Here is a 263,095-nt window from a genome sequence, read left to right on the forward strand (position 1 = left end):
AAAAAATTAAATTACTTGTCAATTTGGTTAATAGAACATTAATTTCGTGGAAAATAATTCGGTTGGAAAGTTATTGATGGTTTGTCATGGAATAAAGCTGAAAACTGAGAATAAAAACTTTTCAATGGAATAACATTTTGATTCCGTATTGCAAATGTTTGGTTTATTCTACATTGAAATTTTATAAATTTCATGGTAAATGTGTTGCATGTTTTTGTGCCCTTTGTTCAAGTAACATTCTTTGGTGTGCCGTACTGTGGTACCACACACAGTTTATTGTGCTGTGCATTTGTGGTAGCATATGATGCTTGTAGGTATCATACAACATCTTTATTTATTCAGCAACACCTTTTCAATTAAATAGTGTGTGCAATGTGTTCGATTCAACAAGGGTGTGATTTTCATCACATTATCACATCCATGTTACTCTGCGCGCAAAAAAAAATGTACGCGCATCACAAAAGTGTTCAAAAGTATCCAAGAATTGAACTGCAGAAACTTACCATGATAAGAATGTACAATTTGGGTTACCAGAAGAAACAAAAGAATAACACAGTGCTAACACAGTTTTAATTTGAATTGCGTATGTTGCTTTTCTTCTTCGATTTGAACCGTTCCTGTTGAACTTCAAGCAGTGCCTTTTATTCCATGCTTTTCGTATGGAGGCAGTTTTTTTATACTAGTGATAATGAGAAAATTATCGTTTTGAAGTTAGACATTCATTGAAAAAGGTGACGCCTCATTGGTCTTTTAAAAAAAAAATAAAATATGTATTTCTTTTTTTCAATTGTTAGATCAAATAATTTAATCACCTGTTTTAGATCAAGTATGAACAAAGACAGTTAGCTCAAAAACGAGATTAAAATAGAGATATATGTAGCAATATCGAAGAATGTTAATCATAAATGTATACCTAGTAAACGGTAGCTAGTTGGCAAGGTTGGGCGTGGCAGCATATCCGCTCACCAGACATGACGGTACTTGTATCTACCGTTGCTATCGTAAGGAGACCAAGAGATGGTCGATCGGTAGATTTTCGGTCGGCATAGGTTGACCCGACTGATTTTATTACTACTTTAAAATATAGAGAAAGATAAAATGATACAAGTGAATTCTTCCTCGATTCTGCGCGGAGAAAGTCTTTCAGCCTCAGTATGGACTTCAATCGAATTAATCCGAGCTATCAATTTTAATTCATCTCACGTCAATGGAAACGAATTGTATCACGTGATTCGTTGAAACGCCGGTCTACCAAACCGGCTCTGTCGGTCCGAGCGAACCGACACCGACATGCGGGAAAGAACGCTGTCGGTCCCACGGGATTTTACCGCATGCATTTTTTTTCCAATATATGCATTACAAGACATATTGCAGTAGAAAAGCGACAAACTTTGGCAGTGGAGTGAAATGAAAACTAAATTATTGACGAATTGAAACTCATACTGCCTCCTTATTCAAATCAGCTTAACATAGCAGATGAAAACATTTATTTCAATGTCGATTGTACTTGTATCTACTTTATTATCTCCGGTTATTTGGAGTAAAAAACAAAATTTCTCTTCATTGGCAATCTATCATAATTGGTCGTGGGAACAAAATGGCAGTGGTACCAAGCGATAAGCCAATTACAGCGCTAGAAACATGCCAAAAAGGAAGTGCGATAAGCTTAATTTTAAAATTAAACTTTCAACGTTAAAAGTTCAACCGGTTGGTATCAGCGCCATCTATAGGTAGCCTTTTGTGTGTCGACTAGATGATAAGTTGGCCGCTTGATGTGTCGAAGCGCTCACGCATGCGCCCCTTTAAATTTTCCCGCCAACACGCGATTGGTACCCATCCACGTGTGTGAGGGAGAAATGAAGAGCATTTCCGTTGGTACAGCCGCCGCACTCGCGGCTAAAAAACTTTGTTTACTTTTGTACGGCGGCTAGATGCGCTACATGTTTACGCACAATTTCCATTTCGTTTTTAATTATTCACGCATCAGTTGTTTTTATGCCGAATAAAGGTAATTAAAATTCATCAACGTTTAGTGTACGACAGGCAGGTCAGCACTTGTTACATCCTTTCTTTTAAAAATCGGGAGTTCTGAGCAAAAATGTTCTGGAATGTTCTGCTAAAGAAAACCAGAAGCTGCACTGCAAAATGAAATGAAATAAAAAAGATTGTATGGTTCCGACTAACCAATCTCGATCCGATGTCGTCGCTTCACACTGAATTTACGTGTGGCAAAAAATATGCTGCTTTGGTATTTGTAACAACGACTGTTGTGGGAAATCGTTTCTTGATGAATGAAAATTGTAAATTTTGCATTCAGCACTGCGCTCATGTCTTGTGACAAATGAAGATCATATAAAAAAAACATGTTTTATGTGTGCTCTGGATCTTAGGTGCTCCAATATGGGGTTGGAACAGGATTTGTTGCACAAAACTCTCTATGTTTAAACTGTTCGTTTTGCATTTTTTTTTGTCTCAGTATTACTATTTAGATTGAAGCAAACTTAACCGCAATCTATGATCCTTGCACGTAAGTGGGTGAAAAGATTGAATTCTTTTCTCAGCGCAAAGCTCATCCGAACACAGTATGGCATGGCATAAATGTTGTTTCAAGTTTGGATCACCTACATTTGAAACCTATGATAGGCTATTCCAGTTAGGTTTTTTTGAAGCTATCAAACATTCTGCTTTTAATCGTATTCTTCTAAGCTACCGACAATGTAGATACATAAACATAAATGTATAATATTTACGTTCGATTTTTAAACAAAATAAGTTTACTTGCAAAAGATCTTCACACTGTTTAACAACATTAAAAACTACTTCCTTTAAGAACTTTTCAAGCAAACCTAAACTAAGCATGTTTAGTCTGGTTCCATGTTTTATGATTGATCCAAATCAAATCAGAATTGGAACACTACATCAACGTGATGTTTTGTCGAATAAATGTCACAACAAGTCTGCACATCTCCTGAAAAGCGATTGGAAACGTTCAGTATGGATATATGTTTGCTCAGATATCGAAAATTTTTATTACATCTAACCAAATCTCGAGTCTGGAACTCTCCGGTATTACGAACGGATGACCAGAAACCTATAATATACTTTCTTTCGGTCACAGTAAGTATCTTCAGAGAGAGGCCTAGTCCCACTAAAGTAGGAGACAGCATAATACGGATAAATCCGGACAACCAGCTGATCTGGCAAGTAAGAAAATTTTATGAGCAAATTTAAAAAAGAACTTATAAAAGTTCAACAATTCGATCGAGTTTGCGTTGAAACTATTGTATGAGGTGTTCAATACCAGGCGACATATTCATAGACTGTTATTAGACTTTCTCGATCACATTTTACTCTTGGTCGTTTTAAAAATTCCCAGCTGCGTGAAACTCGTAAACAGTCCGGCAGCAAAAGAATATGTTTACTTTGCATCCACAATAAGTACATTCAAATTATACAATTCATATTTTCCTAAGATCCGTTTTTTGTACGACTTTGTGTTTACTCGGTTGTCATTATTTGTAGCTGATGACTATTGTATATGATAGTTTACGTTTAAGGATATAAATCAGTCAGCTTAACAATTGAATGTGCCGGGATTAGAAAGGTGTAAGTGTCGGAACCGTTAGAAACGCAATTCGGAAGTATAGGTTAATCGTTGAATCTGAACGTAGACCAGACCCTGTGAACCCTAGACGTGACTAAAACATTGTGATAGTTATCGCACATACAAAAGGGGTTAAAGTACAAACCGTGGACAGGTGGACAGGTGACAAAAAAGGTGTTTCCGTACGATATGGAACAACAAAGTTGGTAACCTCCAGTAGTACAATCGATCACGCAAAGGCATAATGGCACAACATAGTCAAATTTGATAATAAGACCCTGCCGGGTGATCTGTACTACACGATTTGTTCTTGACAATTTGTTTAAGTTACCAATAAATAAATTTTATTTTTTTCTGATTCTGAGTCAGTCTGACAACTGTCTATTGAATCGGAAGCTTAATTTTGCAGCTATCGATCGCGTAATTGTATTGGTATTGCGAGTGTGGTATGCTTTGATATCAGTTTGTGAAAACCGTTACAATCTTTAGATAAGGGAATGCTTGCAACGACATCTTCTTCCTATAATTAGAAAACCAAATCATCGAGTACTGTTTAGGCCGAATTTGGCATCATAACATTAAGCGAATCATACAATAGCGTGTTACCAAGCCGAAGGACTGAAATTCAAACCCAAAGAGCTGAATCCGCTAAACAATTCCAGGACCCGACACAAGGTAACTATTTGAGCCTTCAGTTATTTGTGGAAACATGTCAAAGCAGCACATTCCATGAAGAAATATCAAAAGGCTGGAGAAAAGTATACAAAATCCTCGGAATTAAATGGAAATAAAATCACCTCGAAATGTAGTAGAAGATATAGGAGGATCGAACAAATAAAAAGGAAACTAGGTTTGCTCTCAAAACAAGGAGACACCTTGTTTAACTATATATCAATAATACTTCGTTTGATTTTTTAAAAATTGTTCTGCTTATTGCATTTAGTTATACAAAATCGTTAAACAAATGAACCAAGCTTTTGAACTGAACAAATGAATGAACTCGAACAAATATAGCCGATCGTACTAACTATTTCAAACAACCAATTATTTTCTATTTGAAAAATATTACATTATCATAAAGAAAATTCGTGAAAAATTTGGTACACTTCACTATGATTTGATACACTACGATAAGTGCTTATTTTGCACTTTCAATAAAATATAAATATAATAATTTCAATTAGCTGTAACTGCGAAACTATTTCAGCTACGTATAATAATTGATATTAACCGATGTACATTCATAGAACGATAATATTATTCAATACCAAATGTGCTGGCTGGCTGACAAATTAACAACCATTCACATATTTTGATTGTGAAAAATATATCAGTAGAATAGTCAGCACATATTCATTTAACAAAAAGTAAATATATATCAAGCAATCGTTTCGAATTTCATACGCAAATTGTAGGATTTATCAGTGTCATTTAACATACTGTACATCAATAATCATGTAATCCCAAACAATTATAACACACAATTATCATTCTAAATTACTTGCGCGAGGATCCATCAGAGATTTGGAATTAATTATGCTGTATTTAAACAGTAACAAAAGAAAATGAAAGTAAAAAAGTAACTACAAGTAATAAAATAAACATTGCCCCGCCCAATGAATAAAGCTTTTCCGTAAGCTTCTTCGTCACGCGCTTGCGCAAAGTGCCATCTGTTGGGACAACCGATTGAACTGGCGGCTTAAAATATATAACCGATTCGTGTTGCGTGTAATATGACGGCCATTTTAGCCCCGAGAGCCTTTGCGTACAAGATCGAGCAGAATCGAGCAGAATTGATCAGTGCTCGACTTTCGTGAGAGGGGGGGACATCATACTTTGTTTTTACCGAAGATAGTTCGAAAACTTTCAAATTTACATGACAAGTAACGCCAAGTAATTAAAGTTTCGGGTTTTCATTTTGCCTCTGATGTACATCTTTAACAAAATAAGGATAGGATAGTATTCAACTGAACTTCAAGCAAGTGGGTGACTGAGCACTCAAACGTCAGACCAATGAAACTGTATCCAGTAGGCCGATAGTGTTTTTGTGTCGATGTCGTAGGCCCACGACTTATCGTGGAGGGAACCAATTGAAATTTGTCCAATAAACGAACCCCGCTTGTGTCGTCTCATGTCGATGACGTTGCCGTCCGGCATGGAATCAGTTGGCGATTAATTGCAGATGACACACGCCCAAACAATATACCTAACAGATTCTTCCGATTTCGACGTAGGTGAGACATACGCCAGTAAATTACGGCTGAGTCTGACGTGTAAAACACGCGTGTAAATGTAAAATTAATTAGCTTCACAAATGGGACAGTTGAAACAAGAAAACAAGTGGTTTGTCGCAGTCAATACCCCAAAGTTTTGCCTGTAATGGTAAGAAATTGATAACTTGGAGGTGAATGTAGGTTGACTTCGAAGCGATGTTTATCGGCACCATGCCAACAGTTTGGGGACTTGTGAACAAATATGCGTGCCTCAGGGAAACAATTTCGTGATGACTTACGGTAAAGCAGCAAGGGTTCCAGTAAGCCTAGGAGTTTCACAAACATTTCCGCTACCCGTTTGATGTTGCCAGCTGCTCCCGGAGGGGAATTCCAACTGCTTCCGGAATGATACTGTCGTAAACTTCAACCTCCCCTTTGCTGGCTACGCACAAATTCGCAACTGTTGTTATTTGAGGGGGCTTTCACCGCTTGTGTTATTGTTTTGGCGGGTGAGATGAGATATAAGAGCATGTCGGCAGGGATGCTAGAACAAAGGACTCGCTGTGTGACAACCAGTTTGCTAAACGTGACCAACGGGATGCGCACTTGTCATTCCGTTCTTGTTTTTACCGAAATTGTTAGCGCGGAATGCAACGGGGTGGCTACGTTTTGAAAAGGTCCCTGGTTGGATTAAAGTTAAACGCGGGGCAGGACACTCCAAATTTGGAGCATAAAGTGCGACATGATTTAATAATTGAATCCTAATCCTAAAGCCGAACATAATAATTCTGGTTCTGTCTTCCAAAACGTTTTATTTTCTCTTACTTTAAGGTGATGAGACCTTATTTGAGGTCTTTTTGCAGCTGTTTCGAAACAGCAGAGGTATCCCTTTTTTGCAGATTATAGTAGGAAAACTTTCAACATTGCTTCTGCTTCTTTAAAGTGTTAATCGAAGGTTTGAATTCTTAATTCTCCATGCTGCTGATCAATCATCAAATACCAAAGATTCTAAATATTATATTATATTCTAAGGTTCTTTAAGAGCATGTTTCATTGCGTATATCACCTTGTCCAAATTTCTCCTTCTTATTCCGTCGTGTAACCCAACTTTTGGAAAATGTTTTGTTTTCATAATAACGACTTACAGTGTATTTTCAATGATTTTCAATGACATCTACCTTTTTTTTATTTTCTTTTACTCATGAAACCTTTTCTTACGCATTTTCAGTTGCTCAATTTTATCTTTGCTGTTCCTTTTGGTAGAAATGGAGGACATACTTTAGTGTTTCAGATCGAAAAGTTAGTAACTACATAGTAAGACCTAGACATAGGAAGGACTGCTTATCAAAGTCCGACATTTTCTCAGCAAAATGTCACAAATGCTTCCTTTTCCAGTTTCAACAGAATATTTTCTGAGATACCTAAGATTTCTGGCATGGGTTTACCTAAGATTTCTGTCATCCCACTATTAGGGTATACATCTATACATACTAATTCAATAGTTCCTTGCCTAAAACTGCTTTGGATGGAAATTCCGCTTCATTCATTGTGAGTAACCCAACAAATAATTGAAATATTTTTTTTTTTTATGTGGCACGACATCCCCTAGTGGGACAAGGCCTCTCTCCGAAGAGAGTTTGTGTGACCGAAAGACGGTATATTATAGATCGGTGGTCAGCCGTTCGTAATACCGGAGGGTGCCAGACTCGAGATTCGATCCCACACCTGTGGCGTGGTGTTTCCTCGCGCTACCGCTGCGCCATGGGCACCCCCATCTAATTCAAATATTAACAAACGGATATTTTACATTTCAGATTTTCAGCGCCTGGAGGAGTTTCTTCACATCCCACCTGGTGGTCGTTTCCGGTACGATACGTCATCAAGATTCGGTGTGACTTGATTTCGTTTTTCATTCTGACACATTGGTGAGTCAGTGCAAACGCTGTCGGTTCCTTTATCCGTAACGCTCCGTGTGGAACCATAACCCGGCTAGGACACTGCTGGCTGAGAGCGGAAAGCGGAAGTTCCGAGCGCTAAGCCGGATGTGCAGTCGACCGAATGACGGGCTGCCAACTGCGTCGCGTTCTCGTACACGCGGCAATTATCGGAAACTTTCCGTGACGCTCAGGTGCGTGTGTGTGTGTGTGTGTGGTGTTGTGGCGTGTGTACAATTGAAATGAGCCTGCCGTAGCCTAAAACCCCGGCTGGCGTGACACTCTACTACGAAATTAAACAATTAAAACATAACAGACACTTTATCGCCGGCGATCTCCGGCGGGCTCCGCAAGGACACGCAAGCAATGGGCAGGCCCGGTTTTTCCGGCTGTCGACCCGGAGCAGGCCGGTATGAATCACTGGATAGGGTTTTTCATTGCAGTTTTCCACCGCAGTCGCGCGTGCGGGTTTGAAATGTCAGCTACTTTAGAAGGCTATTTATTCGAATAGTTAACTAATAATCCTTGGATAGTTTCTACAAGGGGCCCATGCCCATGCTTGGGGAAGTATTTATCTTCTTTGCAAACAATCGGACCTTTAACGCCCAAATCCCTTGGCATACGAAGGTGCGAGGCTTATGAGCTCACAGTTAATCGAACGCGTGCCCTCGGCGTCCCCCCCCCGTTTTGGGAAAACACGCAACAACACCCCGCTCTACGATCCATGATGGAAGGGGGAAGGGGAGTGGAGGGAGGTAGATAATTTCATAATTTTTCAATTACAATTTGCACTCGCCGGTTGTACATTTCAATTCGCAAACCCTCCGTGTTTTCCTCATGAACGGGGTGGATCCTCACGGATTATAAACGGGAAAGTGGAAGGGTTTGGGTGTGTGTGTATGCAGGTTCCGGACACGCACGTTAGAGAAGTCTTTGTTAGCGTCCAGGAGTGCGGGGGCTAGCGCACTCATGCGAGGCGCAGCGAGGAAAAACGAGCACTCCAGACGCAGACGCCCGGGAAAACAAATCCTGTATGACTAACGAAAATGGCATGTCCAAACGAGCTGCAGCAGATTGATTGATTTGCATATGAAAACAGTCGCGTGTCCTCCTATCACCCTCCCCCCCCCTCCCCCCTCACCTTCTCCGACGAATCTAATCAAGCGGGAAAATGGATGGGACGTGCAGGAGAAGGCAATGTTTTTATTCGAGTGTGAAATTGATCGAACAACCTCTGCCAACCACTTGTCCGCCATCCCCCCTCTTGGTTGTACCGAACGGAAAAATTTCCGAACCCAATAATGTTTTGAAGCCACCGTTCCCGGGATACGATCGACGGTGATTGCCATCACCGCTCTGATTGATTCACCGAAGTCGGGGGTTTGTCTGTGCCAATGACCACTTACGTCGTCTTCTAATTGCAGGTGGATGATTGCCGGTGAACCGGGCGGAGTGGCCACATGATGAAATAAGTCCGAGTCCAGAGGCTTACCGGTTTGACGTAAGGCAGGTTCTTGTCCCGGTGACATCCTGACATCCACGTCCCGGTGGCCTCAGCACCTTCCGAAGTTCGCTTCGAGAGGATATATCATCTTTCATCGCATCGGAAGAAACCTCGGTCGAAGGATTGCCTCCACACATGCACTCTTCTCTTCAGTGGCCACTTCAACGGCGAAATGAAAAATACGATATTGCACCGAGATATTCTGCACGAAGCGTGTGTGTGTTAGTGATGTGCGTACTGAGTAAGAATGAGTCATGGAGTGGAATCTTACAATTGAATGATTGATTTAAATCCGGAACTTATAGTTTTTATTAATCCTTTTTGATTTGAATCCTTCAAGGAGTTTGCGGTCAAAAGAGTTGCTAGTAGTTATAGACATTCGAATCTCAAAAAGAGGTTCTAATCCCAAATAAGCATACGAATTCCAAGAGTGAGTCAAAGAGCTACTAGTCGCCACGGATAGTTCTTGTGACTCCTTTTTGATTGAAATCCTTCAAGAGATTTGAATCCCAAGATGTGATTTGATTCGAATCCCAACCACAGATTCAAATCCCAAATAAGCATTTGAATTCCAAGAGTGAGTGAAAGAGTTACTAGACGCCACGGATAGTTTTTGTGACTCCTTTTGAATTCTTATTTGGGATTCGAATCCCAAAAGAGTAAATGAGTGAGTAAATGAGTTGCTAGTCGTCATAGAGATTCGAATCCCAAGTAGAGATTTGATTCCCAAGATGAGATTCGAATCCCAAATAAGGATTCGAAGCTCAAGAGTGGGAAAAAGAGTAACTAGTCGCCACAGAGAGTCGAATCTCTAACTGGGACTTTACATACGAGCATTATATGAATACACATACAGTTTGGGATTCGAACCCCTATTTGAGATTCGAATCCCAGTTTATGATTTGACTCTCTGTGGCGACTTGTAACTCGTTTACTCGCTCATTCATTCTTTTGGGATTCGAATCACTGACAAGGATTTAAATCTCTGTGACGACTAATAACTCATTTAAACGTTTGAAAGCGCAAAAGAGTGTCTTATAGATTCGAATTCTCGTAACGATTGTTCGCTCTAATGCAAATCTTTTAAACGAGTTGTTATTCTCATCACTAGTGTGCGTGTGTGTGCCCCGAGGAAAGATTGACTTCCGAAGCATTCCGGACCCGATCGGGAACCTACCCAACTGGTCTTTCACTCACCCTCGCCCTTCTCGAGTGGCCATTCGAGCAGCACAATGGAATAACTTGCCCCTCCGGTTTCGGTCAAGCGGGGGTTCAAATCCTTCCGGAAAATTGATGCCCGCCGTCCGTGTTATTGTATTCATGGGAAAGTAATTAATTCCATTGCCCCTTGGAACATCCCAAGACCGCACTTTGCAGGTTGTTCCAGTTTTGTGCTAAAGGATACCGCAAACGGACGGAGAAACGAAAGCGGTTGTTTAAAGTCGGGCTAAGCCATCCCGGAAGAACGAGTAGCTCGGTCACGAGGATGTGTTTTTCCTAGTTTTTCTTCCTTATCTTGACCTATCTTTTCTTTTCCAAAACGCTCGTGAATGTTTGCAATTTCTTCGGCACGATTAGGATAAAGTTTGCCTTTAGTAAGTTTATTTATTTTCATTAGTTTGCTTTTTCGATAGCACGTGCACAAACTATTGATCCAATGTTTTCTTGTGAACTATTATTACTTCAAGATTAGAACAGTAAACACAATAGCTCAAACAACTTACCTAAGGTGTCAAAGCATTATTATAAAAGTTTTCATTTACCATGCACAAACAAGCATTTTTTGAAAAGTCGATTGCAATTTCATTTCAATTGGTCAATTAATTTCATATCTTTCGTAAAGTTCTTGGAAGCGTCAGTTTAGCAATTCAGGTCCTTTAGGCGCTTATATTGATCGTGTGGGGCATATTTCTTAAACCTTTTTTCCTGGAAGGGTCAGCTATTGAGATTTTCATCCATCGTCCGCTTGAAACTCCATTAATAGTAATTACTTTTTTCCTCTTTACAGGAAATGGAGAAGCAAGTTTTGTTTTCGTTATGAAAAAATCTGTTTTGCTATTTTATAGAGAGGAATATTAAACTACTTGTAATGTTCTTATTTCATGGATTTCCATATTCATTGAGTATGTTGATGTTTTTGGTTTGTACTCGCATTTTGTATCTCCTTTTGTACTCGCATTTTGGTCAGGCTTAGTAAATACACTCTAGCAATCCTTTACTGAACATTGACTGTGTGATTTAACACATAATTAAAACGGTCGTATAAAATTTTTAATTGCTAAATTTGTTGCAGGTGGGGAAGGTGTCGAGTGATGTTAAAATAACTCTGCTGTCGAAAGAGCTGGAAACCGACACCTTTGTTCGTCGATAATTGGAGCGTGTCCCGACGGTTGCTACGTTTATAAATCGAAATCACCACCGGCAACACCTTTCGATGGGAAGTGTAAAATGAGTCGATTGTAGTAATCAAACTGCACGAAAAAAGTGTAATAAAATGGAAAATTTTACATGTACTGCTCACCGGAGTGACATTGTGATTGTAACTGAGGAGGAGCGGCTGGCGGATGTAACAAGCGGAGGGTTAAAAATAACATACCACTACGCGGCTGGTGTAAGTGTTTTACAAACGGCATTAAAATGTTGCGCCCGGGTTTTTCTCGTGGTTGCTGCTTGCTTTTCCATTTCTCGCACGCATCCAAATTTCGGAGGCGGAAAATGAAAATTGTCAATTGCAGCCCCAACGGCATTGCGGCTATTTTCCGAAATCATCGGTGCCGGAAAGGTCATTTTTGCGAGCCCCCGAACGGCCCTGTTATTTGCGAATCGCCCAGCGAAGTTGTATTAATTATCGCAGATCGCTGGAAAAAGGGCACAGTTTAATGTGGAAAAAAGAGATGATGAAAATACAGTACATACCGTATGCGTGATAATAGTTGCACCATCGCACTAATATGGTTGCGCGTTGACTGCCAAGCGTTTTTAGCACACTTTTTTAGTACAATCTTTTTTAAATAAAATGAGTTTCTAACTTTTATTAAACCGACGGGTATTGAAGGCTAAGCAAGGATTCAGCTTTCCAAAGAAATAATATTAAATATTACTAAAATTTTTATGTTGCATTTTTATTGCTTTATGGGACAAAAACTTTTTAGAACTAGTGACAGCTGGCTATCAAAAGCGATAGTCATGGCAGTCAACGTGTTAATACCTTACTCGCAACAAAATAAGTTGTGAACGAAAAATCACGTTTGAACGATGCAAGGAAATTTGGAATTTCCCAAGACAAAAACATCTCGTCATCCTCTTCACTGACAAAAGCTGGTAAACAATCGTTCCAGTATTTAATTCTAGAACCGACCACTATATTAGTTTACTCGCAGTAAAATACGTCAACCTGCTAGTGTCCTGGTGTTTGGAATGGTTGTGAATCGAGTCGCTGTTAATTCCACACGGATAAAAAAACAACTCAGACATCTAACCATGACATTTTCAATAAGTATGACCTCTGATGGATAAATTAACACTCCGGTTAGTAGCAAAAAGTATTTCAACAAGATGGTGGTCCGTCTCATCCCTCGAAACGCATCCAAAACTGGTTGCAGGAACATTTTACGTTCCATCCTGGATACCGGGATATTCAATATGGCGCTTTATGAAGGCCAAGGCTTACCTATCAAATATGACAAGCCTCCGGAAAATATTCACCAATTTTTGGAAGAGGAACATTTTAACAGTGTATTCCAAAAGAGTATGAAGACTATAATGGCCACAAATGGCAACTCAGTCGAAGACTTACATGCTTTTAAACATTGACAAACATTTCCTTTTAGAATATATAAAAAAGGTACATCCTATCATTTTTGAGGATGTTTCAAACTTTGTTATTGCTAAATAGTGCCAACATTATCACGCATACGGTAAATACCACTACCGGCAGCGTTCATTTGACGTTCAAAGGAGTGGCTCTCAGTGTCTTTGTGGATTCTTATTAAGTAGATTTAATTTCCTACTTGCCCTTATCTGTGCTGGTACGTTTCCTTCTGGTAATTCCACACCTCCTGGCGCCCCCCCACAGCGGAAGCCGAGTACTTATTATCCTTTCTTTCTCTCCAGAAACAACCGGTACCGGTTATCATGGTGGTGATTAACCGAAGGCATAACTTACCCATGCACCATTGCGCTCCGTTCCGTTTCGATCGAAATCAAATCGGCTGTAATGGATTGAAGGTTCCCAAGGGGGGTTTTGTATTTCGCTCGAGATAAGTTACGCGTAATACGTGTTTCAATTACGGAAAAAAGTGAGGGCTTTCTTTTTTAGAGAAAAAGAAAAGTGATAAAGAACTGCGGTTTACTGCCGGACGAGAGAATCGTTATCGTCGCTTTAGCCGATGAGCTATCGAAGGTGAAATGTAAGACATTCTAATTAATTTGCTACGCACACACATAACGGGAGCGTTTGTTTGTCTTTTTTTCAGAATTTTGCCATGGACATTACTGTCCCACGCACACACACACACACATTCAGATAACAAAGCCAGCGCGCGAGATAATTTCCCGTTGTGTTCTCCGCATCGTGCGCCATCTTCCAGGTTTATCTTTCGTCCTTTCGTCCACGCCTCACTGTTCCGTGGTCAATCGGGGAGCAATCGTGCGCAAAGATCGTCCCACCCAGCGATGATAACGTTAATTAAGAAGTTTTCCCCCCGGGGAAGTAGCGAAACTTCCAACCGCGTCAGGACACCGTCAACGTCGGAAGCAAGATAGCCAGGGATAAACGGCGTCCCGGGTCCCGGAGTTTTGCTTCAGTGCCCGGAAAAGTCGGTGTCTTTTATGAAATCATTTTCGTGAATGTTGGTTTTTTCTGTCAAGCCTGTTTCGGTACAAAAGGATTCCAAACGCAAGCGGATTTTGGGAAGACTTTTGCGAGAAAGATTACAAAATAAGCCTCACATTAAACCGCACCCGGGACGTTTCGTCACAATTAAGCGCACGAAGCTTGATAAGAAGTGATGGGAAGGAAAACAAAGTGTGTCATTAGAGGGGGAAAAACCATTCCGGAGAACTTGTTCAATGCGTATAGACCGATTTCGTTGGTTCAGTTATGAAAAGCAAACTAGACCAAAGTATGTTTGAAGAATAGAAGCGATTATCAGCGGACAGAATAACAGAAGTAAACACGTCTGCGTGAACAGAATTGAACAGAACTAATCCGTAAATGGTGTAGGGCACTTACGTTTGTGTTGAAGCTTGGCCTGTCCAGGAGTTGGTTTGAAGTGGAATGAAATTTGAGTCCACAAAGGTGTCGGGAAGGATTTTATTGGACTAAGAAATAATACATTTCTAACCACTTGGCGAAAAATGTAAACATCGGCTGTGCATTTTGAGACGCAACTCTACATCCACTGTTCGTTGTTGTGGTTCTTTTTTTTCAAGTGTTTCTTCTTGTTTAGCTTTGTTGTTGTTCTCCCGAACCGAACATCTTCAACGGGTGCTTAAGATTACGGCTTTTACCGAATGATGTTGTGTGTTGTACATTTCACTTGCTCTGACTGAAATGTGTCTCAAAATATTCCATTCCTTCCACGAAACGAATTGAGGGTCCGCTTGTAGGTCGCTTAGTGGAGGTTAGTGTTTGTAGCGAAAGTGCTCGACTGCATCATCACGCTGCGTTGGGTTTTGTGTGAGCGAGTATTGCAGATGGGCAGATAAACAACCTCGGCTTCCCTGCGGTGACGCAGATTGCGGAGGACAAGAGGCTCACCATTTTTACATCAGCCTTTTCGCGTGGTATGAGGTAAACAGCTGTAGGAAAGGACGGCGAACGCTGGCGCCAGTCGGCGGGTGGTGACATGTAGGTTTTTGTCCTTCCACCGTCGTTGCTTAGGGAACCTGATCCTGCCCAAGGAGGACGACAAGTTGACCTGGGCTTTGCTGACCACCGTCAACGAAACCTGAACCCGAACCTGTCCATTGGCCAGTGGGTCAGAGAACCTTATCTGAGCGTAGCCATCAACAGGTGCACGACGTTAATGGCGATTTTCCCGGGCCAAATCTGTGTCGCAGCGGACACAGAGGATGAGTCCAAAAATCATCCACGCCACTCAACGCCTGGTAAGTGCTTATAAGGCAGGGGTCGCTAATCGTGTCGTCAAGTTTCCTTCGTGCAAGGCTACGGTGACCTGAACCCTGAACCACTGTCGTCCCGGAACCCGGCGCTGGGATAATTAATAGATTCATGTAACACGACCGGCGGGGCTTTCTTTTTAGGAAAAAGAACAAACCCGTTGATGAGGTACCGTATTCGGAACCCTTCCAATAGAGCGCGTCGCGTCTAATAATAAGATTGTTATCGTTTAGCCTAGATTTTGAACAAGTTTACATAGCATACATTGCGGTGCTTGCTTGCTTGCTTGCTGTGGGGGTTTTCTTTTCGCCCGCCGAAGATCCTTGCACAGGCATTTCTGGTTCAACCGGAACTAAAACCGTGCAACCATCAACATCAACAAAGAACGTCATTCAACGGGTGGTACGAAGAAAAGACGACCCGACCCTGGTTCAACGAAGGTTCCCAGGCGGTGCGATCCACGGATGAACACGGAAACAAGGGGCGTGTGTGACAACACCACACCATTAGCACACCATCGAGAGGATTGGAACCCACCGGTTACAACGGGTCATTTTGACTTCACTCCGAAATTATTACGTCTACGAGGAGATGTAAGAATGAAAACATTTTCATTTCTCTGTAATATATCACTTTCTTAAACGTCATTAGCAGTTTGTTTTGGTGTTTATAGATGTAGATTCCATTTTGGTTTTGAAGGTGTTATGCTATTTTGAGTGGAAAGAAGCGATTTCCTGGCATAGTCTTATATTAAACAATACACAAATTGTCTAACAAACTGACCCAAATATAAAATTGTAACAAAACCAAAACAAACCAGCCTCAAGATTGACATTTCACTTATCACTAGAAAACCCTATCTGTTTATCAATCTAGTACCAAAGTTTTACGATGTTAGCAGTACCAACTAAGGTTTAACGAGCCGTTTTATCATTTAAGGATACGAATTTATGCTTGAAATCCACTGTGTCTTATCAGGATGAATAAGTTTCGTAATAGTGTGATATAAATCCTTTTGAAAAAGTCGTTAAGATTGATTGATCTTTTGGAATTAGAATCTTAAAACATTGATGAGTCTTTGATGAATCTTTCATGAATGTTTCACGAATCTTCATGATTGTTTCATTGAAGTACCTCTTTAAATGAATCTCTCTGTAAAAGATTTATGAATCTCTAAGATGAAACAAAGAGTCAATCAAATCAAGAAGCTTGCAAGGAACAACAGAACCATGACACAATCTTTGTTCATCTCTTTAAGATGTTAAATGTTTTAAGAACATTCTTTACGCATGTTAATATTTTAATCGATTTCCTTAAAAAGCAAAGAGTCATTCAGATTCATTAATATGAACCGGAATTAAACAACTCTAATGCAGAGTGTTTTCTTCTTAGATGTCGTTTGTAGTTTTACGTTTTAAAGGAAATACGTACTACAACATTTCACTTTTATAGAATTTTCTTTTGTCAACAAGTGTTCCAGTGAATATTGAAATACCTATGACGGGAAATGTATATTTGGTTTTGTTATAAAAATAGACCAATTTGAGACTTTATGTAGAAGAAGTCGTCCTTGCAGAAGGTGCAAATCAGCCCGTTCGGTGTTGCTGGTGTTCTTAAAGCCTCCTATGGCGAAGCAGACAACCGTGATATTGGGGATCGGTGGTCGTTATCAGCTCCCAAGAGGCATCGGTTCGGTGTGAAGGCGGCGGGCCAAACAAAAAGGGCCACCTGATCGTTGGCTTCCGATAAGGCGCGCCGAGGTTGATGAGATTTTTCCTCTTCCATTCCGCACCGACCTGAGAACGGTGGGAGTCGCTTTTCGGATCTTTCCGTCCCGAACAAGGACAAGCGATCCGTTTTCCCGTCGAAAGGGGTTTTCGCTTAAGGAGGATGGTGCCTTTTCCGAGGGCGAAAAAAGGCGTCTAGCGTCGCTACGGGCTCGATTTGGGTCATGGATGATTGTTATCTCGAACGACGATGGGAACAACACACTCTCTCTCACACACACACACACTCACACATACGAGGGTGCTTGTGTGAAAACAAACACACCGTGTGGGTTTTGTTTCCCTCCGTCTTAGACACCGAGAAGGTCCCGTCTTTCCAGTAACATCGTGTACACCAATGTTTTTTGTGCGCCTACCGTAGCCTTCCAGAAATAGCTCCAGAACTTGTTAAACGTCCCAGACCGAGGGGTCTTCGTGCGGTTGCTTTGGAGGGTTCCACTCGGTCGACTCCGGTCCCTTCCCCCTTGGTGGTTGCCTAATTGCAAACCGCGCGCTTAATTAGAGCTGCGTCTCTTCATTAGCCCGACGCCGGTACCTTCGAATACCGCCCGAATTTCCCTTCATCCTTCTCCGCAAGCATTCAATCAACGCCACCACGGGGTTGACGCCAGGAAAGACGCAATTGAAAAACGACCTAACCCCGGAATGGCGGCGACGACAAACTCCAACTCCCGGCTTTCGTTCATCGGCATCGAAAACTGAATGAATCTACAGCTCCACACACCGTTGGTACAGGGAGAGGGGAGGATTTCCCGGTGGGTGTGGAAGTCAATGATTGTGCGCAATTTTCGGTGCAACAGCAGCCCGTGGCCGTGTTTAACTCGCCCATTTCTTGTACCTCATTTTTCCCCGGTTCTGGAGCTATTTTTACATCCGTGTCACTCCGCGGCACGAAAGGTGAAGAGCGGTTCACCGGCGATGGATCGGAATAACGCCGAGCGAACTGCTCGAATGTCAAAGATCATCCCACAATTCCTCCGCATTTTCTCAACCCCCGCGTCACGCGTTTCTCAGTGGGTCCCCTTTTCGTTGAGCCATGTGCATCCAGTAGCAAACATTTGTCCCTACCGGTGTACCAATTTATATTCCTCTTACGGTTTCATAAAGCTTGGAACGGATGTTGCCACGGTTTGTCCTCTATTTGTTCGCTGAGCGCCATAGTAGAGTCCCAGCAGCTGACTTTGGACAAGCATGAGACAAATAGTTTTCTAAACATAACCATGGTTCATGGCTCAAACCATTTGGTAAGTTTTATTTTACTTACACTCGAGAAACTCCTGGTTTGAAGACCTCAAAACACGACGTTCTTATTTGTCAGAGTCTCCAATCCAACACCACGCAACTGTTTCAAAGCAAACTGTTTTTATTTTGATATTTTTATTTCATAATATGACAGCCCACGATAAATTTCGTCAAATAGAAAAGTGTTAAAAAAATGTGAAAATTTCGCTATATTGACACGAAATGACGATTATTTAGCGAACAACATCGTTTCGCACAGCAAACTCCCAAATATCCATCCTAAGCCAAATCCGTGGATGAGTCACAAAATGTTAAAAGATCAACTGAACAATATACATCAATTATAAAATTAAAGGAAGTCCGCAAAGTGCTTGAAACAAATGTTTAAATAATTCAAATCAACATTTGAAAAAGAAGTTCATAAAAAACAAACAACTAAACAATGTACATTAATTGAAAAGTTAAAAGAAGTCCGAAAAATGGTCAAAAATATATCCACACAATTCAAATCAACATTTAAAAAAGAAGTTTATTAAAACACACAAATGCGATAGTACACCAGGTAAAAACAATACCAAAAATGGCCATGGATTTTATTTCAAACGAAAACAATACTTTGATGTATTGTAGATTGATGATTGATGCAGAACCTGCTTGCTGATTAATCGCTTGATTGCAAAACAGCGTTTGGTATTTGGAAAATAATACGATCATTTTAATCCTCTTATATCGTGTTTAGTAGTGCTTGTTAGATTGGCATCTTGAGTTCAATGTCAGGAGTCTTTTGTAGTTGAATGTGAAAAGTGTAGAGATACTGAACTGGTAGAACCATCCAGACATGTTACAATTACTATTATACGTATAAGAAACATTAAAATAGTTGAAGATTTACTCTAAATTTTGTAACTGTAAGGACATTCTGAACATGTAGGAATCATGTAAATGTTTTATACATCAGAAATACAAAAGAACTTACGATGTGATCTTTTTCGATGTTAGATTGTATGATTATGAAAACAAAAGTTGAGCCGTATTGAGATGCAAACCAAGTCTATCAAATTGTTCTATTAATACCAAATATGTGGTAATTGCCATAAAACTAACACCCGGATTTTACACTCAACATACCATTCGGTCTCCAACAACTGCCGAGCGGGGCCTCAGTCTGCCGTTAAAATGCAATAAATCAAACGGCTGCGTACGGTGGGCACGCGGTATGGTATCCGGAGGGCGGGTTGGGGCAAGGAATTCGCATGCAGTGCAAGTGCATCACCGAGCACCGCGGGGCACACACGCACACAAACGCGTAGGAAAAGAACGAAATTTCAACAACAACCAAAAAAAAAGAAAAAGCAACTCCCGGCATCGGCATCGAAAAAGTGAGAGCACGCTGACGCGACGGGTTGACGGACAGGGCCGTGTGGTACCTCGGCAAAGATTCCACATGCTCTCCCCATCGCCTCTAAACCAGCCCCCTTACCACCGACTTGAACGTAGTCGCGCAGGCCAGCGTCGCATATTTAATGCTTCTATAAATACGTGCATAAATACAGAATTCTGAAATTAATTTCATGTTTCGAATTCTCGACCGCCGGGACGATGGTGAGCCGTGATTTGCCCCGGAGAACAGGGGGAAGAGTGAAAAAGCAGAGAGCGAGATAACTCGGACAAGAAAAAGGAAAAACCGTAAGGAATTTTCACTGAATGAATTTAATTTAATGAATTGAATGCGAAAGCGTGACATGTTCCTCCTTTGATGGTATGTGCTAAATTTACATTGCGCGCTGGCGTATGTTTTTCGTGCGTGCGTGCGTGCGTACGTGTTTGCCAGACCGCTTTCCACCCATTGAAAATCTGTACATTCGGTTTGGTTTTTGTTTTTGGTGCATTGCGTTTGAGTTCTTCACTCTGAAAATAATTCAACGCGTGTTTAACAGTCCAACATATCGAACTAATTAACAGAACAACACAAAAACGAAAGCGAATTGAATGCAGGATTAAACATCTAACAGTAATATGTTGAAGGATTAAGATTTTAGATACATGCTGTTTACATGCTACAGTTTCGAGTAACTGTTTCTGTGTGAATTTCTTTCTGATCAAGTTTTTTCAAGTTTCACTGTTTTTCAAAACAATTTTTTTCTTCTTCGGATGAGTTCACTTTTTTTATTTTTTCGGGTATTCATTTCAAATTTAAGTTTTGCTTTCCTTTTTATGTTTTCGAATTATCACCTCGTTTTCATCGTTGCTTAACTTCAATTGAATTTTCGGACATTGTAAAAACAAATTTCCATGTTTTTTTCTATTTCACGCGATATTTTATTTTTTATTTTCATGTGTCAATCGTTTTCATCGAAATAAATGGTCGTTATAATCAATACAAACGAAGGCAAATTTCCCCTTTTCCCTTAGTTGTTGTGCAATGTTTTAAAATTAACTCAACTTGTTTTTGAATTTGACAGATATAAGTTTTTATTCCTTTATTTTTGCCTTTGTTGAGCTTTTTTTTTTCTACTCAAATACTTCTGTTGTGTCCTCTGTTCGTTTCTCTTTGCATTGACCCCTCCCTCCTGATGGGGGCAAAAAAAGCGCTATATAAATTCGCAACTCGCAAAAAGAACCGCCGATGTACGATTATTGCCGGTTTGGAACAAATAAAATCCAACTCGTATACACACACACACACAAACCCATCGATTTATAACCATGAGTGAGGTTGGCGTGGCAACGTAACGCAAGACACGTAATTATCCCACCGTTATCCCGGAAAATGTGGGGAAAAATGAAGGCGCGCGAAAATTGCGTTTTCCACAAACCCGAACCCGCGCTTTTGTGGATGAACGCTGCGGGGAAGGGTGGAAAGGGGATGGGGGGGTGAGGTTGTCGCGGCTGGTGGTCGGTTTGAAAATTGTGTGCGAAACATCCCAGCTCATCCCTCACCTCCCTTCCCCCTCCTCCACCATCTTTTCACCTTCCGCAAAGTGTTTCACACAAATCGTCGCAAGTCATGGTGACATATAAATGCACACACACACACACACACTCACGCACACCCCCGATGAGCTCATGGAAAATTCACAAAAACGCACCGTCCGGGGGATGAGACGAGCGGGGGAAGCTGGGGGTCGGCGGGTTTTCACGGTGATGGGATGGACAAAATCTATACGCCGGGGGTGCGATGCTGCTTTTATGGGATACTTTGCGGGTTTTTATCATTTTACGATTGCGTTGCGATGCGCAAATTGTGGCAATTGGGCCACGGTCCGCCTCGATTGCCCACCCCACCCCGCCCACCCCGCTGCGCTCCTCCCCCCATCGCCAAATTTAATGGGAAACATGTAATGTTTGGAGTCTATTTTCTGGCCCGTATTCGAACCGAACAGAAGTGGGTACGGAAACGGGGCGTGAGGGAGGGAGACGGGGGTTGAAAGGTCCAACGGAACGGTGTCCAAATTGATGAGCTCGATGGTGATAAAATCCTTCGGCGTGTGTAATGTTATTAGGTGGTGGTGAGCCGCATCAAACGCCTGTTGACCCGGAAGTGCGTTGTTTTTCTCTCTCTCCCCCGGCTTTGTGGTGCACTTTGTCAAAAATGTGTGTGTGCAAAGTGCTACGCCGAAACTGAAACTGAACTTTTTTGGGAGCGGTCTTATTTTCTGATGGTGTTACATTTTTTTTTTCAAAATGGAAATGCACTCCATTCATCCACTTGTGCATTTTTCTACGGTGTATTTTTCTACGGTGTGTTTTAAAATAAAGTCTGCTGAAATGTATACAACCAGTACTTATCTCTTGCTTTTCAAATTAAAATTGTGATTTTGCTAGCGCGGATAAGTTCACATTTATATTTCATTTTACCTTTCCGATTTCCTACATAATGGTCATTTATAAGGCGAGATTTGCTGTCACTTATAACCATTCGAAGTATAAATGACGCTTTCAAGACTGTAGAAAACATGTTTATAGTCAATTCTTTTGTTTAATTTCTAACCTGTTAGCAAACCATCGCTCTTACACAACTGCAGACGTTTCCGCTACATTTTAATCTTACCTGATCAACGTTTTAAATAGTGCCTCAAGTTTTATCTCTTAGATATTTGTTTTTGACATAACAGTATGATCTTTTGTATTTAACGCTTGTCTTCACGTCTTAGTTCTACAATATTCCCTAGTGTATTTTGTGCTATGTTAGTCTATTTCTTAAATAATACCATCAACGGACAAGTTTTGCATTTTTTTTACAAATAAAGAAGGGAGTTGAAAAGGAGGTAGAAAAAAATATTTTTAATAATTCAGCTAAAGCAGTTAACATTTGTCATTAATCAGCCATTTCGAATGTAACCATATCTTTCACAGAAAAAAGTTATGGAGAATTAAAAAAATCTATGTTTAATTAGAATAATTCCTTGTTGCGTTACAGCTAAGAGAATGCACAAACTAAGAGCTAAACTTTCCCTTGAAGTGTTTCTTCATATAAAAAATGATACGGTTGACGTGCTATATAACACCGACCGAGCGAAGTGACTCTACTTACTACTTAATGCCACCAGCTGACAGTTGACGACACCCTACAATCGGTCCTTATGACGTCTTCTAACGGTGATTTCGAAATCACGAACCTAAACGCTGGTTGAGAACCTTGTGACCAGAACACGATCTCGGTACATGACATAAACCCTCCCAGGCGTGCCCCTTTTCCGTATTGTTCTACGCACGGGGTCATGACTCTGGAGCCGGGCGCACCTTCAAAACCTGCAAGGGCTCGGTCGCTTCAGGCAATTGCTGAAAAAGCAAAGGAGATGTTCTCGTGGGCCCAAGGGGCACTTTCCTCTCGGGGTCAGAGATTGTTTGGGCCTGCGTGGGCTGGGTCGTTCGGTTCCGGGACGCGATTGTTGTTAGCCGTCGATCAGAGATACAATCGAATGTTCGACCGAACAACACACACACACACACTGTTCGTCTTCACCGTGTTTCCTTAGCTTTTGTGTGTTAACCGCTAAGGTTAATTTGGAGTTGGAACAACAAACCGGCAGTCCCAATTTTCGCCCCATATGAGATGCGTCGTAAAGTGTTTTCGAATGCCATTTCTCCAAAATGCTATAATACGCGTGTGGCTTGGTGAAGAGGAGATCGAACGAGAAACAAAACCACCAAAAACCAAAAAAAAACGAGAACTTAATAGCGTGGTCGTGAAAATGGCGGACCGTGCGCGAATGGTGCCCGCCTGACGCCGCCTGATACGTGAGATATTAAAATTTTCATAAACGTCACGGGACGGGTAAAATTTATGCTTTACGAACGGGCCATTAAAAATATAGTGAAGGAGGGGCGATGCCGGTCGTCAGAATGGAAGAACGAATGCATAATAAAGAGAAACACCTAAAAACAGATCAGAGAAGTCACCAATGTGCGTTGCTCCACTGAATAAATCAGCCACGTGAGTGGGAAAACCTTAGAAACAAAAGTCGAATGGGAAGAGTGAAGAAAAAATAGGGTTTCTATTTGCTGTTAGACAAAAAGAGTTCCATTTGAAAAACCAAAAAACAAGAGTAAGAGAAAACGATCACTCACATGAGATGAAAGTAAAAGTAAGTAATTTTAAAAATGCATTATGGAAATGAGGAAAGACAACCTTTTGCGTTAAAGATAAAACTGTACGTTCCGCGAAAAAAGAAATGAAGGTGAGTAAAAAGCACGAGAAGGAAGAAACAAATTTTGGAAAAACGCACACATTAACCAATCGTTCAAATTAAAAGCCAAATAATAACAAAATAAAACTGAATCATTTTTACAAATAATGTTAAAAGTATTGCTGCGCTCGATATTGTTTTTAAAATTAAAATATTAATAAAATAACTACATTACATATGGTCGACAGCAATTCTAACTTCTCGCATTCTTTTCTTCTTTGATAAAAGATGACTGTACATTTTTGTAATTAGTTTAATTTACGATCAAGGCTAGACATTAACAATTTTATGATACTTTTGTGGAAAGAATTTAAATCAAATTCTGTATATTTTTTATTTCAATTTTATTTCGCATGGGGAACATCAAAGGATGCGAATGGATAAGCTCAAGCAGAGCGTCCGGGATCGAGAACCAATTTGTGGAACGAAAGCGTTACGTTTCAGAAAGTTTGCATGTTGTGTTTTTCCCATATTCATTCCCCTACTTTTTTACTACTATCGTAATGTGTTTTGATCGGACTATTTATGATTGATTTATTGCGGCAAACCACCAGCGTTCTCTAAGCTTTTCGGGTTTTCAGCATTCGGGACAACGTATCCGGATAGGGTTAATCGCCATGCCGGCCAAGGCCATAGTGGGGACAGCCATCCGGAGCGTCTGGAGCTTCTCCGGAACGGACCGAACGATTTTTTTTTAATGAAAAGCCCTTCGCAGAATCTGCCCAGGGCCACGAATGTGGTAGGATCTTGTTAGCCTTGGTCCTCAGCAACTCAGCGACGATAATGATCGATGTTTGGGTTGGAGATCCAATTTCTCCCGAATTTTTTTGCTGCTCTCCATATTTTTGTTCTTCAGAATAGGCAAGGTAACGTTCGATCGAACCACATCGGAACGTAGAGCTGTTTGTGCAAGCTGTCAATAATTTCCGATCGCTTCTCCGAACCTAAATCCATCAACGAGGAACACGTACGATTTAATTTTGGGTTGTTTAAAACGTGTTTTAAAAAATCGACCATTTTACCCACAACTCTACTCATCGGCGGACGATGCAGAGTGGCGAAGGCGATAGAACATTTACTTCCGGTACGAGCCATCAGTAGACAGGTGAAGGAATCTTCGCTTTTCTCTTGCTTGCTGCCCGGGGTAGGAAGCACATAAAGGGTACCACTCAAGGAAACAACTCCAAAAAGCGAATGAAGTCATGAGCGATTCCGTTCTAGAACCAATTTAGCTTTAATTGGATGTTATTTGAACGGTTTTATTCCCCCGTCGATCGGTCGAGCTTCTGCTCGGGAGATGGTGTTGGGCTTGTTTTTTTTTTCTTCTCTTATTTGTATCTTATCTAGCTATACAATGGCACAATGGCAGCGGAAATGGAAGCTGTAGCCTGGGAAACACGACACAAGAACCTTTTGGAAAGCTTTCCAATTCTCGATCGTCGCCGAGGGTTGGAACTTTGTCCCAGAGGGCGTTAAAGGTTGGTCGCGGTTGGATAAATACCGATCGTTGCGTTTAGATGGCCGTTTTGCGGGGGGGAAAGCTGAACATGTACTTTGTGTGTGAGTGTGTATGTAATTGTAACGGAAATTGACGATGACGTTGATGATGACGATGGACCGAGTGGTGTTATTAAACGTTCCAGAAATGCACATCCAACGGTGGGAAGTGACGCGACAGCGTCAGAGAATGGGAGACCTGCCCGCGCTGGACCTCAAGATATGTCTGTACCGTTTATTGCCACGGTTTCGATTGCCTCGAGCGACAGGAAGTGGCTGAATACCCAGGCGCGGAAGTGGAACTGGTGATTAGGATAGGAGCGCGCGGAGAGCGTAACAGCTCCCTAATTGCAATATAATGGTACCCTGCGAGGTGTTGCCAGGAAGTACCGGGGGGGAGTACTCGGGGTGAATCTAATTGGTCACCCCTTTGGTTGGATTGCTCGCGACGGCATCTATTTCGGACGTGCCGATCGTCCGAGTGACTCATTCCGGCGCAAAGGGGGGGGGGGGGGGGGGGGGGAGTGCTACAGTGATCGTCTATGATGGATCCACAATACCAGGTTGGGTACTCCCAGTTCTTCTGTGCGATCGAAACGATGAGTAACTATTTGTGGAACCGACTTTCATACTACTTCAACTCGTTCACCTGCGTGGATTTTTTTGCCTTACATTAATGTCAGTTGGAAAACGTCAGATTTTGATAAAGTCTTAAGAACCTAAGGTAGTAGAGGAGTTCTGCTATCTAAGAACGCATCGTACACGTACGCTGCCAATTCGGATTGAGCAGAGTTTTTCGTTTTGGTAAGTTCTATTGGATCGACAAACTTCAGAGATTTCGAACACGACAGCTGTCATACTTCTAGGCATATCCAATCAGGCATCTCGTAACTCTGACGTTGCAATAAAACAGTCTCTCCTGATCGGCAAGTTCTGTTTCGGCGCCTACAGTCGCTGAGGTACACATTTACCCAGCCATTACGTCAAAACAACTCAAAGTTGTGCCCCCTCCATTGTAATACTAGCGACGCGAGGTTCTAGCGCGTCTATTGTCTATGGCCAGACCGAAACCGATTGTGTTACCAGCCAGAAGCTCCCGAGCGGACCTCGAAACACACACTCGCCGACATATAAACGTCAAATTAAACCGAATCTCCTTGGCGGCACCTGCACCGAACCCGAACGCGAACGGCGTAATCGGTTGGAACGGTTGTCTTGCGCGGTTCTCGCACTTTCCCAATGGACCGCTTTTGTTTGCCGCCGCCGCTCGCATTTGGTTTGATCTTTTTGATCGAGAGAGAGAGAGAGAGAGAGGAGGAGGGGAGAGTGAGTAAAAAAAAGGGCTTCGAAAATATATAGACATTCGCCAAGAAACGATCAACCGTTCGGGCCCATTTGCCGGACGGAAATTGAGAAATTATTTTCCCAACTCCTATAATAGGCGTCCGATCTATCCGAAGGCTCCCAATTCGTTCCGTTCGGGGGCAGTTAGCACCTGCACCTCCAGCCCACCGCCATCCACCGCGGAGGCTATACCGAGCGGTTGGCCAGAAATTGCCACTAATGGTTGCGCCTCTGTTCCGTTCCGAGTAGGCTTCGCTCTTGATTCATTCTCTATAAATGTTCTCGGACATGGGAGAAGTGCAAGGTGAGCGGGGGAGAGGGGGATCTAATTGGGAATAATGCAATTACGTTTTCAAGCCTAAACGCCGTTCTCTGTATCTCTCACCGCTCTTCGGTCCAAGTAGATCCAAGACAAACTTTTTCTTTGGAGGCGTCGCCAGGGTCTTCTTCCACACGGAGACAGACTCCCCCCGAAAACTCTGTGGTGAAATAGTGAAACAACTAATAACTCAACTCCAATAGCAACCAGATCAACCTTGCCAACCCCCCTCCCTCCTTCTGGTGGTCATTCATCACCGCGCTTCTGTTTCCGGTTGGCGCCGTGTCTACCCGAGATCGCGTCGACGACCGCCGAAAGCAGACACCGCTTGGTCCCACCGCCTTTCGCTTGAGTATTGATGCTCAATTCCGTTTTATTGCATGCACCACACCCAGCTTCCACGAAAAACCCCGGGAGTGTCGGGTTTTTCTTTGACGCCGAGTACCAATCGAAGTCGAATCTCTCCAATAGCTGAGCGGTGGCGCCTGTGTGCAGGGGTTGTACCGTGCCCTGGAAGGATCATCATCGTTTATTGCCACCTGACGAAAGTTCCGAACCTCTCGAAAGGTTTTATGGCCCCCGGCATCGATGGGCTCAGCTCTCGAGCCGGCAATAAATTGAACCGGGGGCAAGCAAACGAAAACGGCAAACAAACACTCACCCAGGATCCGGTGAAGGTTTTTGCCGTGGTGAAGCCAAAGAGCACACTGTATTACGGCTGGATTTATGAGCTTTCGGTGAGTCCGGGCCGTGAGTTTCACAACTTTTTAATTAAGATTAAAGATTCGAACAACAACAAACGATTGGCAAAGCGCGCGGCAGCGGCGGCGAGCTTAGGCAAACAAGTCGTAAAGCATATTTCTCTGCCACACTCCCACACACTAGTGGTGGCCGATGGTCTAAACCACCACCTTTCCCGCAGGAGTGTGTCGTGGAGAAGAAGAAACAACCCGAACAGGAGTACGCGAGCAGAGAGAACGTGGAAGATCCAAAGCGGCACCATAAATAACGCAGATTTATTCATCGCTGACATCCTGACACGCAGCTCGGAGGGTGTTTCTTTTCCGTGCTTCCTACTCCAGGGTCGAGGTGTACCGGTAAATAAACCGCGATGACTGCAGCGAATTGACTCCGGTCCCTCCTGGAAGCCGGTCGAGTTATTTATGTGACCCGCCAAAGAGGGTATTAAGGGCCGTCGGAGGTGCGCCTGGTTTCGTGTTTATTCTTCTAAAACCCCGGGGTCGGGGTTTCCAGAACTCCATCCAACGCTGTTGGACCGTCGGGTAAGTGGTCGTTTCCTTTTTTCTTTTCTCTGACCTGCGCTTGTCCCGTGCACCGCCCGCTCTAATTTTCCCTTCTGCCTTTCTTCAGGATCTCCTCCTGAGCCTCCGTGAGCCGGGACAGCTGAAGGACGAAGGTCCCGGGCAAGGGTGATTCCTTTTCCCGATGTCTCGGCGACGTTAGGTTCGTCGTGTGGGAGGCGATAAACCATTCGCTACCGACCGGGAGGATGTACGGAAGCGCAGAGGTCGACAAAGGGAACGTGGGTGTGTTGCGGTGTGGAAAATCAATCGACCGTAGCACCGGAATGCGACGATGACGGCAGTTTGTGGGGGGAAATTTATCGGCGAACAGACGGCGAGTGGCGAAAGGCGATCCTTAAACGGTAACGCTTAGCGTAATTGCACTTTGGAAGTCGACCTTTTTCCGCTTTCCCAGAGGAAAAACGACACGCTACGGGAGGATCAAGTGCATCGTTCGTCCCTTCGGATGCACCATATGTTGCGATGGGCGTCACAAATCCCTCGAGCCTGCCTTACGAAACTCGGTTACTCGGTTAAGGGATATGAGTGTTCAAGGTTGCAGAGTCATGGCCCGCAACAGCCGGTTGATGACGGATGCCTAAGACCGCGCCGATGCTGCATCACTTTTCGCCAGGGTCCTTTTTTGTCCATCGTCTGATGAGAAGATCTCCTTATGGGTTGAACCCACCAAGAGCCTTTTTGTTTGATGCGTTATATGATCTACAAAGTAATGACTTTCATTCGTTTCATCATTTCAGTTGACAGGAAGTTTCCGAACTCAGCACGGCACACAACAAATTAATGCTAACTGTCAACCGGGAATGATGAGCCCGTAAACAAACTATGCAGAATTGTAAATAAGCAATTTTCAATATCTCTTTTAATAATCACACTCATTTAGCGTTAGGAAACAAGCGAGTGTACTTATATCGCTTTAAGCGACACCGTTTGTGTGGTCAAGCGATCATTTTAATTCGTTTTATACTGTTGACTCCTTCTAAAGCTGTCAGTTGAGCAAGTGTTGTTTCAAAATGTATTGCTTAGTTTACACGAAGCGCAAAGCAACCATAGAAAACGGTAAAATGCTGTCAGTTGGTCAGTTAATTGTCAAAATGTGCGCAAATGTGTTTTTCGGTCGGCGAGTGAAAAATAGATTTGCAAAAATTGGCGCACCTGATATAGGGTCCGAGTGGATGAAAAATAGTTGTTTGTGATGATGTACAATGGTTGTTGATAATATTTTGATGTACACACTACCTTTGAGCTGTTTTTTTTACACTAAAATACTCAAAACAACACTGAATGCGCTTTCATTTACGTCCAATGACTCACGAATAGCAACGTCTACACGAAACGAAAAAAAGTGACAGCAAAAATGTTATTTACTGTTGTTAAAGGTAAACACCCTAGAATGCGATCGAATTCAATCAGTGACGGCAAAATCTTTAAACAAAACACAACAAAAAAAATAAAACAACTTATTTTTGTGCGAATCACAAATGAATAGAATCAACTTCAGCAAGTTGTCGAAACTCAAAAGATGCAGAGAAACATTATTAGTTAGGTCCAATGAAAGATACAACTAACGCAAATGTAAATGGCGTAGGCAAGCACTCTTTCGAGGTTCACAAAAACGTTGCACAATTAAAGATAAGTGATAGGTGCAACTGTTTATATCTTTAACATTCAGGAATACATTCAATTCACGGACGACGGAGGATAAGACTACCTCAACAACTAGTTGGTTAGTCAAAGTTGGAGCAACAAAACTACCATTTAAAAACAGTAAAACGGCCTTTATTTTGAGGTTGACACAATGCAACAACTAGGTGACAGTTGTTTTTTAGCGTAAAACATGTAGTATTTTACTCAAACATCCTTTAGAACAACTAAGCTTGCTCTACTTGAGTTATTGCTGTCAGTATAGAACTTTAGTGAAAAGAAAGCACGCCCACGTAAGCGTTGCGGCCTCTGTGTGCTTGCTTTGTGTTGTCAAGTAGAATAGAGAGGGGAACGTATATCCAGTCCATGCCAAGGATCACGCGCGGGATGGCATTCCTTCTTGCACTTTGCGAAAAAAAGAGGAGCACACTCAGTTGTTTTGCGGTTTGTTGCGTGCGTTACTTGACGTGCCCGGAAAGGGATCGCCACTAAATGCCTCCGTTCAAGTGAACAACCAGAGGGCGCTGCAGGGGCCCTGAGTTCTTGTGCAGGATGTGCCTGCAATTTGCATTCTATTTACTTTTCGCTCGGCCCAGTTCGGCCGGGGCCCTTTTTATGCTAAAACAAACACGCGTTTCTGTAACCGACCGCCCGCAAACGGAACCGTTTGATAAACGGAAGGACTCTCTGCGTGTGTCCTTTTCGTCTGCGTGACTCGCCTGCAGAAATGGCGCAATCCGTGGCCTACATTTCGATTCCGCATACCGGCGTGTGTGTGTGTGTGTGTGTGTGTGTACATTTTCTTCTCCTTTTTTCCGTCCGTCCACCACCGGCGTTCATCACCATGAACCAGTTTGCGGTTCGTTTGGTCTTGCTGTTCCACCTCCGGTTCGCTGTTCTCTTCGCAGTGCGTTTCCACTAAATATGCACCGTTTTGATTTGCACCGGTGCTGCATATCGTGCCGCCCGCCATGCTGCTCTCCCTTCTCGTACCCCATTCGTGAGATATTGTTTGCCCTTTGGAAACTAAAACGGTTCCGGCGTTTCTGCTATTTGCAACGCTTGCTTGCTTGCGTTGGTCGAAGAGACGGCACGAAAAACAAACTGGGATGCATCCTGGCTGCGTTTAGTGCGTGGATTTGTCATACGGTTTGCTTCGTCCTGTTTGTACTTTGTTTTTTAATTGTAACCTTCTTCTTTGTAGTTTTGTTTTGCTTCGTCTTGTGTTGATATTTATGTTTGGCGGAATAATGTTTCTATGAGTTTATATCTATTTATACACTGTATGCGTTTATTATTTGAATTTTTATCATTGTTAACACTGTGCAAAAGGCACACTTTTACCTTTCTTCGTTACGTGTAATTACGTTTGGTGTAGCCATTTTAAAAAGTGTAATTTACGGGGAAGGTTGCAAAAATACACAAACAAATAAAATTAATGATACCTAAACGAATTAGTTTTCCTAATGTGTCTAACTTATCCATATGCAAGGTATAAACTTGACTACTGTTTATTACACGTTGAATGAACATATTGAACGTCGATTTTAATAAAGAATTATCGTTCATTATATGTAAAAATTTCTATCATTTTGTGTTCTTCTAGTGCTTCGTGTTGATAAACGCCACTGGAATCATGTTAATCAACTTCAAACTAAAGATTCTGTAGAATACAATAAAAACACAATAAAAATGGGAGTTGATACGAACATAATTTATCGAAATATATTGGGAAAAAACTAAACGTTTGAGCTTGAGTTGTTCACTCTCGGATCAAGTTTGTTTTGAAAAATTACTCTGTACTGAGATTAGGATTATAATTTTCTAAATCAAATATTCTAAAAATTAGGTTCAGAGGGTTGAGATGGAATATTATGTAAACGATCGCTGGTATCCCGGGGAAAGATGGATAGTTGGGTTGGTATGTGTTTTTCTTCTTTCGGAGCAAGGCCCTACCAAAAATTTACGTTCGGTTTCCTTCCGGCCCCGAACCAGAAACACTTTCCGCCGGGAGTGGAGTTTAGCATAGTCTACACGTCAACTGGCACCCTCGGGAGCGTTCCCAGCCGAAGCCGTTTCCTTAGAAGTTTCCCTGCCCTCATCCATCAACCTCGGGCAGGTGCACCGGGGCACATTCCAGGGCGCTGGGCTTGTGGCTGCTTGTAGTTTGTTTTAAACTGGCCAGCCTTTTTGCCGTTGGCCTTGGAGCAGGGGTGGTGGCGTAGGGTGGGGGATGGGAAAAATCAATTAAAAATTTAATCAACAAGCCCACCGGGATCGTGCCGTTGTTTGATAACGAACTTTGAGCGCAACCCGGGGACGACCGCCCGGGCGACGGCGACGCTCGGACGTTAAAATTCCCATAAACCTGTCCCGCCCGGTAGCCCCGGTCCGGGACGACCCTACCTAAACCCCCTAAACGATGGGAAGCATCGGGCCAGGGTTGATCTGATATCATTTATTTTTGTAGTTGTTTTGCTCCGCTTCTGGCCGGTGCTTCTGTTTTCTTTTCCCGTGCCTTCGATCCTGGAACGAAGGGTTTTTTTTGTCGTGTTCGAGGGCAGAGAAGGTGGTGGTGGTGGTGGTGGTGGGAAAAAAAAGGTGCAAGAGCTCGATGTTCCACGCTGCAGCGTTTTCCAGCCCGTCTCGCGTATGATTGATGAGTATCATATGGTACAAATTCGAAACGAAACAAACAAACAGTAAGAGCAAAGCGCTGTGAGACGCAAGACAAAGGAAGGCAAGGAAAGGAACCGAGATAATTCCGGCTCCCTGGCTAAAAAACGAGCAGCATTGAGCGTCTTTGGCATGTCTTTGGCCTACGCAAGGCAAACAGCACCACCGGAACGAGCGCGCAAACGATTTACTGCCACGAAATGTTCGATCGAGTTGACGCGAGAGCTAAAACTCTTAAATCATAACGAACCTCCATGCGAAATCCAAGTGAGCAGCCGCTTGGGGTTTTTGTCAGTGTCTCGAGAAACCCCGTCCCCGGGGGAAAAGGGAAATCGTGAGCGACCACTAGTTAAAAAAAACAACCTCTCCACCTCCTCCCCATCCCTAAGGAACCTACGAAAGGGTCTGGATAACGGGAGGCACCTGAGGAAGCTGGCGGCGACGAGGAGGGCTGGGGCCACCCGGGTTTAATTAATGATCGCCGCAAATGAAACTAATCCATCAAGGCATCGAGATAAGATGAAACGGCGCCGAAAGACGTGGACTCACCTCGATATCTATTATGCTCTTCTCTGTATAGATATACACACACACACACACACACACACACACACACACACACTTTGGGAAAAGAGAGCCCCCGAATGAGGGCATACGTGTGTATGAAGCTGGGGGAGGAAAGAGGAATGGAGATAGAAGGGGTCCGGTAGCAGTTTCCGGCGGAAAGAACCACGGAACGGCGGGTTTTTGATGGACGGATGAGTTGAGAGCGTTTGTAGGAAAGTAATAATAAATAAATTTAAACGCAACCATCGGGTCGAGGTTTGAGCACGGGGGAAGGGGAATGGGAGGTAGAGTGACCTTTCGTCGTTTTCTTGCGTGTAGCAGTGTGTTTGCGCTGCGTTCCAGTGAGGTGTCCATTTGGAGTGAGTTTTTAAAGTACGGGAACGGCTGTTGCGAGGTCGAACGTTGCTTCCATAAACATCCTAAATTGTCCTAAGATGGCCTACCTTCTTCCGGAGCTTGGCTTTGAAACAGAGAATTTAAGAGAATCTCTTCCGCCTATAAAGATCTCTTTGAACTAAGCAAAACGGAAGTTTGACTATTGAAGTCGGGGAAGATCTGAACTTCCAATGTAGTCACTGTAGTATTGAATGATAGTTTTTGGCTGTGAAACACCATGGAATCTTTGCAGTCTGAAATACATTTTGAAACCCCTAAACCTAAGGTTTTTTGCCAGTATATCTGGAGTACGTCATTTAAACATTTACGCTGCATAATCCCGCTAGAAAATAGACGGCTTCATTCTGTATTCAAATTTACCATCTCATCCTGCCACGTTGAATGCGCGAGCTCATTCTGGCGCAGGTGGTAGTTCTGATCTGATCTATCCCGCAAGCACATCCTTCCAGAGGTTGAAGGAATTTGGATCTCGCTTGGTATGCACCTCTGGTAGTTCGATATGTTGACGAGATCATCAAGATGATTCACGAATCGGTACTCAACACAATGTATATCTTGTACATCAAATCCCTGTCTCAGAACCGAGCTCCAGAAGTTAGCCTACATCTGTGACTTTATGTATATGGCAATAGTTAACGGGTAATTCTTTGTGTCGCTATCCTGGGTGGTGGGTCAATGCTCTTCTTGCATTCGGATATAGTGATCTAATCTAGCTTACTCCTTGCCAGGTTCTGACCAATATAGAAACTACTGAAATCATGGATTCTAATGCTGCTCTGAAGTCTCTGGAGTGGAGTACGCTACTGTGAGTAATCCAGTTATTTCTTGCTTGTACAGCAACTAAGGGCAGTGGATTCCCAATGCAGTCAAGTGATTTCCCCAAGTGAAGTTCTTAACCTGCTCCAGTACAAGCATCCTCTTGTCGTGGCTTACGTGCCCACGAATCTATTTAGTCAAATCTGACCACTCTTTACAATCCTTTTATGTATTTGAAAAAAAAAACGACTTTGTATGTTTCACAAATGCCGAGACAAAATGGCAGTAAATTATACCGTGAGTCGCCATCTTTCAGGGCGGGTCTGTTTGGTTTGTTCGCGGCTTGGTCCACTTGGACTCGGGCGCGACGTGCTCAAGTGGCGGCTTTCTAGACCCCCAGCAGAACGATCGCACGGTTTAGAGGCCCTTTGTTTGCTCTTCGGCCGAAGATGTTTGCGGTTGGAATAAAAATATTCATAATTAACACAAATCACCCAAAAGTCACGTACGTGGCTGTCATCGAGCCGCGGGGTAAGTGGCGCGCACGGCAAAAAATGGATGCGCCGTGTCGATCGCGTTGTTTACCCGCGCCGATTTGTTTGCGGACCCCTTTTCCTTAGTCCGGGAACCCCTCGGGAAGCGGTCGGGTTCGACATTCTTCGCCTTGGCGTTTATTTTTCGGGAACGCAGCCTCTCCGAGACGGCTCGGGCGATTAGGCCACATTACGGCAATTACCCCTGCCCCTGCCTCCCCTGCCCCTCGGCTGCACATGTACTCTGGCCAACAACTCTTATAGTTTCCGATAATCACGATTCAAAGACGATAATTGGATTATGGACGCACCCGCACCTCGCCTCATGGTTTGAAAACAAAAAAAAAATCAAACACCATCAGCAACATCAGCTTAATGAAGCGATTTGGTGGAATTAAGGTACCTTTTTGCGTTCCGGTATGAGCGAGAAATTGAAGAACCAGGCCCGGCGCTGGAAGAATAATGGATCAACTAATGATCCCTGGCCGACGCAGCGAGAGGTGTGCAGGAACAACACGAATCCTGCTTCATTGGTTTACCTTATGCCAGGATTTAATAGGACCCCTTTTCTACCCAGCAGACAATCATTGTAAGATGATGGTTATGATTTTAATTTATAAGATTTAGACTGAATGAATTTCTTTATTTTTTTCTGAAAGTGAGGCATAAATTGTGGTGTTCAGAACTTCAAGGAAGTAGCAGCTTTCAGTACTTTATTTCAACAAAGAGAGCATAGATTAACAACATCGTAGAATCACCTGGAGCTGGACTAGGGAAGATCCTTTTTAATCGTAACCATTCTGGAGTCCTTAAAGACTAAGAAACTGGCAATAGAGATAGGTCGTTCTTTCTGATGTAAATAAAGCCTAAGAAACAGTAATCTCTGGGATGGAAGCAGAAAGACAAAGACCTGCCTGAGCAGCGACGAACTAGGGTTCCTTGTCACCGGCTAAAGCTGTCGTCAAAGGGAGCTCATTTGCTTGATGCACTGCATTTGTGGAATTAGTTCTCCCAAGGGCGGCCCAGTTACTTAGGGGCAAGACAAATGGGATTTTTGTATCCGGATAAGACAATCGCGAAAAGTGCACCGCATTGGTGCACCGGGGGGTAGGATTTTGTTGTGTTTGTTTCAGCCCACATATTACGTCTTCATGCAGTGTTTTACTTGCGCTTGCCGCTCTGAAGCGGATATCCGGGGTGGAGTTACTTCTTCCTTGTACTGCACCGGAGAAGTCGACCTATTATTCCCTCTTCCTGGACGTATTTCTTTCCAGAACTGGCAGGAGTAAGCCACTCCACAACAAACATTAACCACGAGCATCTTACCATCAGAGTTACCTCATCAGACGACCATTTTGAATTCGATGCAAATCCTCCCTGTCGCGATGCGCCATACTCCCGCAAACAATACACGAATGCGGGTTCGGAGGTTCTTCACCGTGGGATATCAAAGCACACCACCAGCCTGCTCCTCGCACTATTTTTGTCGTAGGCATTTGGTCTTGAAAGTCCCGCGGCGCACCGTTTCAAGATGGCTGCCAAATGGATAAACAATCGCGCGCGCACGTCCTGCAAATTGCAAAACCGAACAAAGAAGGAAGGAACGGATCCTTTTCAGCAGCAACCGAACGAAGGAGGTGGAGGTCAACAGTGGTGGTGAGCTTCTAGCAAAAAAAAAGAAAAGAAAAATGGAGTCCACACAAATGCAGAATATACAGCATATGCGAAGTCCTGGATCACATTACAAGCGCTTGACGCCGCCTCAAGGGTTTGTTTGGCTTTATTTCCTTCCGGCGTGGAGGGGCCTGAGTGGGCACTCGGTACCCCATTCCCATGGGGGGGGGGGGGGGGGGGGGGGGGGGGAGGGTTGACATGCAGCTGCCGAAGCTGGTGCACCGTTGGTATCATTATCCTGATTGGCTTTTCAAGGAACCGAGGGTTTTTGGGTAGCGCAGGGCAAAGGGCAAGCAGAAGGACGCAATCGGTGTGCATATAAAAATAGAAGGCCACGGATACGGAGGGGTAGCGCCACCGCAGAGAGTGAGAAAAACAATCTGATGCCCATGTTCGGCACGTTTCCCCGTAAATCACACATCTCGTGCAGTAGTGTGATGCACTCGAGCAGGGTATTGCCTGCTGCGATGCAACCGCAATGCAACACAATGGCACGGCGGGACAGGGCGTATCACATTCCCCTGCGGGATCGGTGAGGCGCAATTGTACGGCATTGTTCCAACCCCATATGTGCAAGAACGCCATCGCCGCGCCGAAATGGTTAAAATGGCCGGAAAGTGGGGGGGATGAAACGCCATGCACGGTGTCTCCTTGCGAGGACGAACAGGATTCGCCGACGCTTCGTTGCAGAATAGGCTGTCAAGTGTCTTCGACGGAGTGTGTGTAGCCTGCCTTTGCAGTTGGTGGGTTTTCTCAAACGCCTCCTTTTACGGATTGGACAGTTTCATTACTTACATTTGCTTTGAAAAAATAGAGAAATATTCGTAGGCGATAAGAAATAAGTTAACCATGCTAATTTAATGAAGTAAACTTTATTGTAACGTAAAATCGGTGGGCCCCGAGCTGAAAAACTAAGAAGCAACCGATATTATTTGTCCAGTATATTTTTCGCCTTTGGATATGGACACCGAGGGAAATCATACGTAATGTTTCTTGTTACATTTTTATTCATTTATTTTTTATTTTTAATACTTTGCTTTGCTTCATCGTTGTTAATTTTCACCTTTAAAGTCTTAGTAGAATATGTTTTCTTTTACCTTGTTTCGGTCTTATCTTTCCATTTGAAGTGCTTGCGTCTCATTTGCAAAAGTTTGTATAGGTATCCATGCAAATTGTTTTTTCTGTCCCTGGTCAAATTAATAAAAGGATTGACTCTTTAGAGAACTATTTCAAATGTATTTTTTTTTTTTTTTTCAAAGATCAAAAGTTCACTGGTATTAACAAATGAATTAATTTAAATGCTTTAAAAGAAAAAGAAAGAATGAAATCATCGAACAAACGTATTACAAGAAGTTGTTTCGAATAGGAAATTATCATATTATTTAAATGATACACTTATCAAACTTGTTCTGTGTAAAAACGGTACTCGCAAAAGAAGGTTGCTAGCGTTTTCTTTTTTTACATGGAAATTTGTCTATTTTTTTAACACAAACGTTAAGGATCACAAAACCACAACGTTTACTACGACTCTACCGAAAAGAGTTAAGGATTTAAAAGTAACTTGCAAAACACTGCGACCAGTTCTTTGCAACTATTTTTCTACATTTAACTCGTTAAAATGTTCATGCTAGTCGTGTGTAGGTTTTTTACTCTCCCCCAAACACCTTCTGCCTCACCGGATGCTGCTGTGTTTATGATCGTTTCATCGCTCGTTCGCAAATCGCTGCCCAACTACGCGGGCGCTTCAAATTGGTTCAGTAATTGAGATAAATTTGGCTAACAAGATGCAACGGGGTTTAAAACGCAAACCTGTAAGTGTAAGCTGCCACACTAGAAGAAGAAGTTTCATAACTACCGATTTCAATCAATAAATGGGACTAATTTTGCTAATAAGACAAACATTCTGGCCCATTTTGAAAGAAGAAGATCCTTGGGAGATTGCTATTACATGGGTTGAGAGTTCTGCGATAAAGTTGAAATTTTAATAAGTGCCACATTTTGTTTCAAGCAATTTTATATTAAAAACGGACGTGTGTCTATGTTGGAAAATATAGAATAGAAGTTCAATTTGTGTTTGATGCGATCTTTTTACATCTGTTTAATTGCTAGTTGAGAAGAAATAAATCTTCAATAAATAAATACTGAAAATTTCAAAATGAAAAACGATCTGCAGAAGCGTCATTATTTTAAAAGTAACCGTTTTTTTTAAAATAGGAACTACATTTTCATTTTGGTAAAGAAAGTACTGTAAAAATGTGTTAAGTTCGCTTTAAATAAGTGTTTGTAAAAAACAAATAAAAAAGATATAAATTTGCCCTCACCCGAACCATCGTTTTCTACAGAGTGAAGAAGGCGAACCGCAAAGTGAACCTCCAAAAAGACTGTTTGTTCGAAGGCCAGAACGTCGCGGAACGTCCGGCAGAATGAAACGTCGGACCAGCTAACGCTGGACTGGGCAGGCGCTGGGAAATCTTTCGACGAAAAAGGGGACGGCGTGAACGAGAAAATAAATAATGAACCAAGCAACAGGCATGCGAAAAAAGAAAAACCGAAGGTAAAAAAAAGGGCTCATTAATTTAGCGCAATTGAATCATTTACATAATTTATTACAATTTTATTCAATTATATTTTGTTTTTAGATGTTGCTCCTCCCGCCCATCTCTCATCCATGTTTTCTAACGTTCTCGCGGCCCCCCCTCCTGGGGGGTGGGTTTCTGGGGTTGGGCCCGTCGCCTTCCTAGCTGGAACGGACCACCCTGCACCCCCCTTCTGGTAGGGGGTTTGGGTGTGTAATAAGTAGAAGACTGTTGCAAACGGATCGTACGTGAAGCGCGAAGCGAGAGCCTTGGTCACTTCCGGTGACCGGACCGGAACTGGGGACCTGGTTGGATTTTTGGTGGCTTACCTGGACCGAATTAGCTGCCGTAGCGGGTGTGCACTATCAGCTCGTTCTCGACCAGCACGTCCTTGTCGAGGTGGTCGGTGGAGTCGCCGGAGCCGGGTCGCCACCGTACGAGGGCCGCGATGGTGAGGAGCGCGAGCAGGGCCAGCAGGACGGCCACGAACAGGGCGAGGATGGCCAGTGTGTTCTCGCCGTCGCGGGCGACCATCCACGCGTGCAGCTTGCCTGATGGCGTGTCCGGCGCCTCGCCGGAGCTGTCGAGCTCCCGGGCGAGCGCCTCGTCGTCGTCTCCTTCGGCGATTTCGTTCGGCCACGGGAGCTCACCGTCGCGGCGGTCCATCTCCACCGGATTGTTGGTCGAGGTGGAGCTCAAAGGAACCCTCTGCTGGAGCATGATGGCACCGGAAGTGTTGAGGGTGAGTGGTGCCGAGCGCACGAGCGGTGAATTGGCGTGCTGCGAACGAAAGAACACAGTCAACCTTTCCCCCCGGGGTCGACATCCCACTCCTCCGAACCTTACCTTGCTACGGCAGGTCACCTGAATCCGGTAGTTGGTGTCGGACCAGAGCGACAGCTGGACGCTGGTGGACTCGGTTAGCAGGTTGCCCATCAGCCCGCCGCCGGAAACCTCCCACGTGACGAGACACTGACCGCCAGTGGACGGGCACAACCGCAGTTTCGTACGGTTCCCGCCCGCCCAGCTGATGTCCGCCACCACCAGCGACTCATTGCGGACCATGCGCTGGACGGTGAGCTCCAGTTGACACCGACCCGAGCCTTCCGGCGTACTGCGATCGAGCGTTTGCTCAGCGGCGGTGCTCGAGCAGCGACTCCAACACTGAAAGTGGACAGGAAAAGGTAGCATGTACATGGTGGGGATCGACTATATAGTAAATCATTGCATCGTATGACGTTTGTGAAGCGCGAAGGAGCTCGTGCGTCGATGTCCTATCGTTTTAAACTATTGTGTGGTGTTGTGACACCCTCTTAATTTCCATATCGATGGGAGGAATAAAGTGAGACCAAACTCACACAGTTGCGTCTGAAAGCTGAAACCGGTTTTCGTTAAAATAATTTTTTGCTTTCGTTAAAGTAAGTGTTGAACACTTTCTATGGATCTCACTGGTAACCAAGTCTGCAATCACTTAAGACCACAGCTTAACCTGTTGCACCTGTTTTGAAATGGTGTATTACAATCAAGCTGAGAATTCTCATTTGTTATCCCAATATCTTGAAGGGCAGAATATTACACAATATAAAGAAAACATGTTCGTGCATTTCAGATGACGTTTTGGTACATATTCCTTTCATTTTGGTTGTGGAGGACTTGTGGAGAACTTCGGAGATCCTGGACATGCTCCGGCATATGTCAGACAAAATGTACATAATATAAAATGTAGGGTAAAACACTAAAACACTACTCAAAGTTATTAAATTGTGTACTATTAAAACCAAACTTACTAGAAGTTGTACATATTCAGCATATTGCAAAACTCACAACAGTTTTATTTTAAACATCTCATTAGGTACATGATAGTACGATGAACAATACATTCGATAAATATCGCGACCAAACAAAGGTTGTTTCAGTTTATGTTTGAATCAAATTAAATTAAATTTATAGAAATTGTTCACCTTTATTTCGTGATTATAGATCCGAAACTATCAAAGCATGTTAAATAGCCCTAATAGCACATTATTGATGTTCTGTGTTCTGTTGCGTGATTCATTTCATTTTACCTCACAATTTCACACGACATATGGAAGAAAGAGCCTTTTAAAAATCTTTACTTTAGTATTTTGCGAGTTTTTATTTTATATCGTTATAGAAGAGATGTTAGACAAATGATCTGTTATCGGAGTTTTATATTAACTGTTCAATAGTTAAGGTTTGCAGTTTATTAATTTTGCTTTCTGGAAAGAACTGAGTTTGTTTGTTGCGCAAAAGGGGTACATTGTCTTACCTTTCCTTAATGTGTTTGGGTAATCACTCGTGTTAACAATTACTCTGAATTAGTATCTCATCTTGTAAAACGCAATCATTCCATTTGGATAAATTGATTCGTATTTTCATTTTACAAAATCAATACAAAACACCAGATGTCTGCCATCCTGAAATATTTTAAGAATCGAATCGTCCTCCCAATGGATGATGGATTTTTTGGAGACGCTGTTAGGAACGTGAAGAATGCCTTCGTGTGGTATGGCTATCCCAGATGTAACGGGCATCAGTGACAAACGGGGGAAACGGGAGCCCAAAAGGGATACAAAACCGGGATATCGTTCCGCCGGGGACTATGAACTTCCCTCGCTTCAAGTAGCATTGAGGACGAACGTTCTGTGACCCTACGATTTCACTGTATCTTTCTCTCTCTCTCTCTCTCTCTCTCTCTCTCTCATTTTCCTGCTCCACCCCGGACAAGGCCGGGCAGAACACGAAAAAACCCCAACGATGATAAATGGCGGCGTAGTGGCGAGGCAATAAATTGAGGAACTTGCCACAAGTTGCGGATTCGGGCTGGCGCAAAACGTTGGCCCAATGATAAAGCGATGGTTCGGTTGATCCAGTTGGCCGGGGGAGGAGAAGAGGGCTCTGGAACGTTGGTTCTGGTTCTTTCGCCTGCCAGCGGGTTCGAAACGTGCCCGAGTCGTCGTTGCATTATAATTATGAATAATGATTAAATTTTTCTTGCGATCTGCGGCCACTGATAAGATCCATTGATTATTCGCGAAAGGTATGAGTGGTGACGGTGGTGTTGGTGTTGGGTTTGGAGATGGACAGTTGTAGGACCATATTTTTCCTCTCCACCTTCTCGAAGAAGTCTTTTCCGTTAGAGCGAAGGAACGATTCTGAGCAGGTTGGGACTGTTCACCTTTTTTTTTTTAATAAATAGAGAATTAGAACAACAAACTGGAGCTCGTTTGGTTACAAATAGCACTTTGGGAAAGGACTACGCCTAACAGTTTATCAATGCTTCGGAGTATAAGAAATAAGAACCTATCAATGCCGATGCCCAAAACAGGATAAAGCGGAAAGAACGAAAAGCACAAACATTTTCCTCTCAAACACACAAACCCACACACAACAATACGCATCTACACACATACACACACCCAAGCGAATCAAATCGTATAGTCAAATTTTTGAATTGCAAATCGATTAGATGCTTTCCATGGTTAACCATAATGCGACGTGATTATCTTAACAGCCTCGCAGCACCTGCTGCTTGGCAGATACCGGATTCTGGTGCTTCTGAGATACCTGCCGCCGGTCGTTCCACCCCTTGAGAGCCGCGCGGGGTGCCGCTTATGCTTATTAACTCATCAACTCCGGTGCTGAACGGGGATGCGGAGGGAGAAGCGATCGAACGCCGATGATAATCGACGACCGGAAACGATTAACATTGACAGAGGGGAAAGAAGAGGAAAATCACAACAAGGAAATTAAAGAGAATTAGCATCGCTGCCATTTCTAGCCGAATCAGATCAATTTAGTTTAGCAACGTTTACCATCTTCCATGGATGTTACAGATTAGTCTCCGGAAAATTTGTGTTGTATAAACTTAGCATAAAGTTGCGGTTGGACTAATTGTTTGTCTTTTTACCTAGATCCTCGGCAGAACGCAGAAAATTTATCCAATCACCCTAGAATACATTGAAACTAGAGTTACGTAATTGAGTTCCCGATGCATGTATCCAAATGACTCTTGAATAGATCAAATGAATCTGAATCTTTGAAGCTTGCCTTTTTACGTAGATCCTCAACAGAAGTGCTAACACTGAACTTTATCTAATCACCCTAGGATACATTGAAACTAGAGTTATGCAAAATTAATTCATGTATCTGAATGACTCTCAATGATATTAATCATACGAATCTGAATGTTTGAACTTGCGTTTTACCTGGAACCTCAACAGATGTACTAACGCAGAATTTTATCCAATTACCCTCGAATAAATTGAAAGTAGAGTTAAGTAATTGAAATTCAGATCCATGTATCTGAATGACTCTTATTGACATTAATTAAAGGAATCTGAATCTTTGTAGATGTGTGATAATGAAGGTATTTGTTCTGTTTATGAACCTTTATCGAAAAACAGAGTTTTATAAAAGTTTGAAACGATGCTTCCACGTCCAGAGATTCGAATTTCCTAAGAATCATTATTCAATTCGGAACGAATCTTGGGTATGAATGATTCGATTTGAACGATTAAAAAACCACAACTCTAGCTAAAACACAAGACTTTAATAGGCAAACTTTGACGACCCCGTTCGTAGACAAACTGTAACTGTGAAAACTGTAACTGTGGCGATGTTCGCGACATCCAGAGAGACCCACAGATCTAAGCAGGTGCCGCTCGGGTGCGCAGTCTGTGACGAGGGCGAAATCCCGGCGACAACGATTTAGATAATCTCCGCTCAACTGCAGGGTAGCGGAGCTGGGTGTGGGTACGGCGGCGCAGTTAATGTGTCGGTTTAGCTCAAAGTGCTCGAACCATCAGCCATCATCATAATCGTGACGATAGGAGCTAGAGCGATCGTAAGCCGTAAGATGTCCCCGCGTACCGCTCCGGAGAACCCGTTCCTGGGCGTTCGTTTGGTCGAGTTCTTCTTTGCATCTTCAGCCGAGCCCGAAGCGTGTGGAGGCAGTGTGAGCGGAGTCGGGCTCATCATTCGCTCGAGCGTTGCTAAGCTCACCGCCAGCACACGGTTGCTTGTGGCAGAGCAAACGATTAGAGCCGTTTTGAGTGATCGGCATCGGCTGGCAGCACGGCCGAAGCGGCTCCCCATCGTTGTTTTTTTTTCCCTCGTCGAGTACTTCGTCACTATCGGAGCCGTCATCATCATTATCAACGACGCCAGAGGGCAGCGCTGGGAGCCACTTACCCGTGGGCAGCCATTTGTGCTCGGGCAGCTCTAAGTGGGCTTAAGACGGCGAAGCACGCCGTGATTCATAAGACGGGCGCTCTCCACAACACTGTTGATGGGAGCACTGTTTGTGTGTTTCCTGCATCCCACTTTTCGGCTCGTCGATAGTTTCGACTGACTTCCTGAGAAGTTGTTTATCTTTGGACAGCGACAAGAAATCGTATTTCTTACGCCCAACGGTGCCTACAGTAGTTCCTCGGGATGTTCTGAAACCTTTCACCAGTCCTTGACAGTCAACAAACCGATTCGATTCTCTCGAACTGTGAGCAAAAAGTGGGCAACCTCCAGAAGCTGGAATGTCCGGAAATCGGGAACCATTAGGAAGCACGAGAGCGCGATGGAGCAGAAGTAAAAGTACACCGACACATCAGTTGGCCCATAACCGCAGACTCGCCGCTACTGACCGCTCCATAGCCCACCATCTTCAGCCGCTAGAATACTCGACGGGTTTTGGAGCGACCAACCAGTTCATCAGTCCATCATTCCAGATCATGGTCAGAAAATTTGGATGAGTTGAATAAAATAAAATAAATAAATAAATGTAACCTCAAGCCGACTCCCTCGACCAGCACGACGTGGTTCTGAGGTAGAACGACCATCCGAAACGGGGTTTGAGGAAGGCGGAGAAATGGGACATGCATGACATGAGCCAGCGGGTGCTTTGAGGTTAAGGCCAAAAAATCAACAAATAGCATTAAGGAGGAGGAAAAACCAAAACAAAAACCAAAAACAAAAACTGGAGTTCCCGGTCGGAGGGTGATGAGATGAATATTGCATGAGCTGAGCGGCAGACTGATGAGGCTGTAGGAACTGTGCCGGCCGGCCTTGGACTTAGAGCCTCGAGTTGGGCAGGTAGTGCCAAAGGTAGTTAGCTAACTTCGGCAAAAGCTATGCCTCGAGCTGAGCAACGCGGTTTTAGTTGCCGTCGGAGGTCTTAAGCGAAAACGGCTTCGTCGACAGCGTCGCACAATATAAGAGAGTAAGGTAAGGTGAGGCAATATGCACCTCTTGAGTGTAAAACATTAATTTCACGAAGTGAATTGAGGAAAACCATAAATTATTCAACATGTCTTACCAAAAAATACCACATCTCTTACTAAAACTGAGCCAGAATATCTCTATTTCTATTATATTTACAAGGTATCCCTATCTTTTCCGTGCATGTAGTGTATTTCATTGTAAAATATATAATTCAATATTTGTAATAGTATATTCTGCCCTGGTAGAGGACATTTTAGTTTTCGTCTCCACAGCAAAAATGGAAGGAATATGAATCCAACTGTTTTCTGGTTCTGGTTATCCTTCCTATAAAGATACCGGAGGTACCTCTTCACTGCAAAATTTAATTTCCACACTTGTTATAGCTTAAATTATGGTTACAAAGATTTTAAAAGTTATACCAACCGGTGCATCGTGCCTCGCTCTCCGCTACAAGGCTCATATGTGACGCACGCAGCGCATTCGGGGGGGCCTCGCCTAGCGGCAACAGAATTGCGTCCGAAGGCGAGCATCTATCTCGAGCCAAAAAGGCGAAGCCGCCATCGCGAGCCTGCCGCATCAAAACAACCCTTTCGGTTTTTACGAGCTCTATCGCCCCGCTTCCTACCGGCCTGGAATGTGCTCTAAAAATGTTTGACGATAAAACAAAAATAAAACTGTCTTGTCAAACGAATGGGGCATACCCGGGCATGTCGTGCGCGTGTGTGTTCGACCGAGAAAGTAACAGACGGGACCAGGAGGAGGGAACCTAGAGACAAGAAACAAAAGGCAAAGGCAAGACGCGTCTTCGTGCCGTGGCGAAGGACGGTGATAAGGTACGGGAAAAATATAGGAACACAGGTAGGAAAAACCAGTTTGGTGTTCGTGGGGTCCCGCCATGTTTTGTTCCATCCTTTTGAGGCGGTGCGAGGCAAGGAAGCAAGGAATAGATTATGAAAATTTAATTCCTCTTTCATTGCCCCTGCATTATAATTTAAGTCAATTTAGATAGGATGTATCTAAAATATTCTTTTGACATCCCGCTAGGCTAGGAGCTTCCGAGAAGTCGGCAGGATAGGGCGGTCGACAAAACGCTAGAAGAAGACCAATGAGATGGTGTAAGCATCTCCAGGCAACGGTAGTAAGTTTACCCGGTCATTGAGGACTGGATCGATCCGAGCAACAGCGGCACTGGTTAGCTCGTGAGTGCTTGCTCTTAGGACTAATCAAGCCTGTAGCAGTTGAAGACCGTAAATGGCAGCGCTACAGACCGTCCGAGCGTTTTGCATGTCGTTTGCGACATGCGGCGAACGATCCAGTTACGAGGGGGAATTTACTCGGAACTTATTTTTAAACCGAACACTGCGCCTCCGGCGAAGTGTCGTCCACAACGTAGCATTTCTGCGCCGAAAACGCGCGAATTAGGTATCTTCTGGACTCTGGGTCCGCTGCAGGAGCACCCGAGTTGACATCGGGAGAGGAGCAACATTGCCTGGAGGCCACGCGTGAGAAGAAACCCCGACCGGGTACGACGTTCAGAAGACACGAGGAAGTAGCTTGAAAGGTGGAGAGCACCACGGAACCACGATGTAACTTGTCATTTTGGTGCGGTCATTGATGACGGAGTCGAACATCGAGTGCTTTATTTTGTAAACCGACTCCCAAAGCTCACCGGTGAGATGCAGCAGCCTCTGTTAGTAAACCTTGCCGAATAACGTCGTCCAGTAGTTTGGATGTGGTCCTTATTTAGTTTTTTTTTTGACGCGTCCCGAAATGCGCCTTCGTGCAGAAGTTCGGTTGCGATGGCATCTTTCCACACTTGTCAGCCGTCCCGATTTGTCTTCCCGGTTTTCCTTGCCTCAATCGAGTGTTCGCATGCATGCGATATAATAAAATTATCATCTTCTGGTACAAGAAAAACTATCGCAACGAACATGGCGGGAAAAGATAAACGTCTCCCGGCGGCCGAACATATGAGAGCATGTGTGTCTAACACTAAAAAGACAGCGCACGTCATTTTGACGATCACAAAATGTGTTATTCATCTGTATCAGGCTGTGACACCGATCATAACATTTATTTACTTTTGATAGTTCCGTCATGAGATGTAAGATAGATTGTTACAATCAGCCATTAGTCCACTCTAGAAGCCTACTGGGAACTAATTCGACATGGCGTATAGATCTCTATATTTATCTAGTATCCAATCATTTGTCGACTTTCTACTTTAAGCGTTCACGGTAGTAATAGTTGAAGATATTGGTAACCATCTACAAGATAAGATTGATCGCTGGCTAGTCGACTGAAATGTCGATCGTTTACTGGTAATGTTGGCAATGGAATAGACCACTAAACGAACATTTTTTATTAGATATCTTATAAAGTATGCGATAGTTGCTATGACATTGTTTAAATCGTCATTTGCTCTATACTGTTTTGAATGGATATCTGAAAGGCTCAGAACTCAGCTACACAAATCGGGCATAATCTCTCAACACTCAACATAATCCCTTTACCACTCTCCGTTGATGGGCTTTGACCCCGTACTCAAAATGTACACAAAACAGTGACCTTGTTGGTTTAAACTGTAAATTTCTGTGGATTGACTGCGAAACCAATTTGACAGTTCTGATTGTGTTTAATAACTTCTTCTTCTTCTTCTTGGCGTAACGACCTTGTTTGGTCATGCCTGCCCGTTAAGAGCTTACGAGACTTTTTTATCCTATGTGTACGTGGATAGTCAGTCCTCTCGTACAGGGGAGGGTCCGGTCTCGGTTGGGATTCGAACCCACGCCGTCGAGGTGGTGTGCCTCGGCGCTCATGGGCCGATTTTCTAATTGGCGCTACCGCTCGGCTGTTGCGGACCCCCAAATAACTACAAACAAAATAATAAAAACATTGTCACAATCACCTAATGTGTAACACTTTAACATGTGTTAGACAGCCTACTTGACATCTGTTGCTTTATTGAATAGGTAGTAATCGCTTGCTTTTCCACAAATTCTGTCAACAACACCTGAGAAAACTAAAAATCTGACCAAAACAAGCCGCAAGCTACAGCTACTGGTCTATTTACCAATTTAGGAGCAACAATTGGATATCAGGAGTTTTGTTTGATTGTTACCGTGGAAGTCGCGGTCCAAAACTTATCTTCCACAAGTACCAAACACAGCATTGGTCGTTCTAGTGTCCAGTGCTCATGGTGGGGACGTGTAACCGCCGGGGGTAAATATAATGGTTGAAGCTCTGCTGCCGGGTTAGCGGAGAGCATCGGAGCCTACAGAGGCGCAGTGTGGCGTGACTGCACGAGTCGCGAAATGGGGCATTATTATGCATGCTGCAAAACTGTACGCCTCGACGTCCCCCCCTTCCGCAAACTTCGGCCGGGAGATGCAGATGATGCTGCAACCTCAACGGCGTACGGGGCTGCAGGTTGTTGTTGTTGTTGTTGCCATTTTGGACCGTTTTGTCTTCTTCTTCAAATATCTCGCACCGTCTCGCCGTCCCGCTTGCCTGTTCCCGCTCTAGCGCGCGCACCCAAATGATTAATATCACTGGGAAACCGCATCTGGGAACACACATCTGGGCTGGTTGTATCGATGGATGGGAACCTGCAAACACACACACACGGCACAGGAAGTTTTTGTGTCTTTCCCCAACGTCGGATAATGATAAACACCGGCCACGCACGGGAGGTTAATAATCGCTGCGCTCCTTCTGCCTGCTCCTGATCGCTGGCGTCCTTGTCCCTTGTCTTCCGGACGTGAAATCCGTCCGCTCCGAGTTCCGATGCGTAACGTTGATACGGATCGAGATTACTGCCACCGTTTGGCCTTCTTCTATCTGTCTCGTTCTCTCTCCCTGGCTCGTTCTCTGCATGCGAACCGGTGACACAGATAACGCAGGACGTCGCGTTCACTATCAGCTCGAAGCAATCGACACTCCACCATAACCACCGGCACCCGCACTGTTTTTTTTTTCGGACAGTTGCATAAATCTTACTTTCTGCGTGTAGGTGTGCGTGTGTGTTTACTCGTTTTCCTTCCCATCTTTCGTTCCTCTTAGAAGACCATTGATCGGCAACCCGCTGCGAAATTTCCCGCCCGAAACAAGTGAACCTAACCTCCACAACACTCTTTTCAATCGCTGGTCAACCTTGTTAAGATTTGTGCCGTCAAATCTAGGGAAGGGATATTGAACCAGATCCAGATTGAACGTTGGAAGTTGGGTTTAAGAAGGTTTCGTTTGATTGAATATGGTTATCAGGTGTTTGAAAAGATTTTTACGTGTTGTTAGAACCTTCAAATTCCTTACCAACTTCGTCGGTAGTGATTGTGAATTAAACAAAAATTGTGAAATAATTATAGGAACCCAGAATGGCGGCAATCGAAATGTCCCTCACATTAGCGTGCAGCGTCCCACAGTGCGGTTGCAGTAGGAAACGTCTTGAAACCGCTCGAAAACGCAGCGACACCAAGAACCTGCGCTCAAACACACTACTTGGGAATCATGTTGGTACAAGAATGCTTCCCCCTCCCACCCTCTACCACGGCTTCTTCTCGATTACCCAAACAGATGCACGTTGGGCGAAGGCGAGCGTAAAGAGAGGAAAAGTGTCGCATGACGCCCGGTCGGAGACGGAGGTCGGAGTCTGCTATCTGATCGTTTCTGTTGCGCTTTCTTGCCCGGTGGCAATTTATACATAAATGTGTGTGTTTGTGTGTATGGGCTCACGAAAAATCAATGTCCCCTTTGCTTGCCTCAACCTCCTCCCGGGAAGGGAGGAACGAAAAACGAACGTTCACGGAACGACAACACACGGAAGGCGGTGGAAAGTAAGACGACAGCAGCAAGGGCTTGCCAAGCTGGCCGGAGCAATTTAATTAATTATTTGAATTTAAGCATACATTTTAAGCTAATAAACGATTGCATGGGTATGTAATCGTGAATTCATTAGCGGTCGCTGCGTTCTGGCGCTGGAAGGGATGGCATGATAATGGGTTTTGCAACCGGGGACGGGGAGTTCGGCCAGAGCCCACCGAACGGCGACCGAAAAGCGCCAAACTGTCCGCCGGAGTTACCGTGTCCCAGTGAAACCCCCGAAAGCCATCGAAATCGGAACGCATAATTTTAAGTCACAGTGCGTATTGCAGAGGGGCGAAAGAAAAAAGATAACAAGTCCTTTTAAAAGATGGCGAACGTGTGGCTCGGTTTAAGCTGAACGTACGACGCCCGGCGTAAGGGTCGTCAATCCTCCAGAGGAGGCAGAGGATACTCCTAAGCACGCACACTCTACCGCCCGAAGAGAAAATGGGCAAAAATTAGCAAATTCCGCCCGATTGATTGCACGCAGATTGTGCCGCATTCTTCGCAAAAGCGTGCGGGTTCCGGAGAAGCTCGTGTTCTACTGCTACAATGTATGGACCGGAATGGTGATGGTTGTGCCTACAATCGCATGAAACAAACAACCTAAGCCCCCGTTGGCTATTACACACATTAATTTGCATTTGCATAATTGAGCCAACTTGAGCTTGAGTTTCGAGCCAATAGAAACTTTGTTGGAAAGTGCAACATAATTTAAGTCAAGTGTTCATATCAATAAACAAGTACAGATTGAGTACTAAATGGTTTCAAAATTGTACATTGAAGTAAAAATGGAATGGAACCAACATAGAGTGTACAAAAACCTAAAATATCGAAGTAGGGAAGAAAGTAAACGATGATTGGAAACAAACGTTTAACAATGACTGTTATTGGCAGTAAAAACCAGAGTTCCAACGTATAAAACAAAACAAAACGGATGAGAAGACAAAAAAACATAATTAAAAGATCAGAAAAAAGTTTCGTCACTTGAAGAACAACAAATCCATAAAAATAAATAATTCAAGTTGTTAGTATCTTTTAAAAGGCGTGTGAGTCAAGAAAACGAATTACTGTTGCCAAATGTAAATAACAAAAGTGAAAAAGTGCCAACACCGGCATATGTAGCAGAAAAAGGTCTGTTTTCCATACATTTTTGGAAGAAAAAAGTGTCATGAGTTGAAGAAAAACAAATCCATTAAATTAAAATAATTTAAGTTGTAAGTTTCTTTTAAAAGGTGTTTGAGTCAAGAAAACGAATTACTGTTGCCAAATGTAAGTAACATGAGTAAAAAAGTGCCAACACCGACAAAAGAAGCAGAAAAAGGTCTGCTTTCCATACATTGTTTACTGGAGAAATTACAATACAGGTCAAATGCCGGAAAAAGTGAACAAAATGCTTGCAAAAATTATGATTGGTGTGCACAGGGGATTTACTGTCGCCCGAAACGGTGTGTGGAAATGCCTGAGCGCCTGAACAAAAATCCACCAGGCAGGCTTAGGCCTTTCCTAATCTTCCCGGCACTTCGCACTCACACTTTTCCTTCCTTTCCATTTTCGTGTTCTTTAGCTGTTCAGTCGGAACCGGTCCGGTATAAGGTCGTGTCATCGATTGCGCTCGTTGATAAATGCCATTAGGAGCGACCGAAAGGACGAGGGGGAGTAGGGGTGGGGGCTGAAAAACGATACCCTCAATCGGATTACATTCGGAGTCGCTTCGGAGTGGCGGGTGAGCATTAGGATGTTGTTTTTGGGGGTTTTTCGTCCGGCTTTTGGAACCCCAAAATCGCGGCAGGGTATAATTAATTTATTAATGTGTCCGCGTTCGGTGGCGGAAAAGCCTCGCCCTCACAAAATAAACAGCACCGGGAACACGTTGGAGGTTGGATTAGCACACTCGTTGTAGTGCTTCCGAGGTGGTGGCACGGATTTCGTACGGAAATGACAGCGGTTTCACTTAGGTAGGTAGGCGGATCGTAAGCTGTTGTACCTGTTTGTTCGTTTGGGGCTAGGCTTAGCCAACCCATCGATCAAGGTGCCCGGGGGGTTTTTTGGGAAGGCTTTGCTCGAGGTGAAGAACATCGAAAATCCCTTCGAGGCACGCCGAGAACGAGCTTTGCGCGCGTCGTAAAAGTAAAAGCTGAATTTCGAGCGGAAATCGTACTTATAGGTTTGTGGTTTTGGTAAAAATGATGGCATGTCATATTTTCTTTTTCTTTTTTTCTCTCTTTTGTTACTTTTTTTATTTCTTTTTCCTTGTTTCAACAATTTTTGTTGTTGTTTTCCATTTTTATATTTTACATTTTCCACGGGATCAGCATCGATTGACTGCTGCTTTCAAGAAACGAAATAAAAAAAGATGGTACAAAAACAGTTCACGCGCCAAAGGATCTCGGATGGCTGCAAGGTACCGGGGCGATTATATGCCAACTCGCCCTACTCTCCCCACCCCCCACTCCCATCATTTCTCCTCCTTCGAACGGTCTATTGTTCGTCTTCTCTGCGAAGCGCAAACGATGAAATTGAATATGCGTCCATTCCGGGGTCCCGGTTTTTCCCCTGCTGCCTTTGCACCTTTTGCCGGAGAGCAAATCGAGGTGGATGCTCCAAAGGGGTGGATATGTTGGATATCTTGGATTGAGATTATTCCCCCCCCCCCCCCCCAAATCCCCCTCCTCCTCTTTATTCTTTTTCCACACACCAACTCCACCTCACGACGTGAAAGAAAAGCGAGCGTAACGTGTTCCGTTGCCAAACATCTTTCGCTCTACCCCGCAAATGTAGGGGCATCCGAAATGTGCACAAACGGAATCGGTGACACCACACACACACACACACACACACACACACACACACACACGGCCCTTCGCACACACAGGCACACGAGAGAAAATTGGCTTCATCGGCCGAAGCATATTGCGTACGTATCATCCAACGAAGATTTACCAAAATCCCGAAAAGGTTCCGCGGCGGACAAGATTTTGCGGAGTGGTGTGAGGGGTAGGGGGGTGGACATGAAAAACAATCTCCTTGAGACAAGAATATGAGCGGTTTTTTGATTGTGTGTGTGGTTTTTTTTTTTTTTTGGTTTGTCGTTCCCGACGTGCTTCTCCTTTTCATGCGATTTTTTGGATTATTCTTGTGTAACGAACGTTTCTACAAGAAAAAAAAATGATGGCAAGGTTTTGGGAGGGTTTGAGCAGCCTTGTGGTTGTCCTGCACACACTTGCACTCCACACGGGCACAAAAATGCACGCACCTTTGACAAATTTATGTTTTAGCAAATAGCTGTAAGGCCACGAACAATATGGATTATTATAATGTTTTTGTAATATTCAAAGCTACGTAATCTGGGAGTTCCAGCTGAGTGCTTGAGTGCGGGAGATCCGGTGCGTCAAATTCTACATAGCCGGCGTGTGTGTTTGTGTGTGAAAAAATAAATAAATCTAACCCCCGACGAAGCCGTTTTCGGTGGAATATCTGCAAACCTTCCGCTTGCATCGAGGAAGGGAGATAGCGGTGACAGCGGGGAGAAGGGAGGGTCAACAGGTCTTTTGGGTCGGAGAAGGATTTCGTTTCACATCTGGATTCCTTGTCCGTACGACAAAGGAAAGAAAAAGCGGATCATTACCGTATGGACCGTCGGCAACAATGTGGTACGCTCGAGGAGAGACTGTAGGACGTGTGGTTGGAGGAGAAGGAACGGGGAGGTAAGGAGATACCAAACCCACGAACACTCTGAATGGACGATGACAAATTGCCGAAGGTCTTGATGCATGAAATTGGCCCGGGACCTCGGTTTGGCGTTGTTGTTCTTTTGCCACGCACGGAAAAGATGTCCCTCGTGGTCTTGGCTGTTCGCCTTTTTCTTGAAATCTGCAATATTCGTCACGGTGTACGTGTGCGTGTGTGTGTAGTTTTTTCTTTTCCAATCCATTTTGACATCTGGGACTTTGTGTCCGGAGGTTCCGTCAACCATTTATGATCCGTTTGAAGTAAAGCGCAGCGCATAGATCCAAGTCCGAATGATACCACCGAGTACTGATTACTTCTGATATTGCAGAATTCTGCGTGCGATGCGATTCGCTGTTGGCCCTCAGGCGATTGGCGGCGGAGCTGGGATCATAAATTAATTGGAACGCCATCCCTCGGGCGCACGGAATAATTTAGCGATGCGATTGAGTTGTGCATCCAGCAACTTTCGCTTCAGCACCGGAAGCGGGCAGGTTGGCCCGATTGTCCGGGCAATTTGTCACCGATCCAGCGATAGTGTTATCCCGAGCGAGAACCGTTTCCAGTTCTTTCCGGGCAAAATCCGGGAACGTCGCTGCCCACTCCGATGGGCGCATGTTCAAAGTCCCTCGGGAAGAAGTATCCCAGCGCGAGCGTTGTATCGATATGAGGGCCACGGTGGGAGACGGTTGATTAATGAAGATGCTGATAAATTATTATCTCCCTTGCGAGCGCGTGAGGGGTTGGGGACATTTAAATGCCACTCGTCTGCGTGCTCTTTTTTCGCGTCGCTCCCCGGGAAGTTATAAGTTTCTGATACCGCACCGATGTCGGGGACTGTCCACCCAAAAAAAAACCCGAACAAGAGCTCCCGCCGTTATCGAGTAGCTCAGTTCGCCACGGGGAGGACCGTTCCGGCCTTAAGGGACCTCCCCACATCCCTGATCCAGCAAGTCCAGGAGTCATCAATCTTTTTTTAATAGGATCGCTGGTGTTTCGTTCCAATCGGAAGATGCTCTATGTCACTTTGACGCTCCGACAAGGCGCATAGACATTTCTGGAGGCCGAACCCGTTCGGTCTGCAGTGAATTGGAGTGACACTATTGGGCGTACTCTGCAATTGAACCCTGAAAGTGTGGTCAAGTTGTCTTGTGGAGCGTATAAGCTTGGAGTACTTTAATCGTAACATTTCACTACGGAAAAAATTATTCTGCGTGGATCACAGATCCTCACCTAACAGTCACATGCGGTACTGCTGTTACCTTCTGTCTCTAAAAGTATCGTATCAACTTTTGTCTCTGGGTCATCTCTTCTTGTCTCCAACTCATCAAGTTTTAACTTTTGATTCACCCGTTCTTTTGTGCATCTGTTTGTCCACATCACTCTTCTATATTTGTCTCTCTGGCAATCCGTTTTGTCTCTGACGTGTAAAGTATTTCTTCGTTGTTCTCTATTCTCGATCCCATCTTAAAATGTGCCTAGTTTGTATTTAAACATGACGATTTTTGATCGCGTTGAGATTAACACAGTACATAGGAACTGATCTACGAATTGAAAATCAAAAATGGTAGAAGTGTCGTTTGGAAGCTATTAAATTATGCTTACAGGGGTTTTCTATGGGTAGTTGGCATTAAGTTTAAACACGTTTAACGGACCCTGACACGTCGGTACCGAGTCGCTGAACTAGATTAGTGTGCCGGTAAGCCCAAATAGAGCATCCTTAAAGCATCCATTAGCGAACTGTCAGATTGGAGGTCGGTTTGTTGTGTATTTTTATAGATGGAAATAATATACAAATGTCTCTTCAGCTCTTTGTGGATGGAAAGGAAATTAAAAACAGAACAATTTTTACAATAAATAGTAAATTTATTAATTGTGGTCGACCCGTCAAACCCCCGTTTACAAAAAGTAAACAACTTATAGAAGAATGCTGACAAATGACCTGCCGCCTCGAGAGCTTATCGACAATTGAAATGACGCTAGCGACGCGCTTCGAGTTCTTGTTTACTGTTGGTAAATATAGTGGAAGTTTGACAACACGCGTCGAGAAATTTGACAGATTGCGTTGTTATCTCACAATAACCACAAATGTTTATTATTGTCGGGACTGGTTTTATTAACTACCATTTACTTTTTTGTTGTCCTGTCTTCTGCTAGAGACAAAAATGGATGACAAATAGTTGTAACCAAAAATGATTCTTAGATTAACAAAAATGTTTGTTTTAGAGACAACCATGGACATGCTTTTTTTTCTCAAAATGGATGTTTTTGTTCTCAAAATCCTCTCCGTGTTGTGTTTTTGTGTTTGAAATTCTTTTTGTTTGTTTTTGGAAAAAATATATTGCCAGCGGATTATTTTCCTCACGCAGTGCCAGCCGTGTTTCGGGTGTGTTGTCTCCGGTATGACATATTAATTGCTCCCGGAACATCATGTTTCCTCACAGTGGGTGTGCTGGCACGCACCACGGCAGCGTTGTCCGGGTTGGCTTTCATACCGTCGGAGAAAATATAGCGTTGGAAGCGAAATATCAGCATGACGCTGCAGGTGTATGCAAGGATAAAAACATACGTTTTTACCCCGAAGCGTTGCGTGCCTACCTGAGTTGCGTGCAGCGCGTTCCTCTTCCGCCGTTGTTCTGGATGCGAGAGAGTGCAACAAAGTTGCAGTTGTCCCGGGTTGTGTGATGGATCGAGCTGCGAGTTTACAACTTCATAATTGTAGAACTCGAGCAAAAGACGCCGACGTCAAACGTTGCCAAGGATTCGGGGTAGTCGGAGCGTTTGCGAACTCAAATGCCGATGCGCGAACGTGTATGCAAATGGAGGAAATGGCATCTTGAACCCTTTCCCGAAAGAAGTGCGCGTGGAATTGTCTTCGTCGTCGCGGGAGTTCGAGCGGAGTTCGCTGCAGAAATATGTATTTATTCATAATCTCGAGCCGGGTGGTGCGGACGGAATCAAAATAGCTTCCGGCAAACCGGGCGCTGCAAGCAGAGATGATGAAAATTTGAAGAAAACACAAAAGTCGCAGAAAAAAGGGACACGAAGAAGGAGGCGACTCCTTTCAAGCTGCAGCTTCCCGAGAGACGCCAAGCACGAATGGGACAGCTTTTGACTAAATGATTCCATAAATGGTTCCCTCTAGCACTATCTCCCCCTTTTCTCCACCCCCACCCCCCCACCCCCTCCCTTCCGAGGTGAAGGTACGTCTTTTGATTCACTCCCTCATTTCAGTCATTCACCCGCGTGTTTTCCAGTGCGCCCGATTCATTTGCGGAAACCTCGCGCAAAAGGGGTGTACTTTTCCTTCTCCTTTCTTTTTCCGCCGTGGTTTTCCTTCTTCTTCTTCTTCTTCTTCTTCTTCAAATGATTGTTTTTCACTCGGAAAGCGGGAGCACCGAGCGCCATGAATACGTAATACGCCGTTCGGTGGCGGGCCAGAATTTCCATACGCGCAAAAATACGGTCCGAACAGTGTGTTTTGGGGTTTGGGTTTGTGAAAGAGAAGCAAAGAAGTGTCTTAAAAATAACCCAACCCAAGCGGCAGCAGGAAAATAAGAATCAAAAATTAACATACCGTCCCACGGGGGGTAGGGGAGGTGGAACTGTGTACTTTTGCTCCGTGTTTTTGTTTGTTTCCTGCCTTGCAACTGGCTTCTGCCTGCCATGGCACACATTTTACAACAGCGAAAACACTCCGGAACTGGGTTAGCAAAAGGCAGGCGATATTCAAAACGACCGCAAATTGCACGAACCTGGCACATAAAGGAAGCAATGTTGAGTTCGGGGAAATTCCCATTGCCCCTGTTCCTTTTCCACTTCATTGAGCGGCGGATTGAGAGCACACTGAAATTAAATGTGTCTTTTTTTCTAACAAAGTAACCAGTTTAAAACACTAGAACTGATCTAATTGTACTGAAATTGCTAGAAAGTATTTATGTTAACGAATCAAAACAAATGAAGAACGCAGAAACAATGTTTATCTAACGTCTACAATGTTTGGAATGCATTCCAAAAAACATTAGTAGAACTAACAAACGAATATAACATTATAAAAATGGAAAGCTAGCAAAAATAAAAATGTAAAAGATAACAATAAAGTGAGAAACTAAGAGAAATTACAATAGGTAGTAAAACAAAGTAGAATGAAGGTGTTTGAAGGCAAACAATTTTTCCGGCAGTAATCCCATCCGCCCGAGAAAAATATCGCTATAGCGGAATGTTCATCTCATCTCCAGCGGGGGAAAAAGGGGGTGGGTGGTAGGGAGCGACATTTCGGGACGAATAATACATGAAATAATTTTAAGCCGACAGGTGAAAGGTGGTTTCGGAGAGGGCCTCCCCTTCCCCCCACGCTCCCCACACGCTTTTGCCACCCACGATTGGGTGTTATTGTTTCCCGTCACTGAACACCCGTTCCCCGGAAAAACTCTCGTGGAAAACTGTCGTGGGAGGGCCCTGTACGGCCGTGGGCTGAACACGGTGGAAAAGACAGGAAGGATTTAACATGGGCACACGCACACGGACACATAAAGACCGGGTGGAAAACAAAACGTTGGCCTTCATCCGCCAAAGCCACCGTTGGAGCATAAACATAAATAAATAAACTAGGAAAATTTCTCTGCAACCCCGTGGGTGCAACCAGCGTGGGCATTCGCAAAATTTTCCCCCCTCGCTTTCGGTGAGCGAAAACTCGCCGTCCCAGGCGTATCGTTTACATCCGGAATGCTACAACCATGCGTAAGGATCTGTAATCCAATCGGAAGCGCCGCTTCGTGGGAGGGAGGGATGCAAGGGGGCTGGAACGAAAGGGAGTAAAAGTCGAGCCTGCCGAGGGGGCGGATGGGGGATGAGATGAGCGTGAGTGTCTGCCGGTGATCTGTGTGAACGAATTTTCAACGGTTTCTTTTACTGCAAACCCGGGAAATCCTTCGGAGGCGAGGTGGAATCAAATTCCAACACAAAGCGCAACCCTTGGGGAGGAAGGAGGGGAGGATTTGCACAGGTGGTGGTGGGAAGAGTAATCATCAAAGAAAATAAACAGTGCCCCTTCCGTGCCGGCTTATGCTTTGCCTTCTTTTACCTTAACGAGATTTGCAAGAAGAAAGCAGGAGAAAAACCCCAAAAATCCACACACTGTACGCGGGACGGGTAAGGAGTGGAAGAAGGGAGGGGAGGCACTGAACCCTAGCCTCATCCCACCCGGCGGATGTGTCGCAGGTGCGGATGGTTTTACGATTATTGGCGCACGATTTATGGAAGACAATTGCGGGCGGCTTTCGCATGCTCCTTTCTTCTGAGGACGATTTGTATAAGGATGCTTTTTTAAGGCTCTTCGGAATATCAACTTTTGGTACGTTTGAATCCTTGTGTGCGAGAGATATGACACTTTATTTTCATTTTATTCCAAACGAAGGATTCTTAATACCCTGCGAAAAAATGTAAGGGAAAACTATAGCACCCGGTTGACAGAAATTCAAATTTTCTGCTGCTGTCATGTACTTCCAGCAAGAGTCCCAGCAACCTCCCAGCAAGTCAAAATTTGACGGATCGCCCATGTATTGCCGCACACATTTGCATTGGTTTGCTTGGTGGTGTGGGTGAGACTAGCTCGCGTGTAGGTGTGTGTGTGTATGGTATATTCTACGAATGTGATATTTTCTTCTACCCGCAGAATGCTGCGGTGAAATCAAAACATTTGCTTTTTGAGAATTAAGTCATCGGATGTTTATTATTCGGATATTTGCAATCACACTGTTTTCTGACTTACCAGTGTAGAGATCCGGCCTCTGCAGTGGGCTTGTCGTCCCAGAAAGATCCAATTCTTAACTGCATATGCAATCCAGTTCATGCGCCATTCGACGCATTCTTTAGCTTTGCTTTTCATTTCTAAAAGTAAAAAAAAGTTAGAATGTTACTGATTTAAAGTACCTAGATTTCCATCATTTTCATAAGTTTATTAGTTTGTTCTTACCTCAGCAGTATTAATGGCACGATCATAACACTTGATGCTCAATGCACTTATGCCTGCACTCTGAGATTGCTATGACCAGAATGCGCAAATACATGATGCTGTGGTCGCTCCATCAAGAAACACACTCACATATCTCAAATACTATTCGTACGTAAGGACGTGCGTATACGCGTATAACGACACAGTAAGCATTTGGCGATAGTTTGGTGTTGCATGGTTGCAAAGGATAGAATATAAATAGGACGCATTCGCACCTTTTCTCTCCCTAAGAAAACGACCAACGCACACATTCTCATTTCTAATCATAGAGTTAAGGGGGGGAGAAGTACAAATTTTTGGATGCGGGGACCCAAAATCAGGGTGAACTGACATTTGTCGTCAACCGGGCAATAATCATCTGTCAGTTAAACGTCATTCGCTTTACTTTTAATTAATTAAAGAGATGTTTCAAACATTTCGATTATACGTATTTCTTTTTTGAAGAATTCAAACAACCTACTTTAATCTTCCTATGCTACGTTAGTAACGTTAGTAATTGTTACAATAAACAATACAAAAGTCTAAACTATTTATGTTGATAACTCTTTCTTTATATACGCCCTTTAACAGGTGAATATTGTCAATTGTAATTTAACTTCAGCTTTCAAGAGTGTTTTGGACTGAAAACTTCAAAAAGGTGATTCTCGAGGCAGTTTGAAAACCAACGTTTGAGTTTTATCGTATCAAATGGTTCAATTATGACACACATCTAAATTAATTATTAAATTGCATCTTGTCAAAATCGCATTTGACAGAATGACAGATGACGGCACTCATGTAGCATTCAATGTGTAATTGCAAACAAATCTTTAATAGGTTGCTGATTGGTTGTATGGATTGAATTTATTTTAATTTAAGTTCCTGGAATGTTAAGGGATGTCACTGCTCATCGCTTCGGAAGTTAAACTCTACCTGGGAAAAAAGTTTAAGAAATGTTCTGGGATGCATATTGTGTTACTTCACCAGGCAACTGTTTTAATAATGACGTTCCACTTGGGTTTCCTATGTGTAACATCGTCTTTTGGGGTTGATTGCAGCTGGGGCTTGGAGTTTTTCAACACATTTCAACACATAAAGCGACACGTTCCCGTGCAGGCACTCTCGAGCGCCAGCTTCGTTCTGCTGTTAGCGCTCCATTTGAGGAATATAACGTAAAAATATGACTGCGGTACTCCGGCGGCGTGAGTACCACTTTCCGCCGCATTTCGCGCTGTTCCGCGTCGTTGGCTGCGTTATGACGAGACGGTGGCGAGGGCCTGCCAAGGCTTTCGCCAGTTCACGGCAGTAATAAATTAGATCGCTGACAGGTAAATACGGGCGGAGCTGAGAACTGTAATATGTTGAGCAAACCGTACGATTTGGTTGCAAAGACACGTTGTCTGCAGCGTTATCGAAGACGGTCGATGTTGTTATGGACATTAGTTTTAATTGTAGGTGTTTAATTTTATATTAGATCTAAGTCTGGCATATCTCTAATTGCGAGATTTCAACAGGGCAGTTTCCAAGCTGAAAGTATCATGTTTTGCTAGCCATTAACGAGGTCACCAAACACTTAAAACCTCCGAGAGTTGGAGTACCGGACGCCAGTGTCGCCTTTTTTGACGTGCGATACCAGCCCGACCCGCTTGCATCCCATTTGCCAAACAAATTGATATTGTTTTGGGTAAGACGATACTCGCCCGGACATCGCCTCGGATGGGTCCAATATTTTGCCATTTGTCAAGCCCACACTTCGGGGCATTAGATGCACCCAGACCCATTAGAGTTTTGGACGGGACAAAAAAGAGCCCCGAGCGTACTTTGCGGCGTAACGAGATACTATTGAGCTGCATACGCTTGAAGACATCAGGCCCTCTCGGTAATGTCTGTCCCGGGCTCCAGAGTGTCTAACATCAAGTGCCTTCAACGGATGCTATTGGAGGGGTAGTTAGGGAAGTTTAGAACTTTTCGTTTTATCCGGTTTTCCAAATGTTTCCCGTTTTCCCCCCGCTCCCTGCCGCGTGTTCTCCCTCTATGGTGAACGTGTCTTCCAGCGTCATTAGGGGTCCTTAAGTCGTCATTAGACAACGTTTCGGATACGCTCGGCTTTGAATGCACCAGCGTGTTGGAAGGACACCCGGATGCACGCTGCAGGCACCGCTATCTGACGAGGCAACTGGAGAGAAAGAGACCTGCGAGTCCTAAAGTCTTCTATAACTTCCGCCGCCAGTACCAGATATCTGACGGGTATCAAACGGTCACAACATCCGGCCTGGCAATGGGTGTCGTAAATATTTACAAGCATCTTCCGGTCCCGGGTCTGCGGCAACGCAGAGGGAAGCCGACGTCCCAAAAGGTCGGCATCAGGATCCTAGCCAGGGCGTATCGAATGTTTAGAGAGCGAACTCCAGATGCGTTCCCGCATCACTTTTGCAGGCGAGAACGAAAACCGTTTCCACCGGTGGGTTGCGGTGCGGAAGTGACGGTTTCATGCCATTTGGAACCATTTAGCATAAATTGCCCGGCCTAGGGAGGTGGACCCTACCGGGAAGCTACGGGTGTTTCCATAAAAATAAATATGGCCTCCGCCAACTTTTCGAACGCCCCGGAGCCTCGAAGAACCAATAAAAGACCGTAAATTATCCTTACATCCTCTTTGCGACGGGCCTTCGGCCACGTTCGTCCTTGCGCTGCCCGGCCGGCCTCTTTCACCTTTCATCTCCTACCCTGCTGCAAATCCATCGCCCGGAATAAGAAGCGTCAAAGGCAAATGTTTGATTTCTTCACTTTGCCACCCGTTCGTAGGGTCAGAGCGGAAGGGAACGGAAGGCAGGATGTCTGTCGTTCCGCCTGTGCTGCACCACCGACCTGCCCTACGCTCTTTCTGCCCGGGTTCAGGAAGTTCTTCACTTCCACACAGCTTACGCTACGTGATTTACGGCACCCCGTCGGACGCGATCGGTTGGGAAATGTCGTTTTTCCACCATGGACTATATTTTTTCCCTTATTGTCGTCGTTTTGTACGTCCGTCGTTCCGTCCTTAGCAGTTCCGGGCATTCCAGCACGTGTTTTATTTTTAAAGTCCACCAAGTACCAACGGCGTCGGACTCGAAGCAACGCAGCATAGGACGAGTTGACAGAATATCCTGCACGTTGAAGTCGCGTTGGATGCCAGTGGTCACAGACACGTGTACGATTTAGCAGCACGTCCGACGATCCGAGCAACCTCCTTCGCTCAGGGCCTCGACGGGTCACACAGGACGCCTGAGAACTCACCATCCTAGAGTTGAGTATTGTAAAAGACTAACTTTAGAACGGAAGGGCCGAACCTTGAGCTTGGCGAGAACCCACCCACTAAGGTTAGGGCAATAAGCGCAACGTCTCGGAGTTCGGGGATTGGTGTGTAAACAAAATCCTACCATCGTACCATGGGTTGACTTTACGGAGTTTGGTCCGCGTCCGGAGTATACGGACAAATCCAAGTGTAAAGAATAAAGTACGACTACGTTAGTATATGAGGCACGAGAGGACGGTGTTACACACACTAAGGGCCGCAGTGAGGAATTAGGATTAGATATAGTGGTAGAATAGAAATAAAGTTAGTCTTAAACGAGCAACTAAGAAGCACAGTTGATTTTAAAAAGTATCCGAACGGGAAAATAGTGTTGAAGGCTAACGGGACACGGGGTCCGAACAACGAGAAAAGGTTGTTTCTCACAAGCTGTAGACAGGATAACCAAAAAGCGGGTTAAGCCCGGTAGGATAGCGAGAAGAAAAGGCTGGTGCGTAAAGTGGCTCGAGTGCGAAAGACTCGTTAAGAAAGGACAGTAAACTTTATGTGCGAGGCTATATACAAGCGTGTCCGCAGTGTGCGCTGTATAAAAGTAAGGGCGGAAGACCGGAGGGTTTCTTGCATCCGCTGCCGAAAGAGCCCGTCCCGTTTGGAACAGTGCATATAGACCACATGGGGCCGTTCGTACGCTCAGCAAAGGGCAACTCCTATGTTTTGATGCTCACGTGTGGCTTTTCAAAGTTTGTGGTTGTCCGAGCAGTTCGGTCGACGAAGACTGCACCCGTGATAGCATTCATGGAAGAAGTGACGGCGATATTTGGGGCTCCAAGCCGGATAGTGACAGACCGTGGAACAGCGTTTACGGCGAAGAAGTTCGAAGATTTCTGCCGCGAGAACCATATTAGTCACATAAAAACATCAGTGGGATCACCGCGAGCGAATGGGCAAGTGGAGAGATCCAATAAGACAGTGCTAAACGCGATTCGTTGCATGGTGGGCCAGACAACAACGCGCTGGGATGAGCAGCTGGCAAAGATACAGTGGTCGGTGAATAATATGGCAAATGCGACCACCAGTTTGACGCCGAGCTCGTTGGTGTTGGCGTATCGGCCGCGAGATATACATCAGAACGTTATTATTTTAGCATTACAACAGGAAGAGGGTAGAGTGATTGAGGATGCTGATGAATTAAGAGAACAAGCCATCAGGGCGATAGAAAAAGGACAGCGAACGCAGAAGCGTTACTTTGACAGCCGTCGTAGAAAACCGGTCAGTTATGAAGTTGGCGAGATGGTGTTAGTGGAGCGCGACCTAACAGCCATGGGACACAGCCGAAAGTTAGAAGCGCGTTTTAAGGGTCCGTATGTGGTGAAAAAGGTTTTAGGAAACGAGCGATATGAACTGGAGGAGTTACACCCCCGTCAAGGCAGGCGTAGAGTAAAGACGACTGTATATGCCGCAGATCGCATCAAGCGTTGGTGTCAGCTGGAGGATCTTGAGGGTAGTGACGAAATGACAAGAGCTGAGACATCGCACAGTGAAAGTGAAGAGTAGTTAGTAAAATAGAATATATTGGTGATGGGAGACATAGTGTGTAAGATACATTAAGTAGAAGTAAACCTAATTGGGAATCAGGTTAGTCTGGGTGTCCGGTTGTAAAGAATAAAGTACGACTACGTTAGTATATGAGGCACGAGAGGACGGTGTTACACACACTAAGGGCCGCAGTGAGGAATTAGGATTAGATATAGTGGTAGAATAGAAATAAAGTTAGTCTTAAACGAGCAACTAAGAAGCACAGTTGATTTTAAAAAGTATCCGAACGGGAAAATAGTGTTGAAGGCTAACGGGACACGGGGTCCGAACAACGAGAAAAGGTTGTTTCTCACACAAGTATGGAGGTGGAATTGGCGCAAACTAGATAGACGGACATGATATTAACAGGCAGCGGGGAAGCGGGAGTTGTCCGTGCCGCCGGAGTACATACTCGGCGGTACATTAGTACGCCAGCTCAGGTCCGCTCCATGACTTCAACCCGTCCACGGCCCGTCGCTTTCGGAGCCAGGCGAGGATGTAAACAAATAAGATATATTACATTCCATAAACAGCGACGGAGACCCGAATGTACGTCCATCCGTAAACACCTGCCTTCGAGGCTGGAGAAAAGGAGAGAGAGAGATAGAGGAAGAGCGAAGCTACAGGGTCGGTTCGTTACGGAGCATGGACCAGACAGTCGTCTCGGGACTGCAGCCGTATGGCACCTGTGTGTATTTGTGTGTCTCGGTGCGGTTGTTTGGTGTTTTTGTTTGCCAGTTAGTCAAACCCTTGGTCACTTTCCAGCCCTTAATCAGCCTCTCAAACTCTTCTCACTACCGCTACGGCAAGTGCTCTCCATCAGAGGAGAACACACAACGTTGCAATGAAGAATGGAGGGATAAGGGTAAGATGCAGGTCCACACTCTGCCAAGCTTGTGCATAACATCATCGAGGGGCACTGGCGCAAGAGGGAACTCCATCGGCAGGAAATTCTCCGAATAACTTCTCATTAAAGTCAAAAGTCTGTGGAATCAAAACGACAGATGATTGGCAATGGTTGGAATGAAGTTTAAAACGTGAAGTATCTGCTCAATAATATTGTTGGAACTTGGTAATCTGAGGCGTAAAACCAGACTGAAATTCTTCTGATTATAATACTATTCTGGATTCTGGGATTGTTTTTGGAGCATTTTTATTAGAAACACTTATGTTAGTCTCCCAGATAAAATCCAGAAGTTGCAAAATTCAAATGTTTCCATCGTTTCCCAAGGTCCATGGCATGCTGGATCTAGTCCATGTTGTAAATTTTAGTCTTAGATTTAGAAATTATTCTAAATCTACTTTTATCTCCGTGAAACACATAGAAGGGTATCTAAAATATGCTGCATCACAGCCTCACCGTTGTTGCGAGTCGTGAGCCAGAAGACAAAACCCTCCTCTGGCGGATGCTCTTTTAACCGATGAAGTTGTTTGTTTCCATCTCGGGTGCCCCATCGCCTTATGGTAGTCTGAAAGAGGTCACCCAGCAGTCGTAGAGCGAACGGTGACGCTATCTGAAGTATTTACAGTATTTTCGATCGTCGATGCTTCTGGATGTTGTTTTTTTAAAAAAAAAAGGGGAAAAAGCATCTATCAAGTGGAAAGGGTGATGACAGCGCCCGTAAAGTGCCCCGTCCCACCTGCATTGCGAATCGGTTACTGTAACCCAGCCGTTTAATGCGTTCCGTCGTGCCGTTGCAGAACTTCAAGTGTTTGAGGCTATGGACGATGGCGAAGATACCCGGTGCGGGCACCGACCAACACGGAAAGGTACTCCAAGAGTCAAGTAGCAGCTCTACCAACCGTGAGTCATCGACAACGAGACCTGACCGCCATTTTTCGCCGCAAAACCCGCGAACGAACATCCATTTCTTCGGCAAGGGCGTTACGGTGAAGCTCGTACAGCGATTGGAAGCTGGAATACTTCACACCGAAGCACACTTCACACTCACGTACGCGCGGCAGGCAATTTCTCGAGCGTTTTCGCCTTCAAGCAGAGTTAAGCAGGGGACGATCGAGCGTACGTGGATTGGATGGGTAAGGTTTCGGTGATTCAACTCCAAATGGAGCTACCTTAATTATTTTTTCGATCTGAAGAAAGAGAAGTTAAGAAGGTACGGAAATGTTTTGTGTTGTAAAATAACATATTTCGTGGTTCTGGAAAGGATATCTGACAGCTCTTGGCGTATGTGTGTTCCTCAAGAGCGCGAGTCTGGAGTAGAGGAAAGATGCTTCCAGGAACACAACTTCGCCGGTGATGATGAAAATCCTTGTCCCTGCTGAAACCGATCCGCTGCCCAAAGTGGACGGGCATAGGATAAACACAAACACAGACCGGGGGAAACATGTAAAGCAAATATTGGCAAAGCAACAGCACGGGGGAAAACAATCGGTTGAGGAACCGACACCGTCCTTGAGCGAGGATCGTTCTGGTGCGTTTCCGGGAACGTAGAAAGAAAAACCCTACCCCAACAAGTGGCGGAGAAAACGTCAACAAGGGACCCAGGGAACAAAGGCCCCCAAAGGGGGAAGAAGGGTCACAGACGACCGGGGACAAGCTGTTCAAGCACTGGACCCGGGGTGTGCGTAAGTTCGTGAGGTAGCTGGATTCCAGCGTCCAGCGAGGTTCGCATCACCGGAGTGTTTGTGTTATGTTTTTGTTTGAGGCACTTTCTCGCGTCTCCAAAGCGGCCGATGTTTGCGCAAGTACAAACAATCTTAGGCGAGCCGTTCACTCAGCTGGCCTCTGTAACGCTACGCTGAAGAGATCCAGCAGGACCACTCCATTAGTGGCTGATGTCGTTGAAGTGCGCAGCGACCACCGCAGAACTCCGAAAGAGAGTGTGTGTGTGAGGGAGAGAGAGAGAGCCAACCCTCGATTCGAGAAGTCAATCACCACAAGCCAAGGGAGGGAGGGCAAGGAGTGAGGAATGGCAGGGCGAAGCGGTCGAAGTCTCAACCTAAATAGTGAAACTCGTAAATACTGTTTGTCAGAGTAATTGATATCTTTGCCTTTGACACCTTCTGCGGCGTTCTGGTCTCAAACCTCAACAACTCCTTTCCCTTTCCCACCTCCTTCCATGTTCCTCCTGCTCTCCTTCCCTCCGCAAAGTGGTGCGCTTTCATATCGGCGTTTAATTGAATGTTTCTGTTTTTTCCTTCATGTTTCCACCTCCCGTTCTCTCGTTCTGTTTGCAGATTCCCGATCCGTTTGAGAACTCGTGTTTGCTTCAGCATCTTCCGCATTGTTGTGGTTGTGGCAACAACCTATCGCAACTGGCGAAAAGACATCTCAAAAAGTTATTTTTACTATTCATAACCACTGCGAGCAAAGTATTTTTGCTTAACAAATGTTTACATTTAATGTTCTTCCTTTGTTTATTTCAATACTTTTATGCAATTGAACGAGATCGATTCTGTTTGGTTTGTTTTGTTAACTTACTTTGAAGGTAATTAGTCTGATAAATATGTGTTGAATTTGTTTCGAGAGCATGTAAAGTTTGCTTATTTTACAGCCGTTAATACCTAAGTTTATCTCGAAAAAGCAGTTGGGTGCTGTCTCTAACTCACCAGCTTTCGTCTTTTATCGTAAACATGAAAATAAAAGGGTAATTGTAGGTTTTCTAGACAAATACATTGTAATAACAGTAAACATTATTTTACTTGTGCTTTAAAACATACTCTTTCCTATTGTCTTGATTTTTTAAATCAATTTTCTAACTACATTTTTGTTTTGCATTCTGAAAACCAAACAGAATCTTTAAATTTGAGAACATAAACTTTTTCCCAAACTTGTTAAACGTCTTTTGTTATTTTTGTAATCGCTGTCGAATACTTTTCAAAACGTTGCCATTACCAACTGTTTAATTTCCTAATAAATCCCCTTAGCTTCTTTATTGTAGAGAAAAAAAATGGTAGTATCAAATACAATCTTCCTATTTACATTCATTCTCAACATCCTACTTTTTTGATAGCGACAAAGTTGAAATCAGGAGACAAAATCTGATGAGTTGAAGGTAGGTGGCAACGACTGTATGCTTTAAAAACGTAAATCACTAGAGCAATGTTATTGTAAATTGGTTATTTCTCGGTATGCCTCGCTTAGGACCTCCTTTAAACGCGACCCGAGAGCGCCTGTTTGCGTTACTCATTCTCACGCCTCGCTCGTAAAAAATCTTCCCTCTTCGCACGGTTAACCTGTCGTTGGTCAACCCTCAGCGCCCATCGACACCTACCACTTAGCACGTTGCACGGCACCAAGCTTCAGCTTGATCGGTTTGAATATTTTTTTTTTTTTCGTTAAGTCAAGAATTCTTACCGTCGAGCAGGCCCTCGTTTTGCTGCACGGCATGTCGGGAACGAAGTGCTAAAACGGGAGGGAAAAGAAGAGAAAAGAAAGCGGTCGTTAGACTTGTGCAGGTTTCTGCAAGGTTTCACTTTATGTCGCGGCGGAGGTGACACCTCGGAGGTAAATAAATTCACATCCTTTCAAACCTCGAGCGTTTCATTTGACCTGAACCTGAAATCAACGGCACGTTACACACCAGCGAAACATCACAAATAAATAAAATAAAAAGACAAGTCGGAAAAGAGTGGGAGATGTTCCCCATCCGGGCGGAACGTGTGGCTCAGCTCTGATAAGGGAAAACCGCCTGGCTTAGTGGAAAGCTGATGGTACTTATTTTTCCTTCCTCCCTTATTTCCCCTTCACGGACCCGGAACGGTCTCCAGATTTCCGCCACTCACTGCAACGCAATTGGCAGGCGATATCGCAACGAGAAGACCGGAGGAGGAGGAGGGGAGGGGGAAATCAATTTCACACACAAGGCACCAGGCAGCCCGGCCGGCGTTAGTAATGGAATCCTGTCACAAGTGTTTTGTTGTCGATGCCAGCGGTTTTGATCAGCTTTCGTTTCGCGCCACACATTGGCATCACCCCCCTCCCTCGGGGCCTCCTTCGATCTCGAGCGGTAATCAAAAATTTTCGAATAAGAAATCGCACTCGAGAACCGCTCGGTGGCGAGGAAAGGGCAGGGGTTTGGGCAAGCATTTCCTCGCCGTTTCCGAAGTGGCCCGTCTTGCTCAAAAGAAATCATTTTCACTGCAATTCCTTGGGAGCGAAGGATGAAGAGGAAGGGGGCGAGCAGGAAGGCAGAAGAGGGGAACTAATTTACACTTCAACAAATTTAATTTTCCCACCAATCAGCCCCGCCGACGTCCGCCATCCGTCTCGCCCGCAGAGGAAGGTTTCCTGGATCGATTCGTCGAATTACTATTTAAATAAAGCAATCGAACGGTTGTGTGCCATTAAATAATACTTTTAAATAGAAGCAAATCGAAGAAAGTGTCTGCATGCATTTTTCCTCAGCTTTCTCTAATTTCCTTAGCACTAGATAAATTGAGCGATAACATTCTTTTTTATATTTGTATATTTAAATGACTTTTGACGGCATTGCAAATTGAGAAATTAGTCGTTGATTTAGTTGTTGCGATGTTGATTTAGGGGGTCCGCGACAGCCGAGCGGTAGCGCCGGTTAGAAAATCGGCCCATGAGCGCTGGGGCTCACCACCTCGACGGCGTGGGTTCGAATCCCAACCGAGACCGGACCACTCCCCTGTACGAGAGGACTGACTATCCACGTACAATAGGGAAACAAGTCTCGTAAGCCCTTAACGGGCAGGCATGACCAAGAGGTCGTTACGCCAAGAAGAAGAAGAAGAAGATGTTGATTTAGATGTATGAATGATAAGTGACCAGAAAAACGTTGCCCTTGGGCTTTGAAAATGGTCTTGGAGTTGGTAGCTTTAGCCTTTAGTGTTACTGAAGGTAAAACTCTTTTTCCTAACCTTGTTTACATTTATTCACCGAGTCCTTAAAATGTTTTCTTATTTTTATATTTTTAAACATTGAAGTTTTGGCAAGGTAACTTTAGCAATTTATTATTTATTTGGTTTTTGTTTATTTGATTCCTTCTGGCGACATTTATGAATTTTGAATCTGATCTTTGATATGCGTTTGAACATGACTGGATGTACAGATTAATTTGAGTTCGAGCGATAAATTGCGAGAGAACGGTGTTTATTTTAGTCACTTAAGATGATGATTGAAATGGTGGAAAACATATTTTTCCTAATCTTCATTGTATCAATTCACCTTCTCGTGGTAGTTTTCTTGTATTTATATGTTTTCCTGCCTGAGTTTTTCAGTTAAAAAATCTTTCTTTCATGAGTCGAAAGTTCTTGTCATTTCCACATCACAAGATTACTTCAGCGATTAAAGATTGTCTTGGTATTTGTTCGTTTCAATCCTTTTGACGGTTTTGATCAATTGATATACTGATCTTTGATTTGCATTTGAACTTTACAATTGGACGGAATATTACACTGAAAGTAAAGTGGCAAACCATTTCCATAAATAAATGTTCATTTTCCTCCTGGGGTTTCTTCGTTTTCGTTATACGTTGGTTTGACAATCTTTGCCGATGAGTTGGCTATTTCACACGCGTGGCTACCATTTTGAAAAACCTCCTACCAAACTTTTTCTCGGGATAAAATTCTCCCTCCATATGTAGCATATTCGTGGATAGTATTTTGGATGCGATCTGCGTTTGTAGTGCACTTTATTTTAATCGACCTCCCAAACTGATGGTGGTTAGTTGCAAAAAGCAGCTTACCAAAGATCCTCTCCAATCTTTCAATAGAAGTGGATCACCAACCTCAACCCACCCGGGAGAAGATAGACGGTTATTTTTTCATGTTCCGATGTTGAGTGGAGGTTTGGGACGAGTTATGGTAGTGACGAGTGTGCGCGAGTAAGCTTTCATGATCGAAGCAAACCCCATTTATGGCGAAATCACATGGTACAAAGACGCAACCCAGGCGAACCGATGATGCGAACATAAGAGAACACAAACGAACGTTGGTTTGAAGGGGGTGGAGGGGAATATAGGGTTCTGGCTGCGATTCACCGAATGATAAAAGTAATTTAGCCGAGCAACCCGAAAGCGCGTCCCGAGAGGAAAAGTTGACTGACCGAGGAAAATTGTTCGACTTCGACGGGAAGGAAAAGTTTTCCCCGTTGCTTTCGCACACCTGCCACCCGGCGTTCCACCTCCTTTTCAGCAAAAATTATCACCCACACAGAGCACGAAACCCTTTACGGTGATGCTATCTTTATGCCGCCATACTCGAAAAAGGGTTTCTTTTCTCCGTCTTTTTCACTTCTCCGCTCGTTGTCGATCGACCTGAACGTGCGAACGTTCGAACGATTGGCTATTTGAGGCGTGAAGGGAGGTCAATTGCGGGGCGATGAAGGGGCGAGAGGGAGAAGAAAAATAACCACATGACAATCTGGCGAAAAGGATATGTGGTACCCGAGTTGGGTGAGCTCACGAAATAGAGAAGAAAGTAAAGCTGACAACAAAACATCGTGGACGTTTATGGGCTTCTACTACGATTGAGTAAAACACAACGAAAACGAAAGATGATGATGCTTGATTGCACAGCATACGAAGCTTCAGTTTCGTAACCGTTTCGAAAGCTGATACTAAGGTACGGAGTAAGATGGAGGCGCCCAGTACTTCGCGTGGCATGGGCCACCAGGCGTCTCCATGGTGGGGTGGTAAAATGTGCCCTTAGTAAAAACGAAATAAACGGCATTTAGAATAGAATGAAAAGTTTATCAAATTGTTTTAATTAATGTGTGAAAAAAGTGTAAAAAGTGCAACATGAATAAATTTAATATTCTAACAACAGTATGCTCTTCAGCTGTTGCACAAAAGCGGCGGGGCAAAAAGTAACATTCATCAACCAGCGGCCTCTTCTTCCTGCGGAGGAAAAAAACCGGGAACGACCGGGAAACCCAACTGACAGAAACATAACACGTTTGCAAACGTCCTCCACACACGCGGTTTCTTCGGTTTTGCCCCGGTTGGGTTGGATGCATTCCGAGGGAAAAAGGGAAGCTACGGGATGCATGTTTCTCGTACCGAGTGTTGGAGAGGGGTGGGGTGGGGTGGAGGGGAAGAAGAGGTGAAGAAATAGCGTGACATTGGACATAGAGGGGAAAAACAGAAACAGAAAAGAAATATCATAAAGAGAAACCCCTTTAGCATTCCAAAGGCTGTACATTACGAAAAGAAGGGCGGGAGGATGCGAGGGAAAAGGGACACAAAAAAACAATCCGTGGTTTACGTGCAAGGGTGGCAATTGCAAACGGAGCGCAAAAACCATCACCATTTCCAATGGCCAAACATACTTAAAAAAGCACATCGATAAATAGTGGCGAGGGCAAAAAAGGGGAACAAAAAGGAAAGGGTAGGCGAGGGTGAGAAAATGGTAGGGAAAAAACGGGTGAATGAGGGCCATAAATTGCAGTGCAATAGAGAGAGAGTGCACTCACACACACACACACAAACGTTAAGGAGGCCATTTAAACTGGACCACTCCGAAGGAAAAAGCTCCGTCAAAGGAAGGACGAAAAGCTGGGGGTAGTGGTAGTGGTAGTCCTTTAGTGCTAAGCTGGCGCGTAAAAGCGTCCATCGCGGTTGGTGGTCCTCCCTCCCCAACGCGTGGAAAGGGCGTCAGCCAGATTGAGGTTGGAAAAACTGGTAACAGTGTACTTTTTTTTTCGAAAAAGGCCCCCATCCTCCAGTTTGGTGGCCAAATGAAATTTGCAGCAACCAAGTGAAACTGAGAGAAAGAAAAAGGGTTGTGATATGCAGGCCACCCGTCTCCTTTCGATTTTCCCCGCCCCCTTTCCACCGTTTTCTTTCCGCAAAAGGACAAACAGTGAACAAGGGAAGAAGAAAAATGGGAAACACACAAACTGCATGTTAGCGAGATGCCACCGTCGACTACATGTCCGGGGATGTGAGAAGAGAGGGGGAGGGTGGGGAAGGGGGAACTTTCGCTCGGTGAAATACTGCCACGAAAGCCGCACGCATCACTTATCTCATTCGCACGGTGGTTCCTTCCCGAAGGCGCAAGCGAGCGAAACCAGAAACAACTTCGACATCACCTACCCCGCTTTCCCGTTGTTCGGGAAAATTCACGGCATGCTCGGTCGGGCAACCACGGCTATGCGAAACACCCGTTTTAATCCTTCCCCTTTCCCGATCGGTTCAGAGGGGGTTTTCCCCTGCGGTGCGTGGTGGAAAAATTGTAATTCCATCCGAGTCCAACTGCAACCATGTGTGCAACCTTCCGAAAGCGTTCGACAAGAGAGGCAAAGTAGCAGGAAAATGGAACGAAAAACACACACACACAAGCGAATGTAAAATCGCATGACTTTCCGATGGCAATTGTGTCCTTTTCGCTGACGAACGACAGTAGAAAAACAAGAAGTGGACACAATTCCGGTTCAACAAAGCGCATGGATGGGGAGTTTTCCCTTCCCTATTTTTTTTGTTTTTGTATTTTCTTCTCAAGTTCTACCGCATACTAACGGAATGGAATCAATTCGAACGACGAAGTGCGGAGCCTTTTCACCTACCCTCTGCCGAATTGACCAAACAAAGGACCTCGGGAAAACTCCCGCTGCCTCGTTTTGGCTGCAACCGCCCGCCGGGAGAAAAGCGCTAGAACGAGGATGAACTGGGTGGGTGGGTGGTGGTGGTGGATTATAAATTTATGCATTTTTATGTTGAAACATAAAGCATAATAAATTATTTTATTTTTATCCGGCCAGCTTTCCGTTTGTTCCGCTGAGCGGAAACGATCGCACGTAAATTGTCCGTTGCTCTGTGCATGTGTGTGTGTGTGTGTGCTCTTGGTGCGTGTGTATACTGATTGTAGCGGGTCATTTTTTTGTTGTTGTTGGCGTACCGATGGTAGCCCATGCCATGTACATGCAAAGTGGTTCGCTACAATTGTGAATGCGACCGCACGGAGCTGGCATGGAAATTTGTGTGTTCTTTTTTCCTTTTATCTGGGCACAGTTTTTCCTCTCTTCGCTTGGTTTGTTTTAAGTGTGTATGTATGTGTTTGATTTTGAGGACGGGAAAATAATACGTTTTATTTAATTTTCACAACCAAACGACAGTAATTATTTAACGATTCCACCATGCCATGTTTACAAACGTAAAAATGTTAAATCAACACAAAAATGTAAAATCAAATAAATCTAGATACGTCAAGGGAAAATCGAAGTGAAAGTCAATTAGAAACAAAACCAATTTAAACAAGAGAAAAGTAAAAAGAACATAAAAAACGAAACATGATAACGACACATTTGTGAAATACTTTGATAGAAATGTATAATGATTTATAAGTTGATAACAAAATTGTCAAAAGACTTTCCTATTGAATACATCGGTTAATTGAACCTGTTGTATGTAACACAAGATTTTAAAAAAACCAAATGAAAACGAAATATTAACGTGATAAAAACAAATTGAAATACAATAAAAGGTGATACAAAACCAAACGTAAACAACAAACAAAAACGGTTTTTGTAATTGAACAACACAGTTATCATTTCATGTTCATTTTGGTTTTCATCGGTAGGCAATGTTTCTTATACGAAGGTGTTTGAAGAATTTCACAACTTGTTTACTTTATCCAGCTTGTTTTGTTCTTTAAAATTATTTGTTCTTTTAAATTTGAGTTAAGTGTTTTTGTGTTTTGCAACCAAACACTTTCCCAAACGCCGTACGAATCTACTTGTTTTGTTTTGTTAGCATGAAGTTTGTTTAAATGTGAACGTTTTGCTCAGAAATTTTACCCTCAATTGCTGGGAATCTTCATATGTTTTCCCTTGATGAAAGAATTTATTTCAACCTGCGTTATTTAATGTCGCTCACACAGGTCAAAAAGCACTTCCTTTACTTTTTGAAAATTTCACTACCGAAAAGGCAAGTCGAAAAGAAGGCAAAAGTGTTCCCATGTGGAGAGCCCAACGAAGTGTGTGCTGAATAAATAATACCAAACACCCGAAGCGAGTGTTGTAAACGTGCACGCCGCTCGGTTCTTTCGCTACCTTACTTTTGCACGGTCTTAGGCAGGTCTGTTTGGTCGAATGATTTATGCAGCAGCGTTTTTCGGTCCGGCGTTTCTCGTAGGATCTGTTGGAAGATGTCTCCTGCCAGCTCTTGCGAGCTGCGAGCAACCGTTTCGTTGACGTTTGATGATGCTGATCGGCGGTGACAATTTGCCCCCACGCGACTGTTTCGTTTGACGCGATGACATGATTCGTTTGAAGTCGACGACGAAAAGAAAGAAACGACGAAATAGCGTCGCAGAAATTGTGTGATAAATTTTCGCGCTGTGAAAAAGCCTCGGAAAAACACCCGAAGGAAATGGGAGCTTCCGGGAGACAATATCCAGATGCTGCCCCGAAACGGCTGAAGATTTGGGCGGTTGAACCTGTTTTCCTCCGCTGGAAAACGTGATTGTTTTCCCTTTTTCCGTTCCCAAGGAAGCGTTAGCGTTCGGAAGGGAGTTTTGTTTTGTGGAACGTTCCACCGACAGGGTGTGCAAAACTTTCATCCATCGTGTACGCGTGAAAGTTTTTTGGCGTAACAAAAAAAAAAAGAAATGCTGACGAAAAGATGTTTCCCTTCAAACAGAGCGTTACAGGAAAAGCAAAAATGGTAGAAGAAGTACAAACGGGAAACAAAATGGATGAAACGTCCGAGTACGAACTGTTCTGCCGATGCGGAAGGTGCTGGGAGGTTGGTTTCCTGCCTTACTCCGATCTCCCATTCATCTACTTCCACGCTGGCGCTGACGAAACAATAGGAAAAGCGGCAAAATTAGTTCTCCCAACCCTTGGGTGTTTTTCTTTTTTTTTTTTTTGTTATTTTGCCTCTTATTTTCGACAACTTCCCGGTATCCCGGGAGCACGAGGGGGCTTGGGTGAGCCGCCCGACCGGAAGCATGTCAATCAAGAATATACGGACCGCACTCAAACGGAATACGAAATCAAGGCTGCCGAAAACCCCCGGATCCGCTCCTGATCCTCCGCAAGGTCCGGAGTCTTCCGACGGGATGCCATTTCATCACCGCTCCGGTGTAAGAGGTGCTGACAGGCTAACGAATGGAGCTGGACCGGAATGCTGATGGGATCCCCCGGTCCCTTGGTCCCGTGGGGACGCAGTTCGGGGCGGGGCGCTGACATGGGTGATGGTTGCGGCGCCCGGGATGTTAATAGGAACCGAGGGTTTGCGACCATACGGATACGGGTTGAGGTGGGAGGATTATGCTCTCATTATTATCTGACACCGGAAATGGTGGGATCACAGGAATGAAAAGCAAGAGTGTCTGACGGGTGAACGAAAGGAAGAGAGAGAGAGAGGGAGAGGGGGTGATAAAAAAAACAACCCTGACCATTGGAAGGATAGCGAGCGAGGGACTGGACGCTGGGAATGGCGAAACGAATGGCAGGTACGAACACCGAGGGGATCCCGTGGGCAGACAGGGACATGATTAGGGCTAAAGATCCTCTCATAATCACATTCTGCGATGAAATATTCAGACCACATTCACCGCCGCTGGGGTTAATATGCATATAAATTAGATTATGGGCTCCGAAATCTCTCGAGTAACGCGAGGAAGAGTGAAAGTGACTGCAAAGGGCGACAATGTGCGCTGAGGAGCGCAAACCGAGGGTCTGGAGATTGCCGATATCGGCTGTTGTCTGTTTCTTTAGGTTTGCAAAAACCTTATGTTTTCTAATCCGTAAGAATTTCCAACTGTTTGAGACTAACTCCTGCAGATTCAACTCTAACATTCCCTAATAGTACCTTAAAAACTTTGGAAAGACAATTGGAATAAACCATTTGTTGTTTTGAACTAAACACTTCGTTCAGTTGTTATAAGACCACCTAGGTTTTTATTCACAAGTTGTGATGGATTATGTTGAAAATCAGTTCACGTTAATCTTGTTGGACAAAAAGCAACAAATTTGCTTATAAAAATATAACAATTTCGATTACATCACGAACTTCCAAAATTTTGTCATAAAACTTTAAAAGTCCAAACAATTATTGCAAACTAAGAGATCACTAGAGAAGTTTCTAAAACTTAAGAGGTGAGACAATCATGCTCGTTAAGAAGAGATAAGTATCAACAACGCTAGAAAGAGGATAGATGTAATAAACACATTAATATCAAATAAAAAATGTACAGCTTACTATTCGAAACTTTCTAAAAGTAATACAAAAATTCTGGTAATTAAAAAACTATTTGGAGAAATGAGATTTTGTTTTATTTTTTTCAGTAATCCTTGTATAAAGATGAAGAAAATGATTCAGGTACGAAAACTGACACATATATACTTCAAACACGACTTAATAAAAGTAGTGACGTGGCTGGGGAACTGTATGAGCCCTCGCAGATCATTTCTCCAGGCTATAATTAGACAGAACACACTATCTGAGCTTGAACGTCTAATGTCATCAAGCTGGGCAAATCTTTAGTCATCTTTGCTAATGAGGCTTGCTGCAAGACTGCCAAATCTTACTGTTCAAGATATTTTGCAGATTGAAAAAGTTGTTTACTTTAGGCAAAGTTAAAAAAAATGTAAATAAAGTGGTCTAAAGATACCTTATCGAAATTAATATAAATATCTCTTATATACCAAGAAAACCAATGTAGAAGGATTTAAGTTAGTCTAACATATAAGATTGTTCAATAAATATGCCACAAATTGTACAGTTTTGTTAAAATATGTGGTGGTGTTATAGTAATTGCACGCAGTGTACAACAATTGACTCTCGCGTGCAAAATGGTCATATTTAGCGTTGTTAGAAGAACTAGAACGTGAAGTTTCCCGAAGCTGATGGAAGGTTTGATTTGAGTCTTCGTTGTTCAATGACACCTGAGAAGTGGCTCTACCAAAACAGTACTGTTTGCGCGTCTGTATCGAATGGATTATTTTTTCTCACACCAACAAAACGGGCTGCACAACCCACCCGCACGCCCCTTCCCCACCGATTCGACCTCCCGAACCTGTGGGGTGCGGGGATTGCTAATTAATTAGATTAATTATTCACATCTGTAAACACAACACCCGTGAAATCGGCGTAAAATTTGTTCGGTTTACGCCCCACCGACGCACCGAATGGAGCGCGGGTGGGTCGTGTGTGTGTGTGTGTGCATGTGTGTGTGTAGATGAAGAAAGCCTAACACGACGGGAGGGTTCGCGCTTTCCACGTGCGAGGAACGAGGTAATTTAATTATGTTTCCCGATTGTAAACTTTGCCACCGTTTCGCCCACAGCCCCGCAATCGCGCGCGGCGTGTGTGTGTGTGTGTGTGTGTGTGGATGTGTGAGAGAGTGTTCGGTCAGGATTCGTGCCAGTGTTCCTTTGAACCGCGTTCGAGTGCCACAAGTGAAGTTATTTACGGTGCAGGGTATGGTATCTCCAAACGGAATTTCCCCCGTAGGGTGGAAAATTGTTGGATTACACGTGTGTACGTATGTGTGCGTGGGTCGAACGAAGGTTTGCGCTGAATAGATCCTTCGTGGGTGAATCCTCGAAATTATTGTAGAGTTTCCACGAACTCTGAACGTTCGCGAAAACGCTTGCCTTTCGCGTGACATGCACGTCAACCATCTGCGTGTGATGTGGGATAAGATTTGCACCTAGCGTTTAGGTGTGGGGAACATATGCCATTCGATCGCGTAGGATGGGATCAAGAAAAGCTTGAACCGGCCCTTCAGGTGGGTTTCCGATGAAACCTTTCCAACATTTGCATCTCGAAACTGAATCCGTACAAATTACGGATCATCTACGTGCTTTTAAAGGAGCCTAAGGACCTTGCAGCAAGGGTTTTATAAGATCATATGCTTCACTCACACTATTAAAGTGCCTGTATAATCAAACAACTCAGCCTAACTTACTAAGAGTTACATTACTATCATTTACTTAAAAACATTTTTCTTATTTACGTGTTTCTTAACACATTGTTTTTTATTTTGATCGCAATTTTTTAATTTAATATTTCAAAACCGGCTCAATTTGGTTTCAACAAAAACAAGACTTTTCTTAAAATATGGCTTTGACATATAAAAAACTTCAGATTTTTCAGTTCCAAAAACCAAGTTGATTAAACCTTTGATGATTTAAGCGCTCATTTAGATCGCTCTATTTAAGACACTATAAATTTCATAGCTTTGAAGTTGTTAGATTTTTCAAATCTTCAAACGGTTGCTTTTTAGTATATTTGTTGGCTATCCTTTTGGTGTTTTTAGTTTTTTGATGCTCCTTTCCATCATTTCGCTAGGTTGATGTAAAGCAAAAAAGAGCGAATGAGAGTTCATTACACCTTTATAAAACTGAAGACATACTTTTGCAATTACAAATTTAAATTACACTATAAAATGACCACAAAGATTGCAAATAACCCTAATTTTCATAGTAATTGATACGCATTGAAACATGAATATTGGTACAGTACAGGACGGAAACAAGCTACGGAAAAAAAAACACCAAAACTAGCGCAATGATGAAGATGTGCATTAAACAAATTAAAAACGCCAAAAGTCATCAAATATACTTAAAAGTAGCCATTTACGAATTTGACAAATCTTAAAAAGTACAGAAATTAAAGGAACCGCAAAAAAAGAGCGGTTAAAATGACCGTCAAAAAGTATCATCGCAAAACAATGTACTCTAGTGTTAAAAAGTACTTCTGGAAAATTGTTTCTTTGCGTCAAGGCTGGTTACTGAGATTGTTAATTTTACCGTGTTGTTTATTAAAACACTGATAAATTTTGCAAATTTTTATGGTTAGAAATCAACAACGTTTGCTTTGAGGTTACTCTTTTCATCGATTGAGAACTTTCGTTGCAAATCGAGCACATTTCTTGGGCACTCGTGCCGCATCCAGTGAGTGAAAGTGTCTAACTGTCATCTGGATTGGGGCTGCTGGATTCCAGACTTAGAAACAATGTATCCGTACTTCGTGATCCGTTGTTCGCGTTGGATGGATGGTTGGGAGGCGCACGTCTTAGGATCACAGTTCAACTTTCTCCCGCTCGGTGGGGGAAGTGGGGGTCTCGAATCGTGACGCAAGCGGAAGTGAAACCCAAGCCAGGAAGCCGAGCGTTCGACGATGCATCACGACGGAAGGCATCGTTCAATTATCACCTGCAACCCGTCCGCGCATGAAAGATGTGTGAGGAGAAATTAATATGCTCACGAGCGGAAGGAAAAGATCGCTGCTGCTCGAACCCTCTGACCCTCGGTAAAGGGCAGGCCTCGGAATACAATGTAGGCTCGAGACGGTCGGATCAGCTTCCAACGTGAAGAACCAACTGCTCAAACAGCTTCGCTTTGGAGCCAGCTAATTTTCACGTGCTGCCCTCAATCACTCAGCCGCTTCGAGTGCAACGAAACACGCTCGTGCACACACACACACACACACACACATACACACACACACGCCGTATCGAAGATGATCGTGAAGAAAAATGGCGTCGGCAGGCTGACAGTTCCAAGCGAGGAAATAAAAATAAAAAAGAGATATACGAAGCGAGCGGAAAATGTATTGTTTCTTGCACTCAGTGTCTCATCCGTCTTTGCTTCCCCCTCCCCGCCCACCACCTCCCCTGACGTGAGAGATGGGGCGCCTGATTGCGTTTCCGGGTCGCAAAGACAAATAGAGCCAACGTCAGTCGTCTGTTTGGAATGTATGGTTCTATGTATTTTTTGTCTGTGTGTGTGTTTTTCTTGGCACCCTTCTCTCCTACTCCTCGCTGCCGACCCAACAGCGACAACTTTAATTCACTTCTTGGGACAACCAAAAACCCCACCAACGAAAAGGGGAAGAGAAAACCATTTGAACGAAGAGAATGAAAGTTGAAAAGAGTAAAAAGAAACCGACGCCTTCGCCTCCCGCAATCGCTTCCGAAAGCCTGGTGGTGAAGGGGGAGAGGGCCAAGGGGGATGGAAGGAATCGCCTTTGCCAACGGCAGCAGTTTAGCCGCTAAATTATTACGCTCATTTCTATAATGAAGCTATCGCTTCCCATTAGCTCAATTGAATATGTAATAAATTCTGGCTCTATTTCTTCTCAATCTCAAAGACGTGGCCAATCCGGGTCCAATTGATGGGAAGGGAGGGGGAGAGGAAGGGCTGGTTCGGGTGCGGGATGCTGATTGGTTGGGAGAGGTTTTCCTTTCCATCGGGTGTGTACTTTTTTTTCTCTTCGTACATTTATCTTGCATTTTTCAAATCGATAAAATTGAACGATTCGTTTGAAAATTGGTTTTTCAAATGATAAGTTTGAATCCGCTAAAAAACAATGCTCCGGTGCCGGCGGTGGAACATGAAACTACAGCTTGTCTAGTAAAATTTCACACACATGCACTTTTGTTTTAGATATTTTTAATTGTAATGTAACTCAATAAATATCAAACGTGGCCAATTTTATGAAACAACTCCGATCGTTCGTTATTTTTCTTTCCACGTTTTTCAAATCCGTTATGTTTTTTTTTTTTTTTTAATCATGAAGTCTACAGAACGGACATACTTGTGTTGTTTGTATTTTTAAAACTGAGTTTTTAATCTAAAATTACAATAATTTTGACATTTTTTCGATAATCAAATATAACATATGCTTAAATAGAGAAAATTATAGAAGTTTTCACAGCCAAAGAATAATCAATTTAAAAAATATTAAGCTGGCAAATACTGAATGCGAATAACCCAATAGATTATGCATGAAATTGTGTAAACACAGTATCATATTTAAAAAATATGAAGAGAGTGTGATAAGGTTCAAGAAATCTACAGGTCGTACATTACGTTTTTTGTGTTTGCAAAACTATGTTTAAATGATAATAACTATAGACTAAGTGAATGATAATAACCCAATAGACCTTTCAATAATTTGTGTAAACATAGTACAGCATTTAAAAAATATGAAGAGGGTCTCGATTACGAAAAATTGTGTGAAAATATATTTGACACGGTGTAAATTTGCAACCAAAATAATCGGGAATTTGTGAACTTTTGCCATCGAACTGGCCACCATTTCAACGTCAGCCTTTTTCATGTTTATGTGTGTCTCTTTCCTTTACTCGTCGCGTGCTTTGTCCTTTCCGTTCCGTTCCTTCCTGCTCGCCAAGACAAAAGGCCGCGCGCGAAATGAACATCACTTTAATTTTAATGTTCTACCGCTATAAAGCGCACGGATTACGTTGACACGATTGGTGTGTCGCCAAGCGTGTGTTTGTGTGTGCTCCCTCGTTTGTGGATGATGATTTCTTCTGCTTGTGATTTTAGCGAGGCCCCGATCGGTGGAAGCTGTCGTAAACATCGATTCGTTAGGCAATAAAAACAAGAAAAAAGCAAACGAAACTAACATATCCATAAACGTTAATCGGGGATAATTATGCAATCGCAGCAATGGGAATCGTTATGGGCCTTCCAGAGGCAAGTGTTCGCAAGCACTTGCACACATACACGGACGCCGACGTTCGCCTTTTCGAAATTCCTCCACATTCCGAAACCTCCGATCGGATCGTCTATCTTCGTCCCATCCAAGCAACGGTCTGTCTGTGTGCTTCGAAATAGATCACATCGATTTGGGAAGTGGAAAGCCAACCCGAGTGGCCGGACCGGGCGGGGGGACGATTTACGAGGTGGGGCGAGGGATTAGCGGGTGGGATCAACCCGAAATGCCGGTCGATAAAATATGTTGCTCGCCTGCCAAGGGGTGCCGTGCCCTCGCGTGGGAGTGCGGCGGAGAGTTGACAGGAATGATAATAAAGAGAGCTCCCGGCTTCCGAGTGCGCGCGGGTTGACAATCACTCACTCCGGCAGCACCGAGGGGCGGGAGAAGGGCATCCGGATGGAGACGAAGTTGAACGGAAGAGAAACGAAACTGTTGAGCTGGTGTAACTTCCATCTTCATGCTTCCGTTTCATGCTATGTTATTCAAGACAAAATAAAATGAAATTTGACAAATACACTAACTTGCCAACTTGTCAAACTTTGCGGGTTGTTGCAACTTGGAAATGTTTTAGCTTCCATTTTTACTGCACTCTTTAATTTTGCAATCTATAGTGAAACGATCCTGTGTAATATCACGACCGAAATTATGCGTCATTAACATAACCTTAGCATGCTTATTTTTTTTATTTTAGTTTTCTTTCTTACTTTTCCAAAAACTTGTTATGTTTTTAAATTGCATCAACTAGATTAAATTTAGGGACGACTTTATATTATTTTTCTAGTTGCATAAAAACTGTCATTAATACCACTTTAATATGGATCGTTTTATTAATTTCGCTCTTAAAAACCCCTTCAAAAGATAAAATTAAAGTTATTTTAAAATCTACCCAATTAATTTCGAATCTTAAAACCAAAAAATTAAAGGTATTGGCAAATTTGCTTCAGCTACTCTGAGCGTTTAGTGCAATGTTTTAAAGCTGTTTGGTAGTTTACCTCAGTTGTGTTTGCAACCCTTCGTTGCTTGTTTAGTAATCAACAAAACTTAACATAACTATTCTTTTATCGATTACATTCGATGAAAACAAAACAATAATGATGGTAATATTTGAAATTGGCACAACGACTGGCTCTAAAACGAACACCATCTCTAAATTTTAGCTTGAAAACCGTTGGTGTTGTCTCTAAAGCACTTAGTTTTGAAAAAGTTCATCACATGCTGTCTCTTACTCATCAGTTTTTATCTCTTGCCGAAAATTGTAAAATAAACAGGGTAATTCTAGTTTTTCTTGTTAATTACACTTTAACAGCAGTTAGCATAATTTCATTTATGCTTTAAAACTAACTTGTGTCTACTATTATGATTATGATAATTTTCCGAGCACAGATTAGTTTTTGCATTTCAAAATCCACACAGAAGGGATGAACTCTGATATATACTTTCATTTTCATAGCTGTTAACCGTAACTTGTTTGGTTTGTTTACAATCGCTGCAGTTCATTTGTCTAATTTTTATCAGTATCAAACTTTTATCTTTTACTAATTTCGTGTCATTGTATTTTTGTAGGTAGTTCTACGAAGTAAATTTTACTATAAACAACAATATTCATATTTTCATTTTTTTAACTAAATTTTTAGTTAAAAGCAAAATCAAATGAGCACGAGATAAAAAACCGTTGAGTTGGAGACAATAACGGGTTCGTTAATCCTGTTCGATTATTTGATACAGAACGATTCAAATTCGACAACTCCCTTAAATCCATGAGCAACACTGTTCGTGTCCTACCGAACATGTTTTATGTCCCAAAGTGGCCCACCCATATTTCTTCTCCGGTTGCTGACTCGAACCTGATTAGGAGAACATCTGTTTATTCTCGATTTATGGTCAATCATGGTTGCATTGTAAAAAATTTGGTTAGCCAAATGCTAATGTCGTTAAACGCCAACGCAAGCGCCCAGAGTCGGTTGCAAGGCGGTGCGTGTGGTTGCATCAAATTTCTCTCCGCTCACTTCCGCTTCTTTCCGGTGGTGAGGAAAAGTTGGTCAGCGGAAGTGACGATAATAATCGTTCCACGTGCTGCCGGGAGTCGACGAATACGCCCACGGCACGGCCGTTACTCGGATGGAGTGAAGTGTGAAGCCCTGAGGCCTGAATAGAGGAAAGTATCATATAGCTAGGCAGAAGTTTGATGGTTCGAACCATCCGGCAACTTCGAATGCAACGTATCCGGTACGGGGGCATTAAGACGGCGAACAACGTGCGACATGCAAATCGGTACGCTTCGAGGATGAACAGCTGCAGCACGCCGACCGGCGGCCATGGCTGTATACCTGCCGCGCGGCCCGGAGTGGCAGTAAGCACACCGAGAAGGCGAGAAAAGTCAACACGGGGTTGGAAAACCCAAACCTCCCGGGGGCCAGCCGCCATTTGTTTGGCGAGCGTGAGGTTCCTCGTTTCTCGTTTTATTTTCAGTCCCACAGTGAGGGTAGGAAGGGGGAGAGGGAGATGTTGCTTTGAAGATGCTGCTGCGTGACTCTAGCGAGCCGGTGTGGCTTGGCTGGGCAAACAGAAACGGCTCTGGCCGGACCAATCAGGTAGTCTGGTAAAAAGCCTGAGCCGTCTCCGTCTGGACCTGCGTCTTCCGGGGATTGCATTCATTAAAGGGTAGCGGCCGGGGTGGGGGAAGGAGTCGTCGAGCTAATGTGCGACTCTGGGAATGGCCTTCGGGGGGGCTCATCGAGTCCGATGCTAATCGAACGTGTCATCGATATCCGCCCCGAGTGTCGAGAGCAGCAGTCGGTTGCGAGTTACGATCGTAATCATGATTTACTGTGCGGCCAGAATTTGGATCACGTACCCTGAGGCATTCTTGCTGCTTTCTCTGGGGTGCAGGACACATGCCAGCGGGTCCAACCCGCGCGAGCCGATTGGTATCGGGTGCTGAAAATAACCGCCTCAACATAACCCTCCTAAATGCGGACACACTTGGGTCTCTCTTTTTCACAAAGAACACACCCCGAAGTAAAATACTCAAGAGCAAAACCAACATGTAAACCTATAGTGAATAAAGTTGATCCATCTCCTATTACAACTAACCGTAGTACCATACAGATATAATGTAATTTTGAGAAACATAAATCAACGCAGGTTGAACCCGAAACAAACACCAAATAAGTGTCTATTAGTACAAACATAAACAGAATGACTCAAACCAAAAACCAAAACGCTCTAAATATTTCCAATTGCCAACAACTTAATACAAATAAAAATTCACTATCTCTACTTCTTCTAAAACTACTACGATCTACTAGAAAATGAAAGGTTAAACACTCGGCTAAAAATAAGAGGCCTCTGCACATAAGCTTGCAAAATTAAAATAAAAAAGTCAATAGCGCTGTTTTCAAAGAAATAATGGAACAAAACAAAAGAAAGATGTTTTAAATAAGGATACTGAATAAATCAGAACTACAGAACATAAGAAAAGCAAATAGGATAAAAAATGTAAGCACTATTCGCCAACTATAAAAAGTTTTGATGGGGCTATGTAACAAAATATGGGCAAAACTGAGCTGCGCCAAATGGTTGTTAGGTTACAAAATGTAAATTGATAAAAATAAGTCAAAGTTAGTTGTTTTGTATTTCTGCCTCCGTTTACACAAAAAGCGAGAGAAAATACAACAACTTCTCCTCAACGAGTTAGTTCAAAGAGAGCAATTGTGCGATATAACAGAGGATATGGAAGCGGAGACCCTATAACAGCAATGATAAGAAGCTTTAATCAGGTTTATTGTGGACTAAACGTTGTTGCAAATACGGACAATGTATGAGAAGGGTTAAGATATTTACAGAGTTGGGAAGAAGCTTTGTTTTTTCATTTAAAATGCCTTGCGGGGTAATTAAAAAGGTGGACAAGCAAAATATTAACTCAATAAATTTACATTTTAGACAGTCTTATCGGTTCTCAACCTGTTTGTACGTAAAGTTAATCAACATTGTTTCATCGCATACTAGTGATAAATCTCACCTAATAATGTATAGTATGAAATGCTTTTATAGCGTGAAAAATGGAAGCACAGCTGGGACCCGAAATCAGTGTAAAGATTTATCAAAATAGATATGAATCACAGCAAACCGGCTGGTTTCGTTGCGTGACCATCGTCTAATACCTTCTCCCTCCCAAGCGGGATGGTATGCAGTGCCACCCCAGCATGGTGTATCGTGGCTCAGAGGAAGATGCTTCACGCAACTCTGCTTGCCTATGCAAATTGGCCGCGCAAACGAGACTTAGGCAAGCTGCGCAGCCCGGGCTACTGGTTTTTGCGCCTCTGGTGCGTCTGTTTGCAATGCAAGAGGGCGTGGTTGCTGTGTGCGAGCGCGGAAAAGTGGGTGTTCACCTTCGCCCGAGCGATGTAAAGTTCACATTCGTGCCGGCGTAACCGATTTGTTGTGCTCCGCGCCGCTGAACGCTGATGGCGATGAGACTGAGTTCTTGTTTTTTTTTTACAGTTTTTATTTTAGAATGTCTCGTGGATAGCCGACCGAGAAGTGGAAATGAAGCTGAAATTAGCTCACCTCAAGAGGCAAGACCTAACGGTGGGCTGGCAATAATTTAGTTAATAATTCCGCACGGGTGATGTCTCCAACTAGGTTGCGTTCGGTATATGAGATGCCGAAAATCGCATTATCGTAGCCCCAATCTACAGTTGATGTTGGTTCTTGGAGTATTTACACTCGACGCACTCACCCTTTACGGTGGATAGCAACGTCTCATGCGCCTTTGCACACGCAGAACTCAAATTTCGACTGCAACCAACAACTGAACGGCAGTTCGAAATCAATTTGAAAACCCGATTCAACCAGGGATGGAATGCGCCGTCTAGGCGGTCGACAACCACGTCGACAGGTTGCTGACAGCAAGCCGAGGTTCTATATACCCGACCACGGGCAGCGGAAACGTGTCGAATGGTTGCCGTTGATTGAATTTTCCACACCAGAGACACATAAACAGATGCACCTAAGTGGTGTCGGGTAGGTCTTTGTTAGACCCCGCTAGACTCGACTCCGCGGTAGGGAACGCTCCATCGCGTGTCCGATTGTTTGATTTGTTTCCTTCCATCGGGTTCGGCTTGCCCCAGAATTGATGATCGAGCTGGCGGAGGACAATGTGCGCCATCTTGCGAGACATTCGTAGGTTCCGTCCGCTTGGAGTTCCGGAGTGGTTCTGCCCTAGGAGTGGGGTGAAAGCGATTCTTCCATTCAATTCCCTCTTAACACCTTCACTGGAGATGATTCTTTGTGCTGTTTGTGGGAGATACCTCACGGATCCGAGCACGGTTTCACACTTAATCGAGAACATTTAAAATCAACAGCCGAGTGGATGGTATAAAACAAACTCCCCCTTTGCTGAAGGGGCTCAAAGTCCGAGTCTGGTCCGGCGCGATCTAGAACGTCGCGGTCCGTGCAGTGCTCGAGATCGATTAGCCGCTCGAGTACGGGGGCGATGTGGAGCCGTTGGTGGCGCAACCACAAGAACCAGCCGGAGGACTGGGTGGAGATGCTCGCGCGGACGGGGTTTAACAACTTCACACTGTTTGGGTAATGAAGAAGTCGAGCTCCCAAAGAGGTCGTCCCGGGTCCGAGGGCGACCGGGAGCAGATTATGTTCGGTCATTTCCACACTCTATTCTCCACTCCTGGCCCCTAGCTGCCCCTGCTCGATTGCTTTGAGACGCTAGCCGACGGTTCGATACACCGCTCCCTTCGCCTCCCCCGAGTTTTTGATGTGGTTCGCGGCGAAGGGGCGCTAATCGTTCCGACGTTCCGTTTCGCCCCGGGAGCGCAACGAATCGCCTGATGTGGCTCCTCGGCGATCTTTGCCTCCGGTGGTGAGTGCCTCCGCTCCGCGCGGGCAGTGGCAAGCCATTAAAGGGTGCGGCGGGGACTTAATCAGATAATTATAATTGATCATAAAACTCTTCCGACTCCCGGTTTCGCCACGGTTCGTCGGCGTCGGCCTACGAAACCGACTTCGGTGGGACTCCTGGAACTATCCAAGAACAACCGGAGGAGAACGTCGAACGTCCAGAAGTTGAACACACTCCAGCAGAAGTGTTGTGTCCGCTAAGTGCGTCTTGGGAAAGGTTTTCGCTAGGCCTAACTCTGTTCGATTTGGTTGCTTCATACATCACTCGAAGGCAAGATCTTTTTGAGCGACAATGAGTGTCACCTTGACGTGACAAAGCGCGCCCGTATCGGATACGGGAACACTTCTACAGCGTTTCGCTCCTCTTTTCACGACATTGAAATGCCTACTTCCTGCTGAAGTTTCCAACCCCACACCCGAAACGCGACATGCGGGCAGAACAAAAGTGTTAATGAACGTTACGCACCGCTAATCGCGTGAGAAATCACCCGAAAATCCATTGGCCGCTATCAGTCCGGTTGAGATCTTAATAGCGGGCGCCGCAGCGCGCCTCATCCATTTCGCCGCACCGCTCGGAAGTATCTTTCTGTAACGTGAATCCTAACACCGTGATTAGTTCCGCCGGGCCGATTCTTCTGTCTCCGTGTCGGGGTGATATCTGTCATGTTTTCCCGCGTTTCCGGAACTTGAAACCTTTTGGTTGTGGTGTGTATCTAGCCTACCTCATTGTTTCTCAAGCTCTAAAACATTTCATCTAGCGTTAACTGATCATGTTGGTGGACGTAGAACATAAGTATTACATCAGAGGAATATCTTTACCATCTTTACCATCTTTGACATATTTTATTGTTCTGCCAGCCTGTTTGTTGAGTGCTTGCAAGTTGACTTATGATTATCGTTTGTTTTTTATATTTTATGACACAATTTTAGGAAACTAGTTAAGCACTTGCATTGTTTAATGCGAACCTTTCGTGTGATACTTTCATTGGTGTTTCTCGTGTTGTGTTTCGTGCAAAATAAAACAACGAATCGCGTTTCGACTACAATTTTCCTTTTTCCTAACTTAATTCCTCGGACAACTGCGTCCGGTGTTGTTTGTTTTCAACTCAAACGTCCGTTGCTGTCTGTTTCGATTGATTTTCCAACCAGGTTCTAGCTTTTCCTTCACTTCACTTTGCTTTCTAGAGTCGGAGGAAGTCGGAAAATAGGCTTCCCGTGCGGAAAAGCAAGCGGAAGCGACCCTAAACAAACAAACAAACAAACTCTGGTGCAGGACCGGGAAAATGCAGGCCGTTGGTGTATCGTCATTGGAATTCTTTCATCCTTCTCTCCCGCCGCACGTTTCCACTGCTTGGGGGTTCGGTGGCACGATCTCAATATTAATTTCATTTGAAATAATAACGTTATTGCCAAATCGGTTGTTCGTGTTCTGTTATTGCCAAACGCCAGCAAAGGGAAAGGAAGCATCTAACGCCAACCCGTCCAGCGTGACGGCAAGCGTACGCATTTTTCCCGATGTCGGATAGGAACGGTGTTTCAATCACCATTTTCGGCCGCTTACGAAACGCAAGTTTTCCGGAAGAAAAACGAAGCTCCCTTTGAATGGGGGTTCACTCTACCTTTGACGTACAGCGCACGGTATGTGGAACTAGACCGATCCTGAAATGTGCTCCACAACAACAATCAAGGGGAGTACACCGGACGAGTTGTGGACGAGATGAGACAAACCTGAAGCTTAACCCTCTAAAAGATATCTTTAAACTACTTGTTTTTAAAACTTTTAAGAACTTTTTAAAACTTAGGATAGCTTTCATCTTTTTTGTGGAATCATTGCCATATGTTGAACTTCATATTAATATACTGCCTACCACTTATACAACACCTTTTGTTTTGAAACAACGAACAACATACGAAAGAGTTTCGAAAAGAAGATTAAAACAAAATTGCATTGGCAGAACTACAGTCTGTAGTTTTTTACCGTTTTGCTGATGACAACGACTAAACCTAAATGGTTACCACCGATTAAGCTCACTGCCTTTAATCGCTTCAACGTACACCTGCGCTGTCACGGTTTCGCCGCACAGAGAAGCGTCAAAATGGATCAGAATGGATGCTCAACCACGAAGACCACCACCGGCGCAGACTTTGAAGCGCTTCCGCGTATGCAACGCCCCGATCCGTTTCGGAGTGCAAATCCGCACCGGCGGAACGAATCCAGGGTTGTGACGGCCGAGGCAAACGATCCTCTCGATCGGCGCGCGCTTCTGGCGCACGGTTCGGCAGGTTAGGTTACGCGGTGTCGTTTTACCGCAACTTAATCGCATTAGACGCGTCACCGATCGGCCATTTGTCACCGTGCGGAACCGATCCGGAACGCGCTTCGGAGCGAGGCTTTGGGGGGGGCGAACTGATTGAGTCACGCTCCGGAACTACTGCAGATCGGATCGCAAAAGGCTTCGCACGCGCCACGACCTCGGCTGCCTGGCGAGTTATTCTTGTGCACTCTTTGCTGTTTGTCTCTGTCGGCGGGAACACTGATCGTCGCCAGAGAAAAAGACACGCCACCGACGGGGAGTGGGAACACAAAATCCGACGATTTATGAAACCTACCGAACGAGGACAATATTGTTGTCCGAGGATAGCGCCTTTGTGGTGCGCTGAAGTCTTCACAAGCGTACGAGAAATTGAACAGTGAACGGCGCCCGATGAGGGAAGGAGCACTCGAGAGCAGCTTAGCTGGTAAAATAAAACCGTGCATCAACAATTAACGGTGGCAGGTCCGGGTCCCGTCTACGTCAGGGCCTTCCATGCCGAAGAAACGTGAGCTCCGGTTGCAGCGCGCTCAAAGATAAGTAAAACATTCCTCACATTCATTGCCCCTGCTGCCCCGAGGGTATGATGCATTTGATGCGTTTGAGGCAGCCCCCCATTCATACGATTCGATCCATCCATCACTGGACAGGCTAGAATTAATCCATCGCCAGACCCCCCCTCCCACCCGCCCCGGACTGGTTCCGTTTGGCATGCATCACTCGGGCTGTTTTCTAGGCTGCTGGTACGTGCCTCAATGTGTCATATGCCATTAGACTCAAGCGGACATTCTCTGTGCTCCTGAGGACTCAACGACGACTTCTGGATGGATGGATACCGCTCAACTACCAACCGCGCATCAGAGCTTCAAGATCTAGTGGGTAAGCAGGTACGCCCTTTAGACAAGTGGCTCCACTGACGTGACGTCATTCGTGGCGGAGCGTGCGGGATCACTGGCCGTCACATCCGTGAAACCTGGTGCCCGGACGGCATTCCTTCTCCACTCTGCACGGCACGTAGCTTGCGGGGTAATAATTGTAATTATTGCAACAATATCTAATTCGCACCTTGCTCCAGTTGCTCCGGATCTGTCCGGAGATCGCGAGCGCGCTGCGCGCCTACCACATCTTGTGTTATGGCACACAAACACACACACATACAAACAGCAAGGCACAGTTTGATGCTGTAATTATAGGGCGTCCCCGCCCATTCCATATCTGGTGTGATCCGTGCACAAGTGGCATGATAAATTCCTGCCACGCTTCCATTTGTCCAACCGGTTCCGGGCATCTCCCCGCGGGGCTGGGATGTGGGCTGCCGACGGGCGCAGGTGTACGGTATCAAGTCATTACGGCCGAAAAGGGGTAATGCGCGTAATCCGAAAGCGTGGTTCCTCGGGAGTTCTCCAAGCTATTCGTGTGCTGAGGATTAGCCAATCTAGAGTTTAAAACTAACCCAAAAGCACTAAGTGGACTACGCTTTGAACTATACCGGAGTTTACAGCTATAACGGTCCAAACCTGGAAGCTCTGGGCTTAGCTATTGGAGTTTCTAAGATACGCTTATACCAAGGTTTTATGCGCTTATAAAAAAAAAACTTAGGAACATACTTAGGATGAAGGATTTGTAGAGTATGTAATCTAGTAATCATTACGATCTAAACTTAATCAATCCCTCAAGTCCCTCAAAGGCATTTGGAGTACCTTAAGTCACCTAAACCGCTATAAATTTTTTAAAAAGCTTCCATAAGTCAGCGAATAGAAGACTATTGACGGATTGAACACTTCAAGTTAAATAGCTGATGTCTGAAAACTTCTCACGCGTACAGCAGAAGATCTTCTAAAGAAGAATTTTGAAGTTGAAGTGCGGGAAGGTTATCCCATCACGCGTGGGGGATGGAAGAGCTGCTCGAAAGAGGGTAACAAATTCCCTTGTCGTAATGTGCGGGTGAGGTCATCGTCACCCAAGCTTCACTGCTGAAGTCTGCTCATGCTCAAGTCACCCCGGATCGGTCATCGAGCGGGACGGTGAACAACGTTGCGGTTTGTTCGCTATTTATTGGCATCGCCAGGTGAAAACCAGACCGGCATTGAGCAGGAGCTCTATCTCACTCACTCTTTCTTTGTCGGCGGTCGGGGCCGATGTCGCGGTGCGTGCATAATATGCATAATTAATAATCGTAGCTCAAGAGGGGGGGCAGACATACCGGTGTGGCACGTTGTGGATGGTTTTACCACAGGAAGTGCATTCCCGTGGTTCAGCGTGTGAAAGATGATCTGAGCAGCGGCCCCGCAGCACCTCAGCTCAGCAATCGTTTGCGATTCATTCCGCCTTCCAAAGGTTCCGCCTAGGAAGCTGTCGCTGTTCCCGTTGCAATCGTGTTGTTGGCTTGAACGACCTCTCCTCCTCTACCTACGGCTTAATTGCAGGAAAGGGCTGTTTCCTTTTTGAAGAGAGCGTGCAAAAAAACGAAGACTCCACCAGCGCACGGGCGCAGGAAGTCCACCCGTTCGAGCCCGAGACTTTGGCTGGAAATTGTCATCCGAGCCGGGAGTTGCGTCCGCGTCAATCTTCTTCACCCGCTTAATTGTTTCTAGTGTCGCTATTTAATTGATTATCTGATCGTAATGATGCGCACCGAGTGGATCCGCAGCCGGTTCCTGCCGCCATGACGGTGGTCAACGGTACCTACACACCAGCGAGGCAGCAGTGAACGGAGGAAGATTGCCCTCTACCTCCGACTTCGATTCTGCCTTCGCCTCGCGGAAGAACATCTTACAGATCCCTCTCCAATGTTCATTCTCGACCGGTTTCCTTTTCGGCCTTTCGTTCGTCCGTTCGTTTTCAGTTTCATTTCTTTACCAAGAACCTTTTTTTCTCGTGTCAGTAAAAAGGGAAAAAACACACACACCAAGCATGTTATGTAGTCTTCATTTCGATGCCGTGGTCGGCGACGAAACAAGAGCGCAAAGAACGCCACTGGATGATAGAAACGGACCCTTAAAAACAAGAACTCCAAAACCCATCAAAACACCGCCCGGGGCAACCGCCGCTGTTCGGTTTGTTGGTTTACGGGAAGAGAAGGAAAACCTGACGAAGGAGCCCTCGGTCGCTGCAGGAGGGGAAGGAGAAAAAAAAAGCCAGGACGACTCCTGGACTTCGGCTGCCCGCCAAAAACGGAACGATAAAACAACAATCGAACTGATAGACAGCATCTTGATTGAATCAGAAAACTAGTTAATCGCACCGAATCATGTCCGGCATGGGCACCGGCCATGGAGGTACACTGACGACGGAGCGATTTCCCGGGAGTCTTGAACACGTACCGCGCATCAGAGCAATCCCGAATCGCTCGGTGGAAGTTTCTGGAGGACGAGTATCTGGAGTTGACGGGGGAGTTGAGTTTGAAAACGGAGCCGTAGCAGCGTCTCTCACTCCGTCTCCGCTATATCTCGCTTCAGTACTTAGAGAAGCCGATTGTTGGAATAACTCGCCCCGGCCACAACTCGTATGACTTGCGGACCTTCGGATCCCTCAGCATCCAGCCATCCGGTAGCGGTTTCGAGCGCGGCGTGATGGATTCCTTTCCTAATGATAGCCACTGACACTTTCCCAGGGGGGTTTCCAGTGCGTCCGGGACGTTGAGCAATGAGTACGTGAATGCGCGGTCCTTCTGGGAGTTGACAGCGTTCCAGAAGGAAAAGAATGCCCCCCCTCTCTCCAACAAGGCACAACCGTTGGCTGCACCGTGCACTCTAGTTTGGCTATTATTTAATGAGATTATAATTACCTTCTCCAAGCAGCCTTCACGACAACGGTTGATAGTGGCGTTGATTGAGCTTGACGGGGTTGAAGCTGGAGCCGGCCCAGCCGGGGTCCCGGGCGAGGCAGCGCTGCTGCCTTCTGTCAACTGCCGCGGCCTGCTGTCACTTTGAGCTGTCCGGGACTGCGCCGGCGGACCATCGCCAGCGACGTCTGTAGCTACCTCCACTGTCGCCGCCGCGCAGCACCCACCGAGCACGGTCGCCAGGAGCATCACCAGTAGCGGCGAGCGAACCGCATGCCATCGTACAGGCGCCATCGCTTTGTTTATCTCGCTCGCAGCGAAAACACGCTCCTCCACGAGGAATCTGTTCGCTGGGGACTTCTCCTACCCAAACAACTGCCTTCTAACTGCACTGGAACTCGCTCAGAACTTTCCTTCGTGCACACACTCCATTCTAACACTCACATCCTCCTGAGGTTTGGGCCTCAGAGCAGCAAAATCCGGCAAATGGTTGTCAGGGGAACTGGCAAGAAAGGATAAAAGTGATTGATGGAAAGCGGGTCAATAAGACGATTCTTTAAAGAAAAACAGGAGGAGAATATTAAAATACACAAAAAAAAAATACCTCCGAGAGTTTTTTGATTCGTTTTCATTGAGGTTATCATGAGATAACGACGCGAACTGTCACTTTTCTCGATACGATCCGTCAAACTCCCATACAAATTGTAAACAAGAACTCGTCCCACGTCGTTTCATTGTTTACTTTTTGTACGGAAAGCATTTGAAAGCTGACAGATGGCGTCGTAATTTCAGGATAACCTCAAATATCGGCTCAACAACTCAAATAAGGAATCTGCATTGGGTAAAAGTGAATGATAACGAAGCCGGTGAAGCAAAAACCGGAAAACCGAAACAAAACAAACGCGTGTAGAAGAAGGAACAAACCGAAACAACACACCAAAGGGAAAGGAAACACACTGAGTGAGGGCTGGAGGTTTGGGTTTTTTTTCGAGAAGGCACGAGAAGCGGACATTCAAAGTTGTTTAATTATTTAATTGCATCATTTTTCATGCTCGGCCGCACCGACACTGCATTGCGCTACACACCTTTCCCCTCTTTCCTTCGCCAAAGGATTGCTCCACGGAAAAGGATTGCAAAACCGAGGGATCGGTCGAGGAACGAAGGAAAACAAAATAATATAGACACACACACACACACACACACACCGTGGCGAGTCGCTGCAGAGGCGCGTGTTGTTCTTGTTGTTACCTGCTTCTACCCGCTTCCGAGACCCCGGGTCTGTGGTTGAAAATTTTATAAATTATGGCCATATTAATTCTGGCTGTGTTCGCCCAAGAGGTCCGAGTAAACAAAAGGAAATTTAAAGGATGGGTTAATGGAGTCCTATCCATATGGGCTGCGGATGCGTGATTGGAGCAACCGGAGTCGGTGTGAACAACGGAAGGCAGCACGGACAAGGGCTCGGAGGAGTGGCAGAGTTTTGCGGTTGCGATCAATTTTACTCGCTTTCGTTGCGATGTGTTTTTATTTTCCGACTCAGCTTGTCTTCATCCTTTCGCATCCTTTCGGCAAATGGTGCGTGTTGCTTTTGTTTTTGTTTGAGCTCTGAGTTTGGAAACATAATATTTGCTCGTACAAGGAACAAGTTTTCTAACCCGTTTTCCCGATTGCTCGGTGGCTTCTACTCTACTTGGGGTTCTACCCCTTCTCTTACCTGGTGTCCTTGGAGATCCTTCGGAATTTTCCGCAAAACCATCCGGAAACCGCACTAACACCACGCCAAAGACAGTACCCACGTGCACAGAGTTTGGAAGTTTACGTTAGGAAGCACCTTCTAGCACGGTACCTGCTCTGTGTCAAATCAAAACAAAACGGCCTTCGTCAAACAAAACGCATCTGCTAGATGCCCACTGCTAGATAAAACCATCCTCCTACCAAAGAGACGTATGCGAGTGCGAGAGCGAGTGAAATAACCACGAGGACACAACAATGGCGTCAAACCGTTTAGGAGTTGGTGGAAAACCCCCGCCACCACGGGAGGAAGGAAGGGAAAAGCGCAAACGAATCGGGTCATGCGGTGGGAGGCTTGTTCGTTGTCTCACGGTTTTTCCTTAATGTTTCTCAGAGTATGGGATTTGATTTGGTTGCTGTTTTTTTTTCTTTTGCATTTATTGATATACGCTGGGTACGGGGAGCACAGTGCTGAGGTTCAATTTTTAACTAATTTGAGCTTGGAAGAGAGTGAGAGATGTCGATGGGAAGCAAGAGAAAGAGATAGAAAGAAAGAGAGAGAGAGGGAACCGCACTCAGGATATGCAAAACGGTTGTGCGGAAAAACAAAGCAATGAATATCAAACACTGAGCGCCCCCTAACGGTGATGAGACGCGGCATGGGGCGCATGGGGCGGAAACCAACCGGAAACGATCGCTGCACGAGTCCACGGAAAAACAACAGCAAACCGGACGGATACACGGATACCACGCAAAATGAGGGGTGGAAATGGAATAAAAAAAAACCGACGACACCGTTCCAACGCGTCCGGAGCATCCAACCTTTCGGTCTAAACTGGCAACCCGCAGCGTCCGACGGTCGCGGGCGAGCGCATCTACAGCTCGAGCACCGCGACCGTCGGCGAGCACCGGGAGAGCGAGTGACACGAACGCCCAAATAAACTGGCCGGTTTTGCTCCGCTTATCGCCCCCAAAAGTTTGGCAGATTTCGGGCAACAGCGCTTTTTTGCGAAGCGGAACGGAACGGAACGGAACGGCGGAATGCAAATCCTCCAGCTCCAGCTCCAGCAGCGTGTTCGAGTCTCCAAAGCCCATGGCTTCTGAGTGCTCGCCGCGTATGTCAGCCTTCTGCAGCTGTCCAGCAGACCCCAACACTCTGTGTTCTACTGCATTTCATATCGCCGGCACTATACGCTATATTCCGGAGAGTGCAAGATTGAGCAAGAGCTCCCCGCTCCATTGGAGAGTTGGCTCTCGCCATTGTGGCATTTGGTTTGTTTTCATATACCAATACCTTTCTAGTTACCGCGCACGCCTCGTGTTGTATTTCATGCCCCCCAACCAACATCTTATCTCACGGGATGAAGGCAAACAAAGGACTTGAAAACGAAAGTTTTGCGGTGTGTTATTCATCTTGCACAAGAAAAGGATTACGTTTCAAAAGGTGCAAAAGGCATTTGCAGGCATTTTAAGGGCATTCCGTTTGTAACCAATCTTAAAATGTTGTGTTTTGTTTACCTAATATAAGATACATTGTTTATGGTACTGAAGCCTTTGCATTCTCTAAAAGCTTCTTCAGCTGGTAAGGAAACAAAACTAAAGTGTGTACGTTTGCGGACAGACCTACGAAGGTAAAGAACCTTCGCTATCGGAGCAACAGAATGCAAGTGACTATTCCCAAGAGATTGCCTGCCACAGGAGTTGGATGCTGCATGGCGTATTCAATGATCACACTCTGCACTCTGATATGCGGATGCTTGCCATACACTCACTCTCCGCCCTCTCAATCTCTTTCTCTTTATCTCTCCTCCCTTTTAAGCGCATACCTCGTAACTCATTCTCTTTGTTCAACTTTTGCTTTCCTCCTTCCTTCGGCGGTAACTCACAAACAGCTGTACAATTTCGAGCAGTTTCTTCTACCCTATCCGACGGTTGTTTATTTTATGGCACAGTAGAGCGAGCGGAATTATTTGATAAATCCATCACCGAAAGGCATGCTGTGCTATTTCCTCCGAACAAGCAATTGAAACGAAAATCGTGTAATACTTAAGACCGGCGGAGGGTGAGTTTGTTTGTCGCCTTGCATGCGTCGCTGGATGCATCTTGCCAGCGTTGCAGGACTACGATTTTGCGTACTTTATAAAACTCTCAGACCAACATGTACGCCGACACGTACTGTTCAACGCAGCAAGTGGCGGTTGCCGGTCGCCGGGTACAGAAGAAATTAATTAACAATAAGTAGCTTTCATTGTTGAAATTCGCGCCAAGAGCCGGGTACTGCCTGCGTCTCCTGCCGTGTCGCGAATTCTTGAGGCTTTCCCATGCTTACCGAGGTCTAGCCCATTGTTGGTACCTGTTTTGGTTTCTTAAAGTTTCTTCTCCGGCTTTAGTACACATTGTGACTTGGACTGGTGCATGGGAAAAAAAGGAAGTCTAGTTTGTTCTTAGGCTTACAATCTCTTCAAACACCATGTTTCTAAAAGATCAACCATGGCGTGTAGCCATTAGAAAAAGCATTAAGAAGAACATCAATACTGATATTTCTAACTATGATGAACATTAGATTCTTAGGACGTATATGATAAAAGTCATTTCAAACCGAGAAATAGGACTTATAGCTTATAGCCTTTATATGATGAGGATGAGATTATATATGAGATATAGGAGTTCGTTGTAGTGCGATGTGTGCTTTTGATATCCCGAATCTCTCTTTTGAGAAAGCTTAAGAAGTTCACATTTACACTGAAAACTGTCCAGGTGGCCAACATTTTACACTTCCAAGAACTCAAGCGAAGCTTTAAGTCTCCTACGTTCAATTTAAATACAGGAACCACTGCTGCAGCTACAGAGTATGTTTGAGTTCACTTTGCCAGGGGGTTTTCGATTTGATAGGCGTCTTGCAGGTGAATGGAGTGTTTTCCCCTGTCCGGGGGGATAAGCTTTTACTCCGTCGTTTCGGGTGAGGGGTTGATGAATGTCAGCGTCAGTTTAAAAGCCCATCCTTGCGCTTCCCTTCCAACAGCTGCTACCAGAAGCGAAAGGATGCATCGAGCATGCAGAGACTTCCACACGACATGCATACCATGCAGGCTGGGTCGTTCCCGGAACCGGAAGCCGTTTCGGTGTCGTGCTCTGGAGGCTGGCAGTGGGCCAAAATGCATAAATTCTCCCTCGCCCCGACCATCACCCACGGCGCTCCGTGCAGGACGGGGGGTTCAAAGTCGACGTCACAAATTCGCACATCGACACCATCGTCACCAGATTTGCATGGTGCGACTCTAGCTCGAGCTCATCCGCTCGTTATCTAGTTGTCACCGGGCCCCTCCCCCTCCCCCCCCTCACCACCGTCGACACGATCCGGCTTTTCCGGCTACGGTACACTCTGATCATATATTCTCTTTCATCAGACACAACCTAATCGTATTGCCAACCGAATCGTCCCGAGTAGCCGTCATCGCCATCATCAGCATTCGCCGTTGCATTCAGCTTCCCGCTCGGGAACTAAGTCCTGCCGATGTCTACTGGGACCCGCCACCGGCACCTTCCACCGGCAGCTCGCAAAATTAGCATAGTTAATTCGGGATATCCTCTCCAGCTCGAAGACGGTGTATCGACGCTCGCAACGGTGTTTTGCACCGCACACCGAGGTGCGCCAAGCCATGCGAGGGTCCTCTTTCGATTGATTTCGACTCCGCGAGCTGACCTTTAACCGCGGCCCGCCGGTGGACCTCGCCGCCCCTCTACATCGCATCGCAGTAATCACCAATAATCCTGCTTTTGGCGGAGGTGTCGCGTTCCGCCGCTTTTTAACGCTGCTGATTGGACTTCTGAGCCCGAGCGGCTCGTTAGCCAACGAGAACTCGTGTGGATTTCTCTCCAGCCGCGAAAGGGGGCATCATTCTGCCTGGAAAAAACTGAACTCGGAAGGGCTCCGCAGCGGAAAACGTTTCGGACGTGAACTCAAGGGGACATATTTTACTCTCGCAAGCGATACGGTGTTTTGGATCGTCAAGACCCACGTGAAATGTTGCCAACTGCCGAGGTATGATGGACTGCAGGTGTTAATTCCTAGGGAGTCCTCTTATGGAAGTATTAGATATTGAATCTGCGCATTCTAGGAGGGACAGAGCGTTGTTGTTAAACATGTGAAATGTACAAAGTAAAACCATATCAGCATCAATGGTCGTTCAGCACCTCCCTTTCGCTACGGTTCCCCCTTCCCCCTATCTCTTTGGGAAGTTCAGGAATCTAAATGGAATTCATCTGAATTCTAATGGATCGACACACAGCTGCCTCGAACTTCTCCAGCCTAATTTGTAGGCTGCGCTTTCCATTTTTGAAACATTAGCGTTTTAATTTCATTCCAGTCTCGTGTTTTTACCCCCTCCGCTTGTAGTTTTTGTTTTGACCGTCTTAACATATGTAGCGCGCGTCGGGTCGGGTTTCATCGCCGCTCCAGCTCATCGTGAGTTCATTAGATGAAGTTTTCGATTTCGTTTTTGCGCGATGCGTTGGTGGACAAATGGTTTCCCCTCGCTGGGGGCGGAGGGGCAATGATAGCAGGAGGCTAGTTTTTGGGGTTAAGCGATGTTCCGTGACTCGTCCGATTCGCCGAGCCTGTCGAAAGCCGTCGACGCCGACCCCCAGCATGGCCGGCCGCACGGATGATGGATGAAGTTTGGCGGGTTTCGACGATCGGCGATGTTCATTAGCGGCGCCCGAACGTCGGAAAGGGTCACGATTCCTCCCCGGGGGCCAACCCGCTTCCGTCAGCGGAGGGACGCTTGCCCTCTCCCATGCTCTACCCTTTCTTTTTTCACCTCGCGTTGAGGAGGATACAGGTGAGCCTGAGGTGGAAACATGAACCGAGGCTCACCTTTTTTTCTTCATATACCGATTTTTTTTTGTGTTCCTAAGTCGAGCAGACAATTTATTCTAACCTCACCCGAAAACCATCGACGACCATCGATGTCGGCTCAAGTCGCGTTTAAGTTCGACGAGTAGGAGAGCAAAAAAACCCCGAAGCAGGAGAAAGGAATTTCCGAGGTCAACTTTTTTTGCCTTTCTGTCCGTTATGGTTCGTTCTTTGGTACGACCTTCGGGACGAGTTCGGTTGTCACAATTTTTGTATCGCAAGGAAGGGTTCGCATGCAAAAAAAAGGGTTAAACACTCCGATTTCAGGATGACCTTGAAGCAATTTATCGCAGCGAGAAGCGAGAAGTGTCTAGGAAAATCGATGAAAAAGGTAAAAAAGGATTCCTTAATTTCTGAAAATACTATGAAATGAAACAGATTTTTGACAAAATTTGAAAAAACCCATTTTTGTGTAACCTGATTATTTTTTTCAGGTTATATTATTAACAGGTATTGTTTTTAGAGAATAAAACTAGGTAAGTTGAATAAAAACGTCAATACGGTGACCTTACAAATGGTTTCATGTGATGAGAAAAGGTGTCAAAATAGAAGCAACAATTTTTCTTGTAAGTTCCTTCAAATTAAAGCAAAATAACTTTTAAAACATCTACAAAAAGTCAACAGATCCCGGAATGCATTGCAAAACAGATTATACAAAAGATAAATTTAAATTTATATGTTCGTACGAAGAGTCAAAGAAGGAAAAGTTAAGACAGGAAAGTGTAGAAATAAGTACAATAGCCAAATACAAAATCATGGTTAGAGAAGTAAATTTGTGAAAACTGCTTCAATACGTTCAAATGTGTAAAAAAAACATCCCAATAATATAAATAAGTTTCGAAAACCCGAGCGTCTAAAACACCAACAACATGTCAAAAGTTGAAAGAATCCATCGCAAAATAGATAAAATTAAAGTTAAAATAAAACATATCTTTATTTGAACAGAAAGTTGCGTAGAAATAAGTTCAGTAAAGTAGAAGTAAATTTGTGAAAAACGCTTCAGTATGTTGAAATGTATTAAAGAACACTCAAATTTATAACCATTCTTGGAAAAAAAACTAGAACAAAATTGGCATAAATGAGTTGACAACAAACCTGAGATTGGTCTGTAGATCAGGGTAAATATTTACGTCACCAAATAATTTGTTGATGGTTTTTAACGTGTTCAGTTATTCTCTTACTGTTCCTCTATGAATGCTCCAAAAGCATGCAGTGTAGAAACAGAGATTATATTTAACAAACGTCTTTAGTAAATCTTACTTGTTTTCTCGGTTTTTCAACTTTTTAGAGAACATTTGGGGAACAAAAAGATACTTAGCTGGGTTTTGACTGCCGGGTCGTGCTGTTCCACCTCGTGCTGTTTGGTTCGACGAAAAGCCGATAATGAATGCGAAGCATGCATGCAAAGAAGGTTGCCTTCAGCGCCTATCGCATACGACATTGGTGCAATCGAGTGGATGGGTGTTGAGCCGGTTGGGTTACCATATGGTACCGAGCTGCACCACGACCGCTTCGCTAATCAGATAAGAAGCGGAGAGGCCTTTCGAAGACGCTACAGTCGCGTGTCCGAAATAAGACCGAGCCGCCAGCGATCTCATGGATACTCGGTTGGAAAAGCGTCTCCTTCTTCTCTTTTGTCCTTTTTTTCCTTAGAACGCAATGGAGGCGCACGGTTGTTAGTGTCCGCTCATGCTGTAGATCTGACTCGGCAGAAGAAAAATACCAGAAGCTTCAAGCCGAACCACTAAAAAGCATTAAATACATGAACCGCACCGGATTGCCAAGCTCGTGGGGTTTAATTATGTACAAATTTGAATGCTGTTTACACGCCAGCAAACGCTTCCTCGACCTCGATCTTGATCGCTAGCTCACGTTTCCTAAGTCTCGAGGTTGAAGCGTTCTCTCGAGAGGGAGAAGCGGTTCCTGCTTGGAATGGTTGAATTCGGGAAGCCATTTATGGTTCCATTCCGGCAATCGTTTTCACGTTCGAGTTTTATTTTCGAACTGTGGCAAGGAATTTAGAGTGGGTTTGAATTTAAAATAGTTCCAACACGATGCTTAACGAAATGTTATTGTGGCCAATGAAGAGCTTCTAAGGTACATTTTGAGCTTTATTGTACAATTATTGTGGCTTTTGCTTTTAGGTTGTTATATTTCTATCAATTATTATTTATTATGGAACATGTTTTAGCGTTCCCTTGTTGTTTCAATCAAACCATTTTTCTCCACGATCTTTAAAAACTGTTTTACTGAATGCCAGCAGAACGCAACCGTAGCAAATAGTTTGATTTCGGTAACATGTTAAAGGTATTGGAAAAGCATGTTGGAAATCCTTTTAAAGGCAGCAACATGAAATAATGAAAATGAGCATGCATCCTTCGTGAGAATGGGCACGTTTAAACATAACCGATTGTCGGTACCCGTGTGCCCTCCTACATGCATTTTATCACGCTTCCCTCTCACATTCGCCCTCCCTTTCCGCTCGTCGGCTCCCTCCCACCCACCGGGAATGCACATGGAAACGCCATAAATGGGTTTGCGTCGGCATGCCAGCGCCGAACGTTGCAGCGCGCGCTGTTGCAAATGAATTGCGGAACACTTATCGAGATTTAAATTTTTCTCAACACTCTCAACCCTCCCCCCCCTCCCCCGCGGCTTCAGTACACCCTGCGTCTCCTCTGGTCGACACTCGGAGATGATTGTTTTCCTTTTTTTTTGTTAATTTCCTTTCCAGTGGGTGCATTCGACACTAACCGGACCGGAGTGAACACTTTTGCCCAAGTTCATTTGCTTGATTTCGTCTCCGACATCCTTGATGTTTTTCATATGAACAACCAAAATTAAATAAAAACATTAGGAAACATATTTAATAAAAATCACTACCATTGGTCTCGACTTTTAAATAACATTTTTGTTGAAATTAGTTGAATTTCTACATACATAGGTTGTTTCAAACTTTTCTTGTTAAACATTTGTTGTTATACACTTTTATCAAGTAAAACCATTTGGAGCGATATTTAATAACAGGCTCTTACATTTAAGGTCGTCTATAAATTGACACTGTTATTAAAGTTAATTAAACTTATTCTATAATATATTGTTTCAAACTTTTCTAGTCGAAGACGAGCTCGTATGTAAAATAACACTGTAAGTCAGACTTATTCTAAATATTGTTATAAACTTTACACATTTGCAGTGTTAATTCCCTACACTGGAGGTCATCTATGAAGCAACACCGTTGATTAAATTAAAAATGTGTATTTTAGAGTTTATTATCCACTTTTCAGTGCATTTGAAACCTTTTAAAAACTGATGAATTGTTTTTAATATATTTTGTAACTGTTATGTTTACCTTTAATTTTTTTTTATGCCTGATGTAAATGAATACAATTTTATTTCAATATCGAGTGAAAGTTACATCTTCATTGATTTAGGGTCACTCGGACCCTCGATCGCCGTAGTTTTCCCCATATTTAACGCTTGAACGATACAATTTGGGAAGAATGTTCACTACCTCCTTAAAACTCAACCTTACTTTAGGGTTCCGAGTGTTTTCGATGCCCCGAGAGTGTGTTTTATCCTGAGCCGAGTCTTTTCATCTTGTTGCTATGCTAATGACCTCGCTAGTCGGTGTTTTAAAAGCACTATCCGGCCTTGCTGGAGGCTCGAAAAGATGACGTGAAATGAAGGTACCAACAGGCAACGTCACTGGCGGCGGGTGCTTGTAGGAGTTTCAATTAAGGGTTCCAAATTACCCTTCCTAGCGTGTGTGTGTGTGTATGTGTGTGTTTGTGAGTGTGTAATGTACGTTTCAACGCCCAAACCAGCACCATCAGCCACGGTTCGATTGGGACTAATTTGTGCAGCTTCGCGTGGGTCAATGTTTTGCCTAGTCTCTGGTTGCGCGAACCCCCGAAAGCCCCGACGCGCATCGTTTCGCACGATGTGCACGATGTGCATCCTTAAGTCGACCCCCCCGCAAAACCTCCCCTTCGTCCCCTTTCGCTGTGCAGCTATATGGCGAAGGTAGCGCATCGCGCGCGCGAGAATCTTTTATGGTGCCAGCAACAAATCGTTGGGTGTTAATTTAATTGTGTTGCCCGAACCGAAAGGCAACGCTGATCGCGCAAAAGAGAGCCTTTCAAATAGGGACACGCTGCAGCATCCCGGTCCAGGCCTACCTCACCCCGCCCCCCGGGACGGGAAGCACCGATGGGGTACTGATGGTAGGGGGGGTCGGTCTAGGGCAGGGGTCGACAACGTCGAGATTTTATACCGGTCCGTAAGAAAATATTTTATTCCAATTCCTGACTAAAAAATATTCAACAGAGCTTATAATAATAGCAATAATAATAAAAATAATAATAATAAGAATGATGAAAATAATAATAATCATAACAATAATAATATTAATAATAATACTAAAAATCAAACAAATGAGTCTGAGAATACGAAGCAAAACGAGCGACTAAATGTATGTTGAAAACGTTTAATATTTAACCGAACTTTAACGTCCTCAAATTTAGATTAAAATGAAACTTTGAAATATTTTACTTTAGATCCCTGATTTGTGTCTTCTTCTTCTTCTTCTTCTTCTTCTTGTAACTTTTCATGAACATGATTTATGTAACATGTCTTTTGGCTAAAACTGGTTTAATATCAGTTAGGTTTAGGTTAGGTTCAACATTAAAATAGTGCTCGGTATATTGAGCCCTTACTTTGAAATTAATTTATCTTCATCTTCACCACTTTCAGGAAACGTGTGCCGACCCCTGGTCTGTGTGGATAGTGGTAGGGCGTAAAAAGTTCTCTCACATTCACCGCGATTTCTTCCCCTTTCCTTTTTTTTTGTTGTTTACCGATGCCAAATTGAAGCATTTATTCAGATTCGTTGGAAATTGTTGGAAAAACCCTCCAGTAATCGTTAATGTTTCGTATTTTATACTCGTGTTTGGTACACTTTCTTCATCCAACCCGGTAATCCACGTGGCTTATCTTTCGCTTTTTTTTGCGTTCCATCCCCCCCGAGCCCCCCCTCTTCCTTCACCTTTCGGGTGGGAACCAAGTGGAAGTGGATGCTCTACTGCAGAGGGAGATATGTTTCTCGCAACCATTGGTTGTTAATTTCCTTCCTATTACCATTGCGTCCCGATACCGTTCCGGGGCCAAGCCGGGGAGGGGCAGGTTGGTGCGGGTGGAGGTACTGTTTATGGATAGGACTGGGCACAACATCACCGCCAGGTCCATCGGTTATGCCATTATGTGTAGCACGAGGTGTTAATTGTCGCGTGTGCTAGCAAACGGGGTAAGAGTCGGGGGGGGGGGGAACGGGAGGAGCAGAAAAACGTGACGACGTTCATCGCCCTTTTGCCATCACACTTCACGAACAATCTGCTAAAAACAAAATACTACGTTACCGCAACGGGAATAGTTGGTGTAATGAATTTCACACCTTACATAAATAAAAATGCTTCCTTCTAGGATTTATTTGGAGTTTTATAGTAAGCTGTCGACCGTTTCAAAAATGTTTTAAAATTGATTATAAAACTATCTATTCCAACTAAGTAACTGACAAGGAGTATTATGCAGATATATTTTAAGTAGATTTAAGTAGAGTAGAATAAAACAGGTTAACCCTAAGGTGTACCTCAAACATGCCAGAGTATTTCACACATTTTATCTGGATAAATGTGCGTTTTTCAAACTCTTTCTATAAGCCATAAAGCTAGGTAATATAATGATAAGATACATCAAAATATTGGGTCCTATTCGGAGAGTCAACTCGAGCAAAACTACCTTTTGAATCTACCTTTTGAAAGATTGATTCAAATCCAAACAAATAGTTTTTGTTACTCCTTTTTAATTTGAATCCTTAACAGGGACTCGAATCCTAAAAAAGAAACGAATAAATGAGTAAAAGAGTTGGTAGTCATTACAGAGATATGAATCTCAAGTAGAGTTTTGACTCCCAAATAAGTAATCGCATCCCAATAGCGAGTAAAAGAGTTACTAGTCGCCACAGAGATTCGAATTCCAAACTGGTTACATGAATTTGCATTGTAAATTTGTTTTAACAAAAATTTTGAACTAACTTTCTCTCTAGCTTTTTTACTCTTTTACTTACTCTTGTAGGATTCAAATCTCTGTGGCGGCTATCAACTCTTTTATTCACTTATCTACTCTTACTCTGGTGACTAGCAACTCTTTTGCTCACTGTTGGAATACGAATCCTTATTTGAGATTCGAATCTATACTTGTGACTCTGATAATGTTTTGGGACTCTCTCTAATAACTCATTTAACACGTTTTAAATCACAAAAGAGTAACTTAAAGATTTGTATCATCTTGATGATTGTTTACTCTGATTCAAATCACTTAAAAGAGTTGTTATTCTCATTAGTAAACCATACACATACAAATTTTCTAGTAATAATCAGGACTCGCAGACATTAGAGTTGAGCAAATCAGGTAGCTCCATGGTCTGGGAATGTTCAGTGGATCTAGATTGTGGTATATTGATTAAATTGAATCCATTTTTGACACGTAAAAGTAAAACAAATGAAGTATAATAATATATTCGATGATTTGAATCGAAAGAACTTGGAAGAGCAGAAAGGTCCTTGTCGTTTGAAGTTGGTTGGTTTATCCAGAGATTGGGAGTTCGTCTTGCCGAGCGGAATCTTGAACAGTGATGGTTCATCGTCACACCAGCAGCTCCAGTTCCGAACACTCTTGCCCTCCCTCTCGATCTCGCAACGGTTTTTATCGATTCCTTGGCAGGTTCCTTCTATATCTCAGAACCTTTAGCAGAATATCCAATACGCGACACTACATGTAATCGTTAACAACCGACACAATGAAAAGTTTACCATCGTCGTCACCTCTCCTCACTCACCCTCTCTCGCTCCATCAATAACCCTTTTCAAACCTGCCTTCTTCTTCAGCGCACGAGCACAAATATTTACTTCGCTGCAGCTCAGGGAGAGATATAGGTGACCACACGCTGACAAGTACGTGGAAATCTGCCCAACTTTCCGCGAGTGCCTACATCGCACCCACCACCGCACCTTCCCGCGTGATTCGTTCTAAATCCAGCGGACTAAGGCAAGCCCAATCGATGGACCGTAGCAATTCCTGCGGGTTCGGGTCGTTGCTGGGATGAAGGTGTGGATGTTGCTTGCAGAGAACGGTGGTCCATGCATGCTTGAAAAACCCCTCCCCGGAGCAGGGAGGTGGTGGAGTGAGGTGGTAACGTAACAATGTACTATAAATTATTATTTGATTATGATTGTTGAATTCCCGAGCCTCGGTGTCATTGCGTTGCAGGGGGGCTGTGGCAGCTTTCTTTCCCCCCACCCGTCTGTTGGCGAACTTTCAATCCCCCTCCCCCCTCCCCCCCTCTCCCATCTCACCAGGAAATCCCCGAGTTTATTTCGCTCCAAATGCGCTGCGATGCTGGAACATGCGGTGAGATAATGAGTTGGAAAGAGACAGCCGAACGGGAACGAAAGCAGGGATGGTGAACCTCCTCTTACGAAAGGCCACACAACCCCACCCCCACCCCACTCGCGGCGGGTAACATCGTGTAAACAATTCCACGCCCGGCTCGACCAATCGTTGGGACATCGTTTCGGAAAAACGGAAACGCTTTGGGTTCTTGCCATTTCGAATAGACCATCGGATGGTGAAAGGGGGAAGGGGAAGAAAGGGTATGGTGAGGAAATTGATGCAGCCCAGCAGGGGGTGGGTGGGCGCACTCGCACTCGAACGACGGAACCCAACGATGGAGACCTTTTTTTTCTACATCGACGACGCCTTCGAAAGTCCCTTTAGCTTTGTTTCGTTCCGTTTTGAGCCCTCGAGTGACTTGATTGTGGCGCGTGGGTGTGTTTGGAGTACCACCCTCAACCCTGCCCAACCCTCTCCCCTTTGGTAGCTGTGCCTAGAGGCTGCGATATATGCATGGCGGGGAGTTGGGTCGAATGCCTGCGAGCGGTGATTATGGTTTCGAAAACAAAAGTATAACCTCGACCGGTGACGAGGTCATACATTGTCTTTGCGGAGGGCCCGGCACTCCGTTTCCCTTCCCTTCCACCCTTGGGGTCGGCCGAGGGATGATGGAAAAGGTTACACGTTGCGCTGCAAGTACGATTTTCTCGCCCCGAGAAGAACGTTAACGTTAAACGTAGTGAGTTTTGCTGAAGTAATTTTAGATTGAAGAAAAGTGTCTTATTTCCGATATCGAAGTCGGAAACAGAGACGATCAAAAAGAGGCGAAAGAGAATCAAAGCAGTAACCATTGACAGACTATTGAGTAAAATAAAAGATAATATAGAAAAAAGTAATATTAGCTGTTGTATCATTGATTAAATGATCGTTGGCATCAATTGGAATACGAAAACTAATAAAACATTTTCTTTTCAGTTAGGTCGTTCGTATTATGTTTTAAAAATTTCCTCGAAAAGGCCTAACGACTCAGCTAAAAACAAAAACCAACATAAAAACTGAAGAAGTTTGTGCGTGAAAACAAAAAAATAGTGGAAATTATGTCAAACTAGCAGAAATTTCTTAGAACTATAAAGCGACACATAAACTAGACCATCTAACAATATAATCTGGCATCAAATAGCTCTTTATCTTAATGATGCCTGTATAACAAAAGTCTGTAAATTCCCATATAGATCCACTTGTTGTTCTCAAGTGGTGAATTATTGGCTTATTTAGATAATGCAAATGCAACACTATTAAATGAAATAATATTATTGAAATCTAAAATTTGGGAAATGGTTTATTATTTCATTGAACATAGAATGCAAGAGTTTCATCATGGAGATAATGCGGTGATGTAAAAGAAAGAGAGAAATGTTTAAGAAACATATAAATCGATTAGAAAACCTCTCGGAGAAGAATCCAATACATTCGTACTGAAAAATGGCAATAGTATTATGTAAATGAACAAAGAAGTATAATTTCTGATTCTGGGAAATTATCGATGATTCCACAATATAAAACACAAAGAAAACAAATCAATTATTCAAAACTATAAACATAATGTGTCGTCATGATTTAGAGTGAACACTGTGGGCGAATTGTTACCTAGGAAAACACACTTCACACAGTAAATTCTTCATGTCACCTCACTCGATTAAGGCTTGATTTTAATTTATAAAATTGTGCTTTGAATGTTCCTTGTTTTGCTTCGACAGGAAAAATCTTTTTGCTGTTAGATGTGTTTACCAGCGCGATTTCAAAAGGGTAAAAATTAAGAAATAAAACAACTCCAGGTAGAAAAAGAGTAAATAAAAATAATATATAAAACGATTCGTCACCACCGCGCACCGTCGCGCCGTTTGATCTTCCAATGTTTAGACTTGAGATCATAATAGAAGCGCTGAAATGTGGAAGTGGACAGTAGAGAAGAGTAGCAGACGCGCCCGAAAAAAAAACACAACAACGCTTCGCCTATGCTCATTTCGGATTATAATTGATCCACCGTTGATTTATGGGACGCGTCTTCGTTCGTCTTCGGGCAGAATGTAGCAGGATTGATACACCGTGGTTTTTTCTTTCCTACGAAATATGCTGCCGTTTTCGGGTTTGTTTGTGCTGCGGTAGTCGTCATATTGATTGTGCGCTTAATTGTGACGGGGTACGTGTCTGTGTTTGTGTGTAGGAGCGTCGTCACCTTCAGATCACCGCTTGGGAGATGCTCGAAATAAATAAATAAATACCACAAAACAGCATATGATTCGGCGCGGACGCCTAAGCCGATTGCGGGAAAATTTATCACCGTCTGAGCGAATGGTGTTGTGGTGCATTCCTTTCGCCGAAAAGGACGCACCGTTCCCCCCGGGGGCAGCAAAATAAATAATAAGCATTCAAAAGAAAAAACACCCACCAAGGAGCTAGATGCGTCGCCCAGCCCGATCCTCTTAACGAATTAATGATACCCGCTTTTTAACGATTTCAATCTTCTTTCGAAACCAATAAAAACGGGCCCTCGAACTTGGTAACTGGTGGGCAATAAAATGTGTAAAAGTTTGGCCCGTTCAACACCGATCCAGGGGCGGTCGGAGTCGAAAACGGGGCTGGCAGTGAAATTGTCACACAATCGTACTTTTTATTGCGATCCCCTGTTCCCGGAACCGTGTTTGTTTCTTTTTCGATTTCTTTATTTTGTATGCACCGATGCACCAACGGGAGGAAGGAGCGGGGGGTGGGAAATTCGGGCCATAAAGCACACGCGCATTTTTATGGTGCATGCATCTCATCCCGAAAGGCTTTTGCCATTCGCATGCCGCTTGTCGGTCGGAATATAGGTTTTTTAATTAGATCCCCCAAAAACAAAACGAAAAACCAAAACGGTGGAGGTGGAAAAGAAAGTGGAAAGGGGGAAATTCGAAACCCAAACCCGGCGAAGGGATTGATGGATGGATGGTGATGATGCCGATGATGATGATAATGATGAGATCCCACAAAGAGCGGGATGATGAGAACGCTAATTCCGACCGGATCGAGAACGCGCACGGTGTTCGGTTTATGAGTTTGTTATACTTTCATCCGGTTTATTATTTTCCATTCTTCTCTCTCCACCTCCTCCGCCGCCGCGGCGTAATAAAACTTTTGGTGGAAACTTTGACAAGAAGCTGTGGAGAAAGAAAAAAACGGTTTTGTGCCCGTTAAGCCACCGGAGAGTGCGTGTGGACAGTTCAATTCTCGAACTTTTCGTCTCAAACGACCAACACCTTTTTTTAAAGCCATCTACTCTTTGGTGGGAAAGGCGGGGAGGAGGGGGAAATACTGGGAAAATTTTCGTAAAACTAAAGCAAACAAAGCCTGGAGAAAATCGAAAAAAATGGAACAGGATGACGGAGAAAGCTCTACGCCGAATCCGGATTTCAGCTTTTGTTTCATTGGTTTATTCCTTAGATTACCATTTCTTCGCCTTCCACCGAACTTTAATGGCTTTCTCTTTAGATCCTGCCTTGCTCCATTTGTCATTACTTTAATGCCCACATTTATATGTTTCGGTTGTTTTGTAAACTGTCTTTTCCTCACCGTTTTTGTTTTTGTTGTTGTTATCCTCATCAAAGTTTGAGTCTTTGTTGTTTCGCTTTGGTTGTGGCGCCTCGAAGATCTCGTCAGGATCGCGCTACGGTTTCGTTCGCGTTCTTGTTTCATCTTTACGTTTCAATGTTCATCCTTTCGTTTTCCCTTCCCCCTACCCCACCACCCGACCGTATTGTTTCATCCCCTTTGACCTTTTGGGAGGAGGGGGACAAACCCCACCCCAAAGTGCATCGACTCCCACACGTGTGGGCTCGTTATGCTTCAATTGTTTTATGGTCGCTTTACGATGCTCGATGGCAGACATTACTGGGACAGCCCGAAAAACGCTCACACACACACACACATACATAAAGAATGGGACCTGCGTGGGATTTACGGGTTTTCCGTCCGGCTGGATTTTTCGGCTGGTGAATGTGTTTTACGATGAACTCGAACTGCTTGTGTCGCCAATGAAGACACTTTCTGGAGGATTGGAAGCCCTGAAGCAGGGGTTGGCAAAGTCCGGCCCGCAAAAACATTTTAGTGCTTCATACAAAAACACATTTTAATTTTTATCGAGTTCGTTTGTTGACAAAAGGGTAGTTTTCTTTTTTCCCAAAAATGAAGATTAAAATGGTTGAACGAGGTGTTCAATACCAAGTGAATGCTGCTTACATTTTTTAATAGACTTTTTCCATCGTATTTGCATTATTGATCGAGTTAAAATTTCCTACTCTCTTGAATCTCGGTGGCAAAAACTTGTTTACTTTGTATCAAAAATAATAACGTTCAAGAAACACAGTTTGCATACTTGTTACGATGTAAATTAAGACACGCAACATTGAAAACATTTCGTAGCTGAGTTATTATCACTACTGAGAGTAAGCCACCAAAACCAAAATACTTTCAAATAATTTGAGTAAAGAATTAATTTCAAGTACAATTGAAGAAATTAATAAACGGTACAACGAATGAAATTAACAAACGAAACGAAACGAAATTAACAACATTAAAGAAATTAATAACCGGTTAAATGAATTTGTTAAAAACGATCAAATTTAAACGAAAGTATGAAAATGTTTTAAAAAGCATAATGATGAAATTTCTAACATTTTATCTCACACTACTTTTTAAAGTAGCTCCACTATTTAAAAAATTGACACTCTAGTCAAAAGGACTATGAAAACATTAAATCATCATATAAGGTATCTGGCTCACAATTTCGGTATCATTTTAAGGAAACGTGTGCCGACCCCTGCCCTGAAGCAAAGCTTGAGAGAGAAGAGTATTCCTAAGCAAATGCCTTAAAAGATGCCAGACCAAGAACAGCCCGATTCAATTTTCTTACAAAATCACAAAATTCAAACCTAGAAGGAATAGAATTCCAACAAAAAATAGCTCGAGCTAGAGCTTGGAGTTTCCCCAAAAACTTTGAAGTCACCGGAACATAAGCTCAATCTTTCAAATGTTCCACAAGCAGACGATGTTTGAGCAGCAGTGTATCACTTTCTCGTTTCGCACCTAGAGGACATTGGCCTCGAACAAACATTGGTTATCAGCATGCTTTCTTCAGGATACGGCTAAGTTTGTCTCCGATCCGTTTGCCTCCCCTCCGATGTCTGGCTAGTCGGCTGCTAACTTTTCACTTCTCGGAACACGTCTTTTGATATTCAGAGGTTTACGTTCCACCTTTCAGTCTTTCCATTGCGACTTTTTTTTTGCTTTTTCTCCGGGGGACCTTCGCTCGTTTGTGCTTCGTTTGGTTCGTTCCGGAGTCGCTGCGTTCAATGGTCTTCCCTCGCCGTCGATCGATTGCTTGCGCCCAAATTCGCATTCTCGCGGGAAGTTCCAGGTCCTCCCGACGCAACGGGTAAAGGAAAAGTCATACGGTGGCTTTAACCCCCACTCCCGCAGCGAGTTGGGCAAGATTGAAATGAAAATAATTGAATATCAAGTACACATTCTTTGCGTTCGCGTCGAATGCTGGAGAAATAGGAATATGGCGACCTCGAGGTACCTTGCTCTGTTGTTGCCGCTATTTTTTGCTTTCAGGACTCACTACTTTCACAACAGCACTCTCCGAAAAAAAAGAAAAAAACAAGCGAAGAAAGCGAGAGAACTGGGAGTTGAACTGTCACCGTCAGCAGCCGTCAGCGACTACACGATGGTGCGCATCGTTTCGTTCTCCTCCTAGAGCTGATGTCAAGGATTCCTGATTGGCTTCGGCAAGATAATGAAATTGAATTTCGCGTCCGCTTCACCACCCGAATCGGGCTTCCCGAGGGGTTTTCCTTCGAAAATTTGTTCCCGACTCCGTTTGGTGAAAACCTTATCCTTCTTACGGCGTAGACATTCGGAAAAAAAGTCTCCCAAAGTGTTTTTCTGTCGCAGTGAGGAATAAGTCCCAGTTTAATTGATTATTTTCAAGGCATAGATGTTGGATTTATGTGATTACATAAGAAATGGAAGGTACAGCAACTTAACCTTCATCGCCGAGTTCAACAACACGAACTGTTTCGGACTTCTAGTACTTGCGGATAGTTTGGTGACCCTTTGAAGCGTTCAGAGTCTAGCCCCTAGCGGGATGCAAAGTTTGCCTGCGGTGAAAGTTGACCCACCGCTTGACACCGGGTGACAAACTTTAGAACTTTGCAGACGACGACTGGCCAACTCCGGATGTCGCAACTTTGCCACCCGGCTGAAGATGTTGCGCTGACGTGGGGTAAAGTGCTGAGTGGGGAGCTGGAGGTTTTCATCCCTCTCGCAGCAGGAAAAACAACATAGGCAGGAAGGAGTATCCTTCCTTGCTTCTTGGTGAGAGTCTTGGCCTTCTGGGACTGCTGTGCAACAGTGTCCGCTGTAATCCGAGTGTTGACGGAGGCCCGCGCTTCAAGATGGATCCCTTTTAATTAAATCCTTCAGACAGGCCGTCGACAGCTCTCCGGGTAGATCCCGCTCAAGCACTTGAGTGCGATGTCGCAGTACCTCCTAATCAGCTTAGGCGTTTCTCTTCACGGAGCTTGTGTGTTTTTTCTTCGGTCGGATATCGTAGACGTCGACGCCCCCGGTTCCTTGTTGTTGATAAAGCCTATTTCAAGCTCCTCATAATCTTCTTCATTATCAGTGTTTTCCGATCCCCTACCTTCCTGGATACCCGCGTTTGTTGCTGGTGTTTTTCTTGCCCCGAAAATCATCGGTCGGAAGTATGCCGGTTTGTCTTTTAGCCAGGAGATTTAGAGCTAACTTCGGTCCTCCCGGGTAGCCTCCGCAAAACACTCAGGATAGGCATAAAATACGCTGACAGCTGGGGCAAGGGCGTCTTTAACGAACAGGTTTTTGCGTGGACGTGTCGGGCCGCGCGACCAATGCGAAATTAATTGCAATGTTCATTAACGTTGAATGGCGGCACTACCCTGCGACAACCGGAAGACGGTGAAGGGACGCCTCCTTTTTCGTGCCTCCAAATAAGCGGGATAATCTACATCCGGCGTGGCTGACAGTAATGATTACTTAGCGAGGCCGAGATCAGGAGATGACACACAAATCCGTCATTCCTGGTGGATTAACTTCTTCGCCGTCGCTGCCGTAGCGACTCGAGTCGCACATTAAAGAGCACATCACCTGGTGGCTCCCCCCGTTTCCCCGTGTGTTTCGGGACGTTCCGCCATCTCAAGGGGTTGGTTTTGACTCGCACGCACTCCTGAAGACGACTTAGCAACGAGCGGCCGAAAGAACCGGCCCGTTATTTGCTACGCCATGTTTTGGTTGTCCGCGATTGAATTCGTCAAAAAGTCACAACACACGCACCGAGGGGGGGTGAACAGCGAGCTGACACGTTCCGGGAGTGGCCGCTCGCGTCGGAGTGATAAATATTTAAAGTGCCGAGTCACGAGCGTGTACGGGAGCGTGAGCGGACAGCGTAGCAGGCGTCCGGGTCCAAATCGAATTCACTGGGTACGCACCGGCGTGTGTGAGATGCTGCGTGCGATAACAATCTCGACCTTCGCTGGTGCCTGAACTTGGCGGGAGTTGGCGGGACTCGGTGGGACTCGAGCTCCGGAGAAAGCCCGGAACATCGGAGCGGAGATTGATGCAGGTGACGGTTGGCCGGCAACGCGCTCCAGATTAACATCTCGGCCTTGTAGTGCACTTAGCTGGACACCGGCTTAGCGGGCGATTGGGGCTCTGGGGCCCGTGTTTACACGCAGCCGCTCCAGCTCCTTCCAGCCGTCACAATATTATGCGTATCTGCGGTTCGCCATCGCTTGCTTGCCCCGGAGCAGGAACGCAGAGGCGAGTCAGTAGAACCAAATCGGCCTGCCCAGCTGTAGGTTTAGGACAAGTCTTGAGTGGCGGTTATGGTGAAATCGCCTGCTGGTGTAGCAACACACACAAAAAGATCAGTACCGGTACAGTCGCCTGTCGAGTCGCCGAGTCCTTAAGAAATGCCCGTTCCCCTTTTGCTCTCTCTCTCTCCTCTCTCTCTCTCTTTGACACCTGCCCGGAGTGAAGTTCAAACTGTCTAGTGTCCGTCTATCTAGCGAGCCGTCACTCAAAAGTCCGCCTGCGGCCCTCAGGCAGGGGGGGGGGGGGGGAGCTTTTGCAGAACCGAAATAGAAAAGAAACGGAACGGAACCGAACCATCGCACAGTTGGACGAATGGCTGGCGAAAGGTTATTAACCAGACAAGATAGATTTTCGCAAACGAAATCCAAGTACTAGAAAACAAGGCAGTGGCATATGAGGTGGGATGAATTTCATCCATTACTCTCTGACATTAGATGCACTGTAAGTCTAAACAACTTTGCAAAAATGTCTACTTAGGGATGTCTTTAGTCTCACTTTCCATTTAATGATATATGAAGTACCTAAATATGTCCATTAACGTGTCTCATATATCACTCAACAATTGGAGGAATCCAGATTAACAACCAATAGACAAAACGAAGAATAATACTATTATAGAACATGTTACGAGTGTTTAAATTAAGTACTGCTATCAAGCAACATACTTAAATGTGTTATTTAAAGAGTACCGAAGAAAACCAGTTTAGGCAATTCGACAAATATGTCAAACAACGGTCCAGAACTCAACAACCACGCAGTACTAGCATTGTCTTTAAAATGTTACTCCTCTAAATCAAATAAAATTTCGGCAAACGCGTTAGGAACCACGTCACTCACGTCATTTATTGGTTTTAATTATTCGTGATATACATGACTTTCCCAACCAGCCTGGGATGGGTTCTTTTTAAAAATTGAGCATGCCAGAGAAAACTCCATACAAAAAAAAACCAGCTCTCTCGGACTTAGCCGATTTTTGCGATGCCACCCTCGATGATTGCCGTGCGCAGATGCCGCGATAGTGGCGAAGACCCGTCGCTCGCGGACTTAGCCAAATTTTTCGATCCCACTCTCGAATTTTTGGATGGAGAGATCTTATTTGGGTGATCGAACGCGCGCACCCTGCATTGCGCTCGCTCCCGTACACGAGGAGCGCACCGAGCTCAACATTTTCCATTGCGGCACATCGCGTTGTGCGTTTGTCTCAGTCACTGCGTGCATCCGTCGCTGCGTGCATCCGTCGCTGCGTGCTCCGTCGCTTCAAGTATGAGCTTGCATTTCTCCATTAGAACGATGGAGACGTGAATATTTTTTACTCCTTCGCTGCGTTCATCACATGCGTAGAGCGATTTTGCCAGATCGACGTAAACAAAGCAACACGGTAAGTTCGCTAAAGTTTTTCGGCGATAATTACATATAATTTTTACATTTCATCTATTGTAGGGTAGTATATCTGGTATTCAATCAACTATCAACTATTCAACCTACGATTCTAGCTAGTTGGAGACATCTTTTTACGCAGAATGATAAGTTCCGGAGCAACGCACCTGACCGATAGAAGCTGAGCAAAAAACTTCCTCAACTGTAAGCTCTGCAGTGAAGTGTGTATATTTCATACGAAATAGTTTATTGTACAGTGTGTATGCTGTTCTTGATGGATCATCGATGTTAACTTAGTGTTCAGTGTTATTGGATTCACAAGAAATCGAGAAATAAAAAGATGAAAACGCAACAACAAACTTCGTCCAGTGTATTCATTCGCGCAAGGGCTGTGACGTCACAGCCGCGCGTAGAAGCGAAAGAAAAATCTCTCGGAAGTAACTCTCGGGTCTGGGGCTCTCGCGCGCTCACCTCTCAAAAATTGCACGGATGCAGCTGCTATTGTCACAACTATCCGTTGAACGGATAACCCTCGGTTTTTGAACGGATATCAACTCATCGCGAGGTTAAAGCACGCAAAAGGTTATTTGGGTTGTCTATGTCGAACGTCTTTGTCGAACGTATAGACTCACTTATACCTCAGCAACCTAGGTAGTTTTGCAAAAATTGTTAGCTTCGATGTTGTTTATCGTATCAGTACAAATGTCAAGGTATCAGATTGTAAAAATTTTGGAATTATTTTATTAGCGAAATGGATTTTGTTCGCCTAAGGGATGCTTCACCTCACCAGCTAGTCCCATCTCGTGTTGCCCTCCTGCTGGCCCACTGTGCGCGGTGGTGGTGAAACCTTCCGCTTCAGGGCAAACTCTCTCACAAACCGCCTCCGTTGCGTTCCTGCGGGTTTTGCTATCTTAATTCGAGAGGTACGCGCAAGCCGAGATAGCGATCGGAGAGCGAGGGCGAGGGGGGCTGAACGAAACAAAGTAAATGGCTGCCGGGAATGAAGGATGCTGCCCGGTTTTCAGCTGTCGAGAAGTGGCTGCGGTTCGGTTATCTGCCGCTGGCAATCGGCTGTCGGCTGTTGAGGGCGCTTCATCACCGCGCTACCAAAAAGTGCGCGGCGCAAGAAAAACCTACCCACACTCCTGTCGTATATGGGAAGGCTCTTGGCTTAGCAGGCCTCACTCTTCTTCAGATGGTGACCGCTGAAGAGCGGGTACGCAGTAGTCCAAGCGCAGAAGATGGCTGAACTCGCTGGTACTTGATCGTGTGTCGCTAATCCGATGGGGGGAATGGAAGAAGGCACTCACCAAATACTTGAGCGCCATCTTCGATACTCTAGGATCGTCGATCCGTAGCCACAAACCTAACCTCATATCGCCCTGCCCTAGAGGCATCGTTTCGGTTATTCGTCCCGCTCTCGGACTCGGCTTCCTCCAAGTGGAGGGGGGGGGGGGCAACGGGGCCGTTAAATTGTCCGCAAATAAATCACCACCGGAAGTGGGACCATCCCCATGGCTGGATGGGATGAGCGACCACAATCCCGGTGTGCTTTTATGCCACCGATAAAACTTACGACGCAAATTTGTTTTTACTACCCCCCTGTTCGGGAAGTGTGCGAACAACATACACACACACACACACACACACACACACACACATACTCACACATGGGTAGTGATCAATGTTGAGTCGCCACACGGCGCATAAATCTCCCACATCCTTGCCAGCGTAAAGGCAGTAATGTATGGTATTTGGACGTGTGCTTCATATAGGCGAACCCTTTCTCATAACTTGTTTGCTTGTTGTTGTCGTTGTGGTATTTTTTTTTTTTCTATTTTATCAACTAGCTCCTCGAAGTCTCGTCCCCCCAAAAAGTGCACGATTAAGCTGCCAGCAATCACATATAAAGCGAGCCAACAAACGCTTGCGGCAAACAGCCATAACTTACTCCTCCTTCTCTGGAATGAGGGAGGGGGGGGAATGGGGGGGGGGGAGGGGACAGAACTCTACACTTTATTGTTTGATTGGTTCGTCCCCGTTTCTAGCGGGCTTTTCTTACGACTGCACACACCAAATCGCAGCGAAGGGAACAAAATGGCGGATTCTAACAAAAAAATAATACACGAAATGCTTCTCCCAAATGCACGCGACATTGCACCAAATCGATCGAACTTTGACAAACAGCTTCGATGGTGGGGAGGTACAGGGGGCTGGGAAAGGGAGGGAGGGGGTCTTTTTGTGTTCGGGAACATACATAGATAAATGGGCCGGTTACTGAGTTATAGATGGATGCCACTTGGCGGAACATGGCTCGCGGTCAGGCGATAAAAATGAAGGATGTGCAGCCATAATCGAGCATTTGCACGCGCCGTGCCTGAAACGGGCTTCTCCTTCTCTCTCTCTTTTTTGTTTCTTTTTCCTCCATTTGTTAGAGCAGAGGTTAAGCGAGCTGACCCGAAAGCCTTTTTCCGAGCAAAACTTACCGGAAGGTAGCTGGCAAGGACATTTTCGCTTTGCACGGAAGTTGGACCGAAATTACCGTATTCATCGTTCCGGTCTCGGTTTCGCTCGTGTGCGTGTGTGTGTGCGTGTGTGTGTGAAAGACACAATGTGCAACGGGAAGTCGTTTGGTGGAGAAGGATTATTAAATGTTCTTGCACATTTGACCCGTTTTCTAGGGTCTGCTTGACTTCGGGTGCAAGCTTCGATTTGGGGGAAACTTTTCCATCAAGTTAGTATTTTTGAAGCGTACAGCAATTCTCAGAAGGGAAGGCAAGGTGTAGGTAACGACAAAGACCTTAGTAAATGTTGAATTTAAATCGATAATTCACAAATCTTGTTGAAAAAGATCCTTAAACGTATGAAAGTGACAAAATCGAACACAATCAGAATCTATAACTTATTAAAACTGGTCAATAAGAGATAGACATTTTAGAAGAAAAGTATTTCATTCTGGTAATTCACTAATTCAATCTTTAAATTACTGACTCACGCTACAATTTAATGCGAAAAAGACGAGATTTTTTCCAAAACGAATGCCTATGTACTAGAACAGCGTGGCAGTCAACGTGTCAACACGTTAAATTTGGTTATTCATCTTAAAATAAGCCTTAAATTTGTACTAAAACTAAAACTAATATCGCAACGTGAAGACAGGGTTTAAAAATGCATAATATTACCAAAGATAAAGTACAATTGGTTCGTCAATATTCGTAAATTGAGAAGATTCTTAAAATAATCTAACAAACACTAGGTTGAACTTGGTGAAAAGTGGAAGTTGGACGTGCTATTGCAGTATAAATGCTTAGCTTCGATTTGATATTGTGAAACAAACATTGAAACATATATTTTTGTTTTTTTTTTTTGTTTGTAAGTACTTTAACTTATTTTCTCGTTCTCGCCGGCGGGATGTGATTCATCCGTGTGTTTCGTGACACAGATAACCGACCGCTAGTCACTCCGGAAGTCGTTCGCCAAGTCGATAAATCATACAAACTTCACCCGGACGATGGAAAATTTCGAAAGGTGCAAGAAACACGGACAAGAAAACCTCGAAACGAGATAACCAAGCGATCGAAGGAGGAATTAAAACGATCACGTAACGCTTTCGCGCATTTCGTGACCCCGTTTTTAGGATGCTTCCGGCCTTTCCGGTCACTTTTCTCCCGCCCCGTCGGGGTCAGAAAGCTGCGGGTGCCTTTGCGAATGCCCTTACTCCCCTTCCCCTTCCGCTGACCCCGAACATTTGCATCCGAAATGAACAACAACAGGCTGAAATGGAGGAAGAATTTCGCATGCAAAGGCTCAAATTTATTCGATACATAAAAGCATGCAGAGTTTAGTCGTGCAAAAGAAGTGGACGAAAAGGAAGAGCATAGGGTGTAGTGGAAGGGGTGTAACTAGAAAACCCGATGTGTGAAGGGTGGTAGCTGTCAGACCGATACGTGGAAACGTCAAGCGTCCTTCATGGTGAAATTCATCATTTCTTCTTTTCCTTTAAATTTCTCCGAGCTCCTGCGTGGATGTTGGGGGGGTTGGGACTTTCCCTCCACGGGGAAAGCATACGATTGGCGCAGAGGAAGACAACACACAAACTCACAAACATACACACACAGGTGAGGTAATTGATTAACATCGCACTGTGATTGATTTGATAGTTGAAATAATGTGAGCTTAAGCTTGTAATTAATTTACATCTATTTGTTTGCGCGTGCTGCGGTGAGTGTGTGCGTGTGTAGCTGTGTATGTGGGAAGGATTTAGCATTAAACGCATACGATACCCACCCGCCACAGGCCCCCCCAAGCCCTTTACTCTTGAGATGTGACAGGAGGGGAATAGATGACGAGGTTTGTTGGATGGACGGTTGGATGGATGGATGGATGAGTCTGGCCGTTCACTGGGCGAATGTTGTACGAGGGCAGGATAAAGCCCCCCCCCCCCCCCCTTCCCTACCGGCATGGGGAGGCTGTTTTCCCGGGTCGGAAAACGGCACGAAGGTGAGGATTGATGGCTCGTCCGATGCAATTCGTTGCAAATTAAACGCTCTGCCCTTCGGAGTACTCCAATCGTTGTCGTGCACTTACACATACACTGCATGTCAGGTTAACAAGTGTAGACAGAAGCTCCAATACCATTATACTGTGGGCAATCGAAGGAAATAAAGTCAAAGGAAAATTGATATACAATTAGTTTATTATTTTTCCAAAACCAAATCTATTACCGACATCTTGTATCATTCTCTCTCTCGTTTAAGTACAAAAATGCACACACATATACACGCAGGCGAGCGTGCGTTGTTTTACTAGACCGCCAATTAAGTGCACCATCGTCTATTGTAAATCTTTTCGATTTTTAAGGTCGCCTTCATCCATCCCGATGCCGAAGAGCTTGCGTTTGACAGGTTACAAGCAAGAAAGATTATGCTACCGATGCCGACGCAAACCCCAGTCTCTCTCTCACACACACACACAACAGCAGCAACAGCAGTTCCCCTCCTATCGTCGAGCATGATCTGCCGGTGATGTTGATGATGCATGCGCTAACGAAATTTATTTCAATCGATGTATCCGGTTGCGGCTCACTTTGAATAATGCAGCGGTGCATCCTAACTGAATACGTACGAGTGTGTGTGTGAGAAAGAGAGAGGGAGAGAGGGAGAGAGGGAGCCGTGATCTAATAATGATGTCCATGATGGGAAGGAATTTATGACCGGATCGTTCCATCTTAAAATACCCGCACGGTGTTTCCGATCATTTTACTCCGCCGCCCTCTCACCCTCGTCACCGTGGGGAGGGGTTTTATCAATGCTTTTTACATCTCCTTTTGGGAGAAGATCTAACTGATTTTCCTACATCCTTAGAGACATTTTCCTGCATCCTTCAAGCAGTAAAGGTAATAAATTTGACGATAAATCAATATATCGCTCTCATTTTGACAAAACTTAATGTAAATTGGGTGAAATGATAAGAAAACTCATCCCAATACTCAATCAGCAGCAAATCAACAGCAGCAGCTTCGAATCAACAGAAACTACATGTTGAAAATAATGTTTACTGTGTTCTAGAGCTTGGTACAGTTCACCGACAACCAGTTAACTGATTTAAATTACACAACAAGAACTAAATGCCTTATATAATAGTGCGAAATGATTCGCAAACAAGTAGTATAACGACGAAAACTTGGTGCAAGATCATTAAATGTATGTATTCAAGGTGTTTTATTGTATATCGAATAGGAATACCGTTTTTTTTTGGAAAGCAATAACTAAGCTTCTAGCCATCACAAACTGCAATTTTCATTTCGTTTTAGAGAAATATTATAGTTTTACTTTGGTAGCCATCTCCAATCATAAAATTTTAGTTGAAAATATATCTAAGTTTTAGGTTTTAATCAAATGTGTGTCATAAAATATTTAAATAAATTAAAAATAATAGAATACAATAAAAAGGAAATAATTTAAACAAATAAAAGAAAAAGGAAATATTTTAAACAACAACAAATAATTTTTTTAAGAAATAAGGAAATATTTTAAAACAAATAAAAAGATTAAATCTTTAACATAATCTTCATAAAACAATACCTTAAACAATAGTGAAAGCAAAAAAAAAGGTACACATGGTTTATTTTCTAAAATTCAATTCTTGGCCTATCCTAGCTTTGAAAGGAGCGGACTGGTTTTGAGAATAAATAGTTTGATATATAGTTATGTTCATATTTTCCTACATTCGATTCTTGATAATATTTTAAGTCAATTGGCAATCTTTTGATTGACGAATGAGAAAAACGATTGAAAAAAGTTGGTGTGGTATTGTTCAGATTTAGTTTATATCAATCGAGTTTTTTTGGAGAGATGGGAACTTTAATCAAATAAGTTGTCCTTCGCACGCACAACGTATAAAACATGCTTTTAATTATTTCTTGAAAGTTTTATCTTCTTTGAAAAACCTAGTTTTGGTCAACAGAATTCTTTAGCAAAAGATATCGTTTCGCTGGCAAAAAGCTTATTAGAATGTAATAAATTCAATCAAAATAAAAAGAAAAACGAGCTAAACTCCGACGAACTTCCCTGCTTGGTTCAATAAAACGATTACGGTTTGGTTCAGTAGGGGAAACCCGAGGTTAAAAATTAATCTGCAAGCATCATTGAGCACCTCAGATCTGAGTCCAACAAAGAGGTTCCCGTGTAAAAACTCCCAATTGGTCTAGTTCAGTCACCTGTGTCGAACCGCAGCGGATGGGATGGACACAATTGGATCGGCCATCCGGATTTGTGACGACCTAGAGCTTTAAAGTGTCTTCCGTTCCCGTTGCACAGTCAAGTGCTTGCAGCATTCGCGCTAAAAAAAGGACCTGCTTTGCTGCAATTAGAACCAGCGGATAAGAGGTTTGACTTTAAGCGTTGAGCTCTCTCCTGAGCCGGGACCATTTACGAGCGCGGCTTAACGAGCCTTCCGGGCCTACCGTGTGGCACGTCGCGAGCGATTAATCCTTTGAGGGGACGCGAACTAGCCGGAACCATGGACGTCAAATGCGATTACACGCGAGTCCTACCGTCGCGGCCGTAAATGATGCACTGGCAATGACTTCACAGTGCAGCCATCATCGGAACACTAGCGTAACCAAGGAGTAACAAAACCCATCCGAAAAATGATAACCATTTGCAGTGGAAATGTCATTCTCCTTCGAGCTTTATTTTGCACTTCAACTAAAAAACTAAACAACTTCAAACAGCTAAGAACGATAGAATTCGTGAAAAACGATCGCTCAAATTAACGGCTGTCAGAATGGTGACTGTTAAATCTTGTTCGAATGCTTTAGCAGTCTTTGTGGACGAAAAATCTATGGGAAAACAAATAATCTAAGGTAAATTAAACAATCCACAACTTCAAGCTCAACTTGTGGCTTCATCTGTACTCATAAAAAAATGAAATTATTTCTTAAAGAGGGTTCAACTTATGTAATTTTCGATGCACACTTTTTTCTCGATTTGCCGATTCATTCGGGCCTGGTCAATTTTATCTTATTTGCTTCTCGGATCTGGTGGAACAGAAAAATCTTATTGTTTTGTTTTAGATTTAGTTTTGAATTTTAAGAAAACCCCTTTTTTGCATTTTGAACAAATAAATAATAACACATTATAATCGAAAATTGCGTAGCGGTCAAAATGATTGCTGTTTGCATTCTAGTGTTAAACGAAGCTTTGGTTGCGCTTTGCTTATCGGGAATGAGAGACGGCAAATCCCTCGGCAAATCCTCTCGAATCATATCCCATCATGTCATGCTTTACGTTCCATCCATATTTATTCTTTCCTACCCTAACTCTTCATCACTCCCCGGCCAGCCACGAGTCCGAAGATCGACGCGACGAGGAACAAACACTGAGCAACTGGGGATGGGGGGGGGGGGGGGGGGGGGGGGGGGGGCGGAGAAACACGTGGGACGGGGTTACTGCCGTTATTCGATATGTTTTATGTAATCGATATCCATCCATCGGGCGCACGGAGCGATAAAAAGCATCGAAGCGATTGACTCCACGAGCGAAAACCGTCCCGCCGGAGCACCGAGGAGAGGAGCGGAACGGCGGAGGCTGCCCTCTGGGAAGCGGTTTTCTTCTTTTCCTTCGATTTCTTTTATCGATCGCGCGTTTTTCCTACCCACTGGTGCCGATGTGCATTAGCCAACAATAAGAAACAAAAACCGACAGGGAATAGGGAGAAAAAATCTGTTGCAACTAGTGTCACCAAAGAGGCTTGGTGTGAGTGGCAAGACAATTTGGAAAACCAAAACGGATACTTAAAACAATTGTTTTGAGAAAATTGAAGTATGTTTTACCCGAGCAGAATCATCAACAATAAAATAAGCAATCTACGCAAAACAAACTGTAATAAAGAATAAAACAACCATATTATATTGGTTGCACATGAATAAATGTTTATTCAACATCGAAACGCAACGCTATACAACAAAAAAACATTATTTCAAATATCAAAAAATCTTTGCATCGGTTTAAAACACGATTAAAACAAATTATTTGTACGGGAATTCCAAATAAAATACATTGCTTGCCGTTGGAGCTATCAAAACTAGTTATGTGTGTACTGAGTGAGAATGAATGAGTGATTAGAATTTCACTATCAAATTGATAGTTTTGAATAATTTCGGATAACTCGATCAGATAATAAAGGAGATACAAATCCTTTTTGATTTGAATCCTTAACAGGGATTTGATTCCCAAAAAAGTGAATGACAAAGTAAAAGAGTTGCTAATCACAACAATGGTTCGAATCCAAAAGAAAAATTCGAACCCAAAGTAGACGTTCTAATCGGAAGGGTGAATAAAAGAGTTAAAATCGGTGATTCGAATCCTCATACAGGAAATCTCGATTCCACAAAGAACAATACGTTGTGCATATAAGTTAGAGAGAAAGCATGGAAATAATGTTTTTGATTTTGGTTGTGTTTCTAATCACTGTTTAAGATTCGATTGTTTTTTACGTATTCAGATCCCTGTAACAACTAATAATCGATGTAAAATATTCGGGTCATCGATGATGATTGTTCAAACTGATTTAAAAAAGTTCTAGTTCTAAAAAAAAAGTATTGTTCTCATTGCTAAAATATGCAGAGCAAAACACAAAATTAACCAAGTCGTGCTGTTGAGCTCAATAAAAGATGTGATAATGAATCATTTCACTTTGCCATGGCAAATTATGTTTACAAGAGACAAAAGTTAATTAAATAACACTTTACATAATATAAATTGTGTAGTTGTGTTATCGTTGGTAAATAATATCAATATATTCACTGACAAAAATGGAATGTGTTTGAATGTAAAATGGTAAAAAGAATTGCAACGGAGGGGCTTTTTACATTATTTGTTTGATTGAACTATGACAATATCATCGTTATACAGTATATTAAAATCAAATACAATCATCATTCGAATGTTTACGTTAAAACCACCGATGTAAAACCTGCCCTGAATTGTTTCAGGGGCATTCGTGAGCAGCTCCGCGGTTCTTCCGACGGCTTCCGAGTGCGCCGGATGTTAAATATTCATTAACATAAATTACTCCTTTCCCGTAAGTGCGGAAGCTCGCGCAAGCAGTGTCTGCCTGCACTCCTGAAGTCCTGACTTTACAACCCCGGAAATTGAAGGAGGGACGGCGGGAGGGTGGTGGGACGGGTAGGTGTTTCCATTTTAAATACATCTCTTGTTCTCTTTGCACACAAAATGGAGGAAAAGGACGTGCAAAGGACGTGAGGCGTTGCTAGAGCAACTGTTTAAAATCAGCACGGGAAGTGGTTTTTCGCTTTCTTAGTCATCTCGTCCAGTTGTCCTACACTCATACACACATGAGCGACGGTGGAATGCGTGACATCGAGGCAGAAATAAAACACGGGCGGTAGTAAGCACTTAGAGTGGAATATGGCCAATATAAAACCAGCACGACACCGAAAACCGATGCCCAGGGGGCCTGCTAAAGGGGGCCCGCATATCAATCCTCCCGCCACCCCCCGTACCTCATCAACCCACCGGAGTATCCTCCTTTTCCCACCGCGATCGGGGCGCGTGGATATCCCGACTAACCAATTCCCAGCAAAACCCCCTGGAGAAAGTGAAAAAAGCAACAGCGAATTCAAAACACCCGGCCTGGGAAGGGGGTAGAGTGGTTGAGGAGACACTAGGCCTCCCAAAGCCCCTTTCGTATAATCGAAGCATGATTTATGGAAGCCGTTTCCGCCACAGTTTTACTCCGCGAGGGAGAGGGTTTGGTGTCTTTTCTTGTTTTTTTGTTTTCGACTACATGATATTATTTGGATTTTTATTACGCTATTTGTCTCTCGAAAAAATCCAACCCACTTCTCCCCTCACCGACCGGGAGGACGGGGAGAAAAGATCCCAGGCGAATGGAGACGAAACAAAGCGATCGAAACAACCCGATTCGCTCCCACTCAACTCGTCATTAAAATCTCGCGGGCGCTCGTAATTTTGCCCCGTGGCCTGGTGTGCGTTACCGGCGGCTCGGAGGAACAGGGAGGAAGGGGTGCGGTGGTGCAGGAGCGGTGCATCATCATCATCATCGTCGTCGTCGTCGTCGTCGCTCGCACCGCAAGTCGTCGTTTAGTCCATCGAGACAGTTTTATTGCATTTATTTGTATTTTATTATTGTTTTGCTTGGCTCCCTTTGGCATCGGAACACTGGCATCGCGTGCAGGAGGAGGAGGAGAAGGAGGAGGACGGAAGCGACGGACCAGGACCCCCCGCCTGACCAGGGCTCGGAAACCACCCTGTGCGCGCACCGGCTGAGATTAAATCATGGCCGCACGTGAACGGTTACGTGATCTTTATCGTCGCCCATGACTGATAGATGACCCGCCTGAAATCGGTGGACCAACGGTGTGGATTGAGGAGGGAGAGTGGGAACTGAAACGATAAAATAAAGATAAAAATAAAAATGGTAGGACCGTCCATGACTCGTGGATGACGACTTTTTAATGCCATTTCTTTTCGTGGCCGAACGATTTTAACTGACATTTTGGGAAGGGTAACGGCTATAGGAAAGAGGTGGGAGTAGGCGGGGTGGAGGGGGGATGGCAGTGTATCAAATTTTAAACACTCTTCGAAGGTTTCCACTACATCGAGCGCACAGGAACTACCGCCCGGCTGTGCGATCGCTCCAGGTGATCCGCATTGAGTCGCTATCTCTCAAAGACTTTGGAGTTCCGCTGTAGGCAATATCCAGAATTGGTGGAGCTCAAAGGCAGGGTGGCGGGAAAGCGATTCTCAAGCTGGATCTCTATGGGTTTTAACGTCCACGTGGACTTTGGCCCAGGTCCTGCTGATCCACGGTCCAAGGTGATGTCGGAAATGGGAGAGAGAGGCCCACTTGGATTAAATTCACCGAATTTATTGGATTTTTCGCCTCCCGATCGTTTATACCACCTGAACATCCTGTCGCCCTCCCCGAGCGCCAAGTCCGGGGCACCCATCCCACAACAATGGGCATCAAATGGGAGCGTGATATCTGAGCGCCTGCTTGCCTTGCCTTTTGTAAAAGCATATTGGAGTTTGATTTGATGTGATGGTGGCCTTTTACTATCTTTTTTTCCTTCGACTACATTCCACACTCGAAGCGCCCGGAATCGAACACAGAAACGACATGGCTTCAGCAACCGATCCTGGTAGCCCATCACCCGCCACGAAGCGCAGTGAAGTGGAGATGGGTCGGGGCAACAAGTCAGCCATCGTTCCGGGAGGATTCAGATTTCAAGCGGACGGTGTGTGTCCTCGTCAAGCATAACGAAAGAACAAGAGAGTTGCAACCTCCAGGCAGACGTGAGCACGAAGCGTGAACAGCCGAAGGGCCGCCGTCGGGCTTCTAGACACTTGTTATCAGCTGTCAAAATATTGCTTCCACAAGCCATACAAGCGGAACCGGTGCCGGGGATTGCGTTTGAATAATTGATTCCAGGTCAGCCAGATTCGCCCCCTGAAGTCTGGAGTCTCCGAATGCTCCCATGGCAACAGGTCGACCGTGTCTCTTCCCGACGCTGCTGATGCTCCTTTTTTCCTGGATTATTAATTTTACATCGGATCCGTGCTTCCACCCTCGCACCCCGGGTTCTTCGTGCACTTTCTCCGCAGTCCCGAAATCGATACATCCTGTCTTCACTCGAACCACATTTGAAGGATGAAATCGTGCCTGTCAACAGCTCACGGGTACCGGGGATGTTCCGGTCTGACGCTGGCCGTGCCCCGGACACGGTTGTAGTAATTGGATATCCGATTCGGTGCGCAGCTTTTCGGACGGAAGAAACAACAATCCTTGACCCAATTGCTGACGAATCGGACTCGGGATATCGATTGCGATTCACCCAAACCTCTCAGACATTGAGCCTTACGGTACGTTCAAAGCTCCAGAAGCGACTAGATAAGAAAACTTAGAAGAACTCCTAACCAACCATTGCCCGATACTATTTCGATCGAAAAGACTTACAGCTTCTGGTTCAAAAAGCAAGTACTTTGTGGAACTCATATTAGATGCGGATTCCGGGGTTATACTCCTGTGTTTACCATTCATCCATGTTTATTTATATTCCTTCACGGATCAGCGCTTTTTGTGGCTCGTTACTGCCAAATTTGGTTTTTAATCTGTGTTTTACATAGGAATTGTAACTCATTTACTCGAACAGACAAGCCTGCATCAACAACGATGACAAAATACACCTCTTGTTTTAGCGTGTATTCTATGTTTAGAAGTTGTTCTGGTGATATAATCTTCAAATAAACTTAATAATAATTCAAATAATCTTTGGACTTAAACACATTGTCAAATTTTACATTCGCCAACTAACAAACTGTTGCAATTAATAAAACACCACATATTTTGCAGACCGGACCGATGCCTTGTACCCTTCTAAATACCTCTAAAGAGTTAAACAGACAATTTCAATTGTACGTATATTGAATAGCCTTATCGATGTGAACTATTCTGTATGATGCTTCGAGACGGAGTTTGCGTTCCAGTGCTTTTGAAGTCTATCTTGTAGTCACTCCAGTTCCACCAGCTCTAATCCTTCATCCTCTACGATACTTACCTGAAAAACTCAACAAACAAATCTGGATTGAAACAAATTGAAAAGATTCGCGGTGCCGGAGTACTAGCTGCCGGGAATGCGCCCTCAGCACAGGATGGATTGCTTTTCCACCGTCGTAGGCACGCGGAAACGAACTTTTTTTTCCTGCATATCCTTTGATCTCAACAGTATCCATGTTTGCGGAAGAAACGGGATCCGTGTTTCAGTTTGTTGTTTTTTTTTTGGTGTTTCCCTCACTCTAGAAGGCCAGAAGTTTGACAAAGGGCTTAGAGGACTGGTCCGATCCGCAATTTCTGGCAGCATTGTTGGGCGTTGGGTACAATCAATTACACGGCCGGCGAGTATTAACTTGGTCCTCAGGGACTAGAGCAGGCCAGAGCTTAGCCGAACTTCTGGAGCGCTGCATTGTTTGATCACTGCAGAGGACCTGCGTGGAGTGTTCGGAAAGAGAGCGTTCGAATACCTCTTGCTGCGGGAAAATCAATCCTTCGCCAGCCGCCTTCCGCAGCAAAACCCTACACAATGCGCATTAGCAAGCTTTTCCGAGTTGCTTCCGGTTCGCTTACCGCTCGAAATCCTCTTTCGTGTACCCTTTTTTTTTTGTTTTGCTTTTCTTTTGCCGTCCTGTGCCGGCTCTATATTAAATTAGCCAAATTAGCCAGCCCCAGCCAGCCTCGGGCCTTCCCGTTCGGGATGCCGCCTTTGAACAGGCCTCAGGAACACAATAGGACATCCGTTCTGGGGCCTCCCGGGTCTCTGTTGCCCCGGCTCTATTGTGATCTATTTTGGCTGCAGAAATTGAATTTTTATGGAGTTTTTTTACCCGAGCCTGCTTTGCGCGCTCGCTTTCATCGCCATCGTGCCGGTGCTGTTTGCCGACGTCCTTCTGCTTCTCTCTCCCTCCCTCTCCGGCGAAATACGACACCCTTGACGAAGGACGAGCGAGCCGTATCAAGCCCGCAGGGCTTTCGAAATAATTCACGCTCGCAGACGGAAAAAAGCCCCGACGAAGCGGGGAAGCGAAGAGCGAAAAACACCCAAATCAACACCACGTCACGGTACGCCAGGGACGCGATTTGTCCTCGGGAGGGCACAATCTGCCCCGGCCCCGAATCCGGAAGCTCCGCTTACGAATGCGCTTCTTTCACGCCGAAAGCGAAAGGACAAACGGAGTTGTGCTGCAAGGCATACCTCGTTCGTTTATCTCATCAGCGCGAGAGCTTGTCGAGCTCGCGTTTGTTACGTTGATCTTCCTTCTGACGGGCTGGCTGCTACATGTCCAAACAGACGAAACATGGACGAACAGCATCCTTGCCGACCGACCAACCAATTGTTGCCTTACTAGTTGTCGGATTTTGAGCATTCGGTCAGAAAACGGACAAGCCAACGGAAGCTCTGTTTTCGAGGTTTGTTTTTCTTCATATCTACTTTACATTGAATGGTTTTCCATACCTCAATCTCATCAGTGTGATGGAGGGCTTGTAGATACAGACGGTGTGCCACACCTCTTCAGTTTAGCTATGTTTTATCAAAGGCCTTTTCCCATAAACTGTGTCTAGTTGCTGTAAACATTTCTGTGCAGTTTTGTTATGTGGATTTGTTAAATCATTCTTTGAATATTGCTTGCAAACAGCTGTACATTTTTTATAAAATCTTCTGCTATTTCATCTTTGTCGATCCCATAAACGTGGTTGAAACGATTATTTTTATTTATTTTACATCATTCCAGTGTTTATCAACTCTATCTTTGCTGTTTTTAGTTTGAAATGCTTGGCTTAGCATGCTTCTAGCAAGGATTGAAGTTTTCCATTGTTTGACATTTTCCTAGACATCAGAACCGGTATGAATAAATCACTTTTAATGTGATTCATGAACCTTGCTCTTTATTCTGTAAGTTATTATTCCTAAATGACACAAGACTTATCATCAAAGTGATACTGTTTTTTGTTCCATAAACCTTGTTTTTTTTTATTATTTTCCGTTCAACCGTCAAAAACCGAGATATTGGCAATAAAGTTAGTTTACTTAAAATTGAGCATAATTTTACGGTATTGGAAATACGATATTTACAAGTGTTTGTATTTGGATAAAAGTAAACATACTTAAATGATCAAAAATCATCGAACTGTTTCATCACTTTGGAAACGTCTTCTTACGTTTATTTGATTTACAGGGTAAGGATTTGGATTTGTTCACAAAAAGAAAAGTCCAATCATACGTACTTTTTACGTTCGTATCGTATAAAACCAGTACCTCGAAAGCTAAAAAAACCTATTTCATACCTTTAATGTTTTCTTTGCTTTCGTGATGCTAACTGATGAAAAATTATTTAACTTCTATGTGAGGCGTATTCATCAGCTAGATCACATTGTTGATTGTTCATTGCTATTTTTATGAATTCAAGCTTCAATTTGGCTCCGTTTTTTTATCGTCCCACCAGTCCCACACACACACACTGCACTACGGTCGTTACTCAGCGTCTTTAAGTGTTTGGATGTTTCCAATTTCCACCTTTATCGCGAAGCAGTGGGATCCCGTACGCACCGTCGGTGCTTTATTTGCCCTCCCCGTCTCCTCGGCGGCGACGAACGGAATGGAAATGGAACCGTTCCAACGCTGTTTTGCTGTACCACACACATGCTTGATCGTGCCCTTGTGCCCTTGTGCATCGTGTGCAGCTCGTCGCAACCGCGAGTACCGAAACCGCACGGCGAACAGCACAAGAAGCAAAGGAGGGGCGAGAGCAAGAGAGATAATGTATTGAGGCATAAATACTCCTGCTATATTTTATATTAATGAATATTTAATCACATTTGCATGCATAATGGTGCAGCGCGCGCGAATAGTGATACGATAAAGGAAGGGAGGGGATGGTGGGGCAGGTCCTGGAGAATGGGAGGTAGCTTCATGCTATACCCCTGTAGAGGTGCAACGGTTGGTGTGTGTGTGTATCGTTCGGTAGAAAAAGCCCTGGCCTGGAGCTGGGCGAGTTTGTTTAATTTTTCACCCGGGCGTAAGGCGCCTCTGCACTACATCTGCAGAGCTGGAAACTCGGTGTGGGAAAGGGGAGGGAAGGGGACAAGGGTAGGAGGATGGTGGAGATGGGAGGGACACACAGAAAAAGGCGGCAAATGTGATGAGTGATTGGGATACAGTTGCAATCAGTTGGGAAAAGAATGAAATACGACTGATATGTGGACTCTGCGGTACGTAAACCTGCCCGTCTGCGAACCTATGCACGGGGGAATACAGACTGGTGTGGGGTGGGGAAGCGGGGGACGAACAGGGGGAGCGTAAGCGAGAAACTGCTTTGTAGGTTGGCGAAGCGCGGAATGCACCTCCCTTGTGGACGCAGCAAGTGGATCTTTTATGTTTATTGTTATGCGCGTAATTGCAGGGAGTCGTGCCAGGGTTGGAGCAAAATGATGGATGGATGACTGCAGAGAGCGAGAGCACACGTGCACATACACACACATCTATAGGCACGTAATGTAGTGCTGTAAGATCGATCCTGATGACCGAAAAAGCCGAAGAAAGGCCAACGAACGAGCAAGCCTCTGCTTCTGCGGTTGGATTTCTGGTCTGTGGAGTCCCAGACCACCAGATAATGGGAAGGTGGAGGGGGAGGAATTTGTTCCGAGCGAGGGAAACCAAGTCATAGGAAACAGGGTGACAAATGGAGCTAGGTCGCACAGGATGAAGTGTGACGCGTACATTCCTAGTCCCTTGGGTGACGCAATAACTTCGTCGACGAACCCCCGTCCGGAACCTATACAATATCTCCAACTGTTCGGTTTCTGTTGACTTCAGCGTCAGCCTCATCACTTCCAATCCTCGCGGGTGGAGGGAACGCCACAACGCAAGTACTAATATGCTACTCGACAGGGAGGTCATCGCATAGCTCATAAATCTCCGCTGTTGCCATGGAAGACCTAAGATCTTCATAGGTATCTCCTTCTCGGGTGCGACATGACCATGTTTCGTAATTCTTCAACCCTGCACACACGGTGGGGTTGAAGTTCCTGGAATGTTCCAACCTCTTGGTCGTAGACAGGAAGACGAATACTTGAAATCTGACAAATCACAACTGAATTTGGAAAAATGAAAATCCTAGAGAGTATATGACACTGTTTCGCTAGAATACTTATTCCTGACCTAAAAGAAGACTGTTCTGACTACACCATCAAATTTTTCAACAAAGACGTCACAGCCTTGGATACTCGGAGATCGTCCGTGCAAGAAATCTTGCTACCCAGAGTACAGAACTGTGGTCCGATGTTCGAATCAGATTCGGAAAATGCGAAAAGTCCGATTCCCTTTCAATGCCCGACATCCTATTAAGCGAATCTCTGGAACGCGTAGTTTAGCAATGCAATCACATCATCGTCGTCGTCGGAAAGGATTGCTTACGGTGGTTGACGCGTGGAAAAGGCGAAGGATGGCCGACGGTGAAGAAGGCACACCAACGCAAGAAAGAGTTGGTGAATTGGAACTCGCGTGTACTACCCTGGAAAGAGCCGTTGTTCGACGACTTCAGCGAGTGTTGCTTAAGGAGCTTAGCAGGAAAGGAGAATCGTCGTGTGAAGTATGTGTGTTTGTGGCGTTGGTTGTTTCTTTTTTCGGTTTCTGTTTGTGTCATATTACTCTTCCCCTTCCCCTCCCTCACCTCTAACATCGGTGACAGCGAGAGCGATTGTTCTGGAGCACCTTTCCCAACCCAGATCCGAAGCGAAAGCCCCTTTTCGAAGGCCACGCTAACGAAACGTCGAGGCGAGAACAATCTAATGAATACCACTCCGGCAGCTTGGAGGTCGAATCCTTGCCAGCACTCGGGCGGGCAAAGGACACGTCAAAACCGGCTGGGGCAAAACATATGAAGCCAAGGAACGTCCAAGTCGTGGCGAAGCCTTTCTGCCTCGCTCCTTCTCATTTCAGCTTCAATTTAATTTTATGACCAATTTAATAAGATTATCTTGCTTCGCTCGCTCGCCCATCCGGTACGGCTTTTCTGCTCCGGTTTTCCCCTCCTCGTGTGTACGTTCCTTCTCGCCCCCTTATGCCCTCCCCCTCCAAGGGGTTTGGATAAGCCATTGGCGTTTTTCTTTTCCCCGGCTGTGAGCTCGATTCTTGCAAAACCCCACACCAACTATTCGACGCCCGAGAAGATGCTCAGTAATGCAGCAGTCGATTGCAGAATAAGCGGATTATATGGCGGACGTCTACACCTTCCCGACGTTGGTTTCACCGCCCCCGTTCTGAGGCGCAATCGTACGATTCTTCTGCAAAAATGATTGCCGCGTGACTGGATTCTCTAAAATAGCTCCAACAATGGCTCCGACATTCGGAAATAGAGTGAGAGAGAAGGAGACCAAATGTGTAGAACTAGATCGAAGGAACAGGGATGAGTGAGTGCGAAAATAAAACCTTTTTTCGGCTGATTTGGAATTCAACAAAGCGGTGGACTAGCCATTCCGACTTCCAGCATGATTGACTCCCGGGGAGGAAGCTCCGGAGGCGCTCATTTGTCAAATTATTTGCCCCACTCGGTCGGGCGCGTGCAACCGTGGCTGATAACGCCATGCCGTCGCCCGAAATTGTCTGCCCACGATTCTGGCACATTCCGCCAGCGCCAGGCAGCGGGCTCGTGTACCCCTGGATGTTCTAGGAAGTTGGATGCGACAGTCGTACGGATTGAAAACCCCCGCAAGGCGATGGAAAAGTGCTCTCCGGACGGCATAAGTTTCCAGTCAATTGGAGAACCATAATGCTCCGGTCGGGAATGGCGATGGCACAAGTACAAGCCCGCAGTGCAAATGGTTCATTGGACGCGCACTTTTGGAGGCGATGTTCGGTCATCTTCCAGCTCGGAATCAAAGAGGGGTGCGGGTAGTGGAGCTAACTTTCGTACAGACACAAGAGTGTTTGAGCTGATTGAATCATTTCAGCTTCTCACTTCTCGATTTCGTTAGTTTTACAATGCCCTACCCCCTACCAAAGTATAGTTGAGAAAAGCCTCCATTTGCTTAACAGGAAGTCAAGTCAACTCATATCAACAGTTGCTTTTACCAATTCTCCTTTGAACCAACTTCAATAAAATATTCCAAACAAGCCATCAATTTGAACATTTTGTATACTTCTCCAACTATATCAAATCATTCATCCCTGAGTAGCAGAATTAAGAACCACACCTTGTATTGAAATTACGTACTCCGGATTTTAGACCTTGTGACAAACATTGTTACCCTAAGTACCAAACATTTAGCAAAAGTTCCAAAAATTCTGAACACCTTCCAAGAATTCGCCGGTGAGAGACTCGAGTCGTCTATTTCCACAGAGATGTGGTAGGACATGGATAGAATTAAAGTTTCGAATCTTCGATTCCAGATAGGGGAAAAAAAACCTTCACCCATTGCAAACTACTGTGAATGTGATTGAATCCTGTCATGCGTGATTTCCGGGCTGGACGCAGCTAGGTGGAAAAGTGCACCCAGCCGGTGGTGAGTGATTTCCATCTGGTGGGTTTTCCCTTTTTGCTCCCTCTCTTTTTTGTGGATGATCGGAAAAAGTTGCTTTCTTATTGCAATTGGGCGTGGTACGGGCCGTCCGAACGAGGCTGAGGTTCTCTCGTTGAGTTTGGCTGTGGGCTATGTCTCTTCTCCCCTCTCATCCGCTCACTCTGAAGACAGACATCTAATGTGTGTCAAACGAAATTTTGTCAAAAAAAGGAGATAGAATAGAACGTCCCCGACCGTGTAGTGTCGCAGTCCGAAAAGGCCGAATTTGCATATGCCACAATTCGTGCCCGGGGTGTACCCTCTTGCACGGAAGCGCACCGCAAAGGAAAAGGACATCCTCCACCCCAACAGGGATGTGGAGCGAATGCGAAATCGGTAAACCATACAAATATGCACGCAAAGCATAAATAAAAGCCGCCTCCGGTGGAGGCTGAATCCGATCCGGCATTGGGTAGGGTTGGGGGAGGAAGTCCCCCCCTCACCGTCATCGCCGCCGTATTCATCATCGTCATCATCACCATCACCATTACCCATCGATGTATCGTGGATCTAGCGAAGCGCGGGGCGAACTCACGCAAAACGAGGCGAAATTTATGCAAATTGTGCCGAAACCAGCTGTCAAAAAGGCGAGCAACCGGCTGCATGAAGGCGTCCGCCGTCGTCGCCACGTTGTCACTAGCGACCATCGACAGCATCATCATCATCATCATCAAGGCTTCGCCGTCGTTCGTCATCGGCCCGGGAAAACGTTCATCTTTGATACCGCCTTTCCTTCAGCAACGATTTATCATTCCGTCCCGGTGTTTTTGTTTTTTTTTTTCGAACAGGTTTTTATTTTGTCGTTCTGTGTTTTGGGAAGTACCAATTCCAAGATTTTGATGGCACACCGCACCAGGAATAGTTTCGGAAGAATTTCGGCTGAGCTGAAGTTTTGGCAAAATTGGAAATATGGCTTCAAAGTTTTCGGGCGTTCACAAGAAAAACGATTCCGGAACGAAAGCCATGATAACGAATAAAATGAAATTGGTGAATATTCCATGAGATAGCTTACGAAAAGGTTACTGATACTTACTTCAATGAAGTTGAGATGATTTTTCACTATAAAATTTTAATTTTGATGTTTAAAATAAGAAAGACTTCCCTGGTGGAGTGTTGTTCATAATAACAACTTGTTATGCTTATATTTGTTGTTATCAATACTAAAATCTATGGAACAATAAAGTAATCTAAAGTTAAATTAAAATGAGACATTTTCTGATTAGAGTTTCCAGAGGTCTAGGATACTTATGAGCGGACTGAGCGGCGGATCCGAAAACACCGATTTTATTTGTCGCTTATATTATGTTTAACGCACTTTTGGATATGAACAGCAATTGAAATTAGCACTTGATATTGCTTCATATGTCTTCGCTTGTCTTGTTTCGGTTTAATCTTTCCATTTGATTATTAATGTTAATTTATAAAATAATTAAAAAGATCAGTGTTAGTAATTTGCGTTTTACATAAACAATTTTCATTAACAAAAGAATAGGTTGGAATTTGTTCAAAGAAGTAAAACAGAATGAATTGAGAATGAGAAAAGTGTTAAAACGAGTGGTTTCAAACGGAAAACAATTATACTGTCTCGGTTTAGGATTTTGAAGGCCATAACAAGCATATATAATATAAAAGCAATCAAAGTAGCTTCAAACTAAAACAATACTTTCATTTTTTCTCCGGATATTTCCTATTAATACACACTGGTTTGAACAAATTATTTTTATGGTGCAAACTTTATATTTTACAGTACATTTTAAAATGTTTGTCAATTTTATGATATATAACCAACATATCATAGTTGAAAACAACACATAGTACATTGTTGAACAAGTTAAGAACTTCTGCGCCTCCTCGTCTAACAGCTTTTCGAGACAAACTAAGTAGAGTTTACAAGTTGGGTTGTCCGATTCCTCTTACAAGTCCCACCGGTTTCTGGTTTGCATATTTTCTCCCAAATCCGACTTGAATTTTTCCTGAATGAATGCAGAAAACGTACCTGAAAAGTCGACTACTGTGAAAAATTCTTCAGTGTATGTGTGTGTGTTTCGGGAGAAAAGGAAAAAGTATCACCCCAGACGGTAGCTTCCCATTTTCTTGCCAGCGGGTTTTTCCTTTTCACTAGGCCGTGCTTTGTTGTGCGTTATCTTTATGGTTGGCGAAGGTATTTTCCACACCGGTGCTGTGTTTTAAACTTTTCCAAAGAATGTCGTAAACGATAAATGGCATCAGTTTGCCCCGCCAGCATTGTCTCCCCCTTGTTCACTTCCCTTTTTGCTGAATTCGATTTGCCAAGAAATTAAATTCATTTTCGAAAGAGACGACACACGTTTGATGTTCGATAAGAAATGGTTGTCATTCCTGGCGCGCGCAGGGGAAAAGTTAACAGCATTGTCGATGTTTGCCGCCACCTGCCCCCCCTCTCTTTGTTTCGATCCTTGAGAGGGCCAACCTGGTTTTCCTTTCGATCGAGCAAAGATTGAAGTACCAGACCAGACTCCCCCCCGCTCGAGGGGTGAGCAACCTCATTTCACGCTTCGACTGGAGCGCACTGGCGAGGAGGAGGAGGAGGAAAACCACCACCCTCTCGGGTGCTGACCGGCCCGAAGGCTTCCGAAAAATCACATTAATGCTCACACAAACACAATCATCTACCCGGCGGGAGGAAATGAAAAACTAGCGCAACCCACCGTGGCGTCGGAATCGAATCGTCGGTTGGCCCCGGCACAGTATGGTGCCGTTTTCCTGGGAAAATCCTCCCCGCACACCAATGGTGGGTAATAAAGCATCCACGGTTCACCGAACGTCGTCGGAGCTCGGAACTGAACTGACTTCAATCGACCAAACGGGACGAGTGGAAAATTAACCCCTCACCGGGGACGCCTGGCGTTTGATAATTTGCAATCGGGAGTTTTTCCGGTAAAGACAACAAGCAGCCCCCGCCCTTCCCCTCGGCGTGGTCTAAATAGCACTTTTCTTCAACCAACCACGCATCGAAGCAACCATTAGCCGAAAATTTACTCCTTGCAACAATGTCCCTGTTTTCCCCGTCCGGGGACCCTCCCTCTCTCCGCGGAAATTCTCGTCTGCGGTTCGTTAACGATGAGTTGGGAAATCAAATTCAATCAGCATCCTTTCAGCCGCGGTAACGAGCAGTGAAAAGTGCCTTCAAAAAATAGATTAAGCGGAAAAATGAGCTACCCTTAAAAGGCGGGAGAAAGGAGAGCACAGTCCGGGAGGGGGGGCTGCAGCGAAAAAAAAAATAAAAACTGTCACCGATGCAACGAAGTAAAACCACGTAGCGCCGGTGGCGATTAGTTTCGTGGTGGTTTCCTTCTCCCTTCGGTTTTTTTTTTCTAAAAACCAACTAGTTTCTAGATAAGTTTTCACCTCCGAAATTGGCTAATTGTGGTTAACGAGCGGATGTCAACAGCGCGTAGAGATGTGCGGCGAGGGAAAGAGCTAGCTCAATCCTTTAGTTACCACAACACTGATCGGTTTTGGCTCTAATTAGAGTGCAACGTTCAGTACACCATTTAAACAAAAACGAAATCATGAAGGATTGATTCCGAAGTTTATCGAAATGAATCAATACGGAACTATGGCTCGCGCTCCAGTAAAGAGCTACTAAACCTAACAATTATTAGCAAATGCTTTGCGTATCCAGATCCTAATGTACAACCAAACACAGCTTCGTACGCGTCAGTTTCATCCCTTTTGTTAGTAGTTTCTCCTTGGAATAATGTTTCTATTTTCATAGTAGCTAAAAAGCGTGGAGGTAACAACCGCTCCGTTAGAAGCAAAAACAAAGCAGAACCACAAATTGCCTCATTTGCTCTACGTGCGTCTTTTGTGCGTCTTTTCTTTTTTATTTAGAATCAATTCTAATGAAGTAACGAGCTTTTCCAGTCGTGCAAGGTAATTCTTTTCATTTTTCCCACCATTCTACCCTTTTTGCTCCGGAAGGGAAAGGAAATCGTGAATGAACTGCTTCTGGTTTCACCATCCGCCTTCCTGGCGAGGGCAGAACGGGCTGTAAAGGGCTAATTAGCAACAAAGTTGGACGAGAAGCGAACTGTTGTGCCCATTTCTAAGCGCTGGGTTGTAGTTTTTATTTTATTTATTTTTGTTTTCCGAGGTTATGCGTCTGCTTCAATGAATTTTATCGCTTTTGCAAGCGATTTTCCTGTTTTCAAACCACATACTGTCAAAGTGACATTTGTAAAATCGTATAAACGAATACGAATACAATATAAAATCGTTCCACGAGCGCTCGGGCAACAACTCAAGACAATCTTAATGGCTAAAGAGGAGAAGTAGGGAAATTTAAAAACAGAGTCCATCAAATAATCTGCAAAATTGCCTAACCCTTTTTATCATGAACGAACGAAACGAAATTAGCAATGAGAGATGAAGAAATCTGTCATAGTTCTTGCTCGCTGGTTGAAAAGCAACGCACTGCACAAATCACTAACCCAACTTCTCGGGCCCGACGGGACGAATCTATTACCTTCGGCCGAACAAAGGAACCGGGTGCGGTTCTTTAGCGATCTGCCCGGTTTTCCTTTCGCTCCGTTCCGGCGTCGGAGCGTATCAATCTTTTCGGGAAAGTTTTTCTCATCCGTACCAAAGGGTTCTCGTCTTACGGCGTGCGGTAATTGTGCATGCGGGTTCGGGTAGGATCGAATATCCTTTGCCGAGAGGGAAATAATTGCATGAAAAGTCGAAGAACGGCAGCGCCCGGGATCGGAAACAGAAGTAGCTCCAGCTTTGAAGCGTTGCCGCCCCGGCCCCGGGTACCAGGGTGGGGGGGTGCGGCATCCGTTATCGGTGCGTCAACTGGCGCGGGGCCTTTAGAAGCTGGCCGACGACAGCATCCGGACGTCGGCGACGACCACCGGTCAGTTTGTTTGGTTCCGGGGTTTCTTCGCCGGTCGCGTGCATACGCACGACGATTAAACGCTTTCGCAAATATGCCGCTGCGAGCGAGTGCGTCGTAGACGAGCCGAGAAGGTCACTGCAATGTATTGCACTATGGGAGGAGGTGCACCATAATGGCTACATTTTCCCCATTGTGTGATAACAGTTCCAACACTTACGCAACAGATTCAATGAGGAAAACAAAATGAACTAGTTTGAAAGTGAAAGTAAATAAAAGGACAACCGTCCGGAGCACAGTTAAGGTAGTGTAAATCGCCAATGTGACAAACAAAAACTAAACAAACAAACTCCACAATCGAATGCGTTATCTTCAAGACTGGTTGGAAACAACAATGTCCACAAACAAGTCAAAAACGTAAACAAACGAAGCTAGTAGTTCAGTCGATCACGTAATAATCGAATTATTATCGAACTTCGGTTTGGAACGTAATTGTACTCAGTTTAACAATTTTTCAGTGGATTGCAATTAATGTGGTATATTTACATTTAAGCAGAATAATTTATTTAAAAATGGAGTTGACATAGAAATAGCATTACTTAGATTTGTTGTACAGGGATTAGTTATTAATTTAGCAAATAAAAAGTTAAAATTGGGTGGTAAAATGAGTCGGTGATATTTGATGTAAACGTAGCAGTTAGGCATAGGCATAGAACAGGGTGATGTTATTCTTGTTTCCTTCAGTGTATTGTAACAAACAAGGTGATGGCGAAAAAAGGTACACATTTCTTAAATTGTTAACAACACCTTTTTTCCCAGATGTGACATGACGCTCTTTGTTACCAAAGTTAATATCACTTTTAGCTCATTACAGGGTTTAGTTTAACGTTATCTAGCTCAGGGTACTACCAGATATGATTTGTTGTTCATCTTTCAGGAGACAATTTGGACTTAGTGAAAAGGTGTAGTAATATTTCGGTTCATTTCAATTTTCCATGTTTAACCATCACCCAAGCCCACCGTGCGGTTTTAAGCGTAGGCCCAAAGGACATCATCCGGTTCAGGCCGTTGGCAAGCGGTCGAGGGCGAAGAAAAAGCAAATCAGGAAGTCACCGGCCAAGAGTGGCCAGCGAGCCGAGCATCCAAGAAGCGGCGAAAGACGATCTTCCGCCCCATTACCTTCGCTTACTTTGTGCTGGTTAACATATTGCTCTCTCGCTCCCTCTCGAGCCCGAAAAGGAACACAGGACGTATGTGTGTGCTTGTCTGTGTGTGGAGTTCTGAATCGTCAGAACTACCTACGGCCGGCTTTGGCAACGCAGGGCAGGGAAACTATTCAATTGATATGAGATTTATTTATTTGTTTGCACAAGCGCTAACCATTCATGCGTCAATCATTCTCAATATGCATATAATTATAATTCAGGTCTCTTCCTTCGTTCGGCGCTCGTTTTGGGAAGGCTCCGTCCGGGGTCCAGCGTCGGCGTGCGCGTTTGTTCCTGCTTGCATCGGCAGTTGGTGCAATCTCACGACGACGGGAGGAGGCCTCTAGAAGAACCTTTAGAACGCTAAATCGTTTCCCTCTTTTCGCTGCAATTGCCGAGGGAGAGGCTTACAATCGCCGATCCAAATTTCTGAACCTTCCGTTTCTCCAGCTTAAAACAAAACCCAACGGGCATCTGCACTTGGATGCATCCTAGGTGGACATGCTGCTCCTGTCCGCCGATCCTGCTAGTGTTCGGCATCGCCGTTGTGTGACGTGAAGATTTTGGGAAACCCTTCTCGCGTTCCGTCCGCCAAAGTCTGCCGGCAATGTCTGATGTTTACAATGGAGCGATTTAAATAGGACCGCCAGCCCTACATCGGCGCGATCTAATGAGCTCCTTATGCGCAACGTCTACCAACCTACAACACCCCTACGATCGAAGCATTTCCCCGGTGTTCGGTGATAGAAAAAAATAATTAAATCTGATTTCATACCTTCTATGTCAACATACTTATTTGTGTGTTTCCAGTAGGTAGAAATCTACGTAGAATTTCATCAGGTGTAGAAGATGTTCCAAAGTTAACATACCCGCGTGTAATACTCTTGGCAGTAGCGGAGGAACTCATGCTTATACTTGCGAGTTCAGAGCTGAGAGACAATATCTGATCAAGTGATTTTACTCCCTTCCGATCGTTTCCAACTTCTTTTGCAAGATAAAAGATCTGGTTCTAACTTCTGTGAAGTGTTGCAGAAGTCTTCAGAATTGTTTATGAGTTCGGGAGCCTAACCTTTATTGAAGTCAACTGACCAGATATTGTGATTTCCTAATTTTGCAAGATGAAAGATCAGGTTCTAAATTCCGTACTGTATTACAAAAGCCTTTAGAACCGGTTATGAGTTCAGGAAACCTAACATTGAATCCATCTAACCAGATATTGTGAGTCGATCCATTTCCTGATTTTGAAAGAACAAGTTCTAAATTCTGTACAGTATAGTCAATCTTCAGAAGCGTATATGAGTTCAGGAACCTTAAATTTATTGAAACCAACTGACCAAATATTACGAGTCTTTCAATATCCTGATATTGCATGATGAAAGATCAGGTTCTAAATTCTGTAGAGTATAGCCAACATTTTCAGAAGCATATATGAGTTCAGGAACCTAACATTCACTAAGTTGGTCAAATATTGAGAGTCGGTCCACTTCGTGATATTATTATTATTATTATTATTATTTATTTTCAAATTGTTTGCCCTGTAGGCTATACAAAGTCCGAGCTTAGAATTTAAACGGATGGACAAACATGGCCGAAGGGAGTAAAAAGGGACAGGGGCCGAGGAAAGGGATTAGGAGACAGTGGACAAGAGACGAGAACGGAAACTGGCAAAGGACGTGTTGTGATCGAACAGGTGACCAACGGCGTTGAAGTCCGATAGTGCGCGCAGCCAAGGGTCATTCTGGGCGAACAGCGACCGGCGTATGGGAATGTGCAAAGGAGGTCGGACCCGCAGCCTGTGGGACGGAACATAAAAAGGAATGGCTGCGAGAAGGACGGGAGAGTCAATGCGACCATGGAGGATGTTGGCAATCAGTAACGAGCGTGCATGACTGTGGCGGTCCTTGACGCTGACCAGTCCCAGCAGGCGGCACCGGACCGAGTAGGGAGGCATGGTAGCAGAAGGGTCATTCAGGAATCGCCGAACGGCAAGACGCGTGAACTTCCTCTGCACCCCCTCCAATCTGTCCATCGCTGTGACGCCCGCCGGAGACCAGACAACGCAAGCGTAGTCGAGGATGGGTCGAACCCAGCAGCAGTACAACGCCTTCAAGCATAGGGGGTCACGAATTTCTGTTGACATGCGGGCGATGAGTCCGAGCAGCCTGCTGGCCCGTTCGACGACTGAATCCAGATGCGACCTGAAAGTCAGCCGGTCATCGAGCCACACCCCGAGATCCTTGACGGTCACACGAGGAAGAGGCAGGCCACTGAGATGGTAGTTGTGCACCAGTTTGTCGGGAGAGCGACCAAACGAGATGACACAACACTTCGCCACGCATAGCACCAGACCGTTGACGGTACACCAAGCCGAGAAGGCGTCTGCAAAGTGTTGCAGTGAGAGAGGATCGTTGGACGAGGACACAGGAAGATAAAACTTAACATCGTCGGCGTACATCAGGCAGCCCTCGGGAGGGAGAACGCCGACGCAATCCGAGATGAAAAGAGTGAAAAGGAGGGGACTCAAGACGCTCCCCTGAGGTACACCAGATAAGCCAGTGAACGGATCAGAGAGGGATCCCTCGACCCTGACCCTGTACGTCCGATCCTGTAGAAAGGACTGGAGCCAGCGCAGAAGTGGCCCCCCGAAACCCATCCGCTCGAGTTTGGCTAACAGTAACTGGTGGGGCAAGCAGTCAAATGCCGCCTTAAAGTCGATATAGATGACATCGACTTGCCCCCCTGAAACAAGGCACGGGTACAGGACTTGCAATAAGGACATAAGATTAGCAACGGTGGAGCGTCTGGGCATGAAACCATGCTGGGTGGATGGGATAATAGGTTGAACACAAGGAAGGATCCGCGACAGCCGAGCGGTAGCGCCGGTTAGAAAATCGGCCCATGAGCGCCGGGGCTCACCACCTCGACGGCGTGGGTTCGAATCCCAACCGAGACCGGACCCTCCCCTGTACGAGAGGACTGACTATCCACGTACAACAGGGAAACAAGTCTCGTAAGCCCTTAACGGGCAGGCATGACCAAGAGGTCGTTACGCCAAGAAGAAGAAGAAGACAAGGAAGGATAGCAGAGTGGATAATAGACTCGAGGACTTTAGAGACAGCACAAAGGAGGGAAATGCCTCGGTAGTTAGAGGTGCAAGAAATAAAATCAGGTTCTAAATTCTGTACAGTATGGTATAAGCCTTCAGAAGCGTTTATGAGTTCACTGACCAGCTATTGTGAGTCAATCCATTTCCTCCGATCGGCAGAAATCAGCTGCCCATGTAAGCAACCAAAGTTCTACTACCATGTAACATCGCTAAAGGGCGTCCGAAATGAGGTTCCCCGGTGTTTGCCTTTCGTGTACAAACAACGCTACCCCATCAAGTGCTCGCACTTGACGCGAACGTCAATCAACAGATGGTCCTACAGGCCATTGGAAATGCATGAAACGGACACAGCAACCCTCTACCGAGCATCATCCACATCACTTCAGCGATAAGGCAAACAAAATAAAACAATCCGATGCCCTGTTGCCCTTCGAACGTCCGAAACGTTCGCTCGAATTATCTTCCCCAAAATGAGGTACGTTAATGAATTTCAACGAGCGGTTTCATTGGGTATCCTTTGCCCCTTCGATGGGTGTGGGGGGGGGGAGGAGGAGGGAGGTCGAGTATCCTTCCGGTTCATAATTATTCATTTTATGTACTTTCCGTCGGCCAGCTGAAGCGAGAGAAAGCAAACTGACTTTCCGAAACTAGCCCCGTGCCCGTATCGCAAATAAATGTAAACCGAGGAAAGGTGGGGGGAGTGGGTGCATGGAAAGGGGAAATTCGAGAATAAGAAGAAAGTAAACAGCAACATTAAATAAAAACACACACACACACACACACGGATGAATACCAGAAGCTTCGTAGAAGGATTCCATCTGGAGCCACGGCGCAAACATGGGGAGATTTTGCCCTCCCATACATTACCTCCATGCACCCAGCCCCCCCCCCCCCCCACCCCCTTTCCCCTCCCCCGCATCTCACGAAAACCGCAAGCTATTGGTCGGTGCAGCCAGACCAAGTAGAAAATAGATCGCATTTTAATGGAATGAACAAGTTTCGCCGACCGTTGGGAAAATCGCGCACGAGTTTGCCGGAAAAAGCATACGCTGTAACGAGACAATTATGAAAAAAATGGACTATACAATGATGAGGAGAATAGGGGAGAGAGGTTCAAACGGAAGTGGAAGTATGAGAGGGGGATGATTGGAAGAAAAAAAAAACGAGCTCAAAATGGCCGAACAGTTGGTAACGAAAGGACGACAGTATTGTGCCTCGGAAGGATTCGATGTCCACCTTAGTTGAATGTATGCGTGCGTGTGTGTGTGTGTGTGTGTGTGTGTGTATGTCTTTTGTGTAGGTGGGTGTGTTTGGTACTAGCCCGTATGTTAACGAGTGTTGCAATTTGTTACCCTGTCCCAAACCAACCAAAAGAGAGAAGGAACGCGGCTTTCTGGTGGAGGTACTCTACTGGTCAGCCGAACATCCGTTGCCACTTCCGGCGCTTAGGACGAGCTTCCGGGCAAACGGTCCCCGGTCACGGAGTGAAGGCGCTCGTCCAGAAGCAGCACCGGAAGCCAGCATCCTTTTGGGTCGGTGGAAATTCGCACGAACTGGCGAAAACCGGCGGCTTGTTTGTTTCCGGTTTGGCGAGCACGTGAAATGTAGCCAGCACCGACTCCAGACTCCAGACTCCAGACTCCAGTTCCCGGTCGTGTCCCGATGGAGAGCGGTCCAGGGTGGAACGGAGCGACCCGAACTTCTCAATGGACCGAATCGTCGGAAGCACCAAATTCAACCCTTTTGCTTCGCACAAACGGAATGTCTTCTTCTCTCTCTTTCCCTCCCTCTCTCTGTGCTTTTCTTTCCTAATCCAAATCCCCCGCAACCCCCGGAAAAAATCCCAGCACGCCACCGAAATGGTCAACGTTATTTTGCGGCATCATTAAATTTTCAGATTTCACTTATGGAATTTATCCCCCCGAAAACCCCGAAGCATCCCGGAAGTTTTCCAGCGCCGCGCCACGCAGCTGTTGCATCCACCCTCCCCAACTTCCCCTTGCCCTCCCCCTTCACCCCTCCCGGAAACATTCCTGTGGCAGTAATACATGTTTGCCATCCATCCATCGGCAGTCGACCGATTTCTGTCCAGCCGGCGAGATATCCATTTCCTGTCCCTTTGCTTGGTTTAACTTTTCGATTGAGGAGGGTGGGGGGGGGGGGGGGGGTCCCTTAAACGGTGCCACCCGACCGTGGCATGCTTGAGGACTGCGGTTTATTTTTCCTTTTGCGTGTTGTTGTTTCTGCGCTCTGGCACAAGGAGAAAGTTTTTCGCTTTTTTTTAGGCTCGCTGTTTACGCGTCGTATTTATTTTATGCATTAATGACGTCACTCTAGCCATAGATCCTTGGCCGACCCGTAGTTCCATGTTATTATACGCAGCTGACTTAAAACTGTACTTGCCTATTCGCGATTCAAGTGACCGCTTTCAACTTCAGAATTGTTTGAATATCTTTAACTGTTGGTGTACAGTATGTCCTTGGTAGACCACGTCCCCTGAAGCCAGGAAGTGGCCTATCACAGTCCACTCACACGCCGAAGGTCATCATATCAATGAGAGGTTAGATGAGGCAACATTGTATCAGATCGATCTAGAAATTGGCTAAGGTAGCCGATATTTTAAAATCTACCTTGCATCAGTTGATCAAACATGATTTGAAATGTTAATCCAGAGTCATTATCTCCGCGTATATCTCCGAAGAAGATTAAGGATGTTCCAGAGAACCTGAAAATCAAGTTTTCAACCAAACATTCGCTGGAGTCATAGATTTTGGGGCAGTTGTTCCCAACAGCTTGAAAATGCTTCAAGCATTTATCGAAGCTGAATTAACATTTAATACCGGGGTTGATATGAACATTTCGAAGGACCACGTTCTGCTATGTATCAAAGCCATCTTTGGAACTCATAAAATCGTCATTTTCCCCCGTGACGTATCTCACAAAGAACTCAAGCGTGGCTAAAGAAAAACATGGAATTTTGGGCAATTACATTTGACCTCAGACCTGGGTTCTGAGTGGTTTTAAACAACTTTATGCCAGCAACTGTGGGTGTTTTTATGTTTCGTTTAAATTGTTTAAACATGGTTGTTCTTGATTGAGCTGCGAGTCGTTTCTTTTTACAGGATTGGGTTTAGCTCCCCATCGTCCGTATCGATGCCGGGCGGCAGCTCCCAGTTGGCGAATCATAGATCCGTAAATTTACGACATTAGTCTCGACATTAGTCTCTGGCCAATCCTGAAATCCGAAAAAAACATCAATATCCCAGCCTCCTTCCAGGACGAGCAAGAGTACGCTGGAGTTGGTGCGTAATAAACTTCCGCCCAATGTAATAAACCCAGCTTCCCGCAATAAATAATACGGCGATAAACTGTAGCACCAAGTGTACACATACAGGCGACTCCATGTAGTCCTCAGGCGGCAGTCGGTGGCTCCGTTTAACACCTTCAGGGATATCCCGAGCCAGGTCAATGCTCCCGCTGCGGACGGAATGAAAGTGAGTGTGTTGCGTTATCGGCAGCGTACCAGGTGGCTTGTGCAGTTAGAGTACTACACCCGCTTCGAGGTTAGAACGATCTGGTGTTTGATTCCGGCGTTGGTGATGTGCTGATATTGGGTTTTCACAATCCATCGTTGGTATTGGAGCTGCTCATAGCTATCCACTCGTCGGCAACACGCCAGATTCCTAGTAATACAATGTCCGGGGTTCTTCACTTCAAATCTACACTCAACGAAGACCGATTTCGTTGATTCTGCCTCACAGCAGAAGCTCGATCAAACCTGAACCTAGGTGTAAAACCAGCCTGACTGGTCGGTGGGATAACACCCGTGACAAATGGGAGCTCGTTTAACAACCCTGGAGGCCATAGCACCAGAACCAGATCATTGTGCACCGAATTTAGAGACGAGTGGCTCGGATTTCTTTCCACCCTTTGCGTTCCGTGAGGGTCAACCAAGACGGAGCTAATCAAAGCTGAACGATAAATCATTCTCACGCGGCACGCGTTCACACCGGGACCGGGACTTACTTCCGTTTATTTTACTTTTTTGGCGTTCTGTTTTCCTTCACTCTTCTACAACCGAGCGAAGGGTGCTGCAAACTGCCGCTCGGTGCGATATCGTGCGGAACGCGAAAAATCTCCCGTTCTCTGCTTCCGGGACCTTTGTTCCCCGTGTAGGGGATGGGAAGAAGAGGCTGGAGGTAAATTTATTATCCATCCGACAATGGGATGAGACCATTTTCCTTTGCGAGCCGATTCTGCCATCATCATCAACACGCGAGAAGCTTCCCCTCGTCGGACCAGATCTTCGAGTAAGACATTTGATTCGTCCTTGGGCTGATTCGCTTCGCTCCCTTCGGGTTCTTGTTCCTGTCCGTTAAGGAACTGTTTTGTTTTCTCCGGTTCACGTGCAAGCGACGTGAAGGGGAAGGGCAATATAATGATACCAACATTCAAGACGAATGGGCAACTCGTGACCTGCCGCTGCGGAGTCTGCCGACGGTTTAACCCAACTCTCTCGCGCCCCCTTCGGGATATATACTTACGCGCACGGGAGTTCTCGAGCTACAGCAAACAGTTTTTTTATGCCCCGCTTCCTCATTGCATTCCCATCAAGCTCGGATTATCGAAGCCAGGGACCAGTCAAACCATTCCCCCTGGCGCTCGAGCTGTTAATGCGTAAATGTGTTTCTTTTCCCGGACGCGCTGGGCACAAGTGATGGAAAATTCGGAGGCTGCGAAGACAGCTATTGCTAGATAATCTCTCGCGCCATCTGGCCAGTTCGCTTTGATACGATCCGCAACCCTATAAATCATCGGTCGTTCCTAGCGGGAGAGGGGACGGTACTCTCGGGGACTGCATCGTTGCAGCCTTAGTCTGGATGCGTTGTAAGCATACACTTCAGCTTATCAGCTGCCACTGTCTCAGAAGGTTGCCGCTCAGATTACATTTAGACAGAGTTTGGGATATGCGATTTTAAAAATCAACTCTTGAGAATTGTAGTCGATTTGCTGAATTAGTGGCTTGAATTTACCCTTGAACCAATATTTTATAGAATATCTCCAGATCCCTAATTAGAATTCTCTGATCCGGTCATTTTAAAACATAGTCGGATTTCATTTTTTGGTGGATAGATTTCAGATAATCCTATTATGAGATAACCTGCCTGATAAGGGTCTTAACGATGAAACCCTAAAAATCGTAAGAAGTACAGTCAGAACTAGACTTATTATCTCACATAACGTTATTCTAACGAACATATCTCCCAGATCCCCGTGTTGGATACCGTTCTGCTATGGCGAACTAAACGCTTTAACCAAAAAGAAGCAATCGATTCTCAACATCCACTGGAACTTCCCGGCCGTTTGAAGTTCGCGAATGCGCCCATTACTGGTGATGAGTTCCAGAGCATCCAATATGAAGTATCGATCGGAAATACGGAACGGTTGTTTTCACCGTGCTGTGGTTTTATTCAATCCTAAAGCCTAGTCTAGTCTTCCGAAGCGTCGTTATCCGGAGCGTCATTAATAGGCGCTTGTATGGCACGCGAGGCGTACCGTTTCGATGTGGTACGGTTGTTGTTGTTGTTGTTGTTGTTATTTGGTTTATTTTTGCTCCGTCTTCTAGCGCACCACCAACCCTCCTAACTTCGCCAGATTCTGCTATTGTAACGTGAACCTTCAGACGACACGACGGTCCCGCTGCATTTCCGGACATTACGGATATCTCTGTGCTTGCCTAGAGCCCGGGGCCCGGGAGGTATGAGGTCGTGGGATGGGATCCGTGACGCTAGGGACTATCGGGGGACCTGGTACCGGTCGGTTATTTATCATTTAGTTCCAGTGCTCACTTCATTTATTTAAATTTATTGCGAAGATCTAATGACAACACCGTCTAGGATCCGCCATCCCGCTCCCATGGTGGGCCTGGTGGTGAAGTCTGGTCAGACAAATACGCGTGCAGGCAGCCGGACGGTCGGCGCATTCCGGTGGCAAACCCTCCCGGCACGGGAAGTTCGTTAGGAGCCCGTAGCGAATCGGGAGGAGCGCGAAGGCAGTTCTCGTTACCTTTGCGGACCAAGTGGACGCAACAGTTACAGCGTGTGCGTGGAAACGGAGCAGAAATTCAACCCCTTCCACCGTCTTTCGGACCGGCTAGAACCTGAATGGTTCCGAAGCGGCGCGTTTGGAATGGTTGGAATGTTTCATACCGTACGCTATTGTAGCCTCGCCTCAGTGTTCCAGACAACACTCTTTTGCACGATAGTTTTCCCGTACCGTATCGGAGCGAACTCTGCGACTGGGCAACGTCAGGCACGGCAGATGAGGTGGTAAAAAGGTAAAATGAAGCAGCGACAGCAGCGTTTTGTCACCTGCAGTCGCAAATGCGCGCGGTAAACGCGGTCTTAATAGGCGTTTCCTGTACTTCCTGCCGGGTTGTACTCACCCCCACAGGATCCCGGGGTGTAGGGATATAAATTTCAATTCGATCCGGTCATCGATACCGGTGGGCGCTCTCGGTGGATTCAGCACCCACAACCCGTGAGTATGTGTCGGGAAATTCCTGGACTGGCTGGCGATGCGATGCAAACGCATTGCAGGGGTGATGGTTCGGGAACTCGGTGGAAGGACGCTTGCAATTTGTTGCCACCGGTCGGAACGCTTCACGTCTGGCTGAGTTTCCATGCCTGATGAGCGCTGGTATTCGCCCTGGACTGGCGGTTGGAGGCATTTCTTTGTAGTCCTCCGGAATAGAAGAAGCAAAAGAATGAGCTCGGCCTCAGGCGGGTACGGAACGCGTACGGTCCGTCCGTTCACCGACCCGAAGGTGACGGGTGAGCGGTGTGGAAAATTACTGTGGTGATTATTTTACAGCTGAAGTAACGCCTTACCCATGGCACACGTACCTGCCTTTCCACTCGGTTGCGTTTTCGGTGGCTTTCACCGGAAGGTTTTTCCGGTCTTCCCGGAGCATCGGATGGTGATGAGAATAATGATTTAGTAGCATAAGTCGATTCAGAGTGAGTGAGTTGCAATGGAGAGTAAAAACTTTACTTCAAACAGAATAATATGGCTCGCTGAGAGTGATTTGACTCACTCAAAGAGATTTTACTAACTCAACGATTTCGAAAAATTTGGCTCACAAAGAATGATCTAGCTTACTCAGAACCATTTGACTAACTCATAACGAATTGGCTCGCTAAGAGTGATTTGGCTCACAACAAAATCATTCTGAATGATTTGTCTATCTTAGAATAATTTGACACATTCAGTATAATTTGGTCACTCAGAGTAATTTAGCCTACAAAAACAAATTCCCACTGCGAAAGATCAGACTCACTAAGAATGATTTTTCTCACGTCGAATGATTTGGTTTACTCAGATCAATTTTCCTCACAAAGGCTGATCTAGCTCAGAATCATTTGGTTAAACCATAATGATTCGGCTCACTTATAGTGATTTAGCTCACAAAAGATTATTTGTCTTACTCAAGAGGTGTTGCAAAACAGAGCAACGGCATGACAGCTGCCGTCAACGCACGATTGTCACCGAAACGGTAAAGTCGAAAACGATCTAAACGGTACATGGTATATAAACGGCGCGACCATTGAATTTGTCGGTGATTAGAGAATAAAGAGACACGAAAGTTTTAGCTCACTCGAGCTAGTGTTCTTAAAATCAAGTGTTACCTTTTTTCTTCTGTTGAAAATAGCTTTTCAACATTCTAAAACTTTCTAGTAAAAGTTCTCGCAAATTATCAGTTTACGAAAACCAGCTTCTCGTGCGAAACCGTGATGAGTAACGACGGTGAAACGCTACGCGGGGAACGGATCGAAGCCATGGAAATGGCGAGCCCGCCATCGATACGCGACGGCGTAGGCGCATGTGAAAGCGCTAGGATGGCTGACTCGAGGTCCACCCCGGCCTCTTTCACATTCCACCACACTCCCCGGGCACAAAGCGGGCATGCGACGGCCGGACCGAGTCAAGCAGATGGCCACCCGGAAGGGTTGACCCTGTTGACGCATCCGACGCATTCGGATCGGACGATCGAGCCAAGCCCGCACACGAGACATGGAGCCGGGTCCAAGGTGGACCCGATTGCAGAGAAACGACGACAAATCGAGCTTGCCTCGCGAGAGCTCGAATGGCAAATCCGCGAACTTACGATTCAGGAGGAGAGGCGCGCGTACGAGCAAGAACGGAACACCACTGTAAACGATGCAACGTCGGCCAGCACAACCGAAATGCGGAAGGCAGAGGAATGGCTGGATAGCACTGATCGTTGCGGGGAGACACAACCGGCTCGCGGGGTAGGGTTCCTCGGTGAAAACCCGGCAGAACGTAGCTTATTTTTTCCGGAATACGCGAGTCGCTCGGGGTTTTCAGAATGGCGCCGAAAGATGGAGGCTTCGGCGGCGGTGAACCGCCATTCTGCATGGACCGGCCCAACGATGGCGACCCAGGGTCATCAACCGGAATCGGGCGGTCGCCATTGCGATAACGGGGCTATGCCAAAGGCGTCGGGACACAACACTTCACTGCACTACGCGGAGGGGACAAGCCCGAGAGGTTTTCCTGCACCGAACGTGAATCTTTCCGGCGCTTGTTGCAACACAACAATCCTGAACCAGAGTCAGCTGGCAGCACGGCAATCGACGAGCAAGGATCTACCCACATTCTCCGGCTCAGCGGCGGAGTGGCCCTTGTTCATCGCGCGATATGAGCTATCATCGACGCTTTGCGGCTTCAGCGATGATGAAAACTTGCTCCGTTTGCAAAAGGCGTTAACCGGTGCTGCACGCAAGGCGGTAGAACATTTGTTGCTTCTGCCGTCTGGGTTGAAGGATGCGATCAACATCCTCCGAACGAGATTTGGCAGGCCCGAGCTGATTGTAGAGTCACTCGTAGAGAGAGTGAGACGAATGCCGGCACCAAGAAATGACCGACTCGACACGCTGGCGGAATTCGGCTTTGAGGTGCAAAATCTCTGTGCTACGATCAGAGCAACGGGCATGTACGGGTACATGTGTGATGTTACCTTGCTGAGGGAGTTAACGGCAAAGCTGCCAGACACTACGTTTATCGAGTGGGCACGACACCGCAGGGACCTCCCGAATGTGTCCCTGTTCGAGTTTGGTAAGTGGATAGGCGATTTGGCGCTAGATATCAGCGCGGCTGCCCCTTTGTCCGGACGCGCAGTTCACAACAAATCGCAAACAAGCGAACCGCGACGGACCACGGCGCGCTGGAATTTACACACCACCATCACACCCGATTCGAAGAGCCCATCACTGCCCTCGAAGTGCGTTTTATGTCACGGCTCGTGTGTATCAATGACCAGTTGTGAAGTTTTTCGGCAGATGGCAGTTAACGCCAGACGAACGTTTGTGAAGGCGAGCCGGATATGTAAGCAATGCCTCATCACGCACCGGGGCCCGTGTCAAGAAAAGAAACCATGTGAGATAGGCGGCTGCGGCGTCCTGCATCACCCACTTCTTCACATCGACACAGCACAACACCAGGTACACACACTAACACACTGTAGCACAAATAGACCCGCGAGTGACAACACCGTACTATTCCGGTACATTCCAGTAACGCTACACGGGCCCAACGGAAGCATAAAGACGTTCGCCTTCTTCGACGACGGGTCAACGTCGACCTTCGTGGAACACGGACTAGTCCAAGAGCTAGGACTTCAAGGCACGCCACATCCACTATGCTTGAAATGGACAGGGACGACGACGCGGGAAGAGAAGGAGTCAGTGCAAGTGGCGCTACGGATCTCTAGCGGACATGAATCGGGGACGGTATACGAGCTTCCAGTAGTCCACTCGATGAAGAAGCTAGCCCTACCGGAACAATCATTGTGCACGGAACAACTATTGGCAATGTACACGCATCTTAGAGGCCTACCAATAGAGTCGTACAAAAACGTAACCCCTCGAGTTTTAATTGGAATCGACAATTGCCGCCTGGGCCAGCCTATAAAAACACGCGAAGGAAAGAAAGACGAGCCTACTGCTGCCAAAACGCGATTAGGATGGGTGGTTTACGGGCCATGCGATAAAACCATCGCCGCACGTCGCGGAGGTATGGCCAGCTTCCATATCTGCACGTGCAATGGAGCTAGCGATGACGCCCTAGACTCTGCCTTCAGGCAATTCTTTACGCTCGAGTCGATGGGGATCCTGCCGTCTGCGGGACCGTTGTGCTCAAAGGACGACGAAAAGGCGCTAGCCATACTCGCAGAAAAAACGAAGCTACAAGGCGCACGATACGAAACAGGTCTGCTGTGGAAAAATGATGACGTAAAGATGCCCCCCAACAAAGCCATGGCCATGCGACGGTACGAATGCCTAAAAAGAAAAATGATAAAAGATCCTAAATTAGCGAACGCCATACGTGAAAAAATGAGGGATTATGAGGCAAAGGGCTACATACGTCGACTAAGGGATGATTAGTTGACGGAGAGACGACCTCGCGACTGGTTCCTACCCGTATTCCCAGTCGTAAACGTGAACAAGCCCGGGAAGATGCGAATGGTGTTTGATGCCGCCGCCGAAGTAAACAGGATAAGCCTCAATAAGCAGCTCCTTACCGGGCCGGACCAAATAGCAAATCTACTCTCGGTGCTATACCGGTTTCGAGAATACCGGGTGGCGATTGTTGGGGACATTAGGGAAATGTTCTTCCAAGTACAGATGAGGCCGGAAGACCAGCGCAGTCAGATGATTCTGTGGAGGGATGATGACGACGTTACAAATCCCGACGTTTATGTGGTGACAGTAATGACGTTTGGCGCAGCGTGTTCTCCTAGCAGTGCCCACTACGTGAAAAATATAAATGCTGAACGATTTGCGGAAAAATATCCTCGCGCCGCATTCTGCATAAAGGAAGAACACTATGTGGATGACATGCTAGCTAGCGTCGAAACGGAAGCAGAAGCCCAGACCTTGGCAGAAGAGGTGCGGTACATTCACGCTCAGGGAGGATTCGAAATTCGCAATTTTCTGTCGAATTCAAAAAAGGTCGTCCATTATCTACAGGGGCTCACTGAAACAGAAGCAGACGTCTGTGTGACCGACGCGGTAACGGAGAAAGTTCTTGGAATGTGGTGGAATACCACGAGCGACTCCTTCTCCTTCAAACTGTCGCCAAAACACAATCAGGAGCTGCTGACAGGAACGCGGATGCCGTCGAAGCGAGAGGTGTTGAGCACCTTGATGAGTGTATACGACCCAATGGGACTAATTGGGAATTTTTTGATGTTCCTGAAGATTTTACTGCAGGAGACCTTCCGTGCTAAGCTCGAGTGGGATCAGAAGATCGAGGGACGACTCACCGAGAACTGGGTAGTTTGGATCTCGGCCTTGCCAGAAGTGGAAAAGGTATGCGTGCCAAGGTGTTATCGGCAAATGACTTCAACGGAAGCCGTCATACAACTACACATATTCTGCGATGCCAGCGAAAACGGGATGGCAGCAGTGGCATATTTTCGTTTTGAAGAGCGGGGAGTAATCGAATGCGCGCTTGTGGGCTCCAAGACGCGGGTGGCATCCCTCAAGTATGCATCGATACCACGCCTCGAGCTGCAAGCCGCATTGATCGGAGCGCGCCTAGCCTGCTGTATCGCGGAATCGCATCGAACAATAACAGCCCATAACTACTTCTGGACTGACTCACGAGACGTGACCTGCTGGTTACAATCAGATCACCGCCGATACTCTCAGTTCGTTGCCTTCAGGGTTGGTGAGATTACCGAGAAAACAAACATCCGCGATTGGCAGTGGTTGTCCACTAAACTCAACGTGGCCGACGAGGCTACAAAGTGGGCAAAAATACCTGACCTTTCGCCGACTAGTCGCTGGTTTCGAGGGCCGGAGTTTTTGTGGTCTCCGGAGTCGAGTTGGCCAGTGCAAAGGGAAGAACCGGGTGAGACAGAAGAGGAAATCCGCAAACACGTGATGCATCACTCTGTGGAACCACCCTTGATTGAGTTTACGCGATTCAGCCGGTGGACAAGATTATTGCGAGCTGCCGGATACGTCGTCCGCTTCATTAGCAACACGAGAAGTTTTAAAGGAGTAAAAACAAAAGCGACGGGGCCGCTAAGTTATGACGAACTCAGGAATGCCGAAGCAATACTACTGCAACAGATCCAGGCAGCAGAATTTTCGGATGAGATACGCAAACTGAAAGGGGCGAAGAAAGCTCATCCCTGGCAGCAAGTCATAGCGAAGTCGAGCTCGTTATACAAGCTCTCGCCGGCTTTCAATGACCAAGGGGTACTAGTACTCAGGGGACGGCTGCCCCAGAGCCCCTGGTTTGACGAGACGATGAGTAGTCCGGTGATTCTACCGAGAGGACATTACGGAACGGATTTACTCATTCGAGACTTCCATGAGAGACTAAAGCATGGTAACCATCAGACAGCGATCAACGAAATACGTGCCAAGTACTATATACCTCGGCTGATGACGGAGTACAAGCGAGTGCTGAAATCCTGCCAGCACTGCAAAAACCGAGATGCAAAGCCCGTTGCTCCCGTAATGGGAAGTATCCCAAAAGAGAGGCTAGCTATCTCCCAACAACCCTTTACGTACACTGGACTGGACTATTTTGGCCCGATGTACGTAACAGTCGGCCGACATGAGGAGAAGCGTTGGGGGGTGATATTCACCTGCCTAACCACGAGAGCAGTTCATCTTGAGGTCGCACGCTCGCTAACAGCCGATTCCTGTATTCTCGCTATACGCCGCTTCATGACGAGGCGTGGAGCACCCCGAGAATTCATCAGCGATCAGGGTACCAACTTCATCGGGGCATCCCGCGAACTAGCTGAGATAGTTAAAGAACTAAGTGGCGGAGTGATGATGGCCCATTTTAACGGTCCTGACTTGAAGTGGACCTTCAACCCACCAGCAGCACCCCACTTTGGCGGCTGCTGGGAGCGCCTTGTCCGCTCGGTAAAAAAGGTCATCAACGAGTTCGACCTACCACGACGCCCAACAGACGAAGTGTTGGAAACAACGTTAAAGGAAATCGAGCTGATTCTGAACTCCAGACCACTGACTTACGTACCCTTGGAAGATGAGTTTGAAGCGCCGATCACCCCAAATCACATTCTGCTCGGTAGCTCAAATGGGACAAAACCGCTGGTACCTTTCGATGACTCACCAACCGCAGTACGATCGTCCTGGAAAGCAACAGAAAGGAACGCAAACATGTTTTGGAAAAAGTGGGTGGGAGAATATTTACCTACCCTGACACGGCGCACAAAGTGGTTCCAACCAGTGGAACCTCTACAACCAGGAGACGTAGTACTCATCGCGGGTAATAATTTGCCCCGGAACTGCTGGCCAAAGGGACGTGTCACCGAAGTAGTCAAGGCCAAAGACGGACAGGTTAGGAGAGCGACGGTGAAGACCAAGAACGGTACCCTAGAACGTCCAGTAACAAAGTTAGCAAAGTTGGATGTATTACCGAGGAATTACCTTGCGGGGCCACAGGATGACGTGCCCGAAGATATAGTGGACAACTCTACGCTGAACCTGGATAGTGAAGTAGATTGAAGCTCTGTTGATCGTGAGTTTGATAGATGGCAGCAGCACGTGGTTAGTGGAGCATCGCGATGATCCACGGTGGGGAAAATGTTGCAAAACAGAGCAACGGCATGACAGCTGCCGTCAACGCACGATTGTCACCGAAACGGTAAAGTCGAAAACGATCTAAACGGTACATGGTATATAAACGGCGCGACCATTGAATTTGTCGGTGATTAGAGAATAAAGAGACACGAAAGTTTTAGCTCACTCGAGCTAGTGTTCTTAAAATCAAGTGTTACCTTTTTTCTTCTGTTGAAAATAGCTTTTCAACAAGAGGTTTCGACTCACTAAGACTGTTGTCAGACTCAGAACGATTTGACTCACTCAGAATGATTCACTGAAAGTGATTTGACTAACTCAGAGATTCCGAAAAAATGACTCACAAAGATAGATCTAGCTCACTCAGAATGCTAACTCATAATGAGTTGGCTCACTTAGAGCGATTTGAATAACTTAGGGATTTCGAAAAAGTGTAACTCACGAAGAATGATCTACCTCACTCAGAATCATTTGGCTGAATCATTATGATTTGGCTCATTCCGAGTGATTTGGCTCACAAAAATATTATTTGTCTCACTCAGCATGATTTACCTCACTACACATTTGCCTCACTCGCCGAGATTCGATTCTCGAGCTCACCAATAAACTATATTGGTGAATTGAACCAACTCACTGTGACTCAGTTTGCACTTTACTACTACCGAACCACTTCTTCGAGCCTCCAACTTCCGGAAGTGTACGCAGTAAGTACGCAGATGGGATGTGTTTGAAACTGGTTTATTACGGTAACACTCGCAACTTCCGCTACCTCCGAACATCGCCATATGGCGAGGAGGTCTAACTTTAATGACGCACCACGCTGATGGTGGAGGTTTTCCTCTTCAGAGATGATATTTGTTATTTTTATGGCCAGCCTCGAGGCCAAGCACGAACTATTTTCCATCAAACGGGCCGACAAAGGGCGGATGTAACTTCCGCACTAGAAGAGAAAAAAAGAACAACTCATCACCATCACCATCATCGTCATCATCATCGCATGACGCTATCGGAGCCCTGAAGAAGGCTTGTCATCGACCGCATCCAATCTGGGTCCACTTGAAAACTCCACTGGATTCCCCGCGGGAGGGGTGAGTGGAAGGAAGGATGAGATGGGGTAAGGAGAGAACCAATAAACCCGACAAATCTCCGAATCGAATAGTTTCATTTTCCACCCAAACGGAGGGTTTTTCCTTTATTCGGCCCCTTTTTGTCGTTGAAGTGGGCTGCATGTGCGTTGCACGATATATATCTCTCTCCCGTCTTGTGATTTCGTAACGAGAGCATATAGATATTGGCTCATGAATATTTACCCTTCCATCTTCGCCGCACCGCAGTTTTCCACCCGGGGAAAGGGAAAGGAAAAACCCAAAGCGGTTCGTCTCGAGCGCGTTCGGTGGCGTTTCCGAAATTTCCACTCCGACGGCGTGCCGTTTTCCAGCCTTTTTCCTTCGGTTGCGAGTGAGTGTGTGGCCCTGTTTTGAAATGAAAACTTTCTTCCTATTCCTTCACCACCCACACACCCACCCCTCCACTTAAGGTTGGATGTCCTTGCGATGGCACGTGTTTCCTTCCCTCGTACGTGGGCCAATTCTGATACGTTTCCTTTATTTCTCCAATGAAAAAAAAACACAGGGAGGGAAACCAATTCCATCGAAGGGAAAAAATCCAACTCAAAATCCCCGGGAATGTCCGGGTTCCGGGTGGTGTAAAAATCTTCTCCGACTCTGAGTGCCGCCGTGTCCAAACGTAACGTCCGAGTAAAACTAAATCGAATTCGAAAAGAACGACAAACTCATATGTTTCGCCCGGGAGAAGGTCGTGCAAAACTTGTCAAGTATGTCAAGGATCAAGGGGGGGAAGGAGACTGGACCTGCGAACAAAAAGCAAGAAGGTAAGAAAAGAAAATACTCTCACATACACACCCACACGCAGCGAAGGAAGATTCTGAGAGAACGCAATGAAGTTTTCCCTCCACGGATTCTTTTGTTTCGCGAAGCAGTGGAACGAAATTACTCCCGGCTTCCTGGGGTGCCCTAACGAAGGGGGTGGGGATTCATAGGGAAAGCTATATTCGTTATCTTGTTGAAGTACATCGGGCTGGTGTCAGAATTATCGGTTGTTGCAATATCAGCATCTAAAAAGAACTCGCTAGTTTCCCACTTTCACATTTTTCTCACTAGTGGACTTCAATTATATAGTCAATTATATTCTAATAAAGCATGAAATAGCAGGAAAAGGGCAGTAAATTTTCCAAAAACTAATATAAGAGACCAAACCAAACTAAATTGCTCTAGCAAATGTGAACTTAAGATAAACAAAGCAAACTGATTTAAAACATCTCTCTAACTAGTGTTTCCTAGTTAACAAATTTGCAAGCGATCAAACACTACTGTGAACATGGGATAAATTCTTTGTTTGTTGTTTATATTGTGCATTCAATGGAAACTAAAATCAAAAAACTTTTTCTTTCAATCATATTTTTTTAATGTAGTGAACTAAAATCTACATTTGTTGACTCCTCGCATATTCAAACGAATTCATTTCTAGCATTTGCAAATGGTTTAGAACCAATAATTCTCCTACCAGTGAATCCAAATTGTGACTTGTCGTTTTGTATCAATTTCAATTTCGTTTATTATCTTACTTTATGTAGAAAACTTCGGAAGCTCTTCGTGTGATGGAAGGAAACATTACCCCTCGAGCTTCAATTTGCTATTTGTTATTTTGTTATTTTGCTATTGTTTTTATTCATCTCTCAAAATAGTTCTGTTGACTTATCATGCTATTCATTTGAATTACTAAGTACTTTTTATTCCTGCATGCATTCCTAAACACCCGAATGTTTTCAACCGCTTTAATTAAATTTCTTACACGTTATGTTGCCTTTCTTTATGTTACGTAAAATATGGTTCAATATTCACTATCTTTTGCTTTTTTAATTATATTCTTTATATGTTTCATTAATACGAAGAAGACATGTTGGGTTTTAGATTATTAGAAACTGAAATTGTTGTTCTTTTCCTAAATGAACCATTTTCATATTTTCTTGTTTGTTGGATACTTTTTCTAAAAGAAAAATCTTACTCTTTCTTCCATAAAGTTTATCGTGTGTCTTATCTTCTATACGCGCTACGAAACGCAGCTTCCCAATCATCCACACTGCGTCGGAAGGTTTCCTCTGGCCGATCGAAAGTTTTGCACATCATCCTTCCACCCCAGCCGGTTTCGAAACTATTTCCCGCCCTCCCCTCTCCAGTAACCAGCATCCTAATGGAACCGGTGGTACAGTTTTCTAACATTCATTTTGGTTCACCCTCCCTACACTGTTTTCCCCCCGCTCGACGTTGGCATCGATTTTAGATGAGCATATGTGAGTAAGCCCATTTACGGCGAAACACACCGCTGTTCTTTTTTTTCCTGGTTCGGTTCCCCCGCGCTTGGGCGACCACTTTGAGCTAACTTTTCCGGTTTTCGGCTCATGCTGGTCATCGCTGCTTTGCTGCTGGCTGGGAAAGCGGTGGGGGGAAATAGTTCTACGACGGAAGGGAAAGGCGAGAGAAAACTTCGTCCGGAAGGCAACATCTCGCGAGGGATCGGGAAACTTTTCCCGGTGTCGCATGGTGCCGTGAAAGTAAGGGACAAAGGATAAAAAGAGGGAAGCAAAAGGGAAAACCTGCGACGGGAAAAAGGCTGAGACGCGCGGTCTTCGTGATGAGCCTCGTCATTTCGAAGCCATTTGCGAGTGGCCTTGATTGCGACCGATAACAACTGTCGAGTCTGCGGCACTTTCCGGCCCTCGCTCGGAAATGTTTCTCAGGGAAATGCCACCTCCAGCGCATCCTGAATATGTTCGGTTGCAATTTACATTCGAAAACGCACCCGGATTCACAAAACCAGGGATTTCCCGACGGGGTTTGACGGGCTCTAGATGTATTCCAACGGTTTTCCCTCCTGGGGAAATGCTATCCGCACCCGGAAATGTACAAAACCAGCGATGGTTTTCCATCAACGGGCACCAAAACCTCCCTTGGGGATATTTTCCGATGGAATCACGCCGTTCTTCAGACGTGTCCTCTAGGGTGACATTCCCGTGCGGTGGGAAAATCCCCAGGCGGGAACTTGCGGAGGTGTCCTATTTTCCCGGTACCATCTTTCGGCGTACCAAAGAAAGCGTAAAGCTCGTGTTTGGAAAAATCAAACGCGACCCTCAAAACATCCGCAAGAGTACAAATTTTGAATTTTCCATCCTTCGAACATAATGACTGTCGTGTCAAAAAACGGAAATAAATGGACATGAATGCACAACTGTCACACGCCGGCTATTTATATATGTGTGTGTGTGTTAGTGTGTGTGTGCGTGAAAAAAAGGTAAAGAACACTTTTGCCGGGAGTTTGTCACCCGCTTTTGCTTCATCGCGGAAACAGGAAAGTCGTTCCACTTTCCCAAGGACTTTCCGCGTGACTTTCTAGCACCGGCTGGGACAAGTGTGAAGATTCGCCCCCCTCCTCGGGTTGGAAAGAACAGGAAACACCCCCTCCGTTCCCCTTAGCACCGACCCGGAAAATGCGGTGACAAACTGTGGATGCAAGTCGTGACATAACCATGGTGCAAGGCCGCGAAAACTCGGTGAAAAGTGCACGGCAGCGGGAAAACTCCGTGCAAACGAAGGTCCGTGAATGGAAAACTCCTTCGCGCAACCCTTTCCTCCACCCCCCGGGGGAGGACTGTGACTTTGCCAACTCAAGAAGGAATTGATTGGCTCGGGCATTTGTTTTAATTTGCGCAAGTCTTAGCAAAAACGGAGAGGCTAGGAATGATGTTGGAGGCAGAAGGGAGGGGGTAGTGAAAGGGTGAGGCATGTTGTCACGGGCAAGAACTACCGCTCTCTCCAACACCGGGCTGACAGAACTTTGGACGGTATTTTTCCATCAATTATTATTCCCATCAATAATTGCTTCCCGCAGTCTTCTCGCGCTTTGGACGTGGGTGTGGAGAGGAGGGGTGGGGGTGGAAAGGGGGAAGGCGGGTGCAATTTGAGAAATTAAAATTTCTTCCAGTCGAATCGCACGACCAGCGGACGCCAATCACGTCAAGCCAATCGCGCGGACAAGTGCAATATTTTTCCCTTCACTTAGCGATTCAATTATTTACTTCTCGTTCTGGGAGTAAGGGTTTTTCTTTTCGCTTCAGAAGGCAGAAGATAAACTTTTCCGGAACGTTCCAGCCGAGCGAGCAACGCTGCAGTGATTGCGAAGGGAAAACAAGTCGGTCCGGGTAGGATTTAAAACGACTGAAGAAGAAGCCTTGGAATGTCTTTCGGGTTGGAATACGGATGACGGCCCGATTACCATTGGCGTGAATTCTGGCCTGTATATCTGATCGTGTTCATAGATTATGGTCAGTTAAAAAAAGTTAACATGATTTGTAGACTGAAGAGAGCACAATTTGGGGATCTTAAGTAATTCTACAGCAACATAGCTTACTGTGCTGTTTTTTGTCTGGTATACCGTTTGTTTTCTTCTCAGACTAAAGAATTGAGTAGCAAAGTCTCATAGTAAGCATTCTGACCTTCCGTCCAGTCGCAAAATAAACATGACTAACCACGGTTGACGTTCAAGAATTCACCTCTCAGTAGTTTTACGCTAATCTATCAGATCTGTCACGTCCTCTGAACAGCACTGATGGATTGTGTAGATTTTATTGAAGGCTATATGTAAGGTTTCTTTCAATACTGTAACTCACAGCCAACTTATCGCCAAATTGGATAAGTGTCCTGGTGAGATGGTTCCGCATGCACCCACATCAAGATTGTTTCAACCTCGTCCCAGAATATCTTTTATACGAGTGTAATGCGATGCAGGTCACCTATACATTAATCTGAACAACTTGTTCGTCCCGAAACGAGACGCGTCCTAGGTCTATAATGTCTTGTCCACACATATAATGAACTATTTGGCTTAATTATTCTAATTACCTGGGAGTTCTACTGTAAGAACAATTATGATTTCGATACAGCCCTATAGTTTATCCAATTCTTAAGTGCGCTAGTAGAGTGTGGAGTCCTTTAGAATCAATCTGCAATCAGTGGATTAAGTCATTCCAACGCAAATTCTTTGTCATTACAACAAGATCAGATAAAATTTCAGGTAAACCATGATTTATAGGCGAATGAACTCAACCATTTATTTTGGGATACATTCATTAAACAAAGTTAAAGTTCTTGATGATGTATCAGTTCTGTTCTCTAATAAATTCCAACAGATCCTCAGATTCTCGATCTCTAGAAAGTCTGCCAAGCTGGATATTTTAGAACTTCTTCTGTTTCAAACGGTGGCAACCTTTTCTAGGGACAAGAGATTTTAAGAAGCCGTACAACCGTCCTCTAGAAACCAACTCCCACGTAGACGACAATCATCAGGTAAGCAAACTAAGCAACTGCAATCTGTAACTTTCTAGGGACAAGAGGTTTTAAGAAGCCGTACAACCGTCCTCTAGAAACCAACTCCCACGTAGACGACAATCATCAGGTAAGCAAACTAAGCAACTGCTTGGGGCCCCAAGCTTTCAAGGGCTCCTTCATTTTTACCCATTTTGTTTAAATTTATTATTATTTGCCGTATTGTTTTCCGTAAAACTATTAGATTTAGACACTACAACCCTTACCCCTTGTTTACCCTAAAATTAATTAAATTTAATTAATGGAAATTAAATTTTACATTTTCGTTTTCAAACATTTCAAGATTGTCAATTTTCGTTCGACAAATTCGTAAATAAAAATGGATGGTTGGTTACTAAACAAACATAAAAAAATTGGTGAATGAATTGCATGTTTTGGGGCTTTAAAATTATAGCTTCTTGGTACTTAATCTGCCTCTGTTCCCGTGTCCTAAAGTCTCGCAGGGACAAGCTTTTCCAGCATTGATTAGTCGCTTGTTGTGCTTGTTTTTCCACAATAACGAACAATGCGATGAGCAACTGCTCACGCATCCCTATTTCCGTGGGATTCGCTGGGTGTGTGTTGGTTTGCTTCTTGAAATCACCTTTGACGCATAGCGAGGGTGATCATTGCATCCGTCGCGCACCCTCCATCTCTTCCCCCGGGGGGTTTCCCTTCCAACAGGCAGAACTGACGGGGAGACTCTGACAAGGGCTTGCGAATAGGGTAACGTAATTTATGAACAAAATTACAGCAAAATGTAATAAACAACGAGGGATGCGCATTACATGCGTCCAGTCAAATTTTCCCCCGCCCCGAACACCGGCTTTCCAATTCCCCCTTGGGGAAAATGAGAGCTGGCTGGAAATGTTTGTAGCAAAGCGCAAAGATAATAGAACACACAGGCATAACATTAGCGATGGCGTTGCGGAAGGGACAGAGGAGAGGGAGAGGTTCACCCGTGGGACAGTTTCCACGCGCGTTCGTTTTTTCCCCTGTTCTGGAAGCGGGTGTGAATAAAAGTTGATTTGCGCCCATAACTGCCGGCACGTGGCCCCGGGGATCGGGAAATTTGATCCCACAGGGAGAGGGTAGGGAGGGGTGGTGAGGAAGGAAGCAAAAGGAAACGGCAATGACCGTGGCCCTGAAAACCTGTGTGCGTGTGAAAAAACCCTCCACGGGTCGGCGGAAAATATAGACAGCAATTAACGAAAAAGAGCGATTGAAGGAACTTGGACGTGACAGATCGAATCGGGATAACCTAGAGCAGAGGTGTCAAACATGCGAACCCTTTTGGAACAATGCATGAAAACATGTAATGAAATTATAGATGTGTAGTCGTTTAAAGTATTCTAAACGAAGCAACAAAGTAAGCTGTGACAATCAGACAACGTTTGAAAAATCGGATTGAAGAATGAATGTTTCAAGAGAAATGTTTTTTAAATTGCCCAAACCTGACAATTACCTTAAAGGAATTTCAGAAAGACGAGCAGAACAGATAAGTTAAATTATGCAATGAGTTTGTTACGAAGAATAGAGAAAACATTTTCAAAAACTCAAAATTCAAGTGAATTGAAATCAGAGCTCGAAATTTTAATATTCGATCTGAGTATTATATCACAACAAATATCGTTAATTATCTTTAATCTTAGTTTCTATTCATTTGTAAAAAAGTTGCTCAGCTGTTTTCCAAAAATCGGTCAAATGTTTGCGATTAATTTAATTTAATTTCTGATAATTAGGAATGAGTATTCTATAAAATATACTTCAACCAACTGATGTAAACTTCTCCGTAAATTTTTACGGAATCGTAACAGGTTTGTTTAAACATATTTTACAATTTAACACTATTGTCCTTTTTTGGTGGAGAGTTGATGATAAGTAAAAGTGCTTTATTACTGCTGAACTGATTGTTGGACATAAGTAATTTCATTAAGAATGCTCTTGTAGTTCGTCAGCTTTGTTTTCCATGAACAATTTTTATTTGCTTGCTCGAAAAAATCTGTGTTAAACCTACCATATGTCATTATAATAAAAAGTTGGGTATGACTCATAGCAAATTTATGGGAGATTATAAAATTCACCAAAAAAGTTATTAAGTTAAAAGCAAACTGATAGGAACCTATTTTCATAAATGCAACAAATGGTACGTTTTGGGCGGCCTAAAAAGGTCCACTGAGTTTGACAACACTGACCAAAAGGAGCTAGGGAGGGACGGAAGAGGCCGGGTGTGGCGTTAAATGGAAGATAAACACCGAAACGCCGAAAGGAACGTCACTTTTTCACTCCCGATCCGCTCCGTATTGTTCTTTCATTTGAAATTGCAAATTAACCGAAAACACACACACACAGAAGAAAACGAAAATAAATAATGGGTAGGGGGAGGGTGAGTGATGGAGAGATAAATAAAAAAAACACGCACACACATACACAACGGACTGACGAATCCTTACGAATTGCGGGAAATTCTTCGAAGCCATCAGGTTTCAGATCGGTGGCGGAAAAACCCCAAAACCCAACGACGGAAAACAAAACGCACGTACGCGTACGTTAACTAGGGTGGAAGGATTTTCCACCGGCCGGGCAAAATGGACGATCGTAAATATTCGTTACGCGAGGCACACAAACAAACAGTTCCGTGTGAATCCGCCCGAGTTTGGTTCCTTTGTGCTCGCATCCCGGAACACGGGAACAGCGATGAATGGCACGAAGTAATGAGTGAGCGAGGGATAAAACCCCGCGAAAAAGCCCGGGAAAACCCCTAGGAAAAACCCCCCTTCGGGAAGGAAGGAAGCAGGCGCAACGGAAACCGTCGCCAACCGGCGTTCGGGCAAATGGTTTGAATGTATTTGATTTGGTAATTTTTGGCGGAAAAAGCCCCCGAAGTCCTCCCCCCCGCCTCCTCCCCCTCCTCTGATCCCTCGCTGCATTGCCTTTCCCAATGATGGCGGTCGGTGGTCTGCCAAATGCATCCGCGTGCCGGTTTTTCCGTTCTGCACCAATGGTCGCCATTTTGTGCGCCACGCTCGATTAGGTGGGGCGGATGGAGGAGCGATGGGGCTGGGGGGACCCTTTGGTCAGTGCTTATCACTGCGAAAAGCCATCGGGACACAATCCAACAGTGCGCTCTTCAGTGCGGGACACAAAACGGACACCGAGCGCCGGAAAAAGGGCACAAATGCACAACCGGCGGTGTAGCCGTGAGCCACAAGCGTGAGAATGTGTCCATCACGCACACACACACACACACACGCACAGACAACGAGTGCGTGCAGGGATGCAGAAAATCGTCCCCTAAAGCTGGCCACTTGACATCGCGTAACATGACAATGAGCAAGGCGGAGGATCGCTGGAATGCAACGTTTGGGTGGGAAGGAAGAAGGGCAGGGGGGGGGACCTGGGTTGGACAAATTCCAAAAACGGAGCCCCGAAACCGAGCCGTCGGAACGATTCGCAACCAAGCCAACCGGAGAAGACTGATGATGCATGTTACGCCGTGCGAACGGTTTTCCCGGGCCGCGAATTTTCCGGACCCCAAACTGTGCTAAGGGGGAGGGAGAGGGGGAGGACAACACCCTTCGGTTAGCAACCGTGCCAGTGGATGGGAAACATTGGCAATTGTGATCACTCCCTACTTTTAACCCAAACAGATATTTTCAGCTTACAACAAAGTTCCTTACCTTAAAGTAAGAAAAAGGAAAATTTGCATTGAAATACGCTTATTGCATCCCGAACAAGCATAGTTTTGTCCAGTTAAATGTTAATGTTTGCTGAAACGCAACTTAATAACAGTTTGGTCAAGTTTACAAAACTCTAACCACTAATCATCTTCATAGTAAATCATTCATCGTTTCGATTCATACAGTGTCGAAAGTTCCTATAAGTGCACCTTGTTTGTTTTACTGCTGAACATACTGTTAACAAAAACGAAAGGTGCCTTCAACATCACGAACCCTTTTTAATGCAATATTATTGCAATTAGAACAGGAAATTCCTGTGCCAGTTTAGTGATAAAGTTAAAGGGATTTTAAACGAACGAACTTTCACTTAACAGCAAATGTCAAACACTGATTTCACTCATATGAAACCCAAATTAACTTTTTCAAACCCGAAATAAACAAGCAAAGTTAGATGCGCAACTAAAATTTCACTAAATAATTTATTTCACATCAATGAAATTTGTCTAACACTTGCTCAACTGACAACTTTAGAAGGAGTTAGCAGTGTAAAACCATTTAAAATGATTGTTAAGCGAAATAAACGGTGGCGTTTTAGGCAATTTAATTTAACTCGCATGGTTCACAATGCTAAATGAGTATTATTAACATTTTAGAAATTAAAAAATTGTTTTGTGTGTTTTGTTTTGTGAATAAATACATTTGCTAGAAACTGGAAAGAACAACGTTGCGTTTCCTGAAGATCTTGAGAAGATCGCCGGAAGAACACAACCTGGTAAATTTGATACTAAAACGTGAAATAATTCTTCAACATTCTCGACAAATTATATACCAATTGTAAATGGTACTGCTCAATCTGTCAAAATGAATTTTGGCTACGAATCAATAGTTGAAAATGATCGTAAACAAACGAATCAATAGTTCATTTGATCGCGCTTTAAGGTTTTGATTTGATTATTATGTATACTTAGTTGATGAAAGATTATGTTGCCTCATACGAATCCTTATAGGAGAGAAAAAAACATTTTTTTTTAAATAACAATGCGCTTATAAGAACTACTAGCACTGTATAATGCATTATACATTGGTTACGAGGCGAATAGAATGAAATTATGTAAGAAAGTTAGAAAAAACATCAAAATATGTCGTTACAACATGGTTTCAACGACATTCGAAAACACTCATTTCAAAGAACAGCTAACCTTTGATAACTCCTGATAGCCTACTCCAATTTAAAATATCACACCGACCGTCAACAAAATGGGTCCGGGCTGTGAATCTTCCGGTTGATGAATCCTTCCTTCCTGGTCAACGTTTTTCCCGGATCTGCGCCGGAAAGGAAAATCCCTCAAAAATTCATCCGTCCGGCAGACTGCCGCAGCACAGGAGAGGGTCGCCGGAGTGAGTTAATGGATTGTCATACATCGCCCCGGGGCGGGGCGAGGCTTCAACCGAAAAACCGACGACATATGCCTTCCCGGGGACGTATGTTCAGGCTTGACGCTCGCGTGACTTTCGCGGAACCCGCGACATTACTGCTGGTGACATTCTTTCCCTTTCCACAAAGCCCAAGCACGGATCCGAAGGATAACCGTATCCGCAAGTCATGCTGTTTGAATTTCCCTACAACCTAACCAGACGCAAAAGCGAGAGAGAGAGAGAGAGAGTAAGAGAGAGTGTGTGACAGTAGAAATGGTAACACAACGCAACGCAAAACAACACAAAACACACGCCAATGGAAGGGATTGTTTTGCAAATTGCTCGGGGCGAAATGTTGTCGCTGTAAAAACGGGAGGGAAAACCCCCGTTTTTTCCGCGGATCGGATTTCCACAGCGCCTACATTATTACAACCACTCGTCACGGTTGTTGCACGTTTGGTTTTCTCCTTTCCTTAGGGGTTGTTCAACCATTTTCGGTCCTAAAGCATAAAACAAAAGTGGCGAAAGATGTCCCTTTCCTTGTGTTGTTCGTTCCGTTCCTTTCATCCGAAGATCGTTCTCTTCTCTTTTTGTTAGGTTTTCTCTTTTTTTCCTCTTCTATAAATCCTTCACGACTTTATAAACAAAAAACGTTAATATCGTATTGATTCTAAGAAATGAAACAATCTTTTCGAAACATTATTAATGCGATCAATGATATAATTTTGTACTTTCATCGGATCAATAAATCCTGTTTGGGAAAATATATTAATCCTTTCCGTTGAATGCATGTTTTCCACAATAGGGGAAAGTTTAATTTATTTTTCGCGTTCAGTAAAATTGGTAACATACAATTTTCCTTGAATTTACTTTTATTTACATTCTCGTATTCCCCCTTTCCATGTGGGAAAACGGTATATGTGTGTGTGTTTTTTTCTTTTTTTTTGCATCATCTGTATCAACAAACGATGCAGGATGAGAACTTCATCGGTAAACTGTGTAAACAGATTCCAAGTATCCAAATACCATCAGCAAACCACATAAGCCCGCGCACAGTATGCTCCGCGTATGTGTGCTTATGTACTTTACATGTGAAACATGTAGCTCATCCCTTCAAGTCGATTTCCCGAAAAATCGTTTTCCTTTTTCCTTTACCATATTTTACCTTTCTATTACTTGTTTCCCTAAAACTAAACATCCGAATCCCACCGTTGTCACCCAATTCGTGTCCTAATAGTGTATGTGTGTGTGTGTTTTGAGTTTGTTTTTCTCTAAGCTGTATCTCACACTACCCCTCGCAAATAGACTGAACGATGCAAACGCAAGGGATGCTAATTAAACACAGCTGTTCGATTTGATGCAAATGAAGGCGACAGGTTCGTTTTCCCCTTCCTCGAGAGCGGAAGAGGGAGAAACGGTGGGAAAAGCGTCCACAGATTAGGGGTTAGGCGGTGCGGTTTCGTAGTAAAACACACCGGGAGTCTTGCACATCGTGATTTCTGCCGTGAAGATAAAACTAATCAACTAATCGACACTCGCTGGAAAAGCCGAAGGGAAATGGAGCGGAGTTGGCCATTGATTGCAAGGATTTTCCCTTTCACACACAGGCACACACACACCGATCACGATGATCTCCGGTCGTAAAGTGGCGCAATTTTCTCCGTTCCCGAAACCGAGTTGGGCTCTTCCGCTCTTCCGCTCTGACCTTGAACATGAACGTGAGTGGGCGAAGTGCCGGAAAACGCTGGCCCTCTGGAAAACACGCAAGCCATCGGTCGTAAAACGGCAAGCCTGCCGCTAATTAGTTGCCGCATCGTAAAACTGCGTCTGTCTATTATTTATCCCCTACCTCTCTCTCTTCTTTCCTTCTCTCTTTTTCTCTCTCGTCCAATGACAACCGTGAACTTCTTAAGAAGTTGATGTGTGTCTTTCACACTTCTAAACCGGCAGCATCCAGCGGAAAAAAGCATGACCGGATTTACACCCGCAATCCAACCGGGCTTCGGATAATAAACAAGAAGGAAACTGCAAACTTCTCGCTATGAAACCATCCGCCCTAGTTTTTATGTTTACCACTTTTTGTCGACAAACCCGTAAAATGAAACCACACAAGTGGAAAACTTTATTTTTTCTACCAACTGTTCTATTCTCTAAGCTTTCATATTAACACTTTTCTTACTTTTCTTCAATTTGGTTGCCTTTTCGTCTATGCAATGTAATTTTGTAAAATACCATTGTGAGATTAGTTTTTTGCTTTTTAACTTTCAACATACGTGTTTTGTGTCAATTTTAATTTTTTATGTTTTATTTGTAACTCTTTACTTAACATGTGGTTTATCAGAATCGACTCTGTTCGTCAGTTCAATATTTGTGTTTTAAATAAAACTACTCTCTTCGACTGCAAATGGTCCTGTTTTCAGTTAGACTTTATTAAATTGAAACAAAAACCCGATTCATTTGCTGGTTTTTTTCCATTCACCACTTCAAATGAAATGATTAAACACAATTTGAGTTACATCAAACGGTTGCATATCAATTACGATTGATTTAAGTTTCTGTTCAATATCTTTATACCCTTTTTGAAATTGGATATCAACATCAGTTGGCTGTATGTGTCTTTGACTTTAATTTGTTTGCAGTAATCATGTTTCAGTGTTTCAACAGGAATGAAAATTATATCTTTTTATATCATTAGTGTCAATCATTTGTTTTTATTCAATGTTGTGTGATTAAAATAAATTAAACAACTTATGAAGTAAACTTTTCTCAGCTAAACAAATTGTAAGCTAAAAAGTCGTTCAAAATATAGCGCAAACTACCGTTTGCGATGAAGTTGTCGAAGTTTAGGCTGCTAGCCAAGGCCCGTAGATGTTGGCTCGACGTCCGAGTCGCCTCCATCGCATCAACGTGGCTGGCAATGACCCCCCAAAGGCTCGTAAAAACCGTCCAACGGCCGAAGACGAAGGACGGAGCGTGAACCTAATTTGCCACCATGCCTACCCCCACACACAGCCCCCGGTAACCGTATTTCCCGGATCGTTTCGCAAAACGGCTTCTTTTTCTGACCGCCGAAGACGCTCCACTCATCATCACTCAGCAGCGATGCGAGTTTTTCTCACATGGCCTAACGAAATTACCACCCAACAAAAACCGCACGATCTTCTCGGTTGGTTTTTCTTCAAGCTGGCCGTCCATCGGCCGCCGGAAAAGCAATCAAACAATTCGTTTCCCGCCTGGCTGGGAGGGATGAGGAGGGGGATGGGGGCGGAGACGCGCACTTTTAACACCTTCCCCCTTTCGGTTACGTCCAGCCAGCGAGCGACAAAACGAGAAACAAAAAACTTATGTATGTGCGAGTAATAACGCACACGAGGAATGTCCGGGCCCGACGATCGTAAAAAAAGCCACAGAATTTCCACCACTGGAATGAATGAATATAAATGAAAATAAGTTTTTCCCCTCTCGTCACGGAAGGAGCGACGGGCATTGGGAGGGAGGGAGGGAAAAGAGCGGTAGAGGTTTTCCACGAAATTCGGAACCGTATCTTGGGTCGGTGGCTGTAAATTTGCAGTGGTCGGCAACCCATTTTTTTTTATTTAAGGAATTTAATCATCATGTGTTCATTCTAAAATTCCACACACTCTGACACTCTCAAGATGTTTGCAACACCATCTCAGCTAAATCTTGCTCGGAGTATTTTCCTCCCGTTGCCCAACCCAGGTCGGCAAACCGCTCGGAAAATGAGAGACGGACCTCCGCCAACGGGCCGGCGCGGGATCGGTGAAAACTTTTCCTTTCATCTTGCGGTCGTATTGGAACCATTGGAACAATTGTTTGGACGCGCAGCGGCATCGGATATCAAATTTGGCGGAACAGACTCCCGGCAGCTTTTCCATTTTCCTCCGAGCTCCGGCTCTGGGGAGAGTAATAAATCTTCCACCGTTTCCTATTTCACCAAAAACGAGACGATCGCATCAAACGGGGAGGGAAAACAGAGGGAAAAAAACCCCCCGGTAATCATAAAAGGAAAAACGACGCTGAGTTTGAACGGGGAAAAGGGCGCTCGTGGGTGGGCCGGAAGAGAGCCGCGAGCAGAACTGACGAAGACGATGCACATGGTTCATTTGTTTCAGTGGGAGAAATTTGTCTTATTTTTCCGAGCTGCATTCGGGTGTTTTTCTTTCTTGATTTTCCTCCCGACTCGGTGAACGGAAAGGGAAACAGAAAAAAGAAACAAGTGAAACACGAGTCATCAAACCGAAAATAAACACCCATTCTCCATTGCGGTACGAGATGAGATCCAGCCAGCTTGTTTTTTTCAAACGGCTCCTCTCGACCACCAGCGTCGCCGAGAGGTGGAAAATATGCCACCGAAACCATTCCACCCACTGCAGCTTCATTTGTCAGCATGTTGTCGCCAGGCAGACGGTGGTGCACTTGTCGTGACGTATTTCCAAAACGGAGTGAATTATTCTAAAAGGAGTGAACCGCTGCCGAAAATGCCAGATAGCGATTAATAGTGATTTTCAGTGGGAAGGGAGAGGAAAACATTTTCGACCATGGAAAACACTGCAAGCTGTTTCACAATTTTAGAATCTTTTATAACACGATATATCCAAATTAATTTAAATCCGTGTGTAAAATAATAGCGACACTACAAAATCACATCCAGGGAAAGACAATCTGACAATCGAAAAATTTGTAGTGACTACAGTGATTTGCATAATAAGAAGTCTAAACGAGCCGGTAAGTGAAAATATGCTCATATAGAATAATCTCACTGACGAATTCTTTAATTTTCTTGTGTTTAATATCTCAAAGTAACCAACTCGAACCAACCGAACATCCATAGACGGACGTGAATGACGTTAGATTATTTGGGTTATTTCAAGAACGTCAACACTGCCTACACGAGCTAAGATTTTTTTTTAATTAAGCCTTTCACGACAAAGGGAAATATTTTTCCCATCTACAAAACTCGTTACTGTTTGTTCAACTATTATCAAAACAATACTTTTGGAACGAAACATCAAAGAAAACATTATGGCAAAGGCGACAAATGTCTTTCTGAACGAATAAACAAAAAGGAACTATCAAAATTAATTGCTAAAAAAAACCAAACCATTCGTGCGTTCAACCAACAACAACAACTTAGTACTTGGAAAGTTTATTAGACTTGATGAATTTATTATTGTTTTTAAGAAATGGCTAAGCTCTTTCTTTTTTAGAATTTGTAATACGTAATTTGTATTAAGCAAATAAAAGAAATTCCGATATCATAAATATACTCGCCATTTATTTACTTTTATGGTTCATAGCGATATACGTCTACACTCGCTAGTTGCGTACTTCGCTCAAGCTGCTGTGCCAGGTGGATTATAATATCAACTGCTACAATTCTGATTTCAACTGAAAAAGTTATAATAAACATGCTTTCGTTATAAAATCTACTGACACTGTTGGAATATCATGTGCTGCAGTTAGAATAAACACTGCTAGTATTATGATATCATCGAAAAAACCCTGTAAGATTACAGTCATCCAATGCATCTGGCTTAGCCTGTAACTCAACAGTTTTTGTCTCGTACTGATTTGTTTTTGTCACTTGATTTCAGTTTTGTCCCTACCAGAATATTTTCTCTTTTTTAAGGATGATTATAAATATGAAGGTAATTGTTTGTAGTAAACATTAGTGTGTAAAGCTGCCAAAGAAAATAAGATGACTCAAAATAAGCAAAAAACTAAATGTTTGATAATGATAAACATTGAAAACAAAAAACACGGCAACGATTGTAAACAAACCAAACAAGTGACGTTTAGCAACTATGAATTCACCGTTTTTGTGCGGTTTTCGAAATGCGACAGTAAAAATGCATTCGGAAAATCAGTAAAAAATTACACACAAGTTGGTTTAGTTAGTGATAGGCTCAAGTAGATTTTTTAAACATAAATGAATTGATGATCATTGTCCTAACTGTGTAGTTATCTAGAAAACCCAGGGTTACTCTTTTTATTATCGTGTTTCCTGATCAGATGTGTTAGAGACAGAATTAGTTGAATTAAGCTATGGCTTGGCACCACCTCTCATTTATTCCAATCTTGGTCCAATCTTTGGATTACCAATAACAAAGGATTAAATGTGTATCCTTGACACGCTTCGAACTATGCAACTCACTGTAACCCTTCAACCATGCCGTTTTGGGGTAAAGATTTTTCATTTAAATTTTCGTCAACCCCATTCGCAACGGTGTTCCTTGTTCGGCGTACGCGTTTGAACACAAAACTAGGGAACAGTTTTGCTGGAACCTGCCTGTTTGTTGCCTGCAGAAGTTCGCACCAGGCAGCGCCCTCCCATAACTTTCGCTCGATTTCTTCGACGCGCGTGGGATTTATCCCTCCCCCCCCCCCCCTCCCCCCCCCCCTCCCCCCGCCTTCCCCCCGGGTGTCGCAAGCTGTTACACCCGGGGAAAGTTGGTGGAAAAACACTAAAGAACACACACTCACGTGGAACCATGCAACGGCTGCGTTAAATGCTCATTTCGGCGCTGACAATGAAGTGTTAGAGAGTGGCGTCAAAAAACGGAAAATCGTAACAACGCCAACGAGCTGCGAAGGGACAGGACGAAACGAGCCGCGAAAAAGGCCGACAGTCCCTCGCTCCCGCACTTTCTTTCCGCACTGCGGCACCTGTGGTAACAAAATTTTGGAACATCCTCCCCCCCGAGCGGGAGAGAACACGACAAAATAAACTGCGAAAGAAAAACCCTGTCACATGGGTAACAGATTTTCCGACGCGCCCCGTTTGAAATCCCCGGGGAAACCGACGAAGGCTGGACCGTGACTTTTCGTCCTTGGATTTTCCCCCACCCCCTATCCCGCTCTCTCACTCTGCCCTCCTTAGCCCTTCGGTGAAACTTTTCCTTCGAAACACCGACGAGAGGAGTTTTCTTTGCGCTCTCTTCCTGCGTGACCCAAACTTTTCGCGAACCCCTTTCTCGCTTCGCCCGCTCCCCCGACTTAACGTCATTTGTTTTCCGCGCACGTCCCACGCTGATGCTTCGTTCGATTGTGACAGACCGCGCCAATTTAGCTCGTCAAACCTCTTCGGACCCCGGGGTTTCGGGACGAGAATGAAACCGTTCTTTCTCTTTTTTTGGTCGACATTTTGCGGAAAAAAAAAGTTTCCCACGCTCCGGGGCAATGCTCCGTTTTTGCATGTCATACTGCGTGTCCCCTTTGCCCTCCCTTTGTTCTACTTTCTTTGCCGCAAACCTGGGAACAAGGATCGGACCTCTCCCACCACGAAGGAACGCGCAGGTACTCAATTTGCTGGGAAAGGATCCTAAGAAACGGTGGACTTTCCTCTATCGATGACAATCGGGAGGGAATGCGGTCCGAAACAGGAGGAACAAGTCGTTGAACAATGGCTGAACAAGAGCGGAAAGCATTTAAAGAAACACACAAATTTCGTGTGAAAATAGGAAAAATGTTCATGCACGCTGCATGTTGCATTACTTCGCCCATTTTCAAAGCCACCTAAATGGAGGGTTAACACCGAAATCTTACCGACATAAAGTTTCATCCGAAGCGGTAAACCTCACTCGGTGCTTCTGGGAAGGAAAACCTCAACGCACCCCGGACGGGAATTTCCCGTTCAAAGTCAGTAAGTTCCGAGCACCCACCGCAAATATCCACCGATCCCTTAAAACTCACGTCGGTTACCTACGGAGATGTTTTCCCCCCTTTCATTTTCTTTTTGTTTTTGATTGTTTTTGCAAAGGCCTCAGGAAAAAAGGGCCACCAAACTTAACACTCCGCGCGGGAGAAAAAAGCGAAAAAGAAAAAACATTCAACTCGCCGAAATACCGATCCAGTTTGATGGAGAGATTTAATTAACCATCCATCAACCATCAGCTATCCAGGGAGAGTTTCTTTTTCTGGCATATTTTAGAACCTCACCGTGGGTCTTGTTTCCATCTTTTTCCGGAAAGGTTCACGACACCTGCACCAGCAAAAGAAAAAGGAAACACTGTATTTGCATAAAAGCAAAAGGTTTTCACTTAACCATAGGGTTGGGTAAGAAGGTAAGGAAGGTTGGAAAAACGAACGAAGCATCAAGATTCGGTGACATATTTCCAACCGAAGTCTTGAAAACCAAAAAATGAAAGAACTGCGCCCAGGAAAAACTTGAAACTACCCGAAATGGTTTTATTCGAGAACACAACAGAAGAGAAAAACACCGACCAACTTATGGGATACTCATTAAAATTCATTTTGTTTTGGCAGTAATTAAATTCCCGAATGCCTTCGTAGGAAAATGAAGAATTTTCTGAGAAATTTCTTGAAGAAGAAAAAAACGCCAAGAATAAGGCCATCTTTGGTGTGGAAAACAGTTCAAACTAACAGTCCACAAAGAAGCACTCGACTGGACTACAAATCTATTTTCAATCGAGGCTCAGAAATGATTCAAATCGAATCTAATTGATGCGTTCTCGTGGAGATCGTTATATTGCCGCATTTTTGTTTCGTTTTATTTTGCTGCCTTCCTTTTGCTGCCCAGGACGAGTGCGCTTCCTCGAGGTCGTGGAAGGGGGGCCGTAATACCGGAAGGATAATGCCAAAGATAAACACAATCCCATCCCAACACAGGGCAGAAGATGATCGGAAATGTAAAGCAAATACCGTCGGCCGCCTTTCGTTCCGCTTACCGAAACCGATCCTTCCGGTGCGACCGGGAGGAATATCAGGCACGAGAGGAGTGAACATCCGGGCCGGAGAGAGATAATCCCGGTGCGGAGGGCGAACGAGCCAGGTAGCCGGCCCCACAGCTTCCCGCGCGCTGCTAATCCGGATAATGGCAACGTTTGCTCGAATGATTTAGATTGCTTTGGGATTAGAAATAAATTATTTTCCAACCCTTACGGGCCAGCCCGATGCAATTCGCTTAGATGGTCCAGTGTGGTGACACCCGGGAGGGCCCATCCGGGCAGCTCGGTATGGCCGGGAATCCCAACAACGCAAATGCAATCGTGCACACCATCGAGAGTGACTAATTTTTATGGCAGCAGTTGAAGGAGTACGTTCCAAAGCGAACAATTAGAGTTTTATAACAAAGAAGAAAATTTTAGGAACCAAAAACAAAACCTTTTAACAAAACTATAAAGAGAGGAAAACAAATAGTGAAAAATAATACAATACAGGCACACCTCCTTTTTGATCGCTGTAAAATGAGCTTTATAACATTTACCAGGATCTAAAATATTCGATATTTTTGACTCTTTTGCTCTTGAATCGAAGTGAAATAAATAAGTACTATAATGAACTAGACGATACCAGATAAACCAGGTACCCAAAAGTGTATAACAAGAAACAATTTGATTGAAGAACAGTTGCAATTTTTCTAAGTATTCACAAGATTTCAAACAAAATCAATCGAAAGGAAAAGTAAACTGAATAAAATAAAATAACACTTGCATGTGCTATACTTTCATTCGTTGCAAAATTTAATTATAACCTACCATTTGGGATCGAGTTGGGAAATTTCTGGCATATTTGATATTGTGCTCTTAGTAGAGTTTACATCGATGTCAAAGAAATATGTTCAAACAATTTTTACGAGGAGTTTACACAGCTAATGTTATTTAAGTGAAATTTTATTGCAAGGGATTCATACAAAATTAGTCAAACGACAAGTAAACAAAACGTTACAGTAAATTTTAATCGATGTGAAAGAAAAGAGAATGAAAAATGAAGCAACATTTGCTTCATTTAATATCTCACGTGTTTCCAAGAACAAAAGCAAGAAGCAAAAGATAAAAAATGTGTCTTAAAATACCTAAAGTAAAAGTAAAAGAGATGCGTTGGTAATTAAAAATTTAAAACGCTTTTAGAAAAATCTTCCTACAAATCATAATGCACCCTTCGGTGTTTCAGTTCGAACACCGAGAAGTTTCCAGATAATGACAGAAGACAATTTCGACAACTTGGCAATGCGGTGATAGTCCCGTATTAAATTGGCCCCTAGTACCGCCAACCCCTCCCCGTGCTCAATCAACAGCCCGATTTACACGCAATGCGCAACTTCATGAGCGTAATAAAACTCTTTATGTCCGTGCTTTTCCTTCACATTTGTGCCGGCGGAGGAAATAAAAAATTTAAACATGATGCATCCGGTATCGGCAACTTATCGGCTCCGGTTTTTTTCACCCGGTCATCGAATGCAGAAAGGGATGGTGAGAGAGCACAAGAGAAAAACAAATCAACCCTAAAATATTAAAAGAAAAACGGAAAAAGTGGTGCGTGCCAATGGCTCAAACAAACAAGATGGCGTCGGAAAATGGATCCTTTAAACGTGGTGAGGTATTGGAGAAAATAGCCACTCAAACGCTGAGGGTAGCTATGTTATCGAAACCTTAGAAAATAAATCCTTCCAATGACATAAAATCACACAACAAAGGTGCAATATGAGTAAAGGTGGTGTAATATAGCAAAGTAAAGGACGATCCAATCTCTGCTCGCGCGTCTGAACAGGGAAAGGGGACGGTCGATCCACATTACCGTCAGAAATTACCATCAGGCTGCGGATCGTTGCGCTTGTCGCGCCATTTTAGATCGGAAAAGGCGCTCATCATCTACCTGCGAGGCATGGTAGGATAAGTGACGGACATTTTGGAAAAATAAATCATGATATTTGTTTGCTAATGGTAGCAAGCGTCAATGATAGTCGATAGTTCACTTAGAAAAAGCATTATTATAAGTTCTATAGATTGCTTAAGTTTCGTGCTATGGTGCGTCAAAGTTAAAAAAGGTAAAACATTTGTTACTTTAAAGTACAAAACACAATTTTGGAACACGTGTTAAAAAGTATATTCAAAACGAATACGATTTTGTCAAAAAAAATTCCGTCGGAATATTTTTTTATGGTGCTTAAAAATGTCAACTTTACAATAAAATTTATTTCGTTCAATTAGCTTCGTTAACTTTATTCATATCACCGATGAAAATTTGTCTATTTTTGTTAGATGCAAACGTTAATTTAAAACAAACGAAATCGTCGAGACATCCATAAACCATTTGAATTGTCCACTTGATTGCTCCACCTTAGCTCACTGTGCGGGGGGGTCGAAGGCTTCCCGGCTACAGCTACACGTGTACAGTGTGCGTGTCCGGCGGCAATGGTGAGTAATTATTATCATCATAAATTGGTTACTTTCGCTGGCCAGAAGTTTCGAGCAGGCACGCAGAAGGGTTGGGGGGGTGGGGGGAGGGATGGTAAAGTGGTTTGTCAACATGCTCACGGGGCGATCACGGTGCGGGCAGGGGCAAGGCAAGGGAAGGGCGAAAAGCTCACGGGGAGCGCTATCGGCTGATCGAAAGCTGACCGAACCGATAATCCCCGCCATTCCCATCGGGGAAGGATACGCCGGGACGGATGTGGATGGTGCCCCTACCCCCTTTCAGGCGGTGATGGCCTCAGGGTTGGAGTGGTCCATTAGTGGGCCGCTGTCAGGACACCCGACTGCATCGGACTCGAGCGTGCATAAAAAGACAAATAATTAATTTAATGTTTAACCCGGGCGACACGCTCGCGTTCCGCCCACCGAGACGCACCGGCGCCGGGCTATACGTACCTGACGACAAGGCGCTGCACAATTCGTGTCCGGGTGTCCGCGGTTGCAACTCCGGGACCAACGCGACTACAACGGGCACACACAGTGCGCTACGTGACCTCCAATGGTGAAAATGGGAGCAAAAGCAATACAACCCCAAGGCTTTGGGCGGGGGAGGGTAAAGGAAAACAGGTGGAGGGGGAGCCGATATAGTACATGGTGTCGGCACACGTACCCTTACCTCCACCAGCTCACCAGCCTACCATCGGGAGATGTGTTGTCGATGACGTGCTTCCGGGAGACGAAAGTTTACCGAACTCCTGAGTTGGAAATCATACAACTTCTGCTCTCATAAGATATGCTCTCTTACCATCAGTTTTGCTCATTTTAACCTCCATCCCTCTTGTAATTAAAACAGCGCATTCATATTTTGTCTCTAAAGCACCTAGTTTTGAAATAACACGTCATTTTTTGTTTCCAAAACAACCAGTTTTGTCTTTTACGTATTCGTTTTTACATTTTTGCCATCCCATATTTCATTTTAACGGCTTTTTTTACTTTTAAGAAGGTTCGCATGAGTTTTAGAAATAAAGATTATTGTTTGCATTCATGCACATATTTTCTGCAAAATTATAACTTTTAAAACATGTTCAACACCTCGGCTTAAAAAAATCAGAGAAGACTTTTATAGGATTGATTGTAATCTAACCCTTATCATAACTAAGAAAACCCTAATATTTGTCTAAATTATTTAGAGCTCTGATTGAACGCTGTTTCTATGAATGGTTTCATTTTGTTATTACCATTCTAATTGTTTTTCTTTTCGCTTCGTTCTCTACATGACACTTTTATTTTCTCATGTCGATAATTATCTTTTCTATTTTGCTGTTTCCGGGTGAAGACAAAAAAAAAGGTAAAAAGCGAGATACAACGAGATGTAAAAGTCAAATCTTGAGGCGCTTAGATTGCATAGAGATGTCTAAAAGACAAAAGTGGATGCCTTATCTTCAAAAATGGGTACCTTAGAGGCAATATTATCAAATATTTTCAGGAGAAAATTTACCAAAAAACCAAAGGCAAAATTGAAATGCGCATTAAAGTGCATTTTTAAAAGCGAACTGTTAACAAAAGTCGTAACGATGAGAAGTTTACGTTTACTGTCTCCTGGCGGGACTATGATGGAATCGTTTAGGTTTAGACGTTGCATTTCCTACTTCCTATCGGAGAGAACTCCAATACGCGAATTTATGGAGTGATTTCTTAAGAATTTGTGCAGAAGCTGCCCGTTTCGAGTGGACGTAGTGGAGCATACCGCAGTCGGGACCGCGGCATTCCGACTCAATCCCGGAAAAATTCCTCTCGGTGTTGATGGCAGAATGATTCCCAGTCAGGTCGTTATAGCCCGGTTTTAGCGCGCTTTGAAATTCAGATCGTTCAGGATCATTCCACCCACCGCACGCTATACTGACTGAGCCTGAGCGTGTTCCGCGACACCGTCCGTCACCTCAGCGCCATTGCGAGTGAGCTCATGCAGTTTATGTGCGCGTCAGCGTTCGAAGGCGTTTTTACGGCCCGGGCGTCGGCGTCATTATCGTAAAAAAAGAAGACGCCTCCCTGTCTCATGCGCGTGTAATTAACATTTTATTGGGCCACATTAAAACGCCTCGGCACCGAATTCTGACGATGGCGTTCGCGTTTCGTAACGCGAACCAACCGGGGGAGAAAAAAACCTTAACACCTCTTAGGCATTCTCTAGAATTGGAGAATGCCTCTCGAATATCTATAAATGGGTTCTTCCCTCTTTTTTGCCCGTCACTTTCACATTCCCGGTGCTTAGCAACGGCGGGAGTGAAATGCATGCCGGTGGAATGCCTGAATATAGCAACGTCGAGTCGCGGAGTCCGGGGTCCGGAACCTAACCCACCTGGAACAGATACTTCCTGCGGCGGCATCTCATTTGAAACCGAACCGAAAAAAGGTGGTCCCTTTGATGGGAAAGACCTGGCAGTGTCGTCTTCTCTACCATTTTTTTATAAAAGGAAGAATTTCACAATCTCGTAACCTTAGAGGACATCTTCTTGTTAACCTAATTTTTAATCTACCCGAGAATTCCTCCTTTGCAAACGATGAGGAAAAGAATCAGATTGGGTTTTTACTCAAGAATAACTGTAACATCGCTGCATCCTTCAGGTTCCATGCATTTTTTGTTTCCTTTAAAACAAATTATAGGATCAGGTAAAGTCTCTTGTGTCAAAAAGGACTCATCTTTTGGTATTTTTCATGGTCCAGGTAGTTTCTTCATCTTCTTGCGTAAGTATAATAGGTTTGTAATCCAAATGTACGTAGTGTTTCCTTCAGCTTAATGCATCTATAATCCTTACCAAGCATCATCTTCCTCATCTGCACACATTTCATGTTAATGTCTGAGAATCAAACCAAAGAACTTAATTACACGACAGTTTCGACAAAGATTTAAGATTTCGGGTTCTTTAATAATCACATCCTCTTTAATTTCTTCTACCCCTTACCTGCTTCACGCTCTAAATCAAACTCATTTAACTCAATGTTTACCCGTGGGTAGGCTTAAACAAAATTGGATCGAAAGTAAGCTCTTCTGAGGTTGGATGATCTCATCAGAAGAGGCCGTGTGAGTTTGATCGAAGAAGAGGAGTTTGGCTTTAGGATCATAGCGATCTTTCTGTTTTTTACAGCGCGTTAAACTCCCATACAAAAAGTAAACAAGAACTTGGTGCGTTATTTCAAACGTTGTTATCTCATGATAACCGCAATAGTTTTAGCAATATAAGAGAAACGATTCAACATTTCCGATGAGTTGGACACAGAGTGTGAAACAGTAGTGAGGAATAAGTATAGAATAAAGGAATAGATGCCTTATTCAACCGTACTTCTTCAAGCTGTTGATTTTTAGCCTTCTGGGGAAGTCTTCTTAGACCCACGGAGGTTATAAAGGGAGGTCGCAAGTGGGCCGTTGACTTTGAGCAGCCGCTCCGCCGCGGGTAACGAGGCAATGACGGAGGGGGAAAAGTAATTAAAACGTTCTGATTAGCAAACCATGACAAGCGAATCGAGAGCATACACAGCCAGCCTGGCTACCTGATGGGAGCCTCTTGTTTGAGGCCATCGATTTGCCGCCAACCGCCAAACCATGGCGAAAGGCGTGCCAGGGTCCAGTTGCCACAGCTGCCTTGCCCTCTTATCCGGCGTGGTACGGCGCTAATCGATTTCTTGGACGCGCAACCCGGCGTACCATATGGCGGAGGCTCGCATCGGTGGTCACCACCTGGAGTGTTTAATTTTAAATCGACGCCACCGACGATACCTCCTGGTTCAGTTTTTTCCAAGTTAGATCTTCTGGTTCTTCTTAACATCGAACATGTATAGTTGAGGTTGTCCTTAACCCTCTCTTAAAGACTTCATTGGAAGCTAACCGTATGCCACCTTATCATCGGGGATAAGTATTCAAATACCACGTAACACCTGTCAGTATTAGCCGCTAAGAGTCGTAAGATTTCAACGTTTCGATAAAGTCAATTATTAGACAAACAAGGTGGAGAAGGAGGTTAAATGGCTCTCACGCCAGAGGCGAACCAAAAAGCAAGCACCAAATTGAAGACCATCTGCCCGGGAGGAATCAAGTCAAAGCTCGACCTCGAATCGAAAGCCTCAACTCTCAACTCGCGTCCCGGCCGGGTTGGGACAAGATTAATTTTCCGCTAATCGATGTGTGCACACGCTTTATCTGAGAGTGTGTGCGGAGGGAAGTCGCATCTGCTACTGGCGTTCACGTGTGCCCCGGAGCTGGAAGATCAAACGTAGAGCCCGGCATAGCGGTAATTCTGGCAAAATCCCGGGTGCAAATTGGCTTCCTCCGGGGCGGAACTATCAAACCGGTGGATAGGGAAAACTTCCTCGTCCTCGCGGGTGAAGATTTTCCCGGCTCCCGAAGGCAACGGCTTGTCTTTCAAACGCATTCCGGGCATTCAGCCGGGCTGGCGAGAAAGCTTTCAAAGGTACGGCAGCATAATGAGGAGTTGGTGAAAGATTTAAATTTCGCGTAGCAGGAGCATCGCCCATAACGGAGGTATTTCTTTCCACAGCCCGACGACTCACCACTTTACATCGCATGGACCAGGAGTTTCCCCTACCTTTTCCCATGCCCCTGAGTAGGCATCGATGCTGTGGCGTTCCTAGCCACCTTCAAAGGGAGCGGAGTATACCTCTCGTCTACACCATTAAGACGCACGCAGCTAATTGATTTTCTTGCGTACTCTGATGGTTACACTTTTACTCAGCAGTGAATCGAAGACGCACTTGCGCTTCTAAATAGATTATCTGGTTTCTTGTCAAAGCTAAATGCCTACAATGTATATATCAGAGGTGTCGAACATGCTGCTCTCGACTCCTTTTTGAACATTACGTTGAATGTTCCTTGTGTGTTGGACTTCCTATAATGACTGTAAATGTTGGCTTCAATCGACTAAGATGATTTAGCACAAAGACAAAACGAAAAGAACAGTGCTTTTAGCTGGATGCAGAACTTCATAAACCTGAAATAGAAGATGACGGAAGGCTAAAGATCATTTCACTGGTGTATATTGTTCAAGCTGTTCTGGTAGTAAGAAAGCGACATCAATCATCAGTATCAATTATTTGAGGTTATCAAGAAATAACGGCGTGAGTTGTCAACTTTCTCGGCATGACCAAAACCTCATACTAAAAGTAAACAACACGCAAAAAGTTAGTGGTATGTCTGTTGACTACTACTTAGATTAAAAGAAGAACCATAAGAATCAATTTTCAAAAATCCAGCAAACACTAGTGAAACAAGTTTGACACACCTGGTTTAGATGATTCATGTAACAGAAGATAAAAAAATAGATAGTGTTTGATTCGGTATGCTGCTTTGCGCAGAGATGTTAAAGCTATATTTGGTTCTTTTGGTCGCTAAACATTCTTTAACCCTCGAATCACGTCATTCCACGAAAAAAACACCAAAGGATGAGCAGCTCCGGAGCAAAGATTTTTTCCAACGTGCCCCTAACCACACACCGAACCCAACCTCGGCGAGCCTGAACAAGAGGAGAAAAATACCAAACAAAACAACACAGTGGGAAAATAGAGGCCACGGCGTATATTATTATTATCCTTCGGCTAGAAAGGGCGAGCGGTTTTTTGTTCCCAGGACACACCGGGGATTCTGTGTGTGTCGGCATGCGGAGTCGGGTCGTTCTCTCCCTCCCTGCCGTGCTCTGTGTTTACCTACCTATTAAATCAACTTCTAGTTTCACACCTCGCACCGGAAACCGAAAACCGAAGCCCCGGAGGGAAACTGCCTGTTTTGGGAACACAAAAAGTTCAAAAGAATCCCATTCGCAGATCTCCGGTTTCCGCTCTCGGTGCCGATGCTCCGACAGTCCGAGGTACAGTCAACACCTTGGTGGGATAGATGAAAGCCCTGTTTGTTGGAGTGCGGGCCAAGACGTCCCCGTACGCCCCGGAAACTTATTCGCGAGGTGACGATCACATCAAATGAAGCGGGACTCGGCTAATACACTCGCTCGAGCGAAAAGCGAAAGGTGCGACATTCCCTTGTGCCCCTTTTGACCAGCTCATTTGTCACAAAGGCCAACTGAATTCGAGCGAACACTTTTTTCCCCATTTTCCCGCCCGGGTTGTCGGCAACCGAAACCGATTAACAGCCGGTTTTCAGGACGCATTCAACATCCTGCAGCTGCCGTTCCTGCATTCGCTGCTGATCCGCTACATAAGACTCGATCTGATCCGCTCAAATGAAATCGATAGAAACCGTGGTGTAATAAGCCCTTGGCCTCATTGCTTGGTTCACTGGCTTAACCGTAAACTTCTCGTTGGACCTTCGTCATGCGACATTTCCGTCGTTAATGGCGAACAGAGACATTGCTATAGAACGATATATGAACACTTTAGAATTTCATAGATCAATCCACTCGCTTGCTGCTATGCGACCAGCTTGATTTGCCTATGTTGCAATGAATATAACGTAAAATTAGCTAACTCTCATTAGCTTAGTAAACAAAGCAATAAAGTTTATGGAGCTGAAAACTACTTATTAATGATAGAATCAAGACGATAATGAAGGAAAAAGTTTCAATGGAGCTATAAAAATAATTTCGCACAGACAATATTTAGATGCGAGAGGTAACCTTCAATCCAATAATTATAGTAAAACATATAATAAATTAAGGTTTCCTATATGAAACAACTTTTCTGTCATTGAAGCTCCATAACCTTTCATAAAAACTGAAAAATGGAAGCAAAAGTAACGTTCTAGAGTGAACATCTATCAAAGGTCCCTACAAAAAGTAGAGAAAATAGTTAAAACCAGCAAAGACAAAAGGGGAAAATTGTAGAACAAAACAATACAACTAAACTTTGTATTTAAATCTAAATGCAATTGCAATTTGAACGACGATATTGATATTCGAACGTAACCTAAAAGTAAAATTGAAACAAGTGTCTTTTAATATATGTCTAACATGAAAACCATATTATAGATTGGATAGTCACTGTTGAATTTACACAATATACTAAATGTTTAGTTTGCTTTTACTGTTTAGAATAAATTTGCTTTTACAGCAACTGAACCTATTGGATGATAAAAAGCATTTTCTTCAACTCAAAAGACGCGAAAATTTGCAAAAAAAGGCATTGATCTGCAACAACTGAACGGTAAAATTTAGTTTGATGTCATGTAATAGAGAACTTCGTGCAACAATTCAAAGAATTCGTTTTTTGTTATAATTGTCAACCAAAGGAGTGTTTAGCGAAGGTAATACATCCCAACCGAAACACATTCCTTCCCGGGCACAAAAGATTAGTGATGGACGACGTTCACCGAAGAAACCCTCCGGAGTTTAAGAAACAACGTGCAACAATTGTCCTCGGGCTTAAATTATTAATTTGGCAGCACAAAACAAGAAAAAAAAGGGAAGGAAAGGTGCCTTTATAGGGCAGGGGATCGCTGCTGAATGGTTGGTTTCGGTTGCCGGTTGAAATTAATCAAGACCCAAATTGCCCTCAACAAACGACGACAGCAGATTCCTCCCAGGTGCACGGTGGGATGAGAGGCGGATATTTCGGGAAAAAGTCGAGCTGTTTGTATGTTAAAAGATGGTCAGATAGTTAACCTTCAGAAGATGATGAAAAAAAGATATACTGTTTATAATGTGAATACAATTTTATCATTTGAACTGCTACAAGCATTGAAATAACTTTCGCGAACGACAAAAAACAAGGTTTTCATATTTTGTTAATGAATGAAAAAGGAGTCTCAAAAGGTGTCTAGGAAATATTTAGTTACATAAGTATTCATTTGAGCTTGAACTTGCTCGTATTCAAGAACTTTTTGAGTAAAGTCTAAAGTAAGTAAAAATTCCTCTCTCGAAAGATAAAATCAATACTTTGAATATATATCTAGTACCATTTTTAATACGTCTGTGGCGCCATTAGGATTTAAAAATAACTTTTAAAAATAAACTTTTTGCACGTTTTTGAATCAGTTTTAGTAAAAACCAATCAGAATCGCCAAACCATTTATCAGAAATTGGAACTGTCCGTTTCATTGTTGTACCTTATCCCACTGTGCGGTGGTGCGTTGCGCTTTGCAGACACATTGTCTGCGTCCGGTTGGCATTCCGGTTAGCCTTTGCAAGGTGAGGAAGATCACGAAGCAGCCCTTTGTGGAAAAGCCCGCAGCGGCAAAAGAAAAGCAAACATCCCATGGAGCGAAAGGGGGAAAGAGAAAGAGAGGGGTGGGGGAAAGCCTTATTACACCAGGCCATCGTCGGCCGGTAGGGCACATATGAATCCTCGAACGGTCGAGTCGGGTTCGCGATCAAAACAGGGGAAATTGGAGAGGGAAAAATCGGGTTCCGGGCGGATCATCATGCATTTTCATAATATATCTTCGCCATCGGCCGTGTGTTGCCCTTGAAACGCACGGGTACACGGACCCCGACCCTTGCCCGGCCCTAGCCCGGCCCTAGCCCATTCTTCGCCATGCTCGGGAATTTCGGGCCCTCACCTTGGGCGGCAGTTGCGGTAATCCGGGAAACCTGCAGGGAAAAACGGCCCTTTACGGACCGTTTTGTCGCCGTCGTCGTCGTGAAAAGAACGCATCCAGTGAATGGAAGGGAACAAGGGACCCCGAGGGCCGATGAATGAAACACGCGGCACACACAAACACGCACGCACGTACGGATGAATGGAGACAAAGTTTATTGTTTATTATCCTTGCGACAGTATGTTTGACTGATTGTCCCTTGTTCTCGCGCTTTGCTTTCGGACGAATGGCGACGGCCCTAACTGGCCGTGACGGAAATCGATTATCGTGCTCGCCTCCTTCCCCTCCGCCACCTTCTTCCCGGGACCCCGGGTCCAGGTACGGAGCACCATCACCGAGGGCTCACGACGGGAGTATTTGTCGGCCATTTCGCCGCCTGTCCGAAGGGACTAAGTGACAGGGATTAAGAAAAATGTTCTATACTCGCTCCCTTGCCTTGCCTTTCACCCGGCCCTTTGCCCTGTACCACCAAACAACAACGGGGACACACCGGGAGGGACAAATCCACGACGGGGTGCACTCTCTCGGTGTTGATCGGTTCTTTTACCTCACCCAGGCCCTGTTTTGAACATCGAAACAACTTCCGACCAGTAGAAACAGTGCTTAACGGGGTGCTAGGTACATGCTTTTAACCTCAGTGAAGGTAAAAGGTAACATATTTTACTGGAAAAACCCGGAAATCAACCGTTACTAGAAGGAAGCAACAGATCCAGGAAAGAGAACCGAAACTATCTAAATCATTCTAAAAAGTGGACAAAAACGAACAATCCAGGACCAAAGTCCAGCTCGTTAGTGTGTGAGTGTGAGAGAGGGAGTTGCAAACAGCATTCCTTTAGCCCGACTTGCCTTTGCATCTCCTCCGAGTGACTTGTTAACGATCTTGCAGACGACCCTCGCTCAAATGCAACTATGTTAATGAGCACAACACCACGCGAAACCAGCGAAAGAATATCTGATTTGCATCGGCCTACAGAAATGGCAACGCCCACGCACCAGCACACAATCGACGAGAGAATGACCTGGTGAAGCTCGTGATGACGTTTTTTACACACCCGAAAGGATGCTGAAATTGAATTTTTATTGAACCACTCTGACGGAAGCGATATTGATTATGATTACCCATAACTGTCAACATGACAACCGAGAAATAGCGAGTTAAATGTGAGGATTATTCAGATCTTTACTTACCTGCCTTTGCATTTGTTTCGTCTTCCATCTCGTAAATAAATACTTTTAGTCTGCCTTTCACGGATGGATTACGTGTTTTCATAAAATGCAACTTTTTTCGAAGCGAACTAGGAGCAAACGCCTAATGATCGTTGTTAGAAACACTTTTGCTGCTAACGCCAGCTGTCAATTCGGCCAAAACACAATGCCCCGTGAAAGTGATAAGCGAAAAAGGGAACTTCATCGATCAGCTGATCGAGAGGATCGATGACCCTTGGCATCGGCTTCGCTGGTCGAAGGTTTTAAATAGGGCTCGTTTGAGCGCCATTGTGCCATTGTGCAAGCATCAGCGGTGGAGTAAAGACTAATTGTTTGTTTCCGCACAACATCGGTTCCTAATGAAATTTCTCGTTTTCTTTGCCCTTTGCACAGAGTTGGAACAGTTTCCAACAATCGTTCTTTACTGTCAATTTTGTTTCCGAAAAATTACACTGTGCAGAAAATTAAGAATTCCACTAACTATCAAACACCATTCTGAACCTCAATCCAGCACTAGAAAACACTGTTCACCATGGTAACTTTTATGTTCTTTCGTGCGTCTCTGGTCTTTTCAATGAGAGCACATTAATCACATAATTATACATTAGAACTATATAGTTCCACGACGATCACGTACACTTTAAAATGCGGTCTTTAGCCTAAAGCTTAACGATAAAACCGTCCTAACGCAAACGGACGCCACGCGCGGCTCGTCCGGGCCCGATCCTCTTGCCGAAGTCAACTGATCGAAGGACGCTGCGCAATTACCCCGATGGATAGCAGGAACCCACATCAGCTGATAACGGCGAGTTATCAGTGAGTGGCCCAAAGCAAAAGATGTTTTGCGCGTCATGTGAACCAGGGGTCGGCAAATGGTTCCCGCAAAGGGCCAAATGATGAAAAAGAGCCCTAAACCGTGGATGCTCTAATGATTTGGATTATAAATATAATGGTTTTAATGGATAATAGGTTTAAACCTTCTTTAATTTTTTAATCCAAAAACTAAAAATAAGACATAATTTTTCATATTACTACTTTCAACTATTGGTTTGGATACTTATTTTTGTTGAATTTTTTTTTTCATCATACTGTAACTTCGTTGTACTTAAAACTAATTACTTTTATTAGAGTTGGAATTAATCATCTACTCTCTCTCTGTAATTAAAATCACTTATCTTCGCGATGTTTTGAATTTTGTGAATCATACCGATACCGTCAATTCTCTGAATGCAGTTATCTTGAATGCAAAGTAAACATGTTATTTTGCCGCATGATTCTTGACTACATTCACGAGACTGTTATTTATTTGGAATGATTAAAAGAGTAGAAAAATTGCGATCGCGAATAAGAGAATCGCTTCATATTGAAATCTGTTTTAACTGTTGCAATGTACATTGTTGCCAAAAAATGCGAACCTAACGAACCGAACTTTGCCGACCCCTGCTGTAAACTAAACATTACACATAACACTACGACATTGTTAGATATTGCGCTGCTATCATGCAAACATTTTGGCATTGACAGCTTCACAAAACAATCCGTTCAATACCATTCGTTTGCTGTTTTGATTTATTTTATGTTGCTTATAGTTTATACGAAAGGGAATAAGACTAGTAAGATCTTTGAAAGGCAGCTATGGCCAGGATTGTTGTTACGCTAAGAAGAAAAAGAAGAAATTGTTTATAGTTTTTCTGCGATATCTGATTAAAATATTCTGCCATATTCTGGAGTATATTCTGGAGGGCGAATCATAACAGAGTGCGCTGTTGTTTTGCTTCGAAAGGTTCGCATGCATTGCAACTAAGATATTGAGTGACTTTCTATACTTCATTTTAGTCGATTCAAGTATTTAAATACATTAATAATAATAGACCTTCAAAATCTTGATATTACTTGGACTGCCTTGAGTATTTATTTTTCCCTAGGAATAGTTGTTTTTTAAAGCTGGCTATGAGGAATAAACCACTTGATCTCTTGAGGATCTTCTTCGTACCATAAATTAGTTCATGTTTAGGCTGGATGAATAAATAAATAAAGCGGCGATGGGGTATTTCCCTACCGATTTTTCGTCCTCAATCGTTGGGCATTCGGCGCACGTACGGTAAATAAATGAATTTACGGCCTCGCGACGTCCACAGCCTACAGAGCCCGTTCAATTATCGCCATCTTGCACAATTGGCGCTTTTTTACTTCACTTCGCCTGTTGTATTTACCTTCCATCGAGTTGTGACTTGGTCCCTCGAGGTGCCATCAGCTCGATTCGGTCGGGAGATGCCAATTTATCGTTAGAACCTACCGTGGTCATGATTGACTTGTGCGAGGTTCATCATCAGAGTTGGTGAAAGTTGAATGTCTAAGAGCCACGAAGGTTTACTTGGGGGTTGGGTAAAATCCACTCACAACACGGACGGTCCTCTTCACCCCAGGAAGTCTTACCAGGGGAAAAGATATGACAACCAGGAAGTTTATTTAATAGGAAGCCACCTCTGAGAGGCAGCCGTGCGCCAACTCCACATTGTTCGGACTCTGTATAGGAATAATTACAACCAGCGAAACACGGCCATCGCACGGTAGCCGTCCACTGTGTCGTTCATCTTCCCCCGGCAGGTCCAGAGGTCATCAAGGGCCCCAGCCCGTCCCCCTACACATCTTCACCACCGCTTCGGCTCGGGTTGATAAATGTTTGCCGGCTGGCCAATTAATGAAGGTACGACTTCGGGGTGCGCTCCGAAGAACAAAAAGGGCCCGCGACGTCCCCGCGACGTTATTTATCATCTCTCTGAATGGGGTCCGGGATTTTTCCGAGCACTTCCACGATGTCCGGTGAGTGACGGCCTGACGCCTGACGTTTCCATTCGGCTTGGGCCGCTTCTGATGGCAGCTGTTTTCTGTCGACCGCCACCGGATGAAAAATTGCTGAACCACCCCGACAGGGCCAGCCACCGGCCGCCCAGCTCCAGCGCTGATAAGACTTTAATACCAACCTTAGGCGAACTCCAGGACTTTCTTAGGCTTTCCGTCCGGGTGAGCGGTAAACATGGAAAAACACTTTACCTCAGCGTTTGGCATCCATTGGCGAAAACCGGTATCGATATCGCATTTGTTGATGCTTGATGTCCAAAATATCAAGCTCCTCTCCCCCGCCCCTCCTCTTCAAATCCCGATCAGGTCAAATTGCTTGATCCATAAATTAATACACTCCTCGTGAGCACTTGACCGGGGACTCTGCAGCGTCTCCCGAAATGGGGAAAAACGGACCCCGCCAATCTTTCCCGGACAAAAAAGACACCCTATATCCTCCCAGCTCCCCCACCTCTCCCCCTTCACCCACGATCCACCTTCCTTCCACCGTCCGGTCAAAATAAATCAAACGGTTAACTATGGCTCGATTGTTCCAGCCACTTCGGAAACAAATATTTCGAGCCTCGAGCGCGTGGAAACCCGCTGTGTTATTTGGTTCGGTTGCGTTCTTCTTTTCCCCACCCTCTCCCCTCATCGCGTCGTTCCCACCCCTTTAGTTGTTTGTTTAATTTTCATCATCCCGTTATCGTTTCAGTTATTTATGTATTTCGCCGGATCTTTCCTCCTCGGGTTCCCCCGTTTACCTCGCACGCGTGCCTGTATTTATCATCCCTTTTCGCTTCGCCGTGTGACGTGTTTCTCAGCCCAATTCCCTACGGCTGCTGCATCGAGTTTTGTTTTTTTTAAGTCTACCTTTTCCTTTCTTCCTTCCTGAAGACGCTGAAATGCTCGACCACCGCTCACTCGCGGGAAGTGAAACTTTTAAAGCGAAAGAAATCCTCTGGCGGGATCCACCAGGTCGCAAATCTAGGCGCGGCGGGGAAGGGGAAAGTGAAGGTCGGATCGGGCAGATTTCGCGTCCTCTTGCCCATTGCGATGCGCATACTAATGAGCGATAAATCATCACTTGAGAGTTGAGGGACGCGGACGCAGTTAGTTGGAGGAATTGAGAGCGAAGGAGAGGGAGATAAGGAAAGAGACAAACTAGGTGGCGAGGGAGCAGGGAGACCTTGAAAATTATGTGCCCTGGGCGGCACCCGGGCACCAACAGCTGATTTATGCTGACCATCGGCGAAAGCAATATTTCATGATTAGAAGGCGCGTCCTCCGGAGCTCCAGCAAGGGAGGGGAAGCTCACCCAAAGGGGTGGGGAGGGGGAGAGATTATTGGATTAGAGCGATTTTGTCGTCACCAATCATGCGTAATTAACGAGCCACTGCTGAGGCAGGAGGGAGGCTTTATCCACACAGCACGACGACAAAAGGCTCCCCGCCGGGGTCGCCTAATCGAAAAGGCCCGATTTGGAGCAGATTTATCTCGAGGCGGCAAGGTGCGACCGGCACTATCGCCCTCTGGCGTTCGAGGTGCCGGACGTTCCTGGAACCGTCCCACGTTGAGCCAACAAATTAGAACTAGCCTGTGTTTCACGAAGGAGAACAACACCCAACCAGGGACCCTAAACTTAGTGACCATTTAGACACATTGGCACACCTCCTTACATCAACACTGTTGTGAAGCGAGAGAGACACTCATGCTACAGTAAGAACAAAAATGTATCCAGAGACGCATCAGGCGTTCTAGCTGCTCTTAACTGAAGGCCCAAAAAACTACATTACACACAACATTCAACTTCAAACCTCAAAAATAATAATATTTCAGATTCGATTAAAACACACATTGTTAATCAGAAATCAAATTTAGATTAAACTACAATTCTCCTCAATGTTAATGCCGAAAGCCTTATTTTCAAAACCATATTTCATTCGAAAACATCGCTGTGAACTTTCCAAGAGAGTCATTTTCTCTAAAGAATCCAAGAGAATCATTTTCTCTTCATAGATCTAAAAAAGATAGCTAGGAATTAATTACGACGAAAGTCAATCGAAGGACGAGCAAATTTACGTATGATCTCCTCATTACAGCATTTGAGACGTGGGCAGAAGAACAGTGTACTTTGATATTTGTAAAGTCGCGGTTGCTAAGTGAAGAAACGAAACAAGACCATGGTGCAGGTAGAACAAAATCGAGTAGTTCCTTTTATTTGTACGCCATGCTAGAGGAAAAATTAGACATAAGCGGATGGTATGCCAGGCAACCGCAAATCAGGAAAGAATCAATACGAAAAGGATCAAACAGAGAAAGTAATTGAGGCCTATTACAAAAAATTATGGAAATGAAAACCCATGTTGTAACGAAAAGTTATCAGTAACATTAAAAAATTGGGTTATTGTGAAATTACTTTCGGTTGAAAAATCTGCAAAGCAAGAAATTTTTGGCCGCAAAGTTGAAGAATATACGAGATATATGAACATTGAGTGTCAGTTGTTCAGAAACTGTGGAGAGATCAGGGGCTACGATTAGATTTTTCAGCTATAGTTTGATTATATAAAACATCACTTTCTGCCAGATTGAATTTAGTAACTACAACCGCATAAGCAGCTAAACAAATGCTGCTACTCTAAAGCAACCTAAATGTTCAGTATAACCTTTCTGTTTCTCCAGCATGAAATGTAAAAGCCAATCTGGACTATGCTACAAACCTGTCATAAGACGTTACAGAAATAATATTATAATATAACTATAGTTGAACAAACCACTAATTAAACCTGAAGAACAAGTGCCCACAATTTTTATGTTTGACTGTCAAAAATATGACGTTTTTCACTTTTTTGCACGATAAATTGTTTTTAATCACTATATTTTTTGTATCTTATTTTGCTTATCCTATATAAGAATAACTCATGAGATTCAAACTGATTCATTTTGAGAAAAAATAACAAAATAAGCGTTGAAAAAACAAATTCTATATCAATGCTAAGTATTCTAACATTTACCGTAAAGCAACATAATTATTCTTTTGAAAAGTGTCCTGCTAACCAGTTTCTTTAGTTTATCTACATACATAAAGCTTTTGACAGCTCTTTCTTACAACTATCTTAAAGTTGTAAAAAGTTAAATAGAAAAGTGCAGAAAAAAGTAAAAAGAAAATACTGAAGTTGCTCTCTCGAAAACGAAGTAGGTCCAAAATAGTAGCTAATTTTTTAATTTTCGAAACAATTTTACTACACCGCCATCAATTTTGTTTTTTGGAGGAATAATGACACCTTGAATGTAAAAGAAATGAAGGCCGTTTGTAGATGTTAGCGGTGGATTTATCCTGCGAAAGGTAAACCCCTGGTGGATAGGAAATATGCGCCCTTCCGAAATACTGTCATCGCACCTGCCATGTTTTGTGCGCGCCCAACGCGCGGAACCAGCATCCGGCTCTCGGGCGCATGATTGAGATTTATTATGCTGTAAATAAGGTCCGCAACAGCATTAACGGGACCGGCCACAACAGGCTCGCGGGGGATGCAGCCATGTTTTCCCTTTTGTTCTGTTTGTCGTTTCGACGGTTCTTATTATTCCATATATTCTCTACTCTAGCGGCCAAACTCCCTCCGAGAGCGTTGCAATGTCAGCGCGATTTTACTGTTCACATCCTCTTCCTTTCCTCGGTTCCTCGATTCCCGTTTGCGGAGTACTACTTTATAACCGATCTCGCACTGTACCCGCGCTTAATTGGCTCTTGACTCAGCGAGTGCGAGTGCCATTTTCAAACTAGTTCCCCCATTGCATATCGTTCCGCCTTTCTGGCGCGCTTGCAATCGACGATGCGAATTATTTATTATCGAGTTGCGGACACAAAAAACCAAACGCATCAAACGCAATCCCACGGCATCGATATTCAAATCGTTTACGCCCGGTTTGGTTATAATTAAAAACTGTTTAACTGTTCGGTCGACGGGGTCGCTTTTGGACCCCGAAGACGGTTGCCCGGGACGTCCACTCGTTAAATGTCCCGCCGCAGCAGGACGCTGCAACAAGGGAGGTTTTCTTCTACACAAACACACAACGGTCGTTGGCCAAAACACGCCAAGGAGGTGGTGAAAAATACAAGAAACAAACGCCGGGACGCGGCATGTTCCTGCCGTGCATCGTATTTCATCTTTTAGGAGCGACAATAAAACGTGAATCACCGACATGGCGCTGCGTTTCGCTCGTTTTCGTGCGTGGATCTCTTGTACACTAGTTTTATTGATACCTCAACAACACCACACCTCAACCCCCCCAATTGTTACCCATATCTGAGGAAAGTTACTTCGACATTAGCTCTTTTTGTTCTTGTTTTTTTTCTGTTGTGTCTTAAAAAGATGCTTAGGCGTATGAGGTAAATAAAAATAGCTTATCCATATAGCTCATTTGACAAACATCGACATTGATACACCAAAGCCTACTACCATTCGAGCGTGGAATTCGATCACCACAATTGGTCAATTAGGGACATGTACCTCGACACACACACGTATCGTTTTACCATGCCATCATTCGCGTGTCATTGGATTTTCCCAGATTAGCTACGCTATTAATTCAGCTCAATACATCATTATCAGCATCATTATGATTTTGTGGACGAAAATTACCTTTTTTTAATTCACATTTCTTTTTTTCTGCATGTTATTGTATAAATTCTTTTTGAACTTTTCTCGTTGTTATTTCATTCTGTTCTACTTCTTTTAACACTTTCAAATATATTACTATCATGTAATATTTCGAGTTTTAGGGGTGGTACATTTCAATACATTACATTTACAATATACATACATTTGAAACCGCTCTCCGACTATTAAATCCTTTGATTGATTAGAGTATCGATTATGTAAAACATTACATGAATAAGAATACACACTTTTAACCGTGAATCGCAAGCACTTCAAAGGAAAAGTTTAGACAAACAAGGCAAAGGAAAACATATTCTACCAAGGATTTAAAAGTGAAAACTAATAAAGATAAAGCAATATCAAAGTAAACTGGAAATCTAACTAGAAAATATATGTATGATATCCCTCGCTCAGGCCACATCGATAAATCCACGTATGGTTTTACTTAAAATTCAAAGCGAATCCCATTATTAAACCTATACAATTTAAAGCAGAAGAAAAATTTATTTAAAATAATCAAACAACAATAGATTATTGTTTTGTTTCCTGATTATTGAATTGAGGAAACCATTTGATGGTTGTTATTTAATGAGCTATCGATTGTTTTATCTTGTTTGTAATAAGAGTGACTTTGTTCTTTTTATATTCTTACTCGTTTTTTTCTATCTATTACTAATTCAAGTGTCACCAAAATAATATATATTTCATCAACTCATAAAAACTACGCTAAACAAAGCCTACGAACCAACGTCGCAATTGAAAGCCGCGAAAAGCTTGTGAACGCGAATTTGCGAATGGAAGTAAAAACACAACAATGGAGAGAAGATATGTAGGCTGGTTCGTGGCAGTAAAAGCCGGGTGGAGCGGTTGAGGGATGCTGCGAGGGCCGGAATGGAGACAAAACCTACCGCGGCTGCACCAAAACAACAACGGTTGAGGCGTGCAAAAGCCCACGGTAAAGTGAGAACGGTTTTATTGAGTGACAATTTAATTCAACCCCGTGTCACTTATCTGATTCAATTTATTCTACGGGCGGCTTCTTTGCGCAAACCGCCTCCAGAGGACACGGATGAGCGAGGAGAGGGGGGGGGGGGGGGATGGGAAGAGGTTGTTATGGGAGCGCTCGGATGAGCGCTGGACACGTCTAATGAGCCGCTCGGGCACGTTGGTTGCAGCTTTTTTCCGGCGGATCTCCGGCGGAGGAAAACGATGAAGGGGAGTGAAAAAAACCCCACCTCATATACACACACACAGCCGAACATTCCAGAAGGTGCCGAAAGGCTCAGTCCCCGTCAATCTCCGGCGTATGGGGCAGGAGCGGGGAGGGTGCCTGGATAATTCGCCTTGTTTTTCCGACCGTACCACGTCGACTTGTCACTCGGACTGATGGATGTACAGTTTCAGGGTGAGGCAAAAGCTGATATGAAATTTATTGGATGGGAAAAAATAAACAAACCATACATACACACGCACACACATACACACGACGGTTTGGATCAAGGGTGCGATCCTTGGTGGATTCCTTCGCGATATAGAAACCGCGACGAAAAGGTCAAGCTGCGAGCTGCTGGAAGAGACAACTGCGGGTGAGGGAGGGCACATTCGGGGGGGGAAGGGGAGGGGATGTACTTTGTCGCCAAGGTAAACTGGGACAGACGGGTGTCATGGAACGTGCACCCAGCCAAGGTTGAGCTTGACCGCCGGTTCAGTTCGGATCCTTTCGTCTTTTTTGTCAAAGAATGAAAAACCGCGTGAAAAAGAAAACAAAAGCAAAGGTTAACCCACCCCTAGCGTGGAGCGCAACCGCGGCAAACATAATAAAGAAGCACGCGAACGAGACGAAGGGGTGAACAAAACTCCGAATGCCTGGAACAGATACATACTGTTTGGCTTCCGATTTATGATCTCGAGCGGGCGGAATGCGGAAAAACTTGATCCCATGATGTCGGCGTTTCCAAGCGGGAGCGATCGGTTGGAGTTTGTGTCCATGCTGATCGAAAACCTTAAGAAAAGCAAAAGCAAACAAAGAAGAATAATTTGAAAATCAACCTAAATTGATTACGAATTGAAATGAGAGGAGAAAACAATTATAACTATGAAACATAACCTTTAGCTTCCTCGCAATCATGATATGAAAGTGTGAAATCAAAGTAAATTACACAGTAACCAAACGACTAGTTCTAATGAACGCATGATGTTTACAGTATGATGTGTCAATATTACATATTCTTGATTCTAAATTATTAAAATACTTGTATTAGTTTGCAATTAGTTATTTTCACTTTCTTCGCTCCTCAACCTTTTCTTTGTTGCCTTCAGTAATTTTGTTTTACTCTTGTACATTATTGTTTAAGGTTGTTAGATGCTCTTTAAGATTGTTGATGAAATATAACTCACATGAACGTTGTTAATTAGAGCACCCTCTAGAGTTGGTCCTGTTAAAAGAACGCGATGCTGTGTGTGGTGTATTTTTTTAAATTTTTCTACGCTTGTTGTACCTACATGTTTTATGCTTTTACGACGCGCTACGAACGAGTGCTGCGCGTGGTCAAGCAACCAATCTGCAGTCTTCTGCTTCCAGCGACTGTAGTTCTCCAACCGAAGAAGCCGCTGGAGTGCCCCAGCTCAGGCGCATCCGGAGGTGCATGTGTGTGTGTGTGTGCATGATTGAGCAAAATCGTGTTCTGTTTATTTTGCCTTAAACGCTCCACTTTATTGTGATATAATTTTATCCGAACGACAAGGACCTCGTCATCGGCATCATAACTATTAAAAGCAACCGACACACAAACAGCACCAACGCAGGACGCACACCGTGAGGTAGGGTAGGAGAGCGTGAGCCGTTATACACCAAGGAGGGTATTTCAAAATAGTTTTATCAAAACATACGTAAATAAATAAAAATAAATTTAGCTAAATATGTCGTTAACACCTGTCTTTGCCAGCCCAACCACGCTTGAAATAGTGCATCAACTTCTGTCTCGAAGTTTTCTGAGTTTGTCTCCAACTTCTTAGCATTTGTCTCTTGTTCATTTGATTTTGTCTCTTAATTTCGATGTTGTCCTTTATTTGAAAATTTTGTCATTTAGAGCAAATGTAAATACTAAAACTTATTTTTTACAAAGCTGCCTATGAAAGTAAAGTGACTCAAAGTTAATAACAAATTGAACATGTTGTACTGACATTTTTTAAATTACACGTCAGCGATTTGCAACAAACAATACAAGTGACTTTTAGCAGCTAGAAAAAAAAGTATTATATTCTCGAATTCATTGCTTCTGAGCGGTTTTCGAATTGTGCAAGCAAAAATGTACCTAGAATAGTTTGGTTGCAACGTCTTTTACGTCCTATTTAGACTCACAACTTTCAAAACCAAATGGAAGAGTAGCTTTTGGTTTGATGGATGTTTTAGTAATGTTTTTGTTTTACATGTGTTGCATTACATTACAATCTAAACATTTCGGGTTTTATCCTTGAACAGACTTAGATCCACTCACGGGATTCATATTGCCTCAGCTTCCCTTTCTAAGGTTCGCTTCGCTCGTGAAGTGTGTAGATATATAGCCTCCCTTCGGTTTATGTTGCTGTGCACTTTTTTTGCACCTTTTTTTTCCTTCACTTCAGCCTCGGCAGCTCAATCCTGTCTGTGGGGATGTGTGTTATTCGCGGTTTATTTTGTTTGTTTTTCCCGTTGCCCTTTCGGTTGACCATTCGGTGTTCGGATAGCTAGCTCCCCGTTGTGTCTGTGTGTGTGTGTTTATCCCGTTGATGCTGCAAAATCTTTCCCAAAAACCCATTTTCGATAAGCCGAGCGTCTTCTTCGGGAAAGAAAGGGCCATCCTTGGTGGGTTATAAACATGTACCGGTTGGATCAGACGTCTGTCTGCCACATCTCCCTCGCTTTTATAGTGCTGTTTCGCTGTTTTCGCTGTAGCCTGTGTTATGCAGCCTCATTTTGGGGGCCTTTTTTTTTGTTTTGTTTGATTAATTCGCTTGTAGTGCCGAGTCGGAATTTTTATTCCTTCCACTACTCGGGTTCACAAAAAGTGCCCGGTTTCTTCGTCGCAGACATGGCTGCCCTGGTCAAGCTCATATTTCGATATCGTATATGGCATCAAACATCGTGTCGCGCCATGTTTTGCATACTAGTGATACCGTTTCAGTGTTTTATTTACTTGCTTCCCGGTCTCCTGTTCCGTGCTTCTCCTATTATCTCATTCGCTAGGTACTATTTTTCATAACATTACAACCCCGTTCGCCGCGCAACTGCACCTGATTGTGTTTATTTTCACCCCGAGCCACCTTTTCCCTCCTCTGCACTCCACTAACACCCCTTGGACGGATGTCGCGGAAAAAGGCGCAAGCAGGAAAACAGGAAAAAACGGTGGAGGTGCCAGGGTAGGCCCTTTCGTGGACATGTTACTGCCCGTTGGCAGTTAAATTAGGGCAAATGAAGATGTTCGCCCGGTGTCCGAGCTGGCACGAACCTCCACCACCCGAGGTCGTCGTCGTTGTTTCAGGTTTTTATACCCACTCGTCCATCCAGTTCCGCCGATCTCTTCCTGTTGTTCGAACGGTTTCCTAGTCGCGTTTTATCGCCGCGAAGATCACCCTGGTGGTGATGGTACCCCGCGGGGAGTGAGAGAGAGAGAGAGAGAAAGAGCGCTTGTTACAGGGACATGGGATAATAAATAATTTAAGGAGGTCCCGTTGACATCGGAGGAGCGGAATTCAGGGTCGATGTAAAGGAGGTAGGCAGGCGGCGTTACAACGCCTCTAACACTGCGCACTGCGAAAAACAAAAATCTTAATGAGTACCTGGAGCACCGAGTCCCCGTGCCGATCACGTAGCTAATGAGCAGGAAGTAGACCTGGCAGTGTGTTTCGCGGCGCAACTAACAGCGGACATAACCCCCAACGAACGTGTCGTTGGTGGCAGAGGCGAAGGGAAGAATGAACAACGCCACCCGAACCATTCTTCTCAGACGGGAACGGTCTAATTTAAGCTGAGGCCAGCTCTTTTTCAGCAGAGATCGTTAGCAAGTTGGTAAGACCATCTTAATTTAAGTGAAGTTTGAGGATAAGTAAAAACTTAACTAATATACTTATAAAAGAACACCAATTTATAACACATCATGACTTGCCAAAAATCTTGTGGTTAAATGTTGAAAATCAAAGGTAAAACTTTAAAGTACTTTCAAACGATTGCAACTTTCATTTAACAGCAACTGTCAAAAGATTAATTCACTTAAGTGAACTCAAACTCTCAAAATAAAATAGTGTCGTATTTTGCGACTTGAGTTCACTTGCACGCTTACTGAATACGATTATTAATTTTAGAGATGAAAAACTATAGCTTATTTAAAATTCTTTACAGTTTGTTTATCTGCTTAAAGTTGCCGATTGAAAGATAACGTTAATTTTTTGTGAATCTTAAATTATAACGCAAGGTACGAGAAATAAAAACTACGGGGTAATAACATCTTGAAAATGGTGAACGGTAAAGTTTAAATAATGTTGTTCATAGAAAAAATTGTGCCATTTTGTGGAGAACATGTCAGATTTCGCTGAATAAGTTAAATAAATAATATTTTGATTACTTGTTTATTGAAATATATTTACATATTTCGTAGGGAAAATACCTTTTCATGAAAGAAGACAAAAAGCTAAAGTGAATAAGATGACTGATAAAAAGTTACACTATCTCAGCAATTTCATCTAGTTAGCCACATTTTTTTCGGTTTTGCTAGTTAATTTTAATGAAATAAAAGTTATATAGACGTCTAAAAAATTTATAAGAAAGTTACTTTCTTTAGAAAGAGTTGTCTGAAATCAAACTGTTTAAAATATGATGAAAATATGTTCATACGATTGGGGTATAGAGATTTTATTCTTTTCAAACACGTCTGTGAAATAAAGTTTATCTGACGAAGCACTGGATAGCACATTTTATTGACTTAATATAAAAAGACGTGTGTTTGTTACATGTCCACCATAAAACGTGGACTTCCAAATAAATGTAAAATACAAAACCCAATCAATTGCAAGTGCAAAAAGCGAACCCGCTTTTATTCCAACGAGCTGAAATGGAACCATGTGTAGCTATCGAGAACCAACCGTGCGCAACCATTTTGGCTGCCGATAACGTTGCCTTCCTAAGGTGTGCCACTGAAAAAGCCTAAATCTCCCCCCACCAGCCCTGCCGTTGAAGCGAATGATTAAAAGTGAGAACTGGATCAACCTGAGGTCTGGAGGGGCCTTTGATGAAGGCACAACATTTGGAAAGTAAGTCCCAATCGTTCGATCTAAACGAACACGGAAAGAACAACACGATAGCGCTGTGGACACAAAAGCTGGGCTTTATCCAGTACTCTATCCAGAGGGCCAGAAGCCACCGATTCGATTGGTGCGTTCGATGGCAGCTAAGCGCTGTGTAGTGAGTTACATTTAAAGCCAGCGTTTGGTATCGAGCCGCCCACAGGCTCGATATTGACATTTAGCAAGCTCTAGTCCTCGCTGGTACCTGGATGTTTCCTCTTGGTTCCAAGTGAACTCGACTATCGGATACCCAATCTCCTGTGTTCATGGTGCACATTCCTCGATGACGATGATGATGATGATGGTGAAAATTATTTACGCACACCATCTGCCAGTCGAGTTTGCCGAAAGAACTGTCAACAGTCGCAAGTGTCCTTCGAAGCGCGCGCGACATTGGAGGTTATGTAACGTGAGGCCGGTAGAGCGTCGAAGCCATCTCGCCTCTACCCGAGCGTGGAGACAAAAGTGTCCATGGTTGGTCGCTTCGTGCTTTTCCAAACCTCCTGGTTCCTGATATCGACAGCTATCGGCATGGGCAGGTGGTCTATCCTTTTCCGTGTAGTTGACCTGATTTCCGAAAGCCTTCCACGGGACAGGCTGTCAGCGCTTTGGCGAGGATGTCCTGAGTGCGCTTTTCCCTTTCCGTATGGTTCATTAATGCCATTAGCTTGATTAAAACCTGTGTGTGTGTGGATGTCGCCATGTCAGAAGACACCTTTGAGCTCTTCCAAAAGTTTACCAAAAAAGAAAACGTCTCTCGCTGGATGTTGCGGCCCGGCAATCGATAGCTGTTCGTGCCAAGATACTTTATCAGTAGACAAAGAACATATTGGCAAACAAATTCGTGTTCAGCCCGTTCTATTCTATCGTCGAGCAAAGAAGAGAATATCTCCCAAAAAAAAACACAAACACACGAAATGATTACCCCTTTTTTGGCTACCAAACCGGGGCAAAAATAGTCACTAGGGCGACGTCCTGCATGAAATATGATTTCGGCGCTCAATTCATCTTCCGTTCCGATTGGCCACACTTTAACTAATTACCCCCGTGACTTGGGAAAGTTTACGCCCGAGGATGCATAAATTACAATTACCTTCGCAGTGCGCAAGCTAGAACTCGCGATAAATCAAACTCCCCGTGCTGGAATTAGCCAGGAACTCAACCCAATGTTCCAATTCCGAGCCACGGGGAATAAGAGAAACCCATCTTCATTTTCACTTCACACCTTGTGTTTTTTATATTAAAATTTTCTCGAGCTTGAAACATCTTAAGTTGTGGTGCGGGGGAGGGGGGGGGGGGGTATAGTAGTAGTAGGTACCCCGAGCATCTCCACCGGGACAATCTGGAACGGGAATCTCGAGTCGGTCCGAGGCCTCCGAGATAGGATCGTTCCTGCATGTGCAAAACATTATGCACACAAACACACACTTTGAATTCTGGGCTGGAAGGAAGGAAGGTAACACAAAAGAATGGCCAGGGGAGGTGGTTGAAACACTGCACCCCGCAAGATCCCCGCCCTCCTCCGGGCGTCGTGTAGCGATGATCCATTAATCTTCGACACCTCTTAAACGATTGCAATTATTTAATTTCAATTGGAGTCTTCCCCACCGGAAGGCGACGGGGTGGGGATAGGGAGGGGGGAGGGGTTGGGAGTCAGGATAAAAATCGCCACTATCGCTTTCGCCTCGCTCCTGTCACCCTGCTTTTCGGTTTTCTTCGCCTGCACCTCCTCCTGCGCGCCGGGAATGCGCGGGAGTGGTGGCCCGGGGATGGATTGAGAAATTTAACAACCCAAACAACCGAAGCAACAAACACATTATCCTTTGATCCCATCTAACCGGGAGGGCGAGGCTCGGAACAACGGCCCCGGCAGGAAGATGCATCGCTTCCCATTCGGCGCGTCGCAAATGCAAATCGCTAAATTCGGCTTCGGGGAAGGGACGCGGTCCGGGCGTGAAGGAAGGGTACAGGTGCGCCCGCCCATGGACCTCTTCCCACCTTCCGCTAGAACGTAGAAGAACGAGAATCCACGCCGTGCATCGTGCAGCTACAGCTACAAGTATCGCCGAATCGTTCAGCGAGCATTCTTGTCCGCTCCGCTGTGGAAACAGATTTTATTTATTTATCGATTGGCACATTTAAATTTAAATAGGAACATAAATAAAGCATTTTCGCTGCTATCGACGCTATCGCCGGCGAAGCGATCAGTCTCGTTCCAGCTCTTTTTCGCTCACGCTCTCTTTCTCTCTTTCTTACCGCCACACACACACACACACATTTTCTTCTTTGTAGCGCCCTAGGCAGTGTGTAGGTGAACGAGGATGATCGCAACGAAAAGGGGGGAAAAACACTACGCGTTACACTACAGTGTTTTTCACATCGAGTTTCCTTTACAGTTTCCTTTACAGCATTCACATCCTAATAAGAATACAGCATTTCTCCAAAACGTCCTCGAAAGATAAAATTAAATTTCTTTATTAGAAAAATAAACATGTTTCCTCTGGAGTAAAGTGTTCAATGAACAAATAAAATTGCTAACTTCACAGAAATAGAACGACGAACAAACACAAACTACCAAAAAGGGTAACTGAATTGAAAGATAAATAAATAAAAACTAATTGAGTTCAAATCAAAGATTAGAGAGAATGAATTTTAAATACGAGTGCAACACGTCAGATCACCTTAATTGTGAAAATTTGGAAAACTTTGAGCATCAGTTTGCAAATAAGCAAAGCGATAGAGAAACAAAACAAAACGATACCTGCAGCTAAGATGCTGATGAGCGTCGGAGTAAAGAACATAAGAAAAGCGCAGAGAATGAACATATTGGCAATATTCGCCAACTGCGGAACGCTTATTAATAGAAAGAAGATTAACCAACATGCACATAAAAACTAATTGCGTGAATTATGCATGATTATTAGATGTAAAGTTTTATTTAAAAAGAATAAGTTTTTTTTTGTCTTAAAGAATTACCGATATGTTGTTTTGTTTTTAGCGTAAACAAGAATTGTTTCAAAACTGGATTCCACAGTTTGCAATGGAATCTATGTTCTGTGTGGTTATTGATAATTACGTTTCTGCTTACTGTTCTTATAAATATTCTGATAGAATTACCTTAAACTTACATTGTTCTGCTTGGTTTCACCTCAAATCAATTGACTTTGAACGCCATTACATTATTTTACAATCAGTAGATGGAAAACACTGTATCGAGTTCGAAGTAGTTACCTTGCGTTCACGTCGACATTGTCGCGCTCTGATCGTGTGTATCCTATCCATAGCGAGGTTAAAGACTGGTCTGCGATCACACTTTGCTTTGAGCAGCCTTTAAGGTCGTTGCAGAAAAATGTACTGATACGCGCTGTTGACGGGATGGGCGCTGATAGGTCGCCAATCGCCCCAAAATAAGGTCTCCGTGTCGCAGTGTCTCCTGCGAGGATTCCGGAGCAACCGAGCGATATCTCCCTCGCCCGTGGGACCAACCCAGGCTGATAAGGAGCAGATGTAGTGGAACGGTCACCTACGCTAGCCGACATACATCCAGAGGTACCGGACGTGGCCGATGGGCGAGCGGTTCCTTTCCGCTCTTCCGCGGAAAAGGGAAAGAAACATGGCCTGGATTACAGCGGGGAAACTCTCACATTACGAAACAGTCACACCATTAGTCAGTCCGGGTAAGTAAGAGCCCTTAGATTGGGGCGTTCCGAAACCTGCACCGTATCGACGGCTCGTCGTGCTGGATATCTGTACGCAACTCCTTACCTTTCATTCTTCAGTGGTGTGGTGTTGTTTTTATTTTCGGTTGTTTTTTTTCCCGCTTTTCTTCGACCCCCTCCACGATGCTCCACGAAAGATTCGGTGCACCGTGCTATAAATCTTCCCGATTGTGACTTGCCATCCTCTCGTGTTTGGTACTCGTAATTCTATTCCAACCCGGCGCGAGTCGGTGGGACCTCAGAGCGACCGAAAGGCGAGGTTGCGGCTGGAACTAATTAAAAGATATATTCTGTCGCGGGTGGGCAGCACGAACGGAACGGGAATGCGAAATGCGGACGACGATACGTACGCTTGGGTTGAGTAAGTATCTGCGCTGCGATTGTATGTGCTGAAGCACACAATACTGTGGCGGAGATACGGGCGTTAATCAATCTTCACCACGAGCTAACCCCTCCGGCAGGTCCTCCGGATGTCCAAAGACACCTCCGAAGAATCCTTACCTTTTGCCTCACGAGAACGCGCTATTTGCCTCTTGTTACGCGTTGACGGCTTATCCGGCGATGACAATGGGTGAAATCTTAGTCCTACCTAAAAAGCTATTCTACGAACGTTTATATGATGTTCACGCATGTGGCTTTGTAACAGTTTATGTTTGGTCCGTAATTCTGAAGAGATTCAAGGCAACCTTGATAGCTTGAAGCAAAAGTTTTCGATTCAAAACAACTGCAAGTTTTACGAAACTAGTGATAAGGAACCTCAAAAGAGCCAGATAGTGCATGGAGAACTGTCAATTCAATACGTTTCTTCATAGTAATTCTATGCGTCCTATCATTTTTTACTGGCTTGGAATTATTTCGCCAGTTATATCTCTTACTATTATTCACCTGAGGTTAAAATAGCAATGTATGGTTGCAACCAAACCCCATTCGTTGTAAACCTTTGATAATTTCATGGTTCTCATTAGCCAAGAATTCATTGCTGGTACTGTCACCTCACTGCCAAGCTCGTACCTCTTGTACACTAGGGTCTTATGCAACGTAAGGGACACATCGTGGCCGAGTAGCTCAGTTCCAACACCTTTGTTCGCTGGGGTTATCGCTATCTTGTGCGCACCTTCTGCCGGGTAAAACTGGACACCTTTGGTGTTTCGGTCAGGCGTAACCCTGTTAGTCGTTTGCCCCGTCGTCTTGATCCCTATCGACCAAAGTTCATCAGTGGAGGACGATGAGGTCTGGTGTGAAAAGTGTGCCTGACGGTTTTCCGATGGAGCCGGCGAGATATGGCGATATATATAAGTATGTATGGCGCTGCCTCAACGGTAGTGCTCCCCTTTTCCGTCCTCTCCACCGTGAGTGTGAGGGTTAAGTATGATTAAATTTTCGACTGAATCCACTGTAGCATTCCGGTGGAAGCTATCAAGCTGATGCTCCAACACCCGACGACAACTGGCGCTTGGATACGGCCAAAGAACTTGCAACTTCACATACGTGCTAACCTGCAAAACACCTCAAGCATGTGTGCGATCCTGTGTTTGCCAGCATAAATCACTTCCCCCCACCCCCCTCCAATTTCCCCTTTTACCCCGCCCCAAGCTTGCCACTCTCTTCAACCGGTGGCGATAGAAATCGTCCATAAATTTGCGGCCCTTTTTCGCTCCCGGCAATCGCCCTGGGCCAGAGATTACAGATATTGTTATTTCCATGAGTTTACCTTTTCGTCGGAGACGCCACGAGTGTCGACAGTCAAAGGACACCCGTCCCACAGCGCTGCACTTTCGCTTGCTGGTGCGAAGAACCTTTCGCAAGAACCTTTGCATCGTGAGAGTTACCGTATGTGGTGCTCATATGACGCCACCGATTCCTTCGCAGTAAGCTTCGCAACTCTTGTTTGTAGCTACCAGGTGGTATTTTTCTGCAAGTTCTTGTTTAGGGGGGGGGGGAGGGTTTTTTGGCGACACAACACCTACTCCCATTCCTCGGGTCGGCCATATTTTATTCTGATTTCGATTCTTGGCTATTAATTTTCTCGCTGCACAACTAACTGTCGTTTCGAGTGGAGTCGAAGCACGTTCAGTCCCATACGTATCATGCTTCATTAAGACGAGTCGACTCTATAAGCCTACAGTATTTCTATTCAGTGTCACCCAGGAAACACTCTGATGCTGGACAAATAACCTTCCCGCATGTTGTGTACCAGCATAATTGATGCTCTGGATTACTTGTACACAGGAACTCCCGGAACCCGGTCACCCTGGCGTCGTTGCACTATCCAACAGGATCAATTGTCTTTGGCAGGCGGCAAGCATCAGTAAGGACTAGTTTGCGAACCCATCGTTGGTGACTTTCTGTTGACAACTATATTCATTTGATGGGAAGCAGGAATTTGTAGGAACCAAAGAGGTTCGCCGACTAGACGACTTCCACGCTACAAGACACGGGACATCTATGCGACCGGGAGATGACCGGGCGCGATAGTGGAACGAAGCGAAACTTGGAATGAGTTCGACGCCAACCTGAAGAGAGCCGCGAAATAAATAAAGCCCCTCCCGTCAGTAACCGGCACCTACGTCGTAGTTGGGAACCTCGTGTATCACTCCTCGACAAAGGATTGCGGTGTGCGGAAGAAAGCGAAATGGACTGGTGCAAGATGGTTCATTAAACGTGACGACCAACACACACCGGAGGAAAAACAAAGGCCCCAAAGACACGGAACACAGAATAAAACCGCGGGACGCCCCGGCGGATAATAAAGCTGACAATGTTACAACCGACATCCGGCGGTCACTGGAGTTGTGGCAGATGGTGGGGGAGAGGGGCAGAGATGTTTAAACGACGACATCCGACACACCCTCCTCGAGTCCTCTGCCTCCCCACGGGGGCGGTATCAACTGCATTTGTGTGTGGCTCATTGATACCTTCAATATCGGCGCGGAACTTCCATGGAGACGACAAAAAGCGGACCAAATCACCCCAAAAAAGGGAAACCTCCTCCCACTCCGCAGGGGGCGGGGGGGGGCTGTATTCAGCCAGCAGGCTGGAGAAGCTGTGAGGAGTTGCAGCGCCCGAATTGCACGACGCAGCAGATTCAATCAGCAATATATCATTGTCGCTTGGGTCGCGTTGCGTCGCCGCGTCCGCCCGCAAGAAACAATAAGCCTTCCAAAGCGAAACGTCTCCTTTCGCTTCGAATCTTCTCCGGGTCCGTGTTTTCCCGCCTCGCCGTCAAACCCACTAGCCCGCCCCCGAAGCACGGTGCGTCGAGCAGTGCAATTGATGATCTTGACGGTTTAGGAGCCGGAGACTCCGGGATATCGGGGGCTCTTGGTTCTAGCCTGCCCTGCCATACCTGCCCGCGGTGACACGTTTCGTACTCCCGATTGTACCACCGCTCCCCTCATCCCACCTACTCCACCCAGACGATGGTGACGCTTGGCGGAACCATCCGGGGCTCCATAATTCAATTAAATTCTCAAGAATAACATCCTCGTTATTTATTTATTTACATTTCCATTTTCGCCCATTTTAACCGAGCGCGGTTGTCATTGGTTTACTTCTACTCTTCTTTGCCGTCTTCTCCCTGCTTCCGCTGCTTACCTTTTACCTCGTTTCCCCCTTCCCAACCCGCTTAGCCACGAAACAATGGTTCACACAGTTGCTATGGTCGGCCATGTTGGTCGCCATTGTCCGTGCTATCGAACGGTGTTTGTGTCAGGGAGGTTGCGGGAGATACCGCACCAAAGGTGGAGAGAACAGATGCGTTCATCGAAATCGGAACAATTTAGCGGCAGTTCCTATCGGCAGTTGATTGTGTCTTTCCAAAGTCCGGAGTTTTTTAATCACCCCAAGAATCCTAACGGGAAGGAAATGTCTCGACAATGGAATTGAGCTGATCCTAAAGCGATTGGGTGTCGCACGTCAAGACTCCAGGTTTAGTGTTTTGACTTCGCGATCAATTAACATGGCGGACTTAAAAACCTTCTCTAGTCCAACTCTCTGATCCGTCCATTATTCTGAAGCGCCTCAAAAGTCAGCCAATGGGAAAAGGGGAAACCCACAAAAAAGAAAACGCTGTATGGCGGTAAACGATCGTATTTGTTTACCGGCGGGTAAGAAGAAAAAACCAGTGACAGCACTTGTCACGCTCGAACGATTGTACCGGCTGTGCGTGCGAATGTGTGATGGCTTCGTTACTAGAAGCGGCATCCAAGGACCTACGCTAGGCTAGCAAGGTAGTGGAAACCTCCACTCGATCGACTTCATTTGTAGGTGACCAAGGGAAGGGAGTGAAGATAAAGAATGATGGAAACATGAACAACCGAAAGCAGGCTACGACTACCAAATGCATCATCGTGAGCGAGCGTTCAGGCAAATTGATTGTCATTCCAATTTAAATATATGCAGATGAAGTCAATTCATCGGTCCGCTGCACGTCCTACAGCCCGTTTGGTGCCTTTTTTATCTCGTTGCATGCATTAACCCTATTTGAGGAGGGGTTGGAGCCGCTAAGATTGATGCGGTAGGGTAGCGATACATTACATTTTAAATCATCTGTAAGGTACAACACGCGAATGTGGTAGAATTCACAGAGGTTTTTTACCTAACCCAGAGTTTGCTTTGCCCTTCTTGCTGGTAAGAGTACAGTCTATTCCAGTGATGTCAAACTCGTTTCACCTTGCGGGCCGCATTTCCTCCCAAAATAGGTTCGCGGGCCGCATTTTCACCCAAAATAGGCTCGCGGGCCAAACCATATAATTGATTGGAGTGATGAAAATATGTTTTTATCAATGTGGTTTTATCTTAACAGTCAATCATGTTTTACATTTTCACATTTTTTCATATTATATTACTTCTTATAAAATTTACAAATTTTGAGTAAAAGAGAGGGTTTGTTGCTCAATCGTTTTCCAAATTTTAACGAATTCAAATCAAGTTTATTGAAATATATGTTGCAGTTCAGCACTATTGTGTATTTTGTTAATGATTTTAGAAAAGTAAAGGTATATAATTACAATAGCTAACTTATTGCTCCGCATTTGTTATTTTGTTTGGAATGGTCTTGTAGTTCATCACGTTTGTTTTCTATAAACACTATTTATCCACTTGTCTAGAAAAATCTGTGTAAAACCTTTGCTGCAAAGTTGCATATCACTTTCTTATTGAAATTGTTTAAATTGACATTCGTTCAGTTCTCTTGCAATTCGCAGTTCGTGTAAAAATTTACATTAAATATTTTGGTATTTGCTATAAACCAATACTCAAGGATCCAAACTTTCGATGTAATGTTTCAAAGGGGTCGCGGGCCGCACGCAATGTTCTTGCGGGCCGCATGTGGCCCGCGGGCCGCATGTTTGACATCCCTGGTCTATTCGTTCTAATACTTAAGCCAAAGACATGTTACTTGTTGAAACCTAGTCAAAATTTTCAACGAGTAGCTGCTAACGCGGAAATAAACACGAATATGAAAACTTTATTTAATAGCTGAAGGGTTCCCTTATTACAAAACGAGGTTATTAAAGAGACCCAGATATATCAAAAAGTAACCTCGTCGCTAGGACTACTTTCAAACTACTGAGTTCTACAAGCCCTGCACTTTTTGGTATGTTTCTCTTTGATTCAATAAATGAATAGGAATGATGCTGCAAATGGTCAAACGAATCGGAAATAGTTCAGCGCCAGCAAAAACATTCTGCTCAACTCCCTTCCCAAGGACACGCTCCAGTGTCATCGCCAGCGAAAGGCACCGCCGTTAGATGGACGCAACGTTTCCATCCTTTCGCCATGATTTCCACCATCCATCGGGCCAAAACAAACAAGAAAAGAAATCGAAAAACACGAAACGGAACTGGATTTCAACAAAATCGGTCTCCGCAAAATCTTCCAATCCGTTTGCTGCACATCAAAAGGGTTCCCGCTCGATGGAAGATGGGCTTCCCCGGGGGAGGCAGGTTTGAGGGGGGGGCCGGTTGTCAGGATATTCCAAGGACCGCCAGCCCTCCGTTGAGCTGTGGAAGTGGAAAAACAGGGTTATAACTTCTCGCAAATTGTTTTGCTCTGCAATGTCATTATATTTTATCTGTATTTCTGATTATATCTGATCGAGTTTATTTATATCTCTCCCCTCCCTCCCACACCCCATGGCGGGCCCGCTTCCCGAACGATCAACCTGACGAGCCCGACGTCCCGACGTATAGCGCTGTATCAGCACGGAATTCGTCCGATAATGGCTGTCCTTGCTGCGACTGTCGAAAGGACGTGACGGAACGCTCGGAAACCGACTTCTTTGTGTGTGTGCTTCTGAGTGTGTGCGCTTCCGTGAAAAGGGTGACCCGGATATCCAGGGCGTTGTGTGCCACGCTAAAGGAACTCTTAAGCTGACAACTAAGTTAATTTTCCATAAGCTTTCGGAAAGCGGCGCGGAAGCAGCGGGCGAAGGGTAACGAGTTATTTATCCGATCGGGAAATCTACACACGGAGCTTACGGCACAGCAAATTTTCCAGCTGGTCCAGCGAAAGTGTTGTATTGGGATTTTGGTACGTGATCCGTTCGGTTCTTCCGCAATCAATTGTTGCTGATCTCTGTCCCTTCTCGTGCACACTCGTCCCAGAATTGTTGGTTCTTGAGGGAACTCTCCTAGTGGAAGGTTCCAAAAAACGTAGCAAGCAGGAATACAAATAAACTAACTATCCTGTACAAAACAAAAGCACATAGGAGCGTCGCAGCTAGCGGATATGTTCTATAACATCGTAGGCGGTAAAGTATTTTGCCGAGCTCTAGCTCTAGCTCTTGGAACTCCGCGAAGATAGTTGCAGTATCACCCCCTCAAATGATCGAGCGTATGGTCTAGCGGAGCAGTTCTTCCCTGGCAACTCAATTCCCGCCGCAAACAAGCGACGCCAATTCTATCCCGGGCCGGGCTCGAGCCTCACAAAAGCCGCGTGCCGACAAAGCGAGTGCCAAACGAACGATGCCCATTATCCGCCTACGTGCGGCCTGCCGACGCATTGCCATCCTTCCCCCATCCGTGCGCGGAAAAACTTCAGAAAGCCCACTCGCTGCGAGTTCAAAGCAAGTGGTGTGTACTGCCGCCGCCATTACGCAGCCGCTCCGCGGTGTTGTATTCACGCCCGGCTGCATCGAGAGTAGCGGCGGCAGTCCACAAAGATCCGCTGGTTGGTGGAGATGGAGGATCCGCTATGTTGTTGCCATTCAACTCCGGTTTCACCCTCCCTTTCGGAAGCTGTTCATCGTTTTGGGCGCAGGGAAGGGCGCTCGCTGGTGTTGACGAAGGCTGTCCTTGCTTCTTTTCGGCGTACGCCGTTTCGGAATGCGCTGGAGTTGCGCATTATTCACATCTGGAGGGACATGGCGGGAGTAGCGTCCTCGGTAGCATTCCGATTGAGTCCCCCAAATTCTGGGGTTGTAATGCCACTAGCAATCCGAACCAACTTGAAGATGACTCACCTAGGACCTTCAACTCATTTCAAAGCTCATAACCAACAATCAATCTCATGTAATGTAAATGCTTGAGGCATCTCTCAAGTAGCTTCTGTTTAACTTTTAACAATTTTTTCTAATGGGATTCGTGGAAAACTTGAACCTCCTCCATATGCCGTGAGCTTTTAATTGGAAACTTCCCCCAATGCCCTTTGCACGTCTCCTATTGGGCAGTGTCATCTTCGCGGCTCCATGTCAAATCAAAACATTTATAGTACCTACAACTGGATTTATTCTAGGTGAGACGGTACCAAGAAGTTATCTAGAAATGGTAACCGAGGGGTGCCGCCGATCATAAACTATCGTAACTCGTTTTCGGACATTCACAACGGGTTCAGTGTTTTCCTCCTCGTTTCCCCTTCATCCTCTAGGCTACATTCTTATTTGGACCCTGTGTCTATTCATTGTCGGGTTCCAGATTTGATAAAGTTTTGGTACCAGTTTATGGTTTGTTTATAGACATCAAATCTTCCAAACCGCCTTCTCCACTGTGATCCGCTAGCTGAGTTGGACTAGAAATTGAATGTATTTGTTCCTCAAATATCGGGTCCAATGGTTGGATTGAGACGCTTAATGACTAACCATGAGCTGATTCTACGTTTTACGACGGTATGGCTTTATTCTATTGAGGGATGGAGAAATTAGAAACGATTCACCTTCGGCACTTCTCTTTACAGTTCCCAGATATTTTCGAAAAGCTGATAATGATCAAGAAGAGAGTGTAGATGAGTTTATAGTACCTTGAAGAGAAACCAAAAGAGTTTATTGTTGGCTGAGACGATACCAAAATGCGAAACTTATGATGATCGTCTCAATCGTCCAGTGTTAGGCGTGGTATCCATATTGTGACATTGATTTCCGGATTAGATTTTGACCTCCAGAAGCGCAGGTTTCTATGTTTTTTGGGACTTCCAGATTCATGACACCGGTGACGACAGGGCCGCTGACAGCAGCGCGTTAGGCGTAAGTACCACTTCTCTGATTCTCTGAGAGACCTCTCTCGAAACCAGCGTTTGTGTGTTTGTGTGTTTCTGGTGGACACTCTGAATGATGATAGCAATTAATCAACTCGAACTAGCTTCGGACGTCATTTGCCCGGCAGGGTAAATTATAAACCACGAGCCCGCGAGTCCCGACGCGCCTAACCATTTCACCAATGGACAACGGTCAGGCCTCCATTTGTCACCGTTGGTCACTGCTCGTCTGCACGCGCTGAAACTGGCCATCTCTTTTTTCCTCAGCCTGATTAATGTCACATATTATGATTTGGATTGATCCGCCCCGGGCGTGCCTAGGGTAGCGCGAAGCTCGCAGCCTCCAGCCTCTACAGCGCAAACCCGGAGTCAAACCCCTTAAGAAAATTGGCCGCAAGCAGTACCGCCGACTTCCGACGGGACAACGGGCGAGGGAAGAACACTGCGCTCCACCATCCTCCCCCAAGGGAAGCCTACGAAGGCAGAAGGTATCAGAGCGAAAGGAAAACAACCGAAGACGCGGTTAAGAAAAGTATAGCCGAAAACGTTCGGTCGCGCGCGAAGCGGAAGGCATCGGTTTGCTGGCATTTTGCTGCGATTATCATCGGCTCATCAGTCTTCATTATAGCACCAGCCGGCACCAACGGTGTTCGGTGTCGTCTAGGTGTCTAATTTGGGTCCCCTAAATTGACAGCAAAGTTATGAGCGGCAGCACCGTAGCCTACAGCAGGACCTACTAAATCCCAGGCTAAGGCGGAGTAACCGGAGTAAGCGCTTGCACAGGTGTTTCATCTTGATGTAGGTGACACAGTGGCGTGATTTAGATTGTTTCATTTTTCTTTCCGTCTTTCGTTATTCATATAATGAGCGTCCTATAGAAGGTGTGTTTTCTCCTTCTTTCACTTTATCTCACCCTCGCTCTCTCTCTCTGTCGTTTCACCCTCTTACCTCTTCTTGCAAATTGTGCCGAAACCGAAATGTCAGTTTTAACGCAAAGTTCTCACAAATCACTCACCAGCGTCGCTGTAACTTGATCGAACCCGATCGATGACGATGGCTTCATTGTAGTCCAAGACATGCTCATTAATGTCTCACATCGCCCGGCCCAGGGACCTTACGTACCTGATGTGTGTGTGTGTGTGTCTGTCTGCCAACCAGGTAAAATCCGTGGGATTTGTGCGCTCCCCCCGAAAAGCTGCGCCGTAACGCCAGGAATTCCTCGTACGGCGTGGATTAGAGATGGGAAAGATGATTCTTTAAAAAGATCAGGTGCGGTGCAGTTCGCTCAGTGAGATGAACTGAACGCGTGCGGTGATTCTTCCGCACGTCCCAAGAGCGATTTTTCGTCGAATGGGTTATAGATTAAACGACAAATATTGGCCTGGTCATTACTACACCGTGAAAAATGGGATATATTGTAAGATATCACATACATTCAGAATATTTTTTACATAAATATTCGATATTAGAATATTTAACAAGAGAATACTTGTTATGTTTATTCATGATATTTCTGGATGTGATTTTAACAACCATAATTAATATCGTTGCCCACCTAAAACAGTAATTCATTCTAAATTATAGCGGTTGATACAATAACCGCTTTTTTTTTGCTATCCTTTATGTACGAACGAAAGAAAGAATGGTGTAAAGATTTGTCCCACACTTACATAGTAGGAAAGTTGATCAACCGTACGAAGAATCATAACCGCACCTCTGGCGTGCGATTGAGCAGGGCTAGCCAGTTCGTTGATCAATCGAATAAACCAATACCACACCGCCGGTTGGAGTGTTGTCGTACACATTCATGATCAACCGTAGAACGAATCAATATCACACCGCTGGCGTGCGGCTATAGCCTGCACGGTAGGTGACCGCACGAGGAATCAATACCGCACGTCTGGCGTGCGATTGAGCAGGGCTAGGGAGCACGGAGAACGATCGTCGTGCGTAGAACCAATACCACTCCGCCAGCGGGTAGCGTATTGTCTTATCCATTCATGATCAACCGTAGAACGAATCAATATCGCACCGCTGGCGTGCGGCTATAGCCGGCACGGTAGGTGACCGCACGAGGAATCAATACCGCACGTCTGGCGTGCGGTTGAGCAGGGCTAGGGAGCACGGTGAACGATCGTACGTAGAACCTATACCACACCGCCGGCGGGTGACGTATTGTCTTACACATTCATGATCAACCGTAGAACGAATCAATCTCGCACCGCTGGCGTACGGCTATAGACGGTAAGGAACCACCCCGGTGGCAAAATGATCATGCTTTCTCGTTCTGTCGGTATCAATTGTCAATTGGACAGAACGAGAGAGCATGCTGATTTTGCCACTAGGGCATCGTCACACAGCTGGCGAGTCGTGATATTTCCTATGTATGCATAGTCGCGACCATCGGCGTGCGGAAGAATCATTTTGGTTGATTTGAATGTGCGGTACTCGTTCGCTCAGTAGAAAGATCAGAGTGAATCATACAGTTCTGATTCAATTTGCCCATGTCTAGCGTGGATGCAGGCTGAAAGTCTCGAGTATCGGGGAATTACACCATGCACATTCGATCTGCAACGGCGCATCGTGCCGTAATCTCCGGTATGCAAACGTGGCGCGACCACCATGCTCGCCAATTTCGTAAGAACCCCCGATCCCGAGGGTGAAATCGATTCACCGTCGTTTAATGTTTGCCACGACGCCGAGTGCCCCCAGACACACGGCAATCTGGAACGATAGGGGCTGTCGAGGATGTCCAGCGGTTCAAAACCCGCGATCCTGGCGAGCAAACGATACCAAACTTTTTCGCGGCAAGTTCTGCAGCTTCAGAATCAGAAACCTGGCTGGCAACTGCCGCTCAGAACATCCTCGTCAACCAAGGGAGCACCTTTGCGATGACCACCTCCCAAAAAGATTAAGGCTGTGCCTGTGTAACGCCGGAACGCTTCACGGCTGGCAGTGAGATCGTAAATTATACGCTCGGACTTAATTCAATTACCTTTGCTACGGGGGGGGGGGGGGGGGGGGGGGGGGGAGAGAGGGGTTTGGTCCCTTTTTTCCCCTCTCCCTCACTCCCTCCCCTTGCTCGGGTTTTGTTTTATTTACGTTTTACATTTGCTTGCGTATTAATTATGATTATCATTGGGGCTTAATTATTCCCAGTCCCTTTTCGGTTCAACAGACTCCGCTGTTCACTCCGCACCGTCGGTTATCGGCGACGGCTTGAAGAAGTTCACCGCCTGTGGCAGCCAGCAAACGTACACATACATGATTCCGTGGAGCATTCGCGCATTCGCGGTGCATCGCCATCGGCAGCGCTCGGCGCATCTTCACCAGGACGGGCAGACGTTTTATGCGTTTTGTTTTAAGTATTTTTCTCTCTTCCTCTCTCTCTTTCTCTCGCTTTTGGTCAGCACATTATCCCCCCCGGTTTACCCCGTTTTCGGTGCATCGGTAAAACGCGAGCGGATGGGCAAAAATTGAAATAATGATTTAATTACACGATACACCGGTGCACCGGGTGGAAACCAAGAACTGGCGGGACTCGGGGGACGCAAATGGGCATGGCGAAATGACTTCATTAGCCGTCCGGCCGTAGTAAGCCGCAACCAATAAAGAATATTATGACGCCGGGTGGGTCGGGGCGCGACGGAGGAGGGGGAGCTTTTGCTGGCCTATGATTAACAAATTGGAGCTTCTGCAAGCGCTGCAGGCTGCAACGTCGGAGGTACTCCCTGGCGCAACTCCCGTATGCCAAAACGCTCTAAACCGTTGATTTGTTCGCCATATTTTCACTCACCCGCCGCTTGATGTATTAATGAGTGTGCGAGTAAATGTGCCGCAACCGCAGCGTTTTCGTCCGAAGTCCATCGTGCAGCCATTACGATAATCATAAATTTTACTGGGCGGGGGAAACTATTTAATGTACCCGTCGATGTGTCTTGCGGGGCCAGATTTCGGGCCTTTAAATGGGTCGCCTGGACATTGCACAGTGGGCGCGGTGGAGTTAATAGTAGGTTGAATTATATTTCAATTCTAAAACTGATAAGTCTAAAGTTTACCCTAAAAACTGTAATTCTAGACAATCCCACAACAGCAGACATTAAGGGCTAAAAAGTCTCGTAAGCCCTTTAACGGGGCTGGCATGACCAACAAGGTCATTACACCAAGAAGAAGAAGAAGAAGAAGAAGAAGAAGAAGAAGAAGAAGAAGAAGAAGAAGAAGAAGAAGAAGAAGAAGAAGAGGAAGAAGAAAAAGAAGAAGACAATCCCATAAGGACACAGTAGACAACAAGGAAGCAGGCCATTAAAAACAACTTACTAAAACCATTTGTACATGAAGGTGGCCTAATGACAGACCATCTTTTAACCTCCAAAAGCATACCTAGAACATCCTTATCTCTCCTAGTTTCATAGCCAAAAAGTGATATACAACTGGATGTAAATAGTTGAAACAACTGCTCAAAAATAAAAGCTTCAATTACTTTCTACTTCGCATCCATTAGCATTAGCAAACTCATCGTGATCCAATAGACAACATACCTGGCTATAATACAATAGTTACGAACACTCGCAGAAATGTGTTCGTTAGTTTTCAGGCAAGATGTCACAATGCGATTTGTTTGTTTACATCCAGAATCTCCAGATCTAATTATAATTCCTATCCAGAAACTTTTTCTCATTCGCTTATTTGAGCTACAACGCTACTCTCAACTTGTCAGATAACTCACATGAATCTCAGAATTGATTGGATTCAAGAGTTCAATGCTTGGTTGATTCTTAGTTTGATCCTGTACATTAAAGAAGAGTTTGATCCTGTACATTTAAACTGTCGGTATATGTAATACGTAGTTGGAATTTCTGTCTCCATCCCTGTAAATGTCCATAGTGCCTAGTAAAGTCAATAGTTTGTTGGCACTGCTTCCCTTCAGTAGCTTCTGGTTCTTCTCTCGCTCAGGGCACTCTAGCATATCGACAATATGGAACCGAAATCAGCTCTAAAGCTTCCTTTTAACTGGTTTCGTTTTCCTAACCGTAGCGTTCGAGGTACTGCCAACTTCATCTCCCGGCAGTTCCGGTAGTGAGGAGTATGGGTTCAACACTCCTATTTGTCCAGTCTCCAAAAACCCCCGAATCCCGCTTCATAAGTTCCAGCACCAAAAACCCCCGACGAACAGGCAAGCCGGCTTCGTAATGGGTGTTGCCCTTGCGTTGAAGTGCGATTGAGGTTAATGACTAACCGAAGCGTTGGTGCATGTGTTCTTAGGCAGCAAAACTTTTGCCAAAACGATCGGGTTACCAAACGGCGTTCGGGACCAGGGGTCAAGCTGGATATATTGCTCTCCTCGAGGGAAAACTTTTGTTATCCACCTCGGAGTGACCGAGGTGGAGTTGAATGTCGCTCGGGTCGGGTTAACGGTTCGCAAACCCGTGTCGAGTGGTGGAGCCATCGTAGACAGCCTAGTCTTATGGCATTCTCGACTCTGGAACGTGCCTAATCGTTTGCTTACCAGAATCCAGCAAGCTGAACCTTCCGACAATATGAAGAAATGTCCAAACAGTGAGCCAAATTCTCCAAACATCTAAGCCCAAGAGCTCAAACGCGGGAAACCTCCGGCATGTTTCAACTCACCACCGCAACCGTGTTGATGTTCGCTGTCAACTTTTTCCCCCCTTTGGCGATTTGGCTACAGCTCTCAACGGCAAAAAGTTTGGCCTAACCGCAAACGCGAGAAGCGGCACCACCAGGGCATATTGTTTCTCATCTTTAGCCGCCACTGGTGATTGGATCTACCGATTGGTCCAATATTTGCCGAGCCAGCAAAAAGAAACCCCAGCCGGGAAGCCAAAACACATTTCGCGGTGGGTGATAGCGCAATCTGCGATGCGGAAGAAACCAACAAGAGCATAACAAAAACAACAAAAAAAAAGGTGAAAAGCATAACCGAAGCACCCTCAAAAGTTGCGTAAACCATTGGGACTCCGAGTGGAAACCCCCGATGCTCGCCCATTTAGGAGGCACAAACAACATCCAAGTGGATTTATGCTGGATCTCGCATCGGGCGGTCCTTCGCTAAAGGCGCCCGTGTTTATGTGGGATTGTTTACGTGCCACCGACCACTCCAAGGGCCAGGACAGGCGGGAGCACGGAGCAGTTTTCGGGGAACTGGCAAACCGGGCAATCATCAGGTGGGCCCGGCGATTTGATTTCGGTTTGTGTAAACATTGACCGAAAAGCAAAGGCAACGAGAGGACTAAATGGTTCAAGGTTTGCGTATTTTCGCCTTCCATAATGGCCGCACGGCAGGGGCAAACACCCAACAGCAGCCACAGCATCCGAAAGGCCACCTTCCCGCTGCCATTGCCGTGTTTCGGCAATCAGCAGACATGTTGTACCTTTAAACATTCTGCCGCACTCTTCTGAGTTTGTTCAGATTACAAAATTTAGACTAACTGAGCGAACCTATTTTTATCCAATTACGTAGGGGACAGTGGGGCAAGATGGAGCGGTTTGTTCTGAGCTGAATTAAGTATTGTTAAAAATCTATGAAGTACACGAATTTTAATTCGTTGACGTGTTTCTATTATTTTGAGTGAATTTGACAACTTCACAGGGAAATTTGGCGCATTCATCAAGAATCAATATTTGGTATTTTACGAATGCCCAAAGAAGGTGGATTTATTGTTTATTTATTCTTATTGTGGGCACGAAAACTCATTCGAGATCTATCTTAAGATTTTAATTACATTATCTCAAGGTTATAAATGTGCTGCATTTCTAAGCATAAGTGATTAATTTTCGTTTGTACATGATCAAACATTCATCCAACATCCTACATTTCTACCGTGTTGACATCTCTAGATGTCACAGGGGCGGATTAAGTGTTCTAAAGACTCCAAGCAGCTATAAGTTGAACGCCTTAATGTATATGTTCTGTATATAATGTACTACATTAACCATCTATTTTTTCAATTGAAAATAAATATAACTATAAAAAGCAATAAAATTTTGTTTCAACTACAATTTTCCTCAATATTATTTCCGGTTATGATAACCCTAATTAAAAAACCCAAAAAACACGAGACGGCGACATTTGGTGTCATTTTCTTCAGCAAAACTCAATGCAGAGAGTTCAGTTGCAACATTTTCACATTAACATATTTTTTGTTCACTTTCATTCAGAAACAAATCCACAAACTTGTCAAGCAGCTACTTAGTTTGCTTATATAGTATAATCCGCCTCTGTCTCTAGAGGTAGATCTATCGGTGATGGAAGCAAACACAGTTTGTTTGGGTTGCAACGCCTTCTCATTGCTACGATCATATTTTTATGATTTGTTGTGCATTATCAAATACATAAGGTAAGTGGGTTTAGTTCACATAACAAAACTGCGGCAATAGAGCATCGTGAATCATGCGATTTTCAAAATGCAAAGCTACCTCTTCAGAATTTTTATTTTGTTATCTCTTCTCTTCTTCTTCTTCTTCTTCATCTTCTCTTCTTCTCTTCTCTTCTTCTTCATCTCTTCTTCTCTTCTTCTCTATATCTATATCTATAAAAATGAATGTTTGTATGTTCGTGATGCTAAAACTCAAAGCCGGCTGGACCAATCTTGATGACGTCTTCGTATGATTTGTTCCTTTTTACCCAAGGAAGGTTTAGGAAAAACGAGAACTTGAAAATTCCCAAGGAAAAGCCGAAAAATGGCAAAATTCGGTAAAAACGAAAATAAAATAAAATAATAATAAAATTTACCTACGCTAACGAAAACGGTTGGACTTATCCCAATGAAGTCTTTCGATGATTTGCTTCTTTTGCCCCAATAAAAACAATGCAAGTTAAAAAAATCTTTAGGAAAATCCAGAAACCCAGAAAACTCGAAAAATGCTGTTTTCCTAAAAAAAATCACAAAATGAGTGTATGTTTGTTTTTAACACTAAAACTCAAAATCGGCTGAGCCAATCTTGACGATAGAATCAGATTATTTGTTCGTTTTGAATCATGGAAGGTTTAAAGAAAAGACAGCTTTAACATTCTCTAAAGAAAAGCCAGAAAATGGAATGATTTATAAAAATTGTATTTTCCATACACTCAAATCAAATATACGATGTGTAACAAAAACTAAGAAACCGTTAAAATAGTGACAAATCATGAGTCCGAATTCACAGATCATCGAATAATTTCATTTCGGTTAATTAACAAGCGATCGCCTTGATCACGTATATTTGGTTCTGATAGGTGTTGAATGTATTTTGTTGAGTGGCAGCTGAGAGCTTTACTGCAAAACACATATGAATGTTTAGGGTAATAGAGTATTAAAGTTCAGGGAAATCAAACAATTTTTCGAATACGTCGCCGGAAGGGATATGCCGGTTTTTTGCATAGAAGGAGATGAGATAAGTATCAAACGAGCCGATGCGTTGCTATGAATTACACAGGATTTGTTGTTGTTGTAAAAAAACATAAGACACAAGATTCCAACTTGCAGCAGCTATTCTATTCCGAGATTATTGCTTGATTCGCAGTTACTTCGCATGTAAATTAAATGCATCGGAGAAATGATTATCCAAAAGCAAGGGTGCTCGGTACATGGACATAGAGGTGTGTTTTCATTTCACTTAAGAACAAATTTACACAATCCATCGAAAACGAATACCTTTTATTTGTTTGGGCCATTGCGGACAGCGAGTATGGTGTGCAACTTTGCGAGAACACAATTACACTTGCTGAAACATGATAATCACTGGAATCTATGAATGAACTGCAATAACTAGTGTTTATACTTAATATTAAGATTATTTCGATGAAGCCATAAAAAGTCCCGTAGATTGTGAGATAAGTTTGTGAATGATTTATCACAAATGATTATGTGAATGCCCCATAGTATCGAAACTAAGAATGGTTTTGTGCATGTACAATTTTAGCTGCTTAAAAAACCTATGCTAATGACTCCAGCCGGACCATTGCGCTCATGTAAATTGTTTAATCGTATTGAAAATGATAACGAAGCCGAGATTCGTTCACTGGAATTTTAAAACATTCTTTGGATTTGTCTGATATGCCGCGACTTAAAGATGGATATGTTATTGTTATGTGTCGACATCTACAGACACCAAATCAATGGGGCTTCCCTTGAATTGTAATGCTTTGTTTTTTTCAATATTAGTGTATTACTGGACGAGGCGAAGTTCGTCGGGTCAGCTTGTGTTTTTATAGAACCGATGATAGAAAACCGAATGGTGAATATTCGGTGAAATTACTTTTGTTCTCCACTTGCAGGAGTGCATAATTCCCCACCTTACCTTAGCGCAGAATGCAAACGTAGTACCGATCAGGTTTCAATTTCGCTGTGTGCAAAGATTGCTTTTAAAAATAACGCTGCGCAATCTCGGCGACGAGAGTCTCCTTTTGTTTTTGTCCACTTCCTAATGAAAACTAATGAGTGGCACGATAACCTTAAATTAGTTTCGCCATGTCGCCGTGGTTGGAAATTTAATCCACCCGAGGCACTGCTGCGTTTCCACCGATTGACCCATAACTCAGCCGGTCCGCCGGTCCGGTGCATGATGCGCACACACGCACATAAACTTGCACAAGCGATGGTTGCGTCGAGTGAGCCGTGCGCCATTTGACAGCAGGTGCTTCTTTGCATTGTTTAATTTAGCAACATGGCGGCGGAGTGGAGCCTTAAGGTATCATTGCTGCGCCGGGTATCGATACATCGATGGACAGTGATGACCGACGGGACGAAGGAATATATGGATGTGTTGCAATAATTCGGGGCCCGCACACTGCACCAACCCACGGAGGATGGAAATAAAACAGGACGACAGCGGTGTCGGACGGTGATGATCGGTATCGGTTTACTCGACGGCTGCTGACACTGACGGACGGGATCTCAACGCCATTTCACTCACGGCCGAAATGCGATACTTGCGATTCCCTTCCATCTACCCCCGTTCCCTTGGCAATAAGGTTCCGTCTGTTCGTCGCAATGACTTTTACGATGAACATTCACATGAGTTTGTTGCCAGAGTCAAAACGCTACCCCTAGAGGATGTCCATCACCACACTTCCGTTGAGTGGCGACGTGTGCACATCTAAGAAAACCCTTAGTTCATGCCTCTATAGTAGTCTGGTGTGTAATGTAGCTCTCATCTTCAACACTAAGATATAGGTAAATATCATACACTATATATCTACTTTCCATGGGAATCCCGGGTCTGCTCAATATTCCAAGGTCCAAGGAGATGAGAAATGTCAAAAAAATACATTTGTCAAAGGACACAAACGTAAAAGTGAGTACCACAGATTGCTTAAAATCGGGAAACCCCCGGACCTTATCCGTTTACCGACCCAGATATCGATTTACGTGAACCATATGAAAATAATTTAAAACAATAATGATTTTTCTAAACTTAAGCTGAATCTTAATTAATTAAACAGTCACTGTCATTCACTTTATTGATCTGAGGGCACCCGCGTATCCAGAAGCACAAACTAAACAGTTGTTTCATTATTTCAATGTTTTGAAATATACTTTGGCATTTTGCTTTTGACAGGACTAGGAGAACGATGTTTGTTTTCAATTCACGAACCTCTCCTTAGCGTGTGTACGTTTTATCGAAACTGTTTGCTAACCACCAACATTTGCACGATGTATGTAAACAAAATACTATTCGTAAATAACAAGGAACTCGAAGATAAACAGAAGGTTATCCCATCGAGGAATTGATAAGGGAAAAGATATGTAGGAAACCGACGCCTCTATGCTGGAATGCGGAGGAAACTAGACGCTTTTCTCCTATCATAACCATGAAGTCCTTCTTGACCTCGACTCCGAAAGTTTGATATAAGTTCCGACCCATTTCCACTGAGGGCCAAACCAGCTTCAAACTGCTTTGGATGGCTGCTTCAAAATGGCGTATTTTTGCATACTCTTCGCCGCACTTCCCGTATCTCGTCAAGAACTGCTCCTCAGTCTCCCAGGGAGTGCATTCAACAAAAGCAAGCTTTCCTGCGTGCAAACGAACACAACAAGAACAATACAGGCACCGCTGGCAAAAAAAGCGAATGGTTCTTGGGAAAACTTGGGAAAAAACCGGGGGCCCGAACCTTCCAATCGGCGTCCTTGCGTCGAGTGCGTCAGTGCGACGATGGAGGATGCACCAGGCACCGAGTGCATCAGGTCCGAGAAAACGCATGCCAGGCCGAATGGTTGGTGTTTCAAGTTCTATGCACAATTTGCACCATTCTATTGGTTTGCTGGTGTTTTTTCCTCATTTTTTGTTTTGTTTTTGCTCCCCCTAATTTTTCCATTCCCTCACTGTTCCATGGCGTTTTCCTTGCTTTTCTCTTCCACTCTTTCACCTTCTTTTCTTCACCAACCAAAGGAGAGGCTATGAGAGTTCTGTTGAAGTACGGAAACGGAATGGGAGGGAAGCGGACGGTCGGTGGTCGGTGAGAAAAAGACCCCTCCCGCCGTTGGACCCCTCGCCAACATGTTTCTTCACCAAAAAACCCTCGCAACAGCTTCGGAGGAGGTGAAAAAACAAAGCGACTGGCGCTCCAACACGAAGGCGCGTCGAGGGCAGGATACGGATTGGTCTCGTGTGCAAATAATGGGGCGTGTACGCTGTCACTCTTGACGTCCTCTACCCCCTCCCAAGCCAGCCTGCCTTCCGCCCCGTTCTACTCCCCTTTAGCAGCCGGAAAAGCAGCCCCTGCCCATCGCGCAAAAGGAACTCGCGTCCTGTACTCCTTTCCACGAGACGCATTGTTTTGTGTTCTAGGTCTCTGTCCAGAATGGCAGCTTGCACTCGAAATTCTACACTCTTCTACCCTTCCCCCCTCTTGCGCTCTCTTTTCTTTATCTCTCTCTCTCTCTCTCTCTCTCTCTACGATTGTTTTTGTTTTGTTTCTCTCGAGAAAAAAACCCCTTCGGCAAGCGAAATGGTTTGCAATTTGAAATCAAGACATTCGAGCCTAACCCTCCAATTTTAAACGACACGAATGAGAAGGAAATGGCATAATCATTAAATTTCCACACACATACATACGTTTGAACAAAAAAACACATTCATTGAACACCCTCTGCACAAGGAGTACACAATTCGTTGGTTTCCCTCCCGACGCACGGTGTGATTAGGTGGAACAATCAAGCGGACATTTAAAATAGTTAGTTAATTTCTTGCTGATTTTGATTGCTTGTAACCAACACCGCTGCAAAGCCATGATAAAAGTTAATTTTTCCATTAGGAATTAAATATGCTTGTAGGATTTGTAGTTCAATACGATACTCGTAAAAGTGTTGTACCTTACAGCTAAGCATTGCTTTTAGCAGCTGCTTACTACCCGAATGGTACGTAACATGGTATAAGTACATTTTCATGAAATGCTATATCAAAAATGGACGAATTGGAGCTAATATTTTTAGGAGTTATTATTTATACTCTTATGCAATAAAAATTTCCCAGGTACGTTTTGGAACACTTTGTTCTTTCATTATCTATGTTTGAAAACCATGTTTTCTTTCCATTTTCCACCAAAACATGCTATTTCAATGCTTATAGCTGTTCAAATGAGAAAATTGTATTTACATTCTCAAAATGCTTCACAGTCCAAGAAAAATTAGATTTCGTGGTATATTGGCACTTGTTTTACTTTTTCAACGATTCTATACTACCGCCAACTATTGAATTGATACTAAGGTTTAACTAACTGACTATCATTCCATTAGACTACTTCCTTGGAGGGCAGGGGACACCCTCCCCTCGTACGATGCCAGGTGTCTGTTGCTCGGCATACAACAGTTGTCTTCACGCCGTAAGTCGGCCCAATGCCTTTTCATTGCAGGTTTAGTCAATAATAACATCGATGCGCCTAACTTACTGAGTGAGATCCATTTTTCACAATCAGAACCAATCAATACCATGACCGCAGTTTTTAATGAGAACTTAGACCTCTTTAGCTTTGAAATGTCCCAAGTAACTTTCCGTGACTCTCTGCGTGCGCGTTTTGCCTAGTTGTGTTATATAGTTCATAAGTGTTCATGTAGACTAATAATGTCCGATGGACCCAATAAATAAATAAACATAAACATAAACATTTAAACATGTTACCATGAACATACAAACACTACGATTTTTTTCCGAAAAGTCCACTTCTTATCCCACCGTGCGACGGCCGAACGTAAGCGAACATAAGGACCACCGCGCGCGATAAGAAGGGTAGACTTTTGTGTTGTTTTTTTTTCACCCACCTCACCACCCTTCTTCGGCAACCCTCTTCACTTCTCTTTCATTAAAAATGGCTGGTGAGAACATTGCACCGTATACAAATTATATTGTCATTTGAGGTGCACTGCGCTCCACCGTGAGTAGAACGATTTCTCCCCAAACCCCTGGTAACCATTTTGCTAACTTTTATCCAAATAGTATCCGGTTGGTTTGTTGGCGCAAAATGTTTCCATTGACAATTCTCGAAACGAATCCTCCGGTATGGTTCGGAAGTGACACCGTCACGGTATTTGTGTATGCTCCGGTGGAGCGCACCTGAAGGGCAGGGAGGGTGCATCGAGAGCGAGAGTGTGAATGGCCCTTATACCCAGCCCACTTATTCGCTGATGGCGACGGTTGAATGAGCAGAAACAATTGTTTGACTTAAGGGACGAACGCGCGCTAAAAAGAAAAAAACACAGATGGCAGGGTGGTAAAGAAGAAGAAAACCTGTGGAGTGATGCATGGGGAAGAGGGGGAAAGGTGAAGTATCCGCGGGACGGTAGATTAAGATTTCCACCACCGATTCCACCTGAGCACCAGCGGTTTGATGGACGGGTTTGCACTGAGAAAGGGTTTTCGTACAACCTACCTTTCCCTCTTTGTGCCATTCTCTTTCCCTTACTCTACCCTTTCTCTCTTTCTCTCACTATCCATCCCTTGTCCCCTCTCCCATCCAATCCAATCCTGTGTTTTGCGAAGACCTCCCACGAGGACGGGATGAGTTTCTTTTTTTTTCATTCTTCCGCTTCCGAATGCATTTTTGGGGCAATTTTCCTCCCAAAGGGTGGGATCCCCAACCAAATGCTACTTGACGCAGGTGTTTGTGTGTGTGTGTGTTTTTTTGTGTGTTTTTCCACCATTCAAACATTCATTGCAGCAAGCGCAAGCGAACGGTTTCGCAAAATGGACGCCACAGTGAAGTAAGCGCGAGCTAAACTGGAATAAGGAAAGAAAAAGTTAAAGAGGGAAATAAAGAGAAAAAGAGAAAAAGAAAGGGAGAGAGCCTCCCTTGTCCTGATGTCTTTAAATGTCTAATGAAAGAATAGAACAACTGATTGCAAACATACCAGAAAACCAAGAAAAACTAAACAATCAAACTGAACATCAAAGCAACATTTAAGATTGCTAAGTGCGTAAGTTAATTGAACCAAAAGCAAGCAGTGCAGAAAACTTAACAGATTTTTTTTTATAATAAATAATTTATAAATAGCAGAAAAAGGCAACAAAAATTGTTTCTATATACAGCAACAACTTAGAGAAACTCACAAGTGATTCCTAGGTTTGGTTTTACTCGTTTAGACTCACAGTTTGAAAGAACATTGTGTTGCAGTCCTTCTTTTTGTACAAGAGAAATAGTTAAATCCATTAATTCTATGTTGTATATTCAACTTTTTTGTATACTATTGCTTGTTTTTTCATAGACACATTATTTAAAACGTAAACTGAACGAATTGCTTTTCATTGAAAACAGCCCTTACTTGTAAATCCGATTGCTTTGGCACTGTTTTGATCCGCCTCCGGCCGTGAGCGTAGACTTAACCGCGACACAAACCACATCGACGCACATCTACGGTTTTTGAAATCGGATAGGGTTCAATCGGGGAACGCTTGTTACCAAGCGAGCGGGGCGAGCCTGGCGTGACCAGTTTGGTTTATTTTTAGCGAAAGAGATTCATGTCCGACACCGGCGAACGATCTGGGACACGATGCCTTCGAGTATCGGGTCATCATCGTCACGGGCCAAAAAAAATGAAGAAGTCGCACGCTGTGGTTATATTTTAAAAGAGCTTTATTTTACAATGATTTTGAGTCAGTCTTTTTACATAAATTTACACATGATTTGCTTCTTTATATTACACCGACTTTTCCCGCTAGCGACACGGGCGAAGATAGGATTTTGTATGTATTTTTACTTTATCTTTAGTTATTGTTAGACTAATGGGGGAGGGGACAACGACGTGCCTCAGTTCGCTCGCTTTCCGTTTTTGCTACTTCGCATCCTCCGTGATTCTCATGTCGTTAGTCGTTGTTCAATTTCTTTTAAACTCTGTTACACTCCTTTTTAATAAGTTCTTCCTCCCCCCGTTGTCGTTGTCCCATTCGCTGCCAGTGTGTATGTATTAACCACATCCGGAACACATTGAAAACATCCATGATTACCTCTAGCTTCTAGCGAGAAACCCACACAGCCTCGGTTTAAGCCCTCGCCCTTTTCTTCCAGCGTAGAGTGTATTTTTGGAGCAACCTTAAACGGGCGCTTATCGTCATTTTCTTCGAACATTGATGAACTATTTCTGGGATTTCTTGGACGCTGTTTGCTCTCCTTCTTTCGTTCTTTCTTTCTTTTCTTTCTCTTTAGAGCGTTCTACTACCGGCAGTTTATTACTTGTTACTTTACGGGAGATTTTGTGGGATTTGTTTTGGGTTTTCACTTTGTTGTTAAATTTGCTAGTTTGTCTCACACTGAAACTATTTTACGGGATGAAAGTTATGTGTGTTTTTTTTTCTTATATTGACTTTACTCCTCTCACAAAGTAACACTGTGTAAAGTGATTTATCGGTGTAGTAATGCTGCAATCGCTGGTTAGAACTTTCCAGTCTGTTTGTCCACATCTATGTTCATATTTGTTTTTCATTTGTTATAAATATTATTAACATTGCTCCATTTTTATAATATTCCCTGGCAACATGCGGTGCTATTGCGATGTCGCTTTCTTTGAAAATTTAACTAACTCCCACTCTCCTTCTCTTTCCCTGTCTCTCGTTCTCTCTCGCTTTTGCTCTTCATTCTACCTAATTCGTGGTCAAAGACGTCCCATAACTACGCTACAGAAAGGCAGCTCCGTGCCCAATTTGCCACACGTTCTAAGACTAGTATTTCTTGCTTGATCTCTTGTACCAACCCTGCTCTTATCATACTTTCCTTATATGACGTTCGTTTGATCAGAATGCTTCCCGTTCCCCGGGTTTCGCTATTTCGTGAATCGAGTTTTCCACCGAGCGATCTCGAATGGTAGAATAACTGCACCAACAGTCAGTGGGAAATGGAGGATGGCTCAGACTGAAGGCAGTGGAGCTTAACGGGAGGGCGCTTTTACCTTCTCTTTATCTTCTCGTTTTGGTAAAGTAAGGATCAAGAAAATCAAACAAATGCAAACTTACGCGTGGTTGTCGCTGCTTGGTTGTTTTTTGCGTTATCCATTATTGATTACTATTTACAACAGTGATCGGCGCCGGCGCCTCGGTTCGGCGTGCCCCTATCAAACGTGCAGAATCTTGGGCAGCACCTCGCTCTCGATCAGCAGCTCGCGGTCCTCGTGCGAACCCGGCTTCCGGCGGACCACCAGCACGACGGTGAGCGCGACGAGGACGAGCGCGAGCAACGCCACGAACACGCCCAGGATGATCGCCTCCTTCGAGCCGCTCGGTGACGCCGACCCGCCGGACCGATCGAACGGCCAGAAGCTGTGCTGTCGTTGGTATTGACCTAGCTGCTGCTGCTGCTGCTGATGCCGCTCACCTAGCACCTCCTCGTCGGCCGAAGGGACGAACACCTCCGCCTCGTCGCGGACGGCCGAGTTGATGGCGGAGTTCACCAGCGGGCGGTCACTCGTCGTTGTCGCGGGAGTGGTCGTTCCCTGGAGGCTCACAATGACCGCCTCGCTCGTGTCCACCAGCAGCGACGACGATCGGATCAGGGCGTCCGTTTCCTGCGTAACGAAATAAAACCAGTACGATTAGAATTCGATTCATTAAAACAACACTTCAAAACTACACCAAAAATGATTCTATACAAACAATAAAACTTATAAACAGAAGGTGATAGTTCGTTTTGACAGGACAACCGAAGAAAATTCGATGGAAAGCGAAAGTCAATTGGTAGAAAAGTTCTTCTTGCAAAAAGAAGCCAAGAGTTCTTTTTAACTTTGATTTTTTGTTCAAAAGTGTCTTCAAAAAGCTCGAATTCAATCAAATAACAACAAACTTATTGAAACTCCTATCCCTAAATGTAATAGGGGGAGGGGACAAGCGCTGAAAGTATTTTGACAAGCCGACCGAAAAAAAGACGAAAGAGAGTGAAAATCGAACAGCAGGAAACTTTTTCATACAAGAGGAAAAAGACTTGCTCGAGTCTTTAGTTTTCTTTTTGTTTAAGCTTTAGTTTAAATGCTCGAATTCGATCACATAACAACAAACTTTTCTAAATTCCAACAATATGTTGAGATACAAATATGAAAACATATGGTAATGCAGCCATGTCGTTCTTAAAGTCGTAAGAAAATTAATATTAAAACATATAAACAGAAAACGATGGGAAGTTTTGAGAAGCCGACAAGTCGATAAACCAAAAGAAAACGAAATGTTCATGATGTCGAAGAGAGGCAAAAGCTGATGAGTAAGAGATAACCTCAAATTGGTTAGAGAGGGATGCTGATGAGCTAGTTCAAAACTTGGTGCCTTAGAGACAACATCTGATTTCCAGATAAAGTTCAAAGCAAAGGCTGTAATTACATTTTATTGTTTGTAACCAACATAGTTTAAACTGGTTTGAAGGATGTTAGAGTTGTTTTAAATGCATCGCCGACGTCTTTTGGGAGAAAGGATTCTGCGTTGTTAGAAGTACAGGATGGTACGCTTACCTTATTGCGGCACGTCACGTGCACGTGGTACTTGGTGTTGGGCCACAGGGACAGCTCCACCTTGGACGTTTCCGTCAGCAGGTTGCCGGTGAGGCCGCCGCCCGAGATCTCCCACGACACCAGACACTGGTGGTACTCCTGGGTCGCGGGTTGCCTCGTGGCCGTCACCGACCCGCCGCCGGTGCCCGTCCGCTGCAGCGTCTGCATGATGCGCGAAACGGCGGCCGCACTCGCCGGCTGTCCCGAGCCGTCCCGGGCGATGCGAGACAGCCGCTCGACGTTCTCGCTGGCGGCCAGCGGCGAGGGGACGCCCGGGTGCGGCTGGTGCTGGACCAGCTCCTCCGGCGTGGTCCACTCGATGTCCGCCGTCACCACCGACTCGTTGCGGATCAACCGGACCAGGCTCAGCAGCAGCCGGTGCGCTAGCTCGTTCTCCTTCCGCAGCTGGTGGTTACGGTTGCACACGTCCCAGCACTCTAGAAAGAAGGACCGGTTAGAGCATTTCGCAAATACGTACTCCTACAACAACAGTAGTCCCTCAATAACTATCATAACAAATTACAAGTGGTCGAAGAAATGAAAACAGAACATTATCTCCTATACTTTATGTTTTGTAGTCTGGTTTTGCAAAAAGGGATAAAAGACCTTGAGCTATTGCAGAGTAAATGATGAAGGGTAGGTTTGGTATCAAGTGACTCAAACTAAGATCCACCAAGAGTGAACTTGTAATCCAGCTAAAGGCACCACACACTATAGTCAAAGCTTTATAAAAGAAACTCTGATTCAAAGATGAAACCAAAGATTTGAAAAAAAAAATCTCAAAAATTAAAACAGGTAGCTTTGATTTGTTTACCTAAGATAGCTCTAGATATGACCTGCGCTTGTCTACCCAGTCAAGTGTTTATGAGTACAAAAGAAGTGTTACTAGATTTTTGAATGATGCACAGTTTTTTTCTCGGTGTTCGAACCGCAGAGATCTCTGAGAGCTCAGCTAAAGCGAAAGTTGACTGCGAATGTGGTACAACCAGTCCGAAACACTTGTCGATGTTTCCGCCCCTCGTTTACCCATCAAAGAATGGAAGGTAAATCCATCCCCGAGCTGCTCGAGAAGAAGTCCAAAACATTCCCGGCGAGATAATCGAACGAATCGATTCTAGGTCAGCCCCGGAGGCCGCTCTACCTGTCTGAGTTTCTAGTGCACACCTGTCCCGAGCCCTTAATATTCGAAACCTGTTTCCCTGTTCGGATGTTTTTCGACCCTTACGTATTAACTTCACCTAGTTCTGCCGTGTGGAAAGCTCTGAGCTGAGGAATAGCATTGTTGAAAGTTTTGTTCTACCCATCCTACCTATATCTCTACCTGCCTCTAGATGAGATGGGATAAGGTGTCCCGGTTCTTCGGGATGGAAACGGTTTTCTAAATGTTTCCCGGTATTGATTCCGGGAGGATGTTTTGTGTTGGTTTTACTTCGGGCCTTCAGGGGGGGAAGAACGCCAGAAGAAATGCCACCCCAGAATCTAAAATATTTCTGGAGGAAAGTCTTCATCACCGTCCTAGGGGATGAGCGATGGCGTCTGTGTTTGGTAGTACGTTCCAGCAGTGTATCCTACGGCATCTGGCAACGACAGTATGCCAGATATCCGTTCCGAGGAATAGGGATGGGGTCCGTAAAATCTCGACAATCTCCACCCTCAGGAATGGGGATTGGATAACGTTAATATCCCGACGAGCAGAAATTCCCGTGTGCCACACACCGAGGGCATACGAGGGTGGAGGCAGCAGAAGATTCCGACGCGTATTTGCTTAAGTGGAAGTGGTTTTTCCTGCTAACGCCTCCACAGCCATCCCCACCGTGGAGTTGGACGGAAGACTTATTTAATTGCTTCCCGCAGCTGTCATTCGGTGCTACCGTACCATCTCCAAACCCCCAAAAACCCGACAACCCCGGGATGGAATTCCATCAGCACTGATTTTCCCCTGCATGACGATCAGGTCAAGATTCAAATTTCCGGTCACCGCCAGCCGGAAGACATCCTAGGAGCTCCTATTCCTATTGCCAGAGAAGAAATATCGCTTACCATGGAGCACTCGCGCTGCTGCGTGCAAAGGATGTCCTTTATGGAACGCTGGAAGAAGAAAATACAGGCAAGAAAAGAGAACGATAATGAATGAACAATGTAGTTCAGGAATTTCTCAAAAGCTAAAGCTCAAAGAAGAAAGGACATGGAAGAGAGAATCTCGCGAGCGCTGGAATAAGTTCGACTCCGGAAGCTAATATGGCGAATTAATTGCATTATCCTTTTTTTCGCAATCAAGTCATACACACACGCACACACACTTTGAAATCAAAAACAGGGAACAATACAAAAGGAACAAAACGGTCTCGTGTTGCGTGATGAATATGGGGCAAACCAAAATGGAACACTGCGAGAGAAGGAGACAAAATGGTCTTCACGAAACTAGGTAGACGGTCCGTGTGCCATTTTGGTTGCGGAGTTTTATCAAGCGCTTCCTTTTCCTAACTCTCTGCATGGTAGGAACAGTATTTTCCAGTTGTTGCACTTCGGTTCCGGACGAACGGCATTCAAATGGACGCCATGTTGAGGCGTACGAAAAAAAACACTTCACCTCTAGGCGGCCATGTTGGAGTACTTTTAGTGTCTGGTGAACTTTTTCTCCCATGTAATCACCCTTCCGGAGTGGAGTTCTGAACTGAAGATCACCAGTGTCGGCAAAGTTCAAGCATCTTCAGTTCAATAACTTCCCGACCGGGCCGGACTCCTAATTGGCTCCTTCTGAGGCCGCACTACTAGAACCTGGAACTGGGGAGCAGCACACAACCTCTCGACTACTTCAGCAAAAGGAAAGTCTTCGCCGGGACCTGGGGTTGGACAGCATTTCCGCCACATGGAGCCTGGACCGGTGCCAAGCCCGGTCTGTAAGTTATGGCCGACGTCCGACGGAGCTCCGACGTAAGTAACGATTATGTGCGTTTGATTTCAGCCAATTTTGCAGCTGCAACTTCGCTACGGCGGGCAGGCTGTAGGACGGCACAAGCCCGCTTGCCCGCGACGGTTGATTGCTTTAATTATTGATCAACCTGTCACCCGGCGGGTAATGGCCAACGCTTCACCAAACAAGTGCCCGTTGCGCGGGTCAATAGGATAATAGGGAGGTCCGTTAAAATCCAAACATTCTACATTCGAAGACAAAGTCAGTGTAACTCCGGCGCCCACGATATCTCCATCTCCCTCTCCCTCTCCCTCTCCCTCTCTCACTGTTTACGTGCCTTCCACGGAGTTGCGTTGTAAGCAAGTTTATTTAACGAGCCTTCATTTTATGAGCGGAGTGTTGTAAAAACAAAGACGAGAGCGACAGGTTTTATGTGCCTTCTTTTCCATGTTTCATCGACCTACAATTAAACATCGGGTGGTATTATAAAACCTCTCTCCCCCGCTTGATTGCTGATGACTATTATGAAGTTTAATTTAACTACTTGCGGTTGGTGAGGGGTACCCACAATATGAAAGGTAAATAAAGCACGACCTTAAGGATAATCAGGGAACTTGGAAGGTCTCTCTAAGGAGCGCCTCTGGTCAGCAAATCGTAGTTCGGGATGGTCATGTTTGAGATTTGAACCCACGACATCCATTGTGGTGTACCGTGACACTATGAGCCCACTTCACGTCGTGATAGCTCATAGAGTAACAAAAGCCGAGGTCCAGAACTCCCAACCTCATTAGCATTGGAATGGGCAGTGGAGACTGGATAGTCAATGGTTCAGAATAGCATCCATAGGTCCTGTCAAATGAGAAGTTCTCACCACTGCCAGACCTTAGTCTTGAAGCAATTAGATAAGGTGAATCCGCCGAGAAATAGGCTACGTTCAAGATCTTTGCCTCTCCCGTGGTTAGGTTAAGTGGTGCCCCGGGTAAGTCAAAGGTGGTTCATCTACTCCTTCCATCCGCTTCCGGCAACCGGTACGATGCAAATGAAACCGACTCCGTTCGGTTTTGCTGAAACGGGAACCGCAATTGGAACGAGTTCGATTTGAATTCAGGCCGCAAGACAATCATCCTTCCAACTGCGATCAGGTAGTGCGTATACGTCCGCGTGTGTGTGTGTGTGTAGCCAACCGTAATTTCTACACCCCCTCTACACTCCTTACCATCGTCTCTGCACGAAATGCTAAGCGGACCCAGTTCCTTGTAGAGTCACACGTAGGACGAAACGGGAATTCATCTTCCTTGGCGAGGGAAAAGAGGGGGGGTTCGATACCGGACGGTCCACCGGGACCTATTCTCCGCCAGCTTCGATTTCGAGGGCAGTGAATCGGAACCGGAAAGGACCTGAACCCCACCCGGAACAGGCAGCAATTTCTACAAATTATGTGGCTTTTCGATTAAAAGCATTCTGCGTCCCTTGGTGAGATCTCCACCAAACTGGAGTGGCAGGTTGAGGAAGGAGGGGGAAGAGTGTATATAGAGGTTTAAACAGTGATGTCCTTCACGGGACATGTTTCGCATTTCACCGAACGTCCGAGGTTTATCCGAGGAATGCCATGTTTAATTGGTATTGTTCTCTGACAGGCCGGTGGATTGCGGTCTCCTCCTCTGCAGAGTTCCAGATCCGAGTAGTTCGTGTTTTGAATTTAAACTACCAATACCTAATGGAACCCAGTACCCTCTTCAGGCTACTAAAGCTACCATCTGGTGTCTCCAAAAACAAACTCCACTTAAAAGGGAAGGAAACTCAAAAAAAGACCCTCGTTGTGTTTGTATCCCGTTTGCGCTTTCGTGTCGCCAAATTTTCCGGCCTTTTGACACAATACTGGTTCACTTGGTTAGGTGAAGCGCCCCCAGGTGGAGATACCGTACGCTCGCTGGCTAGGAGGAAGAGGTAGTGTTTTGTCGGAGCCCGATTTGCATGTCTGATGATTTTCGAACCCACACCCACTCCTTTCGCTCCGGAAGGTTCAATCCAAACGCTGTCACGTCAGCCGACGGCGAACCTCCACTACCTCCAGTGAAACCTCCGGTGGAAAACCGTCCAGGCGACGATTAGGGGCACAACAAATGGGACCTACCCCGTTGCCCGCTTTTCTTTCTTCAGCGTCCCTTCAGCTCGGATGTTTCAATAATACAATTGATAGTGGCGTGCGTTCCTCCAGAAAATGCAGCCGAATCCAATTATTTACCGAGCGCAACCCAAAATGTGCAACCAAAATGCAGCTGAACGCCTCCAGAGCTGAACCGAACGGCGAGGGAGACTGATTTTCCTATAGAGGTTGTGTTGTTTTTGGAAAAACTCCATTCACCCCTCGTCGATGGCGAGCAGGGATTGTTGCTGTTTACCTTTATGACTAGACGCTCAAGAATAATAATAAAAGTACTTCTTTCTACACGGAATGAACAAATCAAGTACTTTTATAAGGAGTTGTCATCCGCTCTTCCGAAGACGGTGGGTTTCAGTAACAAATTGCTACAAACTTGTTTATTCATCAACTTCCATGTGACAGTTTACTTTACATTAGATTCCAACTGAATGGAACATCAACTCTCATTATTGTCTAGTTTTTAAACTTTCGATACTGAACTAAAGAAAATACCTGTCTTTAAAGGCGGTTTCTGTTCAATATGATTAGTTTAAGAAGTAAACCTCCCTGCCGGTTGATTCAATTCTACATAAAGGATTTGAAAACAAAACTAAAACAAAGATATTAGAAATAGTTGCCTACATTTTGGTGTATAGGAATACAAGGGTAAAAAGGATTGACGAAAAAGAAGTTAGAAACTAACTCAAATGAATTGTAAGATAAGCCAAATGAACTATTTTCACAAATAAATAAAAACAATATCAAACTGAAGCTGAAGGTGTAAGAAAATGTCTACACTCACTGACTATATTTTAAGGAACAACGAGACTGAACCAACGCAGTTGATAAACTATGAAGCTATATTTGCTTCCATTTATTACGAACGTAAACAACGTGTACTAACATAGAAGTAAGCTACAGTAATTACAAAATGTATCGTTTAGGGCTTTGGTTCTTCAATCTATCTGGAGTAAGTTAAGGCAGTTTCGATTGAGAACTGTTCTATATTCCCTCAAGGATATATAATTGAACATTTGTATGTTATTTCCAGTACGTTTTTTGTCATAATTTAATATTTAATATTTCTCCTCTCATCCCATCGATGTTTTCCCTTTTTCCATTTGAAGTCTACCATAAATCATCATCGTGCGCCCCAAAAACCGGACAAGAGCAAAGGTCACCGTGCACAGTACACAGACAGACAGTCCGGTTAATATTTTCCGGCCTGCAAATGCAAATGCAAAGGCGAGGCGCGTCGCCACGGAATCAGCAAAACCGCATCACGCTTCTCCGGCTCAATTTCAGTCGCGCCATAATTACAACCGCAAACCCGCAATGGTGTGTCGCAGAAAACCCCGGGCAGGATGCACTCGATTGAAATAAATTGCAGCTCGGGTAGACGTTTGTGCGTGTGTGTGTGTGCTTGATTCGCATTTACCGGCGGCATTTATGATCGTCTTTGATTTATGCTCGTCAGCGCCATTTTCGCGGGATTCACGGGATGTGCCGCATTTGTGTGCTGATTGCCAGTGGACCCGAATTACCCACGCCAATGTTGTGTGTGTGCGATATTTTGTCCCTTCGCCTGTTTTAGACATAAATATGGCTGATTTAATAAACCAACTACCGGGGTTCGAGACAAAAAAAAAGCGTAAGAAACAAAGCCCTCCTTGGGATGGAACCGAACCGAAGGAAAAACCAACCGACATCTCAGTATGTGCCTTTCCCAGGGATTAGGATCTAGCCGTGTGTCTACCTGGGAACGCCGGGAAGCGACAAGTTCTGCGTCCCTCCCTACCCGAAACCCCTACGCTTTTGCAGGAAAGGGGCTTCGCATTCCTTTCCCTGTTCCGAAATATTCCTCCGCAAACGCGAACCTTAATGTAGACCATCCAAAAACCCTTATAATAAAACACGAAGCACTGAAATAAAAAAGAAAAAGTTCCACTGGTGGATGGAAAGTGAAAACAGAAACATCTTGAGCACCCGAAGAAGAAGCGGCGACGGCAGCGTCGGCCCGCAATGAAAAAGAAACCGCTGCGAGAGAAATCATCTTTTTTACACAAAAAAAAATTTAAAAAAAAAAACAACTTCGTTTCGACGAACAAAATGAACTCCAACCAAAGTACATAGTACGAAAAGGGTAGGTAGCCGCATGGGAGGTGATGGATGGAACCCCGGACCGAATCGACATCGAATAAACCGTCGAAAATACTGGGAAATACATGTAGCAAACGAATGCATTCTTTAAATTGCATGTCAAAAGTTTTCTTAAGTAAAACTCTTGTTTGGAAGTCGCCAAACTAGTTAAATGTCTCTTGCGGGATTTTCTATTCCTCCAATTCTATTTTCCAGTTTAGAAAAACGGAAAAACAAAGCATTAGCAACGGATTTTCATACCAAAAAACAACGCTAACAACTTTTTAGTGAAAGCATCATCAAAAAAAGAATTTGTTTTAAGTTGCGAACAAATAGGACAGCGTTCGCGTTTAAATCAAATCTGCTGTGGTCAAACACAGGTAATAAAATAAGTAACGATACTATCTTATCTTACAGTGAAAATTTTTGTAAAACATTTTCTGTCCACCGAAATACATTTGGTATGAGTTTCTAAACATTCTGTCAATTATGCAGAAAGATGAAAGTTCGATTGTAGAAAGGTACCTTTAATTGCCAAGCAATTAAGAAACACTTAGGAAAGACAGACAGTCTCCCGATTCTTCTTAAGCGACCCATATTTAACAATCAAATTCCAGTAATATTGAAAAAAACAGAGCAGCAGTGGATTGTAAATCACTAAAAACATTTTTAAAAACATACCAAAAACACTGTTTTTAAAGTGGTAAGCAAAACCCCAGTTATAAAACTAAAATCATATATCTTCACATTGTTCATTGCCATCACAGATAAAAGTAAATTCAATTTTTAAGGCATAAGTCAGAACGAGAAAGGTTTAGAAAGCAACAAAGTGATTCCATAAAGTCTCTAAAATGGCAAAAAAAATGGTGTGATAGTTACCTTCTGCAAGCATCCCTCCCGACAGCGCGTCGTCGAGCGAAGCTTGGCCACGTTCGGCAGGGGCGTCTCGGGCCCCCGGGTTGAGGATGGTGGCACGGCGGTTGGGTGATTGATGCCGATTGATTGCGCCGTTCGCCGGTCGATTACAAACTTCGCGTGAAACCGGCGGGGGCCGGCGGACGGGCCGGCGGCATCGATTTCCGGCGCCGCCAGCGCGCCCGAACCGAGCACCAGCGCCAACGCGGCGGCCAACCGGGCCATCCCGACAATCGTCATCATCGCGGGCGATCGCTCGAAATCCAACGGAATCGGGACCCGACACCGAGATGCAGAGTTTTCGCTTTCCACCAAAAACCTTAACCCACTTTGAGTATTTTCTTTGTGTGCAGTGGCTGTTCACTTGTTTCACTCCGCGTTATCTGGCTGGCGAACCTTTCTTCACTGTCGCAGCGGAAGCGCACGGACAAACCGGAACGAAGAAAAAACACCCACCACGGCAAACGGGAAAACCAAAACGCACCCCGCTGGAAATGGCGTCCGTCTTCAGTTCGCACACCGGGGAAAACGGCGACCGGCGGGAAAGCCCCGAACGCTCCGTTTGATCGAGGACGGTGTCGGTCGGTGCCAGGAACGCAAGGGCATACTTTCCCAGACACACACCGAAACACACACACACACACACAGAGACACACTCACGCACAAAGCGCGCCGATGGAAAATGTGCTATTTTCCACTTTTTTGTTTTAAATTTGCTCGCATCGCGCCAAGTGGCGGCTGAACTTTCCCGCGGTGATCATCAAACGAGGGCGGGAGGAGAGTGAAGAGGGGGGGGTGGCAAAACCACCCGTGTGCACAAACAATCACACACCAGCACAAAACACGACCAAAAATCGCTCAATCGAACCCGCGCGGTTGAAGTTGATAGAAGAATTTTGAATTTGATTTGCAATTTTTTGGCGGCCAGATAAGGAAATTGCCGGATGCTGGGCGCGAATGGGGAGACGGTTGTTTGTTTGGTAGGGCACTCGCACCGATACACCACCGCGGTGTGTCTGTGCAACGATGGATTTTCTCGAACACGATTCCACCACGGCACACGGAAGGGAAAATCGTTCTTTTTCGAAGTACGCGAGTGTTTTGCGGGCTGAAAAGCGACCGGTTCGGCTTGCTGTTCGATTGCAACTAAACTCGTGGCCCTGCTGGACGCACCGTCGTCAGCTCCCGCAGCTGTGCTGGACTCGCAACCTGATACACCCGTCACTCACTCTCTGAGCGCCCCGTAAAACAACACAAATGCTTGCGCTTTCATTCACCCCTTGTGAAACCTACGGCTGCTGCATTTGCTTTCCCTGTCCTGCAGCGAACACGCAGAGAAACAGAGAGGGGAGAGAAAGAAATCCAGCACACGCCGCGTGTGCCGCATGCTGGATGCACATCTCTCATTTCATATATCCTTCACGTAGATTAAATTTATTTTCCCTACGCTCTCTTCATTTTTCGAACACAGAAACTAAAATGTCTCTCCCTCTTTTCGGTCCTGTGAGAACCCCACTCATGCCTGAGAGAAAACGAGAGCTCGAGATCTCGCTCGCGAACAACCACTCACCCCTGGATGACTGCTCGAAATGTTTTTTCGAACTGCTCGACTGTTTTATGGCACGCTTGTGGTTGGTTCACGTTCTGGCAATCGGTTGTACGATTTCTATCCGTACATGTTTTTTGATAAACACAAAACCTTGCACCTCCCATTTGCTATGGCTTCTACCAAAGGAAACAACTTAGTAAAACGCCACTGTTGATATAAAACAACTTTGTTTATTTGTTTGTTATTTTTCTTACGGATTGCAATTGATGATTTTTTCTTTCTCCCTCTCTCTTTTCATACGTTATGTGTTTGTTTTTTCTTTTCTTATGATTGACAGTGAATTATGTTCCGGGGAGAGCATAAAACAAAAGTCACTCGAAGGAAAAGTAAAAAACTGTCACGCGAATAACCCCCGCGACCGGTAACAGCGTTTTTATTGACTCTTCGTGCTGCCCGGCGATGGTTCATGTTTGTGTCCTATGCATGTATGTGATTCAGTGTGTGTGTGTGTGTGTGCCCCTCAGACCCAGACAACCCTTTCCACCGCAACGCGCCGGTACGAGCTTTCCGTGTCCGTGTCCGTCGCGAAACTGGACGGACTTTATCGAAAAGCATAAAAAATCAACAGCGGTACGGTCCGGCGCTGGAGCCCGGGGACGCCGGCGGTGACGAAGGTGACACACACGCCTTGCAGCAGCATTATCTATTCGTCTCGGATTGCACCGCGGACCGCGTGGTGCATCTCTTTTTTCTTTTTTTTTTTTTGTAAACGCGACGTAAACGCTTTACGGACGACCGATCGGCGAAACCGCCCGGGGTTCGTCGCTTGCGCTGCCTACCCGCACGGGCCGTTGAAGTCTTTCGTTGCCCCATGGGACAGTTTCCGCACGGGGGTTGCTTTTTTAATTCATTCTTCGTTCTTTCTCTCACCTCCTTTCCTTCTCTCGTCGTTGAACCTAGTAAGAGGGGGATTATGGTTGGCCAGTTAAACCGATGTGCGTGCGTGCTCGTGTCTGTGTGTTTGTATTTTCGCGATGAAACGCAAAACGAACGGGTGAAAAACAAATCCTTTCGGTCGGCTCTCCGATACATTTGCTTGCCATTCTTCAGAGAAAAGGGTGCGACAGGACAAGCAAAATCACGCCACGCGAAGGACGAGGCTGGGCAAATCCCACTGTGCGTGGGATGGGCGAAATTGTTTGGGGCCCGAAAATGGGGTAACGGAATGCGCATGCAACCATACACCCACCCCCGGTAGAAGAGAGCGGGTACTAAAACGGAACACAATGTACCTTTGGCAGCTTCGTTTCGTCCCCAAGCGGAAGAGGAGGAGACGCAAAAGTCCCGAAAAAAGCAGCAACGGTTGTTGATGTTCCGTCTCGCATTGCGTCGAGCGGATCGTTTCACACACGCACTGGACCACCCAAAGGCGAAACGCATCCTCGCGCAAAGACAAACTCGCGAAAGATGCAATTTCGCTTCGCACCATCGACTCAAAACGCGTTCGAAGCCTTTCCGTTTTGTTTCAACATTTCAGGCTGGGATGTGAAACGACTCCCCGCCACCGTAAAGGTCACACACACACACACACACACACACACACACACACACACACACGGAGTGTTCGTTCGATGGATCAAACGGAGGTCCGTTGTGCAGAAACTTTGTTGCCAAGCGTGGAATGAGTGCAATGTGAACTATTCGTGTGTTTGTCGCGGGAAAATCCCTACATCAAGGTCCAAAGGGAAGAGGTATTTATGCCGGTCGTCACCTCTGAATCCCCACCCATTTCTCCAAACAAAACCCTGACTCTTGTCGTAGCTAGCTACCATTATCGGCTCGGAAAAGCGGCTAAAGCTCCAAAGAAACATTCGTACCAGTGGCTGTCTGTTTCGCTGGAATGCAATGTTGAATGCCTGCCTTCCTTCAAGTGGATTTGTTGGATTAAGCGTTCTAGGGGCCTCTAGAATAATAAGCAGAATAAGTTCAAGCCTTAAAAGACAAACATTACATTCACTATTCATTTTTTTTTATATCAAAATTTATAAAATTTCCACTTCGATAGAACCACACATTTTTAATAAGAAACCAAATGAAGATTAAACTAACATATTCCTTAATGTTATTTCATTGACAAGTTTTCAATCCCAAACGGTTTATTTCATGCGAAGGCCTCAATAAACTTCAACGAGAATCATTTTCCACGAATATAATTTTCTATGAGCAAAATTAAAAAGTGGTTTATTGTTTTTACTTTTTTCAAAATAACTTTTCAGTCGTTTGAAAAATGAAGATGTACTTTTTTGTGTAATATTTGAACTATAAAAGTAAATACAGTGTGAGGCATTATTTCTATTTTCGGATACGTGTTAGCCATTACATTTGCTAATTCACAGTTGTACACTATCCTCAACTTATTCTCAAAATTTTCCTCTTCTTAAGTGTAATCGTTACAGCGATCTCTTTGACATCCGTTAATGCATCATCTTTTTTCATTTCAACCAAAAAAAACGCGACAAGAAAACTTTTGTCGTTCGTTTCTTCATCAAACCTAATTCAGATAATTCAGCTCACATTTGTATATTCTTGATTTACATTCGTACGCACTTCGTTTAGGAAATAATTTTCAACATCAAACATGATTGTACTGAACAAAAGGGACTGAAACAAACGTAGGGATGACGCAACGAAAGGGTAAATAAGATTTGCCACTTTGGTTCTGCCTCTTATATTGTGAACGAAATCTCTTCTTTTTATTTTTTATCAGGTAAAGTTCCAAATTTTTTAATTTATTGACACTTAAATAGTGTCAGTACTAGTTTAATGTCTTTTCATGCATAACTCATCTATTTGAGCGTCATATTTGTATGTAAACGTAACATTCCATAGCGTTGGAAAGACGGTACGGGTGAGAGGGTGGGTTGCAGACTAAGAAAATTGTCATCTCAGACAAGATATGAAATCACCGATCCCGGGGTGAAGCGGGATGTGCAAAACAACCAGCGAGAAGATCAAAGCGAGGAAGCTGAATGCGCGAGAGCCGAAGGGAAAAGCAAAGAGGAAAAATATAGAAAAAAACCCAAACCAGTCTTCTCGGCGGCGATCGCGGCGCTCGACAATCTTGATCGCGCACACAACAGTTTTACTACCTTTATTGCGCACATAAACATATTCATCGGTCCGGGCCTATCTTTATTTCTTATTTATCGAGCATTAAACGACCCCGAGCGTAAGCGCTTTAGCCTTGTTTTTACTTTTTTTGCTTTTATGATTTTCCGCTTTTTTTGTTTGTTTGTTATTTTTTGCCGATTCCTTCCATGTGCTTTCGACGAGATCGTTTTTGTCTTTCTTTTAATGTGTGGTTTTTTTCTTTTTTATTCCTGTTTTGTCTGTTTTATTTTTGTTTTGTTTACTTTTGATTTCTGATTTCTTCCCCTACCCCTCACTCCCATCGTCATCGTTGCGTTTTTAATCTCACTCTTGAGCTCTCTCACAAAAAAACCCATTTTTGTTGTCGTTCCTGTGTTATTAACTCGCTGTATGGGTTTGCTTTAATATTTTCGCAGCCGAACCGATCAGAACGGCGAAAACGGTATCCTACTATTCTGACTTCAACTATCCGGTTCTTGCTTTTTCACATGTTTCGCTTTCCTTTTCTCCTCTCTTCGTTTCTCGTGCAGTTGATTCCTGACATTGCATAGCGTTCTAGAGCTAGTTCTCAAGCTACACTAACAGTTTAGCAACTTTCTTCAACACATTTTTCGACTTGAAAGTTTTTCAGATGTCGATGTTAAAATCCTTGTCCATGTAGGAGTGTTCTACTGTTTAAAAAAGTCAGCAGGCATTTTTTCCCGTATGCTTCCTATATTCTTTCACCTACCTCGTTACTTTCTCGCGTATAGTCGGTGCTGTCCGCCGCCGTGTCTGAAAGTTTGTTGCTTTCCCGTTTTGCGTGCCTCTTTTTTCTTGGCTGATCTTTGCTGTTCCGATCGGTCGGATCGGACGGCGTTTGAGTTGATCATTTATTTTATTCACTTCTTGCTGTTTCTTCCATGTGGATTCGAGCTGCCTTAGGAGATTCTTCTGCAAGTCTCTCCGGTGTCACTGTAAAAGTTCGCTATTGTTGTTTGTCGTTTGCGTCGTTTTCGGAGTGTATTTTTTTCTGATTCTCGACCGTGGAGATCCTTTCGGCAAGTCGTCAAGCCAATGAGAAATCGATCCACCCGCAGAATCACCGCTAACCGGTTAAATTTTAATCCTTTTATAGCGCTCTGTTCACCTCGAAAGCGGGTGCGAGTTTGCTCAAAAGGTGATGCCGGAAGAAAAATGAACGCTCCACTCCCGCTCGGCCAGGATCGCTTAATTCCCTGATTTATTGGAGCGGAGGGCGGGTGGAGGTAGAAAAAAAAAGTACAGCTAATACCCCAATAAAACGGAGTCAAATGGTCCCCGCACTACCAGGTCCGGCAAATCCGATCCGGAGCGATTACCGGTGAGCTACAATAAATTATTAGCCGCTCGCGCCCCGCCACAGCAGTCTAGTTTGGGCCGGAGCCGCGCGTTGAGAAATGTTCCTTGGATTGGCTTGGTTGTCACGGGCTGGGGCGTGTAGACCACCCTGTGAGGTCCGTCAGTTGACGTGAGTGCATTTGGTGAAGCTCAGGTTTCGGCAGGAGATCAATCATGGCAAAGCAAGCGTCGAGGAGCAGAAGAAGAAAAAAGGTAAACACTTCAGTAAATACCCAAACCCGACCGATAAAACACAAAGCTCCCGGCAAAGCGGGTTCCAGCATACGCGATGTAGACTTCCCGAACCGAAAAGAGTGGCTAGGTAGTTGGTGGCGTGAGAGATGAGGTTATAATTCGGGCCAAACAACAACAAGCCGGCTCGAAACGCTACCGTATTCGCGGTCCGATGACCCGTTAGCGTGGATTTCAGGTGGTGGTTCTTGAGGAGATAAGAGAAACCGGCGACTAAGCTGTAGATGGTGCACGAGCGCGCATACATACGCGCTTGATGAATTTATCGTCCACGCTTGCTGATGGATGGGTACTATTAGGCCGCCTGGTGACCACAGTCCGTTTATAGCACTTTGTTACACGCTCGGTGATGGAGGAGCGGGGCTTGCGAGGGGCGCTGATGATGGTCCACATTCTAAGTTTCCTCTCGTTTTAAGTACTTCTCTACGAGGTAGCTGGCACGGAACGCTTTTCCGCTACGATTCGGAGGTCAAACGGTTGGAAAGTTTGCTTACGTATTCTAAGGAAGACGTTAGAGATTCTCAGCTTTTCCGAGAACGATGATTTCAGCCGACGGAAGATAGTTATTACTCAGCCACACGGATTGAAAATGTTCGCGAATAGCTCTCCATTGGAGGTTGACAAAGTTCTGAATGGTTATAAGTGCAATTAGAGGGTTACCAATGCACAGTATTAGGTCAAAACTAAACGCCAACCGATTGGCCTCATGTATGTTCTTTTTTGACATTTCAATCGGATACTTTTAAACAAGAAGCTATGTTGTCTCACCGGCTTTCCGCCACCGCCCTGTAGGCAATCTGCGGTTGAATAATTCAGAAGGTCTACCTTTAAGGTGCACCTTGCAAATTGCAATTCCTTAAAGAGTACAAGTACCCGCTCGCCAGCGCCAAGGAGAAGGAAACAAATCACCTCCGTGACAAATCGGCACCGGCCGGCAGAGATTGATCATATTTCATGCAAGCGAAAGGGCATCGCCGATCGCTGCAGTGTGTGCAACCCATCCTGTTGCAGTACACCGGGCAACTCGTATGTCATCGTAATGATACGCAAATGACATGCAAACCGGTCCCGATGTGAAGGAAGGAGAAATAAAGAGGCATTACGGCGTTATCCATCGCAAGGCGGAAAAACGCGACGGCCGCCCAAACAAAAGGCAATCCATTTCCAGACCACTTGCCGCATATCCACGCGTGGCATAGATGGGGCTGGCAGCCTGTGGTGGGAGCGCACACCCATTGGATGCGCGTGACAAATTGCCACGTTTATCCCCGGAAAGGAAGCCGTCGCGTCCACCGGGATGTGGATACTTTGGCTCCCCTTTTTGGAGAATGTGGCGAGTGTAGCCTTTGGAACCTTTGGAGAACTTCCAGAACTCCTCGAAGAGTCAGCCGCGGGCCCGAGGGTGTCCAACGACGTGTGAGCGTTCCCACAATTTACGAATGGCTCATAACTCACAGTTCCCGGCCCGGGGCACCCGCCTGGTCGCAGCATCCGGCCTACCCGGGGCTGTAATCTAATCCGATCTCCAACGCCACGGCTGGGTTTCCCCCTCAGCAGGACGCACCCGAGAGGAGCGCGGGGCAGCGGCACGAAGCGTTTTTTGAATGCGTGATTAGCGGATTGAATTTCAAGCGGCTCGCTCCTCCGCTACGAGGTTCTCCTAACTCTGCGGGCAAACTCCTGAGGCGATTGCGTCTGCCTCAATCAAGGTTGGACCATATTCCTGGATATTCCATTGACCGTTAGGATTTCTCCGCCCAGCGCTCCGCCGTGCACTGTTGAGTACCTTTTCGCCCCTGCCTTTCTTTCGCTCTCCACAGAAGGGTGCACTCGATGTTGGAGGCGGTTGATGGAAATATGATTAGCCGCAAAAACAATATCCAGCTCCGACGCAACGATTGTCCGCCCGGTCCGGTAGCACTTCCCAACTCCCACCTGGCCGCCGTAATGTGAATGGATCTCTCTCACTCTCTGTCTCTCTCTCTCTACAGATGATCTCGATCACGAACTTCATGGTACAGATATTGAATTATTTCATTATCGGCCGCCAATCTCACTCCCAGCTCCTCGGACGTCCAGAGCAGGGCTGCAGAAGCCGCTCAACGAACTCCCGGGTGTGCTGCTTCCCTGGACTCCGAACCTGAACCTACCAACGATGACGACGATGATTATGGCGATGTTTCACGATGATGGTGATGAAGATGACGATGGAGACACCTGGGATATCGCGAAGCACGGCGGCAGGGCACCTTCCCTTGCTGTTCAGAATGTTCTTCCAGCTCTTTTTACCTTCGCCCAGTCGAACCGCGAGATGAGACACGGCGTCCTCCAAACGAGACCACCCAATTGAAGTCGTGCTTTTGGACTCCTCCTGGATGCACATTGCTCCCTTCTGCCTCTAAAGTCCCTGCCAAATGGAAGGTTTCCGGATGAGGACCGAGAGCACACTGACCTTGCAGCATGTCGCCAGCTGCCGACGATCGAAGCTCCTAATTAAAGTTTTGAACGATAATTCAGCACTGAACCGTGTATAGTTTTCGTTATGGTTTCATTATTATGTTTTTATTATGGTTCAAAGAAAAATCCTACAACTCATCCTTACAAAAATGTACTCAGAGTACAAATTTTTTTCACATTTATTAATTTTAGCGATGAATTTACATAGAGTAAACACCATCACAAACACATACTTATAATCCAAAATGTAAGCACCATTAAAAAATAAGTCAGACTGCGTTGTTTCAATTTACCAAGTAGATTTATTTTAACTCTTTCGTGAGCTGTAAAACTCATTCAAGAATCGAATCTCGACGAGTGAGGCAAATTATTCTGAGTGAGAAAAATAATTTGGAGTGAGCCAAACCGCTGTGTTAATTAATTCTAAGTGAGTCAAATTCTGTTTGATTTTAATAATCGACTCACCAAGTCCGAATTGACTCACGTTAGTGAATCATTATACTCACCACTTAAAAATATACACGTTCGAGACAAAGCTAGATGCGTTAGAGACAAAAATGAACGATTTATGTCAAAGAGTATGCTTTACAAACTGGAATCGACACCGCTACCACTAAGTATAGTACCTTGGCGTCAATGACACCGGATGTCGAGACAATATTGACTGTCAAAGATTGAATGTTTCATATTTCACAAACGGTTCTTATTATAGACATCTATTAAAAACACTATTACGATGGAACAGAATATAACACACCCAAATCTTGATTGTTTTTATCTAGGAAAGGTTATCACCATATGCCTCAGTATTGGCAGACAGTATTTCCCATGCGTTGCAGAAGGAGTAACATTCAGATTGTCTCATCCCTTTTCCTCACCTGAACCTATCTTTGGATCTGTTCTGTATCGCAGCCGGTATCATTGTTTCCTCCGTCGCGAAACAGCCCATCGAAATTATGTTCTCGTTGTAGAATGGGCGTTGTAAGCGCTCACGGGTTCAGGTTGTACGACGGTCAAAGGTTAGGTTGTTAAATCTTCCCCGGCTAGGCTCGGGATCCTTTTTCCGCCACACGCCGAACGCTAGAACTCCCTCGCGCGCATGCGACTAATGCAGTCCTAAAGGCTTTTGGATTGTTGTTGGCGAAACGAAAACACCCCTTAGCCCCCACTTTTTCCCGGGGAGACCTCCAGGAAGGCCTGGCTTTCCTTTCCATTCCAATCGCGAGATCGCTTGTTTCTGTGTTCCTTCCCATCGCGTTTTTCATCAATTCGGAATCACGATTTATCTCCGATTGCCTCGGTGCCATGCATTGTGCCATTCCAAGCGGCCCATTCATGTGCAGCACGACGCGTTTTTCCTGACTGTTTCTTGGCTATATCTGTGTACTTTTGTGTGTGTGTGTGTGCCAGTTGAATCCTCTTGCCTCCTCCATAAATCAGCAGCCCGGCGGAGGGAAGGAACACCCAAGATAAATGCTACATTGTTACAAAGCCGGCAGCGAGGTGATTTTTCCATTTGATTTTACTTATTTCCTCCCCGCCCCACCCTTTGGCGACTTCGCCAACTATTTAAACCTTCCTCTTACCCTTCATCCTACAGCTCCAGCTGCAACTACCTCTACCAGCGACAGCGCAAAGATGTCTTGATTCCTTGTATCTTTTTTTTAAATGCAGAACACCAGCCGTGGTTCCGTTTTTTGCGTCGATTTTATTTTTCCTTACCCCATGTCCATACCCTCCGCCCCCCGGAGAGGACAGAGCGTGTTCTAAGAGGGGGGGAAAACTCGCAGAAAACATCGTTTTCGTTTTCCCATTCGCATGGCGGCCGCTTTTCTTTCCAGTGGCTACATTGTAGGTGCATTTGCGCATTTCCAGTACACATGCCAAACCTCTTCCCCCGTTCGGAAAAGCCGGTGGTGCGATTACGATGAACGATTACGAGCATCTCGAGATCGCGCACAATCGATCGTGCCAAAGCGAAGGTGAAGGGAGCCTCGGAACGACACATTACAGCATCCTTGCTGCACGACAAACATTTATTAATGGGGCCTCGCGTCGCTGCTCCCGATGACCGGTGACATGTTAATTTGGTTCCCGAACAAGACAAGTTTCAAGTGATTTTTTTTTCTCAATTTACTTCACCCTAAGGTCGAAAGAAAATTGTACAATATTTTCCTACCGGTGGAATCGTTCAATCAACTATTGCAAGTGTTCCTAGGACAATGATTTACTCATTCTTTTGGTCTTTATACTGTTTCGAGCATCTTTTCTCCATTTCTTTTTCCTCTCTAAAACTGTTCTCTAAAAGATGTGTCTCCTTTTGCAACCAAACGCAAAATAAATGCACACGTTGTCTAAAAGCATTCCATATCAGCCCTTAACACTTATATACATACACACATAAATATAAAGAAATAAGTCCTACTTCCTATTAGTATTGACTAAGTTTCTTAAAATCGTTGGTTTAATAAATTTTATCACCAAATTTTTTTTTAAATTTGGATCAAAGAAAGTATTAACCAAAGTTTTTTTTAAAAAAAACAAGCAAAAAGTAGGCTGTCCGATACATTTTTGTAAAAGGTATAGCCTACGTCTATATAATTTTACTACTACACTGAGTTTCATGGAAAATATTGGAAAATAACCTCGCACGTTGGTGTCGACCTGCATGATCTTTTGGTGTCAACCTGCTAAATTTGCTTAAACAAATACAGAAATTGATTAAACATCATAGCCAGCTGAAAATCTTATGATAAAACTATGAAAGTCCATTCAATAATATTCCAGCTGCTATAAGACCAGTAGAGAATTTTTGTTAAAAAAAAAGTCATGGTGGTCAAAATTCAAAATCAAAATTTTGATGAAAGGAAACATTATTAATTAGAGCTGCTTCAAGCATAAATTGTATCATTTTAAGCGATAAATAACTGAAATAAAATAAACATCAAAAGTCCTTACGTAAAGCTAGTAAAAATGATTGCGAAGTGCTGCGAATTAGTCACACAACAATGCATCACAAACTACCTAATTTTGTTAAAAAAATGGCGAAATGGGTGACGTGACAATCAAAGAGTTAAAAGGGAACCTGGATAGTAAAAGAAAGAAGAGAGAAGAAATTTCCGAAAAAAATCTAGGAAATTTGAGATAACAAATGGATTGAGTAATGCGTGTTAGACATTAAAAAATGCGTATTGCACCAAATAAAAAGAATAATAAATAAACAGCAGTTTTGGAATGTTTAGAACAACTAGACCGGAACGAGGAAATTTAAAAAGAGTCAAATCCGAAAAGTATCCACTAACAAAGCGTGGAAAAGGTGGAGATGAAAGATAAGTTCAAGCAACGACGGTCGTCTTTTCAGCGTGGGGCAACGAGGAACAACTAAGTGCTATCCCGTGACAGTGACAATAACTCCTTAGCTTAGCCGTGCTCGCTCCCTTATGTTACGTGTCCGAAACAGCCTCCCTCCGTCTAACGCTGGCGGTTTTCCCCGGTTGTATTTCCTTTGTTTCGTAGCTTCGTTTCGGAATACCGGAAAACGGAACAAACCGAAACTGGTCACAACTTCTTGCAAACCGGGAGTGACCGGTTTTGGATCCGGCCGTCGGCGGGTGGACGGAAGGGAGGCCACGAGAACGAGTGCAATTTTCCAGCTTGACAACTTTTTGATTGAAATATTGCCCGGACCCGGCCACGGCTGTAGTTGTGCATTTCGTTTTGTGTGTGGGGATGTTTCTTTTTTTAATGCTAAACTTACATTGTTCCTTGCATGAGTGCTTTTCCGCAGACCCGAAAGATTTTCCCTTTTGCTGGCCGCACGAGTCGCTGGTGTTGCAGCTTTTCTTCTGCACTTTCCGTGGCCCCGTTGTGACATTGTAAAGAAGTGAGAAAAAGTGTTTTCTACCAAAGCAAACACTTAGCTAACTGCTGACCGGGAGGCGGGGGGTCGGGGAAGGGAAAGGAAACCTTTTTCCGTACAGTACAACTTACGAGGGAAGAATGGAAGGGTGCAAAAATCCAACCCCATAGTTCACGGGGTAATTACAAAGTTTCTTCTTGTAAGTGTACGTGTGTGTGTGTGTGTATGTGTGAATGGATGAAATTACTTTGGCCGTTGTTTTGGCCCACTACACGGACTTGGACCATTAAAAAGTTGAACCATGGTAGCAAAAAAAGTTGTTACATTGGCCAATACATTACTTCGCAGAGCGGCTTCACTTTGACCCGAAAAGTCGAGGAAAGTTGTAACTTACTGCGAGTGACGTTCGAAGCTCCGCAAACATGGCATCAACAACCGGGAGCCAAAGATATTAACATCTAGTTATCACTAACCGAAACCGTTTGTTGATCGCACGACTTAGGATTTGGTTTGGTTTTTCACGCCGGAAGACCAAGAAGAAAAGCTGTTACGGAGGGGGAAAGAGAGTAAAATTGAAAGACTTAAACATGAAGAAAGGTTTTGTTAAAACCCGAAAGCGAAAATTCCTGCATGATTGAAACGAAAGTAGTGAAAACTATGTCAATTAAACCAATATCAAACCAGAGGTGAACAGAAAGCAAAAAAGATCGAAGCACCGAGGAACGAAAACGCAAAATTTACAGAAGGAAAATCGGAAAAAAACGAAACAAAAGAAAACATTACTCAACCACCGGATTTTGGTGAATGGTAAAAGTAGAGACCCTGCGCATCTGGGAAGCTATGGCTGTCATACAAAAAGCAAATTGAAAACCAACAACTACATCAAAGATCTAGAATCACGTTAAAAAAATGTCAACAAGATTATGATGAGATCAATAGCAGTAAACAAATAAAGAATGGTCTCTCTTGCTTTTTAAGCTTCCACTCAATACTCAATACAATAGGTATTTGATATTAAATTTTTATGTTTCGTTAATATGAAAGTTGAAAACAACTAAAATTCGCTCTTTTTTTCGTTACATTGAGCTAGTGGAATGAAGGAATGTATCAAAAAACCCAAAAACACAAAAAGACAGCCAACAAATATACTAAAAAGCAGCTGCTCAAAGATTTCAAAAATCTTCAAAAAACGAAAAGATCTTAAAAAGAGTGGGCAAAAAGACCGCTAAAAATCAAAACAGGGTGGGGCGGTCACCTGGTCACTTGGTCTCGGAACAGGTCGAACAGACGAATCAAAAATTTTCATTTTAGATTTAGCTTTGGATTTTAAGAACAGCCTTGTTGTTTTCTGTTTTGAAAATATATATTCGAGATATTAAAATCAAAAATTGCGCTGAGGTCAAAATTACCGCTGTTTGGATCGGTGCTTACTCCTTAACTGTCCACAAACAATACCTCCAGTAAACGCCAGGCTACGTCAAGGTTCAGGCCATTCAGCAGAGGAAAAGTAGGCCGAAGTAGGGCGAGTGGTAGAAAGCGACTACCGTTTGAGGAATCCAAAGCAAACATCGAGACGCGAGAAAGGAACCCACGAGGGCCGAAATGGAGGGGAACAACGTCAGTGACCATAAAATTGAATTAATTAGAAAACTAAATCAACGATCAGATTGCCTAATTTACTGATTCATACCCTGGGACCGGGACAATTCGATTGATTTATTTTCCATCCGCGGACACCACCACCTGCCGAACCCGAAAACAGCAGCCCGGAACCTGTTAAATGGTCACCCTCGAGGCGAGACGACTTCCACGAGACTACCAAAAGGTCCAAATCCAGCAGCAGCAGTGGCTCCGGGTACATGTTTCCGTTTTTATCGAACCTTATTAATATTCCATTAGTGGTTGTCATCGGCGATGTTTCTGCTTCCCCCCCGCCCCCGGCAGCCCGAGACAAGGGGCGGAGGGCGTGGCACGGGGAAGTCCCGAAGGTCCCTCGCTTCTTTCCATCCCTGGTTTGCCGATTGGATCAACTCCTCGCGGCCAAAAGCGGGGTCTCCAGCCTATATCTAATACGCTTTCTCCGCATATCTGAGCTCGCCCGAAGTACGGCTCGTCTGCCTGCCTGCCTGTCTTCGTTCTCCTCCCGGTCGGTGCCATCACCAGCTCGCGCCAGTTTATCATCGTCGACATCGCAGCCGCCGAGCCGACAGTCGCACTTTTTAAGGCGCATTTTGATTTACCGATGCCACCGTTCTCCGGCAACAAAGGCCAGGACGCCGTCAACGGAGGTCCGGCGTCTGGCAGCACTTAGCTGGCGTCGGAGAAGCTGGAAGACTGAGTAATGTGCGACCGGGGGGGGGGGGGGGGGGGGGGGATTTCAGTTTTTTTGGGAAGTGCTGAGTGCGCAAGGAGCAAATAATCGCAAGGATCTCGCAAGTTAATGCCCCGGACTAAGCCCTGAAGAGATTAGACGCATGTCCGCAAACCGGTCGAGTGGGCGTGACGGCAGGACTTGGCAGCGATCCTGAGGCTAGCACTCAGGAGTTGGGGAAGGTCCCGAGGCGTGTGGGAATCGCCACCAGTACCCCTGCCTCCGTCGGTCGGTCTCTTCAGAGAGCCTGTCTCGGGCGGACACAAAAGCACTGCCACGGATAAAACTAAAACATCAAACTGATTGACGTATAAATTGATCGGTATCTCCGCCAGATCGGTCGTATCGGCAGGAGCCATTATCGATCGTAAGACGATCGGGATTCGTTGCCGTCCATTCGCCCTTCTTCCATGAGTTACACCATGAGTGAAAGGAGAGAGAGAAGGAGAGGTGTATAGCTCCTGTACAGTCCCCACAAGTCACTGTCCCCCCCTGTGCCCTCCATCCAGCTAATTAACCACTCACCTCACCTCACATCGCAGTACACACGGGTACGGGGCACGTCCTCGAACGAAACACCTCGGTAGATGGAGGTCCATCACAACAACTCAACCCCAAAAACCGGTCCGCACCGGCAAGCGTGAGTGATCCGCTCCCGGTGCCGTCGCTCATGTCGCTGCCGATGTCCTGCCGAGTAAACAAGAAGCCTCTCGAGCCGAGGCTACGTGACCCAGAATCACCACCGGACATGCCCGATCCCCGTCGAAGGGATTATTTTAATGATTATAAATACGGTACGAATAAAAGCATGGTGGATCCCGGGAGCGGACATGCACCGGACATCTCGAGGCGGTACGTCGTCCTTCGCACGGCTTGGGACTGTGCCTGTAAGCGGTGCCTATCAAAATTAGCACCGAGAAAACAAATGCGGCACGAACCGAACGATGCACAACAGGTAAGGCCCTAATTATGTATGCGTATATTGCATTCTACGCATGCATTTTCTCAGTCATTGCATCTTCTGACTTATGAGAGGCATAAGAGAATCAATAAAAACTGGTACAAACATGTTATAATCCCTTTCAAACAATGTTTTGCCTATATCTTGTGTTAATTCTTGAAGTGGGAAGCTGTCACAACAAACGTCAAACAATGTGGCTGGCGTAATGGAACTGATGGAGGGAAGACTGTCGATCGTCAGCTAAATCTTACGGCTCTATCACTAATAATGGCGATAATTAAAGCGACTGTTCAATTGTGCTCGTTCGCTCTACAACTCTCTGTTTGTGGCGTACACAACCAATTTGATACCCTGAAGCTTTTCTAACTTACCTCTGATCCCAGTTACTTAAAAAGTGCATGTAGAGATGAATTAAGGGCTTTAGAAGGATCAAGTAGGTATAAGTTGAAGATCCTAAAATCATACACCATGAAAATATTTCTTCACTAACATTTGTAATGTCATTTACATAAAATTTTATCCACAGATTTCAGACTGACCTACAATTTTCGCTTCTGTTTAAACAAATAACCTTTCCCCGGAGGTGTTTGAAATAGTTTAGTTGGCAATACATGTACTCTGGTTGGGAATGTCCTGGAGAGTTCTTTTGCTAATCCATTTCATCTCCTGTCCAGGTTGTTCCACATTTGTACTGCTTTTTTCACATGAATATCAAATGAACTAAGTTCAAAACTAAGTTTTATTGATAACTTTAATAGTACAAATCCTTTTATAACTTCAGTTCATTGTAGTGATTTATTTGTACCATTTATCCTTTGTACTATCGTTTTGAATATAACAATTATCAGGTCTGATTGGTATTTGTTTCATTTTGTTTTACAAAGAAGATGTCATAACTCTGGCCAGTTTTCTTTTATTACTTGAGTTACTCGAAATATTACCTTACTGCGATATCCGTTAACTCTTGAGCAATATTTATACACCCAATGTTCAAGGCTTGAACAGCAACGCCAACGAGACTGTATGTGGATGTTTGTTTAATTTTAATTATACGCCTGTTGACAATTAATCGCTTGGCAAAATAATAAAAAGAATTCCAACTGTGAAGAACTTTAAAAAAATATTTTGAAATTGCTTTTCCAAAGTGCATATCTCTCGAGAAGGATTCGAG

General features: G+C 44.6%; 2 protein-coding genes across 4 annotated transcripts; both read right to left on the bottom strand.

Moving 5' to 3' along the window:
- Positions 1 to 39,399: 39,399 nt before the first annotated feature.
- LOC131268726 (transmembrane protein fend-like) lies at positions 39,400 to 194,604 on the bottom strand. Of its 3 annotated transcripts, XM_058270997.1 has the most exons (6): positions 193,873 to 194,604; positions 95,510 to 96,008; positions 69,406 to 69,453; positions 40,249 to 40,566; positions 39,732 to 40,182; positions 39,400 to 39,595 (listed from the first exon to the last, which is right to left on the bottom strand). In XM_058270997.1, the coding sequence occupies exons 2-5, from the start codon at positions 95,798 to 95,800 to the stop codon at positions 39,742 to 39,744; spliced, it is 1,098 nt and encodes a 365-aa protein (XP_058126980.1). In that variant the 5' UTR covers positions 95,801 to 96,008; positions 193,873 to 194,604; the 3' UTR covers positions 39,400 to 39,595; positions 39,732 to 39,741. The 3 variants fall into 3 exon arrangements, with proteins under 3 accessions (XP_058126980.1, XP_058126978.1, XP_058126979.1); XM_058270995.1 differs by having other exon boundaries at positions 39,400 to 40,182; XM_058270996.1 differs by lacking the exon at positions 193,873 to 194,604 and adding an exon at positions 97,221 to 97,232 and having other exon boundaries at positions 39,400 to 40,182.
- Positions 194,605 to 234,966: 40,362 nt separating this feature from the next.
- LOC131269359 (uncharacterized) lies at positions 234,967 to 246,191 on the bottom strand. Its single transcript, XM_058271709.1, has 4 exons — positions 245,931 to 246,191; positions 239,896 to 239,943; positions 237,817 to 238,290; positions 234,967 to 236,886 (listed from the first exon to the last, which is right to left on the bottom strand). Exons 1-4 carry the CDS (start codon positions 246,189 to 246,191, stop codon positions 236,437 to 236,439), a joined length of 1,233 nt encoding a protein of 410 aa, XP_058127692.1. The 3' UTR covers positions 234,967 to 236,436.
- Between the last annotated feature and the right edge of the window lie 16,904 nt (positions 246,192 to 263,095).

Source organism: Anopheles coustani, chromosome X (assembly GCF_943734705.1).
Source record: "Anopheles coustani chromosome X, idAnoCousDA_361_x.2, whole genome shotgun sequence".
Lineage (NCBI taxonomy): Eukaryota > Metazoa > Arthropoda > Insecta > Diptera > Culicidae > Anopheles > Anopheles coustani.

Excerpts from the sequence above, each read along its gene's own strand:
- LOC131269359 (XM_058271709.1), bottom strand. The coding sequence starts at position 246,191 with ATGGCCCGGTTGGCCGCCGCGTTGGCGCTGGTGCTCGGTTCGGGCGCG. Across the intron at positions 239,944-245,930 it reads GGGAGGGATGCTTGCAGAAG|CGTTCCATAAAGGACATCCT; the intron begins GTAACTATCACA and ends TTCTTCTTCCAG. Across the intron at positions 238,291-239,895 it reads AGCAGCGCGAGTGCTCCATG|TGCTGGGACGTGTGCAACCG; the intron begins GTAAGCGATATT and ends TTCTTTCTAGAG.
- LOC131268726 (XM_058270997.1), bottom strand. The coding sequence starts at position 95,800 with ATGGCGCCTGTACGATGGCATGCGGTTCGCTCGCCGCTACTGGTGATG. Across the intron at positions 40,567-69,405 it reads AAACGAGGGCCTGCTCGACG|TGTTGGAGTCGCTGCTCGAG; the intron begins GTAAGAATTCTT and ends GTCCACTTTCAG. Across the intron at positions 40,183-40,248 it reads AGGTGACCTGCCGTAGCAAG|CACGCCAATTCACCGCTCGT; the intron begins GTAAGGTTCGGA and ends TTTCGTTCGCAG.